The following is a 288,358-nucleotide window of genomic DNA, read 5'->3' as shown; positions in this document are numbered from 1 at the left end:
GGCCACCGGAGTGATGCGCGCTGTTTGAAGAGGGTGCTCAGCGGCGAAAATGTGCTATTCCATGGGGCCCAGAGTAATCGCATTTCTGCAATTCTGAAAAGTCTAATGCTTTTTACTGACAGACGCATAACCTTTCATTGCAACTTGGAGGCCAATTGCATTAGGTAAAACTTAACTACCCGAAGTTTGTTAACCAGCTTACAAGTTAGCTTAATCCACTTGTATTCTAATGTGCTCCAATGATTACTTTAGTGCCGCAGTAGCCACTTTGGCTCGAAAAGGCTATTTTAAAGAAATATTGTTCACTTTCACTGAAAAGCCTGCATAGAAAAGTCACTTGTTCAGTGTGAAGCCTAACAATAACCTTTACATCTCTACAGGTGTAAAGGTTATTAGTATCTACAGGTGTTAGGTTATTAGTACCTGGGATCTTCACGCAATTTCCACGAGAACGCAGAAGATTGGCCCCGACCTATAGAATGCAAGTTGTCCGAACGTCATTTCTTCACCAATCGTACACAAAGCGCTAAGCTGATTTTTTTTCTGCTCGCCTAATGACCATTACGTATTCAATCCCCAAGAGCCGTCCACCAAGCGAGAGCTTTAACGGTGGCGCGAATGCCTGTCTTACAAGCTTGAAATGCTCTTGACAACCAATGCTGGATTATAGGTCCTGGACAGCATAACTATTCCATTCCTGTTCACGCTTGTTCTGGCCCTCGACGACGTGATCGGTCTGTACATCAGTTTCGTTCTAGCCCTTGGTGTTGTCAGTTGGCGACGCCGTACTACCGGGTCTCGAAACTTCAACACTATACCTACTTCAAGCACACGTCTTAGTCCTTTTCTCCTGTGTTGGCTTCCACTAAGAGGGATTCTGTTCGTCATTTGGCTCAGCTATTTGCGCAGTGACAAAATTATTGGTTAATTTACCATCGCTAAATTTACGCCATTCGTCAGAACTGAAGCTATTCTTCATTCGATTTGTCCCAGTCGTTAGTTCATGATGCAACACACAGCTGCACCATTTCCGGTGTCTTTTCTGGGCGCACTGGTTTCGCAAACTCGCCGAGAGTCTTCTTCATCCGGCTGTAATGAAGGACGAAGTTAATGAACACCGAGCAGAAAGAAATTGCACTAAGTCGGGCGAAACTTTCTCTCGGTGTGGTGCCGCATTGAGCTTCAAAGGCTGTATATCAGACTGGCGCTAATGCGATGCGTGATTAACGCTATTCCGGTCGTTTATTACGAGTCACTGAGAGGTACACAAAACCCTGGTTCAGCTGAGATACATCTCTCTTATCGGTAACGATTCTGACTCGATTGCACATTGCGACAACACCCCCGTGCAGTCATCCATAATTCGTCACACTAAGCGCGCGAGACTCCCACGCGGTGTACGTCCACGTGGCCGATCACCACGGCGGAAGCGGAAAGCATTTTTGACGTTCATCCGCAGTATCGCAGTTCGCGAAAAGAGACGGCTACTCGGCCATGCGGACCGGCCCGCGCCAGAAGCTTCCGCGCAGATTGCGTAATCGGACGCAGCGCGGAAGCGACAAATGAAAAGGCGAGCCGCGAACAATAACCGAGTGTAGCAGCGGGAAGAGCACGAATGCAATTGCGGGGATATTTTGCAAATTTGAGATACCAATAATGAAGATTCGTCGTCGTCTTTTCGGTTGAAAGTGATTCCCGCCTGAATGAACTCTCTGAGTGATGAAGAAATATGGGTCGAGCAGGAGGAGGTAGCGAGATATTTTGCAATGGATGACACTTGTTTCAAATGCTGCGTATCTGTTCATACTCGTCAGAGTGTTTCGACAGTTCTGAGGTAATTTTTGCCCAATGACGCAGTTAGAAAAAGAGAGGGAAAAGCGAGGACTCCTCGCCTTTTCTTGTCTCCTCTTTACGCCACATTCTTCTTTAACACACTAAACGGAAGATTACAACGCTTCGCCAGTGTAGCTCATGGGAAGCGAGAATTCTTTGGTGAGAACGCGTATGAGGCACAAAATATAAGCTTTAGCTGCATTAAACGCTTGCAGCAATGACTCAAAGAGCACTTCTGCGATAACTTTAAATCAAATTCTTAGACGCAATCATTTTCTACGTATTGAAGTTATTCTCATGAACTCTAAAGCAGCAGATGAATAAATAAAACAACTTGGGTGAGTTAACGTGACCTCTTTGCTAAAGGTCGTGGTGCGCCGAAAAAAAAAAAAAAAAAGAGGTCTGAAACTAGCCGCACTACTTTCACTCACGGATCAATGATTTGGCGCAGCAATATGCGCGCCCTTTCCTATCCTGTCATCGAAAACGCACGCCTCTCTGAGAATGACATCGTCGCCGCTGTGACGGAGCCAATTTTTCTCCACTACGCGGCGCGGACACGCAGCGTGAGCATGATAGCTACTGCTACCACCCGGGGACGCTCCTATATTCCATCCATCCATCCCTGACGGATGCGCACGAAGCCTGTTCAAGAAACCCCGTTCGGTCATGGAGGTTCGCATCACCCAGTATTACCTAAGGAAAAAGATGACGCTGCAATAATTCACTCACCATTTAACGCATTCAATTCCGGCAATGTGGGGTTCCGCACAAGACTTGGCTGTTGTTTGGCATAAAACGTGGGTATTAGACGTAACAATATGACTCTCCCATGAGGCAAACTAGGACTGCGAAAATTTCGATACCAGTCTAGCACTCATCTTTCACGTGCATTAAACATAAAGAAAAACAAACGCAGGTAAAATGTATAATATGCACGAAAAGAAGAGCATAGCGTCACAGCGACCGATTAGTGTGCAGAGGCTACATTTTTGGCCCAACTAGCGCAGCCTAATACCAAGCCCCGCCTTCCCTGGATTCCAACAGCAGAAGTATTGCTTACTAAGCTCACACAGACAGCGGCACCTGTTTTTCTTCTGACCGCCACTCTCCGCCCGTTTGATTTAGGTTTCGACCAGCGTGAAAGCGAACTTTAAAGGCGCTTTAGTAGTTCCAGGAAGGTCCCCAATAACTAATTTCACAGATATTTGCCTTAAACCTAAGCTTTAATTCCTGGCCTCGAATCGTAAACGAAAGAAAACGCGACGTGCTACCACACATACTTTGTCATTTAGCCGATTTAGCTAAATCGGTTGCAATTTATTTTGTATGGATTATGTGGAAGTGTCTATTTCATGCTGTCAAAGTGCAGGAGCAAACAAGTATTTGAATTAACTTGATTACATAACTAGTTAAAGATTGATATTTTTTCCTGTGGCTGTCGAATGATTTTTGCAACTTGTGCGGTTCCCGAATGCTGCCATGCCGTGCTTCTTTTTTCATTGTTTATATGTGCTAACAAAAAGAAATCACCTTGCTGCTGGCCGGCAGTCTTGAAGTCTGAGACGGCAAAACAGGGTACCTGCATTGTTGCCGCCGTCCGTCGTCGAGTACATGAAACTTGCAGTATTACAGGTATTGTGTCTGATGCTATGATTGGGAAAAACGCAGGTAATCACTACCGAGGACAACCCACAGTTAACATAAATTCGCTCCAATGTGGAAGGTGAAGGAACCGCCGCCGTAACTCAGTTGGCAGAGCAGCGTACTCGACATGCGGAAGTCGCAGGTTTTGATCCCTCCGGCTGCGTTTTTTTTTCTTGTGTGTGTTTTTGTCTACATTTTTCGAAATTATCTCGTATTTAATAGGATCCCTTGAGACATTTTCTGTCCTAAAAACGCCACGAAGGCTAGAAGTACCATTGCCCCATGCCTTCCGTGCCGTCGTAGGTTGTTGGTGCCTGTTGGAACCCTTCTCTGCTCGGGATAGCTCACAAGAACTGCCGTAAATCAGCAACTTTCCAAGTTGCTTATTTATTTCCAAATAAGGCTTGCTTCCAAAAAAAAAAAAAGGAGGCTCTTTTCTACCTGCAGATACAATCCTCGTCACCCATGATTATTTGCTATTGTAAACACTGTACCAAAACCAGCCATCAAAGCTGGTCCCGAAAGTAAGCATCCTTCATATATTTTATGAGAAACTGTTCCTGGGTAAGTTGGTTACACTTCATTCTTAATGTTTAAATGCGCGAATTACACGGGACAAACACATTGAAGACAACAGGACGAAAGCGCTTCATCCTTGCCCCACGTGTGCTTGTCCCGTGTTATTCGAGCCTTTAAATATTAATAATCCTTCATATAGTTTTTTAGGCTGCGTAAGTAAGAATATTCGGCAAAACTGATTCGTACCTTTAGGAGAAATACTGGCTATGATGGTTGGGTCGAACATCAATGGGTTCATAAGCAGGAGGTCCCTGCAACAAAACTGGTTCTCCGTCGCAAAAGAAAAGCAAGAGAAACGAATACAGAAAATGGAGGGAATTTTTATGCATGGTGACTAATTCTTGGTATATTAAAAAATTTGACAATGAGCAATCAACTCAGCCAACTTGGATTCGTTCAACAGCTCATAAATGTTAATTGTAACTCCTTCTCACTTCGTTACAGAAAACTTAATTTCATGTGTGAACGCTGTGCTGCCTCCATAAAAAAAAAAAAAAAAAAAAAAAAAAAAAAAAAAAAACGACTATCGTGTTCTTGAACTTTTTTATCCTGTTTCGCGAATCTTTACGAAAAAGTTCATGCTTTTGCTTCACTCAAGGCACATGTGCTGGTTCGGGTGAACCTAAGAGCCTAATTAAGCGCCGAAGCAGATTTCTGGAATAGTTTAAGGCCATCACGTTCAATCTACGAGCAGAAATGAGACGTAGAACCGCTTCCTCCTAATCTTCTTTCCGTCCTCTTGCTGCTGCCCACGCGAGCAAAGCAGCGTTCATCGCTTTATAGATACGGGGAAGTAAATTCGTCTTCCAAGCTTATCAGGCTCCGGGGCATTGTTTTACTCTGAGAAAACATCACTTGGGACCCGGATTAGAGGGGAAATAAAGCCCCCGTGTACCGCAGACAGAGACAACGAAAGCCCATATGAGCGCTCTAAGTTGTAAGGTCCCCGTTTTGAAGGAAATCTAATTTCTGTCTACATGGCCAGGTGGATTGTCAGCCTCCTTGATGAGTTTATCGAGCGCAGCTGTTCTAAGTCTCAAAGGCGACAGAACTTCCTCACAATGAAATCTTGTGACCATGACCTAACCATTAAGGTGAAAACTTGGGCGAGATGGAAAGTATTCGAAATCTTATTTTCTAGCACTCATTGGGACACAAGGGGCAGAAAGAACACACACGAACAGGACAGACGTTAGTGCTCAACTGCTGTTTATTGAAAAGCAACATGGTGTATAAGCCTTCTCAAAGTGCTGGCAAAGCCTATATTCTGCACACTGATCGTTCACAATACACTCGTATTGGAAGCAATGAAAACGCAAGCAGAACGATATATTTTCGAAGCTCTGTGTATAGATAAAGAAGGGCCAAACTTTGTCAGCACTCCATCTGTAAATCTATCTTGAAAGGAGATATCGTGTACTTAAGCGTGGTATCCCCACTGCGCACGTGGGATAGGTAGCATTTTGTTTTTTTCAATAAACGGCAGCGTAAGACCATCTGTCCTGTTCATGTGTGTTCTTTCTGCTCCCTGTGTCCTAATGAGGGCTAGGAAATATGATTTAGCATGACCTAATCCGAGGACCGTTATTGTTTTTCTTATCTGGCTTACCTGTTAAGGCCTGACTGGTACTCGTGTGGATTAACACAGACTAACCTCTTCCTCTTAACTGCATTCCCCTCAGACTTTCACTCTCCTTGTTTATGGCGCTGAGGCCAACTTAAGCCTCCAATGAGTGCAAGCGTTCCCTTGGCCTGGAGTTCCGCTTTGTGAAGTGAAATGCTTGAAGAAGGCTGTTTACTGCATATTATCCAAGGAAAAAAAATTATCTTCAGCATGGCTCTCTTTGACCAAAACTGACCTTGCGCAATTGATATTTCTCATAATCATTATCATGTTAACTTTCTCCCGTCCCTTTTTAACGTGACAGCTTTAAATGTCGCCCTTTCCTGAAAATCTGTCGTCGGCGTTGTCAGTGAAAAATCACGGGCTTGCGCTTGGCAGGTGTCAGTTGGCAGGAGCAATGGCCATGAATTGACTGGTCGTCACATTTCTGACATGTTAGATGGGCACATCATTCCGTCATAGAGGGGTGAGATGAGAATTGATCATCGTCGACCATTGTGCGCCGTCGCTCGGGTTGTTTACGACTGACCATGACTTGACCTTCGGCCTTGAGCGAAATTAGTAACAAAACCAGTACTTAACACAATGTCATTGGCGAAGCCGGGTTAAGCCTCTCCTACATTTTTTTTTTCTGTATGTCGCTCGATATATGATCTCCGGCGTTCTATTCTTCAAGGAATGTGTCATCGAGGGTTAGATTGGATCTGTTTGATGAAAGTGCGCAACAAAGCACGCCGGTGAGATCTGTAGCGCTTAGTTCAAGGTCGGTACCTGAACACTGTACATCACCTCCTCTCTGTGGAGGTGGGGAGAGGGCAACATCGGGGGAGGCTTGTTTTGCGTTTCATCTAAATGCATAGACAGACATGGGGTCATTGCATTTTCTTCCCTTTGCTTTGTGAGCTCACCAGTCGCGATACAGAGGAATACCTGGATATACGTGCAGGAGCGAAGCGCGTTGCATCAACAAAGGAACACATTGTGCTTCGCCTTGAAGTTGCACAAAGTGCCGCACTTCACTTCTGATCACGTTTCCCGAATTCACTAAATATGACACTCCGTTGTGCCGTCGCGCAGAGATGGAAACCGCGGAACACAGAGCTAGTCGTATGCAGGTCAATGAAGCTTGCATGTCGGGACACCTCCTCAGCTCGATAGTTGCCGTGCTAGTGTTTCGGGCTAGTTTTTACCTCCGAGTTATGGATCTCGGAGGTATATACCAGGTTAGCGTTTATTTTTGTATTTTTTTTTGTGAGAAAATGTCACAGATTGTTCGCAATCCATTACCGGAAAAATAATTTTTCTGATAACATTACACCTTACAATAAGTAATTAATGCATTTCAAACTTCGAAGAAAACTTAATTTATCAGAAGTAATTAATTACCTGCCTGTAACGCCTTACGTAGAAGTCTGATGCGAAGCATTGGGTGACGTCACGGGGCGAACCAAGTCTAAATACCGAATCTTAAGCACTGACTCGCAGTTGATGTTTATTGAAGCAAATAGAGATTATATATCAAGGCTAGCACAAGCACAAACCGCACCATTACCAATTATGTTAACAGAAAATCAAGTCAAGACCACATCAAACACGAACGCTTTTCCAGAAAGCCAATCTCACGGCATATAACGCAATGCACGGTTCGTGGACATATTTTTCACCTATTCGCAAGGTATGCCTAGCCTCAATGAGCAATAAATGCACAGAGAACGTCCGTAGCCGAAAACAGGGCAGACAGAAGGAAGAAACAATTCTTTTTTAGGAACTAGCTCACTCTGGCTAAGCAATAGCCAATAAATGTGACCCATTAACTGTCATGCAAGCCGGAGGCATAGCTTCAACTACACCGAATACCCTAAGTCATTACTATATCTTATAATTTATAATGACCACTCCAAAAGCACAAATAGGACAGGCTTAGCGTATATAATAGATAGTTCTAAAAAGCAAATTATTGTGCGAAAATTTTAGCTACCAGCATACAGCAGATATAATTAGGTATAAGTAACGGCTAAAAATAAGGCAATAGACTATGTATTAGATAACAATAATAAAACCATTCATATATTCACTGATAGGCTCTCAGCAGTAAATGTTCCTAAGAACCCAAAATACACAAATATCATCACACACTTCAATAAACATAGACTACAAAAAAAAAAAAATCAGGACCGAAAACGAAATATTTAGTTACGTGAAATCGCTTGGAAGAACAACATGAAATCGAACACCGATCAATTCTTCAACTGCGGCGGATGAAGGAGCAACACTATACTTTCCATTAGGAACGTAATTCATTATAAAACAACAACTGGAAAAAACAACTGCCAATTAAATTTAGCAAATTATAGCAAATGGAGGAAAATACATAAATGAGAACACCAAAGGGATAAGGATGTAAAAAGTATGTCACCTCATTTCCCGAAAAACTATCATGCATCCCAAGTACTTTGAGGTCACGGCCAGTCCCCTTTCTTTCTCCACAAATTCGGCATAAGTAACAACCTAAAATACAGTAGCGGTAAAAGATGCAAAAGATTTTGATCGGTTTCTTCCAGGATGTGCATAAAATAAATCATTCAAAGGCAAATTGACTGAAGAACTCGGCAGCAAACAGCAAGCCAGCAATCATAAAAAAGAGTGGACACATCACAAGTACTTGCAAACGTGAACAATGACATAATCTAAAACTCCTATGGTAAATCTGGTTTTCACCACCAAAGTAACCGCTGCGGTCGAACGGCTGGTGGCGAAGACTTCTTAGCTAGGCAAACTAGTACGAAACACACGATGTACCTTAACAGAGAAAAACTCGTAAGCTAACATCACATTCAACCAAAGGAAGAATTACGTCCTTAGCCTACCACTGAATTACACCGAGGACTATAGATTTCGCTAACAGGAGATAAAGAATCTCTTTTAAGACGAGTCTACTGAAAAGTTGAGGATGGAAACTGCAAAAAACAAAACAAAAGAACAACAACCAAAAAGCCTCAGCATACACCTGTGTTGACTGGGCCACCTGTAATTGGCTGGGGTCGATTATGGGGGCAGCCTATATATCCATTTTGTTTGCTCCCCTCTTTTCTCTGCCCCTTTGATTCTTGTAAACGTGGCAGCATTAAAGGCCCTGTTCAGTAGAAAATCCGGCGTTGACGTTGTGAGTGAAAGATCACGAACAAGGCGCTGGAAGTTAGTTGGTAGGGAGTGGAAGTTGGTAATAACAACACACTGCCGCGGCTTCCCTAGCGCAGCGCAGTGCACGCGACCAGTTGCCTTGAGCAAGAAGGGAGCCTCAGAAGATGTGAAGCAGGGAGCAATGCCGCGACATAAAAGGAACACTTTACTGAACTGCACTGGTCACAATGCAAGGGGCAAGTCTCCGTCTGTCGCATCTACTCATAAGTAATCACAGCGACTCTCACCGTACAAAACGACGCTCACTCGCTACCCCCCCCCCCCCCCCGCCAAAAAAAAAAAAAAAGACAAAAAAAGGACTGCTGTAACAAATGCTCTCAAAGACTATCCCAGTCTAACGACGTATTCTGATAGGTGATTTGGAGCAAGACTTCTTGCTCTAAGAAACCGAACAACGTGTTTCAATGAGCGATTTGTTTTTAGTCATATTCCACGCTCTTAATGAACCGCAGTGGTACAGTCTCTAGACTACACAGGCATCTGGCTCTTTCACTGATTTGGAGCGACTGGAATATGCTATAAGCAAACAGGAAACTGTCGAGATCTCAATGCGATGACGTGAATGAGGCTGGGGGCGACACAACGTCTCTCATCAGGTAGCTCATGATACAGCGGTCAGTACGTCTGTATACAGTGCTGAAACCGTGTTCTGGGTTGGGGATTTCGAGCGCACTAGACAGGCGCGTTGGCGACATTAGGCCGCCAGCAGACTGTCGTTGCAGAGTCTGAAAGAACGCCGCTCCCAAGGAGGCAAGGTTTATAAATGACTCGGCGGCTGGACTGGGCCTCCCCAACCAGGAAGCGCAGGACAGTGCTCCAGTGCTTAACTGATTGGAGGAGTAGTTAGCAGCCGTGCGCGATCCCCAATATGCTCCCCACCTCGCTCCTGAAAAAAAGATTTTGCATTGGTATTTTAACTGGGCGCATATGCTCAGATCAAGACGATAATCTAGAGTGCGCATCCAGGGCAGCTTTCACCGCATAACCGCAGGGGGCTTGAGCCATACAAATAACACTAATTTTTAACAGCACAGCACTGTGAAATTCATGAAATTTTACGCAGTAGCATATAAAGCTCATCCCGTCGAAAAGGCGTCGTTATGACCTAGAAAGACTTGGCGTTATTCAAACGGTGTTAAAAAAAAAAAACGCGTGGGGGGAAAAACTCGCACGTCACTTCGCACCAGAATTGTGACGCAAGCTTTCTGTGCAGCGTTTCTGGTGGTGTCATACTATTTCGCTTCTCATTTAGTGACCCTTTGCTAGTTGAGTTGAGGGCTAGCTCACGAAAAGGATTCGAACCAACGACATATGTACCATTAATTTGTGGGACCCTGATCCACGCACGAGTCAGCGCAGCGCACCAGCCACATTTGAGGGCCGCGCCACCTCCCGGCACTCCCTGTGCCAGCCCCATGCCCCTCTCCTCTACCGCCGACGGGGGTGACCGGTCCCCATGAAGCGAGGAGCGCGGGCGTCTCGCTACCTCTTCACTTTTTGCTCTTCGCCCGCTTGCTGCCCGCTTCCTGACTGCTCTCTCGAAGACGATCCTCTGACCCCCCGCATCTGCATGGACGGCCCCCTCAGTGAGATAAAGATGTTTTCTTCCACGGCCCGCTCTGTGTGTGCGTGTCTTGCGTCTCCTTCGGGCAAGGGAACCCTACTGAAAAAACTTTAAGGTGCAATAACCTCACATTTTCTCACACAATCTCACTCAATTAACATAACAAATCACGTAGAAGTCGCATATAATTGCATAAGTTCTCATAGTTTCTTGTACATTATCATAAAATATGTACGATATTTTATGATAATGATGTGCACCGTATGAGACTCTATGCAATTAAATGAGATTTTATGAGGTTATTGCCCCGTAGAACTTTTGGTTTTTCAGTAGGGAATCGCCCACAAATTGCATGCCGTTCCGTAGGCTTCCCCCGAAATGTGAGACGAATACTTTGCCTTCCTTTTCCCAATAACCAAACCAAGTAAAGACGTTTAACAGTTTGCCAAACCATGTGCCAGTCTCTCAATGTCAAACCGCCGAGCAAAAATTAAAGAGCACTGCAGAAATGCAAAGCACGGATGCTGCTGTTGGTAGTTTCTAGTTGCTTCTAGTTGCTTAATTCGCTTCTTGTTCACCCATTTTAGTCTTTGGTACTTTCAAATTGCGCGCCCCTCCCTCCCTATGCTCTTTTTTGGCTCCACTTCCGGTTGCGTGACGTCATATCCTTAGCGTCACCATAATTGACCGACTTAATTAACTATTTTAGTCTTTGGTATTCTCCAACTGCGCACCAATCGCTTCCTATGCCCTTTTTTGGCCCGACTTCAGGTTGCGTGACGTCACATCCTTGACGTCACCTTAATTGACTGATTTAATAACCTGTTTAGTATTTGATACATCTTGACGTCACCCTAATTGACTGACCTAATTAACCATTTTAGTATTTGATACACTCAAATGTGGCGCCAAGCTATTGGCTAGTGAGACCGTTTTCGCCTTTACTTTTGAATTTTATACCTATAATTAATTACCTAATTAACTTATAGGCCTAATCCTTTTTTCGGACACCTCACTCTCCATCGATTGACACCACTCATTAACCTCTGCCACTTCTCAATTACTCACAACTGCTGCGTACACAATTTTGCATGTTTTGCCTAAAATTAACCACCTAATTAACTTATTGACCCAATTCTTTCTTCGGAAACAATATTACATCACTCTCTATCGATTGACACCACTGATCATTAACCTCTGCCACTTCTCAATTACTCACAACTGCTGCGGACACGATTTTGCAGACACGTTCTGCGGACGAGGTCCGTGGACAGAAATCTGCGAAGTGATGCTATCGCATTAAAACGTGCCAAACCATTAAAAACACTGCTTTCGCACTTCTTAATCAGTTTAGGCGAAGTTCACCCTCGGCTATGTTACGCGATAGCGTTCGTTTTACCGAAAGGGCGCAGACCAGATTTTTTAGGTGCTCCCGGGTGCGGTCATTTTCTGCTGACTAGCGCGCCACCGCGCGGGCGCTTCCTTGGGGACTGCGGGGCCACGGTATGGCCGTGCCTGCACGGTAGCCAAATTTAGCCTTCGGGCGCTAGAGGACAACGCCAAAATATTTTCACCGCACGGTTGTGTTGGATCGAGTTTATTGCATTGTCGTAGAGTTAAAATCGACTTGTTACTATTTGTGAAGTTTAGTTAGACGGTCACGTTACCTTTGCTGATGGTCATTACGCAGCTGCACTATTAAGGCCGTTTCGGTCCCTTACTGACGGTAAAACATTTGTGAAGAATTGCAAACATTACCCTTGCGTATGACTGGCATATAAATCCACTTCCAAAGCGCTCCTCTTCCATCCTGACAGCCATTTCGAACCTCACCAATTTGTTAGCGACCCCCCCCTTTTTTTTTACCACTGCGCAATTCCTTCCCCTGGGTGGTGGCCCCGAGCGGTGCGTTGACCCGACCATCGCTTCACGTGCCTGGATGTCGACGCGCTCAACCTCGGACCTTGCTCGCATCGCATGCGGTGAGAGAGGGAACGCCAGGAGTGCGAACTTAGAAGTGCGTGAGAACACAGTGCGCAGTGCGTCGTCATTGAGACGGACGTTGAGGAAATGTGCGAAGCGTGAGGAGCGTCAGCACGGAGAGCGGACGCTAGAAAATTGTGTGACGTGCGTGTGCGAACAAAGGGTGTAATGGTAAATCCAGTGTTAATTTTCAATATAACCATTGTACTTTTTCGTATTTTATTTGTGTGTCAAGTTTTTTTTTCTTTCACTTCTCTTTTTTTTCGTTCAAACTCTGACAAATTAGGCTGTGTTGTCGTTTGCGTTGTCTATGCTAGTAACATCAACAAATTATCGCTGTGTTCATCTGAGTTGACAAGCTAACGGCAGGCAAATTTTGTTGCGCTTTATTTATGAACATGGCCGCATTAGGATCGTTTCTTTTTATCCCCGGAACTCTATAGCACCTATCAAGCAGTTGCGCCTGCATGTGAAGCATAATGCATATCTTTATATCCTGCACCTACATTCTCGTACATTCCAAAGAAACAGCAGCAAAGAAAGGCTAGCTGGAGCATAACAACCCAGTTTTCATATGGTATATGAAGTTTAGTATCTAAAAGTGTCATCGGCTATGAGATATGCCGTAGTGGAGCGCTCTCGAAATTTGTCGAATGTCTGGGATTCTTTAATGTGCGCTTACATCGCACAGTACACAGGCGCTCCAGCGTCGTCTTCATCGAAACACGGCCGTTGCTTCTGTGATCGAACCGCTGGAGGGCACAACCCCGTTTCGCTATTTGTATTAAGCCTTGAACAACTATTGACACAGCAGCCAGCTCTCGCGAATTTTCCAGTGCCAGGACGAGTATATATAATTTCAATGCTATCGATGTGTTTGAAACCGACTTTGGCCGTTTCGGCCATGTAATATAGCATGTAATGAAATCGTGTTTGTTCCGTTCGAGGGGTACTAGCATCAAAAGCTACCACGCTCAACCGTGTTGCACACCGATTTCTCTCTGAAATAAGAAAACAACGATTGGGAGTCCTGGTAGTCGTACTTAGATTCCCTTAAAGGAAAAACGGAAGCCAATGACAACTGTTGGCCGAAAAAAATACGTTTTGCCTAAGCAAACTCAGCGCGAAACTTGTCGATCAGGTTAAATCTCACACAACGGAGTCAGGTCCCAAACTCTACATCTTCGTACACAAAAGTTAACAGTAAAAATAAAAACGTAGATTATTCACAAGTGAATGGCATCCCCCCCGCCCTCTCCCAAGAAAAAAAAAAAAACACAATACTTCTGCGCAAAAACTGCTTTGTACAGTTCGTAACTAGGCATGGTAGACTATACCTTGAATATTGAGTCACCGAGGGAATAATGCGCTTCAAATTGCTCTAGCACTCTCTGGAACAGGGACAAATGTTAGTAGCGATGCACAGTACACCTACATGCATAGGTGGTAGAGCGCGGTAAAGACAGAATCGAAGAACGCTCGCTCACAAACACGCATTCAACACGAGGCGCCCGCGCGACTTGTAGTCCCCTGGCCGCGCGCGCCCTACAAATGGCACCTGGTGTCGAGCGTAGAAGCGCACTAGCAGCCTGCGTATGAGGGTTAAAACAATTTGGTCTATATACAGTCAGACTTGTCGGTAAAACATGCACCCTATCACGCCAACTCTTGGGCGATGCACCTCCCAAGGACATTTTTTTTTTTTTCGCGCAATATTGCTTACGCTTCTTGGCGTCCGTTGAAACATCAGCACAATAATGCTATCTTAATTTATTGATACAGTCAGTTTGGTGGCAAAGCAATCCGCAATTTTATTTGTTTGATAACAGGATAATTTTGCTGCTGCTTTTTTCAGAGCCCATCGTCACCTGCGTCGAAAAATGTTTCAGTTGCAAACCTCTAGTTTTAAATAAAATGAGTAAGGGACAGAGCTGTGAGTTCACTACAATGCTTCACGAATCACCTTGGCCAGCAGATTTCTTTTGAGCGTTTTCGAGATCATTTACTAGTGAAACTAGATGTAAAACGCGCGAAAACTTGAAAATGGCTTAAAATTATCTTACCGATTGGCCTATAGCATATGAGCGCTAGCATAACGGAGAGTGCTGTTTTGCAAGGAATAGAAATGCAATACTCTGATGGGATCGACAGTTGATTCCGTTTGAAATGGTTTCGATGCCGAAAGTTTAATTTCGTAAAAGAAAGAAGGATTGGTTTTCCGGCGCAAAAGATTGATCTGTCAATTTGACAAGTTCTCTAACTGTCAGAATAAGCTGTACATGGCAAACTGGAGAGGAGTGGTTGCCCGCAGAATCTACCAGAATTCTTCTTTCGTACTCACTAGTTTCAACACGCTGCTTGATGGCAGCAGATAAAAAATAAAAAAAAAAAGCAAAACAAAACAAAGCGCCATCTCTTGATGGCAGCGGGAATGTGTAAGTGTCGTTATTATTTCTACATGCTTGTGAGAAAAGTGCCAATATTTCTGCGAAAGATTTTCTGTCGACACAGCCAATGAACCACTTTATTCCAGCCCTTGCTTTTTTCAATCGTCAATGTCTCTATGAGGTCGACTTTTGTCAGCTTTGAGCAGTCGATAGGGGAGAAGAAAGTGTGTACGAAAGTTAAGCGCCCTATTTTCTGTAGTGTTTGCCCGAAGGCCGAGAAAACTTATGCCGCACAAAATTATTGGGGTCTCTCAGTTGACGTTGTCAGCACTCATGAAGAACTAAAAAGCTAAAGTGATAGATGGTGTAGTTGCACGGAGATATACTATTACAACAGTGATCGCAAAATGACCCGAGTTAGTGCTTACAGTGATGTGGATGCGCAGGCCACAGCGACCATGCAGATGTAGAACAAGATACTGTGAAGACATTTAGAGCCAGAGTAAGTGACAACAAACACTACTCGTTGATTATGTCAATTCGTCTCCTGTGAACATTTCACATTGAACAAATTTGCTTAAACAGTTTTTTTTTTTTTGTAATAGCCTTTAAAACCGAATTAAAATTGTGGGGTTGCATTTTCAAAGCTTTGTGGAATTACAAATCTAAGGGAGCTCGAAAAAATCGTGACATTTGACTTCTTTGCAGTATAGATAGAAAACCCTGGAATTTCGAGCCAGTGCACATTGAAGGCGAAAATGAAAATAGCCTTTAAATAAAGCAACAAAGTTTGTTCCTGATAAAATATATTTGCGAGATTCTTCACGTGGAACTGCTTGTTTATTAATAATGTATTTTCTTCTACCACTGAATGATAATAACGAGGCTGGAAATATGGAATTACAAATCTAAGGGAGCTCGAAAAAATCGTGACATTTGACTTCTTTGCGGTATAGATAGAAAACCCTGGAATTTCGAGGCAGTGCACATTGAAGGCGAAAATGAAAATAGCCTTTAAATAAAGCAACAAAGTTTGTTCCTGATAAAATATATTTGCGAGATTCTTCACGTGGAACTGCTTGTTTATTAATAATGTATTTTCTTCTACCACTGAATGATAATAACGAGGCTGGAAATAACACAATGAAATCGAAGAGAAAGAGAGCAGCAAAAAAGAAGGCTTCACTGCCGCCTTGTTCGTTTTCCAGTGCATAGGCAAAGAGACAGTGTGGAGATTAATCAGATAATAATACACCTGGATTAAAAAGAAAAGTAGATACAAATCAAGAATGCAGCGGCCAATGCTCCTAAAAGGAGGCCCGCGACGCAATAGCATCGAGTCGTTCTCTTGCTTCGTGATAAAATTTAGAGTGTATAATCTTAGGTGACTGGAAGATCTATCCGTGAAATGAGATTAACTGCAACTCCATGACAATCGGCGAGCGTTATTGGCTGCAGGGTCTCCTATGAGGGGTGCTATGAGGTGCGGAATTCTTGGTGCGGCATTCTTGAATTGTACACTGCTATAGTGCCTACCACACGAAGAGAGTCAGGGGGCCTGTGCAGGAGATACGCTGCACTAATGCCTTGCAGCCCTGCCAAGCTGAAACCGACGTAACAATGTAAAATGTAGGGCTGGTAAAAATGTGAATTGAATATATTGGATAGGGTGTTCAATAGCGTGCATGCACCAGACGCCAATTGAAATGTAACCTTATAACGTACGCTTGCGGTACTTAAGCTCTTTTCCGAGTTTGGTGAGCTCGACTCTTACGTGCGTTAAATTCGCTTTACCAATCTGCGGCAAGTTTCGAAGCAGGACCACTCGCTTTGGAGTGAATTCTTCGTCGTTAAAGTGCGTTTCGGAGAATTTTTCTGGTAACAAATAAAACACAAGGATTTAGTTTTGTCTCCCTCTCACCTACAGCAGAATCGAAGACCGATAAATATTGTTGAGTTTTTATTTCTAGTTAAGATTCAGCCCCTATTGGGCCTAAGCATTGTTTTTTTTTTCTTGCGAAAACAATTTCCATTCACAGAAAGGCGCTACTAGGCTGAAGTTATCGTTTTAGCTCCGTGTGTATACGCTTAACTCGAAGAGGGTGTGTTTCAAACCGCGTAACCTCGCGCAAAATACTGTAAAACTGTATTGGAGGCAGCTTTAACATGGATAGAAACGCATAGGAGCCCGGTGACCACACCTATACCATACGCTTCGTCCTTTCACATTCTGCGCATGACACGCTGATACCTCCTTATCTCCCCTTATGCCTATAGGGTCTCCTTACGCTAAAGCTTGCTAATATTCTTTCAGTGTTCTCCCCTCAGACAGCATCTGTGTATTTCTTTTCGCACCATATCTTCCTATCCCGTGGGCAGAGGTCAAGCAGGCGACAATGCGCGGGGAACATGTTAAAAAATACATGTAAAAATAAGTAGGTGAGTAAAGTAAGTAAAGTAAGCAAAGTAATGTATGTATGTATGTATGTATGTATGTATGTATGTATGTATGTATGTATGTATGTATGTATGTATGTATGTATGTATGTATGTATGTATATATGTATGTATGTATGTGTGTATGTATGTATGTATGTGTGTATGTATGTATGTATGTATGTATGTATGTATGTATGTATGTATGTATGTATGTATGTATGTATGTATGTATGTATGTATGTATGTATGTATGTATGTATGTATGTATGTATGTATGTATGTATGTATGTATGTATGTATGTATGTGTGTATGCGTGTATGTATGTATGTATGTATGTATGTATGTATGTATGTATGTATGTATGTATGTATGTATGTATGTATGCATGTATGTATGTATGTATGTATGTATGTATGTATGTATGTATGTATGTATGTATGTATGTATGTATGTATGTATGTATGTATGTATGTATGTATGTATGTATGTATGCGTGTATGCGTGTATGTATGTATGTATGTATGTATGTATGTATGTATGTATGTATGTATGTATGTATGTATGTATGTATGTATGTATGTATGTATGTATGTATGTATGTATGTATGTATGTATGCATGCATGCATGCATGCATGCATGTATGTATGTATGTATGTATGTATGTATGTATGTATGTATGTATGTATGTATGTATGTATGAGTGAACTAGAAGGGGATGTGTAAACAGCGCAACCTCATGCAAAATAATAAAATACTAAAATTTACCAAAGCACGGCATGGAGTAGTGGTTTGCGTGCTTGGCTGGGGATCGTAGGTATAGTGGTTCGATTCCCGGTGGAAACAGGTTTCAAAAAGCTGCTCTGATAGGTCAGCGATTTGTCCCACTATGAGACAACCATACATCCACCTCCTGTGGCAAAAGCCCATATGTGGCAGCTGTTTATTTTTCTTTAGTGTGGTTTCTTTAAAGCTCATTGTGACAGGAAGGCGCAGATTCCTTTCCCAAATCAAGTACCCTGAGAAACCGAGCACAGTTTTCGACGGTGGCTTGTGCCCATATGAGGAAATCGTAAGAAACAAAAAAGAAAAATAAGAAAGAAACGAAAAATGGTTGGTTGGTTTAGTTTGGTTTGTGGGGTTTAACGTCCCAAAGTGACTAAGGCTATGAGAGACGCCGTATTGGAGGACTCCGGAAATTTAGACCACCTGGGGTTCTTTAACGTGCACTGACATTGCACAGCACACAGGCGCCTTGCTTTTCGCCTCCATCGAAAAGCGGCCGCCGAGGCCGGGATTCGATCCCGCGTCCTTGGGAACAGTAGTCGAGCGCCGTAACCACTGCACCAACTCGGCGGGAAACGAACGAAAAGTATATAGCCTGACCTGGTATAAATAATTTAAAAAGTGCGAACTATTAATGAAACGTCAGCGGGCTTTATACACATCCGTAAACGTCGAACGTCGAACGTCGAATGTTGAAAATGTTTGTTGTGGTTGTGCGCTTGTGCTTTATTAATGAATTTAACCCTAGCTGCGTACGTTACAAATGTTCAAACTAGCCAAATTTGCACGTGTTTGTGGCGAAAATGACGAGGGCCTTAACTCATTTATGTCTAAGTCTGTGTTTAGAACGGGCCCTTGCTTAACTTCTCAAATATTATGCACGCAGCTTTGGCGCAGATCGCTATCAGTATTTTCAGGATATATTCTCAGTAACGGCTGAATATGGCAACGATTTCCCCATAACTAACACGTGCAGCAATGCGCGCCGAGTGAAATTAGACCTGCACGGCGAAAAGAATGAACGGCGGGACACTAACAACGAGAAAAGCACCCTTATTATCGAGTTTGTGAGTGAAGGAGTCCATCTGCAAGAAAACAAATACGTAAACCAATGCGCAAAACACCAAAGCTATAGACCTGCACAGCGAGCTCCTTGAGCGGCGGGGTTCGATCATCATGAAACTCAACATTTGAGTCGAGCCCACGAAGGGGTCGAGGTACAAACAAACGGGTTAGCCAGTAATTGTACACAACATCGAATTTAGACGTGCATGGAGAGCATGAACGGCCGGCTATAACGACATGAAACGCAATTTTCGAGTCGAGCCCGCGAATAGGTTCAGTCGGAGCCAAAACAATGCGCATACTGTGCTGAGGCACCTGCACAGCGAGCAGCCTGAATGACGGTACTCACACAATGGGAAGCGCATTCTTCGAGTCGAGTCCGCGAGATATTCCTACAAGATGAATGCGCCAGGCAATGCAGGCAACGTCAAAGCTATAAGTATATAGATTTGCCAAGTCAGTACCGCGGACGCCGGAAGTCAGACAACAAAAAGAGCGGCTTCCGCACCCAAGGAGCGAGCAATCTAAGTACAAGCACGCCAGACGTCATTTATTGCGAGGTTAAGACTGCATTCAATCGCATCTCTCGCAAAATCTCCTGAAAAACAAAACTTTTGAATAGAGAAGAGCGGCCGCATTTACCTCGCCAATGCGAGGATCTAGCTCATTGTCGAAGTCGGCATCGCCGCAGCAGATTAGCGCCGCGAGCTTTGGCGAAACACTTTCCGCCAAACCTCCGTCGAGAAAAAACTAACGAAGCGTGCTTTCCATACTGTGGCATGGCGCCAGTATCTGCTGCACAGCAAGGAAGCGTCAGCTAACACGTAACCACGGCGCCTCCGCCAATAGCAGGCGGGATACTTTCGCGGACCGCTAGGGAGGGGGAGTCGGAAAGTCAAAAAGCAGTCGTTGCTTTTGTTAGATTCAAGCGTTTTAGTCGATGAACTCGCTCGGAAGATTCGCGTTGTATTCTGCTGGTGCTGCATGCGCAGCCAGCACCTTCGGATATCCTCTCAGGAGCGCCACGGAGGAACGAAAGCTCAGCAGCACTGCTGCGATCGTTTCTGCACGTCAACGAGACGAAAAAAAAAAAAAGTATTTAGGAGTACGAAAAAAAGGCCGCTTTAGGTGCAGAAATCATTGTTTCAAGTAAGCTGGCTGGCTGGAGTGAATGAGGAGGAAGAGGAAAAAGGAGGTGCACGAGCCTGTTGACTGCCAATGGTACTGACACCGCCACTGCTGACATGCAGATAGTGGGAGAATGGGGAGAGGAGGATAGAGGTCCTCTTTGAAACAAGCCAGTAAAGGCGTTGATGATCTTGTGCTCGCGGCACTTTTAGGAAGATCATCTCTTTGTTCCATTGTAGTGACTCAATGCATATATAACCATTTTCTTTTAACTGATTGATTGAGCAGGTGGACAATGGTGGTTGGTGGCTGCAAATTCGGCTGCGACGTAACCGTAACACTCTCAAAATTAGACCTCGTCGGAACCCAAGCTGCAGTTTAAGCATCAGCATTTTACCGTAACGGGATAAGAGTCACGTTCTCCGGAAAATCCGGCGTCTACGTTGCCGGCGCTGGGAGCGAAATGCCACGGGCGAGGCTGAAGTCGGAATCCAGCCTTCAAGGACCATCGGATCCCGAATTAGACCCGCTGCCTTATTATAGACCACGCAGCCATGTTCGCGCGGCTTTCTTATAGCGGGGTAGTCTGTGTCGGGTGGTCTTTCCCACCATGTGGTAGCTTACGACTGTATGCTAATAAGTATGTGTGGAATAATATAGGCACAAGCAAAGGCCTACGCGAGCAGTGATGTGAATGACTGCGACGAGAATCCGTAAAAAAAGCTAGCCAACGGGAGCCAATTGCGTTTTAAGGTTTCTTCCCTCAGTGTTTCCTTTGCGTTTTAAACTTTAGCATGGCTGCTCGTCTTTGAGGATCGTAAATTACGAATGTTTACAAACACCCGCGTTTCACAGTGCGCACAGTATAGGGCATCAAAGTGCAAGAGACCGGATCAGCAAGAGACGAGCACATTTGAGAGAATACGAGCCGGTGGGCCAAAAAGAAAAAAAAAAAAAAAAAACAGGTGAGGGAGAAGGTTTACACGCTAGACTGGATCGGTACATAACTTAACCCGTTTCAGCTTGTGAGTGAAAGCAGGAATAGCTGAGCGTGTGTCAACTGTCTGCACCGTCGAGTTCACACCACAGCGTACAGCAGCCCAAATATTCACCTGGAGTGCCTGATGATGGCCATTTTTGCTGTGATTCAGAGCGTTACAGAGGAGCTCACCTGCCAAAAGTCCAAATATAAGCAGGGCTCACCAAGCGCTTGCCTAACCTTCACCTTTTGGCGAGTTTGAACCGGCCTAACTCGAACTAGTACAAAAAAAGACGGCTATCGGGCACAGCAGTTAAAGATTTGGGCGCCTGCACTGGCTCGAGCAGGCTTGTGTCCAAGTGCTCGAGCGATCCCCTGAAGAGCAAACGGAGCAAAATTTTACAGCATGAAATGTGTTGAATGTGTTGAAGCGAAACTGCCTAGAAACAAATATAATAATACAAATACAGGTATAATACAAGTATAAACAATACAAAGGAACAAAATGACGCAGCATCGATGATGACTGCATTAGCTATTGCCCTATATCAACAAAATAAACGATTTTAAGGCACTGCAGCCTGAACTTGATAGCATCTACACCTGGGTGATAAATCGCTCATGTCTTTAAATTCTAAAAAAAAAAAGAAACAAATTTTCTATTTTTTTACTTTCCTACGCAGTCGGCCATACCCGATCCAAAAACACACCTTTTCTGTTCTAGCATCAACTCTGTATCTACTTACAAATATTGTGGTATTAACTCATCTGTGGATCTTTCATGAACCGATTACTAGACGAGACAGGCCAGTGAAGCTAACTACATTTTTGGCCAGCTACGCCGTAACCTTCGATAGGCATGTATCCTTCTAATAGAGATCAGATTAGGAATCAGTTTATGAAACAATCAATCGCTGTGCAGGCATATCTGCCAAAAACAGGAGGAGGCCTCAAAGCCAATGGTTGCACAGGGTTTCATACATACAGCGCGACGACGAACAAGGACAAAAGAGAGGGTACACCACAATGCGCTGTGTGGCGTGCCCTCCCTTTTGTTCTTGTTCTAAAGTAGCGCTATGTGTATGAAAGCTCTGATGCACGAACACGCCCAGTAACTGGTTATTGGCAGCACAGGGGACATCATGTTACAAGCGTGCGAAAAGACGATACCATACGAACAGTGGATAAAAATTGAAACATTTACGTAAAGTAATCTTTAGAACATGCATAAATACAATATAATGCAATTATGAACAAAACATATTTTAGGTAAATGCTATATAATTTAATAAACGAAGAAAGAAAATTTAAATCACTGCTCCGTATGCTTTTACCAATAAAAATTAGCTGCGGTTTAGATTGTGGTTAAACCTGGAGTTGCGCGAGAGAAATGTGCATGGCTACGCTTAGGTTCGGCTTGAAAGTAAGGATATAGGTTTTGCACATAGTAGTCTACTATATGGTTTCAGCTTTATTTATGCCTAAGGGGAATCACTTCAAGTATGAGCACCCCTTGCCTCTCGTCGTTGACCATTCTAATTCGGGTGTAGAAGACTTCTAGTGGTATGACGTCGTCTTTACGTCGAACTCCGGGGCACACCGCCGTCACAACGTTCGAACGAACCTTCTGTCCTAGCAACTCGCTGTTGTCGTAAGCCTCTATCCACTACCGCGTTATCTTCTTCTTCTGACAGGCGCGGACAGGCACGGACAGACACGGCGAAATTGTGAAACTGTGGCCAATGTAGCTCTCGCTACAAAAATGTTATTTTAGAGTGACTAAAGCAAAGTACGAAAACTACTTTTGAAAGCATGAAGGCTAGACAATTTGCTTTAAAATAAATACTAATGAATTCCACAAAAATATGATGCACAAAAATTAATTGCGCATTTCCAGTAATTAGTTCTGGGCTTCTGTAGTAAAGAATTCCACTATATTTATTTTTTTTTTATACTCAGGGCTTTCGTACAAAACGGAGATAAGTTCAGGAGGAAGCGCGATACAAAACGATTCTATTGAAAATAGCTCAGAACGAAAATGAAATACAAAATGAATACAAGTATACAGGAGCCAACAGAAAGAAACCGAATAGAAACATCTGAAATATAATCAGTGTGTATGAGACCAACAATCAACTTGTGATTAGTCAGATTCGAACAGTGGAATTAATTTGATTCTTAAACGCGCACGCTCAATGATGAAAGTAGCTGTCTCGGAAAAAGGGTTCCAGTCAAGGCAAGTTTTAGGGAGGAAGGAATTGTAACAGGTCACTCACTGTCTTACAGTATAGGAACAGCAACTTTAAGAGCGTAAGCCCTGCGGCTAATATTCTCTAAGGCCGTTCATCTGCGAAAGCTAGGTACTAGGCATGATCCAGTTTCATTTGTGCCTTGCTCCTTCAGTTTACCCCGACCGAACTGCAAGTGACGTCAGTTGTAATTACGCGACTCCTAACTGCGCTGTGTGTTCCTCCTTCGCCTCGCTGCTGGATTAAACCGGTGCTATCGCTTTCGCATGACAGTTGCATAGAGAAGGTATATAAGCTGCTTAACTGCGGCTAGCTTCCTCAGTCTAGACCGACGTACGTAGATAGACACAGTTGGAAAACTGCGCGGTGCGAAGTAGGCCAAAACAATCACCGATTTGGCGTGAGTTGATCGCAGCAGGGACCCGCCCCCTGCGGTAGATGGATGAGGGCCTATAGCTAATACAGAGGCGGCAATTTGAAAATATTACTAATTTTCAGCAACGAAACGGAAAATAAAACCGCGCCCGCATTTTTAAACACATCCCTGTACGCATGAAACGCCACCGCATTTGCAGACGTATCTCAAGCAGGCAGGTAGCAGACAACCATGGAGTTTCTTACTCTTACCTAAAGCGAAAGCTGTGCTGCCATCTATGGAAGTTTACACGTAGTTTCCTGACGACCGGTTCAGCCACTATGGACGCTCAAAGCATCATGGGCCGGAGAGCTACCGAGTGCAGAATTACAACTTTTGGCCAAAACTAATGCAAAGATAAACGTTGTTCTACCATAAACAATGTTCTAAGATTCAATTTTGTGAATATAAACTGTAATATGAGAAAGAAACGGTCATGTCAGGGTGAAAGTTATCCAATATAAGCGTTGGCTCTTTCTCCTATTGGCTTAGTTTTGAGCTGCACAAATACCAATATTTCGCACGTAATAGGCACACTTTGAAAGGAACAAAAACATTTTGGAATTATTTATGGTTGCGCAATCACTTAAAGAAGTTTTTAGTGACATTTCGGGAAACAGAAACCTCTTATTGGCGACGTCTGCTTTTGCGCCTTCGCTACTATGGCTTTTGCGATCTATATACGCACTTCGAGATAATGATGATGATGAAAAAGGAACATCATATTAACGCCACTGCGCGCACCCAAGAAAAACCGACTGTCCCGCACCAAGTAGCACACCGGCCCATGATCCTTAGAGCGCCCATGGTGGCTGAAGTGCAGCGCCCTCAGCTTTCCCATGCAGACGCTTGAGTCGCGTCTGCAACCTCCTTGCTTCAGACGCATCAGTAAACGTGGTGGCTTTCATAGGCATACAAAAGTGTGTTTAAAAAAGGAAACACAATTTAATTAGCCGTTGAATTGCTAAAAGAAGAGGGTTTAGTTTTATTTTTAAATTTCTGACCGTGTATTAGCTCTATGGCCTCCCCCATCTACCGCAGCGGGGTAGAGGTGTACTGCAATCGCGCGGTCGCTTTGCGACCAACTCACGTCTGAAAGGCGATTGTTTGGATCCATTTCGCAGCGCGGTGCGCCAGAACAGTTTTCCATCTGTCTCTATCTAAGAACGTTGGTCTAGCCATGAATGATGTGGTGCCTGGGCCGTCAATAGCAAAGCCAGGCATAAGAAAGCTTATTCTCGTTTAACGATAGGTTCGATCGATTTGAACCTCGCCAATTTCTGATCGGGGTTGACGCGAGGAGAAATGAAGGATGGTTATTTTGTGCAAGTAGTCCTAAGTGCGAGTTGGGGTAGTATATATTGCGGGAAAAAGAAGAGGAAAGTTTACGGCGAGTAGACAGTAATTGAAGCTTGAGGTTAGATTTCATACGCCTAACATCTGGTGCCCGATGATAATTTCTAACTATGAAACGGACGCTTCGATTCTGCCCAGCCTTCAGTTCGTTTATTAACGTGATATTAAAGGGTGCTGCAGGTGGAGGATACATACTCAAGTTGCGGATGGTTAAGTGTGGCATAAAAGAGCATTTTTAATGGAGGCGGCGATAAAGAGGTATTTCTGCGCACTTACCCAATAAAGATGGACCTGATTTGAAAATTCCCAGAAAGATAAGACATGTTAACGGCAAGGTATATGCAGGATGACACAAATGACACAGATTTACACCGGGTGTTATTTTAGAATGCTCCAAATATATAATAACGTAACTGTCTTGAATTTTAGCTCTGGAGCTTGTGGGAATTCAACATTCCCCTCGCCCACACAACGCGGCGAACACCCTCTCTCTCTCTCTCTTTCCCGGGGAGCTCTCATCTTTCACCCCTGGCCTCCTTCCCGCGGAGCTGTTGCGGAGAGGGCGGTTTGAGGGAACTGGCGTAGCGCGCCGGGCAGCTCCTCCTTCCCCCTCCCTTTTCATCTCGGCGGACAGCATCTGCATCCGCACGCGGAGGCTGCTGCTAGACCGAGGAAGAACATTGGAAGCTGCCAATAAACAGCTTGGCCCGATGGCTGTGCCTCAGTGTGTCGTTCTTCCCTGCCAAGAAATGGCCCGAGATAGTGGCTAGGCGTTTGGCTCTGAGAGCAGAGCCCCCAGCCATGCGTGAACATCCACAGGCTATGTTGAGGGCTGCTCCGGTGTGCTCAAAATCAGTGAAACGAACTGAGCGCTGGTGAGATCCACTATCCTAGTCGGCGATGCATTTTATTTTTATCTTTTCATTTAAATTATTGAGTTAGAAATTTAAGCGCAAACAACGTACATCGTCTCGAGAAACAACTAGCTATGCAGTTTTGATAAAGCCGCAATTTCCGCAGCTTTACTAATTGGCCTTAAAGGAAAATCTTCAGGTGACTAGCTGCTAGGTTAAATCACTAGCAGAGTGCGAGCACGAAGCTTCTTCGGAGAGAGTGCACTAAAAAAAAAAGAAAAAAAAAAGCAGCTTTTGTAATTTGAGACGCGTCTCAGGACTTCGAAGTGGCGCCGCTGTCATGTGAAAGCTTTTTTTATTCGCGAGTTATCGATTGCGGCCCACACATAAAATACTCTACGTAAACGCTAGCCTGAAGGAAACAACGTAACTAGCTGCTTTTAGCGATGGTCTAAACTAATTATTTCACATTTATTTAGGGAAACAAAAATAGTAGCTAATTATTGTTACCTTAATTGTTAATCTCGGCAAAAAAAAAAAAAAAATATTGCGGACTAGGCGAAGCGGCGAACAGCCCTCAGCTGGTTTTCGCCGTCTATTTTAAAGATTTGCCTACATTTAGCTGGGACACCTGGTATATACATATACGTGCGTGTGTGTGTGTGCGCGTGCGCGTGTGCATGTGGTTACGCCTGTGTGTGCGTGTGTGCTTTTGCGTATGAGTCGGCAAATTTGCCCATCACATATCAAAATTTAATTGAAAACAAAAAAGTAAGAGTATATGTATTGCATAGTTTTTTCACAGATGTTATAGGAGGCCGCGCTTCCTCACATGCGCCTAGTCGCCCTTGGTGAAGCCTCGAGAGTTTTGCCGAAATCGCCAAGCCTCGACCGAGCGCAAGCCACCGTACTCCGCAGATTGCTGACGCACGCAATTCTTAGCCTCAATAGGCTATCAATAATTTCCAATGCGGAATATGACCCCACATGACCACATTGCAATCACGAAGAACCCACCAGCCTCTGACCAACATTCCCCTAGCCAGACAAGACCGCTCAGCTTTAACTTATTTCGTGGGTCATGCACGTCGCCCCCACCTGGGAGCCGCAGAGGACCCATCTGCCCTAATTCCCGACAGCTTTGGCAAATAAGTTCTCTCTATCTTCCTTCTCCCTTTTTCTCATCTACGTGTTTTTTTTTTTTTCTGCGTTACTTTCTTTCCTATTTCTTCACTTAGATTTAGTCCATGGGCTGACAGGATCTGCAGCTGTGCGAGCTTTAACTACTCAAGTCTAGCGAAGAGCCACAACTGGTGCAAAAGCGGAGTAACTTTGTAACATTAGGATTGGTTCTAGATAGCTTAATTTTCCATCGGCGTGCCGAGATTTCTTCGAGTTCAGTTTGCGCAGATATTTTTTGCTGGGCTCACGAAAGATAAAACCCAATAAAGGGCCTTTGACACGAAGGGAGAAAAATCAATGTAAGTAGGAAGTTTTCCGGCGCTGAAGGAGGACATTAGCACGAAGTTGCCCACACCATGAAACTTGATGCAGAGTCTTGGTCAAGAGTCTTAACCCCCTGGAGTCTGCTTTGCTTCGCATATTGGGGCCCTTGTGGTAGTATTAAATACCAAAGTGCCTTAAAAAGCCTAGGACGAGGTTTCTTCTCGCCTCACCTAAAAATACAGCATAATGTCTGTCTTGGCTACTTCACCACAGTCCTACGCTTTAAACTTAATTCATTTCGTATTTAAATTTTCGTCAAATCAATTCTATTCCATTTTTTTTTTATTTCTCTATTCGAGACAAACTAGGTAGCGGCCTGAAGAATTTTGACACGGGTACGTCCGCGCCGCTGGTAACGTTTCACCGATGAGGAAGTGCTCGCATTCTCAAATGAAATACCGTGGACGTTATTGCTTTCTGACAGAGAGAGTTGTTTTAGGCGATATGTTTGTAAGGCATAAAGTAACAAGTCATAAAAAATCAAATTAAGGTCTAAACATTCTCAAGTTATCGATGGGTCGTTTGGACAGTAATTTGTGTTGTCAACGACCTTGCCACTGCGTACGGCGCCACACATGCTTTCTTGCCTTGTTCAATTTCTCTGCTGTTGGACGAAGCTTCTGCACTCTTGTGTGTCGAGCTACGCTCTCGGAAGTCTAAGCAGCGCCAGAGTCCATAAGTGCTCTTACTGGTCACGAAACGTTTCCGTAACGCTATGGGAGAGCTTCATATACCGATTGCGGCCGGTGCGCCGCGGCGCCACTGTGCACAGAAGGACATCGTTCGAGGAAACGGGCGCTGTCACGACCGAGAAGGAAGCCCTTTACCCGTTAATTTGACGGCCGGTTATAAGTTTCAGTACTTTTGCTCATTCGGATGATGTAATTTGCGCGCGTGGAGCCATGTCGAGCACTTTTAGCGTGCCGGCATGCCGTTCCGGCTAGAGGCCCGGCCGAGAAAAGTGGTTGGATCCCTGTCCTAGTTAAACGGAGTTGCGTTTCAAAGAAAACAAAGCGGGCATAAGGGGGAAAGAAACAGGCGGCTTCACCTCTGGTGTGAAATATATGTGCGCGCTTGTGCAGAACATTTAAAGCTTTCAAACCCAAATAGCCGACGTCCTGCAGCCCCCATCTGGTACGAGTACGGTAGGATACGCGAGTGTGATTTTGGCGATTGCAGGGAGCGAATTCGAAAGTTTTAGTGAATAAAATATCTACACAGTGTATTTCCTGCCTCATTGGTACTAAGTCAACGACTGCGCAAATCACAGGACGAAGATACAATTAGCCGAAAAACCGCTGTCACCGAAAGCTGCTGGCTGCTATAGTTCAAGTCTCTTGCGGAACACAGTTTAGGCCGTTTTAATTATTGCAAACGTTAGCCAAACATACTGCTGGTTAAATTGACTTAAAACTTGATGTTGGTCACTTTGCTGAAAGTAGATAAAGTCAGCCAGAAGTGCCATGTCACGCGGGATTTCAGTGAGTTTCACGGAAGTATTTACTACGTTCGCATACATCGGCGCTTGTGGAAGATTTATTGTGCTGTGAAAAACAAGTGCAGCTACTGTCGGCATAGCGGATGAAGAATCCTTCGTATTTATTGCAATTACCATGACCGTTACGCAGATCTTGAAACAGCTCCATTATTCCAGCGCTATTCACTTATTCGCGCTGACAAAATATACTGTAAGATACTTCTCATTACGGTACGCAAACAAAAATTGTTTACCAAAGCATGCATTCCCGAAACATCTAGTTATTCTCTAAGGCGGAATATCAAACACATGCTGAAAATAAGAACAAACTACGGGAAGCAGACGTTCATATATAAGTGAACAGAAATATTAAACAAGGTAGGATAATTGTTAGATTTTAGTACTTCATTAAAGTGTTTCAAAAAAGAGCTTAATACATTATTACTAGCCGATAGTGCTTGGATTTCTTAGTCATTGATACATTGCTTCTATTTGTTTCATTGTATGTATGTATGTATGTATGTATGTATGTATGTATGTATGTATGTATGTATGTATGTATGTATGTATGTATGTATGTATGTATGTATGTATGTATGTATGTATGTATGTATGTATGTATGTATGTATGTATGTATGTATGTATGTATGTATGTATGTATGTATGTATGTATGTATGTATGTATGTATGTATGTATGTATGTATGTATGTATGTATGTATGTATGTATGTATGTATGTATGTATGTATGTATGTATGTATGTATGTATGTATGTATGTATTTCAAAGTGTATATGAAGTGCCGCTGTCTTATGTCTGCAATGTGGTTGTGCAATATGTAATCCACATATGTGTACTGTATACCATTTTTGTTTCTAAATTTTGTACTTTGAAGAGGAGTGTACCTTATGCATTTATGTATATCACCGCTGCTGAAACTGTTTTTGCAGGGCACTGGGACCTTTGTCAGGCCCTTGGTGCTTTTAGTCCCAGCCTCTTCTCGCTGAGACGAGAAATAAAGCTTATTCAATTCATTTCAAAGGATATATAATGTAAGAGAGCGCAGGCTGCATTTCACGCTTTGTAAACAGCAATGTCTGTTTGTGCACGGCTGGTAAGCAACCGTAGCCTTCAGGTGCAGTCGTCGTCATCGGTGAATTCCTTGGAAAATATCGCATGCGTTCGTGAAGGGCTGAACGGGGTGCTATTATCCTGAAGCACTCGTTCTACGATTTCAAGAAATATTTGCAAAACAAGCGGCAGAAAAATGCTTGAAGCAGTGATCGTAATCAACTTCACTGGAGCCATACCAGTCGCGTGCTGCATCTGTGGGTGGTGTTACGACCAAGCATCCGCATTTGCGCGCTCTATTGTTCGCCTGTGGGCATGGATAAGTGCTGTGAATATGTGGTGATGGTCCAATGGCTCTAAGTGAGCCTGTTTCCAGGAATCCTGTTTTGTAAGCCCGTTTTGCTTTGTGGACAACCTGCAAATGCCAAATTGACCCTGTCAAGAGAACGTCTGGAAAAACACAAAGAAACGTCCCCCTGCGGGAAATAGCAGGAAGTGCTTTCTTTCTTTTGTTCACCCTTCCAGTCGAGAAGTGCTATCCTCCAGTAATGAATGCCTCCTATCCAAAGGAGACGACAGAGTGACATGTCCGCTGACGTGCAGGACAAGAAAGGAGCATGACTCATACGGCCATTAAGTGATTTCCCGGGAATGCAGGAAAGATTTGCAATTGTCGAAAAGGGACAATGTTGGGAGCCCTATGCGGCGCGCACGTGCACTTGGGTTTCTGAGAAGTAAACCCACTTGTCAGAACCAGCCTGTGGTTTCTTTGCTGAAGAATAGAAATGTACCTCCTCTCCTCGCCGTTCCCAAGCTTTTCCCGCCAACAAGTGATCACGCCCAACGAATTAATGCCGGACCAGTCAGTGCTTCAGACCATCAGTGCAGTGATGTGTTCGATTGGATGCCGATACCTGAGGGGCGTGCCCTGGATTTGGTTGGTCAGCATCTTCAGAGAGGGGCTGGACATAGGGGGGGTTTTAAGGACGCTGCAGAGCACGAAATGTTGCTCTGGGCCCTGGGTAAACGGCTCATCCAGTCGCTTCTCGCTATGAACTCTTAACGCTTGTCATTTTGCTGATGTACCCTTCTTCTTCATGTAAATATTCTTGTAAATACGTTTTCTCAAAGTGCCAGTAAACCTGCTTGTACATATTTTACCAACTTCGAAGATTCAGTCCTTCTTCAACCCGGAGTCTCTGCACGCTACCAAGTGAAGGCCGGGTCGCCATAGCCCCAGCGTCACGACAACTGGTGATCAGCGGTGGGATCTGAATCTACAAGCACAACGACTGGTGACCAGCGTTGGGATCTGAATCTACAAGCCACAACAACTGATGACTGGAGGTGGGATTCGAACCCACGCCTTTATCAGACTGGTGGTGGGATCTGGATCTACAAGCTACAACATCTGGTGATTCGAGGTGGATCAGAATCTACAAGCCACATCTTGTGATCGGAGGTGGCATCTCAAGCAACAAGCAGGCGCAACAATCGGCCAACAAGACAGCAGCTCGGAACATCGATCGCATGTGTGGGTGAGTGCTTGGCTTTTCTTCTGATGTGGACCAGGTTCTAGAACAGGGTTAGATTTTAAGAACTGGTAAAAAGTGTTGAAACGCCTTTAGGTTTGGTAGTTTGCACTGTTGTTTTGGAAGTAGCCGACACTCGGAGCGATCATGGACCTACAAAAGCTGCAGAAACCGGAACTGTTGCTATTGTGTGAGGAATTGGGAATTAATACAAGTGGTTTGGCACGAAAACCCTTGATTATAAAGGCAATCACTGATCTGGGAACCGATGATGAGGAGCTCAGTGAAGCATGGAACCTCATCGGGCAAAAAAAGGAACAGCTCAGACAGCAGAAAGAGGAAAGGGAGCGTGAACTTGAGAGGGAAAAAGAGGAAAAGAAGCGTGAAATTGAGAGAGAAGCAAAAAGGCTGGAGCTAGAAGTTGAGCTCCGGAAATTAGAACTAGAGTTGAGCAAGAGGTCGGGCAATTGTCCCCAGCTAGCGGTACCTCTTCTCAACAAGGAGGCAGGTTTCAAGATGTCAAAGTACATGCAGCCATATGTGATATCAGGGGATATCGGTCTGTATCTGGTTAACTTTGAGCGAACATGCGAAAAACTGTCCTTCCAGCGAGACACGTGGTCTCAGAGATTATTGACGGTTCTGCCCTGCGAGGCAGCGGAGGTTGTCGCGCGGCTTAGCAAGGAGGACGCGGACAACTACGAGAAGGTCAAGGCTTGCCTTCTGAAAAAGTATAGGCTTAGCGCCGAGGCGTTCAGACAACGTTTTCGGAAAGCTAGTAAGTCCAGGGACGAGAGTTACCCTGAATTCCTGTACAATTTAAGAGTAAATTTGGGCGAGTGGCTAAAGAGCACAGATTCCTACAGTGATAGAGACGCTGTAGTCGAGCGAATTCTTTTGGAGCAGTTTTATAACTGCCTCCCAGAAAAAGAAAGAAATTGGTTACAGGACCGAGGCGAAATTAAGTCGGCAACTGAAGCTGCCGAACTTATTGAGGAGTATGCTTCGCGCCGACAATTCAGCAACCCAGCAGTGGATAGGCCCCGCAATCCCAAGTTCAGTGTAAATAACCGTCAGAAAAGGCACTTTGCTAGAGTTGGAAACGAAGAAATGAAGGTTTCTTCAGGCAAATTCCCTAGAAAGGACGGCAGTGAGAAAAGTGAGGAAGTGACCAACGCGCAGAACACAAAGAACAAGCTTGGGGCTAGGAAGCCGCTCACATGCTTTAGGTGTAATGAGCAGGGTCACATTGCCGTCAACTGCCGGAAAGAAAAGATTGTTTTCTCGTATGTCAGTGACTGCGATGAAAATATGCAGCTTTTGGAACCCTACCTGCATGACCTAGTAGTCAACGGGAAGCCTTGCAAGGTACTGCGCGATTCGGCCGCAACGATGGATGTTGTCCATCCGGCGTATGTGTCGCCTTCCGACTATACAGGACAGTGTGCATGGATCCGCCAGGTAGCGGAGGAACAGAGTGTGTGCTTGCCAATCGCGAACGTGGTCATCGAGGGTCCTTTCGGCGGGTTAACAACCGAGGCTGCCGTTTCAGGAAAGCTTCCTAAGTGCTATCCGTATTTGTTCTCCAACAAATCGGATATGCTACTGCGAAAGAGGGGCATCCTTTTCGGAGACAGAGTTGTGCCAGCCTTAACACGTTCAAAGGCGCGAGAACTAGCTACACTGCTAATTCCAGAAAAATCCACCGTGGAGGAAACGACAGCTAAAACAGTGGTCGATGCGGAAGATAGCGGGTCGGAAAACTTTGAGAGCGAGGCATCTCAGATAAGTCAACTTGAAAGCAAGCTTGATGAGACGCGGAATGAGGACGTTATTGAGAGTAACCTCTTGCCGCCAGTCTCTAGTAATCTCACGAGACTACTAAGTGGAACCCGAGAGGACTTAGCTATGGAGCAAACCGTGGTAAATCTAACGTTAAACCTTCCCGAGGAGATGGGGGATAACTTGATTTGCCTCAGCGGAAAAGGAAGCAACGCTCAGGAGCTTCTCAGAAAGACAGAGCAGAGAGGAGAACTAAAGAAATCCCAGCTGTCCGATCTGGGCGAGATAATAACAGAGTTTGAGGCCTGCTTCGTGGACAGGCCAGGCAGAACTGATTTGACTGAGCACGATATTGAGCTGACTTCAGACGTGCCAGTGCGATCAAGGTGCTACCGATTTTCTCCAAGGCAAAGAGAAATTCTGGATAGGGAAGTAACTCGCATGCTGGAATTGGGAGTAATAAAACCCTCGGAAAGCGATTATGCTTCGCCTATGATCTTAGTAGAAGCTCCAGGTAAAGACCCTAGGCCTGTGGTAGACTACCGAAAGCTAAATTCTCTCACCAGGGATCAAGTGTATCCTATTTCGAATATTGAGGAGAGAGTAGAACAGGTCAGTAGAGCGGCATATGTGACTACGCTGGACCTTACTCGAGGTTACTGGCAAGTATCGCTCACTGAACGCGCCAGCAGATACGCGGCTTTGGTCACTCCGACGGGCAGCTACCAGCCAACAATGATGAGTTTCGGGCTCAAAAATGCTCCATTTTGTTTTTCCCGACTCATGGATAGCGTTTTAAAGGGGTGTGAAACATTCGCAGTGCCTTACTTAGATGACATTGCGGTTTTTTCCGACTCATGGGCGGACCATATGGTACATCTAAGAGCTGTACTGAGCCTTTTGCGTCAAGCTGGACTAACCGTAAAGGCCGAGAAATGTTGCCTGGCAAGGGCGACCGTGGACTACTTGGGTCACAATGTAGGTCAAGGTTTCAGGAAACCCAGCGAGATTAAGATTTCTGCGGTAGCAGACTACCCGCGGCCGAGCACGAAGACGGAAATTCGAGCATTCCTAGGTCTGACTGGATACTACAACCACTACATCCCTAACTATTCAGCTTTGGCTAGCCCTCTGACCGACGCTCTCCGCAAGACAGAACCGACAAATGTAGTCTGGGACGAACAAAAGGAAGCCTCCTTCGTAAACCTGAAGGCTGGGCTGATTAGCCGTCCGGTATTGCGAGCTCCAGACTATGACCGAGAATTCACGGTCCAGGGTGATGCCAGTGATCGAGGGCTAGGTGCTGTTCTCTGCCAGAGAGATGACGACGGTAATGAGCACCCTGTGCTCTACCTGAGCAGAAAACTGAGTTCTAGAGAGAGGGCTTATTGCGCGTCAGAGAAAGAGTGCGCTTGCATTGTATGGGCCATTCAAAAATTGCAGTGCTATCTTGGAGGGACCAAATTCACCGTAGAGACGGACCATTGTCCCCTGGCTTGGCTGCAAACTGCGACATCGAAAAACAGTCGCCTTCTAAGGTGGAGCTTGATTTTACAGCAGTACAATTTTGAAATAAGATACAAAAAGGGGAAGTTAAATGGGAATGCGGACGCGCTTAGCCGCTCTTTCTAAGCGGTCCGAGATGTTCCTCACCATGTATCCAAATTGATAATCAGGTTTTTTTTTTTTTTTTTTTTTTTCGTGCGCTTGTATATGTGTGGCTATGTAAAGCAGCACGTTTGGTTTTCTAGGAATACGTGGGTCCTGAACGTCTTGAGAGTGGGCTTTTCTCGAACAACAATGGCAGTTTTCTTTTAACCTGGTCTCTTCAGACGGGAGCCGAGTGCTTGCTTCGACATGTGGTTGAGTTTCAGACAGCTCGAGCAATTTGGCCTACAACAATCAAGACAACGCGACAAGCAACATCGAGCTTCAAGCTTTCACGTGCAGGCCATTAAGTCGTCTCTTCATGCAGCAGCTGCGGCTGCTGCCCTCCGAGTCTCTTCTGGCGGGGGAGGAGGCTGTTACGACCAAGCATCCGCATTTGCGCGCTCTATTGTTCGCCTGTGGGCATGGATAAGTGCTGTGAATATGTGGTGATGGTCCAATGGCTCTAAGTGAGCCTGTTTCCAGGAATCCTGTTTTGTAAGCCCGTTTTGCTTTGTGGACAACCTGCAAATGCCAAATTGACCCTGTCAAGAGAACGTCTGGAAAAACACAAAGAAACGTCCCCCTGCGGGAAATAGCAGGAAGTGCTTTCTTTCTTTTGTTCACCCTTCCAGTCGAGAAGTGCTATCCTCCAGTAATGAATGCCTCCTATCCAAAGGAGACGACAGAGTGACATGTCCGCTGACGTGCAGGACAAGAAAGGAGCATGACTCATACGGCCATTAAGTGATTTCCCGGGAATGCAGGAAAGATTTGCAATTGTCGAAAAGGGACAATGTTGGGAGCCCTATGCGGCGCGCACGTGCACTTGGGTTTCTGAGAAGTAAACCCACTTGTCAGAACCAGCCTGTGGTTTCTTTGCTGAAGAATAGAAATGTACCTCCTCTCCTCGCCGTTCCCAAGCTTTTCCCGCCAACAAGTGATCACGCCCAACGAATTAATGCCGGACCAGTCAGTGCTTCAGACCATCAGTGCAGTGATGTGTTCGATTGGATGCCGATACCTGAGGGGCGTGCCCTGGATTTGGTTGGTCAGCATCTTCAGAGAGGGGCTGGACATAGGGGGGGTTTTAAGGACGCTGCAGAGCACGAAATGTTGCTCTGGGCCCTGGGTAAACGGCTCATCCAGTCGCTTCTCGCTATGAACTCTTAACGCTTGTCATTTTGCTGATGTACCCTTCTTCTTCATGTAAATATTCTTGTAAATACGTTTTCTCAAAGTGCCAGTAAACCTGCTTGTACATATTTTACCAACTTCGAAGATTCAGTCCTTCTTCAACCCGGAGTCTCTGCACGCTACCAAGTGAAGGCCGGGTCGCCATAGCCCCAGCGTCACGACAGTGGGAAGAGTAAACGGCAGCGGCTATTGGCTATCGCGGACAGCAGGGTGTGCAGGCCGACTTTCGCCCGACTGCTCCGATCTCGATGACATGGTGCCATCGATGGCGCGGTACGCTGGCACAAGCTCGTCGCTGATCATCACCATAGTGCGACAAGAGCATAGTCAGCACAGAAAATGCGTTTGCTGACGATCTGGCAACTGATATTGGCCAACGAAGGTCAGCTACCGTGCCTTTAGCGTAGCGAATTCGAAGGTTTTAGTGAATGAAAATATCTTCATAGTGAAGCTCCGGCCTCAGTGGTACTAAGTACTCAGTGGCACTATGCTGGACAGGCCGCCATTGGAAACTGACTCTGGCAACGTTTAACGCTAGAACCCTAGCTAGTGAAGCTAGTTTAGCAGTGCTGTTAGAGGAACTAGAGGGTATGAAATGGGATGCCATAGGGCTTAATGAGGTTAGGAGGCCGAATGAGGCCTATACTGTACTGAAGGATGGGCATGTACTGTGTTATTGAGGTTTACCGAAGAGGCGAGAACTAGCAGTAGGTTTCCTTGTCAATAAGTATATAGCGGATAATACAGATGAATTTTATAGTATTAATGAGAGGGCGGCAGGCATCGTAATGAGGCCTAATAAGCGGTATAAACTGAACGTTGTACAGGCCTATGCACCTACATGTAGTTATGATGACCAGACAGTTGACAGCTTCTACGAAGATGTAGAATTGGCAATGCGAAAAGTAAAGACGCAGTATACTGTACTAATGGGCGACTTCAATGCCAAGGTAGGGAAAAAGCAGGCAAGAGACCAGGCAGTAGGTGACTATGAAATTGGTTCTAGGAATAGCAGGGGGGATCGAGTTACTAGTTGAGTTCGCAGAGCGCAATAACTTGAGAATCATGAATACCTTCTTCAGCAAACGGAAGAACCGGAAATGGACATGGAAAAGTCCTAACGGGGAGAATAAAAAAGAAATTAATTTCATACTGTGTTCAACCCCCGCCATTATGCAAGATGTATAGAAGTAACCGGGAAAGTGCGATACAATGACCACAGGATTGTGAGGTCCCGAATTAGACTAAATCTGGAAAAGGAACGCAACAGATTAGTGAGAAAGAATTGTGCATTAACGAATTAGCGGTGAGGGGCAGGGCAGAAGAGTTCAGAATCTCGCTACAGAATAGATTTTCAGCTCTAACCTAGGATGGCGACATTACCCTAGAAGCAACAAACAATAATTTCAGAGATATCATTACTGAGTGCGCTGTAGAAGTAGGCGGCAAGATAGTGTACCGGTAAGCTGTCTAAGGAGACGAAAGATTTGATTAAGAAAGGACAGAGTATGAAAGCTTCCAATCCAACAGACCAGATCCAATTGAACGAGATATCAAAGCTAATCGATAAGCGCAAGGTGGCCGATTTAAGGAAGTATAACATGGAGAAAATTGAGCATGCTGTAAAGAACGGGGGAAGCCTTAAAGCGGTAAAGAAGAAATTGGGCATAAGCAAAAACCAGATGTATGCGATAAGGAACAAGGCGGGCAACGTCATCACGAATATGGAACAGATAGTCAAAGTAGGCGAGGAGTTCCATACAGATCTCTACAGCAGCCAAAGTAGTCAGGACCGTAACGAGATTGGCGGTAGGGAAAAACAATCACACGTTCCACCAGTGACAAAGGACGAGGTCAAGAAAGCATTAGAAACTATGAAAAGGGGGAAATCAGCTGGACAGGATCAGATAACTATAGATTTGCTGAAGGACGAGGGGGGATATCGTGCTAGAAAAACTAGCCACCTTGTATACGCAATGCCTGGTGTCATCGACGATGCCGGAAACATGGAAGAACGCAAACATTATCCTCATTCATAAGAAAGGAGACGCTAAGGACCATAAAAATTACAGACCAACCTGCTTACTATCTGTTGTGTATAAGGGATTTACTAAGGTAATCGTTAATAGAGTCAGGACAACCTTAGACTGCAATTAAGCAAATAATCAAGCAGGTTTTCGGAAATGATAATCTACTATCGATCATATCCATACCATCAACCAGGTGATAGAAAAATGCTCGGAATATAACCAGCCCTTATACATAGCATTCATTGATTACGAAAAAGCATTTGGCTCAGTAGAAACCTCGGCGGTGATGCAAGCAATGCGAAATCAAGGGGTAGACGAGCCATACGTGAAAGTGCTGGAAGATATATATAGTGGCTGCACAGCAACCAAAGTTCTGCATAAAGCACGGTAACAAAATTCCCATAACGGAAGGTGTTAGGCAAGGAGACATGATCTCCCCAGTACTATTCACAGCTTGCTTAGATGAGGTATTCAGAGACTTGAAATGGGAGCAGTTAGGGATAAGGGCAGATGGAGAATACCTGAGTAATCTGCGATTTGCTGATGACATTGCCTTGCTAAGTAACTCGGGGGATGAACTGCAAATAATGATTGATGACCTAGACAGGAAAAGTAGAAAGGTAGGCTTAAAAATCAATATGCAGAAGACTAAGGTAATGTTCAACAGCCTCGGGAAGGAACAACAGTTTACGTTAGGTAGCGAAGCACTGGAAATAGTAAGCGAATATGTCTACTTAGGACAGGTAGTAACCGCAGATCCGTACCATGAAAAGGAAATAACAAGGAGAATAAGATTGGGATGGAGCGCATTTGGCAAGCACTCGAAGATTATGACTAGCAGCTTACCGGTATCGCTCAAGAGGAAAGTATACAACAGTTGCATCTTACCTGTACTCACCTATGGAGCTGAAACGTGGAGGCTAACCAAGAGGGTTCTACTTAAGTTGAGGACAATGCAGAGGGCTATGTATGGAACGAAAAATGGTAGGGGTAACATTAAGAGATAGGAAGCGTGCCGAGTGGGTCAGAGAAATAACTCGTTACTGACATTCTAGTGGAAATTAAGAAGAAGAAATGGGCATGGGCAGGACATGTAGTGCGAAGAGAGGATACCCGATGGTCGCTTAGGGTAATAAACTGGATTCCAAGGGAAGGAAAGTGTAGCAGGGGGCGGCAGAAAGTTAGGTGGGCGGAGGAGGTTAAGAAGTTCGCAGGGGTCAAGTGGATACAGAACCGGGTTAATTGGGCAAATATGGGAGAGGCCTTCGCCCTGCAGTGGATATAGTCAGGCTGATGATGATAATGATGTAGTTCCGGCCTCAGTGGTACTAAGTCGACGATTGCGTAAGTCGCAGGATGAGCATACAATTAGAGGAAATACCACTGGAACCCGATCTGTCGAGCAAAGCTGAACGCTGCTGGCTGCTTTATTTCGAGTCTCTTGCGGAACAAAGTTTAGGCCGTTTTAATTATTGCACATCTCCGCCGAACATACAACAGGGACTGCGGGGGCATTTTCGCTTGTGCGCTGTAAGTGTTTAGGTCAGAAAGAAATAATAATAAAGTCAAAAATTGTCGTTGCGCCTAGTCTAATGGTCGCTAAGTGCGCTCTAAAATGGTGCAAATTTAATTTACAGCAGGCTTTACTCTGCGCATTTAGTTTCATGCATAACTTCTGCGGCGATGAGGCGTTCGTATATCATTAGCGATGTCCTCGCCTCTCATGCATTGAACTATTGGAAGCCCATCCTAACGTCACTTAATACTAGAATCGTGCACGAACGATTTCGAACATTTAGACGAAAATGCAGCTCAAAATATTACGGCGGCCTGCAGCTACGGCGGAGGCTACGGCTCTTCAGTAAAAACCCTCAATAAACTAAAAGTAGCGCCAACTTGTGAACATTGCCACCCACGTCCTCTCCAGCGCTTTCTTTCGGCGCTCGACCCTCCCATTGGGCGAGCGCCATCACTTGTTTGCGCGCGCTTTTTCTCCCCCCTTTCCACCGGTGCAAAACGATGCGGCGCGCGCGTGGCGGATCAAGGCGGCCGTGACTGGCGCATGCTCCGGAAAGCGCGCGCTAGCCGTGCAACGCGTAGATAGAGCCACGGTCGAAATGCGAGAGGAGCGGCGGCGCCCGAGGACGAGACAGGATATGGCGCTACTTTTATAGCATCCTCGATCGCCCTCACCAGTGCGCACCGGGGCGCCCTGGTGCGCACCAACTATCCTCTATTAACCGCACCGGTGGGCACCCGCCGTCCGCGATCACCGGAAGCGCCCCTTGCCAGGGCAGTTTTTCGTTGCCCAGTCACCATGGAGGAAGGAAAGAACTTATAGCATCCTCGATCACCGCGCACTGGGTGAGCCCCAAAACCGGCGCGATGCCCTGTGCACCACGGCGGTGGCACCCTGAGAAAGTTCAACATCGAGGACAAATGCACCCCGCGGGTGCTAGCGGGTGCATGCATGCAGCGACACCTTTCTTCTGGAGCGTCTGCTGCAATCTCGCCAAACTCCGTGCCCCACACACACCGTTGCAGGAAGCAACAATATCAATGGTACGAGGCATCATTTGGCAATGTCTGAAGAGAACTGAATGATGTCATGGGAGCGGCTACACGGAAAATACACTGTACACGGTGCGTTGTATTTTCTGCTATGCCAAATTTTACGGCGACAGAATTGTTCGCTACTTTTGTTACCCGCATATCATAAGTGAGTTAAATCCAGTCATTACGCACGCAATCATGATTACTCAAAAACAAGAAATGAAAGGACGTGTTCTTCAGCTATCTTCTCTGGGTGAGGTCCCCGCTGAGCTTAAAAGCACGACTTCTCTAGCCGTGCCGATCACATTGTAGCACCCACAAATGCTTTCGGAACTGCGTAGAAATCACACAATTCACGTCTCAAAGGCACATGTCGTACGTTACAAGCTTGACGTGTCAAAGGTTCTGCACAGCTGCTACGTTAAGGAGGGAATCGTAAACAGCCGCTCGCTATCGTTGAAGCGCCAGATGATCGGCCCAATGAAAAAACTGGTCGACTTTCGGCATTCACCGTGTTTACGCTGTGTGAGGTCGACTGTCATACCACCGTCTTCGTAACCAGGTTATCTTTACAGCAGTTTATCGATTGCGGCAACCATCCGTACTATTTTTCTCCATCACGTCAGTCTGCGTGCCCACGCCATGGCAGACGCGAGCACATCGAGCAGGGCAAAGCGGCTTCTCTGCAGTCGGCGTCCCGCAGTGCTTGTCGGGATTGCCCCCCTGCGAACCACCCATTTTCTGGGTGCGTGACGGGGCAACGAAAAACTGCCGCGGAGCTTCCGGTGATCGAGGACAGCGGGTGCGCACCGGTGCGGTTGATCGAGGATAGATGTTGCGCAGCAGGGCGCCCCGGTGCGCACTGGTGCGGGTGATCGAGGATGCTATTAGGAGAGGTCCTGACGTCACTCTTTTGAAGCCGGCGCGGCCGCGCCGCGACAGGACGCTACAAAGCTGCAACGTCTCTGCTCCTCCTTTACTCTCCGCATTTTATTTCTCCGCGACGCCGACGTACCTAGGGCGCTTAGCAACGCTGTTGCTAGTGGCCCGAGTTTTCATAGCAACAGCGTCGCCGTTGCTAATGGCCCGACTTGACTAACCCTTAATTTTGACGTCACTTCCGCCACACTTTCTCCAATGCATTGGGAATGGCAAGGGCCTTTCCTAAGTTGTTTCCTTCCTCCATTCCCGTCACGCACCCAGAAAATCGGTGGTTCGCAGGGGTGCAATACCGGCAAGCACTGCGGGACGCGCGCTGCAGAGAAGCCGCTTTGCCCTTCTCGATGTGCTCGCGTCTGCTGCAGACTGGCGCGATGGAGAAAAATAGTTCAGATAGTTGCCACATTCGCATAAACTGCTGTCAAGACCATCTGGTGACGGTATGACAATCGACCTCACACAGCATGGTTAATGTCCGAAAGTTGACCAGTTTTTTAATCAGGCTGATCATCTGGCGCCTCAACGATAGCGAGTGGCTGTTTACGATTAACATAGCAGCGTGCAGAGCCCTTGACACGTCAAGCTTATAACGTACGACATGTGTCTTTGAGGCGTGAATTATGTTATTTATATGCAGTTCCGAAAGCATTTCTGAGTGAACAGGAACATCTGCTACAATATGTGATCGGCACGGCTATGAGAATTGTCGTGCTTTTAAGCTCAGCAGGGCCCTTACCCACAGAAGACGGCTAAAGAACACGTCCTTTCATTTCTGGTTTTTTAGTAATCACGACTGCGTGCGTAATGACTGGATTTAACTCACTTATGGTAAGCTGGAAACAAAAGTAGCGAACAAGCCATCACCGTAGTATTTAGCATATCAGAAAGTACACTCTATGTCATAATCGACCCTGTAGCCGCTTCCATGACATCATTCAGTTCTCTTACGGACATTGTCGAATGATATACATCGTACCGTTCATGTTGTTGCTTTCTACATGGTGTGTGTGGAGCACGGAGTTTGGCGAGAGCGCAGCAGACAATCGAATTCGCACTCCAGAAGAAAGGTGTCGCTGCATGCACTTTGTCCTCGATGTTGATCCTTCTCAGGGTGCCACCGCGCCGGTTTTAGGGCGCATCCAGTGCGCTGTGATCGAGGATGCTATTAGTTTATTGAGGGGTTTTACATTTCAGTGCACAGCCGCGCCACTAGCGGCCAGTGCTGGCCCTAATGAAACTCCAGGGGCAGTTTCGTGATCACAAATGTCATGGATGGACTCTGGCAGTGCTGTATACGTCCACTGCGACATGAAACGAAGACGCGCATAAAACCTCGTTGTGCGCCCTTAAGACTGGAATACATGCGGCGCTTTTTCCACGATTTTCGCGCGTCGAAAACTGCCAAGCTGACGCGACGCCCATGTTCGAGATACATGGAACGACGAAGCGGCGTGAGCGGCGCCGCGTATGTTTCGGTGCGAAAACAAATACATCAGCGTGCGGAAATAATCGCAGAGCGAGGTATATGAGAGAGGCAACGCTGTCCCCTCTGTTAAAATCGCGAAGGGCTCATTCCAACGCAACTGTTCTAAAAGTAGAAAGCGTACACAGGTCGCACAAGGATTTGGCTCCACACGTTGTACTGGTCGAGACTGGCTTGTCATGAGATTGTGATGCGGGGCTGACCCGCTCCCACAGACACTCACGAAGGTTCGTCGAAGTTTGGCGGAAGTTGCGAACAGCGATTCTGGGCTAGATCTTACGCAGGTTCGAACGCAAGCGATACCGCATGTAGTTGTGTAATATTTGGGGGGAGCAAATTTTCGACCAGGAACGGCCTCGCCGGGCAAGGTTGTAAATTTTTTTTTTTGGGGGGGGGGGGGGGAAAGGGGCGGGGGGGGGGGGGGGGAGGAAAGATATGGTTTACAAGGGAAGAGAAGTTTTTCATCCAGTGTTGGTGGGGACGTGTAACCATAGTAACGACGTTACCTGTAAGACGTTACTTTTTTTCGGTGAGTTAGCAACGGACTCGTTACCATTTCGATATTGGTAACGTACTTCCGTTAAAATGTTTCGGTAATGTTTGGTGTCACATTGCTAGCTACTTTTTATTTCAATTGTCACCCCCCCCCCCCCCCCCCTCCACCACCCCTTTTAAAAAATGCGCAGAGCACCTAAACTGATGCTGTGAATAATCAAAATGTACAGGCGCTTTCTAAACCCTGACTGCTCATTGGAGGGTCAAATTCTAAAGCTAAAGCTCAGCTACTTTGGTCATCTGATGAGAAGAGAGGAATCGCTGGAGAAAGATTTGATGTTGGGAATGGTTGAGGGTCACCGGAGAAGGGGTAGGCAGCGAACGCGATGGTTAGATGGCATCCTCGAGGCGCTGCAGATGAAGTTATGTGATGTTAGGAAGATAGCGAGAGACCGGAAAGCGTGGCGTGATATGGTCCATAGGGGCACGAAGAGTCGGACACGACTGAACGACTGAACTGAACTGAACTGAACTGAACAGGCGCTTTCGATGACCCTCAATGCGGCTTGCATCCATGCGAGAAAACAGTTGCCCTTGACGCATCCAACTAAAAATAATAGGGCAGAATACATGTAAAGCACGAAACACGTGCACGAACACACATTCACACACTTGCCTGTCGCTTATATTCAACAGCAAGTTGTAGTTATTAGAGAGTTGTCGCTGCCATTATAGCCCTGTTTATCAACTTTGTTTTCAAAATAAAGTGTTTCTTTGTATCTGCAACTGCAGCTACATTTCTGGTTATTGAATTCCTGAGCGTTTGAGGCTGACCGTGAACACCTTCACATAAACACTCGTATTTTTTGTGGTAATTAGAAAGGTTCAAGTCAAAAAATAACAACAACATGTTTATGAGCGCATATATATATATATATATATATATATATATATATATATATATATATATATATATATATATATATATTCTAGGAATTGTACCACTTAAGCATTTCTTTACTGATACACAATTTGCGCGTCTATTTTGTTGCTAGAAGCGCACCGAGAATTTCGGAACATCGCAATATTCATTAGTACTGTAAATTTGTTGAGAGTTCAAGGATGTTTTCATTGTTAAATTAGACGTGACAATAGTTGGTTCACAGGAAGGGAAAAGAGCAGTATCTGTCACATTGTTTCTGTGGGCACCTGAACCGCGCCGTAAGGGTAGGGAGGAAGGTGGGAATGAAAGTGGAAAAGAGAAAGAGGAGCCGTAGTGGAGGGCTAAGGAGTAATTTAGACCACTTGGGGATCTCTAACGTGCGCTGGCATCGCACAGCACACGGACGCCACTTCGTTTCGCCTCCATCGAAACGCAGCCTCCGAGGGTGAGACATGATGTTGAATTGTCATTTTATGTTTACTGTCACAGTCAAAAAATGGCTTCACCTTACATGTAACTCTACAGGTAACTTGACACCACTATGACATTGCTAAGCTCCTGCACATCTGTGCAAAACATTCTCGTTAAATGAAGATTTTGAGTAAAAGCGTTGTTTAGGCGTGAAGTTTTATGTGAAATATGAGCTTTATAAAATTGTTATCGTAGGTTCTTGAAGCGAGGACGCACTGAATAAAATTTATGGCCATGGAGTAAACTCAAGGTAACGTGCAGTGCTTTTTTTTTTAAGGGGGGGGGGGGGGTAACGGTAACGCGTTACCTTTTTTGTAGGTAATGTAGGACGGTAACGCTTTTCTTCTTCTTTAGCCTAACGATTAACGTATTTAGTTACTTTTTCAGTAACGCCTACAAAACTGATTTCATCAAACCAGCCGCGAAACTGCTCTTTAAGAAACTAATTCTATTTCCTATTTATTTCTAACCAAATTATTTATCTTTAATCTTTATACTCACTTCTTCGCTTATCCTCTCTCCTAGGTGGGAACTGACAGACGGCAACGAAACACTCCTTAGCACAAAGACTTTCAATAGCCATGCATGAATAAACCTTGACCGACACTTAGCGTTTTAAATTATAGAAACGCTCGCCGAGAGGTTTATTGCTTCTGCAACCGCGGGTATTGCCTTTCGAAGACTACGCAAAAGCGAACGATGTAGCGCCGCGATTAGAGCGAACCAGATTAGTGAAATAATCTTGAGAAGAGTTCATTAGTCTGAAACTGCACTCCATGCCATCAACATACTACGTTAATCCGAGGCCACTGAACGCAGTGAGTGGTTTGGCGCCTTGACATGCACGTTTAAAATTTCCTTTTTATTCTCCTCCACGTTTTACTTCTAGCTCCGAGACGTCTTTAGCAAATCCAAAACCAATCATTTGACGCTCTGTCTTGCGCTATTGCGCACTTTACGCGCGGTTCGATGATACATCGGCACGAAGCCCGATGACTAACATATATACTGCAAGTATTAGAGAAGCAACCGAGGGAAGCGACTTTGTTGTCTAAAAATTACGTTGCATTAAACGGATAGTTTAAAACGCTCTCTTACCCGAGATCACGTTATTTCTTGGAATACGCCGTGTAAGGGCAATGCACTGGATTCAGTGCATCTCGGGAACAATCAAGACGGGTGTTCTGCCTCTCCCGTGGGATGTAGCGCAGGCATCGCACGGAGGGACTGACTCCTGGCTGTTTAATGCCTGCAGGGCAAGTGTTCAACGTCCGACCATGAGGTCGATAATGTAGTGCTTACTTGATCTTGTCGATAGCCTCCCTTATTCTTGTGCTGACGTGCATCGTCTCTGTAAGGAACTACATCGAAAATTCGTGTGCTTCTCGGTATAAAGGTCGCTGCAAACTTTGCCTTTAGTGTAACAGCTTTAAATTCCAGTGATTAATAAAATGTTTATTGACCAGGCAAAGCTTAACGAACACACTTCGATACAGTCTTCAGTTTCAAGGAAATAGAGCGCTTTTGAGACAAGGACAGCACAAGAGTGGACAGCAAGTGCGCTAACTTTCAACTCAGTTTTATTCAGTGCCATTACAGGCTTTTATACACTGTAGGAGTATAGACAAAATAAGATACTATCATGCTATCGCGACGTAGGTCATCCCATGTCGCCCAACTTGACATGTTTCTATTTTTCTAAGAACTCTATCTCCGTCGTCGAGAGTGATGTCGAAGGATCGCTTACACATTCTTCTTTCAGTTCTTTTATTTTTTCTGGCTTCTACGATCTCGCGTGTCAGTTGTTCTTCATTTCTGCTTGTGATTTGGCAGTCTTTAAAAATGGGTTGACATCCAGATGGTTGGAATTTTAAACAGCTGCTCAGCAATAGTCTTTCATTTAGGCCCCTCCAGGTCTGCCCAACGTACACCTCACCACACGAGAACGGTGAGGAATACACAACGCCCTCCACACACTGTACCGGTTATAGTGAACTATAGTACCGGTCTTTTCTTGTGTTTTTTTTTGCACCTGCTGTCCACTTTTGTGTAGTATTTGTTTAAAAAACGCTTGATTTCCTTGTAGATGAACCAACTCGCCCAAACACCCACCCTGAAACAGTCCCCAGATTAATGATAGGGAGACTGCACTTGCGTTGGGCAGCAGTAATTCGAGCGTCGCTCTAGCTGATAGCGCCGACAACTGTTCCTTCACTGGTAGAAGTATTGTTGTAGACTTGTAAATATACTTACAAGCTTCTGCTACTTTATCTCGAACTTTGCTTATCGTTTCGAGGGAGTATAGTCAACGCTCTGTATTTTAACGCACACCTTCTTCCAACTTTGTCATTTCTGTGGCTTTTATAGGAAACAAACTAATTAGCAAAAACTTTGGAGCACCCTAAACGACCAAACTGGCAGAGGGTGAAGAAAACATACCATGGAAAAAAAAATTTGCATCAAGAATGTAAAAAAAGAAAACTGGAACACGAACTCCTTGATAAAATAAATAGACACTTTGTTAACAAAAGGGTATATAATAAAGGAAAAACCCTAAGTGGCTATAGTTTTATGCCAGAAGTCAGCTTTATTCAATTACGCTTGCACCAACGAACCCTACTGCAATAGAAATCGCTATTATTACTTTACAAAATAATGCTGCTACTACTGAAGGCATGTCGCGCATCTTATAAGTTACGTATTAACCCATCTAAAAAGTACTATTGAGAAACAGTATCAGTAACTAACATTAAATTAATAAACATTAATCCCTTCCACAAGCATTATTCAAAGAAATTTCTTTTTTTACAATTAATGAACTATATATATATTTTTTTTATCAAGGAACTTTATTGACAGAGCTAAATAATATGTAAAAACACTGCTTGGACCGATAGCTCAGAAGGGCCGGTCAAAATACAAATATTACTCTCAGATTCAGCCACAGAGGATCAAGGGTTGAAAGAAACAATAATGATATAAACGCTAAATTACTGCTATAATTGCATACATTTGCAAACATACAAAACAAAGTGCAAGTAAAATAAAATACCCACATAAATATGTGTGCCAAATAAAATCGATAAGCATAATAGTACTACCATGAAGAAAACAAGAGATTAAGAAAGAATACGGCAACAAAATACAATAAAGTGGAAGCGAAGTATTGGATACTCACAAAAATTACTGCGCACATGTAATAGCATGTCCACAAGAATAAATAGCAGTGTAAAATATGTTTCAAAAACTAGGTAACAAATGTGAATTGCACTAAGCAAGAAAATCAGGCAGAGTTTGATTTGACTGGTAATACAGTTTGCATGTCAATTTAAAATTTCTGATGGCTTTTACCTCGATCGGCAATTCATCCCATATTTTAACACCATTGAACTCCATCAGTCGCTGACCATATACATTTCTACATTTGGGGTGGTTAAACGTAGTTATATACTCGCCTAGTATTACACGAAGGCTGAACAAATAGACTTAAAAGGTCCCAGAAAGTGGAATCTGAAGTTGGTTAGATAACGCTTGCGTTATGTAGCGTACAGGCCACTGGGCATTCTCCCGCAAAAATTTTAATCAAGCTTGCGTAGCATAAGAAATAGCGGCTATTAAAAATTACCCCTGTCATTTCCCTCTCAACTCGTGCATGGGAGCGAGCCATAAAAACATAAAACTATTACAGGCGGGGCCCAGGCTCCGCCCACAAATATAGGTCACCGATCAGATTGGTTTGATGACTTCCGGTTTGCGGGCTCTGTCGCTCGCTCGCTGTCCCGTCAGCCGGTCATCTTTTTGGTCTCGTTCCCGCTGCTTTTGGAGATGGACCCCGAGCTCAGGGAGCGACTTTGCAAATGAGCGCTGAGCTGGGCTTCGACCCTTATAAATATACGCCGTTTAAAGATACTGCGCAGAACGACGAAGACGACAGTGACTCGTCGGCGGGCTCGCCTGACTCTCCCGGCGACAGCGGGGACGCAGATGCTCAGTGGTAAGTAGCAGCGTAGTCCTTGAATACCTTTTGGTTTAATATAGAACAGGAATAAAAACAGAACAAAAATTTAGTGGTGCTGGTAGCAAATTGCCGTTAACCAACGAGCTTAGGTCGGGAAGCTATGGATTCAACGGCGGCGCCGGCAGAGTAGCACGTGAGGTACACGCAGATGACAGGACACAGAAGTGCTGCACTCATTTTTGATACCGCACGCCCCAGGCCCAGTAAACCTACACGCAAATGGCTTAATTTATTTCTGAAATGAGAAATTATTCCGAAAAAGTAAAAATGTATTGTATCTAGCGCTTTTATTTTTGTAAATGCAGGGTATGACGTTGGCATGGCGAACCAATGATAGCCCTCGAGCAGGTGACGCAATAAGCCAGATGTGACGCAATATGCAAGAATTCGCGCCAAAGACCGGCGCTGCTGGTGGCCGCGAAGCGCAGGGGTGGCAATTCATAAAAAATGCATTGTAAATTGTCGGCTCGCTTTTGAGGTTTTGTACGCGGCATGAATGCCCAGTGGCCTGTACTCTACACAGCGCAAGCATTCTCTAACTAACCTCAGAGCCCCCTTTCTGGGACACTTTAATGGAAGGAGGGAGTTATTGCTGATTACATTGTTGATCAGAGGCGAAACATTATTGTTGCAAAAGGTTAGGTACGATAGTACCTTGTTGGCAAAAATGTTGCTGCTGGATTGATCAAAATTACTAGTAATTATTGCATTCAATGCCCGCTTTTGAAAGGCGACAAATCTGTTTTATATGTTTGACCGCAGATTCACAGCTGTAACTGATAAGTGAATGAAAAACGAGAAGTAGAAGGAACGTAGTATACTGTAAGGAAAATAGTATCTCGCCTTAATGAGCGTGTGGCACCCAAATACAAATGTTTTGCATACGTTGCCAATTTGTTCTTTCCAGTGTAAATGGCAGGGGGCCGTGACATCACATTGTCATTTTTATAATTTAGGATTACTTCTAGTAATACATCAGAATTTCGGCAATGTTTTACACGCTTCTCATTAATTATTTACTATATTTAATATTTTCACACAACTTTCATTCTGTGCCAGACAAAACGTTTGTTTATTCTTCCAAATAGATCTCAATTATTATGCTATCAAATAAATGTGCTGCTTAGGTTTTAACCGGATAATGTTGCCCTTTCGTATTGTCTTGTGACACCTAAATTGCCAATAATATCATTACTATAATTTCTGCATGTGTATTTCATGCGTTTGTAAAAATTAATTGTCAGAACTGAATATTTATTGCTATGTAACATAAGCCATGCCTCAGGAATGTGCTCTGTATTGACTCGAGGTTTGTTGCGATCGAATATTTTTCCTTATATGAATGGTATGCTCCCTTGAAATGTATGGGCGTGGATGCGCTTTGAGGAATCTTGCCCTTACCTCGGCGCCCTGCTCGGAGGGACTCCTTGAAAGAACACACAATTCATATGAAACAAGCTACGAACGACTAAAAAACTGTTCTCTTCCGTTTAGTTCCCCTGTTGCTGCTTCTTTTTTTCACTCCATGAAGCAACACAGACTCATCAACAAAACGAGAACTTTTTATACAAACATCCTGCAAAATGAGTGGGCCTGCAAGCCGGGATATTTGTTAGAGGTGCATATTAGCAAAACATAAATAGTTCGCTCTCCGGAAGTCACAGGAGAAAAAAAATAGGAAGTGCCCAAGTGGACAGAGCAATAGAGATTTTGAAGCGAAAGCTTCACTCGGTTAGGTAAAGCAGTCGTCGTGCAAGCCTCAGTTTGACCTTCAAATGACCTTGACAGATACTGCGTCTTTCCTTTCTTATAAACCAATTTACAATCGAAGCGAAAGTTTCACTACGCTAATTAGACCCGATCTTCTCGTAGCACTACATTTCACCTTCAAGTGACCTTCACTTAATTAAATTGGGTGTCCACGATTCCATGGTGCCCACCCAAAACTACTTTCCTTTCCTCAAAACCTTACCTAAACGGAGAGGCAGCCTTATGTTGGTGCGATGTCAGCGCACGTTAAGGCCCTCAGGTGCCCGAAATTAATCCTCAGCCCTCCACTACGGGACCTCTACCACTCTTTTCGCTTTCAGTCCCATCTTCCTCCCTTTCCTCAATTCTGACAGATACTGCAAGTTTGTTTTCTTTAAAATCAATCTGTAATTTACAAGAAAAATATTAAAACATGATATTGACCTGCTAGGTGTGGGTGTTCACAATTCCGAAGTGTCCACATAAAGTATAAGACAACTTCTTTTCCCCAAAATCTCACCAAGAAAAATTACGAAAAACCGCGAGTTGAAAAGACGGTGTTACAGAGGCTATCGATGCAACACTAACAGCTTTTGCTCTATCAATGGGTTCAAGGCAACACCCACAATTTTTTTTTCTTCTACCATCCAAGCGTGAAATGAACGACAAATTGACTTAGAAACTCATCCTCAGTAACGCTTGGCACCTTTTAGATTTAGCGCAATTCGTGTCTTTCTAAAAACTACGAAACTAGCCCATCATATCTTATTCATGAATACCTAGTGACGAACTCGTGCAGTTATACTCAGGTTAAAATGCAAACGGGTAACAAAAAAAGATCATAGGTACGAATGTGACAGTTGCACGTTAGGCGGCATCGTATTGTGGCCTTGTGATCCCGCAGACAATTTCCCTCTGAGCGTAGAAGGCCACATTTCCTTTTTCTCGTGTAGCCTAGTCTTCGCTTAGGCGCTTCTTTCCTGGAATACCAGTAATGCACTAATAAAAGGGAGGGGGATGATACCTCGCTCGGAAGAAACGAGAACTAGACCACTCCCAAAGGGACTGAGCGGAGAAACGTGGGCCGTCTGCAGTAGGCGGGCTGATTAGGTGACTGCCCGTCTGCGAAAACGACTGACGGACAGTGGGACGAATCGGTAGACCGCGTCGCGCATTGCCTCACACTGCCTAGAAGCAATTGTCCGAATGTGTTCGGGACGTTCGTAAGAAGCTATGGATGGCTTTTTCGGATATCCTCGGTTCCTGTTCGTCGGCCGAGCGACGGAGCGTGAAAGAGGCTCTGCTGGGTTTCAGCCTCAGTCAGGCAGCAGGCAGCTGCCCAAGGGACGTGAAGTAGCTCCAAAGAGGAAAGGTGCTGGCAATGTTACGCTGATCTGAGCTGAAAAAGTGCATATATCTTGGTCAACGAAAAACACGATGGGTAACTTTCTTCTCTGGCCCTAAGAAAATTGCCGAAGAGCGGCGCCCATCGCGGGCATACAAATCTCATTAATAAAGGCCAGAGCCTCGCTAATAATCTTGCTGGTTTTCGCAATGCATAGTATAGTAAGGGATTGCACTTATCGGTTTAATTTGAAAAACACCTACAGAAGTGCGCCAAACTTAATTTTCTTCAAAATGTGGAATGAACCGAAAAAGATCGGCATTACTGGCTTTCATGTAACGACTAGCTGGCTATTCAGTCTCAGTTACAGTAGGCTGCAAGGAAAAAAAAAAGAATGTGATGAAACCAGGAACTCGGTCAGACTACGATATCCTTGCAGTTCAGTGGTTGTGAGTTTTGAGGTGCTCATCTGCGAAATAGGACACTCCCTTGTAGTTTGGGAGGTTTAAACCTGCCGCCTGAATAATTGCATTTTCTTTTTACGGCACGTAAATACATTTACAACTTTTAAACCATAATCATGCAGATTAGCATAAACTGCACGAATCTGTCGTGTTCTAGTTTCGGGAAGTTTCATCTCTGCCGTCATGCGGCACTCGGCTGAATAAGAAGTGCTGCCCTCTCGTTAAGCGCAGAGTAACAAGAACATCATTAGAACCAGGTTTTTTGAGCAAAACTTTCAGTTGCGTTTTTTTTTTTTCTTACGGGCGATAATGCTGATTCAACAGTTTTATTTTTGTTACTATTGTAGACTTCCATGAACTGGTCGTTCTTAGAAAGCAGGCAACGATAAGCTGCTGCTGCTCACTTTTGACTGCACATGGAAATCGTGCATTTCACCGAAGAAAGAGAAAATTATTTTTAAAGGTATAGAAAATAACATTTCCACACAGAAAGTGAGAGTTGTGTTCTGAAATTGCCAGCGAAAAAAGTCTGCTACATTTCTAAAACATAAAGGGCGACAAGTTCATCCCCTGAGTAGAGTAAGTTTTATGCCTGCTCGTATAGTAAGCTTGCATGCCAAGTAAGCGTTCATTAGCTCGCATCTGCAGTAAGCTTCGCTGAGACACATTTCCCCATTATAAGCACTTAAAGGTTGGTCTGTGTCGTTCAATGTATGGTACGATGCCCGCTACTCTACCTACGTACTATAATATAGTTCAGAGGAGCAGACGAAGGGTGCCGCACCTCCCTGAGTAAACCTATCATATTCCTACTGCATTGATATGACTTCGCGTTTCGCGAAGCTTCGCAATTGCTTAGTAGAAATTATATTGAACTGGATTTATTGACCTCGTCACAGCTGACCTCTGACTATTGGCGTAGCAATTTTGCGTTCTCCTTGACATTTAACTGATGCTTTCAATGGCGGGCTGAGGTACGCCAGTTACTGCATCGTTTTAGTGGATGATAAAACTTCGATCCCGTGTCGTTAGAATACAGTTCGTTCACTTAATGAGGTGTATGGCCACGAAGCTATAAAGGTGGAAATTATACGGCATGGGACGCACTAGAAAGCAGGAGGGGACACATGTGATCCCTCTTACAGTGTCGTGCTGACGACGGTTAGCCCCACGGCACGTCCTCACGCCGAATAGTAAGCTTTTCTCGTCTTCGTCTGGGGAGAAGAAGGGACGACAACATTACTGTACCAAGCGCTGCCCAGAGCCCGCATGCTGGAAACGCGCACTTAGATCGATGCCGGTTGATTGGAGCACCAAATGCGAAACTGGCGGGGGCATGAGAACAGCTGAACAACCTCTCTTGTCATCTGCATCTCTTCAGCTCGGCGGAAACTGTAATTACGAACATTTCGAGAGCATTTAGGAGCGAGAACTGTGGGCCATAAATTCATATGATCCGTACTAAGGCATTTCGAAACAGAAATAGGCTGCCGTGTTTGATTTAAAGGCGACAGGAACTTCTGTCCCACTAACATGATCCTATAGGCAGCAGCGGGGCCAGCACACGTCGCTTTTTGTTTTTACAAGACAGAGGACGCACCTGGTTTAGGCGACTGGGCACTGTGATATTAACACAGAACCAGTACGTAGGAAAAACATATGTTTGGCCGCACTACAGACATGTCATTCACACTGAATGCAATGAGAAGCGAACGTGATACTCTTGGTCTTCCAAATAAAAGATGGCTCCATCCTCGGCATCAGTGGAAATCAGAAGTTATCAGAGAGATGACTGAAGCGTCAGCGTCAGGTTTAGTCAAAAAACCCAGTCAAAAAAAGAAAAAAGAAACTATACTGCGGCACAAATTACGACAAAATATTTCGCACTTTTGACGTAAAGACAGTCTTTTCTGCACTTCTCTAGTACTTTTTGTAGTTCTGTAGTTCTTCTGCAGTACTTTTATGTAGTTTGTATTTCTGTTGTAACTACACACAATTGTAAATTTACTACAATTTTTTTTTTGTTGCAACAGTTTTACGGTCATAAACCGCACAGTGTAGTTTTTTCGCCTGAAAGAGAAATATATACCTCCCCAGCCTTTAACGAAGTAACAATGGAAGATGCGTGTATCATTTACAAATGGTCGGGCGTAGGCGCGTTCACCAGAGGTCCCATACAGGTTGTGAGATTATCTTTTGAGAAAATTGGAATTGGTTAGTTGAACATGAAAAATCACCTTCGGCCTACATTGAAACAATATTCCACGTGCAGCAAGGTACGATTTTAGCGCCAAATGTTTTCATATTTTATTTACATTTTCGGGTATCAAAGCGTATGGTGCGTACGTTTGCAGAGCTAAGATCGTCTGTATATTACAGTTTCTAAACCCTGTGGTATACCCGGGGGAACTGAACACAAGAAGCAAAGAACCGCGCTCCCCGTAAACTCTTCGCAACATTGATCGCTCACGAACTAAAATGAAACAGACGTTTATTACGTAACGCCTGAAGCCTTCTCCGCAGTCTATTCGAAATTTAACTCCTTAGCTCAGTGGTAAACACTATATTTTTTTATTGTTTTCTGTCTACTAATACCGTTACTGTGCAATGCCAAACTTGAAATGGAAGCGAAAAGCGGTAGGTTCATATTGTGGGGATTAGGTGACCCGAGTGCGTGGCCGCTGCTGCTGTTTCGCGAATGATAACCCCCAAGGGGTCTCAGCGAGTGTGCGGATCGCGGGCGGTAGCGAGTGCCTGTCCAGCTTCGAAGGGAAGCGCTTACGAGAGGGACTGTCAGTCACCCTCCTCTCATCCTTGTCCTTTCGACCTCACGTCCCCATTGGGTCGACACGAGTGACGTTTGGGGCATACCAAGTCACAGACCCGGCAACAGCGAAGGGTTCTATGTAGTGCTTTGTAGCGAAAGCTACACTACTGTAGGTTTTCAAGCCGTCGGCCTGGCGCCATGGTACCGCGGCAGGAGCTGCTAACTTGGGTCTCTCGTTTCACATGGGACGGTCATGTCAGAATCAGCCTGCCAGGACCCTTGCATTCACGTTACCCCTATAGATCATTAAGGCACTAAGCCTACGCTATCGCGTCATACCTTTACAGGCGGAGCTTAAGGGTCCCATATTAGATGCAATAAACGGCTTTACTACCGCCACCTAACACGCCAGTGAAATTCGATGCATTCAACAGAACGCTAGTTGTGTTCGATGCAACGCTGCAAGCCCGCAGCCAAAGCTTTCGCTCCACACTCGGTTCAGCAGCGTTGAACCCGCGTAATGTTTTTTTCTACCGGTTCCCTGGCCTTTGCCAAGCCACCGAGAATGCGGGTGGTGGATGCTCGTTGTATGCTCAAGCCACGGCCCGAACGGACTCATGTCACCTTCCTTTGCGGTGCTGACGCTCCATAGTCGAGAGGGTCTGATATGCCTGGTTCTCTGTCACTGGCGGTCACTGCAGGTGGCGACACGCATCTATCTGCACGATCTGCGTGGTAAGCTTATGCTCCGTATATTCCTCGTCCTTCCTCGTCGTGTCGCGCGATTTAATTCGGTGGTTGGCAGTGTGGCCCGCGATCTGCGTCGGTACGCGCACGACTCCGCGGCCCAGCTTTCGTGGGCTACTGCGGGCAATGAGTTGTACTGTGTATGTTTGGGGAATGGGAGAGGGGGGGGGGGGGGGGGGGAAGGAGAGGAGATTAGTGCGGCGTTTTTCAAATCAATTTAGTATGTAATATCCATTGACCACACATTCCCTCCTTTTTGGGTGATAGCAAAGGCACGCGCGGTAAACGCTGGCGTTGATTTCAACTTGCTCCGAAAGGAAACACCATCTTTACAAGGCCTTTACGAGGAAGAAGCTTACTTGTGAACTTCATTGGCACCCGCAATATGCAACAAGTACTGCCGTTGCAATTCCCCAACAGAATTTCTGCGCAAAGTTCCCCTTAGAACGATCAGAAATCATGCCAGACTGTTGCGCCATTCACTTCATTTTTTGGTTTTAGCGAACGTACTAAGAAGAGATGAACATGAGTAATTAAGCTTTTGAACTCTGATAACTCGAAAACAACATAGCAAGCCCTTTTTCAATACAAATTTCCCTTTGAGGAAGTCAGCTTTTTATTCTTCCGGAAACCACTCGTAACTGGAACGTTCTGCCGAACGATGTTGCCACCTGAAAATCCTTAGGTGGTTTTTGTACTGCTTGTTCATTAATTCTAGAATGGGAAAAGTGCAATATTTTATTATGTTTTTTTATTTGGTTACTTTCATTGGTTGTATGATCGTCTAGTGACATATGGACTTTCGTCTATAGCCCCTAACATTTTGCAATCAACATCCCCAAATTGCATTCTACTGATATTAATTAATATTATCCTACTGATATTGATATTGCATCTTCAAATATTAGATTATATACGTATTTCTAGGTGTGGTTTCATTTGTTTATTTATTTATAAAAGACTGCTGGATTTGTTATGTACGTTTTGTCCCTTTCCTTCCATATCTTCTACGTGAGGCTAGCGCTGTGTTGATAGCAAAATAAAACGAGCAAGAAAAAAAACATACCAGCTGCGAAATTCAGTAACAGTAAGTGCGGGATTTGGCATAAGGCAACATTTCATCTAAACGCAAAATCTGGCAACATTAACGCTGGCATAATTCCGAACGCTTTTTATTCCGTTCTTTTTAATAAGGTGCGATGTCTCCATTAAGCAAGCTACACAAATCATCAGCGCCGACATTAGCCATTTCTTCGTTGAGATGCTCTCGAAAGCTTCAGATGATGCAATAATCTTGCGAGAAGTATTGTCGAGAAAGAAATTTGGACAATGCAAATAGCCAACTCAAATCCATTAGAAACGTGAGCTGGAATAAGCGTGCTGCTATTTTCGCAGCGTCTCTAATTCTTCTTAACGTCTTAACTGCAGTGAGCTGGTCGGCCGAGGACGCACAGTAGCGCCTTCGTGAGCGCCACGTGGGGCGAATTTTAAAGTAGGCGGTGGCAATCCGAGACCGGAGTGCACACAGTCCTACTGAGTAGTTACCAGAGTTGCGCGATGTGTGAAAATAGAAGGCGGAGGCAAGTGGTGACGCATGGTTCAATGTAAATGCAAATAGAGTTTACAGCAGCTGCACTGGCTACCGTTAACACGCAGCGACTGCTGAGTATATATGTGTTTTTAGTTTTTGCAAACAGAGAGCCAGGGAGAAAGAGGAAGAGAGAGAAATGGTGATTTTGATAAACATATTCAGAGCTTTAGCCAGAGCGCAAAAATAACCAGCATGCTGCTCTGAGTTGTGGAAGGGATCTAAGTGAAAAAGGACGGAAGGGTGTAGATATTAGTAAAAGAGTTAAAAAGAAAAAAAAACTCAAGAAAAGATGTTATATTATTACGATTAAAATGGGGACTTGCAACACATCGAGCTGCAGAAACAAAAATGATAGGTGTAACACAGTGGGTGAGGGAATAAACGCAAGTTACAACATGCTAGACGAAATCAAGATGAAATGGGCATGGGCGGGACATGTAATGCGAAGGCACTGCAACCGGTAATCTTTGTAGACAAAAAGACTATTGGTGATTCCACGAGAGTTTAAATGCCTAATTATTAAATATTTTTCATTTATTTTGTTTTTGGATATATTGTGCACGTACTACTCAATATGTCAACAACGCAATTATTTTTTTTTCTAACGTTAATATTAAAGGAGAAGAAATACGGACGATTACATGCCACAGACAGACTTTTAGCACACATCGCTGTGTCCGGATTTTGCAATGACGTAAAAACGTGGAGTCATTCAAGCCATGGTTAGCACATTTTGTGTACTCAAATGACAGGTGGCAAAGAGTAAGCTAGGTGTCTTTCCGCTATTCTCAAGAAGTTCCTGCTTCCAAGGAAAAAATTCAAAAAGCCATACCTTCTTCAAACTTTTTTAATCTAATAGGGACTTGTGCAGTAATTAAGCTCACTAACTTTAATTCTTATATAACAAAGGGAAGTATAAACAACCTTATGCCAAATATTGCATTCTGGACTGTATGAGTCCTTTTCAAAAAATCAAATATAAAAAATCGCATTCCTAATTTTGGTCAAACCTATTCTAGCAATGCTCAAGATGTAGGTAAGAAAGAATTTGGAAAGACAGGTTTCATTATCGTCTTCCTTATTCGGGTATGAGACCTCAAACTTGCACTTCTCCAGCATTGACAAAAACACCTCATTGGTGGTCGTGAAGGAGCTGCTACTCCGTTCGTTGCTTTAAATTTGCCGTAATCTCCATAGCAAAAACTTTTTCCTCTGTGGATAGTGTAAAGTACTTTACTTTTAATAGACAGCATCAATCTGAGATTTAAGCTCGATAAAGTGGAGCTGCTGTCGCCGAATGAAAGTGACCGCTAGTGGAGTGCATGGGCCATAATAATTACACCTGTATTGTCATCCTTTCTTAATAAATGCCGCGAACATCACAATACAATACACGATTTAAAAGGAAATGCTGTTTTAAAACATCCGCTATGTATTCTACGTGGAAGTGTATATAAGGCATTGCAAACGCATGCTAACATACTTTCCAATCTATTGTTCTCTTTCCACATTCAACCAGTTAAGAAAGCTTTTGATCGCTTCATGAGCAGTAGATTTAAGAACACCATAAGAAGTATCCAAGGTGAAAATATTTTATATTATCATGAAAAATGTATGTACTGATGCCCCTCCTTCCTCTTCCTAACGTGTACTGATATAGATGTGTGTTACTCTGAATCGGAATAGTGTCTCATATATTCATACATGCTACTTTCTGCTCTACATTTGGTCGCAGATGTAACCGCACAAACTCGACAGCCTAAATAACGTGAGTCTAAGGCAGTTCCCAACGGCTTCGTAGCCTAACCGCAAATCGTAGCGGACAACGTCGTCAGTGCTTCCAGCCAATTCCGATGACTGCTAGCTCCACCTGTAGGCCTTTTGCGCAATAACTATAGTGCACACAGCCACTCTTAAGAGCAAAGAATTTTATACGCTATGGTTTCAGCATTATAAGACCCAAAAATGCGCCTCGTACAAAAGCACTCGTCGTATATGACTCATGACGCAGCACATGCCTGCTTCGCGCTAGGCAAAATTCCCGATCGTGCCAAAACAAAGACCTCCTTTTCAAGATCATGTCACATGCGTCAGCAACAAGGCTGCGAGGCATTTAAAAACAAATATGGATTGCACGATGTTTGGCCAAACAACTACGCGCCCATTAAGTGCCGTTCTCTTCAACAGGAGATGGGGAAAACTGCAATGATATTTGCGGACTAATAAAAAACTAGCCATCCCTTAAAACCAGGGAACAGGCAGCAAGAATGTAAAACAATCACCGTCTGAAACTTTATCTTGTCACAAAGGCTGAAGAACGTTCAAGTTGTCCTTGAGCTTGGAGACATACTTCAACAATTATTTCATCGGAAAAGAGGTTAGTGTAAAGACTTGCAACCGGTTGCATGAATACTTTCATGCACATGAAGTTGTGCGCATTAGGCACCATAGATGCCAACAGGGATTTCTCTTTCACCCACAAAGGAAGTAAAATAATTTTGAAATTATTCGCGCTTCCGTCTTGGTTTTTGCAATCCCAATACTCTTTATGCAGCTCAGCTCACATTGCTCTTGAATTAAATGTGTTATTTTTCCAGAAAAAAAAAGTTGTATCTTAGAAATGTTCAAGGGATAATAGCTGCTACGTGCAGATTGACGGGCCCAAGAACCTCTGAAATTGGCAGTCAGTGACAGAACGTACATGGACCGGTTTACACAAGAAGTACAAAAGGAGCATACTGAAATTATCAATGGATGTCAGAGTACAATTACAAATCCAAACAAAGCAAGAGTGAGGATTATTACAAAAATAAAACTTCGGGAAGAATCATCATCACAAGTCGTGTTGAACCTGTACCGTCGAAAGGAGATCCAAATTTACATTTATAAAGCATTCACTAATCCATATCCTGACCCTATTATGATACCATTTTAAAAATTCAGCCATGAGAACGACTGCATTCTATCATTGAAACTGTGCCTATGCTTTGATTTCATGTAATTTCATTTTAAATGTCAAAATTCCGAGTATGCGCAGAACAAAACAAAACACATTTTGGTTATCGACTCAGTACCTCGACTATGTTTCAAATATGGCATTTTGCGAATTTACAGCTGCGGCCGGAGTAGTAGCTGCTTCATGACCTCCATTGAGGTGCTTTTCTCGATGCTGGCGAAGTGATAAGTTTAAGCTCTCGTAACTTGATAAATAACAAAATAATGCAACATGTCTTTTCCTATTCTTTCCGGGCGGGCGGGCGGGCGGGCGGGCGGGCAGGCGGGCAGGCGGGCAGGCGGGCAGGCGGGCAGGCGGGCAGGCAGGCAGGCAGGTAGGTAGGCAGGCAGGCAGGCAGGCAGGCGGGCAGGCGGGCAGGCGGGCAGGCGGGCAGGCGGGCAGGCGGGCAGGCGGGCAGGCAGGCAGGCAGGCAGGCAGGCAGGCAGGCGGGCAGGCGGGCAGGCGGGCAGGCAGGCAGGCAGGCAGGCAGGCAGGCAGGCAGGCAGGCAGGCAGGCAGGCAGGCAGGCAGGCAGGCAGGCAGGCAGGCAGGCAGGCAGGCAGGCAGGCAGGCAGGCAGGCAGGCAGGCAGGCAGGCAGGCAGGCAAGCAAGCAAGCAGGCAGGCAGGCAGGCAGGCGGGCAGGCAGCAAACGTGTTTGCTAAGGCGAAAGTGCGCCTATAATGGGTGAAATATACTTTCTAATTACGGTAGATTGACTGTCAAACTCTAACCGTCTGATACAAGGTTAAAATAATAAGGAAAGGTTTACCAAAGCTAAACCTTAGTAGACAAAGCGAAAACGCGTCATTCGTCCATGTCTGTTTGCGAACCTCAAGGACACCACAGCCGGGTCTAGCCGACACGAAGGTCCGAGGGAATTTTGAAGGGTAATATTAGGCGTCTTCATTAAGCGTTCACCGACATCCTTCAGAACTGGTGCTCCAGGCGGTAATGGCGGATAAGTATAGCCATTGATAACGCTGTAGCGGCTGTGAGCAAACTGTCCTTGCAGCTCTAGACGAAATGAAGATGCTGAGGGTATTTTGAAAGGAGAGGCTTGAGCGGGCGGTCCGGATGGGCAGGGGTGGCGGGAGAGGATAGGCAGGGGAGTGGAAGGCAGTGTGACATGGTGTAGGGCAATATTGTATATTTCTGGAGATATGTACCGGTACGAATGAAATATGTATGTGAAGAGAAAATAGGTGTGCGATGTAGAATACGAAGCGAGCGCCGACGGCTCTGCGTGCAACACAGGCGAAAAAGCGGGCAACGTGCAGTCCGCACGCCGCTAGGTACGTACATTGAAGGTCCATATGAAACACACGCCGGATTAACTACTGAAGGGCGTTATAAAGGCCGCGGTACGTTCGCTTTTCGACCGGTTCCGCAAGCCTGCGGTACGTACGTTTTCTGTCCGCTTGAGGATATGGTGCGGAAGGTGCGTTGTACGATCGTTTTGCCGACTGCCGGTCAGGAGGACTGTTCCAGCGTCCCGATTGGCGCCCCCGGACATCGCCTTCTGTCCAATAGCATGCTCCCTCAAATGACATTCAAAGCAGGCGCGCAGCCCGTGGTGCGGGCTTCTACCGATTTCGGCATCTCGGCGCAGTTCGCTTGCCTCGGGCTCGCCATGGCGTGGCTTTTGCTGTGCTCATGGGCTCTCGTCAGCTGCCAAATGAGTAGCGTTTCAGTATAGTTCTTGAGTGCTTACATGGCCACCGCCGTAAATTTGAATATGCCTTTGCTCGAGCGGTTCGTAGCTGCCTCCGCAATCGTCTGTCCACTTTTCTGATTTTTACAGTATGCCTTCGCTGATTTATCTAGATGTTTCTACGCCGAATTTTAATTGGGCACTGCCGAATGAACGTGAATTCATAGTTCGATGACCGATGAGCACGATTGCTGCTATTGACAAAGCTGTTTTGCTTTATTGTTTTGTGGGCGCAAATCAGCCCAATAAAGAATTAGAGTTGCAAATGTAGCACGCACCGGTCCCGTCTGCACTGGCGATATTCACTAGGTGTTAAAAGCACGAATGTTGAAGGAAACATTCAAAAAGGAATGATTCGACAGTTCGGACATGTATACAGAAAAGGGCTACAAAAAAATTGAGAAAGCTTGAACCAGCGTAACCAAGGTAAAGATAGCAATTATGAAAGAGAATTTAATAATGAATAGTCTCAAGGCTGAACAAGTGCAAGCTGTCTTTCGACTTCCACGACAACCCCTAAAGGAAACTTAAAATGAAATATGGGACAGAGGTGTGAAAAGGAAATGGAGACCTAACGGCATTGCTTAAAGATAAAAACAGGTCACTCACAACTGATTGATTTCTTGGATGCTGTTCAGGGCTATAACATGCAAGCTAAAGCATGAGCAATTTGGCATGAAACATGTGTAGCCTATGTGAGAATACAGCCAAGGTAATGATTGCCCAGGATGGCAATTAAGGTATTTACGTCAGCTGCAGTTTGTCCTGTTGTTACTACATGTTTGTTCCACAGGGCTCTCTTTGTGGTACTGCTTTATGAAAGCATTGATGCCGCGCGAATGCAATTTATTTTCATTTCAGAAATGTTACAATAAAACAGATTTTTTTTATTCCTAGAGTTCCCGAAATCAAATCTTGGCGTACTGTGTGGTGTACTTAAAACAGAAGGTGGCTGTGACGTTACAACTAGAAAAAAGAAAAGAGACCATGGAATGTGTTATATACCAGGTGTCCTAACTTTCAAAAAGTCGATGTGCCCTAGCCCCAATGAATTAATCCAGCTGCGAGTTGCCAGTTGAGAGTTGCCTGTTGAGAGGACGTAGTAAACCGTCTTCCAAAACAGCTGACAAAAATGTAGACCAAGGTGCTTTTTATTTTGTATAATTTTGTTTTTTACGATCTTAAATGGCACAAGCCCAATGAAGAAGGCGTCCGCATGACAGCAATTCCACTTCAATGTCCTGAAAGGTGGCTCAGAGAACCAAAGCAGCTTTTGTCAAAAGCGCTCTCCAAGGTGTGGATTTGCATGGTGTGGGAGGGAAGTACGTGCGAGCTGCTAGTCGTATGGTCGCTCGATTTGGAAGCCCGTGAATAAAGCTATGGAAATCATTCCTCGATGGAAACATTGCGGGTAGCTGTTTTTCAGCACTATCTATCACTTTAGAACTGATGCTTTGCTCCTGGGGAAAATAAATAAAAAAGTCACTTATTAGCTTTTACTAACTGTATAAAAACCATGGCAAGTGGAAAGCCAGTGGAGACTAGGGCAATCAACTCTGAATAGTTCTCGGTTGGTTTCACTAGCATCGAGCCCTCTACCTAATTTAAAGTTCGATGAAATTTAGCCGGGATACTTGGTATGCATGGTTTGCTGGCATAAAGATGGGTAAGCTTTCTTCTTGGGGTCACCTTCAAGTGAAACGGCCGCGACGCAGCTGTGGTCCTAACTAATATGGTAGAAGCTGATGCGCTGTCCCCCACTTCCCCCTCCCATTCCTCTCGTCAGAAGCCTTCTAGCAAGTAAAATTTTCTTCTAGTCATTTTTAAAATGCTTAAGATATAAAGACCTTGGAAGCAGAACACTACTAGTATTCAAGCTATAATATTGTAAGCTAAATATGAAAATGAATATGTATTGCTCACAGAACCGTTGTATGCAAAGCATTACTTTGTTTGCCATTTATTGTTCAACAACAAAGCGCATGGTATTGTTTGATAAATAAAAAGTAAACAAGGAAATCGTTTCTATTCTTTTTTTGGTTAAAAGGAAGCCCTTTTGCTCCACCGGGATCCAAACCCTGGAGCAGCCGCCACCGTGATATGCAAAGGATCAATTACTCAGCACAATGCCAGGGGGCGCTCGGAGCGAAAGACGAAGTGAATCGGCTCCGTGCTTGCAGGAGATGCCTAGAATTAGGACCATGGAATTTCGCCTGCACCGGCTCAGTTAAGGTAGCCCCAGTCACCATCATCGTGACAATATTAACATGTCCTGCATGACATGGATCGTGTCATGCTTTGCCAGGCCATAGTTACTTGAGGTGTAGATTTAAGGTTGCTATGCAAGGAAAACAGACATGCACTTTGGTCACATTGCACATTGCACATTGGAAACACATAAAACATGCCACAATGTTCTCCTGAACAAACTAGCAGAAATTCTGCAGCCTTTTCATCTACAATGACAGAACCTTTGCTTCTGGCATCTGCTTGTACTCTAGAGAGAAGCCTAAAAAATTTGCTTCATCAACATTAATATTTAGAATTTTGTTCAATATGCCCCTTCAGTGACGTGGTGAAGAATGCATGTTGCATTTATCACTGCTGTTAGATGGATTGAAGAGCTATGCCAGTTGTAATTTTATCTCTAGAAATCTACTGCACAACATACATTCTGCTCAATATGAAATGAAGTGCTATTCTTGATTGCCAATGTAATAAATTTTTATGCATGTTGGTAATGCACTGAGACTAAGTACATAGGCAGAGTCAGTACAAATAACGTCTGTGTCATATACAATGCTCAAATAGTCCTGTAGTTTCTTATCAGATGCTTTGTATTGGAAGGGGGTGCGTGCTTTTGGGATCACGATGAGAATAAGCAGCACGTTGAGGCCAACGTATATGAGGTGGGTAACTTAGTGTGCATTACTTTACAAGTACACATACACACTGCTTCTTGTAATTTGTCCTGTCATCACTTTTGGTAAATTCTAAAGGGCTTGATCCAAGTCCACTGCAGGGCTGGTTTGTGAAAAAAGAAAAGAGGAAACTGTATCAAGAAACAAGGAGAACAAGAATTTCTACCTAGTACACTCGCCTTTATTCTTTCCTACTGCCCTTGTCTTTACCAGTGTTTTTGCCAGCTCCACAAGACACATTTTCATGTGTTCTGTACAAGTCTTAAGAGCAGGTTAAGCCAACATATTTTCCACTGAACAAACTTTTGTTCCATCAAACACAGAGTTGTAATTGTCTTGGACACTTTCCAGAGAGGAATGTCCTTCTTGAGTCCCACAGTTTAAAAACACACAGACTGGCTATTTGTGTCATTACCATAACTAAAGAAGGAATAAGTTCACATATACAGTTATGCTTCGTTAACATGGACCCTGTTAATATGGACATGTACGACTCATATTACAAAAATATTTTAAGCAGATGAAACTTGCAATGCCTTTACACTTCATTAACATGGAAGTTTGCTGTTTGGACAATAAACAAAGAGCCTATTGGGGCCCTGTGACAAATGTATTTTTCATTAATATGCACAAAAATGCTTGAAAACAAAACTGCCACTGTGGTAGCGAGGTTTAAACTGTAGTGTGGGAGGGCTTTTAAGGCTCTTTGTATTTGAGTAGAAAAGTAAAACAGACTGAATTACATGGCTGTTACTCTGTGCAATTGCCATCACACCGTTCATTGCACTGTGTACAATATTTTTGTGAACCCATGAACTGTGAGCACACTGAGTCCTTCAGCACACACTCTTTGGTTCACAAATCACTTTTTCTTATGTTAAAATAGTTAGCAATAAGTCACCATTGCAAGGCTTGGCACCTCATTTGCTAGTCATTACATAAAATGAATTAAGCTGCCCGCTTAGATTGTAACCATTTTGTTATAACCTTATCCTGCAATGCTAAGGTAACACTTTGCATAGGTGCAAAGCAGAGTAGTGAATTCGTGAATGCAAATGGCACATCCAATCCAAGAAGAAAAAGAATAAATTCAGATTAAGTTACATGTGACCTCAGTGTCAACAAATCAGATGTTAAATCCATGTCTCAGGGCTTTCAGAATAGATCAACATCAGCATAATAGAACCCATAATCATGTGATAATGCTAAACACATGCTGAAAAGTTAAGGTAATTAATCTTTGCAAATGTGGTATGAGACCTTGTACAGTGGTGGCCATACAACAAATTTTAACTGATATGTGTACCAGAAAACCCAGTTGATCCCTGTGCAAGGTGCAAACAAATTTAGGCGAGCAGCAAATACAACAAACTAAAGAACTCTGTAATTACTCATACATTGTCGAAAAACGTAAGGTTCACGCGTGCCCGCCATCGATATCACTCAGCAGGCATGTAATCATGGGCGTCAAAGCAAAATGAAAGCAGATAGGCACGGACATGCGCATCGACGATATCTGAGTTTGATGGCATCGGAAATCTCAATTGGTGCACCTTAGCAAAGAAATGTAGCTGAATAGCTACTCAGTACCAATAAAACTGAGTTTGCATGTAGTCTGGTGAGAGCAGAGCTGTCAAAGCAACAAGTATGTCAGTGTAACGTGTGCAACTCCATAACAACATCATGTCAGTATAAAGCCTACATCACATGGTTTGTCCAAGCAGTTGTCCAATGAACTTAACTCACCCAAGTTATGCAGGAAGAAAGCAGATTGCAATCACAATAATTTCCTAAATTTTGTTTCTTTCTTTTTAACCAATTATATTTTTATGCTCAACATGCCTTAGGTACACCAAAGTGTCCATATCATGAGGCGCAGTTGCATATCGTTTGCTTTTTGTCATAAGAATAGGCCGTCTTACTGTATGTTTTGTTTTCTTGAAAAAGACCTGATGAGATAAAGTGTTTAGCCCATCACATAAAAAAGTTCTGTTCAGTCGGCCAATTCATCGCGAAGATACTCATTGCAGACATGTGTGCACATAGCCAGCAGGAAATAAAAATAAATAAACAGGAAGGTACTCTCGAAGTGTCAGCTGCCGTGAAAGTACACAAATATTTTCAGTTTATACAGTACCGTCGAACATCCATATGAGCACAAAGTGCAAACCGCAGAATAGTGGCAAGTAGCCCGACAGCCATGCAGCTAACGTTTTGTGTGCAATGTCGTTTTCGAAGGGCTCGGCGCACGCACGGCATTTTTCAAGCACAGTACACACACGACCCGATCGACACGTCGCGTAAACAACGTCGTGTGCTAATTTCTGTCGCGGTCACTGCGACCAGCGGATCGGGTGAACCGACTAGCTGTCACCAAGTTTATTTCAGCATTAGGAAAACACAGTGTGTGACGAATTTTGCAAACATGGAGAGTTCTCTTGCTTGCTAGGAGGCAGTCGCTCAAATCGTAAACGCTTTAGCAACACATGCACGGGCACTTTTCGATGCGCTGTGGAGCCGATTTGTGCGCACGAAAATCACCGTGACTACTGTTACTGGCCGTCCGCTGTTAAGATCCTCGCGGGTATTAGAAACACTTGCGATAGCCTAAAACTTCTTGACACCGGTGCCATGTACACTTCGCCGGTTGGAAGATCACTCTCTTCAGTTCAGCACAGATGATCCTACTTGAAAGGAAATGTTCAAAGTCGATAGGAACACTAGCCATGAGCGCTAAGTATTATTAGTTTTTGCCGCAATGCAACAACCACCATCTACGCTTCGCTTGCCACTTCACACCGCTGGCGGCCATGTTGCTCTAGCCAGATCGAGGGGGTAGAGCCGGAGACGTCACCTACAGGGCAACCAATAACCTCAATCCGGTCTCCTTGCGGTTCAGCACGTGCGGGTGAAAAGTTGAGATTCGCGTACACGACACCTTTGGTTGGCCGCGCTCACTATTCGCCGCGAGATCGACCTAGAGGTGGCGCCTCCGTCGCTCCGACAGTGGGGATCGGCAGCCGGTGGCGCCCGCAGAAACGCACGCGGCTTATGTCTGCTTACGAGCTTACGGCGGATTTGTTGATGATGAAAACGTGCCTTATGCAATGCATTAGCGATTTACTGTTTAGAATGTTCTATTACTGCAGAAACAATTTCGTGAATTTCGCCAATGCAGCCCACCACAAAAAAAAGAAAAGATGCGCGAATTTTAGAAAAACAAGGTACGGAACCACCCGTCTCTTAGATTTAGTGGCATATCGCTTTTTGCGTTGTACGGCGTTCACAGGCCTAATACTTGGGCCTGAACATGACATATCTTATCGCTTTTTCAACAGCGTGCGCTTGTCTTATATAAGTGAGACACGCAAATTTAGTGTCAAACCCCCGGATATCAAGGTTCGTGCTCTGACATGCAGTGCTTTAGAATTAATCGAGGCAGTCTGGCTCATTATATCGTAATTAACTCGAGAATTAAACAGGTTAAATGTAGCACTGACAGCGTATTGGCCGGCGAGCTGCTGTAGACTGAGCGGACATCGACTCTGGCTAGACAACCAGGCGCAATTGTATTCCTCACACTGTACAAAAAACCTCGCCGCACAGGAAAGCTAACTGCTTACTTTTAAGCGGCTAGTAGATTGAGTTTTCCGGACTCACAACCAGGCGGATGCTTCTTGCGGCAGATAGTCTGGTGTTGCCTTGTGAAATGACTCTAAATGATTTCTTGAAACCGAGGGAAGTATAAGGAATTTCTGATGTGTGTGATGCTTATAAATGGTAAATTAGTAGTGTAATTATTTCTTTTTCAATGACAATGAATTTCACCGCATCACAAAACTTTTACACTTGAAAACATTTAGGACTAGCAGCGATTAATTTTCAGTAACGTTAAAGTGCGAGCTACGAACCAGTAGCTGCAAAGACATCGTAAAAACTGCGCTTGGTTACTGTCATGTTCCGGCAAGGAATTTTTAAGGCTGAAGATTTCTTTGTCATTGTAATTACTGTTGAGCAGTGACTTGGGGCGGTTCTGTCGCTTACTTACAAAACAGGTGCCGGATATAAAACTGTCCTGAAAGAAGTGGAGTTCATCTTACCATGTGACTATAAATATGTATTTATTCCCGAACTAAACTCCGATGGTTAGGCCGTATGAAGCTATTTTACTCCCATTGTCAGAAACAACCAGTTTGCTTGAAGGACAGTACAGACAAAAAGGGGTTTTAATGATTTTAATGGGCTACCAGAGTGTACATTGATCTATGTGTATAATGTAATATTTAGTGTAAGAGGTACTGCGATGATTTGCTTCTCAAATGTTCGAGCATTTCTCTAAAGCGAAATGTGCTCATTACCACTGTTACGGATGCGCAGAATCCTTCAACAGAAAAAAAAAGTAGAAATGATAATGCATATATGGGATTACCGCACCATGCGACATCAGCTATATGACGGATAATGTAGGGGTGGGCCTCGGTGTCGTTGACCACGTGGAATTGTTTAACGTGCAGTCAAATCCCACAGCCAAGGAGCGCCTTTCGAAATGGCCGGGATTGACCCTCCTGTTCTCGAAATAAGCAGTCGAGCGCAAAAAAATAAGAAAAAAAAAGTACTCACACAACTCTATTGTGGTTACAGAAAGCACAGAGTGGCTTGTTCAAACTGGATTTTGCTATGCAGCAGTCTGCGGTCGCAGGTTTCAGTAGTTGCGGTATTCCAAAAAGAAACGGGAATATAGGATTTTTGAGCGTTTGCAATAAGTTGTATTGACGGCAGCAACCTGCTTATCTTTGACACGGTGCCTAGCAGCGCTTCGTTTAAGACACCACTTGTTAAAGACTCTCAAGCGCCGAAGACTGCGACTATATATATATATATATATATTGTGGAAGAAGGCCACGTCGAGACGGCAAGGTCGACACGGCAAGGCAACGGATGCCGTGTCTAGCGTTTTATTCCGATGGACAGAGCCCAACCGCGTGCCGGAGCCAGCGCTGCGGGACGATGATGATGGTATGTACAAGAGGAAGAAGAAGATCATGGTATGTATGTACAAATGAAAGAAGATCCGTGGAGGGCTCACACAATCTGCCTGGGGGGTCTGAAGCGGCCAGCCTGGCCGCTCCTAATCAACCGATGTACCGCGGCGCACAAACGGCTTCAAGCGAGATACATGAACAATTTCAGCTCCACGGTGGCGTCGGTCGGCGGGGGGATCAACAGGTGTGACTTGGTAGTTTACTGGGGACGTTTGGTTGATGACCTTGTAGGGACCAACATAGCGGCGCTGAAATTTATCACTAAGGCCAGGGGTGCGCAGTGGTGTATAGAGCAGTACTTCGTCACCAGGGCGAAAAGAGACCACGCGATGCTTCGAATCGTAGCGACTCTTGCGGTCTTGCTGGCACGCTTTTGTGTTGAGGCGGGCAAGATGACGGGATCGGGTCACACGGGATAAGAACTGGGCTGGTAATGATGAGGAGTAATCGGGCGTAGAGAAGAAGGAAGTGTCGAGGATTGTAGTGGGAGGACGGCCGAAAACGAGAAAAAATGGGGAGTAACCGGTAGTCCGCTGTACTGCAGTATTATAGGCGAATGTGACGAATGGTAGAGCAGTATCCCAATTTCGATGATCCGGTGTGATGTACATGGATATCATGTCCGATAGGGTGCGATGAAATCGCTCAGTCAGTCCGTTAGTCGGGGATGGTAGCTTGAGGTAGTCTTATGGAGGGTGGATGAGGCCCGAAGAACTTCGGATACGACTGTCGATAAGAAGGCCGTCCCGCGATCACTTAGAAGCACCCGAGGAGCGCCATGACGCAATACAGTTGACCGCAAAAAGAAATTAGCTACTTCTTCAGCGGAACCAGTCGGTACAGGGGCCGTCTCAGCATAGCGTGTAAGGTGGTCGACAGCTGTTATAATCCAATGGTTACCCCCGTCGGAGAGAGGTAGGGGACCATATAAGTCGATGCCGACTACGTCGAATGGCGTGGCGGGACATGGAAGAGGCTGTAGGAGGCCAGCGGGCGAAGAAGTCGGCCGCTTGCGACGTTGGCACAGATGGCAGGAAGCGACGTATTTAGCTATGGTAGAAGATAGGCCAGGCCAAAAGAATCGTCTTTTCACGCGGTCATATGTTTTGTTAAAACCAAGGTGACCGGCAGTGGCGTCATCGTGGAAAGCCGCCAGTATACGTGGGCGAAGCGCACGCGGCACGACTGGGAGCCAACGAGTTCCATCAGGGCAATATACGTAGCGGCGTAGTATGCCATCTTCGAGCTTGAAATTGCGAAGCTGTCGGCGAAGCCTAGCATTGGGCGGGTTCGAAGCGCCGATAAGCCGGTCGATGATGGGCCGGCAGTAGGCATCAGCTAATTGCGGCGAGCGGAGTGCGTGTTTGTGCTCAGAATCGTCAAAAGGAACTGCTGTGATATGCGTCGGGGGAAGAGATGGTCGGCTGTGGTCAGAGGTAGAAATGCGTTGCGAAGAAAAACAGCAGGCTGATTCCGTAAGTGGGCAGCGAGAAAGAGCGTCGGCGTCTTGGTGTTGGCGACCCGATTTATAAACGACGTCGAAACTGTATTCTTGCAGGCGTAGAATCCAGCGGCCAAGTCGGCCTGTCAAATTTTTCAGTGAAGACAACCAGCAAAGAGCATGGTGGTCGGTCACAACTGTAAAGTGCCGACCGTAGAGGTAGGGGCGAAACTTTTGAACAGCCCAGACGACGGCAAGACATTCCTGCTCGGTAATGGTGTAGTTTTTCTCAGCTGGAGTCGAGGTCCGACTGGCGAAGGCAATAACTTTCTCAGGCGAAGTTGCATCGCGCTGCAGAAGGACAGCGCCGAGACCGTGACCACTGGCATCAGTGTGCAGGATGGTAGGAGCGCTGTCGCTGAAGTGGCCAAGAACGGGATCTGATGTGAGGGCGTGCTTTAGGTCGGTAAAAGCAGTGTTGCACTGTTCAGTCCACACGAAAGAGCTTCGCGCTTTAAGTAGTTCATGAAGTGGCGCCGCAATAGTTGCGAAATGCCTTATGAAACGCCGGAAATATGATGCCAGGCCGAGGAAACTTCGTAAATCTGTAGTCCGTTGTGGGCGAGGAAAGTTCAAGACCGCTCTGATTTTATCAGGGTCTGGACGAATGCCATCATGGCTAACCAGATGTCCCAATATTTTAATTTCCTTCTGTGCAAAGTGGCACTTCTTGGTGTTGAGCTGAAGGCCCGCTGAAGAAAGACACGTCAGGACTTCATTCAGGCGCGTGAGATGGTCGTTAAAAGTTGCCGAAAAGATAACAATGTCGTCCAAGTAACATAAACAGGTTCTTCATTTTAGGTCCCGAAGTACCGTATCAATCATCTTTCAAATGTCGCTGGTGCGTTACACAGGCCGAAGGGCATAACATTAAACTCGTAAAGTCCATCGGGAGTTGCGAAAGCGGTTTTTTCTTTGTCGCTAAAGTGACAAGAAACTTGAGCATTGATGTCGTTGTTATGACGACCACATACACATTTACAGATAGGCCTAACAATTGAAATTCGCGAGGTTATATAGAAAACTAGGGACATTTAGAGCTTATACCTTGTCGTGTGGGCGAGAGTGAGTGTAATGGAAGAGAACGCTACCAATTAGAGTGAGCTATCGCGCCGCAGCGGCGGAGGTGTATTCGTTCCAAAGCGGGCGGCCAGCGCGCCGCCATGTCACCGCATTCCGCAACGCACGCAGCAACGGGCGTCCGCCGGGATTTGCTGCGTGCGTGCGCCCGTGCGCCCGCAAGACAAACAGCGCTACGTGCGGATCTACGCATGCACATTCGTTACCCGCATCGTCGCTGCGGGCGCATAATCACTGCGTACGACCGACTAATGTCCCCTCTGGACCTGCCCTCTCGGTGCGGCCGCACACGTGCAGAGTGGTTCAAAACGCGAATGTAAAGCGGCCTTAAAGCTTTCGCTTCAAAACGAAGAAGTGCGAAACTTTTTCTACATGCTTTTCGGAAAACTCAGCGTATCCAATATCATCCCGGATTCATATGGGTTTTGTTTACACCTGCGTTTCCCTTTTTAAGGTAGCTGATTTGTTTAAATAACTCTCCGCTATTGTCCCACTGCACCCTCGATATATAGTATAATAAAAACCGCCTAGTTAGAAACTCCTAGCTATTTGAATTAGTCTCTTCTCTGGTCAGTTGTGTGAGTTATAAAGGGTGGATAGAAAAGGTTAAGTGGTCCATTCTTGGAACAGTGACGACACGGCGGTACTTAAATATTAAATTTGCGTGCGCACAAAATAAGATAATAAAACAAAAACAAAACTTTTTTTTTCGCATGACCCGTTAACGTTTTAGTTTGATTGTTTCCTACCTGATGAGTTTACTTCACCGTACCAATCGCATTTTTTTTAGTTATTAATACTGAGTTCGGCTCTTTGGACGCTCAATCCACATGGATTTAAGCAGTATACTTAAGGAAATTGGGAAAGAGATCAGTAAAGTGTTGAATGTTGGCTGATACAGTCGGGGTGAAACTAAAAGGAAGGCTCCTGTGCATTCTCAGCTTGAAATGCTAGCCAAGTCAGTCATTGTGCTGAAACTTGCGCTCGGGTCATTCTACAGTGTAGCACAAAAGCCTTACCATCTAAGACACATAAGAAAGTGCGTCCCACTGAGAGCCTTCATGACTCAAGAAAGCCAGTGAAGTTTTCGTGATGTTGACATACCTATAACAGCCGCCTTGAAGATCTTCCAACGCAAGAGGCTCGAAAAAGCTCCATGGTGTTCGCGCGAAAAAGCAGGTAACAGTGTAGAAAACGGCATTAAGTAAAGCCCTGATAAAAGAGCTTCTTTTGTATTTCCTATCCATGATTTTTTTTTTCTAGCAGATTGTACGCTCGGATAAGCGGTGGATATTTCAGTCACTGAACCCGCGAACAAAAAAGAAAAGTGTTCATATTAAACTTCAAATCTCGAACGCTTTGGAGGAAACGATGTCGACACGATGTGCCGAAGCACTGCTCTTTATTGTCCACAGATAAACGATGGACAGGGAGGTCACTGTGTTCATCGTGCTGTAATGAGCTCACTGTGCATTAAAAAAAAAGAACGCTTCCGAATGCAGAAATGGCTGTGCGATAGCGCTCAGATTACATCACCGACGGCGTTGCGTCTTCACCAGCCATTGGCAGCAGCTAAAAACGAGCGATGGACTTATACCGCTGTAGTGGAGGAATTTACGGAGGAAATGACGATGGGAAAATATACACGCAATGCTTGCTTGCACGACATACCAATGTTGGAATTGAAGCCTGTTTCGTGGATGACCACCAGCTTCGAATGATGGGTCATTTTTTTCTTCACTTACAGAGCAGCAGCTGAAGGCAGGAATGCAAGACACACAAAATGGATAGTTAAGCCGAGGAGAATATGCATTCAGAACAAAAGAGAATTGCAACCATCGGCCATATTCTCTACAGCGGGGCAGTGGAATAGAGACGCTGAGAGAGGGGAAGTAGAAAGTGGCAGAGTTGTCGCTGCCACTTCTTTTTTTCGGTAGAGACTGCAAAATGTGCCACTTCTCGTGCGCTTTCTCACGTCTTACATACACTCGTGACTTTCAGCAGTAACCGTACAAATACACTTTTGCGCCATTTCTCAATTATACCTCAACCCACGTCTTGAACAGGCCCTCAGTTTCAGTTTTCCTTTCAGTGCGCTTCCCGGGTGCTCTCCGGAAAACAACATTGCCGCCAAACGATTCCCTTTCTGACGTCGCAAAATAGCTCTCAATTTCCGATTTTCTCTCTTAGCAGCTACTTGAAAAAAAAAAAAAAAAAAAAAACGCTGACGCATCGCGGTTTCTGTTATTCCTCTATTCTGTTAACGCGCTGATAGTTAACAGCTAACGGATGCTTTGAAGAAAACTGACAAAGTGTGCTAAGCCATTTTGACTCCAATCAATTATCAATGTACCTCTCTAAATGTGCATTTTAAGACCAATACACCCCTGAAAAAGTAGCTATCAGTTGGGTGCTTCTCGGAATCGCGACAGCTACTTGTATTGACCGATAATCTGCCGCGTAGGCTACGTTTCCTCTTAATTAAACACTGCCGCTCAAACGCTACAAACTTGTAAGCTGAAGGCAGTCCCCACTGATAACGATACATGAACCGCGGGCAACAACAGACGACCAAAATGCCCCGTCCGCACAAGTGGTGGTGTCGACCGTGCTCGAGAGACCTCTTTATCCCTGCCTCGAAGGCGGTATGCCTATGTGTTGCCAAGCAAGAATAAAAAAGCAGTGAATGGCGCGAAGATTCTAATATACAAAGAAAAAAAAAAAACCTTCTCCGCCATCGTGTTTTTGCGCTTGTTTACGCTAATCAAAGCTAATCAATAAGCGCAAGGTGGCCGATATAAGGAAGCACAACATGGAGAAAATTGAGCATGCTGCAAAGAACGGGGGACGCCTTAAAGCGGTAAAGAAGAAATTGGGCATAATCAACTAGCCAATATTATGTCGACAATGCTTTAAAGACGGCTTCACGAAGTAGAGCAAAGAGGATACCGTCTGGGGTATTGGCAAGAATTTAAGAGCCTTCGGCGGAAATTGACCAGACAAAAATGCCACTTTTGCATGTAGGGTCACGCTTAAGGCATAAAAAAAGGCTCTCTGTCAACGAGCAGTGGTCTACAGCGACAAGATGCTAGACGCACTTAATGAACAGAGCCTGGCAGACTACCTCTTTGATGAACTTACACGTTCTCCTTTCATAGATCATTCGTCTTTTCCAGGCTGTGCGAAATCCCTTGGCGACAAGTTGGTGCATTGGCAAAGCAGATGAGAGCGATCAAATGAATCCACCTGTCCTGTAAAATCCGAATGCGTGCAGCAAACAACCAAGTGGCGATACATACAGCACTGTTAGAAACATACACCACGCGCCGCGCCGGCGCGGCCGCCACCCTGAGTACCACAACTCCAAGGGTGCATCGCGAAGGCTGTGGTGTAGCGCAACTATACTTGTGAAATCGGACTGTTGGGTTAAGCCAATTTTGGGAGCAGTCAAGTAAGTTTTGGACGTGGGTCATTTCAATCAGAGCTCGTGCTCTCTCCTTTCTTCCGGTGCCTAGTGTTTCTGTGCGCTGTTTTTTTTTTTTTTTTTTTTTTTTTTTTGCCAGTATACGTATTTACCAACTCGCCCAACACAACGTTCTTCTAAGTCTTGAATTGGACAAATTGAGTTTTGGAGGCGGGCCAGCAAAATTTCGGGCTGAGCCAAGTCAATTCTTGAAGTGGGCTTGGAGTGGAGTGGACATAGTTTTGGGCATAGCCCGGCCCATTTACCTCCTGAGCCCAAATAGACTTATTAATGCTCAAACTCAACCATGGTCCTTTCAAGTTCAAATTTCGGGTGGGATACGGCGTGTTATAGATTCGCCCAATGTGCCATGCATTGTCTTTCATATCCTGCAGGGCCATTGCCAAAGGGTGCATTGCTTTTTTAGTTGACATGCCTACTTTTCCCCCCACTGAGTTCAGCTCACGGCTCATGTTATTTCCTGACACCAGCGAAATATCGATAGTTAAATTCGAAGGGCTTTCACACAAACAATCCAAGAGGTGAGCCTAGATCATCACTGTTCACATGCTCTGTGCTCAGGGGATTTTTCTCTCTCCGATGCTTCGTTTGAATAAGGGATAATGTGTTCGCAAGCACATTATGTCCCCTTTTATTTGCTGAACCGTACCTCCAGCCACGGCCGGTTTCGAGGGTCCCACTCCGGCCGTGCTTAAAGCATACAAATGGACTTTGAAGAGAAATGGTCTCTTGCGAATGCGGTCAGTTTGGCTCTGCTCGTCTGGACAAATTTTCCAATACCCGCGTGTAAAGTTCAAGATCGTTATGAATCATGCACTTTCCACAGCTGCCAGGGGGTCGTCTACCAAAACGGTGTGCACTTCTGATGAACCTGTAATTAAAGCATAGCCGCATACCCCCGTCATTCTTCGTCACACTAAATAGGGTGCGCGTAAGGGGATTCGCTGGGACTATCATCGACTCAGGCGTAGTTGTGAGTGCGGCAGTCAATTGGTAGACTCCCAGGAGTCGTAGCAGTACCGCTAACACGCGTGGCTGATTCCGGAATAAGGAAAACAAAAGTTGTAAAATAACGCGTGTCATTAAGGTACGCTCTTAGCAGAGCGTATAACACGCCAAGGTTTACTATAGCTGTTCTGCGCTAAGAAAGCGAAAACTTCTTGGGAACAATTTCGCATTAACCACCAACATCTGATTGCATTTTTCTTCTATTTTCTAAAGCAAGGCGCCCCCAAGTGTTCGAAAGTTCCGAGGCCTCCACTACGACGTGTCTCACAGCCTGAATTGCTTTGGGAAATTAAACCCTGTACATACCAAACAATCTTCTACTTTCTAAGCTTATTTGATTTGATTTATTGAAGTTTGTAGCAAAATACAGTTTTGCCGTGGGACCGAGGCTAAAGGTGTCGTACAAGTCACCTGATTGGGCCTTCGGCACCACAGTTGACACGTGCAACACAACGTAGCAGGCACAGAGGAGCACAAAATAGTCAGTCAGATGTCGGAATTTAATACAAACACAAACCAGGAGCAAAACATATAAAAGGCAATCTTAACATACATCAAGGGAACAGTTTCAAGAACAGTAACTGCTATTACACAACGAATATAGGAAACAAATAGTCACGTGTGTTTCAAAAAGCACACTTTTTTTTTTTAATTTGAACAAGGAGGATCATTGTTCAAGTAGATAAAATATGTCAGGATAGCAGTTCAAAATGTTAGGGACTTACCAGTGAATTAACTGCATTCCATAACCGGTTCTTATGCGAGGTATTATGAAGTTTACATTTCTAAAGACGTAGTGTGGATCTGTGTTTATAAATGTACCTAAAAACGCATTACAATCCGTTTTGTATTGTCGGTATATAAATTCGGATAGTCGTTGTTTATAGAGGGCTGTAACATTCAATATATGACTTAGTTTAAAGTATGCAGACACAGAAATATATCTAGACAGATTGTACATGAACCGAATGCCTTTATTTTGCAAAATATAAATCTTTTCAATGTTTATTTTTGAGCGCGTTCCCCATACTAACAGGCAGTACTCAACCCGAGACTGGACAGTGGAAAAATATAGTTGCTTCCTCAAGTGCATTAGGAGAAGCGGGCCAAATTTATTCAGTATACCTATGTATCGGGCTGTTATGCTGGATACACAGTGTACATGGCAAGACGAGCAAAGATTTTCGTGAAATAGAACGCCTAAATTCTTATGCAGTGAAGCACGCTCTAAGGAGATAGGTTGGAACGAAAGTGTAGATATTTTAATTTATTGGTTTATTGACAGGTGAACAAATTATATATTTTGTTTCATTAACATTTACCATCAGCTGGTTGGCGCAAAGCCATCTCGACAGATCTTCAAGCTATTTGTTAGCTGCAGACACTAGAGAGAGTAAGCTTGGCGAGGAAACAAGGGCACTCGTGTCATAGGCATAGAGCAAGATATTGGGAGTTCCAGGAATAGCAATGATGTTATTAATATATATAAGAAATAATGATATCATTGCTATGTTAATGATTACGATATTGTCTCACATTAATCAACAAACAAGAAAATCAATCATGATTTTATTGGTGTCCGGGCTGTTGGCTCCCTTCTCAGCAGTTCGTTTTGCCGATAAGGGGTCGAGAGATAACTGGCTAACAAACAAGAATGAACTACGTAAACAAAATTTGTTATTTTCTAACCCTCCAAAAACATATTACTGGGCAAACTAGTGAAACAAAATATTTTCACTGTCCTTACGTGGCATCTGCAATATGTCATCGACCGTATAAGTAATGAATTTAGAGTATACAGAAAAAATCATTGTTTTTGTTCTTTCCTCCCCTATGGCAGCTTAGACTGGAACCACCTGCCAGCTCGAGTCCCTCCAGGCACCTACTTTGCCATTAGAGCACTCCATCGAATCCCAGCGAACTCTTATTACGCGCTCGTTGTAAATCGCTGAGTATTATAATCGATCGCTGATCGAATCCGAGGAAACGACAAGAGCACATACACTTGCGCAATATAGGGCGAGAATGCTTTCCAAGAACAGAAATATAACTCGCTTGTTGCAAAGCGTTCATTCCTTTCCGTGAAATTTTGCGCGGCGACTGTCAAGTTGCGCGCAAAGAAGTCCACGGAAGGAGCCTGCATCAGTTGTTTGCGCGGCGTATATATACACTTCGGCGCGCGTTGCTCGAAATCTTGTCATTTGCGCACGCCCAGCCTGCGTGCGCGTCGGGTGATAGCAACCGTTTGCCTTGTTTGTCCTTTTGCTCTGTCGGACAAAAACAGGCAAGCGTATCGCTCTCGAAGTGATACGCGAGGACATTTCGCCCGGCGATCATGTCGGGCTGATGCCTCTTACTGGAGGCTTTTCATTCTGTGGCATTCACATCCAAAGTAAGTATCCGAGAGTGTTTTCAGCTTGCTGAGAATGCGTGCTCATGATGAATGGTCAATTTCATATTTTGAGTAGATTTGCGCCGAGGGAAACGTCCCAATGATTTTTATAAGGGTAGGTTCTCAGGATTGCCGCAGCATGAGAAGGTATAGGTAGCGGGCTTGCCGATATACCAAATTTTCAAGTCAGCCCGCCACTATAATCTTTAAAAATAGGCTTGAGATATAAAGACGGCTTTGTCGCACAGTTGTCATAATGTTGACGGACATCAGAAGGCAGAGGAGTATATAGCTGACTTGTAAGCTAGTGAACTCATCTCTGATAATAGACTCTTAAATATTACAGTTAGGCACCTATTGCTGTCAGATTTCCAGCTGACCTAGACTGTTTACCCTTTGCAAAACTTTCGGTTTAGTTTTGGCGCATTCTTTTTTCAGTGTTTTAACTGGCGGAGCGTCGAAGTATGCAAAATGTGTGCGTTTTTGTAAATTCGTTGCTTTCTGCGAACGATGCTGTCAGCTTGCTGCTCTAAGGGCTGCCACTACGGTTACGGGAGCAACGATAAAAAGGTGCGGCTTTTTTGTTCCCTTTCTCACTCCGAGCTACGGCAGCACGGAGACGTGCCATCTCGCAGGAAATAAACTGATGGGGTCTCATTTGTTTCCCTTAACGTCCGTGTTCATGGGAAACATTTTGACACATTGGATATCGGCCGGTACGATGCATTCGTATGGACGGGAGTGAGTGTCTCAGCAACATGAGTTGCTTAAGCAGAATCTGGGCTTAATTCCTCTTGCATCCTTGTTGTTTTATGGCGCGAGATGCAACTTGATTTACGGCTGAGCGACATGTACGCAAAAAATCCTGCGAACGCCACGGCGGCAATCTTCGCGCGAAGAGTTTTGCGGGTGTCGCCATGCCTCATCAGTCGGATATGCTGAAACAGGAAATTTCGCTCGTCACCCGCAAGTGTCCATCCGATTAGAATCAGACTCTCACTGGCCCTCTCAGATTTGTCCCATAGCTCCTTCAAAGAGTTCTGTGTTCGCCTCAAAAAGCGCTCGTGTAGACAGACCATCGCCGCTCCTGCTGCACCACTTCTGCAGATATTTTGCATTAGCTGTGAGGTAGCTGCAACATTGAATTTTTTTTCGAGATCACTACAGAATCTGCACTGGAGAAATGCGTAAGCCTCACTGTCGCTATGTTGTCCGCAATTCGTGTCAGCGGGATTCCACGAGTAACAGACACTGCGCTTTTCTTTTCCTTTAAACCAATTATAGAACGCCGTTGAACTTTGAACGCTGGTTGTGTTCGACAAGGGGCGCGCGATGTATACTATCGACGTCAAATGAAACGCGAAACGCGAACAGCGGAACGCGTGGCGACAGGCCCAAGTAAGGCCGCTTGCCTGTCATAAGAGAGAGGCGCAAATTTCCGGTTCGCTATGGACAGGACATGTAGTGCGAAGAGAAGATAACCGATGATCGCTTAGGGTAACAAACTGGATTCCAAGGGAAGGAAAGCGTAGCAGGGGACGGCAGAAAGTTAGGTGGGCGGATGAGGTTAAGAAGGTCGCAGGGGTCAAGTGGATGCAGCTAGCACAGAACCGGGCTAAGTGGAGAAATATGGGAGAGGCCTTCGCCCTGCAGTGGGTATAGTCAGGCTGTTGTTGTTGATGATGATGATGATGATAGTTTACTTCTAATTTCTTTGGCGTTCGTTTTCTGCTTTGCCACTGGAGCGCCACATTCACACTCAGCACCGATCACACTTTGCACAGCGCTTTGATAGTGCTTCCGCCGATGCCATGTTATCAGCATCTGGTTGCGACGCGAACAGCGTAGGCTCCCGATCGGGAACGGTCGGTGCGCTACGTGACGTTTTTAATCGCTCTCTCCCGCGCTGCGGCAGTTGCGATCGGTGCTATACGCTCGAGCATTACCGGGCATTACCGGGCATAATCGGGCATTACCGAGTGTCGTAGTCGTCGATGTCTTTTTTCATCTGCGCTTAAAGTGTGCAAAAAGTAACCTCCCCTATATATCTTACCCTATTTCCGGCAGGGCAAGAGATGAAGTCTTGAGAGCCAGAATAGCCAAAAGACCAAGATTTGATAAAAAAAATCTATAAGCGCTTTTATTTACATTACTGTAGCTTTTTCTTTGTAATGAAAGGCTACACAGCTAATTAATTAAAGCACATAAATGCCAAAGAGTCTCGCACGTAATGGACTTGAATAAAGGCCTTCAATACAGTATATTTTGAACTTTGAACCTGCTGTTTTTATTCATTCGAATTTGCTGAATTTCAGCAGCTAGTATTTAATAATTAGACAAGAAAAGACCTCAGTTATCTTAATTCAAATTCATTGCTCATTTGTTTAATGTCCCAAAACAACTTACGTCATGAGTGATGCCGTAGTGGAGGGCTCCAGAATAATTTCGACCGCCTGGAGCTCCATATCACAAGCGCTGATATAGTACAGCAGACGGCCTCCCTGTGCTCCCCCTAGCCCCATCGAAACGCGGTCACCGCGCAGGGCGTAATTTCACTTGTGCCTAGGAGGTTACCGCTGCAAGCCCAAAAATTACGATGAACTAGAGCCCGTACATTTTTTAAATAGAAGCGCTCGGTTTTTTTTTTTTTTTTGCAATAATGCATAGTCGACAATTTCGATTGATTTAGGCAGAATTAAACGAGCCTAGCTTTTTCCACGGACGGAGCAGCCGCTGCCGTTGATAGGTTCATAAAGTGACAGAGGGGTGTGTGTGTGTGTGGGGGGGGGGGGGGGGGGGAGCGTGATCCAATTTATCAATAACCGTTTGACGTTCCGCCCCGCGTTCCACTCTTGCAATCCAACTCAGCAATCACATATAGCGTGACTGGTGGATTTCTCTTCACATTCTTCACCAGCCACCCGTCTCGTCCCTCACACCCTTTGCTTGTTTTCCCTCTCCCAATTCAATCTACTCTGAAAGTGGAGGGGTACCTTTCTCTCCATTTTGTCACCTGCCTCTCAAACCTGCAGACCGACCACCTGGAGCATTTTAGCGTGCACTGACATCGCATAGAACACGGGCACCTTGCTTTTCGCCTCCATTGGAAAGCACCGCCGCTGCAGGGATTTGTCCCGCGTCCTTATGTCCAGAAGTCAGGCGCCCTACCCACTTTTGGCAGTATATGTATTCAGTAATCGCAGGCTACAAAGAGCCTGCTAGCCGTCTGAAAGCCTACTAACTCCTATTCATTAGCCGCAAAATTGTAGGCAAGGTGTATTAAGAAGAACAAATGGAATAAATTGGCGACGAACAACTAATACTACTGGATATTGTTCGTCACTGCCATGGCGCCCATCTACCTTTGTGCAGTAGTCAGTAAAATAAAATGGCGAAACCTATTTCGAGTGCGCCAGAACTACGACATGCGAAGTATCATTTGGAAGTTATGTAAACGTGCAGTCAGGAAAGCCAGAGATTAAAGTTTCTATAATTTGTCATGAAAGGAAGTTCAACGAAATCTCAATTAATGAACTCCTGCCTCATCACTTGGATGAAGTCTCTCATCGGGAACTGAAAAAAGAAAAAATCTAGGAACAATATGTCTATGTGACAACATAACGGATGTCAGAAACTATGCTCGCTAGAGTGCTGATTCCACCTGCTATCCAATGAAATGAAGCCCTTTAATGCACATCACAAAAGAAATGGCGCTTGCTGCCACCTCTCCGTCCAAAGCGACTGAAGCGATCAAGCAAATGAATTTTTTGAAGTCATGAGCAAACCCTGTTTTATTCGGTCTTTCATTAAAGGACGAATTAGAAACTTCATATGCCCGTCTCCCTGTGATAAGTGATATATGAGAAACCGAAAATGGTACGTCTGTAAATCTACTGTAGTTATTAACTATTACAATCAGTTTTGGAATTGGAATCATTGGGAGTACTTTAGTTGCAATAACAGGACTCGTTATATTGGGAAAAAAATTAGCGAATACTCTCGGAGGAAGGGGGGCACTTCCTTGAATGTGCCTTCTTAACGAAAGTAGGGCGCGCTTTGTCCAGAGTTTTTGTTTTAAAGAAAATGTTTTTCGATTGTCTTGCCCATGAAAACTAATTTGACTACACTACGTTGCAGTTCATCTTGCTCCGAGGGTACCTCGACAAGCACGTGGTGTTCCCCTTCAACGCCAGTCATGAACAGTGAAGAATTCCGGGAAGTGGATGGTTTGTGGATGCACTCTTTCTTTCAAGAAACTCTTATTCGCTCTGCAATGGCCTACAGACCACGCCCAGACGACGTCTTCATAGTCACGTACCCTAAGTGCGGCACAACGTGGACGCAGTACCTCGTTCTCAGCATTCTGACCAAGGGAAACCCGCCCACGACTGCTGTAGATTTTATGCTAGCGTCACCTTACTTGGAGATGATGGGCGCTGAGGCGGCCGAAAAAATGATCAGACCCGGACTTTTGAAGACGCACCTGCCATTCTGGAAGCAGCCGTACTCTCCGAAGGCGAAGTACATCTACGTCACGCGCAATCCTTACGACGTTTGCGTGTCATACTACTATCACATGAGAAGCATGACTCCGAAGAGTGTGAGAGACGTTTCTTTCGATAAATTCCACGAAATGTTTATTTCAGGAAAAGTTTCGTACGGTGATTATTTTGACCACTTGCTGTCATGGTACGAGCATCGCCAGGAGCAAAACGTTCTTTTTTTTACGTACGAACAAATGAAAAAAGACACTGACTTTTGGACTGTCAAGGTCGCTAGCTTTCTCAATGAAACTTACGGGAAAGAGTTACGCGGCGATCCAAGCTTGCTTCGAAGGGTGACGGATGCATGTAACGTGAGTAATATGAAGGGCGTGTTCAACGACCAAGTACAGACGCTTGTGAAAGATTTGCTAGACTTACCTGCAGATAAGCTCATTAAATCCATGAAAGTATATCGAAAGAACGCGGAAAACAGTGAGGAGATGCATGAAGACAATGGATACATTCGCAAAGGCATCATCGGTGACTGGAAGGCCCACTTCACTCCTAAGCAGATTGCAAAAACAAAAATGTGGATTGCCAAAAAGACAAAGGGATCAGATGTGATGCATCTTTGGAAAGATCTCAACCTGCCATAAAGGCCTGCATGTATCTGGATTAAAAATAACAAGGGTGCACTCTAGTCTCCTTGCGTGCTGAAATGCGAATGCATTCCGAGTTCCGGGTGTAATTCTTTTGTGAGCTCGTTCTGCGTTTCGTTGCTTTTCCGACGTCTACAAGTTTATTTTACTTTACTTTATTTTGGTTACTTTACTTTTTAGTAGAGTTTTTGTTTTTATGTTATATTAGTTTTTTGTTTCTTTAATGTTATTTTATTTTTAGCTATGTTCTGTTTATTTTATTTTTCATTTGCGTGCTTGCTTTACTTTTATTACCAACCTTATCCTTTTTTCCATTTCCATCAACATTCCCCAAGTGTCCTTACGCTATACAAGACGAATTATGGACTCGTTGGCATGAGGTTGGAATAAAGAATTGTTGTTGGGAGGCCAACTTTCATTGCTATATTTTACAGCGTACTGTCAAAAAAGAACTTCCCATAACCTTGTATGCTCCCGGTTGAAATTGATGAAGTTATATCGCTTGATATGTTTATCGTTCAGGGCCTCCACAGCTTGCAAAAGAAGAGAATGAATATTCCTTAAGCAGACGTCGATGTGCGTCCGGCAAGTGATACCTTCATTGAAAAAGCTTCATTTATTACAGAAGTGTGTCGAGCCCAAAGCAAACCCCCGGAGTCGGTGAGCATTCTTAAGAATGCTTACAAAAAAAAAAAAAAAAAAAAAAAACACAATTGTGAGGTCATGTTGGTGTTATTTTCAGCATCCGCAACATGCCATCTTGAATTTAGTTTGGGATCAGGCAGGTCTGGTAGGGGCATAATATTGATGCAGAGTTGAATTTCAACAGAAAACTGACCATTGTGCTGGAGTTGAAGATTCTCAAGATTATTTCTAGATAAATATTTTTCGTGTTTAATTAATGCTGAATTTATTGGGCTAGAAAACTTCATATTAATATGTGTATTCGATGAACGACTGTGTGCCGAATCAATTGTTCGGCGACATTCAACACTGCTGCAGCCCATAGTCCATATTTGACTCCATTACCCATAAAACAACGTCTGAATCGGCTACTACCAGCTTGTTAGCAGAATTCACTTTTCACAGTCCTGGAGTGCTTTGGTGCTGCACATAACACTGTTGTGAGCATTCCTCTCTTCTGCGGCTGCTGCCAAGGTTACATTGGCACTTGCCGCAATGTAACTACATCGAGGGAAGGAATGGTAAGTCTGTTTCCGTATCATATTTCTCGGACTGCAAGAATGGAGGCGAGTGTGTGGAACGTGTGGGACAGGGTCCAGTGACATCCAGGCACGGAGGGTAGGCATACAATTGGACGCACAAGGTGGAAGCTGAGAAGATGAAAAATTTCGAGAGCACTGTGGAATCTGCACTGCAGAAAGGCGAAATCCTGGGCGTTGCTGCTGTACATGGTACATCGCGCGCCCTTGGTCGAATACACCAGCGTTCTGTTGAACGCACCGACATTCGCCGGCATTCTATAACCGGTTTACAGGAAAGGAAAGGCGCAGTATCTGCCACTCGCGGAATCCCGTTGCTATCATCCTCACGGCAGGCAAGAAGAATTATAATGTTCGTTTCATGATCCCGGGTGTGGTGCAGTTGGATAAAACGAGGCTGGGGATCCGAGAGATGGAGGTTCGATTCCCGGTGCAGATATCATTTAACTAATTACTAATTAATGTTGGATATTATCACAACTAAATTACTCAGTTATGTCGATGACGCCATAAGTTTGATTCAACAGGCTCCCGCTGACTAAATTTTCGAAATTTCCGCCTAACCGGATGTAACGTTACATTAGCTATAGACAAGCGTCATGTCTGTAAACATAGGGTGTAAGCAAAAACGCGCATGCCTACACTGCGCCAAGCGACGCTGCCTTCGAAACCGGTTCGCGCGTGCGGATATGCTAAAGCGTAAGCTTCACTTGTACGTTGAAGTAGCTTGGTTTATGCCTGGAGAGTACAGTTCAAGCACTTTTGCAGCCGATTACTGCCGGAATTACCCGGCAAGGAGCTGCATTGGCTTCCATCCCCGCGACCTCAACAGCGCGCAGCTATGGTGGGCGGGACTGATTAAATTAAATGAAAACGAGAAAGCGCGATGTATAAGACAAAATAATACTCAATACTGTTCAACTCCCGGGCTTATTGCTAGCGCATGAAAGGAGGACAAAGATCTGAATTACTGGAAGTGTTTTCCTATGACGACTCTTTTGATGGACTTCTGCTGCTCCAAGCCACTCAAGAACAATATTACCGACAACTATAGGGAACTAGAAATCATGTTCCTAGCTCACTCTACCTGCAACTTAACTAACAGATTTCATCGAATGAGAACTCAATCTTTTAGTTATTTGTAACATTCGCCTATAGTGCGCAGCCAAATTGTTCTGTTCCCGTCTGTTTCATAGTTTACGCATAGGGTCATTCATAGGTTAATATTGTGGAAGACGCTCACAAAAAAAAAAAAAAAAAAAAAAAAGATGCGGCTCACAAATGAAAGATGCAGCTCACAATATATATATATATATATATATATATATATATATATATATATATATATATATATATATATATATATATATATATATGTATACCGGGTGTCCCAGCTAACTTAACCAAGGGTTACAAAATAATGTATTTGAGGTAGGTCAGTGAAACCAAATGCATACAACTGCCAGCCTGTTTGCGCACTACAGGCAATTTTTTGTTTTGCATTTACTTAATTAGCTAATTATGTTAATTTCTCTAATTTTTTAAATATTGACTTTAGACCAAACATGTGAATTGGAAAGTTGTAGAGCACCTTCAGAAACCCCCATTCCATTAACTTCGATAAAGAAAGTCTCACGTGTATCTTTTTTTCCGGGCTCAGAAGAAAGCGCGCGAAATACAAATAATACCACGTGACTAGCGCATTTGTGCGCCGCGATTGTGGTGCTCTCAGTCGTGGTTTGAGCGAACGAGATAAGCTGCGGCTGTGACCCGATGGTCCCGTTGCAGCGGCAGGCAGAAATGTAGGCAATGGTTCGAGCGAGCTCGAGCTCGCCCGTCGCCACCGCGATTTTGGCCAGGCCTGCGCACCGCAGCAGCCTACATCACGACAGGCGGATGGCGATAAAAAAACCGGCAAATGAAGGTGCAGCGCTAATTTTAGTCGAGTCACATGATGTCATCTCGCCCCTTTACCCAAGCCTGTATGCGCAGATTCAGTGGCTGATACCTTATCGCTCATTCGTTTGTCGTGACGTTCGCTGATGGGAGAGAAGGAGGCCTTGTTAGAATGTCGGTGGTGTCGGCTCGCCGCTCTCGCTGCTACTGCACCGTCACGTGGGCCGGCTGTCTGACGCGGGCGAAGAAGCCATCGCAGGCATATCGGCCTGCCGCTTTAACGGGGCCAAGAAGACACGGCCGCAGCTGATGTCGTTCGCTCAAACCACGACTGAGAGCACCACAATCGCGGCGCACAAATGCACTAGTCACGTGGTATTATTTGTATTTCGCGGGCTCTCTTCTGAGCCCGGAAAAAACGATACACGTGAGACTTTCTTTATCGCAATTAATGAAATGGGGGTTTCTGAAGGTGCTCTACAACTTTCCAATTTACATGCTTGGTCTAAAGTCGATATTTAATAAATTAGATAAATTAACATAATTAGCTAATTAAGTAATTGCAAAACAAAAAATTGCCTGTAGTGCCCAAGGAGGCTGGCAGTTGAATGCAATTGGTTTCACTGACCTACCTCAAATATATTATTTTGTACCCCTTGGTTCAAGTTAGCTGGGACACCCGGTATATATATATATATATATATATATATATATATATATATATATATATATATATATATATATATATATATGAAGGCTTTTAAGAATACTCTTATGCATTCTCTTTGCTCTGCAGGACAGGTACGTGAGCGCAAATGCAACGTTATTCACGCTCGCTTGCAGCAAAATTTAGGAGATCTGCTGACCTTTTTAATATACTTGGAACATTTTTATTCAAATGCGCGTCATCTTATTTTGCCTATTTTGCTCCCCTCATAGCCGACTCAACTTTGAGACACTAAGCTTTATACGCCATATATGCCATACTTAAATATCCTGCTCGATCAGAGCTAGGCTATGTGTGGATATTTAATTCGTTCGTCAGGTTCCTTTCAAAAGAAAATTTAATAATCGGAGAAATACGTTGCGCGACTTTGCCGGGATCCTAACAATGTTTACTCGCTTTCTAGGACCGGTGATGAAATGTCACTCGTTGAAACTAGCGAGAGTGAAAACACAGAAAAGCTACTTCACAGTCCGGCCGTTGCGGCAATATCGCGCCGGAGTGACCGCTCAAGGTATATATATATATACCTTGAGCGGCACTAATGCATTTTTCTTTACGCATTGTAAATTAAGAGGAGCTGCAGTAGCCTCAAAAGAGTCGTCAATAGCACGGGAGCAGGACACCTGGACACACACTGCAGAATGTGGAGGTATGACGGCTTTATCACACACACACAAAACGTCTTCATAATTTGGCGTCTCTTCCAAAAGTTCACGAGGAAGAGAACCACTAGCACCTAGCTCTCCCGTTCGAAAATTAGCTATAGCGCCGCACATATGCAGGAAGTCAATCCCCAAGATTACGTCGTGTGCAGATCGGAGCAGTACTGCAAACTCCGCCGGAAATACTGTGCCCCCCAAAGAAACTTTAACGCTGCATACACCAACCGGATACAATAACTCTCCACTTACTCCATAAAAATTAGCAGTTTTGTCCCAAACAAACATAAATTTGTTCTTCAAAAAGTTCTTAAAATCTAAACTCATTACTGAAACTGTAGCACCAGTGTCTACCAACGCCATCGTTGGCAAACCCTCAACAATCACATTTACCTTGTTCTTTAACATGCACACAGACGGAGGAATAATAGGTAGCAGCGCACATTGTCCAGCGACCTCACCTCCATTGGCCGCGCTGGCTAGTTTTCCGTCATTGGTAGCGGAGATCGGTGTCGTGGAGACGGGGAGCGGCGCGCACGAAATGACGGAGGTGGTTTCACACTACGGTCAGATGCTGTGCGAATGGCTGCGGAGCCTTTCGTTTTGAAAACGGCCCCTCTGGGAGGGATGTTCTGGCCGATAGCTGTCGATGTAGGGCTGGATGGTGCGTCGGTTCGATGCTGTCGGGGGATTCCTGAACGATGCGCGCCCATTGCAGTAGCGGGAAATGTGACCCGCGACACCACACCGGTAGAACACCGGAAGAGGTCGGTCAAAAAGTGGCATGTCAGCTGGTTCTTGGATGGTAGGCCGCGACGAATATCTAGATGGTGGTTCCGGGATGATGTAGCTGTCTGGCGATCGGCGCGATGTACGAGTGGAGTATGGGCGAGGATCTGTACGCTGATGGCAAGAGAATTGTTGGTAACTCTCTTCCGGTCTTGGTCGCAGAGTGTATAGGTCTTCGCGGCAGGCGAAGTCGGTGACATTCGCGGACATCGGCGGGCACGCACCCCATATACGTCACCACCGAAGCCATTGGGCCGGGCAAGCTGCTCACGTCGTGACATCTCATCTCGAACGATTTCACGGATAGTGCACAGGAGGCTTTCAGATGGCGATTCTTCAATACTAGCCACTGTAGTGACATTTGCGAGCCGTCCAAATTTCGGTGTAATGTGGCGAGTCTTTAGGGTCTCGAATGTTCGGCAATGTCGGATAACGTCAGAGACCGAACTCAAGTTCTCCTTGGCAATAAGGAAGTGGTGGACATCTTCCGCAATGCCCTTGAGCAGATGGCCTACTGTATCGTCTTCAGTCATCCTGATGTTGACGGTCTTGCACAACTTGAGTATGGCCTCGATGTAGGTGGTGCAAGATTCTCCGGCTGCCTGGGCTCTCTGAGCAAGTGTCTGCTCGGCTTGTTTCTTCTTTGCAGTTAGATCACCGGACATTCCTTGATTGCTTCGACAAAACTTTCTCAAGTTGTCAGGGAGTCCTCGTGGTTCTCATACCACATTAAGACGGTTTGCGTCAAGAAAAAGACAACGTTGGCTAGTTTAGCCACCGAATCCCAGTGGTTAAAGCGGCTTACACGTTCATAATGAGTGAGCCAGTCATCAACATCTTCCCCTGCTTGGCCGGCAAAGGAACGAGGCTCGCTAAACGGTAGCGTCGCATTCGTGGTGGTAGACGGCAAATCCGAGACGGGGGTAGAGGGTCCCGTGTTGATGTTCGGGGCTGCTCGGTAGTCTGCTGCATTCTTGTTGAAAATGGTGGGGGACCAGCGAGGCGACGGCTCCGACGAAGCTCCAGCGGTTGAAGATGTGTCTTGAGGGCAATCGCACCCAGCACCTGACCACCAATTTGTTACGACGGGGGTAAGACGTTAGAGCGCTGAACAAGACGATAGGGCAGGGAGCTCAGCTGGTCAACGGCAGCGCGTCCGGCACGAGAGCCTTTTCCAACGTCTTTCTCCTTCACTTGTGTTGTAAGCTTCATCTTCTTCTGTACTGTTACAATATATATAACTGCAGCTACCTTCACAGCAGCTTTTGTGTCCTTTTCTATACAAACACATACAAGGGCAATGGAATGGGCATATACAATGAGATGCCACAGCTCAGCTTCGATCAAGATCATAGGCACATGGAATATGCCTGGAAAGTGCAACACACGTTAGTCGCGAAGGAATCCGTCATCGAATTCTACTTGTCGCGCTTGATGCCATTGCCCTTCGCTGTCATCTTTATACGACCACAAGAAACTTGTGCAAACAAGTACCATTTTATTTTTGTGCCTCGTGGCGCAACCAACCGCACCACAGCTTGCAGGAATATCGGCAATTATGCTCGAAAACACAGCAAGCGCCGCGCATCCAATGCAGACGGTGCGGGCTTTTGCCTACACCCCGAAAGTCACTGCTGTCGCCAGCGCCGCCGCATCTCCTTTGACGTCACGGGCCGACGCTTGCCTATAGTGCACGGTGTAAGAATATTTCTTGCACAGTGTTATAGTGTGACGGAAGTGCGCAGTAGAATCGTGGCCGACAGTAAGAGCTGTTACAGGCTTTTACCTTAAAGAATCATGTCTGGTAAAAGGTGGCGGCAGAGCCCTGAGAAGCATGGGCATCGGTGCATCGGAGAGGTGTAATTCGCTAGTGTAAACCAGAACACAATGAAGCGTCGTTTGCTAATCAAACATTCAATGATTGTCGCTGAAATGCAATGGAGGAAGCAGGACCTTCAGAGCCCCCGTCGATCAAGGGGTCCCGTGATCGAGAGCCAAAACGCCCATTCCGCAAAAAAAGAAAAAAAAAAAAACTTCCTTCAGTTAACAAGGCGACGTAAGGCGACGTAAGCAAGGAGACTCATCGGTTCCAGTCGTACAAACAGAAGGTAGGTGACATTGACGAAATTATTCGGAACTGGAGCCTAGGCAAGCCTGGTACATCGACTTAGTCACTAGGACCGCGCACTCCGAGTCAGTAAGGCAGAAACAAGGCGACGAAATCGGCAAGCCAAGGCAATAGTAAAGTCAGGGGTTGCATGTAAGCCATTCACGAAACAGGTTCCGGACAGCACCTTTAGATACAGCTGCGCTGTACGTGATCCATTTTGTTTCAAAAAGCTCCAGAAACCGCCAGACGTGAGTTATTATCTTTAGATTTATTTGCTTACTCACCGCAGCTAACGCTCAGGCTCGTTCTGGGACATTGCAGTTCTCTATAAATGAAAACATCGAGATTTCAAACACTCCTCTGTATCTGTCGCGCTTCCGTTTCATACAACAAAAACAGGATGCATCAGTTATCGTTTTCCGGCTGTGCAGAGACTTCCTATGAGCACGTGTCAGAAGGAAGGGCAATGCCACTGACAATATCAAAAAGAAGTTAAGCTAAAACTTCTTTTTTGTTGTTGCCGTTGTTGCAGTGAAAATTCAGTTTATATTTCCTATGAATACGCATCCCACCAGCGGCAAAGTATGCTCACCTGGAGCTCATCAGCCAGTTCAAAATACTGTCTGGCTAGTGAATAATACATTGAGGAAATTTACTACAAAAAAAAAAAACTGCCACAAAAATATTTCTGCTAAGCCATACAACAGCCTAGTAAAACAGTTCGCGTGAGCCAGCGGCAGCTTCGCGCTAGCTACTTTCTTTCTTTCTTTTTTTTTTGTAGGTTCATTGATTTTTTGCGGAAAGCAAAGGCTTGGTGCGTATCAGACTTCTTGGTGGACATTTGAACTGCACCGTGAGGGAAGAGAGAAAGGTGGGAGTGAAATAAGAGAGAAGGAGGTAGACTCTCGTTTAGTGTGCTCGTGGAGCTTTGAAATGAGGGCTCCCTGGGCGCTGCCACATTGGTCGCTGGGCTGTTGTGCGCAAGTTTCGCTAGCACGGTGGAAGCGGCAGCGAACTGGTTTGCAACAGCCCAGAGAGGAGACGTTCCGACATTCTCCATTCCTGATGCAAAGGTCTTCGTCGGGACGCCATTTCCGAAAGTAGGTCTGCCCTCTATGCCTTGTCGCCGATGGCGCTATCGCCCCCCGGCGCACCTCACCTTTTGCTACGCAGGCGACCAGCTTTCCGCGTGTCGACTAAACAACTTAGTGTTGTCTACGACGCTATTGAGCCTCACGAGCGCGAGGCCCGGCCGTCCTCCACAGCACTTCTAGCCCTGCGGGGCGGCAGCTGCTGTGAAGTGCACACACTCAGGTTTTTCGCTAATTTTATTTTCTTCGGCCACTAGCAGATAGAATCGAGGCTGATCTCAATTTGGCCGCGCACTTCGGCTTCAGAGTTACAGCCACTCGCCTGGATAATGAAGAAATTATATTTGTTAGTTTATGGAGATATCAAAGGTTATGGCAATGAGGCTGTCGCGGCATTTATATGTCAGCGCCATCCCTTCCGACGCAGCTCTGATATATGGCGATAACAATAATGGAGAAAAACCACTGCGCATGTGTTGTTTGATTCATTTTCGTATTGTCTGTATAGATGACAACTAGTGTCCTGCCAACCGAAGTGAGGAACGTACTCACTACTAAACTGCTACCGAAAAACATGCACCCTGCGTTTGGTGAAGGCAGGAGAAGAGCAAGAGCAGCAGGCCCTTGAAGCCAATTTAGAACGCTCTGAATACACTGTTTATATAGACGAAGGAAGAATACGGAGGAGGCAGCTCTTTTGCGTTCGTGGACGTGAATGCCTTGGGTAAAATATTAATGGCAGATTCGATAAAAACAAATAACTCAAGGACAGCGGGAGAGGCGGCTTTCTCCATGGCAATGGTCAGCACCAAAGCAGTCACCATGATTAATGACTCCGAAGTCTCTATAAACATGATGGAAAAACAGCGCAAAAGACGTGGACGGAGGTGACGAACAAACAGGACGGGCGCTGAACTCACAACTGAAGTTTATTGAAAAAACACAGTATATATAACCCAGCCAAGCAGCACCAAACCGCACATTAAACAAAAAAATCATGATGACCCCACACACACACCTGTTTGTTCTTCACCTCCGTCCACGTCTGTTGCGCTGTTTTTCCATCATGTCACCATACCAACTCGCCCAGATGTCTCTCTATAAACAATTTCGAGAGCGGCGGGATATCCATGAAGTCAGAACGAATTCTAAAATATCAAGACTGCATGGAACCAAAGAGAGGTGGAGCTAATGTGGTTGCTGACACACTCGGCCAACAGGGGAAACCAATTAGCTCAGGGTATAGTTCGAGGTTATGTCAGTACAGCAGTGAGCCAGGTTGAATCCCCCAATTTCACGAGAGATGCAGTCATATCGTTTCACGACTACACTAATCACTTTAAGCTATAAAGGAGGATGTATCCTCTACCAGACAAGAAGCTTGACTAAAGGCAGGAGGAAACGTGGCGTCGGCTACAGATGCGAGCCTTTTTAGGCCGTCGAAGCTAGTACACATGTACCCGACGCAATACAACCCAATCTGCAAAGAACGCGGCGAGATAGCCGGATATGATCACGTTTTGTGGAACTGGAAAACGTTGCCGCCACCGGCGGACCTACTACCGGTCTCTTGTCTAAACGCACGTCTGGGCCACTGAGTGGGCTCACAAGTTCGCCGAGAGCCACGAGCTCGAAGCCATCTAATATAGTGCCCACATAGGGCTCGATGTTGACAATAAATGTTTTTCAACCCAGTTCCATTTTCTTCCTTATATCTTGTTTCTCTTGTCGCCACCCATCTCCTTACCTCTTACCTGGTCCCCTCAATCACTGACCTTGGACGGACTGCAGCCACGTGACGGCTCAAGATGTACTACGTATAACGGATCACGCCAAAGTGCCCAGATAAACTACAGTACTCAGTAGCATGACTTTTCAGCGCAGCGGTTCAAGCTCCTCGCGCGCCTGTAGGTCGCGCTCGCGCTGGATCTTGAGTGCCTGCAGGGTGACGTACAGCCGCAGCTTTACGTCCTCGGCCAGCTGCAGCTCCTCCTCAAGACGCGCCTAGTGCGCAGCCCGCTGGTTCTCCAGAAACCGCTGTGTCTTATCCAACTCATGCGCATTTCGGTTTGCGATGCCTTGCGAAATGACCAGGTATAGTCAGGCTGATGATGATGATGGTACGGCGTGCTAAAGCTAGTTGGTCTCCTCAGCAGCATGGGGACTCTGCATATCACTTCACAGACACGGACGCTGCTTTCTTTTTTAGTTTACTACAACACACACAAGGCCGCATTTAAGCAGTTTGAACAAACATGCCTCTATGGTCTAGGACTAGCATGCGTTGCAAGTACATTTCGAGCCGAAAAGAGTGTTTAATGTTAGCGCTGCTTTCTCGCTATAATTTGTGAAATAAACATGTTCGACATATACTTAAAAGGTAATCTGCTATTCTAGGCTATGTATCTATTACGTATTATACTAAATTATATATGTAAAGTTGCAGGTTTACTCGTTTTTTGTTTTTTGTTCTCTTTACGTGACTAAACAATCATGGTCTCCCACTCGCATCAATTTGACCTATTACTTCAACTGCAGATACCATTCGGCTTCCCCCGCTGTGATGTTACAATGTTCTGTCGCCTGTAACTAGGAGTGGCACTTACAAACGCCTATTCCCATCACATCGGAATGGCATACTCTCTAACGCGTGAGCACTGCGGGTATGATGAAACGATTGCGCATATACTGTGTGATGGCCCTCCGTTTGAGCATGAGCGTGATTTCCTGGGTGCTACACTCCGCCGCATGGACTCTTGCGCTCTTAATGAAGCTAAGGTTCTGCCCTTGGACGACACCCTTATCAGAAAGGAAAGCATTGATGGCACTCCTTAAGGTTTTAGAGGAATCGAGGCTTAATTCTAGACTTTAAGTGTACGCTCTCTACCACTTTTACTATAGATCTCTGAACATGTGAGACTCCTTACCGTGGCGCTCTTTCTTACCTTTTTCCCCAATTGTTCCATTCCCAACCTGTAAGGCAGCCTACTGGGCATCGCCTAGTTAACCTCCCTGCCTTTCTATTCTACTATTTCTCTCTCTTGGTTCTCTTTTAGGTTTTCTTTCTTCTTTACCATTCCGCTCTGATGGTGCCATGAAAGCAAGAAAGATGATACGTGAAGTTTTCTTGCTGACACCTGCGCATGCCCTAATGCGAAATAAATTTTGTGTATAGAGGGAAATGAATGTTGTACTGTATAACTAATTTTTATCGCCTTTTACGTATAGTTACTGCTTATAATCTCTGCATCCTATTAACATGCTTTTGGTTGCGGTAAGAAGCTGCCATAGTAAGGGTAGCCCACATGTACGATAGGAAGTCGCGCTGATGCCCCGACTTGTGCGTTCATGACGGAAGGTTAAGGCTGACCCACATGGGAAGCACTGCAGCCAGATACGCCGGCGTACTTTTCTGCATCAAATTCGGCGAAAAAAGGGCGTTGCTAACATGGCGACACGCTCTGAATTTGGACCCTCGCTTCGGAACGGATTCGCCGCTTTGCTGCGCTTTTCGGGACAGCCGCTAGCTGTAAATGACGACATCTGGTGTAATGACAAAATAGACGGGCGATGGGCGGCGCTCTCTTGGTGCGCCATCAACAGCCACTAGAGGTCTTCTCGTAACTAGCAGCAACGCAAATTACTCTAGAGGGCAGCGCAGGAGGCGCAGAGTTAGTAGTACTTTACCAAGTCGCCGATGAGATCATTTTAATCATGGCCCATGGAGCACACCATCACGTAGCATTTTTGCTTCGATTTCGAAGGCTTTCAATAAAATTAGCAGAGGTTTACCCCAATTATACGACAATGGCGGTGTGCTGAGAAGTATTGGTTTGTCTCATGGTTTAACGCTCTTTAGCTGCAGTTTGCAGTGACTAACATGACATGATAGTCATGCACGGTCACTCCAGCCGCATTCGCAGCTAAGACTTGGCTTTCGGAAACGTGTGGTGAGATGTAAGCCACAGGTATACAGTTAAATAATAAGTCATAGGCTATCAAGATATACCGGCTTGAGTTTGAATTACCCGCGCGTCGCCACGTGGTTGCTATTTTACAATAATAATAATAATAATAATAATAATAATAATAATAATAATAATAATAATAATAATAATAATAATAATAATAATAATAATAATAATAATAATAATAATAATAATAATAATAATAATAATAATAATAATAACAAAAATAATAATCAATCAATCAGTCATTCAATCTTTATCTAATGTGCGCAGGAACAACCATGTGGTCTCCGTGCTGCAGCACAAATAAAAAAAAAGAAACAAAAATGAAACTGCACAAACATGTTTACACACACAGAGAGAACACAAAGAAGAAATAAATAACACATGAAATGAAATTGAGACGAAAAGTATCCCGGCAAGAAAGCAATCAATGAGTAGCGTCACCTATATACACAGTCAGATAATTGTTGAGCACATCAAGAAAAGAAAAAAAAAAAAAGAACGGTAGATAGAGAGAAAAAAACAGCAACAAATAACTGACATTGATTATAGTAATATAGAAATATACATAAAATAAATAACAATTCCAGGTGCAACAAGTGCGTGGTACTTAAAACACAGGCTAGAAATACACAATAATGCAATAAAGAAATAGAACTGAACACGGGACAGTGAGATTCGAATATAAAGTTTAGAGTTTAAATATAAGTAAGAAACGGATAAAAAGCAGTTCAAGATACAGACAGCATTGAACAGGAGAAAAAGCAAAAAGTGAAGTAAATACAATATTTTAGGCTAGAAAGTGGGAGTTATATGTGATAAAGTACTATTTAGAATAGAACGCTACGAACATCCAATATAAATGAACAGAGCGAGTTTTGAAACATGTCAAGGTGAGGACAAAAAGAGTTAAATAACCACTGCATTCTGTCCAGAGGGGAATGGGCATGAAGAGATGGAGAAACTTGAAATAGTCTGAATTCCTTCATGCTCTTACGCGGAACGCGCGGTAGGATGTACTCAAGAGCTGATGGCACATAATGTGTCCGCGAAGGAGTTTGCACAGAAAAGTGATATCAACTCTGATACGACGGCAGTGAAGAGAAGGAAGACTCAATTAGGCGCTCCTGGTGGAGCGAGAGGAGGAAGTTGCGCAAGGAAAGCGATAATGAAATATCCGTAAAACTTTTTTTTTTCTCTGTCAACCTTGTCCAAGTTCGATTTGCAAGTGCCATTCCAAACAACCGACGCGTACTCTAAGAGCGGCAAGCATATGGACAGGTACAATTTTAAGAACAGAAGTGGAGTACGGAACTCTCTCGAAAGTCTGCAAACGAATCCGAGTGTGCGCATAGCCCGCTGAACAATGTGCTTAGTGTGAGAGGAGAAGCTGAGGGTGCTGTCAAAAAGTACACCAAGGTCATTAATTTCATCAACCCTGTCCAACAGCACAGAATTCACAGAATAATGGTAGAGAAAGCTATGTGCTTTACGGGTAAATGAGACAACCCTAGTTTTTGAAGAATTGAGGGTAAGTCGATTCTGCGCACACCAATCAGAAAAGCAGATATGTCCGATTGCAACAACAAGCAATCTTGAAAAGAATGTATTACCTTGAATATTTTTATATCACCAGCATAAAGAATAAACGAGGAGTTCTTTATCACCAAGGAAACATCATTAATAAAAACGGAGAAGAGAAGCGGGCCTAGTACTGAACCTTGAGGAACTCCACTGGTTGCAGGGTAAACGAAAGAGGTCTGCCCATTGACACCGACAAAGCAGAAGCGATCAAGGAGATAGTTGCGTAGGAGGGCTACGAGTGAGACTTCGACGCTAGAGAGTAGAAGATTTTCAAGAAGTAGTGAGTGAGTAACAACGTCGAAAGCTTTGCTCATATCACAGTACACAGTGTCAACCTGACCCCTCTGAAAGACTGCTGCAGAGGCATACGTCATAAACGTGACTAGGTTGGTAGAAGTAGAGCGACCCGACATGAAGCCATGTTGATTCGAAACTATGATATGTTGGAGATGGAAGGAATGTACGTTGTGCAAAGCTAATTCGAAAAGCTTAGAGGTTGCACATAGAAGAGACATCGGACGATAATTGGAAACATCAGATTTGTTTCCAGACTTGAAGACAGGAAACACGCGTGCCATTTTCGACACGCGAGGAAAGACAGCGTTTTTTAAACAGTTATTAAATATGGCAGTCAGTACTGGTATAAAGATATAACTGAAGGCTTTTATTATGGCGGCTGAAATGCCATCAGGTCCAGGACACAAAGATGGTCTCAAACGCTTAAGACTCTCAGTTATCAACTCCTCGTCAAAGAGAGCGGAATTAGATAGAGCACCAGATGGGAGGCAAACGGAATCACAATGTGGATGTCTGTAAACGGAGGAAAAATGTTGGGCAAAACTATCGGCAACATCATGAATTTCCGACACCTGAGAGTCAACTAAGCTGATACTCAAATCTGATTTAATGGAACGCTTGCGAACGTAACGCCAGAACTGACTAGGACGATTTGAGGCACTAATCTCTAAAGACTCAAGATAGGAGTCGTAGTTCCGCTTGTATTAGCGTTTGCAAAGAGAACGGAAGCGGCGAAACTCATCTGCCCAATTGCGAAACCGAGGGCGTTTCGCATACGAATAATAATAATAATAATAATAATAATAATAATAATAATAATAATAATAATAATAATAATAATAATAATAATAATAATAATAATAATAATAATAATAATAATAATAATAATAATAATAATAATAATAATAATAATATTAATAATAATAATAATAATCAATCAATCAATCAATCAATCTTTATTTAATGTGCGCAGGAACAACCATGTGGTCTTTGTGCTGCAGCACAAAAAAAAATGAAAAAGCACAAACATGTTTACACACACAGAGAGAACACAAAAAAAAGAAATAAATAATACATGAAATGAAACTGAGACGAAAAGTATCACGGAAATTAAGCAAACAATGAGTATCATCACTTATATACACAGTGAGAAAATTTTTTAGCACACCAGGAAATAAAGAAAAAAAAAGAACGGTAGGTAGAAGAGGAAAAAAAAAAAACAGATGACTGACATTGATTATAGTAATATAGAAATATACATAAAATAAACAACCATTCCAGGCGCAACAAGTGCATGGTACTTAAAACACAGGCTAGAAATACAGAATAATACAATAAAGAAGTAAAATTGAACAAGGGACAGTAAGATTCGAATATAAAGTTTAAAGTTGAAATATAAGCAAGAAACGGATAAAAAGTAGTTCAAGATACAGACAGCATTGAACAGGAGAAAAAGCAAAAAGTGAAGTAAATACAATTTAAGGCTAGAAAGTGGGAGTTATATGTGATAAAGTACTATTTAGAATACAACGCTACGAACATCCAATGTAAATGAACAGAGCGAGTTTTGGAAGATGTCAAGGTGAGGACAAAAAGAGTTAAATAACCACTGCATCCTGTCCAGAGGGGAGTGGGAATGAAGAGGAGAAACCTGAAATGGTCTGAATTCCCTCATGCTCTTTCGCGGAACGCGCAGTAGGATGTACTCTAAGAGCTGAGGGCACATAATGTGGCCATGAAGGAGTTTGTACAGAAATATGATATCAAGTCTGATACGACGGCAGTGAAGGGAAGGAAGATTCAGTTGGGCGCTCCTGGTGGAGCGAGAGGGGGAAGTTGCAAAAGGAAAGCGATAATGAAATATCCGTAAAAATTTTTTTTGTACTCTGTCAACCTTGTCCAAGTTCGATTTGCAAGTGCCATTCCAAACAACCGACGCATACTCCAAGACCGGGAGGCATATGGACAGGTAGAGTTTTAGGAACGGAAGTGGAGTATGGAACTCTCTCGAAAGTCTGCAAACGAATCCGAGTGTGCGCATAGCCCGCTGAGCAATGCGTTTAGTGTGAGAGGAGAAGCTGAGGGTGCGGTCAAAAAGTACACCAAGGTCATTAATTTCATCAACCCTATCCAACAGCACAGAATTGACAGAATAATGGTAGAGAAAGCTATGTGTTTTACGAGTAAAGGACACAACCCTAGTTTTGGAAGAATTGAGGGTAAGTCGATTCATCGCACACCAATCAGAAAAAGCAGATATGTCCGATTGCAGCAACACGCAATCTTGAAAAGAATGTATTACCTTGAATATTTTTATATCATCAGCATAAAGAAGAAACGAGGAGTTCTTTATCGCCGAGGAAACATCATTAATAAAAACGGAGAAGAGAAGCGGGCCTAGTACTGAACCTTGAGGAACTCCACTTGTTGCAGGGTAAACGAAAGAAGTCTGTCCATTGACACTGACAAAGCAGAAGCGATCAAGGAGATAGTTGCGTAGGAGGGCTACGAGAGAGACTTCAACGCCAGAGAGTAGAAGTTTTTCAAGAAGTAGTGAGTGAGTAACAACGTCGAAAGCTTTGCTCATATCACAGTACACAGTGTCAACCTGACCCCTCTGAAGGACTGCTGCAGAGGCATACGTCATAAACGTGACTAGGTTGGTGGAAGTAGAGCGACCCGACATGAAGCCATGTTGATTCGGTACTATGATATGTTTGAGATGGAAGGAAAGTACGCTGTGCAAAGCTAATTCGAAAAGCTTAGAGGTTGCACATAGAAGAGAAATCGGACGATAATTGGAAACATCAGTTTTGTTTCCAGACTTGAAGACAGGAAACACGCGTGCCATTTTCCACACGCGAGGAAAGGCAGCATTTTTTAAACAGTTATTAAATATGGCAGTCAATACTGGTACGAAGATATAACTGAAGGCTTTTATTATGGCAGCTGGAATGCCATCAGGTCCAGGAGACAAAGATGGTCTCAGACGCTTAAGACTCTCAGTTATCAACTCCTCGTCAAAGAGAATGGAATTAGATAGTGCACCAGATGGGAGGCAAACGGAATCACAATGTGGATGTTTGTAAACGGAGGAAAAATGTTGTGCAAAACTGTCGGCAACATCCCGAATTTCCGAACCCTGAGAGTCAACTAAGCTGATACTTAAATCTGATTTAATGGAACGCTTGCGAACGTAACGCCAGAACTGACTAGGACGATTTGAGGCATACCTCTCTAAAGACTCAAGATAGGAGTCGTAGTCCCGCTTGTATAAGCGTTTGCAAAGAGAACGCACACGGCGAAACTCATCTGCCCAATTGTGAAACCCAGGGCGTTTCGCTTTACGATGGGCCCGTTCCTTGAGCTTTAACGCCGTTATTAGTTCCCTTGAAAACCAGGAAGGGAACTTCCTACGCGTAGGAGTATGCAAAGGTATGTACCGACGCATACCATCAAGAACTATTTCTGTAAAGCGACTGACTTGTCCATCTGAATCATTAATGTCATTTAAAAGGGACCAGTCGACGGAAGAGAAGAAATTGAAAAGACCGACATAATCACCACGTGCATACGCGAAACGGGGCGAATTCCCCACCCGATCTGAGTTAGTAGAAGGTGAGGCAGAGACAGCAGTAGTAACTAGAAGCGGAGGGTGAAATTTGTCACAGCGAGTCAGCGGTATGTCCGAACTCGAGACTCGAACACTTTCAAAATTCGATAGACAGATGTCAAGAATATTACCGCAACAGTTTTCAATGAAATTGTGTTGCTGCAAAGAGTTAAAGGCTATGAAATCAAGTAGAGAGTTACACTTACTTAATATGTAATGATTGTTGTGAGAAGAAATAAGTGAGTTCCAATTGATACCAGGAGTATTAAAATCACCTAAAATAAGAAGTTTGTGTTTGCTATGACGGGTTATAACATGTTCGATTGAGAGCAGAACATCATCATAGGCTGAAGGAGGTAGATTCGGAGGAATGTAGAAAGCTGCAAGTAAAAGTTTTTCATGTCGATTTAAAGTGAGCTCGAGCCACACACATTCTTCAACAGTTTCCAGATCGGAACGTCGAACACACTTCACAAAACTGTCAATAGCAATGAGCACTCCACCTCCTCTTGATTTGGGACCTGTTTCAGGGCGGTCGCTACGAAAAACAGAGTAATTATTTGGAAAGAAATCATTGGAAGGAATATCACTTGACAGCCAGGTTTCGGTAACCACAACAGCGGTATAACAAGAGGACAAGACGCTAGAAAAAAATTCTGATCCCTTAGTCCGAAGACCTCGGGCGTTTTGATAATAGATATCCAAATTAGGGGCCACTGCAATTTTGCGTCAGTTCAGAGGGATGAAGCATATCGTCGTAAAGCTTCCCACGAAAGTCCTTGTATATGCAACCCATCGGCCACATCGAAGGCTCAACAAGCTTACTGTAGGATTCTTCATCAACTTCAATATGGAAGGACGAGTAGGAGTCGTACCTTGTTTTCAGCTGCCGGCAGGAAATGGGAGTAATATTCACTGATTTTAGATGGTTGGTAAGGTCTACCGATGTAGTATCGGGACTGAGTTTAGAGACGAAAATAGTCTTCGGACGCTTCTTTTGGTAAATGGCAACGTTCAGGACAGATGAGCTCGATGCGCCAGTAATGGCTCGACTTCGGTGCTTCTTCATCTCACTGGGTAAGTCAACCGCACGGCGAGGAGCAGAGGCAGAAGATGAACAGGGAATATCTCCAGGAGTCATCCCTCGATGAGGAGCGGCGGAGTAGTCCACAGATGGCTGCTCCTCACGGGTAGGATTGCCCACGGAGACAACGAGAGGACGCTCGACGAGAGGACGCTCACACTGCGAAGCAGCGCACCGCACAAGCTCCTGGCGTAGGCCGCGAACATCGGCACGTAAAGAGGCGATAACCTCGGCTTGTTGTACGAAAGCCCGCGAGTTCTCTACACGAATGCGCTCGTTCTCTTCCCGTAGCTGGGCAACCTCATCGCTCAGAAAAGAGATTCCCTCAAGCGCGTCGAGGAGGAGAGCCCGTAGCGAGGCAAACTCACCGCCATGTTCGCCGGTCGCGGCTGAAGGGGGAAAACCGGTCGGGTGGCTGGGCAGGAGCGGGGCACCAGGGACTCTAGCACCACCGTCGCTAAGACTAACACCGTCAGACGACGACGACGCACACAAATTACACAAGAATGGCCGAGAGCCGGACTTCAGAAGTTGCAGCTCGTCATCCGCCCAGGTGACGCACTTCGTGTGAACACGTTTCGCACAGTCGGCACATAATAATAATAATAATAATAATAATAATAATAATAATAATAATAATAATAATAATAATAATAATAATAATAATAATAATAATAATAATAATAATAATAATAATAATAATAATAATAATAATAATAATAATAATAATAATAATAATAATAATAATAATAATCAATCTTTATTTAATGTGCGCAGGAACAACCATGTGGTCTTTGTGCTGCAGCACAAATAAAAAAAAGAAACAAAAATGAAAAAGCACAAATATGTTTACACACACAGAGAGAACACGAAAGAAAATAAATAAATAATACATGAAATGAAACTGAGACGAAAAGTATCACGGAAAGTAAGGAATCAATGAGTAGCATCACTTATACACACAGTGAGAGAATTTTTGAGCACACCAGGAAAGAAAGAAAAAAAAAAAAGAACGGTAGATAGAAGAGAAAAAAAACAACAACAAATAACTGACATTGATTATAGTAATATAGAAATATACATAAAATAAACAACCATTCCAGGCACAACAAGTGCATGGTACTTAAAACACAGGCTAGAAATACAGAATAATACAATAAAGAAGTAAAATTGAACCAGGGACAGTAAGATTCGAATATAAAGTTTAAAGTTGAAATATAAGTAAGAGACGGGATAAAAAGCAGTGCAAGATACAGACAGCATTGAACAGGAGAAAAAGCAAAAAGTGATGTAAATACAATATTAAGGCTAGAAAGTGGGAGTTATATGTGATAAAGTACTGTTTAGGATACAACGCTACGAACATCCAATGTAAATGAACAGAGCGAGTTTTGGAAGATGTCAAGGTGAGAACAAAAAGAGTTAAATAACCACTGCATCCTGTCCAGAGGGGAGTGGGAATGAAGAGGAGAAACCTGAAATGGTCTGAATTCCCTCATGCTCTTTCGCGGAACGCGCAGTAGGATGTACTCTAAGAGCTGAGGGCACATAATGTGGCCATGAAGGAGTTTGTACAGAAATATGACATCAAGTCTGATACGACGGCAGTGAAGAGAAGGAAGATTCATTTGGGTGCTCCTGGTGGAGCGAGAGGGGGAAGTTGCGCAAGGAAAGCGATAGTGAAATATCCGTAAAAATTTTTTTTTGTACTCTATCAACCTTATCCAAGTTCGATTTGCAAGTGCCATTCCAAACAACCGACGCATACTCCAAGACCGGCAAGCATATGGACAGGTATAGTTTTAGGAACGGAAGTGGAGTATGGAACTCTCTCGAAAGTATGCAAACGAATCCGAGAGTGCGCATAGCCCTCTGAGCAATGCGTTTAGTGTGAGAGGAGAAGCTGAGGGTGCGGTCAAAAAGTACACCAAGGTCATTAATTTCATCAACCCTGTCCAACAGCACAGAATTCACAGAATAATGGTAGAGAAAGCTATGTGTTTTACGAGTAAAGGACACAACCCTAGTTTTGGAAGAATTGAGGGTAAGTCGATTCTTCGCACACCAATCAAAAAAAGCAGGTATGTCCGATTGCAACAACAAGCAATCTTGAAAGGAATGTATTACCTTGAATATTTTTATATCATAATAATAAATAATGATAATAATAATAATAATAATAATAATAATAATAATAATAATAATAATAATAATAATAATAATAATAATAATAATAATAATAATAATAATAATAATAATAATAATAATAATAATAATAATAATAATAATAATAATAATAATAAAATTTATTATTTCCTTTTTCCAATACAAATGCAGGCCTGCCAAAGCCTCCGGAGGCTTGAATGGCAGTGCCCGGCAGTAGACAGCATATAAGCCATGCACCGAGCAGACATGTAAAAACAACAAAAAAAGCGACAAAAAAAAAAAAAACGAGAGAAGAAAATGGAGTCAAAAGAGCGAACGAAAAAATGTACACACGCCAGGTGAGAAAACATGAAAAAACATAAATAACAAAGCTGTGTTCTGGAACTAACGTCTTAATTTCACAAGACAATCCTTCACTATCGTTATGGAATTAGCAGAAAATATTTCTTTAGGTAACCGGTTAAGAACCGAGGGAACATAATGTTTTAAAGACGGTCGCCATAGCGCGTACGCACTCTAGGCATGAGAAAACTATCATGACTTCGCAGATCTTTCACAGGAACATAAGGTGTGCAAAAATCATTTGTCCAGATGTGTTTAAAATCTATTATTTCAGAAAATGGATGAAAAAGTCGGGCATACGTAAAAGTTCGAAAACGTTACTGTGTTCATCACGCGACCTACCATGTAATACTGATTTCAGGGCGGATTTCCATACACTGTTCACTTTCTTTCGCCAAAAGGCAGAGCTGAAATAAAAGCAGCAAATACCATAGCGTAGCACACTGTAGGCTAAGGCGTATACTATTTACCTGCGTACATTCATAGGGCAAAGGGACTTGACAGAGTACAGCAAACACTCAACTTTCCGAAGCTGAGAACATACAAAAGACAAATGAGCATTCTAAGACATGTCGGAATCAAAGAATACTCCTAAGTATTTGACTGTTGACACAGGCACTTGCAATGAACACGGACACTTGCAATGAACACGGACACTTGCAATGAACTTGACACTTGACGGACACTTGCAATGAACACAATTAGGTTTGTGCAAACGAATTGACACGCCATTAAGAATTCCCTTTAAATAATTGTGAAAAAATACTAATTGTCTCTTTATTGTTAACACATATTAAGTAATTGCTGAACCATTCCATAACTAACTCACTGTCATGTTGAATAAAAGATAATGCTATCTTATAGTCCTTGTGCCTAGAAACTAAGAGCGTATCATCAGCATATTGAAACATACGGCACAGTTTGCAAAAAGAGCTCAAGTCATTGAGATATAAATTAAACAAAATAGGTGCAAATATAGATCCCTGAGGAACATCGGATGTAATCTGCTGCTGGCCACTTCTATATTTGCCTAATGCAACAAGCTGTGAGCGATTGGATAGATAATTAACAAGAAGAGACAGCATGAAACAGCTTAGCCAATCAGCGCGACTGCATACGAAATTTCGATGTTCCACTTGGGTAATCCTAGTAGTGTTCTCAGCACACAAACAAACTAACTAACAAACAAACAAAAACAAAACAGGCTACTAAGGCTACTAGTTGGAACCACCTGGAAGCCACTTTCACGGAGCTTCATAACTTCCATTTTCAAATCTAAGCGTTTTAAACTATGCGAAGGTAATGAGAACTTAATTTTATCTCGATCCATTTTATTAAAATTCTCTCTTCCAAAGTGTTCACGACAATACGTAATATGTCATATATATCAATACACGCTGAATACTTAACATATTGCATCAGAAACAAACTTTTAGTGCTGCTGCAGCACCACTACCCGCATTGTCGTAAAAATCCGATGTCTGAAGCCGAATTGACCTTTCCGAAGGACTTCAGGTGTCCATAGAAACAAGTGTGAAAGATCCTGCGCCTTTTCTTTCCTGTATACCATTTATAGGACGCCAGTGAACTTTGATACGTTCAACAAAACACTGGTTGTGTTCGTCAATCAGCGCGCGATGTACCGCGTGCAGCAGCACCGCTCAGGCTTTCACATTTCTCCACTGCACATTCTGCAGTGCTTTCGGAACCTTTAATGCTGCAGCACACACAATGTGCGGTCGGGAAACATGGCCGCCTGATGCAAAAAAAAAAAAAGTTCGATAACTGAGACACAGTAAACACAATAACACAAATATGTCAAAACGCCCTACTGCTGCACAGTATTAAGTGAGCTAAACCGTCTATATACTTTTTTTCGTTTCGGAAGTTCTGACAAACACATGATTTATTTAAGGACAAGGATGCGTTTCTATAAGCGTGACATCTTGCTAAGATGCACAGCTTTAGAGTCTAGGAATGCGAACCTCTGGCGGAAAATATTGCAGGCGACCATATATTGTCATGGATAAAGTTTTGTGTGTTGTTGAATTCAAAATTTCACGATGTGTGTCTTCAACAACTGATTAAATTCCGTTTACTGCATGCAGCATGAACAATGTTTAAATATAGAATTCAGTTAATGTTCATAACAGGAGCACAAACATTTCTGGGAATTCAGTGGACGAAAATGCATCCATTCAGCCATTAGAGTTCATCCTTCTAAGCATTTTTTAATGCGGGATTGCTTCCTATTCGTTACTTCTTGATTCCGACGGCGCCCTCCGTCGTGCGTTAGAGGATGTTTTAAATGCTAGATGTCGTGCTTACGTCTGAGTGACTGAAACCGAAAAAATAAAAGAAGCAAGGAAGACCAATTGGTACAAGATCTACGCCAACCAAACAAATTGGTGTTCATATTTATGTGACCTGAAATTGCGATGTGAAATTCAAGGTCAAAGCACAACAAACTTTTGCCTACCTGTGGTAAAGTTCTACAAAACCTTGTATGTTAATGACGCCAGCAGACTGCTAATGTCTGGCGTGCACCAGTACAACACCGTACATCAGAGGTCATGGCGAAGTGTGTACGTGAGGAGGTTCGATAAGCTTATTTACTGCTCCAGTCCGTCTGCCGACCGTAGCACGTATTGCGGTGAGATGTTTATCCGACAGTATAAAAAAACAATCGGCGTTCCGGAACTTATCGTCATTAGCAGCCCGCTTGTCGCTGATTTTCAGTTATATTTTGTTTTAGCATCTTCATTGCCTTGGTCCGTCTCCTACAACAACACCTTCAAAGCAAAACTTAATGGTCGCTTATGGTGCTTCCGCAGTCAACATCAGCCTGCACTCGATGCACGATAGTTGATTTATGGAAACGCCTCCACTGCTCGTAGCAAGCAAAAGAGGTGATGGTACGCTTTTTATTCTATCGAATATAATGTACGTCACTAGCGTTAACGAGGCCTGGCGGATGCGGATGCGGAGCAGAAGCTTTAGCTGTTGGCCTCCGCACGCGCGGTTTTTTCTTTGCCAGCTGCGCCGAGCTGCTGGGTCTCAGTCCGTGTACGCGCGAGCCACCGCACAGAGGAAGACGTATACGAACCCCGCCATAGTTAGTTTGTTCAAAAATATATCTCTGCACCAGAGAGTACTAGACGGCGCGTGCTAACGAAACTACGTACTAGCACCTCGACCCCGTCTATTAATCAAAACGGTAAGTGGACTTTCCTACGTGCAAGTAATTGCCTTCTGTTTGCGCATATGTTTAATTTCTGACAGTTGAAGCAATTTCCTTAGAGCAGCGCGGCCTATTGTACAGGCGTTTACATTTTCAGCGTCATGCGTTTAATAGAGAGCAGAACTATTTTGCATATCCTGCGTTGTGCACAAAATGAAGCCCATCAATAAAGGTCACTACACGCCGCATGTGTCACGTGACTTCTTGTTCCTGCTTCAGCAGAAGGAGTGAGCAGTGGCGAGCAGCTCAGCGAGACAGAACACGTGCATTGGAGGGAATCGATTTAAAGGATGTCGTTATGCAGTCACAGCAGGCACGCGATTTGTAAATTATGCGAGAAATGGACAAACTTTTTTGAGCAACAGCGCCGACGGTAAGCCCGTTTTCGAAATTCTAAGAACAGGCGCGGACTAATGGTCAGCTGCAATCTCTTTTTCAAACAGGTCGGTACCTGCGATACTTAGGAAAATCATAGGACTATAATTAACTAGTTAACATAATTTGCATATATCTGGTGACCGCAAACACTGATAAAACTCTATCGAAAAAGCCCTGCTTTTATTCGAAAACCTCACATGTGTAAATTCGTTGAGGGTTTTCCTGAAATATCTGGTATAAAGCGGATGTTTACACGAATACTTTCAAGAATCACTAAAGGTATGGAGTTCAAAATACAACACAAATATTTGCAGTATAAGCTCTGCGTTATGACGGATGTAATGCACTGTGAAAATAAATAATTCAATATTAATATAATAATTTTATATTACATAATTGCTCAACTAAACCTCCGTGACTAACTTCTTGATCAACACAGCTGGGTGGTTAAAGTCAATGACAAGTTTGAAGCAATGGATAAAACAGTCAGTTTTATCCATTGCTCATATCTAGCTCACATCATATCCAATCAGAAACATACCAGTTTTTCAAACGAAGAAAAGCCGATTTTATTAACCCCTGCAAGGTGCGGAACTCCGACGTGTTTCCTGATGTCCGCCTGCACTGGTACAATTGTGCCGCGTCCAAAGCTAAAAATGGCTATATTTAAATATTAATGGCACGCATCCTTGAAACGCCTGGTATACCGACGCAAGTGTGAAATCAGCTGCAAGGCTTATTTTGAACTAGCATAACGCGGAGGTCAAGTTCCTTACTTCTTTACTTATTTTTTTTCTACGCGAATCATGTCGGCGAACGCCTGTCTCCTACAAACAGTTAACGCACTTCGTTAAAACTGATTTTAGACTGAGCTTCTCGGTACTCCAGGAAGCAACATCGTTTTAAAAATGGAGTCCGCCTTATGCAACGCTGAAATATAAGTAGAGGTACATTGTGTCGCGAAACCTGAATTGTTACGCGAAGTTTTATTAGTAAACGCGCTGCTAAAGCACAAGATGAGTAACATTTATCACTTCGGCGCATACGATAAAAATATGGTCCTCAAAAAGGGATGCAACAGCCGTCCAGGAAAAAAAACTGCATATTAAAATACGATAAATTTTAAATTATCAAATTTAGCTGAACTCCCGCATCAGCTCATAATTTTTCTGGGGACTCAAAGGCAAATAGACCTCGTCTTTAAAAAGCCTCTTAAGCCAATATTTCTGTGCGGTCTCGGATTAAAGACTGCATCTGGCAGGCTGTTTTGACTAAACCACCTGAGCAGGTAATTTAACGACGTTAGTGTGAGACAACCTGTCCGGAGGAACTAATTGCAGTTTTCTGCTCGATTTTTGTATCAGCACAATAGGTTCTTCAAAGAGTGTACTGCTCGAATATGCATAACAGTTGATATATTTAGTCTTTACCATGTCGGCTTTTCGCTGTGTCAGCTTTCATTCTACGGTATTGAAAGCTGGTTTGGTATTTTCCTTATTATCGACCTGTCTGAAAGCTAGGCATGCAGTGAAAATTTATTTTACAGAGGTTTTTAGTGAACCATTAGGGATGAAAAGCAGACTGTGCGCTAAGCGCAATTCGCTCTGCGCGATAACGTTTAAACACTGTAAAAAAAAAAAAAAAGGCAAAAGCCAGTGAAATTGGTAGAGACAAAGTAGAACACCGCCGTCTGTTGTGACAACTCAAGCGGCTTCTCTCATTTTTGCAGAGTCACAAGCGTGTCCCTTTCGCACGCATCTGAGATGTTCTTTTATTCTTTTCCAGGGTAACAAGAGAAGACTGCAATGGACTTGAACGCGTACAGAGACATCGGTGGCGTGTGGCTGCATAATATGTTCCCCGAGGAGAGCATTCGATCAGCCATTAACTACCAGCCACGGGACGGAGACCTCTTCGTGGTCACCTATCCCAAGTGCGGAAGCATGTGGACGCAGCACATCGTTTCCTGCATACTGTCCCGAAAAACGCCTGCGTCCAGTACCAGCGACGGCAATCTCAAAACTCGCTTCATCGATATCACAGGAGCACCAGCTGCTGATAAGCCGTCGGAGTGCTCCCCAATGATGACGCATCTTCCACCTGCTGTCTTTAAGCCAGCAGAGAAAGCGAAGTACATCTACGTAACCAGGAATCCATACGATTGTGCAGTCTCACACTATTACTTCCTGAAGGGATTTACGCCGAAGACGATCGCTGATGTCTCTTTCGAGAGATTCCTCGGCATGTTCCTCGCTGGAAAGGTATCAAGATAACCTTGGTCCTATTTTAGAACGAGCACATACCACCCTTGCCCCTATTTTCTATGATGGTCTGTGTCACCTCTCTTTGCCTGTTTGTCAACCTGCACATAGTTAGGTCATAACTTGAAAAAGAATAGAAAGGCAAAAGTAAAATTAGTGTTACAAGACATTGCAGCCATCTTTGTGCCTAAAAAAATACTCGAAATTACAAGAACCAATATGATATTTTGGGCCCTTTATCTCTTTTACAGGTGCATGGGGCACAATTCGGTCAAAATGGCAAAGTGCTAGGAGGGTTGTTTTGTATTTCCTGTCCCTTGGTGTTTTCTGGCTGTTAACGATCTACCCGGCTTTGTTCTTTCCCGTTCGTAACCGCAGGTCTCTTATGGCGACTATTTCGATCACCTCATTCCCTGGTACAAGCACCGAGGAAATGTCAACGTTCTGTTTATCACCTACGAGCAACTGAAGGCGGACACTAAGGGACTACTTCTTAAGATCGCCGACTTCATGGGTGAAGAACATGGCGCGGCTCTGCGGCAAGACGGACAGTTGCTTCAGGGAATTCTGGATGCGTGCAGCGTACAGATAATGAGGGAAGTTTATCAAAAGAAACCCGAGGACTGCATGAATAAGCTCTCACAAGCAACAATCAGAACTCTCTCCGGGATAGAGAAACAGAGCGTGACAGAAGGGAATGTTGATAAGCACGAAGGTTCGGGTTTCGTCCGTAAAGCTATCGTAGGCGACTGGAAGAACCACTTCACGCCAGAACAAATTCGAACGACAAATGCTTGGATAACCGAAAAGACGCAAGGAAGCGATGTCATGAATTTGTGGATCGGTTTGGAGCTTCCGTAAACTGAGTGAGATACATGATGAAAAAAGCAGCTGAACTGACTGTGCTGACCAACTAGCTTAACATTCCACTGTATTATGGAGTGAGGTAGTAAACGCTTTACACATATACCAAATTTAGTTAAATAACTACGTATAAATGGATGGTCTTCGAAACACAAATAACTATTCTCTTAAAAAAAACAACATTACGTATAACATCAAAAACATCCGTATTAATATAGAAAGCAGCAGTAAAATGAATTATAAAAATGTGGTATAATGCGTATTTTATTACGAAGATCGTCAACGGCAATCAAGTTTTTGTTTTCTGTGGTGTTGGTTGCCATCATCCTATTCTGCAACTTGAAGGAGCGTCAGTAATGGTTTGAAGCAGCTTCCCAGCATGGTCCGTGCCAGGGAGACACCACTACAGAGACCTCCCATATTTCAGCACATCTTCAGTCGCGAAATCTTCACGACTTACAGGCATCTCACTAGACCAATGAAGATAATTTCACTGTGGGCAACTTCTCAGGGTTTTCCCGAGCGAGCATAAGTTTTTCATTTCCTTCAAAATGTGAGTCTATGCGTATTTATTGGTGTATGCATAAATGGTTTCAATTACTGGGGGGGGGGGGGGGGGGCGGGCAAGAAAAAAAAACAGAAAAGAAGTTAATGGCTGACAGCTAGACATGTGTTTGAAGCAGAAACTTCACTATGTCATGTGCAGCCAAGGTCGCCTTGCGGAGCCGGAGCCGCTACTGCGCATGCGCCGTAACCATGGCGACCAGCTGCGTCATTCAGTAGTGTTCCGCCGTCGCGCTTGCTACAGAGAGGAGGAGGATGGTAGCGGCATCCCGTCAGATGCTCGCGCTGCGCGGAGAGGAGAGGATTAGAAGGGTAGTTTTCGAACTGCGCCTGCGCGCGCCGCCGGAGACAGCTGACCGAGTGGAGCAAGAAAGTGTCTGCCGGCATCGCATGCGCAGGACATGAAAGTGGATTCTCCCTGGAAGGCCAGTGAACTTTCATGCGATCAACGAAACGCTGGTTGCGTTCGATGTAACGCTCGGTCGCCCTCAACCAATGCTTTCTTTATATATTAATTAATCCCGACCACGAGATGGAAATAACTAGGAGTATAAGATTGGGATGGAGCGCATTTAGAAGGTACCCAAGTATCATGACTTGCAGCTTACCGGAATCACTCCAGAGGAAAGTGTATAACAGTTGCATCCTACCCGTACTGACCAATGGGACTGAAGCAAGGAGGTTAACGAAAAGGGATCTACTTAAGTTGAGGACAACGCAGAGGGCCATGGAACGGAAAATGGTAGATGTGACGTTAAGAGATAGGAAGCATGCAGAGTGGGTCAGAGTGGGTCAGAGAAATAACTCAAGTTACTGACATTCTAATCGAAATTAAGAAGAAATGGGCCTGGGCAGGACATGTAGTTCGAAGAGAGGATTAGCGATGGTCTCTAACAGTAACAATTGGATTCCAAGGGATTCCAAGGAGAGTAACAATTGGATTCCAAGTGTGGCAGGGGGCGGGGAAAAATTGGGTGGGTGGATGACATTAAGAAATTCGCAGGGGTCAAGTGGATTCAGCTAGCACAGGCCCGGGTTAATTGGAGGCAAATGGGGAAGGCTTTCACCTTGCAGCGGGTATAGTCCGGCTGATGATGATGATAAATCAGTTTACAAGAAAAAAAATATGAAAACGTGACCTTGACCTGAATAGGTGTAGGTGTGTCCATCATTCCGTGGTGTCTACCCAGAACTATAAGGCCTTCCTCTCCACAAAACTATCACTCAAAGAAAAATTATTTTAAAAAACGCGGATTGAAAAGATGATGTCACTGGGGTTATCACTACAGCGCTCACAACTTTCGCTCTATCACTAGGTTCAAGCCATTTTTAAAACCCCACATGTTTTGCCCTAGTCAGCACCACGCCCCCTCCCCTCTCCTCGTCATTCACGTACACGCCGGGCTCAAGTCGCGGTGAAAACTCACTCCAGTTTTCACCGCGACTAACTGCGTCGCGTCGGCGGCAATTGTTCACTGCTATAAGTTGTTGGAACCCTAGTGAACAGAAATAAAACACCGAGAACACACAGCGAGTACGCTGAACCACTCAGAAGAGGGCTGAAATTGAAAGTGTGCTCACTTTGGAGGAGAGGAAGGAAGAATAAACTTTATTGTAATAAAACGGAAGTTCACCGTGGGTACCTGGGATACCACTACTTGCAAGTTCCATGCTGATCATTGCACGAGACGTCACTGCAGCTGAAGTCAGATTATGTTAGGTCTTCGTCAGACACTCCGCTTTTGCTGTCATTAATGCATTTCCCCTAAACGAAGCGGAATCACTCTATTGTTGCCGAACTGGCATGTGCTGGCGTGCGTCCACTCTAAGACAAAAGAAGGTAACAGGGGATGCCTTTTGGGGAGGTAAAAATATGCCACATATATGATGCCTATCGTGGGTACCCAGTGACTCCCTCCGAGCAAAAACCATAACGACCCTCCACTCGCAGGAAAGGCGTCAGTACGAATCCGTAGAAAGTTGTCGCGTTGCCTCCTTCAGGGTGGTCAGGTGGCAACTCCTAAGGGGTTTAGCATTACTCCCATTGTTAGAGTGAAATTATTTTCATTCAGGAGTCACATTGCATTTGTTGAGCGCCAGACAGCTCCCGTGAAAATATCGGGTAATTCCTACATGGGGCGCCCTGCTATCTCTCTAAGAAATCTAGAAAATTCCTTGAAGGCGGGGTCAAACTGTCTACTCACACTGGGCCACTTTTTTTAGGTGTATCAGTGTTTTATGTGTGCCTACGTCATGCAACGTGAGCTTAGGCATCCTTCTTAACAGAGGGCTTTGAAAAGGTGACAGCTTTATTAAACATTTACCAATTGAATATTTTTCCAACGTCCAAGAGATAAAAACAGCAAAAAAGCACAGGGAAGCAGAAATCCACTAGCAACTGGCTTTTTAAACATTATTTGCAGAGCGCAGTAAAGTACTCCAGCTACTTAAGGTGAACAAAACAACACACGATCTAAACCATAAAATGATCCAAGCAGCTATAATACTGTTCCTTTTCATTGAACAGAAAATTTATAGAACTTCAGGTTTGGAAGGCTCACTTCTTTGCCAACTTTCAAAGTGGGATATAGTTCTGAAAAATCATAAATCATTCAAATGTTTCTCAATTTTAGGGCTTTTTGTTTGCTGGTACCCTCCTGCCTGTCCGAACCTGGGACTTAGTCTCTCCCGCGCGCCCCCCAATCCCAATCCTCCTCTTCCTTCTTCCTGTCATTCTGTTTGCAGATTCTTGCCTGAATCTGCAATGCGCTCCGCGCCCTTAGGTGAAAGGTAGCCCGAAGCCTGAGCGGTGTCACCCCAATGGCCACTGATGACCACTATGAGACTGATGTGATGATGCGACTGATAGATGGGGTTCAAGATGCTGTCGTAAGAGCTGCATATACCGGAAGATCATTGTGCTCGTCCAGCGTCTTCTTCAGTTTTGCGTCGTGGTCCCCTTGGTGATTCTAATTGTTCGAGATATTAGATTTATCGTTGAACTGCTTGAGCATCACCGTAGCCATGGGTCCCCCTTAATGCTGCTCGATGTTCTGTTGGGCGACGACCAGAGCATCACCTCTCCAGGCGCCGGCTTTGACACCACTTGCACTACTTCCAGGTCAAATGCTACTTTGGGGAAAAACGTTTACTCGGCTGCTCCGCGTTTTCTCAGTTCAGTTCAGTCGTGTCCGACTCTTCGTGACCCTATGGACCATGTCACGCCACGCTTTCCGGTCTCTTACTATCTTCCTAACATCACATAACTTCATCTGCAGTACCTCGAGGATGCCATCTAACGATCGCGTTCGCTGCCTACCCCTTCCCCGGCGACCCTCAACCTTTCCCAACATCAAATCTTTCTCCAGCGACTCCTCTCTTCTCATCAGATGACCAAAGTCACTGAGCTTTAACTTTAGAATTTGACCCTCCAATGAGGAAGAGCGAAATTCTCGATGCCCAAAGCACTGACAGTTTCATCTGGTTAAGCTGGACCTTTGACTTGAGGCTCACTTTGACAGATTCACGCGTGCTCTGTCTTTTTCTTGGTGACTCCCCGTGTAGAGCTCTCTGTGCAAAGATAAAAACGGTGGCGCATCAGCAACAGTGCGCAGAACTGGAAATACACAGTTGCAGCTCGACGTTTTGATCGACACCCTTGACGTCAGCGCTGCCAAACTCACACACACACTCTGTCATAACACAACACAGACAAAGCACTCTGGGTTCCCCCCGTGTTCTTTTTCTGCGCACTGGCATAGCTTTCTTTCTGTGCCTGTGAAACCCTTGCCGCCACTTTATCAGGCTGTTCGATGATTCGTTGCCTTTCTTCCTCTTGCGCACTGCCTAAGTGCTTGTCGCATTGCCCGACCTCGTTCTTTCACTTGTGCAATAACACTGGAGACTAGATTTTCGTTTGCCACCTCGGCCGCTTTCGTAAACTCTACAAAAGTTGACCTGTCTGCTAGAATCATTCTCGAGGCGTCTTTCTTCCGCACATTATTTTCGGAAGTTCCACTTGCGAGTTCTTCAAAATAGGCTCTCTGATGTTGGCTTTCTTTCTCTTGCACAGAGTCATTGAATGCACTTCCGTCTTTCTCTATTGTTTGCTTCTGGATTCTTTTGAATTCTCGCTCCAAGATTGTCATCAGGTACAGGATCAAGATGTTGTGCTCTTTCAAAGTCTTCTTCCGATGGCGGTCTGAAAACAATCACGTTTGTACATAGGGCAGAAGCGTGTGCCCGCCGTTTATTGCGTGTAACTGGTTCAATGCTTTCTTTGCTGTCGGAGAGCCCCATCTGAGTAGGTTCGTGATTGCAATACGTCTGGCCCAAAGGTGTTTCCCAGTGCATGGTAGCCGCTCCTCTGTGAATGCTGACACCGCACTTAGACCACACAAAATCACTCTGATCAATGAATTTCTTCGATGCCTCGTACTAGCTGTGCTCCTTTGAGGTTCACTCGAACAAATGGAAATCGGGCATCGGCTAGAAAACGGTGGCACTTACGACTTGCCTCTCTTTCATAATAATAATAATAATAATGATAATATTAATAATAATAATAATAATAATAATAATAATAATAATAATAATAATAATAATAATAATAATAATAATAATAATAATAATAATAATAATAATAATAATAATAATAATAATAATTGGTTTACAGGAAAGGAAAGGCGCAGTATCTGTCACACTTGCTCTGTGAACACCTGAACCGCGCCGTAAGGGAAGGGATGAAGGTGGGCGTGAAAGTGGAAAGAGAGAAAGGGGAGCCGTAGTGGAGGGCTACGGAGTAATTTCGACCACCTGGGGATCTTTAACGTGTGCTGACATCGCACAGCACACGGACGCCACTTCGTTTCGCCTCCCGAAACGCAGCCGCCGTGGTCGGGTTCGAACCCGGGAGCTCCGGACAGTAGTCGAGCGTCTTACCACTGTACCACCCCGGCAGAGCCCTCTCTTTATGCTAAATATCAGAATTGGTGGTTAAGTTGAACCACCAAATCCTCTCTAAGCTTAATATTAGAATTGGTTAAGTTGAAAGGTGGTATGGCGAAAATTTCCGGTAAAGCTGCGTTCGTAGACGATGTAGCTGCTGCAGGGAGCTCATCTGCTGGCTTCGTAAAATGGCGGCTGTTAGAAACGGGAGCAGACGCTTGAAGGCCCTCGATGTGCCGGCTGAGGAGCATCATCGTTCTTACTGGCAATCTCCTCGTACTCCTGTACAGCTGTACCGTTTTCTGCACTAACGTCGACTTTGAAAGCTTGCATTTTCTCATTCAGAACGCGCAGAGCCTCGTTGCAGCTTTTCAGTCTGGCGTGAATAAGCTTTAGGTCAAGAATAGTCAATTCGGTCAATTTTAGTAGATTGCTTGCCCCATGGCAGCGCCGGGACGGAAAATCTCGTTGAATCACGCACTTCCTCATGATGCGATCCATGGTGTATTGCTGAATATCTCTTCTCTCTGTCCGGTGGGGTTCGATGGCGGAGCTCCTGGTATTGTTGTGACCGTGCATGGTCCGCGCTTGCGCGCCTGTGGGCATGGTATTGATATGTGCTGTTTGTGCAAGGGCTCTAAGTGAGCCTGTTCCCATGAATCTTTTTGTGTGAGCATGCTTTGGTTTGTCGTGACCCTTCAACTGCCATGTTGGCCCTGTCAAGGGAACGTCAAGAAAAATACAAAGAAACGTCGCCCTGTGTAAAAAAGCCGGAAGTGCTTATGTTCAACTGTTTACCCTTCCGGTCGAGAGGCGCTATTGTCAAGTGAGGAATGCCTATTGTCCAAAGGAGACGATCGGAGTGACACGTCCGCTGACGTACAGGAGAAGAAAGGAGCATGAGGATTACGGCCATTAGAGGATTTCCCGTGAATGCAGGAAACAGTTGCAATTGCCGGAAAGGGACAATGCTGGGAGCAGTATTCGTGGCGCGCACGTACGCTTGGGTTTCTGAGAAGGAAATCCACTTGCCGGAACCAACATAGCGGATCTTTGCAGAAGAATCGAAATTTACCTCCTCGACGTTCCCAAGCTCTACCCGACAACAAGTGACCACGCCCGATGAAACAATACTGGACCAGTCAGTGCATCAGGCCATCAGTGCTGATTGTTCGATTGGTTGCCGATATCTGAGGGGTGTGTCCTGGAACTGATTGGTCAGCATCTTCAGAGAGGGGCAGGACATAGGGGATTTAAGGACGTTGCAGAGCACGAAATGACGCTCTGAGCCCTGGGTAAACGGCTCGTCCAGACGCTTATCGCTATGAGCACCTAACGCTTGCCATTTTGCTGATATACCCTTTTTTCATGTAAATAAGTTTTCTCAAAGTGCCATTAAACCTGCTTGTATATATATATTACAAACTTCGAAGATTCAATCCTTCATCAACCCGGAGTCTCTGCACGCTACCAAGTGAAGGCCGGGTCGACTTAGTCTCAGCATCACGACAACTGGTGACCAGCGTTGGGATCTGAATCTACAAGCCACAACATCTGGTAATTGGAGGTGGATCAGAATCTACAAGCCACAACATCTGGTGATCGGAGGTGGCATCTCAAGCAACAAGCGGGAGCAACAATCGGCCAACAAGAGAGCAGCTCGGAACATCGATCGCATGTGTGGGTGAGTGCTTGGCTTTTCTTCTGATGTGGACCAGGTTCTAGAACAGGGTTAGATTTTAGAACTGGTAAAAAGTGTTGAAACGCCTTTAGGTTTGGTAGTTTGCACAGTTGTTTTGGAAGTAGCCGACACTCGGAGCGATCATGGACCTACAAAAGCTGCAGAAACCGGAACTGTTGCTATTGTGTCAGGGATTGGGAATTGATACAAGTGGTTTGGCACGAAAACCCTTGATTTTAAAGGCAATCACTGATTTGGGAACCGATGATGAGGAGCTCAGTGAAGTATGGAACCTCATCGTACAAAAAAAGGAGGAGCAGCTCAGACAGCAGAAAGAGCGGGAAAAAGAGGAAAAGAGACGTGAGCGTGAAATTGAGAGAGAAGCAAAAAGGCTGGAGCAAGAAGTTGAGCTCCGGAAATTAGAAGTAGAGTTGAGCAAGAGGTTGGGCAATTGTCCACAGCTAGCGGTACCTCTTCTCAACAAGGAGGCAGATTTCAAAATGTCAAAGTACATGCAGCCATATGTGATATCAGGGGATATCGGTCTGTATCTGGCTAACTTTGAGCGAACTTGCGAAAAACTGTCCTTCCAGCGAGACACTTGGTCTCGGAGATTATTGACGGTTCTGCCCTGCGAGGCAGCGGAGGTTGTCGCGCGGCTAAGCAAGGAGGACGCGGACAACTACGAGAAGGTCAAGGCTTGCCTTCTGAGAAAGTATAGGCTTAGCGCCGAGGCGTTCAGACAACGTTTTCGGAACGCTACTAAGTCCAGGGATGAGAGTTAGCTTGAATTCCTGTACAATTTAAGAGTCAATTTGGGCGAGTGGCTAAAGAGCACTGATTCCTGCAGTGATAGGGACGCTGTAGTCGAGCGAATTCTTTTGGAGCAGTTTTATAACTGCCTCCCAGAAAAAGAAAGGAATTGGTTACAGGACCGAGGTGACATTAAGTCGGCAACTGAAACTGCCGAACTCATTGTGGAGTACGCTTCGCGACGACAATTCAGCAACCCAGCCGTGGATAGGCCCCGCAATCCCAAGTTGAGTGTGAATAACCGTCAGGAAAGGCACTTTGCTAGAGTCGCAAACGAAGAAAGGAAGGCTTTTTCAGGCAAACTCCCTAGGAAGGACGGCAGTGAGAAAAGTGGGGAAGTGGCCAACGCGCAGAACACAAAGAACAAGCTTGAGGCTAGGAAGCCGCTCACATGCTTTAGGTGTAATGAGCAGGGTCACATTGCCGTCAACTGCCGAAAAGAAAAGATTGCTTTCTCGTATGTCAGTGACTGCGATGAAAACATGAAGCTTTTGGAACCCTACATGCATGACCTAGTAGTCAACGAGAAGCCTTGCAAGGTACAGCGCGATTCGGCCGCAACGATGGATGTTGTCCATCCGGCGTATGTGTCGCCTTCTGACTATACAGGACAGTGTGCATGGTTCCGCCAGGTAGTGGAGGAACAGAGTGTGCTTGCCAATCACGAACGGGGTCATCGAGGGCCCTTTCGGCGAGTTAACCGAGGCTACCGTTTCAGGAAAGCTTCCTAAGTGCTATCCGTATTTGTTTTCAACAAATCGGACATGCTGCTGCGAAAGATGGGCATCCTTTTCGGAGACAGAGTTGTGCAAGCCTTAACACGTTCAAAGGCGCGAGAACTAGCTACAGTGCTCATTCCAGAAAATTCCACAGCGGAGGAAACGGCAGTTAAAACAGTGGTCGATGCGGAAGATAGCGGGTCTGAAAACTTTGAGAGCGAGGCATCTCAGATAAGTCAACTTGAAAGTGAGCTTGATGAGAAGCGGAATGAGGACGTTCTTGAGAGCAACCTTTTGCCGCCAGTGTCTAGTAATCTCACGAGACTTCTAAGTGGAACCCGAGAGGACGTAGCTATGGGGCAAGCCAATGATCCCAAGATACAGGAGATAAGGGAACGCCACCGCGCCAGTAAGACAGCAAAGAATATTTCTTTCGAGATGAGAAAGGGAGTGCTATATCGCTTGTTCAATGATAAGCGCGCAGTAGAGCGGGACCAATTAGTCGTTCCCCAAAAGTACCGCGAAGACTTACTGCGACTTTCCCGTCGCAGCTCGTGGTCATGTCACCTTGGAATAAGGAAAACAAAGCAGAGGCTGTTGCAAGAATACTAGTGGCCTGGATGTTTTAAGGACACGGAAAATTTTGTACGGTCATGCGACACGTGCCAGCGGTTTGGAAAGGCCCAAGATAAGTGGAAAGCTCCGATGGTGTTAGTACCAATCATTACTGAGCCGTTTCACCAGTTAGTAATAGATGTAGTTGGGCGACTTCCTGTGACAGAGTCAGGGTACCGTTATATCCTCACTATGTTATGCCCAGCCACAAAGTTTCCAGAGGCTGTTCCGCTGCGCGAGGTGACGTCCGAGAGTGTAGTGGATTCGCTGCTGTCAGTGTTTGCACGAGTTGGATTCCCTTCTGAGGTCCAAAGTGATCAGAGTAGCGTTTTCACATGTGTCCTCACCACCTCATTTCTCGAGCGATGCGGCATTAAAGTAGTGCACAACTCGATCCACCATCCGCAGAGCAACAGCGTAGAAAGATGGCATTGTGTTCTCAAACGCGACCTGGGGGTACTGTACTATGAAAACGAGCGCGAATTGGATACCTGCCTGCCTGCAGCACTTTTCGCTTTGCGGTCAGTGCCGCACGAATCCACTGGATTTAGCCCAGCGCTCACCTTTGCGAATGGTGCGCGAAGCCTGGGAGGGGCGCGGAGAAGATCCAACAGTAGTAGAATTCATTCTGAACCTCCTGAATCGCTTACATAAAACTAAGGAACTCGTTGAGGCCAGCATGAAGTCAGCCCAGGCCCGTTCCAAAGTGTACTATGATAAGTCAGCCCGTCAAAGGACGTTTCGTATCAGGGACCAGGTGATGTTACTGAGAGGTTCAAGGCAGAATAAGCTCGAAGTACAGTGGGAAGGACCTGCTGAAGTAGTTGCAAAGCTTTCTAACACTAACTACGCAGTGTAAATCCCCGGTAGGCGTGAAAAAGTGCGCTTGAATTGCATGGGCCTTTCAAAAATTGCAGTGCTATCTTGGAGGGGCCAAATTCACCGTAGAGACGGACCATTGTCCCCTGCCTTGGCTGCAAACTGCGATATCGAAGAACAGTCGCCTTCTGAGGTGGAGCTTGATTTTACAGCAGTGCAATTTTGAAATAAGATACAAAAAGGGGAAGTTAAATGGGAATGCGGACGCGCTTAGCCGCTGTGTCTAAGCGGTCCGAGGTGCTCCTCACCATGTATCCAAATTGATACTCAGGTTTTTTTTTCGTGCGCTTGTATATATGTGACTATGTAAAGCAGCACGTTTGGTTTTCTAGACATACGTGGGTCCTGAGCGTCTTGAGTGTGGGCTTTTCTCGGACAAAGATGGCAGTTTTCTTTTGACCTGGTCCCTTCAGACGGGAGCCGAGTGCTTGCTTAGACATGTGGTTGAGTTTCAGAGACAGCTCAAGCAATTTGGCCTACGACAATCAAGACAACGCGACAAGCGACTACGAGCTTCAAGCGTTCATGCGCAGGCCATTAAGTGGTCTCTTCATGCAGTAGCTGCGACTGTTGCCCTCCGTGACTCTTTTGGCGGGGGAGGAGGCTGATGTGACCGTGCATGGGCCGCGCTTGCGCGCACTATTGTACGCCTGTGGGCATGCCCAGGTAGCACAGAATGTGGGGCCCCAGTATATCCGATTTAGGCATGTGGGGCTTGGGCAACCATCATAAAACCTGCATCGGTCCCCGATGGGGCAAAAGTGGGCAAGCCCCATTTGGGCTTGCCCCTGCTCCTCCTGCATGGGTCCCATAGCAGCGTTTCTTGGGCTAATGCAGAGCACATTCCTGCATCCAGACCACAAGCGTTCCTTGCCGGATATTTGAGGGCAATCCAACCTAAATGTGGGCTTTTTATGGGAAAGCCCTCATAGATCCGAAATGAGGCCGCCCCCATTAAATCTTTGTGGGACCAACATCGGCCGTAGTGGGGCAAGAAAACGGACATACCCACATGCTGCCCCAATCGGTCCCTTGTAGGTTACTTGAGGGCAGGTGAAATATGAATAAGGGCTCAATTTGGGCAAGCCCTCGTGAAGCCCAAATGAGGCAGCCTTAGCTAAACCGCTTTAGGTCCCACATAGGCTGCGTGCCTATGTGGGTACATAGGCGGCGTGCCCGCATGGTACCAAAATCGGTCCTTTGTGCGGACTTTGAAGGCCCGTGCAACAGCAGGTGGGCTCTAGGTTCAAAAACAACGTTCAGCCCAATCGGGGTTGCCCACATAAAACTGCTTCATATCCCACATGGGCCGTAATGGGGCTGGAAGGCGGGAGGGCCCGCATGATACCGAAATTGGTCCCTTGTGGGGAATTTGAAGGCACGTGCAACAGAAAGTGGGCTTTAGGTTCAAAACCAACACCCAGCCCAATTGGGGCTGCCCACACAAAACCGCTGTAGGTTCCACATCGGCCGTAATGGGGCTAGAAGGCGTGCGTGTAATTGCGTAATCATTGTTTCCAGTCTTTGTTTGCATTAGATGTTGCCCTAAATTACTATTATAGACTATTTGTATAACAGTTGTTGCCATGTTTAGTCGATTAGAAATTTACATGGCTTTAGTTCTCGCGCTCATGCAAATTGCGCTACAAATACTAAAACAAACTGATTGCTAACTGTTGCCTCTTATGTGGTTGCTTTGGACAGACTGCAACTCTCAGCACAATATTACTGTTCAGAACACACATCTCCATAGCCTGAACAAGATGTACATGAAGTCATTTCGGTTAGATGAATGCTATGAATTATTGTAAAATTTAATATTGTGGCTGTTTAGAAAGTGCTGACATGTATAAAATAATAATTTATGTGCATAAATATTGATTGGAAAAGCTTGGACTAGGGCTTTCCATCAATTTCCTGCGTCGGACCCCTATGAGAATAATGTGGGCTAGCCCAAGTGCGGCTAGCGCTATAGAACCCGCATTGGTCCTATGTCATTATCTGAGGGGCTAACTGAAATAAAAAAAAAATTTCCTCCAAAGCGGCTGCCCAAATCGGTCCAAAGTAGGACCATCGCGGGGAGTTGGCGGGATGGGTCCTTTTAACAATGCCGCAAAAATGTGGGCAGCCCCGCAAGGGCTGCCTGCATCGGCCCCTAGTAGGGCCCATTGGTGCTTTGTCGACAGCCCCCTTCGGGCCTACGTCGGCCCCTCTTGTAGCACCCACATTGAGCCCACCGGAGCTGTCCTGCATTACCTACATCGGGCCCACCGGGGCCCACCCTACATAGCCCACTTTGTCCTACCTGGGTGGTGCTGTTTGTGCAAGGGCTCTAACTGAGCGTGTTCACATGAATCTTTTTGTGTGAGCGTGCTTTGCTTTGTCGTGGCAGTACAAATGCCAAGTTGGCCCTGTCAAGGGAACGTCAAAAAAAATACAAAGGAACGTCGCCCTGTGAGAAATAGCCGGAAGTGCTTTTGTTCAACTGTTCACCCTTTCCGTCGAGAGGCGCTATTGTCAAGTGAGGAATGCCTATTGTCCAAAGGAGACGATCGGAGTGACACGTCTGCTGACGTACAGGAGAAGAAAGGAGCATGAGGATTACGACCATTAGAGGATTTCCCGTGAATGCAGGAAAGAGTTGCAATTGCCGGAAAGGGGCAATGCTGGGAGCAGTATTCGTGGCGCGCACGTACACTTGGGTTTCTAAGAAGGAAATCCATTTGCCGGAACCAACATAGCGGATCTTTGCAGAAGAATCGAAATTTACCTCCTCGCCGTTCCCAAGCTCTACCTGACAACAAGTGACCAAGCCCGAGGAAACAATACTGGACCAGTCTGTGCATCAGACCATCAGTGCAGTGATGTGTTCGATTGGTTGCCGATATCTGAGGGGTGTGCCCTGGAACTGATTGGTCAGCATCTTCAGAGAGGGGCTGGACATGGGGGATTTAAGGACGTTGCAGAGCACGAAACGACACTCTGAGCCCTGGGTAAACGGCTCATCCAGACGCTTCTCGCTATGAACTCTTAACGCTTGCCATTTTGCTCATATACCCTTTTTTCATGTAAATAAGCTTTCTCAAAGTGCCATTAAACGTGCTTGTATATATTTTATCAACTTCAAAGATTCAATCCTTCATCAACCCGGAGTCTCTGCACGCTACCAAGTGAATGCCGGGTCGACTTAGTCCCAGCGTCACGACAGTATCTTCCTGGAGGGTCGTTGTCGTTCCTCTGCTCAAGCAATACTGCCCATGATGTCGAAGTTTTTATCTGTGGGGTCTTTAGCGATTTCTATATGAGGGGCTGCTTTCTTCAGTTAATTTTTGTGAAGTTGAAAGTTCCAGTAACAAAAATGGAATACATTTCAAATGTGCTTGCTACCTCCGCCTGGAAGTAAAGACACCATTACACAACACATTACATATGTTCTATGTTCTGTCCAATGTTAGAAACACGTAACAATTACGAAGTACTTCAATGAAAATCTGCATATTGAAGTGAACACTACAGCTGTTCAGAATGAAAAAAATTTTCATGGATCCCAGAGCAGTCTTCAATAATGCAAGAAGAGCTGCAGGATGCCAATGTTTGCATGGAAGCCGATGCTTCGTGCAACAAGTCACATCCACTGAACATGTTATTGACTAAGGCAGGTTGAAAATCAGACAGGAAATTTAGGCTATGGAATAATGAAAAAACAGAAGCCATTGAATCATCTAAAAGATACCTCGGTAGATTGAGTTTTCATTCGTTTGTCATTTTCATGTTAGCGTCCCTATTTACCCTTTTCCTTTTGTGCATCAGCTTCTGTGCAGCCAGGGGCATTCTTCTTCTAAGGCTCCTAATCCAGTTCCTTACAAAGAAATACCAGGAAGCCTACTCAAAACCACCAGACTAGCTGTGGTGTTTTTCCGTGCAGGCAGGAAACGAAGACAGCAGCCGTGAAGCACGCGGTGGGAATTTCTTTATTCCCGGAAACAAGTTACTGGCGAGCGCAAGCAGAGCTGGGCGCTGTCCGTGATAAGCCAGGGCGAAGTGCGCAGCAGCACGCGGCGCTGCGGCATATATAGCCGTTATCACTGAGGGGCGTGGCGCACAAGACAAGTAGGCGCGCAACTACTACACTCCCCCAGTCTTATTTTGAATAGGGTGCATACAGTCAATAAAGAAAAAATCAACACAGACTAGTTCAAGGCATAGCGGTCTGGAGGGCGGCGCTGCCTTTCCGGATACCGCCGTTGTGTCGTGGATGGAGGACGGGACGAAGTTGGCTGAACCGGCGTCGTCGCTGGACGTGACTGCTCAGAGTTACCCTGCTCTTCAGGAGTGTAGCGAGAGTCCAAGCCCACGGCTTGAATGATGTGGTTCTGGTGGCGCTTCCAGATGAACACTCCTTGACCGGTTTCCGTTGAAGTCGGTACGAAACAGGTCCCGTTCGCTCTAACACGACAGCAGGCAACCACTTTTCACCCCGCCTAAAATTGCGCACTAGGACACTGTCACCAACAGAAAATTCACGTGTGCGCTGCTTGAAACGCAGTGTCTGCACGGACTGCCTTGTCGAAACAGTCTGCTGCAGCGAGGGCTTGACTGCGTCCAGCCGGGTGCGCAGTCGCCTGTTGAGCAGAAGGGTAGCCGGCGCCTCGCCCGTCGTCTTACAGAAACACCCCACACCGGACAACAAAAACTCTCCCAATGTTATGGTTAAACTTGCAGCAGTACTTTTCCGTAGTGCCGCTTTAAAAGTTTTAAAAAATCGTTCAGCTTGTCCATTACTACTAGGATGGTAGGCTGAAGTTCGTACATGCCGCGTGCCAATGCTCTTAAGATACTCGGAAAACACCGCTGAGGTAAATTGCGGCCCATTATCAGATACCAAGACTTCAGGGTAACCAAACCTGCAGAAGAGTTCGTGGAGTCGATTGACTGTGCTTTCCGCAGATGTGTCGCGCATCTGGCACACCTCCGGCCACTTGGAGTGAGCGTCAACAACCACCAAGAACATGGTTCCCTTGAAAGGTCCTGCAAAATCAATGTGCAGGCGCTGCCATGGTTTGGTTGGCCATGCCCATGGGTGCAAAGGGGCATGACAAGGCATTGCGCTTTGCGTTGAACAAGCATTGCACGAACGGACTTCAGTCTCAATGTCGCGATAAATTCCTGGCCACCAGACGTAACTGCGTGCTAGCTCTTTCATTTTCACGATTCCAGGGTGTCCCTGATGCAATTCATCGAGCATCTGAGGCTGGTGTTTAGCAGGAATAACGACACACATACCAAGAACGAGACATCCAAGCTGTGCGAAAGTTCACAGCGTCTGTGAAAAAACTTTCTTCACTGTCAACGCGCTCAGGCCACCCGTTCATTACGTGCTGCATGACGCGTCTAAGGATCGGATCTCTGGACGTTTAGCGGGCAACATCACGATAGTTGATTGGCAAGGACTGCAAGCGTAGGAGATAAAATTGATCATCCGAGCATTCTTCGCTTTCACTTTGCAGAGGCAGTCGAGATAAGCAGCCTGCGTTGGCGTTTTGACACGACGGCTTATACTTCAGAGTGAAGTTGTAAGCTGCAGTCGTTGCAGTCGTGCTGCGGCGATAGTTGGTATGCCCGTCTTGGGGCCAAAAATTGTCTGCAAGGGCTTATGGTCCGTAACAAAAACAAAAGAACGACCAAAGAGGTAGTAGTGGAAGTGTTTCACGCCAAAAACTAAAGCTAGTGCCTCTTTTTCTAGTTGACTATAATTGACTTCTGCTGCAGATAAGGTGCGAGATGCGTACGCCACAGGATGACACTGACCGTTTGGCTGCACATGAGAGATGACAGCTCCTATACCGTATGCCGATGCATCACACGACAGCTGCAGGGGCGCACCGGGGTCGTAGTAAGTGAGAACTGGTGGCTGGGACAGCAGCTCCTTGATATTCGAGAAGGCTTCTTCGCACTCGTCATTCCAGGACCAGGAAACATTGAGACGTAGCAACCTGTTGAGGGGCTGAACAACTCTTGAAAGGTTAGGAACAAACTTCCCGTAGTAGTTGATCAAGCCCAGCAGGGAACGCAATTGCTGCTTGTCTGTAGGACGCGGAGCCTGTGCTATAGCTTCTAGCTTGTCAGTAGCCGGCTCAATTCCGTGCGCGCTAATGACATGTCCCAAGTACTGCAGCTTGTCTTTGAAAAATTCGCATTTTTCCTTCTTTATTTTGATGCCTCTCCCAGACAATTTTTTCAATACTGCCTCTAAATTTCTTAGATGCTCCTCTTCAGTCTTTCCGGTGACCATTATGTCGTCGACGTAGCAAGTAACGCCTTCAAGTCCTTTCAATATATTGTCCATGATTTTCTGAAAGATCGCCGGTACTGAGGCGATGCCAAAAGGCAACCGGTTGACAACAAACAGGCCCTTGTGCGTGTTCAAGGTTAGGTAGGCTTTTGACTCCTCGTCCATCTCGACTTGTTGATAAGCCCGATTAAGATCAATTTTCGAGAATTTCTGACCTCCGGCTAATGCTGCCAAAAGCTCACCCAACTTGGGAAGCGGGTATGTCTCGACGTCTAGAATCGGATTCAAAGTGAGCTTGTAATCGCCACAAATTCTAATTGATCCATCACGCTTTATCACAGGAACAATTGGTGTAGCGTACCTGCTACTGGCGACGCGAGAAATGATTCCCAAACTCTCGAGATTTTGTAGCTCTGCCTCTACCCGTTCCACAAGAGCGAAAGGTACACTTCGTGCTTTCAGAAAACGTGGTATTTGGTCATCTTTGAACTGGAGACTTGCCTTTTCTCCCTGTATGGTTCCTAGCTAGTCACTGAACAAGTCTGCGTTTCTCCGTAGCAGCGCTTCCAATGCTGCCGGCGGACTGCCTGGTGTAGCGGACGCCTTACAAAGACCTTGAATTCCACTCCAGTCTAGTCTGATATGCTGTAGCCAGTTGCGACCTAAGAGCCGTGTCCCGTTTTGCGGAAGGATGTACAGCGGCAGACGTGCCTTTTGGTTGTTGTGGCGGACGAGCACATCCATTAAGCCAACAGGTTTTACAGTTTCCCCTGTGTATGTTTTCAATTTCATTGTTGTACGTTGCAAACGGAAACCGGGAAAGCATCTTTAGCCTGATGGTGCGACATAACCGACACTGCTGCTCCTGTGTAAAGCTCCATTCGTATGGTAGTTCCTTCTACATTCACTCCAACCATTATGGGTGACGTTCTGGACACGTCGACACTATTTAGCTTAGTTAGGTCGAGCTGAGCCTTGCACTCAAGCGTGCGCATGCACTGCTTCTGTTTTTTCTGTTCTGTTCTAGCTTTGCACATTCTTCGTAGGTGCCCTTGTCGGTTACATTCGAAGCAAGTAGCTCGTGCGTGCGGGCATGCTTGTGCATCATGCTTGAAAGAACCACAACGATAGCACGGCTGGGATTTGCCACTTTTGCTAGCGTACTTAGGCTTCTGTTTCCCAGCCTGCATTCGGTGAACGTTTTCAGCGCTATCCGATAAGTCATGTGCTGTCGCTGCATTGCTCATTGCAGCCTCGGCGGCCAAAGCACGGTCAATTGCCTTCTGAAATGTTAGGTGCTTGTCCTCAATAAACAGCTGCCTCTGAATGTCAATTCGCCGCAAGCCACAGACAAATTTGTCGCGAAGCGCATCGTCCAGAAAAGAGCCGAATTCGCAAGTTTGAGCCAGCCTGCGTATATCTTCCGCAAACTGGGCTATCGTCTGCGTTTCAGGCTGCACGGCGCGACAAAACTTCGCTCTCTCAGCAATAACGAATGGCATCGGTGACAGATGCTTGCTCAAAATTTCCCTCAACTCGGTTAGTGACTTCGAAGTAGGCTTATCAGGAGCAGTCAAAGACTTTAAGAGTTGGTAAGTTTTGGGACCAATGAGACTCAAGAATACGTCGACTTGAAGGTCGTCCGGAACCTTGTTCGCCTTCAAGTACGATGCGAGGCGTTCGTCGTATGACGTCCAGTCTGTCGTCGAGTCGTCAAAAGGTTCCATTGGTCCGAGCTGGGAGGCTATCTTGCAGTATCGGCACCAGCGCTTAGCTCCTGGGTCCCGCAGTCGATGCGTTGATTCTCGTCGCCATTATGTGGTGTTTTCTCCGTGCAGACAGGAAACGAAGACAGCAGCCGTGAAGCACGCGGTGGGAATTTCTTTATTCCCGGAAACAAGTTACTGGCGAGCGCCAGCAGAGCTGGGCGCTGTCCGTGATAAGCCAGGGCGAAGTGCGCAGCAGCACGCGGCGCTGCGGCATATATAGCCGTTATCACTGAGGGGCGTGGCGCACAATACAAGTAGGCGCGCAACTACTACACTAGCACTCCCATTTTAAATACAAGATATTTTACTGCCAAAAATAACAGTTGTTGGCAACTAAGTACAGGTTGTAACTTACATAATGCTAGAATATAAATCATCAATGTAAAACATATAACTCCAGATATGACATAAGTGGTGGTAAAATTTGAGAAGACAGTTACATGATCTGGGTGACATAGGTCATATTAAATCTGCCTACAACTGCATGCCTAAGGCCTGGATTTTGCTTTCATTAGTCCTCACTGCTTGCTGCAATGTTTCATATTGCCAATGGCTTTATTTTTAATCACTGATTATTTTGTTTTCGCATTAATAATGTCACTGAATCTGATATTTGGTTCAATAAGCCAAGTGCGCAAAGTAAAAAAAAGAAAATCCAAACTGCGCAGTAGTCATTTCAATCTCATCGCAGGATAGGCTAACATTCTCTGTGTAACAAAACATTGCCCAATTGTCCGGTTCAAACAATTATTCCCATTTCTTTCTGTTGAAAAGCACATTTCAGCTGATGCACTTGAAGAGGAGGAAATGAACTTGAGCTGAACATGTAATGCAAAAAGAGACCCATTCATCTAGTTTGGTAAAAGGTGGGATGGGGGGGGGGGGGGATTTCGAGAGAAGCTCAATATGTAATCAGGTTAGCACGGGTTCACTATGTACTTGAGAAGAAATCCAGACAAGAGACATCTTTCTGGGTCATGCATAAATATGTTTGTCGCAACATGAATTTAACCAAACTTTATGTACATACATCTTGTATAATTCTTTGCCTAAGGCAGCACATTGGGCCAGACTGTTCACAGACCTGAAACATGTGAAACATGAAATCAAAATAAGATATAGCACTAACTGGGAACACCAAAAGCAAGGTTCAAGCAAACAACTCAGATTTCTGCGATTCCCTGGAAGCTTAATATCGTTACGGGGTAGTTCAGCTTGGAGCAGAGGGCGGATACAGAATACAAGGCTTTCAAACAACAGACACCTAATGTAACAATATATTACCAGGCGAACGCAGATTCACCACTTACTTGAGTTATTATATCATGTCGGAGACTAATCAGGCAAGTAGCTTCTTTCTGAGTTTTTGAGGCATGTCACCACCCTTTTGCACCTCTCACCTTCACAGCCATATATAAAGATGTTTGTGGCAATGTGTATTGAACCAAAGTTTCTGTAGATTCATCGAGACTAATTCATTGCCTGCGGTAGCACGTGCAGCACCCTGCTGTCGGACTGAAACATGACCGCAGAATAAGAGCATTTCGCTAACTGGGAGCATCAAAAACAAGGTTCAAGCAAACAGCTCCGATTCTCTACGCTTCCCCCAAACCCAAAAGAACAATTCTCTTGTGGCTATGCTCAAGCAACTCATCACATAAGCAATGACACCAGATCAAGAAGCATTACCTTTTCTTTGAAGTTATGCACTAATGTGAAGCAAAGCTTTCTCTCAATATTCCCTTTTACATTCGTTGCACACATCCCATCAACTCGAAAAAACTACTGAAAATTCTGTTTTTACAACATAATTTTGGGGAGTTTTTGACCGTGCGTCTGTGTGGCAAAATAAACTGTAGCAACAGAAAAAGCTTTTATAGTTACAGAAAAAGATATCCTCATATTATCTTAACTTGACTATATGCAGTGCGGTGAAGGTTCAACGCTCAAAAGCATGCATAAGGAACACGCATGACTACACTGCTCAGCATTATTCAGTCAAGCACGACTCCACTACAGTTATCAGCAGCGTTGTAGTCAGGGACGGCTCCGGCACCGTTCGGGACAAGCGAAAACCAAAATTAACCAACTGCAACTGTGTTATGAGCTCAATACTTACTGAATTTCCTACTTGCCTAAAGTACGCCTCGATTTGAAGTCCAGGTCAAGCACAAGCAGCTATCTTGCCGTCTGTAATACAAACACAGCAGCAGGTTCAAAACTTCTCCTTTTTGTCTCGTCTTTTTGCGCACTATACATTACCGTCCATCATGGTTCACCAACTCGCCCAATTAGCCGTTCTTCTACGGTTCAAAACTTTCTTTCTTCCGCAGAGCATCTTTCCAGCGTCATTTCCAAGCATGCTCGTGGCTGTATGTGCCTCCCGCATGTGCTCACGATTTAACAAGCGAACACGCACCATTGCAGGAAATTTTTCTTCCCAAGAGCACCTGTCCAGCGCTTTTTCCACGCATGCAAATATGCTCAAGGCTCTCTGTGCCTCCCGCATGTGCTCACGCTGTAACAAACCAACATGTATCGGTAAACACAAAGCGAACATTCACCTGAATCAGCAGGCGGTTTTCCAAAGGAGTCAGCGGATTCGCATATTACAAGGCTTTTGCCACCTTTTCTGCGTGCCTTAAATTTTGATTAATTTTCTTGACTTATCGTAAGACACTAAGCAAACTGCTTGCGTGTAAGTTCCCTTCACGCCATGCAGCTCTTCAAAATTATTCCAAGGATCGAGCACACAAGGAGCGTGCGGTTGAAAGTTCCCAAGATGGCCGACCACCGAGAGAGTGTTCACAAGATGGCCATGCGAGCAGCCCCCCCCCCCCCCCAATCTTCCTCCCCCATCGTCTGCTTCTTGGCAACCACGTGTGATAGTTCTGTGCTCTTATATTTATTACTTTTTTAACACACTATCCGTGAGCGCGCTCCCCAGCGCTCGAGTCCGGACATGCCGTGAGCACACGCGGGTCGGCAGGCTCCGTCTGTGCGTGCACTGTGAGAAGGTGGTTTCGCAACGAGGTTAAGCCTTCTGAAATTACTGTGCTTGATTATATGTTATTACTCTGTCATGGAAAGTTTATTCTTAAACTTGCATTCACTGTCCAAAAGTTAAAATGCCTGATTTCAATTCTCGAAAGCTCGTTCAAATTGTTTACGCTATGATGCTTCCTTATTTATTGTGTAGCTGTGTGCGCTGGTTCTGCTGCTTCATATCTAGCAGGACACCATCCGTGATGCTTTAAATGTACTATAAATGGGTAATTACAGGCAATAAGGAACGAATAGCCGCCTTAAAATATGTGCTAGATATAAAAGAATAAACCTATGGTTCCTGAAGCGCGTGTTGAAGTATTTTTATGGTGTTAGAAGAACACCTAAGTGCATGCGAATGCAACGTACGCCGAAATACATTTTTAAACACACTACATTCCTCATAGTCTGTTCCTCTGACACTGGATTTGTCATTCGGCTAGTAATTCTAAAGCCGCGGGTTCGACCACGACCGTAGCGGTCATATTCAACAAAGTCCAAATGCTTTGTTGCATTTGGGCTTTGTGCTGTGCGTTGTGTGCTTTGAGTTATTAGCGCACGTTGTATTAGTCGTCACCAAATTTTTATTCCTTTTGTTTTTGTAATGACGTGCAGGGCATTATACATAACATCAGCATCCACGTGGATTGCGCGAAATAACGGAAAATAATTGATTGATTGAAATATATTTCTTGCGTTCTGTTCTGGCTCCGGTTCCAATTACTTAAAACCTCCGTTCATTCTGCTAACGCTAAAGCAACGGATATGCGGGAACGTATAGTGATTAGCGTCATTACTTGTTTTCAACTTCCCCGAATCTAACGAGTGCCCGTAATTAAGTGATTTTGATTTATAATGAATCGTAGCAGGCGTAATTAAAGTTCCATCAGTAACTTTTCTCAAGAAAGTGAGTCTAAGAATCAGATAAATACGTTGTGTTGTTAAAAGTATTACCTATATGAAGTCACTTCTTTTCTTTGACTTTTTAAAACGCCTTCTAAAGGGGCTTTGCATTCCGATTATGTTTTAGCTGCTGTCTCAAGTCATCCATGCTATCTTTGGCCGGGAATTCGTTCGGGCCACATGTGGGGTCAGACGCCCGCAGCGAAGGAGGTTGCAGCCAGTTACTCCTTGCATGACTCCTTTTATGTAAAAAGGAGTCACAAAGTGGTAGTAAGGAGTCAAATTGTCAGGTCCGACTCCTCTTTTTTAAAGGTGCAGAGCACATTGTGAAGACATTTGAGACGGCCGGCCTTTCTAGTCGCCCGCCGAAAACAAAGCGAACTTCATGGTAACCGAAACTGTAGCCATCAAGCTGCTTCCTAAATAGGTCTGTGTGTTCTATCAATCGGAAATTTGGGTTCACCAGCTCGTGTAAAGCAATGCGTTAGGTTTTATGTAACATGTGCATAAGGCCACCTTGCGTCAAACGCATCATCCGGAAAGAGTTAAGTTGGCTTCTTAAATCCATCTTTCCTAGGAAAAGAGGCGCACACTCCACTAAAATAAGACGGGACGCTCTTAAAACAAGACAACGCACTGGTGGGTGCCTTGCCTTGTTTTACTCAGTGTTTGCATATTGTCTCCATCCCAGGCTTGACAGACCTCATCCAAACATGCATGCAGAAATGTAGCTCAAACAAGGAAATATTGTAGAGCGAAAGGGTAAAGTTTCTAGAACTGATCAGCAAACCCTAGTATTCATAATTACCTACTTAACTGGTCTGAAGTGGCTACCAGCTGTTATAGGCGACGTTCTGGTTCTATGATTTATAAGGTCGGTGCAATCAATGCTCTTTGATGGAAACTCAATGTAAAGCAGATTCGCTGTCACGAATGGAGACCATACTCGCAAAAGTCGAGTGGTGAGCAGCTTCCACATATTTCAGATCTAGAATATTCTATCGCTGTCAATACAGCAGGAGCAGTCCGAGAAGCAATGCGCACCTTCACCCGCAACTCAATCGGATAGTGCTGCACAACAACATGTTCGGGCAACAGCTTGGCAACAGCAAGCTCCCTGAGCTTGGTCTTGAATCCTTTACGATTGCACCCATGCCAGCCGCCCGCTGCAATTCATTAGACGGCTCGAATCTCGCAGCCCAATAAATGAAGACACGCTTGGCGGAAGAAATTATAGCCAGAAGAGATTCAAAAGTCCGCTGGTGAAAGAATGTAGACAGCTTGTCAGCATGACCATGCGAACACAACGAAATGACAAGAAAACTGGTCCCCAGCGCACTTTAGCTTAAGCGAACCTCACCGTACCCACACTGTGAATGCTAACCAACTTAATCTAAATTTGAAGAACGCGCTTTACCCAGAAAATCTCCAGCTCAGAGACCCAGTTGAGGTGCTGCTGCAGATAAGTGGTGCCCGCTCAAAAATCAAAGTCATCAAAGCGCTCCCATTCCCGAACTACTGAAATATCTACCCGGTTTCGCAGGTTTCATTGAGTCTTCCGACATGCCAATGAGGGTATTCGTTGCACTTCGCAGAGCTCTGCAGGTCGGCGCCGTTCATGCACTCTTCATCGAATATATAACTCGACAGCCTGACACTGGAAGAAGGGTAACCCAAGGTCCTACATGGGTCCTCCCTCGAAGAGGACATAACCCTGCCCGACACTGAGATCCCGCGACGTCTCGGCTACTGCACAGGTAAACGGGACATCTGAACAGAAGCGGATGTAGATCGCAGCTGCGCAAGATCAAGTGTAATTCACAGAATTTTTCAGCCTTCAGAAATCGACTCCGTGATGCAGCACTTTATGCACGCCGAGTGGCACCTGCAAGAGACTAAGAAACGGCAACAACAGCATCAGCAGGTATAGTGATTTCACCACGGGTAATTCTATATCACGGCTCTGGCGAGCTCAAGTTGTGAAATGAGTAGCAATGAAAAATACCTAGCGCCATCTGTACAACGGGGAAAGATTTTTGGAATTTCGTCGCCACCGACACCAGAACAAGCTCCGTCACCATCATCATTGCACCTCTCGCTCAGCTGCGTCGTTTCCTGCGTCATTAAAGGTCCTTCGTTTCTGTCGCGGCCGTCTCGGCTCCACTCAACACATACCACGCAGCACTTGGTGAATCATGTGGACCATCGTATGTAAAATGCGACGGCTAACCTCTCCCAGATGACCCCACAGTAACTCGCGATTTTCCTAACGTCCCGTGATTTTCCTAATGGTAGGCTTCAAGGAATTTAATGGGAACCGCAACTACCTTGGCGTTTTTATCCCCGCCTATTTGGACTAAGTCTATCCTCGATGTTTGGATATCGGTTGCCAAAAGGCAGGATATCTCGTTAGTTTTGCGACAAGTATTGGTGCCCACACGGCATATAATATGTCCGATGGAAGTCGATTAAAATTCGTTCGTTTGAAGCCGCATCGGGACATATGCAGGAGGAATGAAACACACCAGAAAACGGTAACCCAAATTGGGACGTGAGCCGGCAGAACGAAACACATCTGAAAACGGGCATCCGAATCGGGATGTCCGCCCGGTTTACGAGGGATCGTGTTTCTTTGATTAACATTCAAATATATTTTTTTTAATATATAGTCTCTCGATTCAGGCCGCTACAAGGAGTTACAGTTGGTGTGTGGGCACTAGATAATTGGGATGTATTAAAAAGGGCTAGCAAGGGAATTTCCGATTCGTGCGCATTCATAGCATCAAGGCACCAGTGAATACAAAGACCTTGTCAATCATTGCGATTTATTTCAAGTTATCAATGGGTACGTCTTCTCGCAGAAAGCCTACCCTTTTCGGAAGCTGTCGGAGCGGTTCTGCGGCGGTCAGCAGTGCGCCGGCTTTTTCGCGCATCTGCTTGGACGCGCTACTGTGCTATGGTCCCATTCACAACATTCGTTATGCCACTGCCTGCAGAACAAAGTTCCACCATACATGATCTTCAATCGTGCATGCATTTAACCAGCGCTTCGAGCGCACGGCGGAATAAGTACTATATTTATGTGTTTTAATGCTTTCACCGAATCACCGACGTTTCATCCGCCATGTCTATTTACAAATGCCAGATTCTTCGGTCTTGCCTTGACTCAAAGTGCGGAGAAAAAAAAACATTAAAAAATAATAATAATAAAGTGATGTTGAAAGGTCATTTCAATAAAACTGCTGCATAGTTTCGATCTAAAACAATTAATATTTAATTTGAAGTTTATATTTCAGCGTAATGCAGTAACGTGTTACATTTAAGTTACTGGCGGCTCGGCCAGTCTTGGCTATACCTACATCAGCCGTAGGCGCTCAGCACGAGCGCGCGTGTTCTCATCGCAGCTTCGCACGTCAGCGTGCGTGATTCATAATCCGAATCATCCAGCCGTGTCGTGGTAAGTAAACAACATTTAATGCACCTATTAGAGTTATTTAGACGCTCTTCATTCTGTCTAGCAACTAACAGCGCAAATTTTGGTTTTGAGCATGGTTTATTTGGCATTTTTCTTTATAACGAGCGTTGCAACGCTCAACACGAACCGTAAATACTTCTGTCGGTTAAACCGCTCTCTTATTCGCGCTTAAATTTGGCACAAGGTTAGCTTACGATGCATCTATCGTTTTTAAGATCGGTTTCGATTATGTAGTTGCCTGATTTGACCAAAATTATTTCGAAATCCGTGTCGTCCACAGCATCGCTGGAGCGGTGACCGATAAGGAGCCTCGTTATCTGGGTTTCCGTCCATCGATACTGCAGACAAGCATTTAGAATTATTTCTGGTCATATCAGGCAAGTAAATTATCAAAAATTGTATTAAGAACAATAAACAGTTATGTGTTATGTACTATCGAGGACAAAAGTCTGTGGACCATGCGAACTGCAACCAAAGCCCATAACTTTCCTATCGGCCAGTAGTCTCGGACCACACTTGCCGATGTGAGAGTTCCTTCATGTTTGCTAGGGAAATAAGGTGATAATTCGCTTACACCATGATTCTAGTCCCAAATAGAAAGAAGTGCGGTCCAGAGACTTTTGTCCCTACCTGTTATATCTCTGCCAAATTTCAGCGCAAATAGCGAGAGGTTTAAACGATTGAAGCGTGTAACGCTGCCACATAATTGCACGGACAATCGCGGATGAGCGATTGCAGTTATATGGAAGCAAAGGAACCAACTTGCCCAAAAGTTCGTTTTACTAAAGCGTGTTAAGACTCGCGTTTAGCGTTACAAGTTGCAACAGTCAGAACACAAATCTGGTTAAAACTGCATGCTTTCCCATTGTTTGTTTCCAGTGGCACTGCAGAATTCTCAGCTTTGTAGACACTTAGTAATAATCTCATCCCGTGATTGTCTTGTCATGGGCTGTGCAAAAGTTTTGTGCGACGGAACAAAATGTGGAGTTCTCAGTGTGGCATTTTGGGCTTTGCTTCTCTTCCAGCTGTATTCAGAAGTCTACTGCCGGACTCAAGCGGCACCGCCGAGGCTGCCACGAATCGTGGCTGAGGCATTATCCGGAATGATCAGCTCAGACCCGCAAGAGCACATCTGACAAAGCCCGTTCTCTTTGATGTATACATCTCATAAAATATAATTCTAATTTCGCTTACGACAGGTTCTTTTAATAATAAAAAAAAAACTCTGGAATGCCACCGTTTTATAAACAAATGCATGCAAAAACCGCGCGGATTGGCTGAGTGTGCATGCTACTGTGAAATATCCGAAAATTGTCCATATATCCGCGCTCGGACATCCGCCGGAAGACCTGTGCATGTTCTGCGGGCTTCCATCGGATGCTCCATCGAACTTTCGAGGGGCGACTTCCGGGGAAAAATCGGATGGCCGACAGGGGTCCGAACGTCCGAAGCGGGCGGACCGACGGTCGTCCGTCGGATGTAAAATGCCATGTGGGTGATGTTTCATGAGAATTTTTAAAGACCATTTGACTGACCGTACCGAGCTACTTATGCATTACACGAACACAAACGAAACCCTCACAATTTCTTGTGTCCTTACCGTGCAGGCATGTTGCGCTACAGAGAACAGCAAAATATATCGATATTATAGGGTGATATATATATATAAAAAAAGTGGAATGAGATATCCAGCCTCGATGCGTGCACTAGCCTACAGTCGTGTCGAGGTCGTTCAGTAGCATTTAAATGGCCTAAGTTCAAGGCATAATGTGTGTTTATGAGAGATACAGCAATCCCGCGACGCCTCGCCTGACAGGTGAGAGGAATAAAACATTTTCGCCATTTCTTGTAATTGTCAAAAACAGTGCTGCGGCACAAAACACATGGAAGAAATGAATTGTAGCACCACCTTTCGACGCATGGGTTTCTGCAGAGCGAATTTCTAGACAGAACACCAGTAGTAGTACTGATTTGGCAGTAGATTTATTTTTGGCACAGCGAGTTGCAAAACAAAAGCACAAATGGAGTATACAACGCAGAAAACATTCTGAACAACATACAGAAAAGGCATTTCCATGCATTATCGTCTCATAAACAAGACACAACACAAGTTCTCAGCAAATGAACAAAGAAATCAAAAGGGTATGTACGAGGCGGATATATGAAGTGTACAGCGGCTGTGCAATTCAAAGACACCCTTCCATTTGAGCTAGCAAGAAGCCTACAGTGTCTAGTTGGCTTATGCCGGTGGTCAAAAAAACTTTTGCCTCCTAAAGTACAAGAGCAGCAGGCGTTATACTAAAGTCCGCAAAGGACTGTTGCCCAAGAGCACATGTATTTTTGATAAAAAATGAAATGCTGCGAAGGCCCAGATGCAATAAGCAAAGCCACTAGCATGTAACGCAATACAACAGCGAGAAAGCATTGTTTTGTATTAATGCAATGAAAAACAAGAGGGAGGGGGCATAAAAGCTATTCATCATGCCGTGCTGCAAATTATCAGCATATACTGCTGTTCAACGACCAACAATATTGCTATTCATTCGGTCTGTTCCGCCCTTCAAGAAAACAAAAAAAAAAAGGATTGAACATAACAGATTGAGTTGCATATTGTACAACATGCAAGAAATTTATCACTTGCACAAAGTTCAGATTTAGGATTTGTCCAACTTAAGGATGTCAAGTTTCTTGAGAAAGCCAGCCCTAACGATGATGGATTTCAGCATGTGCATTCACGGGCTGCAACGATAGGCACTTCTACAGCGTGAAAAGAAAATTTATCCAAACACTGCACTATTCTTTTAAAAATAAGCTACTGTTTAGAAACCAGGCATCTTGTTGTAAGTGCCATCAGCACTTTAGTTTCTTGAGGACGAGTATCCCTGCATAAGAAAGATGCTGCGCGGTCGCACACTCTGGATAAATGTTTATGATCCACGAGAGCTTCCCAATTCAATTACAATTGACCTTCAATGAATGGTGTGAGGTGCGAGAGCTGCTTTAATAAAAAGGATAGGCATGGCTGACGAAAAATTTCACTTCACAAAACATAATACAAGAATGAGATTAAGCTGCCATTTGAAAAACACAAGTACAGACCACGTAAGCTTGAGATTTCGCTACTCCATAATTATATATACAGCTGCTTAAGTGAACACTGGACTGAAGGCCGCCATATATTAAAAAAAAAAATCTCCCAGTGCGAATTTTTATATGCTGACATATATTACGAAATATTTATTGTACAGCCCCCTTCTTGTCTGGATCATGCGGTTCATTTTTACCAGATTACACAGCCAGGGTTTTAACTTACAATTTAATTTTAAAGTTAGCCAGTACAGTGCCTTCAATTGAGAAAATTTATATGTGTAATGCTGCGTTCGCAACATCATCGCTTCTCACTTTTTGAATATGGTTTGTATACATCTAATGATTTGAGATATTTTATCAAAAGGGTCATGACTTACATTACAGACTTAACTCACTCAACGTGCTTATGATAGTTGTGCTGGTTCTTGCCATGCGAATATTTTTTTTTTTATTATTTAGAAACATACTGCCAGCCTGAGTCTCAGGCTTTAGACAGGAGTAGGCGTACAATGCATACAGATGAACATAGAAAAAAGATATGTACATGTGGAACCCAAATTAATCATCATAAAATCAAACCAGTGTTAGGCCAGCAATACGTAAACTAGTTTGCAGAAAAAAAATGTACAAAGAAACATGTTGCAAAAGAACTCCAAATCAATTCAACTCAAGAACTCAAAAGCAATCCAACTCGATGTCAAGATTTGATTGCGTGTCAGTAAGCAACAATGCAGTAAACATATTCAGTGTTCAGAACATCGCACTACAGAATGATGACACATTTGTACTAGTGCCTCCAAAATAAAACGGAGCACACAAACAAAGAACATTTCGTTTCGCGGCGCGCCCTGCAATCGGATGCGCATATGTATAGCTTGAGTGCATGTGGGACATCCGGACGTTAAGCTTGATACTCTTGATGTTCTCCTCATCAGCAGCGCGGACGAAAGAGATAACGTTTTGCATAGGCCCGTGCTCCGTTTTATTTTGAGAGCACCAGTACACTGGGCAACATTAGTAGATAGTATTCCACTGGTGAGCACCTCTAGGAAAAAGTGATTCTTTGAAAATGGTAGTTTTACAGAAGCATTCTTTAACCTTCTTAAGGTGATAGGAAAGTGTTGCACGCGGATTAGCAATTTTAATGTAAAGCGTTTTGCAAATTCATAATTGGTGACGGTAAAGTGTATAGATTTTAATCCTTGCCTAGTAACGTTTTGACACCAGTCGTTCCGGGTTAGCATCTCATATATATGACAGGATAGTTAAGCGGGCGAGTTGGTGGTTTTGGATAAGGACATATATATGAACTGGGTTCGGAATTTGCACCACTCATGTGCCTTATAAATGAACCTTACCAATTTACGTTGCACTTTTTCCGGTTTGGTGAATTTGTGTGTTGGGGTCCCAAACAACGGCAGCGTATTCCAATATCAGTGTGATGTATCTTTCATATGCCAGAAGTTTCCTGTCAAGTGTCGATCTTGTCAGTTCTCCTATCAGGTAACACAGTTTTTTTAATGACTTTTTTTCAACATATCTTATGTGCGCGTTTCATCTCAGGTCGCTTGTAATTATCAATTCAATACAATTCATTTATTTATTCATTTTCGATACTCTCAAGCGCCGAGGCATTACAGAGGGGAGTGGGCAAGCAAACAATGCAATATTTTTTTTTTGTTAAAGGCGGCACAACAACGTACGTAGTTAAAATGTAGCAACATACAGTATTCGAAGCAGCCAAGGAAATACCGAAAAAAACGTACAGAAACAACAAATGTAACAGATGCAACGCAAGAACGTGATACTATAGCTAAAACCTGGTTGCCAATGCAATATGTGAAGTGTAAAGGCTGCTTTTTGCGAGTGACAGTCATTGCGACCATTTTATGGTGATTTACAGACATTTGCCACGTCGTGCACCATTCTTGTATTTTGTATGATTTTGTATGAATTTGTATGATTTTGTAGGATTTCTTGTTTGATTATCTAAGCCTGAAGCGAGATTGTGAACTGTTTCTCACAGCTGGGTTACATGGAAAGGTCTTTTCGAAAACCGTGCTGCCCCGTATCAATTATCTTGCGATTGTCGAGAATGACTGTTTCAGGTCACACAGCTGTGTTTTGCTTTACTTTGTTATTTTAAAGCTCTTATGGTCACTATAAAAAAAAAAAAAACGTAATGATTGCTTGCGACGCAGACAGGGGCTCGAAAATAAAGAACATAATGCGGGCATCCATTCAGAAAGATCAAAATGCCTTCATAGTTACCTTACGATGAAGAACAAAAGCTATGACTCAACATGCAAGTAATAATAATAGAAAAGAAAGTTGTCAGTGGTCACTAGCTTCATGTCCAGCAGCTGCCTTTCAGAATTATAGCTTCAATTACCCACAAAAATGCCTAAAATAGGCAGAGAGGAAAAAAATAAAGCAGGTAACCTTGAAAATCAACAGCCACGGAACCCCTCAACTTTTATTCCTTTTAGCACAGAGGTGAGTGATAATACACTAGCCCGCAATGGAGCCCTGATATGAGCAGTTAAAATTAGAGAGGGAGAGCACCAACAAAATGAAGCACACATCTCAAGAAGAGTGACGGATCCCATTTATCTCCCTCTGTCTCCAAGTGGAGAGTTACTGCTCAGACACGCCATTTCTCCCGGGCGAACATACGAGAACGCAAACTGAAGCTTAGGTGAGCGTAAGGAGCAGCTAGAAAAATCAATGACAGCAAGGCGTAATCTAACAAGGAAGAAAAAAGAAAAGACCGCTTTTTTCCCTCTCCCAAGGAACATTGAGAGTAAGCGTTCTAAAGAAGCGACAGCTGGTGATATGTTGAAGGTGCTCAGGCCACGGATCTCTCCGAAGCTGTCAACAGAGTTCCTCCGTGAAGACACTATCTATCCTGGAGCTCCACGAGCTCCAAAGAGAAAGAAAAAAATATGGCGCGCGTAGTAATGGCAGAATAAACAGTGCAAGAAGAGGAACGATAAGTCCTGCTTGTTCTCAGTGGCCTAATTTTCGATTGGATCGGAACGGGGAAGATAATCGGAAATACGTAACATGACAAAGCGAAATGACTAACTCGATTCAACATATTTTCTTGCTGCGCAGTATGGGAAAAACCGTCGCTACCGAAAAGACAAGCAAGGTAGGGAAAGAAGCGCACCGATCAGAGAATCAAGATCTTAGGTGATAAACCGCCTAAATATGTCTTAAGCTGATGCATATGTTTCTGTCGTAACGAAAGTTTCGCTTACATTGCACACCGACAGCGCATCGGAATGAATGTTGGCCAGATAGGTTCCGGGACTCGGAATAGTAGCGAGTTCAGTGGAGGCAAAGTAATATGAAGTTAAAGAAAAAAAAACACGTTTTTTTTTTTTTTTTTTTTTTTTTTCAGTGGAAAGCATTTGAGAATCGCCAGAAGCATAAACACATTACTGTGAAACAAGACTGAATCTGCGGACAGCAATAATTAAACCAGGCGCATTTTGGACCGTTCAACCGCATAAGATGCAACGGTACAAGATAAACATAGCATTCAAGAAATAAAATCGATAGCATGCACGCATACATAGAAACAAAGCGAAACATGGGAGCCTCACGTGACAGAAAATAAACGAAGATGCGAAATTGTGGCCCGCAAAAGCGAAACTCAAACTCACTGAAAAAAAAAAAAAAAAAAAAAAAGCAGGAGAGGATATGGTCCCAATCGAAAGGTGCAAAGCATTACATTTTTCTTTGGTTCTTATGTTATTGTATGAGCGTAGCAGCGGCAGCCGGTTAAAGCGCTGCCCGAAAGTGAACCAGGTCCTCTTGTTACCAGCCCTGCGGCGTTATCGAAACCCTTGGCTGCATTCCGCAACCACGCTCCATTTGCCCGCCAATAGAGGCTGTATTCGAACGTAGCGACTAGCTTGAGGCTGAATGAATATAGCACAAACCGCTGAATTCCGGACGCGGCGTCAGATATCACAAACACGAGCACCACGCGCAGTGGAAAGCAGCATTGTGGCTGGGTTTAATTTCCAATATAGAATGCTGAGTTGCAGTTACAACCCCGAATACAGCTTTGTTCGCGCCAAAGGAAAAAACAAAAAGAACGAAGTCGTGTCGCCTTACGCACGTTGCTACGCGCTGAAGCCCTTCGTTCAGCGGTGACGAATAAATTCAGCGGACACCGTATTCAATGCTCAGTTATAAAACTATCAATCGTACTTTAAAACCCGTCACACTGTTGCGTCTGACGGCTTAAAAAACAAAAACGAACTGTTGCAGCTATATATTTTTCGATCCAATGTACTACCCATGACGCCAGGTCTCAAAGGCAGCAAGCAATACCACCCAACGGCTCCCCTATCAAAGAGGCTCAACTATGGCGAACAGATAAATGAATGAATCGGAAAAGCACTGCTCACAGAATTTGGCCACAGGTTGGATCTGATGACCGATTTTATAGCTCGAAAGGCCGCTGACGCTCTCTGCAGTTAAGTGACACAAATAACATCCTGCAAACACGTTCAGGTGGAACGTAACCTGATGGGACATTTCGCATGTCCATGCGGCCGTGCTGCTAAGTGCCGCAGCGAAAAATAGAAGGTGCCGGAGGAGTAGGGGGAAACTAATATCTATTCGGAAATTTCTATCCACTGACTTCAAAACAAAGTTATTCTTTCGTTCGTTACTCGGGCACGCTAGCACCAATCACTTAAAGAAGGGGGTAAAGCCGCAAGAAAGGCAATACACAACTTCATACGTCAGAAAAAAGGAGAGAAAAAAAAAACGTCTAGAAAGAGATTACTTGAACACTTTTAGATTTTGCGCACCTCATGCCTCGGCATCTTCCAAGCCTCCGAGTGGCAACTGATCGCGCACTCAGTATAATAGGCGCTATAAGAAAGCATCAGAAAAAGTTGTCGCTTGCAGCCTGCTGTTGGAAAACAGGGAACACTTCAGCAATACGTCCATCACAATCCCATCAGCGCTGACGTTCGTCCAGAAGGCACTAAAATGCACTCTATCAAATACGCATCGGTGTGCTAGAGCCACGCCCCTTTCTCTCCGATAGACAGAAAGAAGTGAAAAAAAAAAAAATTCCGTTACATTTAAAAGTTCGCTTTTGTCCTGTGATTCCAGCACATACTACTCGATATGAAAACGGATTTAAGTTTTTAACGAGGTAGTTTAGGAGGACTGACCTCATCCTATATTATCCAGCTAGTGGATAACGCGGGTGCAATAATTCAGCGATACAAAACTGCTTAGAATACTTTCGAGCAAATAAAAATGAAGGTCAGCAAAGTCCAGCTTAGTTATGGTTGCTCATTTAGGACACAGCAGCGCCTAAAAATACAAGGACATGGCTCAAGACGACACGCGAGACGCAAACTTCCAACTTTGGAATAATTTTTGAGCGTAAAAATATGTGTTCATCCCGTTTCTATTTCGCGCTTCAGACCCAAGAGAACGAATTCCCATATGTTACAAGAAGGCGACTGTAAAGACCAGCACAATTTTATTCGTAAATGACTATAGTAAGTCGGCATTCATTGTTTCGCACGGACCGCTGCTTGAGAGAATCTGACTGTTAAGAATGCGACGAGTGTTCAGCTAAAGGTACTCTCTCCAAAAATTAAACATGTCTATAAGCAAGATTTGCGGAGCTCCCAGCTGTGGCGCTGCGTACACTGCTCAAACGGAAACGAATGTGCTACGAAAAATATGGCACCACATTTTTTTCCACTGAGCTAAAAAGAAATCAAAATTTTGCGATGAAATTATAAATAATGCACAAGTATACGTGCTCTCTGCTGGTGCGCCCATCTCCCGCGGGCCTTATTGCTAACTCTCGCTAAGCCATGCACTAGGGAATCCAGACGCCATGTCCGCTCGTGCACTGGAAAATCGAGACCCATGACCGCTGACGGCGGAAAAGATACTCGAACAGTGGCAGCGGCGGTCATCTGTGCTGAAGGCCTGCCAGCCACTCCTCCGTTTTCTAAGAGCGTCGGGCCTGCCCGACAGGCTGTGACTTTAGAGTGTACATTGACTTCTAGTGCATTTTTTACTCTGTTTTTCCATCTTCATATCACTCCATTCCTCTTCCTTCAGTGCAGGGAAGCTAGCCGGTTTCTTTTGCCAGTATACCCTCTCCGCCTTTCCTCCCCTCTCCCTCGCCGTATTTTCATTTCTGTATCCAAAGTGTTGAGCCTAAGACTGTCAGCAATTTTTCTAAATAGGATTTTTGATTTAGAAGACCACATTCTTTGGTACAGCACTGCCAGTGGTGGCTGGCATCAGAATACAGCCAAGATGAGCTCACTAGCAAGCTAACTAAAATTATATAGTCAACTTTTCAACTATTTCAATTAAGGTGCTCGTTTACTGAGAGCTTAGTCACCCACCATAAGCTGTATCCATATCATTCTTCAGGTTTTCTCAGATGCTATTCTCGTTTCCGTCGCAGCGCAACTTTCAGGTTACACACGACTGAAACTGTGCTGCCGGAGACAACCGCTAGCCATGCCTACGAGCTCGCGCTAGCACACCTGTTACGCTCATATCTCGCTTCCAAACGGGCGCTGCGCAATTAGTGCGTGACATTCGCGCCACCGGGTGGCGCGCGCTCGTAGGCGTGGCTAGTGGCTATCTTCGACAGCTCAGTTTCTCTTTCAGCAGTGTGCAGTCCCAAAGTTCCTTGCGCTGCGATGGCAACGAGAAAAGGTCGTACGAATTTACCGAACGCTACAAGCCTCTTAATGTATAATCATTAGTGGTTAGTTAATGTTAGGCAACCGGCATCCTAGTTAACAAATCTTAACTGCATTCTGATGCACAGACCAGGCTGGCAAATTACGCAGCACGCTTCGGCGATCAAATTCGTTTCATGCCTTACCTATAGAAAATTTTTCAGTACTTTATAGGCGTGTTATCAGATGCCGCTTATGCGTTCGCGTGTGACTCTAGAAAATTTGACGTTCCGTGCGGAACCAGCTAGATAATTTCAAATACAGAATCATGCTCCACAATATTTTCGCCGCACCCGTGTATGCACCATCCTTCTGAAAACTAAACGATATGAGAAGGTCCAATATTTAAAAACTAATAACAGTCTTACATGAAACACCTTAAATATTGTTAGCCTTCCTGCACCACGCTTGAAGACATATTTGTTTTCCACCCTTGCCTGGATTTGCGTTCGCTGTGTCAATCTCAGCACCTCCACCTGGAAATATATTGTGCCTGCACTGTCAAAACCGCTAAATTTTATTATGGTCTTTAATCTGCAGCAGGACCATGAGTTGCACCTTCACGCTATGAACGTGAGCTCGTGCACCACGTCACACAGTCGTGAGAATGTAAGGAAATAAATTTCCATTCTGCAGAGAGAAGCCTTACCAACAGGCCTATGACTAAGATCTTCAACCCAAGCCAGGCGCTGCGTGAGAATCCAGTCGTACACGCGACGTGCGCGTGCCTATAGATGTGTGTTGACTTTGAGCGGACCACTAAATGCGAACAGAAAGCAGGGGCAATGATACACAAAGCTTCTTCCGCGTGAATGAAACAGTACTGTGGAGGGAACTGTTCTTCTTGGCTCTCATGATCTGACCTTTCTCACTGTGCTCCCCACCACGCATGGTACAGATAGTCGTGCGGCTCACACATTCGCGTACAAAAAGCTTTGTGAACATGGCACGAAGACTGAAAGTGCACATTTCTTAACGCGTTTAATAAATGTGTAGAACCCTCGAACACACGCTGGTAATCATATTGGTATGGTATATAAAGCCGGCTGGGAGGGGCGCTGCCCTCTCAGAGCTCATCCCTGGCGCTCGACGATTCGCTGTAGACGGGAGGCAGGGTGGCGGCCGCTTCGTGCTCCGAGCCGGGGGCGTTGGGCGCGGCAGTGGTGTCGACCACCACGGAGTCCTCGGTGTCGCTGATATAGTGTTCTTCGCCCGTGTAGTGCGTCGGATACACGTACAGGGGGTGCACGGAGAAGGCTTTCAGGTCACGCCGAGGAAAATGTGCCGCCCAAGTTTTCCTGCGAAGGTGCAAGACGAAGAGAGCGCTTTGCACTCCTCATTCTGTTTGGGTTGAACATGCTTGGTAGCAAGCGGACTACACTTGTTCTCCTAATAGTTCCTGTAACTGTAAGACCTCTGAATTGTAGCACGGATAGCGCTCCCCATCAGTCATGCATGAGAACGACCAAGTAAAGAGAAATGTCTATTTTTGACCACAACCGTGAGGACAATACGGCGTTAGAAAGACGCGTCAACTACTTGCACGGTGAACCTTGGAATTAATAATAATATTGGTATGTAAGGGAGGGGGGGGGGGGGGAGGTAACGTCTCAAAACGACTTAGGCTATGCGAGGTACCGAGACGCCCCGGAAATTTCGACCACATGGCGTTCTCTATTGTGCTCACATAGCACAGCATACGGGCGCCTTGCTTTCCGCCTCCACCGAAAAGCGGCCGCCGCGGCCGGGATTTGATCCAGTCAAGTGCTCTAACCACTGCACCACCGCGGTGGGGCTGGAATTTAGAGTAATATACCAACTTATGGGCACAGTGCGAGACCTCAGACTGGGCTGCAGGTCTGTGATGGTTATTTTTTTGCAGCTTTGTGATGCATCAAAAAGCCAGCATCCCACGCAGTAGCATTCACTTTTGTTCTGCACGGAATGAAGACTAGAATGTCAACTTATATGCTAAATAATTAATCAGTAACACATACAAGGAAGGCCTATGTGCATCGAGTGCGAGGAGTGAATCATATGATCGAATTTGCGACATGCCGTTTGAAAGCATGCTTACTATCACTACAAGGAGCTCAAATACAATGTTTGATGTCTCAGCAGTAAAGGGGGGCAGCCTTATGAGCTAGCCGCAAATCAAACCAGGCAGTTCCTCAACAAAACGGCGTTAGAGGCTAGTCAGTCTGCTGCACAAGTGAGGTCTCCAATCGCGAATAAAGAAAGGCTTCTTAGAACTACAGACATAGTATCGGCCACTTTGCCTCATGAGGTTTCAACCTAACTTCATGACGTTGCTCGCCTCTGCTCTGCACCCGGCAATTTACGGCAAAAAATGTTCGATTTCACTGTGAGCGAACTCCATTACGGAGCAGCGGGACCCATCAGATGACTTCCAACCAGCCGCCAACAATTAATTACTCGTCGATAATTCCCTGACTGTTGTGGCAAAATATGAGGAAGAAATATTTCCGTAGAAACGGTTCGCTGTCTCTGGGCCTTCAAGTTCGCTCGAGGTGTGCTACTTGGTCTTTCACACAACTCGTATTAGGCTAAACCATATATATGCTAACTGGGGATCGTCAAAGTTTACAGATGCCAAAGTTTTCATATTTGCTTTTGCATATGGGTACATAAGTTAGCATAATGTGGAGGTAATTACTGCTTGTTTATTAATTCATAATTTGATAACTGAAAACTAATGTGCGCAGATTACCTCAAGGAGCAGCGTACGCGTGCTCACTGAGAAAGCGTACAATGAGCCAGAAGAAAGTCTGCGTGCAAGAAATACTGCATACGTATCGACACCAGGCGTGCCATCAGACAATGCATGCATGAGGTTACGGCATTGTTTGCACGGTCTCACTACTTTTGGACACGCCTGTAGGTGCTAAAGAGCGGTAAACGGAAGCAGCACTAGCGAGCGAACAAAGAGGCACACATGGAAAATGCCCAGTGTCCGGGTGCCAATACGTATTTCTTTGTCCGATGCATTTTAGCGATCGATAGTCTGTCTAATTATAGATATCGAACTAAGCCGGATACACGTACAGGTGTATCCTGTTTAAGGTGTAGCGACCAATACGAAAGGGGCGAAAGGAAGACCCGGGAAATAAATCGGCATAAAATGCTGCTCCTAGACACAATGGTAGGACTGAGTTGCGCACAGAAAGACACACACATGAAAAATAAACACAAGGTAAGTAGAAATAGCGCAAGTCTTGGGAGATGTCGCGATACCAGATGAAGTTTCGTGTATACTCAGCAAGGGTCCAAAGTACAGTTACGAGCCCACGGTCCTAGCTCACGACCTGCTAGCGCTTAACCAGCGCGTACCAAGCAAGGCTGCCCAAACGATCGTGAATGGTGTCTTTTGGAAGGGGTAGAAGCTCTAACAAGAGCGGTGAATGCTAAGTCAAGCAAGCACACCAAAGACCCCATCAGAAGTGTTGTCTCCTTCTGCAGGAAAAACAATCTGCGGTTGCTACAGGCCGATAAGACAGGAGGGTTCGTCGTCTTACGAGAAGAAGCTTACAACGAAAAGGCAGGCCAAGCGATCTCAAAGAATTTTGTACGCGTGAAACCCAGTGGCACAAGAATCAAGAGCAGAGCCGCGGCACTCTGCGGGAACCTTGAATTAACCAAGCTTGCAGGATCGATAATTGATAGTAGAAAGACAGCGCTATCACTTTTCTTCTCCGCAAAGATCCACAAGGACTCAGTGCCTTTCAGAACAATTGTTAGCGAGAAGGGTTCTTGGCAGTTCATAATAATCCAGTATTTGCCGAAATATCTGAGGCAGTTACGAGTAGAGGACCCATTCGCAATAAAAAACTCCGTGATGTTGTATGTTTCTTGAATTCCAACGCTCCTATTGGGTACGCATTCTCTGTGTGGAGGATTTGTTTTATTTAGTGCCTCATAAGAGAATGCATTGAAACTAATGGCGAAGTAAGATGTCGGAATTCAGCCGGTGTGTCAGCAGAAAGATTCACTTATTTGCTAGAATTTTATTTGCACTTTTATTTCTTTTAACGATGACTTTTACATTTAACGACAAGGCGCGCAGGGGAGCATCAGCGTTCAATTAGTAATCGAGAAGGAGCAAATTCGCCTGCTCATTGCATTGGATCCTAAGTTGCACCGACCCTTTGTAATATATTTTTAGCCGCTATTGACCGATACCTGAATGATGGGTTTACTAACCAGGGAGTACTTAAGGCGTTTAAATACGTTGACGACTTTCTTTTATTGTTTTATCTAAAACAAAAACCTTTGACTCGCACTTATTCAGCGAATAGCATTTTAACTTTTTAAACGTTATGGGAAAGGTTTGAAGTTTACGCTTGAATTTTCGACCAAAGGTGCACTGCAGTTTTTAGATCTTAGCTTGGAGTTTGATTTCCATCAAGTCTACTGGCAGTATACGCTCCAACAGCGCAAAAAGGGCTCCTTCCTTACGAATTCGCCCATTCGAAGATAATTGCTGGACTCTTCTCTCACGAAGTCGTGCCCGCATGCAATGCACATCAGCTTTTATAACCAGATAGACTGCTTTCATCCAGCTTCCCCTGTGATGTCATCTCAGCTGTGGCCGAGAAACTTCTTAAAAAGGTCAAAAAAGGAAACCGCGCCAACATTAAGGAGCGATTACCCGGAAGAAAGACTACGGTCGTCCCGGGTGTAGGTAAAAACGTCCCCGGAAGATACATCCCCGGAAAAAAGGTCCCCGGATGAAACGGCCCTTGAGGAAGCGGCCGCTAGGAAAAAACGTCCCCAAGGCAAAAACTGCCCCTAAAAATGATATCTTCCGGAACTCACATAAAAAAAAAAATGATGCGCATTTTATGCCATTCTTGTCTTTGAGTTAAATGTGATCATCATTTGGAACCTGCATCCTGGGCGCCGGAAATGTTTACAAGAACTGCGTAAAAGCATGGCTCTTTCTACGTTGGGAGGTTCCGAGCTCCGCAGCTCGTTAAGCAGTCATATGGCAGATCTAATAGGCTTGGTAATACTGCCCACTGAAAGGTACGAGCGGATTGGCGTGTGGTTGTCTCGGGGAACCGTCCAAAGCAGAAGACATCACTAGAATTACTTTCCAGACCTTCTGGTGACGAGGTTCAACCGTTCGTCTGATGATGGTGCACAATTGTGATAAGGGTGATGATGGTATAAGCAAGATGATGCTTAACAGGTCATGCATCATGGTCATACTAAAGCATCGCTCCAAGCTTCTCCGGTAAGGCTGTCGTCAGCTCGCCTTTTCCCCGCAAACAAAGCGAAGATGAGGCGCTGTCACTGTATTACCACTGCCATCATTTTTTTTTTTTTTTTATGAATGCCCGCCTTAGTTATATGTTCGCGTTCAATTCCAAGTCGGAACGTGAAATCGCTGTAATAAAGTTAACATGCATCATTCATCATTGCAGCTCGCCACGGGGAAACGCAGTCTATACTTCCTGTAGCGCAAGTCTTCAGTCCCCGTTCGGGGACATTTTTTCCTACTTCGCAAATAGGGACATTTTTTGCCTGGGACGCTTCTTCCGGGGCCATTTTTTCCGGGGCCATTTGTTCCGGGGACGTTTTTTCCTGGGACGTTTTTACCGGATCCCGGTCGTCCCGTATATGCATACGGTCGCCCACAACGTAAAAAGTGGCAAACAGGCATGGTGTCTCTGTGATTTTTTTCAGCGCCATGAAATCTCGTCCAAGGATCAGTGCGGAATGCGGTCGACGAATAGCATGTGATGTAAAACATGCCGAAAGATTTGTCATACGTTCCACGGGCGTTGTTTATCAGATCCGCTCAAGTGCGGACGCGTGTATGTGGGCCAGACAGGACGCTGCGTGAATGAACGCGCAGGGGAGCATCATCGTTCAATTAATACTAGAGAAGAGGCAAATTTGCCGGCTCATTGAATTGCCTGCGTCGGCTGTGAACTAGTGTTTAAAAGCATTAGAATTCTAGGCAGGAGCAATGACAAAGTATATTCCGTGAACTTCTAGAAGCGTATAATATCAAGACAAAAGGCGATGTGTTTGCGACACTTCTGTTTCCTTGTACAATTCGGAAAAGAATTTTTTGAGCGGCTTTGGGTGACTGTCGCGCAGGTTTTGATTTACCCTTTCATTCTTTCTGCTTCTCCCCCTCCCTTTCTGTAAGCAAGTGTCCACACTGCCTATAAAAGCGGTACTGAAACGAATAAATAAACCAGTTAATAGTTGCGCTCTTTCTGCCTTCCTTGTGTTTATTTTTTCCTGTGTGTGTCTTTCCGAGCGCAACTCGTTCCTACAATAGCATGCACCAACAAGAAGTCCTTCTAGACTACCCTCGACCCAAAATCTACTCGGTCTCCAAAACACGTCACGGTCACGTCTGACACGCATGCTGTTGCAGGTTTTGTGAACGGTGTACGCATGCCCTCACGCAGGAGCATGCGAAGATTATTACTTCCTCGCTTTCACGTCCGCGAGATAATCCACTCAGGCTATTGAGGTGACACTAAATTGCCTGTACAATGCCACCTTAGGCAAATTTCTAGCAACAGCAGTGCTGCACGCGGTGCTGGGAAAATATATAAAAATTCTAGGGGGCACTTTTGACCACTAAAGTGCGATGAGGCGAAAGCGTCTGTTGCGCGGTGGTCCGAAGCCCTCCACTACGGTACCTCTTTTCTGTTTTCACTCCCACCCTCGTGATGACGCGATAGCGTAAGCTACCAGCCAACATGTAAAGCCCCGCTTTAACCGAGCCGTATGAATGTGCCTGCGTGGCCTAAGGATAATATGAATGCAAAGGTTTTGGCAGGCTGATTGTGATATCACCCTCCCATATGAAAGGCGCCTCTTAATGTCAGGAAGCTTTACGTCCAATTAGTGATCGGCCATTTCAGCTGCCAGCTGCCGTCTCCCACGTAAAGAAAGCGTTACGGACGCGGACGGACACGATCCGTAAGCATGACCTATTATCGCCTTAAAACACGAAGTGCCCGTAAATAATCTTATGTGGGCGAAATTAACCCCGCGCCCTTGACTATACAGCGTGCTTCGTTACTCAAGTTGTACTTTCACACGTCCTTTTCTCCGATCGTGAGGAAGGGTAGGGCCTCCTACGGTTTTTACCCCCCTCGGCACCGCAAGAGAGAAGCATGTCTCACTCTGGGTGCTTGTCAAACATGATGGGCAGGTACTCGTCGACGGGCACCATGCGCGGGAGGGGGTCTGCCTCCACCAGCTTGTGGGCACCGGCCAGCGTGAGAGCGTAGCAGAGGGTCCAGTACGAGTAGTCCACGTGCACCAGCCGAGAAGAACCCGCGACGAAGGGTTCGTTGGAGCCTGACAGCCGTTTGCGACCCAGGTATCTGCAACAGAAGGGCCACCCCGCAAACCATTCCGCTGTGCTTCTAAAGCTCAGCGGCAAATACCAGGCATGATAAAGTCGTAGTGGGGTATCAGAGCGCACAGAAATGCAGCGTTCTAGTGTTTAGGCGGCAATTGAGCATGCAAATACAGAGAGGAAACGCTTCCTTTCTGCTAGCCATTGCCTAAGCACTGAGACAGACCTGACGACTGCAGATTGGCAAGTTTTCGCTTTAACAAACGCTTTGTTTTTTTTTTTTATATAATTTTAACTCCTTTTATATTTATTATTTATTTAATTATTGATAAGTCAAAGGCCCCATTTAGGAGGTATTACATGAGAGAGTGGTTGACCAGTACATGAACCATTCGATGGATGATGTATTATTTTACTGCAGTGCGTACCCCCGTCCATACCTTCATTGTTGCGCTGCACCAGACACCAGTGAAGCATATTTTAACATGGCAATTAATTTATTATAAATTTATTACACTCCCATTTTGTCTTAATGACGTTCCCTCGCACTCGAGGCCATTAAATCCAACAAATCAGTCTAGTGGCAGCCTTAAAGCAGTTTTGTGTTATTTAGCCATGCTTCTTGAACCTAAGATGCAATTTATATTACTGCAGAGCTGCAAAAAAAAAAAAAAACGATAACGGCAACCAATGGGTAAGGCAAACAAACACAGGGCGCCTCGTTTCAATCAGTTGATGTCTTCCGCAGATGCTTTCCTTTATTCCTTTTCCTACCAAAGCTGATACGGTTGATGCCACACTCGCATAATAAAATTTGGGGCATACATGTATAGGGCAGGCACGGCCAATGAATGCACCGTGGATAAAGGCGAGCTAGGCTTTTCAGCAATATTAGCGGCTGTCGCCACTTAAGGAAACGTTTAAAAAAAGCACTAAGGCCTTTCAGGACAGAAGTGGCCACTTTGCGACCAAGTGTACAAGGCAGCAAGTTCCTCACATCAGATCCCAGTCGAAGTGGCGGACCTCGGCCAGAAGCTGCGCCACTTTGGTCCGGAAGTACGGCTCGAACCTGATATCGTCCTCGAAGATGATGGCAATACGGTGCTGATTCTCCATCATCTGAAGGAAGCATAGCGGTTAAGCGTTAGGCTGAAAATCTGATGGAACGAAGGTTAAGGAGGCGAAAACAAAATGGTGAAGTAAGGGAAAAAAAAGAAGAAAACCATCCTGGCCATGCATGTTCCTATTAAATAATTCCTCACACGAGCTGAACGTCAGTTCAAATTAGTATTATATCTTTTTTTTTTTTTTGACCAGTGCTTCCCGAGTACCCTTCATGCTATTCAGATGGAATGCCTATTTGTCATGCATGCGCCTCTGTTGCAGCACGCCGGGCTGTTTTATTCACATTGATTTCATAAAATGTATAAAGGTAAATTAAATTTGTCTCAATTTCGCGTTCATTCGGAAGATTGCTGTTTTCCTCACAAGCGTATGGAATACATTAAGTCATGTTTCAGCTCACCCAGAAGCAGAAAAGCCTCGTAGATTTCCCTATGTTCTTTCTTACTCTCTCATCGCAAAAAAAGAAGGGGCTGAATTAACAGAGAAGAATAAGTCGAAAATTTCGCCTTGAAATTGGCATTTCTTAACAGCTGCATGGCAGCGCAGCACACGACGAACGCCGCAATTCGGCATTACGAAGTCACCAGCGGAATGAAGACAGCAGTTGGCACAAGCAGTCAGGTGCGTGTCTTCACCGGCGGACTTCCGGTGAAGTAGAGTTATATGAGCTCAGTCAAGACACAAACTTCCACTTTTCTTTGTGGCCAGAAAGGCGCGGCTTTTCTGTACAACTTAATTAGGACAGAATAAAAGCGAAATCTTAGCCCTCATTCAGTTAACAACTTTTGGCGCCATGCGCGATTTCCAGCCTGGTAAAGTGCGTACACGAAAATGTCTAATTCTCTTGTGTCGCACGTTAAAAAGAAAACAATAAGAAGGACCAGGTGACTGACCGAAGATGACAGACAAGAAGAAAGTGTCCGAAGGGCAACGAAAATGAACCACTACTCACGTCTTTCCAGATGTTGTAGTGACTCATGAAGCATCCGATTTCACCGGCCGTGATTGGTCTGTAAAGAGTAAATGCAGGGGTGAGAAGATGAAAGGGACGCGCTGCACTTCGAAATTTGATTGCAAGACATTTATTTCGTCAGAAAAGACAAAATGTAGATAACCCATGCTAGGTGGCTATCAGACCACGGCTGTCAGTGACCTGGGTAGCCCATTCAGTTCTCCAAGAAAGCTCACTCAGGTGAACCGCGCTAACCATTTTGCTGGGGTGGCGCCGCCCATCCTTGAGGCAAAAATAAGATGCAGCACAAGGGGGCATACGTGTTTTCAGTGTATGCATAGTACAGAATGTTAGGCTAATTTGCCTTAGGGTTCGCTTTTGCAGTGAGTCTTCCGCTGGCACTTCAACGTGCGTCATAAAATATTGTAGCGTGCGCAACAGCATGCGCTGACTGTCGTTCGATTAGAAGAGGCTGAAATTGTGGTGCCGACCGTACCTGGGTGCTCTGGACCTGCTCTCCTGTGCCTTCTGAATAAACCCCCCATTTAACCTTCTAGTTATGAGCTCAAAAAGCTACGTGACAATATGCTGGTAAAAGCCTCTTTTTTTTTTTTTATGACAATAGGAATATCAATTGGGCATGGCAGCACTACCATGACGCGGAACGTTAACCCGTTCTTCTACTACATTGTGCAGATCATCGCCGGCGTACTAGCGAACACCCCAGGCCATGACAAAACCATGAAAATAAACATACAATCGGCCGGAACCACCAGCTTCCACTTGCGGGATCAGCCATCGCTGCCAGCACGTACAGCGGATAACAGTCCTGTTCAACGGAGCACGGATGGATGGACGGCAGGAATATAGGAGCGTTCCCTTTGAAATAGGGTGGTATAGCAGTTGCTATCATGCACGCTTTTTTTCCTTGATCTTAATTATTGATTTAGATCGGTTAAAAGGGTGATGACAGCAATTTTGGAACATAAATTGTTTATTGCATCTTATTCCTGATGTACCAAGCAACATCGCCTCAAAGTTTCAGCTGCATCGGACCTGCAGATATTTTTAAATCTAGCATTTCTGTTTCTTTGTGAACAGCTTGCTGATCTGGCAACCGTAGCAGCCGGTGACGACATACGCCGGCGCCGCGTCGGCTGTTCCTTGTTATGTGCACGGGCAGCGTCAACCTCGGTTATGCGAAGCCGCGGTAAACTCGGCCCAAACAGCAGTCATGCCGCTTACCGAGGTTACCGCAAACTGAGCTTTTCTTCGATCTCCGTTAGTGCTTTTCACTTAGAAAAAAGCGGCATCTGTTGGCGGGATTCAGATGCGCGTCGGCGCTCGAGTACGATAGCCGCACGAGCGGACCAGCTCGAACAGCGTACACATTGTACACTAAAACATGTCTCAAAAGCAACGCATAAAATGCGCAATGTATATAGTGCCGTCCGACGGTGCTTTTGTACAATCTACGGGTACCGCCTGATAGCGCAGCAGCACTACATCGAGGCACCCAATACCCCAGCCGCCCAATTTTAGCAGCATCGTTTCTCGCTGATAGGTCCAAGTCTCGCCCTGGCCGAATCATGAAAGTAGACGATAAGCTCATGAGGCTTACAGCAACGGATGCCGCAACTTCTATTTTTTTTTTTTTTTTTGTAACAACGGCAACGGCGCTCGCGAGCGCGAAGGACGACAGCGCACTTTGGTTTCTACTGCTCCCTACTCGTCGCTAGGCCTAAATTATGTACTTCGCATCGAAGCCACAACGGACAGCACTTTGTATAGATCAGCGAGGCGTTTTAGACCACTCGATCATGAAAATTCCGTAGTCTCAAACCCACTGTTTCGCAGTAACGGAAATTATTATTTTCGTCGACGCCTTAGCAGCGGAGCTATCATACAGGAACGCTGGCACCGCACCGGCTGTGAGCAAAAACTCCCACTGGGCTCCCGGTCATCAGGAACACTTGGGCAATGAGTTAGCCAACCAGGCGGCCCGAAAGCTCTCTCCCCGGACACTCAAACTTGCTCGGGAAGTCTACTCCGAGTCCACCCAATGTGTTATCACATTCAAAGAAATTGCTACATATTATAAGGACAGCCACCACCGGAGACCTTGTAAAGGTCTCCGGAGACGGACGAAAGACTCCTCACAATTTTTACAAACACAATGCTGTGCCCGGCAGTCTTGAAGCACTTCAACACAGACTTTGATGGGGGCTGCAGCCTGTGCGGAGCGACCTTCTCGGACGTTTTCCACATGGTCTGGGCCCGTCAATCCAATCCCCACCATTCCCAATCCTTCATTACCCACCCTTCTAGAGAGGCCTGGGAGGCAGCGCTGCTCAGCTGCCATGACCTACAGTCAAAGCGGACCTTGGTCTCCAGGGCGCGACCGGCGTTAGACGCCATTAGGACTCCGAAATTGGAGCTCTACCTAGATTTGTGAGGGCCTGGGCCAATAGGGCATCGGTCCAAACACCTTGTGCAAAACACTAAATAAATGTTCGTCACCACCACCACCCACAATATGGGTCGGCATTTCAAGGCATAAATTTTTCAAATTCCTTTTTCAAGGGTGTATTTTTATTGCGAGAAGAACCAATTTTAGTATGCTTTTCTGACGCTGGCGAAAGAGGTCTGCCGTACATATCGCTCGCGCGGAAGGCTTGAGCGGAAGGAACGGCCGGCGCAGCGGCAGTGGCTGTGTTTACAGCGGTGGAGGCAGTACGACGGAGGCGGTCGCGCCGAAGACAGACGGCCTGGCCAAGAACTGAATCGCGCTTCACTGCAGTCTGTGTATTCTTTTCAGAAACATGTCGAGTACACTTTTTGGGAGTCCTGTTAGCAAGCGCGAACACAGTACAGTGTATCGGCAGCTTATCGGCGCCGGCACAGCAGCAGACGATGGGGTGGCCGGCGTCGCTCTGTGACGTCATCAACCGTTTCAACGTGGCGACCTTTGGTTGGTTTTGTGGGGTTTAACGTCCCAGAGCGACTCAGGCTATGAGAGACGCCGTAGTGGAACACTCCGGAAATTTCGACCACCTTGGGTTGTTTAACGTGCACTGACATCGCACAGCACACGGGCGCCTTGCTTTTCGCCTCCAGCGAAAAGCGAACGCCGAGGCCGGGATTCGATCCCGCGTCCTTGGGAACAGCAGTCGAGCGCCGTAACCACTGCGCCACGCCGGCGGGGTACATGGCAACCTTTGTCGGTGGGAGGAACTTCGCGGTGTCAACTTTAACCACTTATTCCGAAGTAAGGAATGTGTTCAGGGCTCTAAAATTTCGGAAACAGAATAATAAGGTCCAATATTATCTACTAGACTGCATACAAAAATGTAATATATTGAATGCCCGTGGCATGACCCCTTTAATTTATTGAATTTCTCTTTCTAGATTACTAACGCAAAGTCAATTATTAGATTTTAAGCCACCAATCTTCCAATCGTTTTTTGCTAGCTTCCACCGCAGGTTCATTCACCCGGCCACTGGTATCTCAGGGCCCCACGAAGAGCGACTGCATCGACTTCCGGATGGATACCATCACATTTGAGAGTAGAATGTTCAATTGTTTCTATGGATTTGCCACATACTACACATGTGTCATCTTCACATTTAATTTTTTTTTTTTGTAGCTGCGTGTTCTAAGGCACCCTGATCTAGCTTCAAAAAGTAGGGCACTGCCTCTAGAGTTGTCAAAGAAAGCTTCCTGCCTGATCTGCCTTTTCCATTTTCGATATAGTTCTACACTCTGTTCCTTTTCTATCGAAATCTGTCCGACGCAAAAGAAGCAGACGTGGTGTTGACAGTGCCGTTGTCAACAAATGAGGAGACGATCTTCACTCCAATAAACTCGTTATTGGGCTGACTTGCGCGCCCGCAAAAGAACTGAACAACTCGGCGGCAGCGATAGCAACAATCGTGCTCGGTGGTCGTCGATCTACGAATGCAGCGCTCGATTTAAAGGCTGAAAAGAAAGATCGAGGTAAAGCTGCAAATAGTGACTAGCACAACCAAGAACATTGCAGAAATATACGCGAGTGGCCGGAATCTTCGAGAAACATCTCGGAGCATCTTGCACGACAAAGAAACTGATAAAGCAGCGTCTCGCGACAACGAGCATGATCAAACAAAGAACATAGGATTGATACGCGTGCCAGAGTCACAGTGATAAAGCCGCATGTTTGCGGCTATCGAAAAAAGAATATACAGAATTGGATGGTTAGCAGTATTACTCCCCCCCCCCCCCCCCCCCTTAAAAATGGATTTACAAAATGCAGAGGAAAAGTAAAAAAAAAAACACTAAATATTACAATAACTTTAGCGCGCGTAATAAGGTTTGAGGCGCACAGCATGGACGACTTCTGGGCGCACCCGGAGCCTTTGGGATGTGGCCAGACCGTCGGGGAGGACCTCGTAGTCGAGCTGTCCGATGCGTCGAAGGATTCTGTATGGTCCGAAGTACCGCCGCAAGAGCTTTTGACTCAGCCAGCGGCAGCATATCTGCGTCCAAACCCACACTAGGTCTCCTGGCTTGTACTCTGCGTGGCGTCGTCGTAAGTTGTATCGCCGGGTGTCGTGCGCTGCCGGTCTTTAATACGCAGAAGTGCGAGTCGTCGGGCTTCCTCTGCAAGCTGCAGGTAAGCGGCGACGTCGAGGTTGTCTTCCGTCAGGTGCGGCAGTATCGCATCAAGCGTTGTCTTGTCGCGGGCTCCCTGCCGTACACAAGCTTGAACGGTGTCGCTCTGGTTGTCTCCTGGATGGCTGTGTTATATGCGAAGATCACGTATGGCAAGATGGCGTCCCAGGTCATGTGTACGGTGTCGACATACATGGCTAGCATGTCTGCTATAGTTTTATTCAGACGTTCCTTTAGTCTATTCGTTTGCGGGTGGTAGGCGGTCGTCCTCCGGTGGGTTGTCTGGCTGTATTTCAAGACGGCTTGAGTGAGCTCCGCTGTAAATGCTGTCCCTCTATCCGTGATGAGCACTTCGGTGGCGCCGTATCGCAGGAGAAAGCGCTCGACGAAAATCTTGGCGACTTCTCCTGCGGTACCATTCGGTAAAGCTTTAGTTTCGGCGTAGCGGGTAAGGTAATCGGTGGCCACGATATCCACTTGTTACCTCTAGATGAAGTCTGAAAGGGGCCGAGAAGATCCATTCCAATTTGCTGTAACGGCTTGGTCGGGGGTGGTATGGGGTTCAATAGCCCAGCAGGTCTTGCGTCGTTGACATTCACAGCAAGTTTTCACGTAATGTGCGACGCCGGCACGTACTCGCGGCCAATAATACTTCTGCTGGACTCGCTGCAACGTACGCGCAAAATCCAGATGCCCTGCAGTCGGCTCATCGTGCAACGCATGAATTTCCTGCCTGAGGCTTTTATGCACAAGAAGCTGCGCGGTCTTGTTAGGTGCGGAGTTCTTCACGAGGACGTCAATTGCTTAAGGGGAACGACGACAACTGACGCCTGAACACAGCAGGAGAGGAAGCGGTCTTGAATTTCAAGTAATCGGCTAGGTCTTTCAACTCCGGGTATGATTGCTGGTGTTTTGCGAACCTGCTGGTGCTTACCGGTCCCAGAAAAGCGTCGTCGTCGTCTTCTTTCAGGGGAGCGTCCACGGGAGCTCGGGATAAGCAGTCTGCGTCAGAATTCTTGCAGCCAGACTTGTAGATTACCATCGCATCAAATTCTTGAAGACGTAGGCTCCATATGACAAGGCGACCGGTGGGGGTCTTTCAAATTTGCCAGCCAGCAGAGCACGTTGTGATGGCTTACCTCATTGAATGGTCGACTGTATTGGTACGGACGGAACTTTGAAGTTGTCCGGATGGTGATCGCGAAGCACTCCTTCTCGATCATTGAGTAAGTGGCTTCGGCTTTCGAGAGCGACCTGCTAGCGTAGGCGAAACCTTTTTCCTGTCCGGCGCTTTTCCGAACGAGAAGGGCGCCTAGGCCCAAACTGCTTGCGTCGGTGTGAATTTCGGTCTCGGCCTAGGATATATACCGGGTGTCCCAGCTAACTTGAACCAAGAGTTACAAAATAATATATTTGAGGTAGGTCAGTGAAACCAATTGCATACAACTGCCAGCCTCCTTGCGCACTACAGGCAATTTTTTGTTTGGCAATTACTTAATTAGCTAATTATGTTAATTTCTCTAATTTATTAAATACCGACTTTAGACCAAAAATGTGAATTGGAAAGTTATAAAGCACCTTCAGAAACCCCCATTCCATTAATTGCTATAAAGAAAGTCTCACGTGTATCTTTTTTTCCGGGCTCAGAAGAAAGCCCGCGAAATACAAATAATACCACGTGACTAGCGCATTTGTGCGCCGTGATTGTGGTGCTCTCAGTCGTGGTTTGAGCGAACGAAATCAGCTGCGGCCGTGACCCGATGGTTCCGTTGCAGCGGCAGGCAAAAATGTTGGCGATGGTTTGAGCGAGCTCGAGCTCGCCCGTCGCCACCGCGATTTTGGCCAGGCCTGCGCACCGCAGCAGCCTACATCACAACAGGCGGATGGCGATAAACAACCGGCAAATGAAGGTGCAACGCTAATTTTAGTCGAGTCACATGATGTCATCTCGCCCCTTTACCCAAGCCTGTATGCGCAGATTCAGTGGCTGATACCTTATCGCTCATCCGTTTGTCGTGACGTTCGCTGATGGGAGAGAAGCAGGCCTTGTTAGATTCTCCGTGGTGTCGGCTCGCCGCTACTTGCACCGTCACGTGGGCCGGCTGTCTGACGCGGGCGAAGAAGCCATCGCAGGCATATCGGCCTGCCGCTTTAACGAGGCCAAGAAGACACGGCCGCAGCTAATTTTGTTCGCTCAAACCACGTGAGAGCACCACAATCGCGGCGCACAAAGGCACTAGTCACGTGGTATTATTTGTATTTCGCGGGCTTTCTTCTGAGCCCGGAAGAAAAGATACACGTGAGACTTTCTTTATCGCAATTAATGAAATGGGTGTTTCTGAAGGTGCTCTACAACTTTCTAATTCACATTTATGGTCTAAGATGAATATTTCATAAATTAGAAAAATTAACATAATTAGCTAATTAAGTAATTGCAAAACAAAAAAATTTCCTGTAGTGCGCAAGGCGACTGCCAGTTGTATGCAAATGGTTTTATTGACCTGCCTAAAATATATTATTTTGTAACCCTTGGTTCAAGTTAGCTGGGACACCCGGTATATATATATATATATATATATATATATATATATATATATATATATATATATATATATATATATAGGAGGCGACTGTAGGCGGCGCTTCCCATTTAAAAAGCACCTCATTCTTTGTAGCTGCGTCAACGGTTCGGCGACGTGCGAAAAGTTTCTAATCTGCGATAGTAAGCTCAAAGATCTAGGAATCTGCGCCCAGCTTTCTTGCCGGCAGGCGGTGGAAACTGTGATTGCAGCTCTGGGTCCGGGCGAACACAATCTTTGCTAACAATGTGACCTAGAAACCGTAGTTACTCGTAGCGAAATGGCATTTGCTTTCAATGTTAGGCCTGATGACTTGATTGCATCGAGCACTGTCTGAAGCCTTTCCAGGTGGTCTTCAAAACTCGAAGAGAATACAACGACGTCGTCTAAGTATATCAAACAAATCTGCCACTTCAAGCCAGCCAGTACGGCGTCCATTACTCGTTGGAATGTTGCTGGCCGTCTGGTGTGACGAATGCTGTGTTCTCGCGGTCTCTTTCGTCAACCTCAAATTGCTATTACCCGCTCTTCAGTCCATGGAGGAGAAATACTTAGCGTTGCAAAGACGGCCCAGAGTGTTATCGATGCGAGGGAGCGGGTAAACATCCTTTTCTTGTTACGTTGTTCAACCGGCGATAGTCGACGCAGAAGCGAAGTGGGCAGTCTTTTTTCTTCACCAAAACAACTAGTGCCGCACAGGAGCTCTTCGATAGCTGGGTGACGGCCTCACGAAGCATTTCCTCGACTTGATCGCGTATGGTCTGACGTTCTCGCGGCGATACACGGTAGGGGCTTTGACGAAGCGGTCGCGCGTGTTCTTCTGTGATGATGCGGTGCTTTACCAACGAAACCTGTCGCACCTTCGACGCTGAAGAAGAGCACTCGCTGTAGCTTTCAAGAAGAGTGCGAATTTGGTCTTTTTTGTCTCGGGGTAATGCTGCGTTGATGTCAAACGGGCTTGACTCGGTTGGGTGCATCGTCTTCAGGTTGGCTGGGGAGGGCGAAGATATTTCGGATGTCTGCTAGCTCCCCGAGGAAAGGGATCGTCGTGCCCTTGTTGAGATGTCGGTATTCTTCCGTGAAGTTTGGCACCAGCACCTGCTGAGCTTGTCCTCTCCGGAAGTTGGCGATGCCTCTTGCGATGCCAAGACCGCGTTCGAAGAGCAACTGGGTGTTTCCTTCAACGACGCCTTCAGCGGTTTCGATGTCTGGACTATCCACGCAAACTGCGACGCTTGATCGGGACGGCATAGTCAATTCTCGGTCGAGGACGTTTAGAGCGACGTGTTGCGTGGAAGTCGTCGTAGAAGGTATGGATTTTTTTGTCGAGACCTTGATGAGTTAAGATCGGAGGTCGATGATCACCCTAAGTTCATTTAGAAAGTCCGTGTCTAAAATCACGTCGCGCGAACACTGCTGTAGAGCCACCAAGCTGGTACGGTAAGTGCGCCCATTTACTGTCACTCGCGCCATCGCCTGGACGGCGTAATAAGATTACCACCAGCGGTGTGGATTAGCGGGCCATCCCAAATGGTCGTCACTTTCTTGAGTTGGGCGGTGTACGCTCCACTGATGACAGAATAGTCCGCTCCGGTGTCAACTAAGGCGGTAACCGTACGACCGTCTGCAGTAACTTCAAGGTCACCTGTTCATGTCTTCGTATTGCATGTAGGCTTCGGTGTTCGATCTCGGCTTCGCCGTGAGCCAAAGTCGTAGCAGGAGCACGCCGTTGTGATGTCGCTGTTCGGCGGTGTCACTTTGATGTCTGGGCGCGTGATCGTCTTGGACATCTTTTCAAGAAGCGTCGGCGTAAAAGCTGCGTCGTCACTCGTCGGCGGCGGAGGATCTGCATGTTTTCGCCGCACAGCAACGTCACCTCTAAAGGTTGCTACCTTTAGTTTCCCCTACGGCGGGCTTGGGGACTTTCCTCGCACACTGTGATCATAGTTGCGGCTTGGTGACGAAAAGCGGGCCCTGCACGGCGATGGGGACCTGAACCGACGGCTTGGTGGCGTAAACTCACCGCTACGCAGATCTCGATTTCTTGCGATCGTTCACCGGGGCGAGGTCGTGGGGCGTCGACTGAATATCCACGGAGGCCGATGCGTCTGTATGGGCAGTGGCGTAGAATGTGGCCGGCCTTATCACAGCGTCTCGCAACAACGGGCATCATCAAACAAAGAACACAGAATTGACACGCGTGCTAGAATCAGAGTGATAAAGCCGCATGCCTGCCGCTGTCGAAAAAAAGAACATGCGGCAATATTTATACGTGCTGCGAAGAATCTGCTAGCACTGGTTAGGGTATACGGCAGAGCTACCAGTTCCCCAGACGGTATCCCGAACAAGTTTCTTAAATAAATATGCTTAATGGTATAGCAAACATCACAATATCATTTTTCGTAAGTCCTTGTCAACCTCGGAGTTTTTTTACAAAGGTTCTACGTAACACCCAATCAACATGGCTTTTGTCGTGGCTTATCAATTATCACTCAACTAAAAATGGCCGTGCATGATCTTGCTCTTAGTATTGATGACTGCAGTCAAACGGACATCATTTCTTTCTTCTTCTTTTCTTTCTTTTTTCATTTTTGGAATACACTTCTAAAATATTAACAGTAGCTTCCAGCGATGGCTCTGCATTCAAGTACTTTTTCGCCGATGCCGATGTGTGTTCAGATGCCCTCGGCTAAAGGTCGAAAAACTGCTCACCCTTATGCTGCAAGACTTACCCTCAGTCATTTACAGCCGCACCAAGTTAATTGTTCGCTCCGCAGTGAACTGTCTTTCTGCCATCGATACTGCATCTACAACGTTGAGCTGCGGAAATAGGATAAACGCGCAGATTATGCGCGTGCTATGCAATGTCAGCGCATATTGAAGAGCCCTATAGGAGGCCCAAATTAATCCAGAACTATCTACTTCAGCTTCTGTTCGCCTATGTACTGGCGCCGGGCACTGAACATGACATCCCGTACCGTTTTTCTAATCGAAATACTCACAACCTTGCATCCACAGGACGCAAATGAAAACAGATATGTGAAACACGCTCTCTGCATGGGGATCTTCGCATATAGGAAGGAGTCAGCGGGACGCGGCACGTGATCTGTATGAAGCAGGCGAGCGCAACGTGACTGAAAGAGATATATGCCAGCGATGAGGCTGGCAACTGACGACACCTCAGTGCAGACACCACGATTTCAAGGGATATATTCCCGCGGCAATGTAGGCTATACGCAAGTGCAGCGACAGGAAGCAGACAGACGAGGCGGCACACTTCAACAACGTCGGTGATAAATCCTAGTGCATCTATCGGATCCGCCACCAAGCGCTCTCCGATGTAGCAAAATTCCGCCCTTCCCAAAAGCGGAGTGGGCGCTCCTGCCTATCTACGGTGTAAGAATAATATATGTATCTTACTCCGTGACCTGACCTAAGATGGACCGCGAATATCGCCAATACTACCTCTCACGCCTTGCGAGAGCTGTTCTTCTCGAGAAGATGATTAGTTTAACTTCTCAAAATACCAAGCTTTCTGCTTACACTACCCTTGTATAAGGCCCCGCCAGGGTGGCGCAGTGGTTAGGGCGCTCGACTACTGGGCCTACAGATGCGGTATCGTATCCAGGCCTAGGCGGCCGCTTTTCGAAAGAGGCGAAAAGTAAGGCGCCCGTGCGCTGTGCGATGACAGTGCAAATTACAGAACACCAGGTGGTCGAAATTTCCGGAGTCCTCCACTACGGCGTCTCTCATAGCTTGAGCCACTTTGGGACGTTAAACCCCACAAATAAGATTAAATCAGATCATTATTTTTGTAAGAGCGATTTTAAAATACTCAAGAACTGTGTGGTTCCTGCAGTGCATCACTACAATGCAATGCATCCCAATGCACCACGTCATTCGGCTTGAGAGAGTGCAATGTAAGGCTTTAACGTTCATTCATAACAAATGCAAACCTTCTGACTCCCATACCGATCTTGCCGCATCATTTGGTCTCCCATCACCATCACCTAGTGCAAAAGTATCACGCCTGACGTTTTTATACCAATTATTACACAAGTGTATTATAAAGGTGTCTAAACATGCATCCTTCTCGCAGTCACAGCAAAGCTGGCAGAAGCATGCGCATCGCTAAGCTACTGCGTTATGGTCTGGGGAACGATTACAAATAACAATATACAAAAGTTTGCCAGGCTACAACATGAAGTTATCAGAGTCATAACATATTCGTCACATGAATAAAACACTGATGAAGTTTTTTCTAAAAACTGGGAATAATACGAATAGAAGATATGTACATTTTAAATTTCTGTGCAACACAGATAAAAGAACGCAACGCCAACAGTAATATTCCAGCGAGCTTAGCAGAACTTTCCATTAAAGAAACCTCCAGTCATGACACGCGAAATCCGGAACACTGGAAGATCCATCCTTATCGCACAAATTTCGCTATGCCAACTCTACGTTATAATATCCCTAACTTATTAAACATGCACCTAAGTAATAGCACTGACATCTTCGAGCTGAGCCTGATGTCAAGCACTCTTTGTGAAGAGTGAGCGATACAAGTGACTGTTGTTAACTATTTCAATTCAATTTTAAATATGCCGGACTGCAATGTGACCACCTGTTTGTTAGGGTAGTTTTGTATTCTTCCGGAAACCTATAGTGCGTGCTAAATTTTCTTTTTCTATCATGTTCCTTAGTGGCATTAACTTGTTTTCTGTACCATCACTTTGATAGCTGTCGTGTTATGTATAGATGAGTAGAATTTTCTTTTTTTTTCTTTGTGTCTGTGCAACGTTTTTCCTGCGTTATTTTTGTCACCATTCAAAAATGTCCTTGATATGTTATGCCCACACACTTTGTACTGTTTCTTAGGTTGTGGCTGGGTATTTTGTCCAGCGTGACACGCTGCTGTTTGTAGGGGACGAAGTTCAGTCAAGCTGCGAAAAGCGGCTTTTACCTCGTCTCCACCATGTTCAATGGAAATAAAATATTTACCTCATCTTAATACTCATGTGTAACCAACACTCCGAAGCATTTCCTCTTCCTGTTAGCCACCAGCGAATGGAATCAAATCGATTCATCAATTACCCCCAGTACGGACTCATTATCTTCCTTCGGCTTCAGATAATCTAAAATATCATTTAAGTGCTCATATACCTGTACTTGCCTGCACTTGCTGCAATCCTTTGATATGCTATATTCTACGGATGACTTCGTAGCCCATTGCGACCCGTTATCTTCTTTCTGGCCTTCTTCTAGTCTCTTTTTATATTGTTAAATACACCGAATACTAACATGCCTGCTCGCACGAATGATTTCTGCTGTACTTGTGTTTTGTTTTGTACTTACCAAGATACTTTGTTGGGCGAGTTGGTACTTATTCATTATTAATATAAACAGCGCGAACGCGCTGTTTATACTAATAATTGTTTTGTAGTGTTGGCGAATTTTACGCAGTTCTTTTCTAACCTGCCTACTAGTAATTATCGAAAACTTACTGTCAAAGTTTTTTTTTATTTTTACGTTGATCTGCTTGAAAATTTTCTCTATTATCTTGAACTTTTTATTTTGATCCGCTACGGTTCCGTATTAAGACCATCAGTATTGTAAATAAAATAAATAAATAAGACATATACACCACCAAGCACGAATTAAAAGTATTGACACTTTTAGATGTGTCCAAGAAGAAATGTTTAGACGTCGTCTTATTTAACAATTCTTTTTAGGAGGGAACAGCGCGTAACGGCAGGCCACAAGGGGATTCACTGACGAATTCCTGTGTGCGCCAACGCTTCTATGCGCCTTGCCTCCACTGCGCTGCCTGCTAAAGAAGAAAAGAGCATAATACCTACTTGCCCGCACTTTGGCAAGTTTCCTGTTAGAAAGATCATCCTGATTACCGCCGGTTATACATTTCGGTAGTCGCGTGAGCTTGTGAAGCGAAGAGTACGACAAAACATTGCAACGTACTAAGCCATAGAGAAACATACTTACGTAAAGAGCGGAGACTCGAGTCCTTTCGCAGCCGAGCAAATAAGGGTCTGACCACCCGCCAGGCGGCGTAGCGACGTTTGCTTCCCCTTTACTTCAAAGCTAGCTTATCACACGTCCACCGGATCCCTTTCTCTGTGGGGTTGCATCTAAGCGTCCCGTTTTCATATGAACGTTGATACGACGCCGGTCATGTGCCGCCGAGTACGCCCACCTCACCGCGCTTTCCAACGCGTCGCCTCGTTTTGCTGGTAACCTTTCTTTCGTCTGCAGAATTATTTTGTTCTTTCTTTAGCTAAGGACGCTTTTAGCAAGATCTTGCTCGTGCAAAAAGGAGTATGATCCGTGACGCCTTTTACCGTGCAACCACTACTTGTTTTCGGATCGTGTTTTTCTCAGGAACATGTGCATTGCCTCCAACGCGTAATTTTATAAAAGTCACTAGCAACCTATATTATAAAACAGCATTTATCGGTGGCTCGACCGCACCATATAACCTAAACTTTCATTTGGCACGACAAGGACAGCGCATTTGGAATCGTTTTGTGAATTATGTTTACCTTACTGTATATGTAGATGCCGGTTCGTAAGCACCGTAATTCAGTACGCGTTCCTTGTCATGGTTAAAATATTCTCGTTGTGGTCGGAAAAGCGCTGCTGCCTGTTTGTGGCCTGTATTTTTGAGCACATCCGCGGTTGCTCTTTGTGTCTAGCCGTTCGCATCCGCTTTTGTGTTGTTCTCACAGGTGATGCTTTAGAGGAAAAACACGCATCGGGCATGCGCAATTTTCTTCTTCTCCTCGTAACACTGTGCCATGTGCTTTGCCATACCTTTTTTCTGGTTACTCTGCATAATATCATGCATTTTATAAAGTGTGTGATCCAGTATTCTTTCTGTGCAATTCGAAATGTAAACAAGAAAAATAAACTTTTTTTTTTTTTGTATGAAACCACCGCCTCATTGTGTGCCACTGAGAAATTCGGTCCAATAACGCCAAACAATTACAAGGAGAACAGCTCCGATCTCATTATACCAACTTACATGAACTAAGTCAGCCGCGGTCATGTTCCGCGACAAGCTTGGCGGTATTTACAGTAAAGAGGCTTTGATCCGCCACTTTATCACGTCTGTATGCATTGCATGCTTAGAAGGAAGCATTTAGGCACTTGTTCTCCACTATAGTCAAAGGTACATCGAAAAGGAAAGCATTGCTACCGGAACCGAAACAGAGCTAGGCATGCGCCTAAAATATCGGAGGACGAAATTAGCGGTTGACCTGCCGCTCGGGGCGCTGGCAGCGTGTAATAGCCTCAGAAGGTAAAAATTGGATAAATTCGATGGAAAAGAAACAGAGTGCGGAATTATACCGAAAGTGGAAAATGCAGGTCAGGAAGGAAGATTTCTTTGATAACTCAAGAGGCAGTGCCCTACTTTTTGAAGCTAGATCAGGGTGGCTTAGAACACGCAGCTACAAAAAGAAATTTAACAATGAAGATGACGCATGTGCTGTATGCGGTCACTCCAGTGAAACAATTGACCATATTATACTCGAATATAATGGTATCCATCCGGAAGTTGATGCAGGCGCAATCACTGTTCCTGAAGCTCTGGGATTTAGAGATACCAGTGGCCGGGTGAATAAACCGGCGGTGGACACTAGCAAAAAACGACTGGAAGATTGGTGGCTTAAAAGCAGAGAAGTGACATAATGTTAGTAATGTAGGAACAAAAATTTAATAAAGAGAATGATGGTTTAGTTAACCATTCTAAACCAATAATTAAGATATAGGGAGAAAAATGAGCATGATAGCTACTGCTACCACCCCGTTTCAAAGGGAACGCTCCTATATTCCATCCATTCCATCCATCCAGCCCGGCCGCAAGGCCTTCGGGAGTGTTTACTCTTTACGTAATATGTTGCTCTATGACTAAGCTGCCAAAGCGTAGGAAGCGAAATAAACCTGGGGCCGAATTACGGACTCCGCTCACAGTTTTGTGAGCGTGACGACCAAATGGCGGAGCCGTGGCGAAATAATCCAATTACCAGTGACTTTTAGCGTGGCTCCACCCCGGTAGTTCCGAATCCATGGTAAACGCTGTTGCCACAACGTGACACAAAACGGACAAGGGACCGTCTCCTAACTTTTTGTAACAGAACGCAATGAATAAAACAAAGGCATATTTTGGCAAGGCACTATTTTTAATATTGAATAACATTACGCGTAAGTAGAAGCGTTCTTAGTTTTATAATTATACTTGCTGTTAGGTAACATTGGTTGCCGCGAGGGTGCGCCGATCGCGTCAAAGCGTGCACATGGCGGCTTGCAAGAAAACAGCTGATTCCCCGACAAGGTGCTGTTTTTTTTTTTTTTTTTTAAGCGTCATCTGAAATCGAAGTACTGTGCGGGTGCCATAAGCATGCTGAAAATCTAATAGAAGGTAGTCGAAGCCCAGGGCCTGAAGCGATAAAGTTTCATGGAGCGCTTGACATGGAAATGAACAAAGAGAACTTGTGGAGGTGTTTTCTGTCGGTGCTTATTAGTGTCGATGAGAAAAGTGCTCAAAGTGCAGCGTGCAGGCATGTTGTCCGTGGTTCTTTTTGTTTCTCTTTAGGAAACGCAAGACGACCCTGAAGCATGTAGTGTAGGTCAAAATGAAGTTCTGTGGCTGCATTATCATCTGTTTGTATGTATCTGGGTAGTTAGGAAAGAACATTACCATGAAGATGCTTCCACCCCTGCCGGGACTGAACCCGAAGCCTTCATTCACTGCAGAGCCACTGTGGCAGGGCTTTCGATGTAGCGTCCATTGTAAAGTGCGCAGTATTTCTTTTTCAGCGTTATCCATTACTGGGTTGCTTTGCTTGTGAGTGATACCTTCTGCCCACACACCATTTGATTGATGCATCTGTGATGTTTTTGCACCAATTTGTATACCTATGGGATTTTATACTTATGCTCCAACCACTGTGAGCACTAAAACTCGCAATACATATTATGCATTTAATGTTTCAGCTTTATCCTTGATATGCTATGCTGTTAAGCATTAGACAAAGGTACTATCCATGCGTTCTATGCACCCTAACTGTATTGGCCTGTAGTCCTGAAAGCCTCACTTATGGAGACTGCCCTATGCAAAAATTGCACATTGCATTACTTGTGTCATGTTTCTGCACTGTAAACTGCCGTACTTTCTTTCTTGTTTCTGAAATGCGCCAACCCTATGACAACTACTGCGCAAGTCTGTAATCATTAGGCAACTATTTTGTCTTTTGCCTCTGTGTCGCACAGTTTTATACACAATATTTCGTTTCTTGCTTCTGAAGTGTTCCAGACCTGCGATTAGTACTGCGCCAGCTTACAGTCTCTAAACAATTATTCTTGTGTGTCCCCTCTGCGTAGCACAATTGTGCAGCAGCACGTGTTAATAACTGCTGATGCTATTGCAGGCCGTTGGTTTCGCTGCTGCATGTTCAAGCGCGCTGCAGCAAAATAAAGGTGCGCACTGGAAACACATGCTTCTAAAAAAAAAAAAAAAAAAAAAAAAACCTTCTGCGAGACTTTTCAATTCCGATAAGCATTGGAATTGCTGGGATCGTTGTGAAACACTTTATTTATGTACTCAAACATATGCACGTACGTAAACATTACCATGCACGGTTGCAAGCAACAGTGAAGGGGGGTGTACGAAGACCAATTTGACTTGACAGATGAGGCGTCGTAACGCATGATTCGAGAAGATGCATCTTTACCACAGATTTCTTGGCACAGACATGAAACGACAAGAAGCTGCACTTGGCTGCCTGTGATGAGTTGGTCAGCTACGTGTGGTGTATCACGGCCGACTGCTGTGCTGGGATTGACACTGCAGCTGTTGCCGCACCATGTGCAGCTGTGCCAGCCTCTGGTGGCGGGTTCTGTGCAACAGGCTCACAACATGATTCTGTATGGCTTTTCCTTAGAGGTATGCATGGCACCAGTGATCCCACTTCCAAGCAGCCAGTACACAGATGTGACCCTTTCTTGTCCAAGCCAGTAGCACCCTCCTCGTCTGCACGCAGGAAGACATCTGTGCGATGTCAGTGCACGTTAAAGAACCCCAGGTGGTCAAAATTTCCGGAGGTCTCCACTACGGCGTCTCTCATAGCCTGAGTTGCTTTGGGACGTTAAAGCACACAAACCAACCAACCAACCAACCAACCAGCAGGAAGACATCTAAAGAAGTTATGCAACGCGGCACATGCTACATGCTCTGGTTGGTAGAGGAGCATCTGGTATTTTTGCAAGCACTGGAAGCAACTCTTTAGCAATCCAATGCAGTCATCCAGCACCACTAACCTTGTGGAGGTGTATGCCTCGTTGTGTAACCCTTCTGGAGGGGCCGGACTGGGATTACACGGCACTGGAAGCCACGTCTATAATGTACCCCTCTCACCAGCATAACCGAAAATGGCACGCTGTTAAGCACATTCTTCGTCGTTGTCGACTTCAACAGGCATGCAGACAATGCATGATTGGACGTTTCAGGAACACTGCTGTAAGGACAGCCTTGCACTTCATATCGGCATAAATGACTGTCACCCGTCAATAATTAGAGGGTATTATTAACGATGCGCCCTTAACGGTGCGCACACTCCCAGACACCCTTAGAGTGAGTGGGGGTAGCTGTTCCGGTCGCAAAGGAGATGCCCTCGACCTGCGTGGCAAGCTCAGCCGGAATTCAACTACCTTGTAATGACAGAAGGGGGTGGCCGTTTGGTGCCCAGCTGTCGCCGTTTCATACTAGAGTAAGGTTCGGAGTCAGAAGTAACAAACAAAACAAACTTTATATAGAGCAAGAGACGATACAGAAGAGTACACAAGAACACTTAAAATTGCAAAGACGAGAGATTCACAGAATAACAAACGCTAAGCATGCAACTACAGAGGTATTCGATAACATAGAGGATTTACAACACAGATGAAACACGAGAGAGTTACATAAACAAACACCAAATTGTTCACCGGGCACTGTTGCAGTCCGACGCCTCAAGAGTTACGATGTGGCCGCCATACAAAACGAGCGCCGCTCCCTTGCAGGTCCGTGGGCTTGCCAGCAGCGGGTGATCCCCGGGAGTCCAGCCGAAGCACTGGCGAACACGCCGCAACCACTGACTGACTGACTGACTACACAAGCGGCGCGGTCTCTTTAAATAGGGCGCACCGCGTCTGTCTGTTAGCACGCGCCAAAGCTAGCGCGCACACACACTTAGCTTCGCTGGTTAGAGCGCTCCCTTCTCCTCCCGTCGTCATTGGTTAGGTCCCATAGAATGTTCTCGAAAAGTCTGGCACATTCCAGACGATGAACCACCGTCATCCCCGGGCAATGGGAAAGAGGGAGACGGCCACGCGTATAAAGCTACGCGCTCTCTCGCGCGGGGAAGGAGGCTTTTCTCTCCATGCAGCGCCGGACATTTTTACTCAATACAGGAATCGAACACACGCACACCCATCTTCGTTTCTTACGTAGGCATTTCAAAAATGTATTACGTGTCTTATGTTTTGAGCTTAAAAGCGCAAGAATGGCAATACACGTAAGACATGTGGAGCCTACTGTAACTTATCTTGCAAAGAGCAGCGCGGCTCGTTGTGTATTCAACGTCTCGCAGTCGGCCTGCATCGACTTGTGTGCAGCCGAGAATGCCACCAGAAGAAAGCATTATGCCAAGATCCCAGACAGGGAGGTCCATGGCCCAAATCATGTTGGCATCACATATCTGAAAACAGGGACATCACAAGGCTACTCGTGGACGCCCGATGTGCTGTCGACAAACTCGACGGCGCCGGGTATGCTGCCGCGACGAAGGAAGCCTTTCTTCGCCGCCGCCCTAGCTACACGCCGCACACGCTTTTAAACTGTCGGCTGCGCGAGGGCGATGTTCGCCTCGTAGCCAGCAGCGGCTGGAAGCCACTAGCAGCTCGGAAAAAGCGCAGTGCACACACTATCTGCCGCCGCACGCACTCGGCCGCACACACCTACCTCAGTTCATCGCGTCGCACAGTCCCTGTATTATATCCTTCTCGAGTAGCAACATGCGTCGAAACATCTCGCCCGGCAAGTCAGTCTTTCTACACCGTCCTTCGCCGATGATCATGTCGGGGCGCCGCCGCTACCGCTTCACGAGAACGCCGCCCGCCGCATAGATCGCAGCCATTTTTCCTTTGTGAGCGCTCACAACCCCCGCCCATTTGGCCTGTAGCCAATTTCATCACTTCAAGTGTGTTCATGACGTAAACAGCAGATGTCGATGACGTAAAAAAAAGGCCACTCCCGCCCTGTCGCCGCTGGCCAGGTCAATAGGAAGATTGTGAGTGTAAGCCGTCCGTAATTCGGCCCCTGGCCACAACGCAGGCATAAATGACAAACCAAACAAGGGCGAGCGGCGCGGAGACGCCGGTTAAAGTGTTCCTGAAGCATACTATTGTCTATAGTTGTTACAGGCACTCCGCTGTCGCCATATTCGCCAAATACAGTCGTCTAACATTACAAAAATTCTGCGACTAGGCTGCTAATGGGCGTTCCACGCTCACACTAACAACAGTGCTTTCCGAGCGCGTGCGCGAAAAAAAAAGTAAAACAAAACGAAACAGTCAAGATACCACGTCAGCAAAAGCTGACTTTGGCAGCGCGCTTCTGCACTGCTCCACTGCCGTCAGCCGAAGCGCAGTTTACGGCCCCGGCAAAGGCTATGACGCGTGACCCGAAAGCCGGCTCAGTGCCGCCTGCGCAGCTCTACGCTGTAACCAGTGGCTGTAACGGTGCAGAGCGGCTTAATCGCGACACAGGGCGACAAGCAGGGAGGGGGGGTGGGGAGAGGTACAAGGTGAGCGCGCTACGCTGTGCAAGCTTGCCGCTGGTGTCGTCGGAAGCGAGGAAAGGAGGAGTCCAACTCCCCGCGGTACGGCGGAAGGGAGAGGACCCAATAAAGGCCGAAAGAGGGGCCGAGCGGTGGTTGTGATTTATGCCCAGTTAAGTTGTTGCTCTCCGTACCAGTGAGTCGCACGCCGCACTGAAAGTGGCAGCGCGCGCCGCCGTAAACACTGTTCAGTACGAATCCCATTGATCGTATACCAAGATTAAGCAAAAGGAAAACGGATGGGCTACCGCCTTGTTAGTCTCAAAAGAAACACATGTCATGTTTACGAACGACACGAAAGAACTCGTTAGTGCATGCGCGCGATTACTCGTTAACGACCGCAATATAACTTCGACGCTGCGCGACTGAAGGGCCGCGAACGCGAGCGAACCTATCGCGAAAAGAAAAGAATTTTTAATGACAAGTAACGAGCGTCGCAACCCGGCTACAATTTATGGAAAAGTACAGCGGGCTGAAGGTTAAAAACCCGGAAGCGCGAACACCGCATTACGACGCCTGCAACAGGCACGCGCGAAAGAGTTGGCAGGTGCCCTACGTGCATGGGCTAAAAGCGCTGCAGAGCTGTGCAACGTACAGCGCTGGAAAAGCGGTCACAACAGCGAGTCGACGTAGACACATCATTAGCGACACAACGACACGCTTCATTAGAGCCGCCGTAAGTATCGATATGAGACCTTCCTGGCCCCTACCACAGGACGGTGAGTCCAAGCCGCGGATATATATGGAAGCCCCTGCACGCAAAGTTCTCCCGATACTGGGTCTCTGAGTCATCCAATTACGATAGAACAGCACGTGGTGCCATTACGACTGCTCCGTGCACTATTTGCATTTCTCGTCAAGCGCTTGCTGAGAGAACCACTATCTGTCCTCACCCCGTATCACGGTTCTTTCCCACCGCAACGAACCCTGGACGAACTTTCGCGCCCCACACTCGCTTGTGCTGCGCTTGGCCGAGATACAATTAAGCATTATTAAGCCCCAAACGACAGCACAGAAATCGCGCGGACCCTGAATGCAGCTCTACGAACGGTAGGTATCGGCAGCACACGGGGAAATCACGAAGTCAATTTAGACGCGTATCGAGCGGCTTATGTTGCGCACACCTGATTGACCGATTTCGACAGACTGTCGACGTACTTCGGCAAAAGTAATTCGATCGTCTACATAATAGAGTAAACTGGGACTGAATGCTCTGTATAGGCATTAGCAGGCGAAGCGCCGTTCGGCGAGATGTCCCGATAGGCTTTGTGTCTCGGTGGCTGACTCGGCCGATACCTGCACGCGCCGGCTCCCTTTCTCTCCGAGATTTACCGTCCCCCATCTCCGCTCTTCCTCATCATCTCCTTACAAATGCTTTTAATCCATCCTAATACATCTGATCGAATGCATACGGTGCCTACACTTTCGCGGGTTTTCCTGGGTACACGTGCTCCGATCGTGAGAGTAAGCAGATTTTCACTACAGAACGGCTACGCATCACACAATCACTTTCAGAAGCCCCAGTTAGCGCTGACAAAGCTGTGATGAATGTAGGGGCAATGTTATGACGCTGTGGAATGTAGTCATAGCATATAATAGGCATATGGGGTGACTTTCTTTCAAGTACTATATGCACGCGCCAAACGCTATACTTTAAATCCCGATTTGGCGCATACGCTCGCGACATTTGCAGAGTTTACATGCGCGACTCTGTCGTGGACTCATTTGACGTTTTCAAGGTGGCGTCGCTCATCAAGGAAAGACTTCTCGCTTCGGGGAGAATTTGTCGTTAACGGACTTTTAATGCGAAAGTGCTACCTGCCTCATCTGTTCCAAATCCACTTCATCTCAGGGGATTCCCCTAAACATTCGACCAATACTTGCATCATGTGTGGCATGAGCAGGAAGTGTGGACTGCTAAACAAAAATATAAGGCGATTTCGCATCAAAGTTGTGACGCAATCACTCTTTGTGCAGCGTTCAAATTGGTGCCATACCATCCGTGCCTCTTCCCATCAAGCATCCATCTGCTAGACAAGTTAGAGGCTGGTTTGCGACAGCGATTCGAAGCGACGAAATATTCACTTCAAATTCTACATGCCCTTAATTGCAAGTGTAGGTGTCCACCGAGAAGTAAGACAGATACTGCGCCTGTCCGCAAAACCCAAACCAACTTGACCCCGCCGGAGTTGCGCAGTGGTTACGGCGCTCGACTACTGTTCCCAAAAACGCGGGATCGAATCCCAGCTCTGGCGGCCGCTTTTCGATGGAGGCGAAAAGCAAGGCGCCCGTGTGCTGTGCTATGTCAGTGCACGTTAAAGAACCCCAGGTGGTCAAAATTTCCGGAGTCCTCCACTACGGCGTCTCTCATAGCCTGAGTCGGTTGGGGACGTTAAACCCCACAAACCAACCAACCAACCAACCAACCAACCAACCAACCAACCAACCAACCAACCAACCAACCAACCAACCAACCAACCAACCAACCAACCAACCAACCAACCAACCAACCAACCAACCAACCAACCAACCAACCAACCAACCAACCAACCAACCAACCAACCAACCAACCAACCAACCAACCAACCAACCAACCAACCAACCAACCAACCAACCAACCAACCAACCAACCAACCAACCAACCAACCAACCAACCAACCAACCAACCAACCAACCAACCAACCAACCAACCAACCAACCAACCAACCAACCAACCAACCAACCAACCAACCAACCAACCAACCAACCAACCAACCAACCAACCAACCAACCAACCAACCAACCAACCAACCAACCAACCAACCAACCAACCAACCAACCAACCAACCAACCAACCAACCAACCAACCAACCAACCAACCAACCAACCAACCAACCAACCAACCAACCAACCAACCAACCAACCAACCAACCAACCAACCAACCAACCAACCAACCAACCAACCAACCAACCAACCAACCAACCAACCAACCAACCAACCAACCAACCAACCAACCAACCAACCAACCAACCAACCAACCAACCAACCAACCAACCAACCAACCAACCAACCAACCAACCAACCAACCAACCAACCAACCAACCAACCAACCAACCAACCAACCAACCAACCAACCAACCAACCAACCAACCAACCAACCAACCAACCAACCAACCAACCAACCAACCAACCAACCAACCAACCAACCAACCAACCAACCAACCAACCAACCAACCAACCAACCAACCAACCAACCAACCAACCAACCAACCAACCAACCAACCAACCAACCAACCAACCAACCAACCAACCAACCAACCAACCAACCAACCAACCAACCAACCAACCAACCAACCAACCAACCAACCAACCAACCAACCAACCAACCAACCAACCAACCAACCAACCAACCAACCAACCAACCAACCAACCAACCAACCAACCAACCAACCAACCAACCAACCAACCAACCAACCAACCAACCAACCAACCAACCAACCAACCAACCAACCAACCAACCAACCAACCAACCAACCAACCAACCAACCAACCAACCAACCAACCAACCAACCAACCAACCAACCAACCAACCAACCAACCAACCAACCAACCAACCAACCAACCAACCAACCAACCAACCAACCAACCGGAGCATTTAGTGCATGCCGCATATGGCCGCTGTTTCTCCGCAATAAACCATTAGCGGAATTGCATCTACTGCAGGAAAAAGCGGCTAATTGGGCTAGTTGGTATGCAGTTATGAGGCTGCGCACCAGGAAACACAAAGACAGGCGCTTGTCCCGCTTCCTACATATGTGTTTCCTGGTGCGCTGCCTCATAATTAATGCAGAAAAAAGTCGCCTGCAAAAAAAAAAAATAATCAAGTAGCAATATTTTGCGCCGGCCACCGGCCACCCTATCCCAGCAGAATCCTGACCTTACTTGAACGGATTCCCTGCGGCTTCACAGCTGAGTTTGCATTCCCACGGCGTCCGCCCCAGCTGATATCCTATAACGACTATCGGTTAGCTATCCGTTTTCTTCGCCTTGATCATAGCAATATATCATTACCTATTACTGCTTCTCTCTCTCTCTCGACGTTACCCCAATATAAACCTGAAAGCGGCACGTCACCGAATTACCACAACTGCAGAATTGACACTAATTTGCGAAAACGAGACGGATATACGAACGGTATATTTCTTTGCAAATTAATGTCTTTCATGCTTCCCGAGAAATTCGCCGACGCGCTGCTCTCATTCTGCTGTCTTAACCAGTCCACAGCCAAGCAGCCTTGCCAGTTCCTTCTCAACAGTTCGCTTCGTCCCCTTTCTGCTCTGAAGCTTATTCCATGGCGTTAAAGTTTAAGTCCTGCAAGTGGAAGAGATAACAAACGGGTCAAGTCAGCGCCATGCTTTTGGGGCATATATTGGACAACTGTTGCTAATAACTTGACAGTGTCTTGCAAAACCAGACCTCCTGGGATCAAAATAGAATTATTTCGCTCATTGCAGTACCCAACTACCTACATTAACTTGTCGGCATTCCCTACGCATCATGCAGAGGAGCAGCGCAAGAATCAAGGACACAAGAACACAGTGAAAAACAAGACTAGCGCAGTGTCCTGTTTTCCAGTGTGTTCTTGTGTTCTTGTTTCTTGCGCTGTTCCGCTGCATGATGCCTCACCGACTGGACCACACGAAGGCATTATTCGAGGCCTTCTGTAGTCAAAGCGTTGAATATTATTTTAGTTTTCCTAAAAAAAAAATAAATACCTCCTTCCCAGCCCCTTATCCGAAAAAAAAAAATAAAGAAGAACCAGCAACTACTAAGGGACTAAGCCTTTTCACCGAATATACATGAGAAGCTTGGTTCGAATCTTGGTTTACCAAAAGGGTATACAGTGGGCACGGAGGCCCATGCTTATCTTTCAGAGGAAATAAAACGCTGGAAAACGGCACCACTCGGTCTGCTCGACCATACGGTTTATACATAAACATAAGGCTAAATGAAAAATAAAAAAATTCAAGGCCCGTAACCCGCAGTTCGCCCTTTAACCATGCTAGTGTTTGCCTTTACTTCAATCGTTTGCTCATTTCTTTCCAAGTCCCGCATTTGCACTTTGCTTTCTAGAGTGTTCTTTAGTCCTTGATTCCTCAGCAGCGTCACGTCTTTGTAAGAAAGCAGGAAGCAGACCAAACTACCGCCTGAACGGAGAGAGTATAGGCAAAATTAGATAACTGCCTGGAACTATAAGTAGTGGGTGTAATCTAAACAACGCCTGCATGGAGCAAGCTAGATGGTTAGGTCTCTAAAGGACTAGTTAATTGGCAATGACTGCGAACAGCTCGCTGCAAACGTAACACGGTCGGCAACAAGCGCTTCCCAATTTCAAATTAGCTGAGCAGATTTGAAAAGCAGACTGTTCTAAATCGCATTCCCCAAAGCAGAGTACGGCTCTGACAGGCAGGTGTTAAGGGCAATAATTCCCTTAATTATAGTTCAGACAATCAACCGTGAGACTCGCTTCCTTTCTTACAGGACATGACACTTTATTTTTCCTATTGCCTGTTTGCATCGATTCTGTGTCATACTAATGAATCGCCTTATAGCGTTTCTCTCTTTCTCTCTCTCTCTCTCTCTCTCTCTCTCTCTCTCTCTCTCTCTCTCTCTCTCCACACACACACACACACACACACACACACACACACACACACACACACACACACACACACACACACACACACACACACACACACACACACACACACACACACACACACACACACACACACACACACACACACACACACACACACACACACACACACACACACACACACACACACACACACACACACACACACACACACACACACACACACACACACACACACACACACACACACACACACACACACACACACACACACACACACACACACACACACACACACACACACACACACACACACACACACACACACACACACACACACACACACACACACACACACACACACACACACACACACACACACTCGCTTTTCACAAACATGCTCACACGTTAGACCGTCGGAAAACGGCGACAGCATTCGACCGATGTCCTCATAAGAAACATATTCTATGTTTTGTTTTCCTTGGAAATGTAAAAAAGCTCTGTGTGCCCAGCATAAAAAGGCATGTCAAACCTCATCCTTGGATAATATATATATATATATATATATATATATATATATATATATATATATATATATATATATATATATATATATATATATATAAACCTCGTTTAGTCCAGCAATCCTTCCCAATCCTTCCGCTTCCCTTCCGCTTTCACTCCCTTTAAAATGGTGGAAAGAGAGGACTGTCACAGGTTTTGTACATTAGTACCGCCCCATTTTATTGACAGACCTGTCTGCGCATAAAGGAATAAAGCCAAAGCAAGCAAGCAGAAGGCTTCCGAATATAACGAGATTTTCTTTTCTTATAATTTCTCATTAGGCACCTCACCACATGTCATTCCTGTCTCTTTGTCACACTGCGCAGAATGCGATCGGTCTTCGATCGCAATGCTAAGAAAGGCTTTGAAATTCAAACTGCAAATGTACGCATGTTTCTGTCTTCTCAATGACTCAGAACCCCAGAGCGGCAGAAGGAAGGCGCTTCTCGGCAACTGACCGCGGTGGCACCATTATTAGCAAACCTACCAATATATATTATTGCCATCCTTTCAGGTACACATGCGAATAGAAAGCAGGCTACTCCATTCCTAGAGCTTCAAGGCACTATATTATAACGGACGCGGACTAAAACAGAGCCTGCGCATATACACTTTCTGCACCAAACGAGCAAACACAGAAAAACAATTTAAAGAAATGAAAATGCTGTGCAGAGGAGCAGAGTTTTCAACAAGATGAACGCGAGTTCGGATTCCCTCGCCACTGTAATTTTTTTTTCTTTCTGCCCTGTGCGCATGGTACCTACTTTTAAGAGTAGATCATAATATGTATACAAGCCTACGTCACCATTTAGCAAGCTCTGAGTCGAGATGGCTGGATTTAAAGAACGCGCAACCCCAGACTCTGGTAAACACATTTGAGATAGCGCAATCGCACTGCAACACTAAATATATCTACAGAACGCATTTCAATTTTGAAATGGTTGCCTTCGTACTTGTTAAAGGCATCGATACAGACACGCTCAGAGTGAAATTGAGCCTTCTTTCTTGGCGCACCTTTGTGCTTTCGTTGCCTCTTAAATGTACGCGCCATCCAGGCCACGCGCAATGTTAAATAAAACAAAATCGTAACTGTGCGCGTAGCTCTCGAAGCAAATTTTAATGAACGATCAGCTGCGCAGCCGTGAATTGCGCGCATGCGCATTGTTCTGCAAGCAAAGTAGGAGAACGTACATAATTGCCCAGAATTAACTGTGAACCGTCAGGTTAGGTGATGGTAGCCTGCGAATCGAATTAGCGGTACTTGCTCCTTTGGCCAATAGAACCAGCACGCACGTGAAAGACTCGATCGGGACCGTTTGTGGAAAAACTAAACACGGTACACGACCACGCCATGGTGTCTCTCGACGTGAAATTCATGTTTACGTGTGTGCCGGTGGACTTCGCAGTCGAATGTTGCAGAACAGCAATGAGCAACGACGTGTCTCTGCTAGAATGTACACCCACTGAAACGGACGATCTGTGGCAGCTTCTCAAATTCTGCCTGTACAATACGTATTTTACGTTCAATAAGACATTCTACAAGCAGGTCTTCGGGAAAGCAATGGATGCTTCCACTTCCGTGGTTAATGCCAACCTGGCCCTAGGAACGATGGAAAACTACGCGCTCACGCCATTCGACCCTCCGCGAAGGCTGTTTCTTCGCTACGTTGACAATTGTTTGTGTCTCATCCGTCGAGAGGACGCCGAAAGGTTCCTAAGACACCTGAACACGCTTCAAGAAAGCGCCCAGTTCACTCTGGAAGAAGAAATCACCGGGCGTCTCCCCTTCCTCGACGTCCTTGTTGAAAGAACAAAGAACGGTTTCGCGAAGAGTGTGTACAGGAAACTTCCACACGGGTAAAAATCTGAATTTTCATTCAGCGCACCCAATAAGACATAAACGATCAGTTAACACGGCGCTTTTTAATCGGGCCTTCAGTATTCGCTCAAGCCCAAGAAAAACAGGCCGTGAACTGAGCCACATAAGGAAGGACCTTAAAGAAAACCACAAGTCCTTCGTTCGCAAGAACTACACGCTGCAGCCCCTCTAACCGGAGGAAGAAGAGAACAGAAAAAGCGTGCTGTCATTCCGTATCCCCAAAGTGTCAGCGAAACCATATGCAGGATATTCGATGCCTACGACGTCCAAGTGTCCCATGTAACATCCAGCAAGCTCCAAAACCATATATGGTACTGGTGAAAGACCCGTTGGATAAGACAAGCTATCCTGGCGTCGCCTACAAAATTCCTTGGAAAGACTACAGCGCTTCCCACATAGGCGAGACTGGCGATTTCAGAAGACGATTGAAGGTACACCAGCGTGACGTAAAGAACAAAAAATTGACTTCTAACGCTCTAGCAGAGCACAATTTCAAGACACGGACCACCAGATTGACTGGGATTCCGTACGGATACTTGAAAGACAAAAACTGTTATGTACCCGCCTACTCAAGGAATCATCATTACACATCCAAATCACAAGTTTCTGATGTTTTTCATTTTTTATAACAATCCCATCATTTCACCCACTCCTATAAGAGCCTAGCAAGGCTTACAGTATGCTTAAATAAAAAAATAAAAATAAACAGGACGCGGGGAAATCTACCCGAAATGTGCATGCGCTTTGTAAGCAACACTTCAAAACCAACGGCCCATCTCGTTCCATCTTCATTGTGAACAAGGCGCCCGTAGCGGTGCCGAAGCGTCAATGTGTTTATGTTTCTTTTTCTCTGTGACCTCGGCGAGTGCTGTTTTCTTCAATACGCCGAGTTAACAGTGTACGCATAAGTAGCATGAAATAGGCCGAGAATGCAGTTAACGTAAGCACTACGGTGCCGTGCCCATCGACGATCTCCAGTACATGCACGAAAAACAAATCTTGCTCACTGCTGAAATCTATCCACAAAATGAGTAAATCGACTCAGTGACATATTTTGTTTGTTCTGATCAGCTGCCCTCTTACGTAAAAAAGGTCACTGTGACTTGGGCCGTTTGTCATATGCGTAGTTAGCCCTTTCCTACATGCTTCGACCATCATTCCTTCGATAGCACACTTGCTCACATGGATATACATAAAAATACCAAGAGAAGCTTTGTGCCACGAGGCTTAAGCAAGATTCCAGGGAAAGCTCCAAAGCACGCTTTTCAAGCCGACTAAAGCTGGCAATATCTCGTGCCCTCGTTATGATTAAGTGCTACTCTCTCATGCCTGGCGTTTCGCTGCAAGCCGTCATCACAACCCGGCCCTAAGAAACGGGCGACTAGCGAGTGGATGCATTACACCGAGACACGGTACGTGTCAACGGCAGTAAAACTAGGCACGCACGTCGAAGTCTATGGCTTTTTCTTTTGCAGTGTGCGAGACATGCATCGGTTTCGACATCTGGCAGTTTTTGCCAGCAAGCTCAAGCGGAGATTGCCCCAGTGCTCCGCTAATGCTCCTGTTTGAAACGGCTGCGTGTGAGGACATATTTCGGCGAGTTCGGTATATAAGTTCACTGGGACAGCTCGCACTCCGTCTGCAGAGGGGTGATATAAGCCACGCACACTGGTATGAGGGCGTCAACACTCCGTCACACCCAGCGCGACCAACGGCAAAATGGGGCATTTTCCGTGTGTTTTATCTCGCGCGTGTATAGTGCGAAAGTAACTGAGCGAAGCGAGCGAAGTCTGCAGTTATGAAGTATGAAATATTTTAAAAACGTTAATCTGTTCTTTGAAGCCAGCAGTCCGGAGCTTGGTGAAGGTTATTTGTACACCGCTGAGCGCGTCTGCGGCGTCTTAGGAAAAGCCGCTGCAGCCGCGGGAGTTAAGAATTGGTAATGACGAGCACAGAAGACGTACTATACCTACGCTCGTTGTCGATAGCTAGCTTTATTATTATTTTTTTTTTATACTGGGGGCCTGCTAGCGCTCTTTCACCTGCTTCAGGGCTAGCAGATGATGCGCACGCGGAGCAACATATAGTACTTGCAAAGAAAGGAGGCGGCTGGCGACGGTAGATTTTTGAGCGCACAGGTGTTCAAGATACACATATCACCGTCGAAAAAGCAACAACGAACAATCGAAGAAGCTTCACACACTTAGTAGTTTCTTTGTCTCTCCCTTTGTTCAATGCGTTTTTGCGCTGCTGGCTGCCAAACCTTGCACGCCACACAGCACCTATAAAACGTTTTTCCGTCTTATTATCTAAGGACTTCCCCGGAATCGGCGAGATTCCACCTTTGGTAGCTCCCAGTAATATCGCTGTGGCTGCTGCACAAACACAATGATATATGTATAAAAGGGTATAATATGCCTTATGGCAAGCTTTCGTACAAAAAAAAAAAAAAAAAAGGGGTCCTTCCTTCGTCCAGCAGTCACGGTCGCATAGCTGTGAGCCATGGAAAGCACTAGCACACGACGCGCCGAGAAGATGGGTTTCTTGCGGCTGTATACCGCAGACAGCGCGGCGTGTACACTTGGACCCCCGGCGCACTAGGTATAGATTGCGACACGAGTAAGTTTCTGCAGACGAGCCCGGGGCGTCCGCATTTGCGCGGGGACCACTGTTCACGATTAAACCCGAAACAGTGGAGACCGTATACATGCATGCTGCCCAGACATGCAGAAATGAAAGACAGTGGTGCGGACTCACTGCCGTCGTATGGAACTGGGAAATTTCGCAAGTATCCTGCAGCATCTGATCACTATGACATGGAACAAAAACCTGCAGTAGTAACAATCGTATTTCACGCTTTCCAGAAATGGTTGAAGGCGATCACGATTTCGGCGGCCAAATAAAGCTGAAAGCAAAAAAAAAAAAAAGAAAATAACGACGAAAGCAAAGCAGAGCGCCACATCTTTTCCCTCTCGTTTAGCCTCTCGCAAGGGCCGCGTATAATATTACCAGTAGAAAAAAATGAGTGCGTCGGAGATGACAAATACGTGCCGAACATTCAGCGACTGAGAAGACGCTAGCTAGGCGACAGGTACGAAACTCACCTATTGTGATAAGGGTCGGCGTACTCAGGCAGCATGCGGATCCCATGCTCTTTGATGTAGGTGTCGTTTAGCGTCCTGCAATTTGGAGGAAAAAGAAACAAACAAAACAAATATTAGACAGAAAGATAAGTCGCCAGCAAGGTCAGCAAAAGAAACAGCGCGTGGCTACCGCTCCCGCTTCGTCATCCCAGTCAGCTGCAGGGCTAAATGTCGAGTTTACTTTAAAGTGGCACCTCTACTGAACGCAAAAGTCGCTCATCAGAATGTGTCTGACATCCTGTTTCTCGAGCATCGCTCTGGTGGTTGGAAGGAAACATGGCCTAACAGCCATGCGTCGATGGGTTGTGTGGCATAATGATATACCAAGCTGTTACAAGTTGGCAAGAGCTGCCAACTCTGTTTGCGTGTTTGAGGTGGGTGGAAGTGATGGGAATCAATCTACCAGTGCTCTTGGATGCCGGGTCAGGCACGTTACTTCTGTAGGCCACGCAGGCACGTTCGTACGGTGCGGTAAAAGCGGGAATTTATATCGACGTCGGGTGATCAAATACGGCCGGTAGCTGAATAATGTGGTTGTTTAGAAGTGTATGTCAATAAGAATGTATGAGAAATTAGAGCCACATATTAAGGGATGGATAACTAATCGAGCTGAAACGCGAATGAGGATCCGCAAGGGGAGCCGTAGACAGGGGTCATTAATGTTTCGGTGTCACGCCCGCATAGTATTGGAGCACTGGTGCCACCAGAGCAGCTGTAATATTAAGCTGTAAGCCGCTATCGACTTTTTTGGCAACAAAACTCTCCCAAATAATCGGCCTCATCTATCGTAACCGCTGTACTCTTCCACGAAAGGTCACAATGGCCGTTCATAACACCTTGTTTTCCTCAAGGTTAAATTGCTGTTGGATCGTGTGGGCATCTACAACAAAGGAAAACGAACATACAAAGGCTTCCCTTACTGCAAAAACTTTCTTCGTGCAACAGAAAATGTGCATTGTCGATTTCACACACATGAGCTATTCTTAAAATACAACGTGATGCCTATTGCGATGATATATGATTACCGGTTATGTAAGCTTCTTAAGCAGTAAATAAAGAATACGAACCTACAAAGCAATTTGTCCCGAGCCATGTCACCTGTTACAACATACCGCACAATATACGGTTTGCAAACACTGCATTTGCCGAGAATATTAAACAAACAAAACAGGCAGAACATATAACTCTAAAATTGTACTTTCAAAGAACTTGACAATATTTTATGAACGAATGATCGTCTTATCATTTTTTCGTCCTTGGCACTCGACAATATTAATGCGAAAGCATTATTTTGCTATGCTCACAGATTTCTGTCCGCAGGCCGCGTCAGCAAAATCGTGTCCGAAGCAGTTGTGAGTAATTGAGAAGTGGCAGATATTAATGAGTGGTGTCAATCGATAGAGGGTAACGTAATGTTATGTCCGAAAAAATAATTAGGTAAATAGGTCAATTAAGTAATTAATAGGAGGCTAAAAATGTAAAAGTAAATGCGAAAATGGTCGCATTAGTCAATGACTTGGCGCCACATTTGAATGTATAAAATACTAAAATAGTTAAATCAGTCAATTAGGGTGACGTCAAGGATGTGACGTCACGCAACCTGAAGTCGAGCCGAAAAAGAGCATAGGAAGGGATTGGCGAGCAGTTTGAAAATACCAAAGACTAAAGTAGTTAATTAAGGCAGCCAATTAGGGTGACGTCAAAGATGTGACGTCAAGAAACCAGAAGTAGAGCCGAAAAAGGGCATAGGAAGGGATTGGCGCGCCATTTGAAAGTACTAAAGACTAAAATGGGTAAACAGTAAGTGAATTAAGTAACCAGAAGCAACCAACAGATGCATCCGTGCTGTCGCATTACTCCAATGCAGATTCTACAGTGCTCTTTATTTTTTTTATTTGTATTTGTCGTTTCTTAACTTTTTGCGTAGTTCGTGAGTCGTGTTTTCCCTTGTATAATATGCAACGTTTGTAACATCTAGTTTTTGAAATTCCTTTGTTAATATCTACTTATTTCATTAAGGAAGAACAACAGTGCTACGCTGCGAAGTGTAAAGGTGGCCTGGGGCTCTGTCATCGATGTCAGCTTTTACTGCAGGCTACCAGTGCCATACTTGTATGTGACGCAAATAAAGGTATTATTATTATTATTATGTACACCCTGCAGGGGTGGCGCAGTGGTTACGGCGCTCGACTACTGTTCCCAAGGACGCGGGATCGAATCCCGGCCTCGGCGGCCGCTTGTCCGTGGAGGCCAAAAGCAAGGCGCCAGTATGCTGTGCGATGACAGTGCACGTTAAAGAACCCCAGGTGGTCGAAATTTCCGGATCCCTCCACTACGGCGTCTCGCATAGCCTGAATCGCTTTGGGACTTTAAACCCCACAAACTAACCCCAAACCAACGTATTAATAATTCGGAGAAAATGCAGGAACGTTTGGCTAACTAAACAGAGCATTTCGTCAAACTAGGTTCACACGTATGTTCAACCTAGTTAACTGTTTGCTATCTTATGAGGCAGCGCACCAAGAAACACATAGACAGGAAGGAGGACAAGCGCTGAACTTCCATTTAAAATTTATTCAGGAGCGCGTCAGAATAAATACGAAACAACAAAACAAACACAACAAGGTCGGATAAGATGCGGACCCCCGGGCATCCTTAATCACGGTTTACTTTCGCGCATCATATAAACGCAACTCTTTTTCAGATAGCAGAATTGATGGTATGCTCGATAATCTCTTTTGATATTTTGTAATCATGTTTGGCCAGGATGCTGCAATCGGAAAAGTTAGGTTTGCAGGCAGGCTTGTGCTCGCACTCGCGGCAATGCTTCGACAGAAAGCCTGATGTGGTGTTACACACATTATAATTGTGTTCGTACAGTCTTTCATTGAGACGATGCACGTTTTCACACAGGGCAACATTATCTCGTATACAACGGACTGCTGGCATGCAACAAGTGGATTTTGATGTTTTATTTTACACCCGGGACTCGGCTTCTTCTTTGGATTAGTCACATGACACAACTTCATGAGTTTCACCGGGGGTGAAAAAACCACCTTTATCGGCTTTCCGGGCGATCCTCGTAAGGTTATGCGACACCTTATGCATATAGGGTATCACCACAACCTTTTCTTTTTAAGTATTATCGCCTCTCCTTTCCTCAGTGGTATCCATCAGTAGACGCTACGCCTTTGTGTTTTATAATACCTTCCGTCACTGAAACTAGCAAATAGTTAAGGTAGCCGGCGCCACCGAGACGGGCTGACTGTTTCATGAGGCAGGACTTGTCCAACGCATTGCGAAAGCAAAGCCTAACAATGCCTCTTTTCACTGACTTGAAATGTGCGAATCTAATGGCAATAGTTTTTTTTCCCTTGGTTCATAAGTCTAGCACATCTATTTAGCACCGAAACGGAGACTCAGGTCTAGGAACCGTATGCGGTTACCTAGAGGTACTTTATGGGTCAATATAAAAGGGGCCGAGCATTCTTGGAAAATTCCTAGTATACAGCCGATAGTTTCGTCACATGGTCGCGTTATCCTTTCAAGTAAGAACAGAAAGGCATCTACATATATATATCTGATATGTAGATGACTTTTCGCACCTTATCCGATCTTGTTGTGTTCTTTTTGTTAGTTGTTTCGCATTTATTGTGACGCGCTCCTGAATAAAATTTAGCTGCAAGTTCAGCGCTTGTCCCCCTTCCCGTCTATGTGTTTCCTGGTGCGCTGCCTCATAATCAATAGCATACCAACTAGCTCAAATATCCGCATTACTGTTTGCTAACCCTCATCATTGTCATCTTTAAAAAGGCCGAAAAATTAAACCGCCACTGTAGCCTAGTTCGGAAACCTGGGTTATGACATATCACCTTGATGTGTTTTACACGAAGAAACTATACGTGATGGCATCGCGTATTACATAAATGTGTGATGAGTTCCTGTTTTAAAGTCAATGATTGTAGACATCACACTCATAAAGTATTTCTGGTGACTTCTGACTTTAGTTTCTGATGCATTGGTGATGAAATTTGGCCTGATTAAGATTTTGATGAGTATTTGATAGCTGACATTCCTCATAATTGTGACGTATAAATAAAATCTTGGGGTGTATTCCTGCGTGAATTATAATATATTTTAACTAGTGGTTTGGTCAAAAATAAAAAAGTATCGAATGACATTTCTTGTATTTTCTTTGTAACATTACACAGGTGTTGCAGCAGTGCTCTTTTCAACGAAGCGTAAACACCCATATTGTTCACCTTCTCTCAATCTTGGAACGAATCGGCAAGCAGCTTAAATCAAACCTCTGAAAGCAGCAAGTAACAAGAACGTCGAGAATACAGCAATAAATCCAGCAGAAATACATGCTACCCCGACACACTTCCCGGATCCGACTATCTTCATAGCCCGAACTTTTGCAGATATATCCCTCATAGGAAATCCCCAGCAAATGTTGGTGGTGAGCTGGTAATAATCCGAGTTTGTAAAAGAACATTTCGCGTCATATGTACGGTCTATAGCGGGCAATAACTGAGATTTAACAGCGAAATTCTGTTAGCACAAGAATGCTAAATTGGGCGAGTTGGTGCATTCGCATTTTAGGAAACGTAGCGCAAAGAAGAAAAGGACAAAAAAAGAAGGAAACACACACGAGCGCTTACTCACAACTGATTTTTATTAGAAAAGCTAACAGAATATATAGGGTACAAAAAATTATCAAATACATGTAATAAAGGGGTGAAATTGACAAAAAATGTGGAAAAAGGCAAGTCTGCAAAGATACACAACAACAACAACAAAAAAAAAAAAAAAAACACGTGAAAAAATTACTTGATTCAAGGTATGTAATCTCTACTTTTGTTAAGTTAATAGAAGCTTCGCTAATACACTTATCCCCTCCTTTCATGATATGATATGCCTCTATAATTTCTCGTGTACGTTGATTGCGCGATGTGCCAAGAACGATAGTTTTATCGAAAATGGGGCGGCATTTACACTTCGTGCAATGTTTAGGCAAATTGTCTTGTGATGTAGGGGTTAAAGAATTTCTATGTTCGAAGAGCCGGATATTCAAACAACGGCCAGTCTGCCCTATGTAGTATTTTTCACAAGAAAGAGGAATTTTATAAATTACCTGCGTTCTGCACTGTACAAACCTAGATTTATGGTTAACATAGCAGCGATGCTCACTTTTTAACGCGTCTGCCTTTCTTCTTACCAAGGCACACACACCTGACAATTTCGTGGGGGCTGACATTACTGTGCCTACATCATACCGATTGGCGACATTCCGCAAGCCATGTGAAAAACGGTGCACGTACGGCAGAACCACTGGTTTCCTGTTATTGCTGAAACACTTAGACTTTTTTGTGTCCTTTCCCTTCACCCAAAGCAGGAGTTTATCACATCTGCTACTGATTAAAGGAAGCGGATAACCAGAATTACTTAATCTATTGACTTGATCGAGAAAACTTTTACAAATTTTATGCTCGCAAGATTTAATTAAAGCAGAGCGTAAACAAGACGAGACAATTGCGTTTTTCACCACTTTGGAATGTCCGGAGCGAAAATGTAGTAGAGGCTTAGATGATCTAGGGTGATAACCCCAACACACATGCTTATTCCCAAAATGAAGAGATAAGTCAAGAAATTGTAGAACATCATCATTGGGCAACTCAAAAGTAAAGTTAAAACCATGAGCACTTACTTTGAACACCTTTAAAATATTAACAACAGAATGAAATTCTGTTAGGTAATGCACATTAGTATTATGCGAGCAATTGAAAAAAATGTACACATGATGCTTCAAAATGATATTACTCTGATGTCTTCATGCATCAAGACTTCAGCTGACTTTTTACATCAGAAATGTGATTCCAAAATCTCATCAAGATTTTATGATGCCACTGTGATTCAGAAAACCTCATGCAAAAACTCATCATGATATCGTCATGATGCAAGAACACAACAGATGTTGTTTTCGTGATTATTTCTCATCAGTCATCATGATTACACACCTGCGAAATGCGGTGTTCATTCCTCTGCAGAAATGCGTTTCAAAAAGCAGCTCCTACAATAAAGAGGAGAACGCTCTTGCGGTCTCTACTTCGTCCGCAATACCAATGCAGCGACACTTTATTCGCTTAGCCTGCGTAGGAGAGTTTGCCTAACAGATGCGGGGAAGCGCAAATCGGCGTGGTACAATTTATGTACTGAATGTTCGCCTTATAACAACCCAGAGCTCCGCATGTGCTTTGAGAAAGGCCGCAGTGGAGGCCTCGTGATCAGTTTAGACCACTTGCGGTTCTTCGGCGTCCACCGAGATCGCAATCGCAGCTAAACAGACGGGCATGCTCACATTCCGCCTACGTCGAAATGCCGCCGGGATACGAAGTCAGATTCAGAAGTCAAACACCATTAGGCTACGAAGACGGGTACAAGCGCAATGAATGCACAGGCGGCACGGAGAAATATCTTCGCAGCACAGTGAGAGATTCGCTGGTCACCTTCTTTAGCCGCTCATTGTAATATGACGCTAGAGACGCGTACGATGAAATACGCGAAAAAGGGCACATACTCAATCGGCCAAGGATTTCAAGTGTTCATAGCTGGAGGAAAAAGGGGCAGCTTAAGTTAAACCACTGTAGAAACGTGTGCAAAGAAACTTCCACAGAAAATGCTCAGTCATCCGCAGCCAAAATGGTGTGACAATTAGCGGGCTCCTGAGTCAGTGAGCTCAGATGCTTTCTTCGAATGAAAAAAAAAAAAAAAAGCAAAACTTCATGAAGCATAGGAGTACATGTGCTACGATAAACATGAATTTTGCCGTAAATGCACTCAAATTCATCCAACTGCTACTACAGTAGCCGTGAGTTTGTTGTAATTAACATGAAACACCACAATCGCACAAAGCTGGTCCACCTAGGTCAACTGCACGCTTTTCAACGCTGAAGCGCTCACCAGACGTCGAAAGTTGATGAAAGGCGGCTTTGGCGAATACGCTTTATGTCTTTGCATTCCGGACGCAATCTTGAGGTTTAATGGCGGTCTGTTTAACTCTCCTTACTAAACCTGCCTGTATCTGTTGTAGGCGGCGAGCAAAACGGAAGCAGAAAAAATAATCTATTTTTCGACAATGCTGCATTTCATTGCTACGTTTACGCTACGTGAGCACAGCGGGTGTGCTCACGTAGCGAGAAAATGCACGTTAGCGCGCAATATAAGCTGCTGCTGGGGTGATTGTTTAGGTGCATCAATTTACTCATTTTATGGAAAGGCGGCGACGTGTTAGCATTGTGCTTAAGTAGCAAACTCGATGCTTTTCAATGTCCCAATGAAAACTGACGGCGTGGCAGAAAGGAGCAAAGAAAGCACTTTTACGACCAGCCTGCTGACATCACTTAAAGTACAAGAACGGTTGAAGCTTGATGCGCTTGCATGTAAATGCATCGACTAAAGCTTTTTCTGTTTGCTTGTAGCCCTGGTCTGCACAGACGCCGGCCGGACTATTGCACGTGGTGCGGGAAGCCGTTACACTGGTAACAGGACTCCTCGGAAACCCGACGCGTTCCCGAGCTACGTCGCCACTGCTGTCAAAACCGGGCGTTAGTGAAATTCGTAACACGGATTAAGGCAGCCATGCGTGAGAGACCCGGCACGCAGAGTCAGGCTGACGCAAAGCCCAAAAGCTTTTACCGCGGTCTCCTCTTTCAATTCATCTCCCTCCGATGCGATGCTTTTTGGATAGGCCGGATCCCTTCAACTGAGCACAAAGTGAAGCGCTGCTTTTTGATTGTACGAACTTGCCTTGCGTCATCTCGCTACCTGCTAGTATACTTCACAAGGCACGAGGCGCTAAGGGGCTCAAATCTGCAGCGCCCTATTTAGGAGACGCCACGAACTGATGCTGCAGTCCAACGTTCTAACGTCACTGCAGACAACCGCAGCTCGAGCGATTGCACTACAGGAGAAGGGCTTTATTCTACACCGAAAGGCGCTGCTGTAGTTTATTCCATAAGTGCGTCAAGCAGAGCACGTAGCATGTAGATTGTGCTGTTATATAACCACACTTAAAAAAATATTTCATAAAGCGGGAAGTGAACTTGTTTAACACGCTATTATTTCCGGAAGATCAAAACAATAACAAATCACTCAACTTTTTTATCCGATGATTCCAATTCTTTTTTTGTTGTTGTTGCTGCTGTTGTTGCTTAGCTAGCCGGCCACTTACAAAGTCCGGGAAGTAACCTCCAATAGAGACAGTCTTGTAGCAATACGGAATTTTTCTACCCTCAGCGGTGGCCACGTGGCTTTTGGCGCTTATCCGCTGAGCCTAAGTGCGCGGCAATGAATCCCGGCTGCGGCGGCCGCATTTCGATGGAAGCGGGTGGAATAAACATCCATGGGCCGTGCAAAGGGCATGTTAAAGAACCTCAGGTATAGCCTAAATTATTTCGAAGCTTTCCAATGCGGCGGCTCTTATAGCAAACCTTCAAGACGTTGAAACACACATAGCAGCACCATTTTTTTCTCTCCCGTTAAAGCGCGCAAGGGACTCCACAATCTCACAACAAAGCGACAGTCGCACATCCTGGAGCTCTTGTAAGTATACACTACCACTGCAGAACCAGCTGCTACTGATTCAAAAGGTGCTTCTTGTGACGAATGAACCTGAAGTTTCAACGTCTACACAGCTATACCTACTAGCAATTTAATGGTTTGGGTATTTCCCATTGTAAGCGTAGCAAAAGTATGTATTTACCCGTAGGAACAGACCTACGGACGTTCGTAGCTGTGTTGCTACAAGCGACACAGAAGTTAGGCATATTCCAGAATTGTTCCCCAGGTTTCAGTTTTCACCGTATTTATTCACTTTTCAGATATTTGTGTACTTCAAATACCAGAAACGGCCAAACGCACCGCAGTACTGCCATTCCATACTGTCCCAGGTTGGGGACTGCAGGTCTCCTTTACCTCATTTCCAGCAGGAGCGTTTTATATCGCGCGCTGAGGTCGCTTAGAGCAATGATGATGATGTAAAAACACAGAACCGCGAAGACAACCGTTAACTCAACCGTATTTCGTTCGTGCCAGTTTTTATTACAGGCACTGTGGCCTGTTAAATGCACATAGATTAGCCACAGCACAGATTGTTTTCTCTCTCTCTTTGATTTTTCATATCCGTGAACAAAAATACAGCGCAGGGATCTTTCTCAGCCACGCGATGCAAAAGGAAAAAAAAAATCACTTGCTTAGACATTTTTATAACACAAGAAGATTTCTTAGCGCCGAGTTTTCGGCAGGCAAGTCGTGCCCTGTATCTCGATGTGACATCTCTGCCTCTTTGTCGCGCTCCGATCAACAAGCAAAGCGATCGGAAACACACAGACACCAAAAAAATCTCGGAACATGAGGCCGTTGCCGCCCCGCACCTCGGAACCTATAGGGTTTTCGTTAACGTTGAGAATTATTGTGCATAAGGCGTAAGCGAATGCAAATTACATCTGCTCCGCGAAGGCGACACAGCTAAAAACGGGCCTGGGGCGGTATGCAGGATGCTTCGAGTTTATCGAAATTCCGTACTTTCTCGAGCTCTGGTGGCGCATTTCGATGAAGGAACTTCTAATAATATCAACCTATGAAATTACAACCGTCGGCACGCCTCTTAGTTTCATTGGTTTATCTAGAGTCACTCTTGGGTTATCCTCACTTGGGCACTGTTTCATGGGCTTCGTAGGAGACGACAAAGTACGACTCATGTTATCACACTTTCGTTCATTTTTTTTTTCACTTGTTTGTCGTTTCACCGAGTGCAATACTTGTGCAGGCAAAATGTCGAGAAAATGTTTTACGGCATTTCAATAACGCACGTTATGGTACATCATAAATTTACACCCCCCCCCCTCCTCCCTTACACACACACGCAAGGGTGTGCGCGCGAAATTAGATATTTCGTGCGTAGAAAATATTGTTCCCTGAATAGAGAAGAAAAAAAAAACGCATGTTGCGTTCACAAACGAATGCCAAAAAAGTTGACCAAACTTCAAAAAAAAAAAAAAAAGACAGTCCTAACCAACTTAACCATAGCCCTGGTAGGAAGGACTTTCTTTCGCGGTTGCATTGATTGCTGACTCAGGACTAGGGAGGTAAAAAAAGTGAATCAAATTATAGAAGCAGCTTCAACAAATGAAGAATAGAATGCATAAGGGACCAATAGTGGCAAGTACGACGAAGGAAGAGACTATTTTAACATGCCGTGGGAGGTAAATTCTGCTTTTAGCACACAGTATTACTATTATTATTACATTATCGGCAAGCCGAAAACAATATCAAACACTGCAGACAATGATGTGCGCTTTCATGCTAGTTCCAGAGCAATATATGGCCGCATCTCGCGGGATGATCAAAGCGATGAGGTGGCGTACCGGCGTCGTAGAATTAAAAAAAAAAAGGGGAAAAGAAACTTAGCAAATCCTCGCGCAGTATCTTTGCGTAGAAAAGGTACGGCATCGAATCAATTTTGCAGTGTACATGGTCTGGTGCAGCGCCCAGCAAATATGGAAGACAGTGTTGATCCTTTTTCTCGCCCGCACATACGAGCCAACTTCATATCTCTTATATCATGTACCATGACTAGAACTTTCAGTTCAGAGCCGGCTACGTCTTTATCTGGCGGAGTACTGCACAACAAACCAAAAGACAGTTCTGTGCCTGAGAAACGCAGCCGAAATCTCATCCAAGCAGTCACACAACTTGGAGAGAATTTCGTCTAGGAAAGCTCCAGTGGTCAATCACGATACGCGACGCGTCACTTATTTGCATTGCAAACGACTCTATTACGATGAGGAATTTGAGGTAGAAGCTACAGCGTGAGCAGCGTTGAAAAAAAAAAAAAATAAATGTCAGCATACGCACAAGGATCCCATATCTGATCGGCAAAGCATCTCATCTCCTTCCTTTGCGTGCGATTGCTGTTTATTCAATTCTTTAGGCTTAACGAAGTAAACAGAAAAATCTAGACAAGCTTTCCAACCACATAAAATTGTCTGAGAGCTCGACACGCGTGCCACCACTACTGGCACAAAACGAACAACATTACATTCGCCCCAAATACTGCACAGGATATCAGGATGTCATCAAGATATTAGCATGGTTGACTTTCTAGGAGCATTTTTTATTTAATCATGCGCGAACGGTACGTTCCTTTCCGTTTATATAACTTTGATTAGATTCAGACTGCATAATGCCCCATGAAAATGTTACTGCGTTTTTTCTTTTTTTTTTCTTTTTTTTACAGAGGGCAGTACCTCCAGAGTTCCATGAGCCCATGCTAACCAAGTAGTCTCTCTTTTTCCCACTTCAAGGTACTTGAGCCGAGTTCCGCGAAAGAAATGAGAAGTCCTTTTATTTAATATAATTTGTTGCCAATAAAGATACTCGACGTTTGGTGGTAACAAAAAGTAATGGGAAAAGCCTTAGCGCACCCCTCAAAAGTGCATGTAATGCAGCGAACGTATGTATGGAAGTAAACACCACTTGATGTATCCACGGCGAACAACGCCGTGTTCGCCATAAAAAAGAAAGCAATAATATTTTTAAAATAAAAATAAACTTAATCGGCTGTATTTCCAATGTCGGTGCTTCGCAGTAAACTGTTTTGATATGTGTATCGATTACTGACACACAGCCGCATGTATAATTTATGGACGAACACCAGCTCCGGGTATCGGCCGAGGGTTTCTTAGAACCTTGCACCGAGCTGTCCGGAAAGTGAGGCGCAAAACACTACCAAAGTATAAAGTCTTCGATATGCTGCCTAGCGTACCAAGCAATATCAATTTTCTTTTTGTGCAAACACAAACGCCAACGATTATTTCACGTTCAATTCAGCTGGTAAGCCACGAGTGATTCTTTCTGGATGTATACTTCAGCCCAGCAGCGCTCTTGCGGAAACGGAGCGCGCTCCTGGCAGCGTTACGCGGACGAAGCGAAGCTCGGAATCTGCGTATACGAGTTAAGGAAATGCGCCCGCGCGTCTGCGCGCTGTACAGTTAATAGTTACAATACGCCGCCGCATGCTTGTACAGTTTCAATTGCGACACATACGCAGGCAGAGCAGGTAACCAGGAATAAGAATCGAGTCGGCGCGAGGCACGGCAAATGTTCAGGGGATAGAAGGAATAGAAGTTTCGCAATGAAAGCACTCTTTATCTATTCTTTTCACAAGGCGGAACTGAATACCCCGGGGCCGAGAACACAGGAGATAGCAAAACGCGCATAGATTAGGTTCTCTCGCGGAGCGAAATCTTTTATTAACGCGAGCAAAGGTACTCTTTTAATGTGGCGGGATCGCCTAGTCCCGGACCAGCTAAAGGACCACCTGACCTTGGTGAATCCCGCGCATGTCATTCCCGACGCTTAGCGTCGGGTCACAGTAAGGTATATTCGCGCTCTGAACATCCTGACAGCTCCATTTTGCTATGTTTATTAATTTGCCTTCAGACTATAACGAGTGCGCATGCAGCCGGTTCTAAATAATATAGGACAAAGATTTAGTTTTCGGCACAGTTGTTTTCTGGTTGAAGCCGGTTGGAAAAAAAAAAATGAAGCGTTATCCTCAGGACATCGAAAATTAGCATTGTGGAATCTTTACGCCGTGTATAAAATAACGAAAACGCATTTATACGCCCTTCTCGTATATCAGACGACGGAAACACTGACGGAAAATAACTAGGGCAGAGGAAACATCTGAATGTAGCTGAATCTGAAATGTGAATGAGGCTGAAAGAGACAAGACAAAATCCCCGTTCGTGTAATGCGGCAAGGTCACAGTTTAAACGATCGTTACCATAAAGGCGAAAAAATAAAGGTTCGCTTCAGTGTGTTTTCATTGCGACCCGCACGCACGCACGCATTTCGTGACCAGGATAACTGGCGAAGATATGCTAACCACGTCTCTTAAATCTGAGGGCATATTATACGGGCAAGCTGGGAGAACAAGGAAACGAATTCTGACCGTTGTTTATTGTGTCAAAGCAATAGCGTAGGCTACGGAAAACGTCGCAGTGAAGGGTTGCCTAGCATCGACAACCTCGGGTTGTTTAGTGCCATAGCCTCCTTTATACACTCTATGTTAGTGCTTACCGATTTCTCAGCACACAGGTGTCTTTGCTTTTCACCTTTTTTTTTTCCTTATGTGCAGCGAATGCAGCTGTCATCTTCGTGAAATACCAGAAGCATTCAGCCGCCACGCCACGTCAAGCCTGCCCTGTCGATCTGTAGCTATTTCAAGACAGAAAATATATTACAGTCAGATACAACTCGAGTCTGCAGTAATCACCCCATACAAATTCCTCCGTGACAAAAAAGTATTTCGCTGCTTAATTGTTTTCTTGTTACAAAAAAAAAAAAAATCTAACCATCTGACCAAATTATAAGCTCAAGAATTTTCATGCCCAAGATCTGTTTGGTGCAGTCAAATATTAAAAACTGATTTCTTCTACATACATAGTTACCAACTGATGTTTTACCTTGTGCCCTACTATAAGTAGAAAGTGGTCGCGCTAAAACAGCCGACTACCTCACTATGTTCAGTCCTGCTCAGTAGGGACAACGTACAGATGACAGCAATATGTCTGCACGGCCTGCCAGCATGCAAACTACCTGCTCCCTACGATGCCGGTGTTCGCAGAGAGAAACACAATCCCAGTAACAGGTATGCCGGTAGGCATTTGTTTACCACGAAAATGAAGCTGCATAGACCAAGAATGGAGTCCTGGCCCAACGGGAAGAGAACAGTGAGCAGTGAAGCAGTAAATGAGCGCGTCGATTAGTGAGAACCGATTGGCTTTTTAGATCCATGCGCAGCTTACTACACGAGAGCGGGTGAACGACTCGTATTCTTTCGTTATGAAACCAGCGCAGTGAAGTATGCGCGTCAAATTTTTCAAATGAGACAAAACGCAGTTACGTAAACGCTTGTAGAAAACGAAAATATACACTGACTAATTGCCCGGACGCATTCGATGCGGACACCCGTTCCGGCATGGCTATCAACCAGAATATATCTTGGTAATTAGCACGTACGCAGGCCGTTTTGGCTTCTTTTTGCTTGCTCAGCGCTTGTAATTATCCAATGAGTGTGCGCCTAGTTATGATCTTATAGGAATATTTATTCTGTTATGCTGGTCAAGTAACATCAAAAGGATCAACAAAAAACTCCAGGGGCACAGCGTAATTACCCAGAAGCAACATTTGTAATTGCATCCGCATAACTGCTGGTCATTATCGGACTCCATTTTCGCCTGTCACACATTACAGAGTGTCGCACCAATGGGCTGTCACAGCTAGCCGCCTTCCTAGACGCCGTCGGCATTTTAGCTGCTGAACCGTAGCAAAGATGAGCAGTATGCTTGCGATAGATGCAACAGAGGGGAAAAGGAGCGAGAGAAACTATGGTGCCCTAAATTTTTAATACTTTGCGCCCTACAGGTTGGAATTTTGTTCACCTCTAATTTACCATGTGTGATGATGTTCCTGGGGCGGTTGCAAGATATTGCATACGACTGCAAAGCGCACGTCCCTCCAAGGCTAAATATTTGGGGGAAAATATGCGCATTAAAACGTGTTATATGCGGTAACTAAATAATTAGTTATTTAACCACCAAACTCGCCATTCTTATGTGACTCGTTTTCAGAGCCGATGCTTGACGCGTTTACAGCTGAAGCTTGAAGACGGAATACCAGTGGTTTTACCCCAAAGCAAAGCATAGAAAACAAAGACCCAGATTTGTACTAACAGGCTTACATTTCAAAATAGACATGTTGCTGCTCAAAAAATTGCAAATGCTTGCCGTGAAGACATGTGCGATGCAACCATTATTCTAATAAAAGCGTTTCTACGAAAATGAGTAAGGATTTATGCTTTCATAATGGTTTAAGTATTTTTCATTCCTGACTGAGTTCGTATCAGAGAACCAGCTGATGTGTTGCCATATCCAACCGATGCATGTTTCAGCTGTTAACATATATTAGGAAGAAATCTGCTCACTTAGAGAGAAAATAGCTTGATTTTTTGTTGTTGCTGACAGTCAGCCACAAAGCTTTTAATGAGAGGTTGCTCAATAGCAGGCTATTAGCAATCGAAAACAACACTAGCAAAAACACACTATAGGGCTACGTTATTGGGTAAAAGCAAGCACACAAAGACGAATTACTGGAGCAAAAAGCCATGACGATTCAGCAACAAAATACCGCAAAAAAAGTTGCTGAAATTCGGAGACAAAAATTTATTCACGGAATACATTTTTGTGGTCTAAACAACTTGCATAACCGGGAACAGGTATCGCCTCCTACGGAGCTGGCAGGTAGCTGCTCAAGAAGGCCGTTCCGACATTAAATGTCGTTAAATAACTGACAAAGAGGATGAATGTCTGGTATCATGCACAACGCTGCCATTAATAGGTTCAACACCACTAACGTACCACGGACGGAGGATATCAGTGTACGACTGTTGAAAAATGTGTTACCACTGATTTCTCCATGTACACCTCAAAGAAAGTTAGTTCTACTGCAGTGCGTCGCCCTCAGAAAACCTGAAACAGGAGGAAGTCATGAAGGCCACAAAGTGCGCGCAGCGCTATGGACACCGAAGCTCCATGCCGAAAAAACACGAATCAAACGACGAACAAGGAGACTGAGCCAAACACGAAAAAAGTGAAGGTCCACTTTTTATGAGCTCTGTGCACAGCCTTCTGGGTGTTCCACGCGCAGAAGCGCCGGCGGCAAATGGTGAGATATGCCTCCGACCAATGTATTGGCAGGCGAGTGTCGGACGCTCCGCGCTGGCAATGCCATCTCGTCGGGCAAGAAAGCGCGCACAAAACGCAATGAAGATTTAGCGCTGGCCCGCAATGCAGCGATCGTCCGGCGTCGTAGTTCGTGCTGCTCTCAACGGATGCTTCTGAATACCGAGACAAAAGCAAGCAAGCGATATATGCATCCTTCTATGAGTACACAGATAAAAAACAAAGAAAGCAGACATGGGTGGTATGCTTCCGCTGCAAGACGCAATGAAAGCAATAGGCGGACGTGGTAGGCATGAACATTTGAACGCTGACTAACGATTACGAGCTCCTTACCTTGCAGACCTAAAATAAATGAAGCTACGCGACCTTGGCAAGATGCAGTAAACGAATGCCATGGCAGAAATAAAGACAAGAGAGAAAAAAGCAAAACAACGCATGACAACTCTGCGAGGCGAGAAATCTTGATGACACGCAAAGTATGGCCATTTGTCGCTTCCTGGACTGCGCGCTCGTGTCATATGACATTGACATAAGGGCTGTCACGTGTGCAGTGTCTGGTCTTACGTCACGCAGAGTCAATTCGGTATCCCGTGCTCCTGTTTGTACCATGAGAAAACGCGCGGCTGTACGCTTGTACGCTTCTGTTCCGTGCAAAGCTAAGACACATTGAGTGAGTGAGTGAGTGAGTGAGTGAGTGAGTGAGTGAGTGAGTGAGTGAGTGAGTGAGTGAGTGAGTGAGTGAGTGAGTGAGTGAGTGAGTGAGTGAGTGAGTGAGTGAGTGAGTGAGTGAGTGAGTGAGTGAGTGAGTGAGTGAGTGAGTGAGTGAGTGAGTGAGTGAGTGAGTGAGTGAGTGAGTGAGTGAGTGAGTGAGTGAGTGAGTGAGTGAGTGAGTGAGTGAGTGAGTGAGTGAGTGAGTGAGTGAGTGAGTGAGTGAGTGAGTGAGTGAGTGAGTGAGTGAGTGAGTGAGTGAGTGAGTGAGTGAGTGAGTGAGTGAGTGAGTGAGTGAGTGAGTGAGTGAGTGAGTGAGTGAGTGAGTGAGTGAGTGAGTGAGTGAGTGAGTGAGTGAGTGAGTGAGTGAGTGAGTGAGTGAGTGAGTGAGTGAGTGAGTGAGTGAGTGAGTGAGTGAGTGAGTGAGTGAGTGAGTGAGTGAGTGAGTGAGTGAGTGAGTGAGTGAATTCAGACATCTCCACAGTTAGTGCCATTATAAAAGATTAGTGCTAAATTATGCACTCTTCAAATGAAAGTGCAAATAGAAGTTAATATTAGCTTGTAGCTTTCTTTCTTTCAAAGACTAGTGGTGCTTTTCATGCGTATAGTACGCGGAGGAGGTGGGTTCGGGTCCCATCGACGGACTTTGAGTGCTTTTCGTTTTATTTTCTGTGAAACGAACTATGGTAAGTTACGCAATGACTTCAAAGAAGATGCTGCGGTCTTGCCTTGGTGCAACGCGGCGACCCCCGGCGATAAAAACGCGAGAAAGCGGCTTTTCCAACCATCACAAGCACCAGAGTGACTCAAAAAAGATGTAATCGCGAGTGAACGCCATCGGAGCTCCGCCGTCAGGCCAAAATGTCAATCAACCGCAGTCGTCAAGATTATTAGTTCTTTACATGCCACGGACATAGGTAGATTCAGAGGGCATAACACTCAATGTGATTTTTTACCGCCTTTGCTTACGTAACGCGGACCGAGAGCTCTCTAAAGGGCCGCTCTTGCATTTCGTTTCTATAGAAATACGACCGCGACCCTGACGTCGAAGCCACGAACTTGTGCTCGACAGCTGAAGAGTGCAGCCTCTCAGCTTATAGCGGCGCGCACCTAGACAACTGGCACTTCGCTGAGCGTTCGGAAATGGGAAGGCGGGCAGGTCTCGGGAAAATAGGACTATCTGTGCGATCACGTAGCAGGAAAAAAAAATTGGAGGGGGGGGGGGGGGTGCGACCTGCGGCAGGCTATACGGGAAAGCAGAAGGCGATAGGCTCTGGATAATTAGCGTGAACTCCTGACGCTCTGGCTTGCTTAATACTTGGCTATGGCGAGATAATATAGGAGGGACCAATTAAGCTCGGAGGAAGCGGACAGAAGAAAAATCAACACGAATGTATGAGGGATGGAGGGAGTACGCGCGCGAAACTCACTTGAGTCCCATGCGCGTCGTCAGGCGTTTGCCAAAGCAGCTTAATAACGGGGAAGAATGATGTTTTTTCCTCTTCACATTGGTTTCTTCGTGGCGAAATGAATGCTCCCACTAACCGCCTCTGTGAAGTTTGTAGGTGATTCTTACCTCTCTGCTTTCTGTGAATTCCTTCCAACACGCTTTCTTGCGTCTTTCTTGGTTGTTCTGCGCTCTTAAAGCTACCACTTCCCAAAGAGAAGCCAGCGGGAATAAGTGATCAGCCGCGGTTAGGCAGTGTTCACATTTGAACAGCGCCCGTGTCGAAGACCGAGTCGTTCGGAACACCAGTTAAAATGACATCACGATTTTAGAGAGAAATACGAGTGGACAACCTCGAGTCAGCGAACGTATAAGGCCCAGAAATGAATAATTACGCGGACGCCGCAATGCCTGCGCTGCAGTACGAATAAATGAGAAGTGTTACATCTTCACATAAGATTATATAACGGAATGAAAAAGAATTTCCAATGTTTACGACGCAACATCAGCGCGTTTAAACGGCACACCAATAAAGAACTGGCAGCCGTGCTACTTCGACACGTAGAACTGCTAATTTCGTTCCATCAAAAGGTGCGAAAATCACACATGACGAATGCGTAAGTGTTGCATTAAGTGTGCCTAACGTTGCGGACTGGGTGCTTCATTCATTTTTAATCCGCCGCAACCACCCCAGGGCCTTGCTGGTAGTCCGTGTGCTGAGCGTCAACCGTGTTTGCTTTTCCCTTTTTCGTTAGGCCTCTTCCCTAACATTTGTGCACAGCCCAGACAGTCTAACTGACCACTAAGAAAAGTGCGGCAGCTATTAGTGGGCTCCGAAGACAATCAAAATACGAAAATATGGATGCTAGTACGTTGTGCCGACTGCCAACTCACGAAAGGAGAAGGTAGGCAAAACAGTCATCGGGGCGGCCAGCGCATGAGGCCTGCTGAGCCTCATCTAGATGTTTGTATCCAGGACTTTTATTTCTTGTTTCTTGCCGAGGAACTATTTAGTCTTTTTTTTTGCGCACGTGACTGCATCACGCGTTATGAAAGCTGATACGCTTCGCAGAACCTCTCTGTGCACACTACCTCTTCCAATCTCCATTAGCATGTCTGTGAAGGAATTGGATATTAATGCGAAAGCATTACTTCGCTATGTTCAGATTTCTGTCCGCAGATCGCGTCAGCAAACTAGTGTCCGCAGCAGTTGTAATTGAGAAGTGGTAGAGGTTAACGAGCGGTGTCAATCAATAGAGGGTGACGTAATGTTGTGTTCAAAACAATAATTAGGCCGATAAGCTATTTAGGTAATTAATTACAGGCAAAAATGTAAAAGCTGTCCTCAGGAGTTGTGAGTAATTGAGAAATGGTAGAGGTAATGTGTGGTGTCAATCGATAGAGGGCGACGTAATGTTGTGTCCAAAAATAATTAGGCCGACAGGTTAATTAGGTATATAATTAGAGGCAAAAACTGTCTCCGCAGCAGTTGTAATTGAGAAGTGGTAGAGGTTAATGAGCGGTGTCAATCGATAGAGGGTGACATAATGTTGTGTACGAAAAAATAATTCCAATAAGTTAATTAGATAATTAGTTAGAGGCAAAAAATGTAAAAGTAAAGGTGATAATGGTCTCATTAGCCAATGACTTGGCGCCACATTTGAACGTATCAAATACTAAAATAGGTAATAAATCAGTCAATTAAGGTGACGTCATGTGACGTCACGCAACCTGAAGTCGATCCAAAAAAAGGGCATAGGAAGGAATTGGCGCGCAATTTGAAAGTACCAAAGACTAAAGTAGTCAGTTAAGGCAGTCAGTTAAGGTGACGTCAAGGATGTGACGTAACGCAACAGGAATTAGAGCTTAAAAAGGGCATAGGAAGGGATTGGCGCGCAATTTGAAAGTACCGAGGACTAAAATGGGTAAAAAAGAAGTAAATTAAGCAACTAGAAGCAACCAGAAGCAACGAGCAGCAGCATCCGTGCTTTCGCATTACTCCAATGCAGTATCTGTAGTGCGCTTTAATTTGTTTCTTAAATTGTATAACAGCCTGTTCGTAAAGTTACGACAAACTCACAACAATATATAGACAAGAATAAGTCATATGACCAACGATAACTATAAAAGGCTGTCAAATACTGCTGCCCTTTACCCCTTCCCCAACATGGTCACGAGCAGCAGCGCAAGGAGCTGCATCATCGACATTTTAAAGTTACATGGAGCATCGTATAGTTTACAGCCACGCTCAATACCAAGGCCGAAATACGCACGGGAATAAATTCACCCCTTTAACGAGCTGTACCGCCCTAGTAGTGATCCCTTCCGGGTCAAGTGGAATTTACTATTATAAGGTCTGCCTTGAAACATGCTTTACCGCTGGAATAAGTCCATCGTAGTTTAGCGATGCATGGAGTAAACGGGATACCACTAACCAAGCGGTGCCTCGCGCCCCACATCGAGCACAGCGCTATATATTGAAATTAGAAGAGAGGTGCTGTGCGATCGCAAACAGGTTTCATTGCGGTGCAACGACCGACTGCCTGCGAGCTATAATACTGCGTCCCAGGGCTACCTATAGCCGCAGAAAAGCTTCGTCCCATGAATACAAAGCTGGGCCCATTTCGGTGCTGTTAACTGTCGTAAGGGAAAGCTTGTACTGATGGTGACTTCTTTTCATGCAAACGAGGAAATATGTGCGCCAGACAAAAGATAAAGGAGCCCACTTAAATGCAGACATTTAGGCAGCAAGAGAGCGAAGAAAGTAAAAAAGGGCTTTTGCTTTTATGCTCCCGGCTAGGTTGCGAAACTGCCCAAACAATTTCGCTCGGAAACAACACTTTAAAAGCGGCTATAATAAAACCGGAATAATGAAGAAGAAAAAAACAGTATTGCAAAGAGTTCCGAAGCTGAGCTTTTAAATGTGGATGAGGCAATTATATATTTAAATTTTTATGCTAGAAATTTAACCAAACTTGGCACAACTGCGTAACCTTTCATGCTGGTTTCAATGCTGAGCTTTATTTTGGGCTAGCTCGTATGGTTGTGAACTAATTACAATCAGCACCCTCGCACAGTAATATGGTGTGTCAAATAAGTAAGGAGAAAGCGCACAATTTGCTGATACCGGTACGATTGCAATGATCTGTTGTGCGCAATAATGCTATTAACTCTTTTTAAACGCTTAGTATCTTGAGAAATAAAGGTTAATTTACCGCGCACGTTTACATGACATCTGTTTTCACAAAAATTATTTTCAAAAGCTATTCGAGGTATATATAGGATGCTTCCCCAAAGGCTTTTCGCAATATTTAAAAACAGGGTTTTCTGAGTTAGAAGAATGCTTTTTCAACACATCATTGGCAGCGCCTTAAAATATGAAAGGATGTATCTCACTCCTAATGTCTTTTAATTAATAACTTCTCGAAACGTGAAAACCATGCATATACTTTCACGTTTGGTCAGGGAAATGCGGCATTGCAAACAAGGAAAGGCCGCCATTTCCTGACCTTTCCTTTACAAGGTGATAAGTGATCGCGCCTCGTTCTCAGAAGTCCCCGGAATTCCCGATATGCCAGAAACTATAGGGCAATGCGTTCCCAGTTTTCGAAAAAAGAAAAAAGAAATTTCTTTGAGTTAGTATGTCCACTCCATTATATTTTTTTGTCGCAAGGCAGATGGAGATATCCGGAGTTAGGAAATAAATAAATAGAGAAATAGAAAGTTTAAACCAAATTAGCCATTTTATTCGCCGCGCGCCTCCTCGGCAACGCAAATAAATCCAGTACTTCAACATGGGTACTTCAGAAAACAACGCATCCTGAAAGAACCCCGTGTAAGCCTGGCATTTAGGAAGTCTGCAGACAGTCCTTCAAGAACAAAAATAAGCCCCCATAAAGACAGCAGCGAGCATGTTGGTAGAGGACAAAACAAAGCGGTGAACAGAATTTTATGCGCCACCACACCACTGTCAGATGTGAGTGCTCGGGGTTAATTTCAACTACCTGAGGCGTCACCACTGCACTCACATTTTCAACCTAGACTTGAAATTTTGGAGCCCGAATTCCCCCCCCCCCCCCCGCCCCCAAACACACACACTTCTACGTCAGCTAGATTGCACTTGGATTACTACGATTCCCTCGCGGTTTCTGTCTTTCAGCAGCAGTCACAATTGATTTCGTTAACCAGCATAACGGGTCCCTCACCTGTGAAATCCTGGCCTGGTAATCGGAAAACAGAAGGGCAAGAAGGAGAGACCAGTGAATGCAACCGTGCATTGAGCGCAGATACCGCACAGCGCTGAAGATCGCGCAACGCGGACGTAGAATGCCAATGTGAGTTGAATGTGTTTTTTAATTTACTGTTCTCTACATCTGGTAAAGTTTTAAAGGGATCTCAGAGCACTCCCGGCGTGGTTCCAAAGGTGTAAATGGGTCTTCCCTGGCCCGATTTGAGAGGGACAATGGCGTACGAGTTTTCAGGAATGCCCTCTCTCAGTACAGAGGAGGAGAAACGTTTTTAGCTAGACAGCTAGAGGTGAAGAGTCGAGTCAGAATATGAAAACTATGAAAGAGGAAAGAGGACGGCGAATGCAATATCGGAAGTCTTGAAAAGCTAACTTTCATCACTGTGCTGGGAGTACCTTTTTTCACCCGTGTCTGATCTGTGTACAAAAACCAAGTGTTCATTATGCATTGTTTCCATCCTAGAAAAAATATATAAACTCATTTAGGGTTGAGTACGGCGACAAAATCAAGCCTCTGAAGTGCTTTAAGAGCACATAAGAAAGCCTGCATGAGCTATTTATTGGCAACGTTCCAGTTGATAAACTGAATGCTCAAACTTTCGGAAAATTTGAGAGAGTGAGAGTAAAACAATTTCTTACATATAAACTCCCCTTCTATCCCATGCCTAGCTTTAAAGGGCGCTGAAAATTTTTCAAAAACGTATTGAGGTAAAAAAAGGTATTTGATGTACTTTACGCCTAGATCACCAAGATAATGCATAAACAGTGCAAACTATAAGCAAACCCCTTTAGTTCTCGAAAAACGTGATCCCGCCGCAAATCCGACACAGCGACTATGCGGCTGCCGCCTGCGATTGGCGACAAAAGACGCGGTGCTAGAACTGTAGTATGCTCCAGCCAGACTTGTAGGAGCGTGTTCGCCTGTGTAAAAAAAAAAAAAAAAAGAAAAAAGAAAGAAAAAAGAAGAAAAAGAGAGCGCCTCAGCGTGTTCGCCTGTGCTTCAAGGCTATCTGGCTCGGGGTTTGGTACTTATTAACCATCCCGGCGTCCAAGCATCGAAGCCTCAGAAGCGGACCTCCACGTTTCCACAAAGCATAATTGTTTCCACAACGCACCACGCCCACAGCAGCGTCTCTGCAGCCCACCTCCCGGATCCGGCGATGCGAGCCGACAGGCTCTAGGAAGGGAACCCTTTCGCCTAGCCTCCGAGCTCGGGTAAACCCATCCTGGGCCTTTAATTCCATCAAAAAGCACGTAAGCAGCTTTCTGGGGAATAATTTCTTTTCTGAGGGACAGCATGGCTTTACGCGTGGCCTATCTACGCGGTTACTTAAGTGCTACACGCTACCAATGATCTTATCGCTGCTTTGGACGGGGGTGACAAATAAATATCCACGAGTAGCAACGACGGTGGTGGAAGGACGCCCACCTAATGTGTCTTTTTATCGCCTCCCAGATTCCATCCAGCCCGCTTCCCTGACTTCGAGACCATTAGTGGTGAGTGACGTCAGAAACATTTCGCCACCACGCTTTCTACCAGCCGAGCTGTAAACGGGTCACACGAGCAGCAGCGACGGTGGTGGAAGGATGCCCACCTAATCTGTCTTTATCGCTTCTCAGGTTCGAAAAATGAAAAGTGTCTTACCATCGCTGCTGCTGCCGTGTTTTTTGTTAGTTGTCATGCTCGAAGTTCTGGTGTTTGGTGGAATTTTTTTTTACCACTAGACATGTATGTGCACAAGTTACAACTGCGGTCATCATGCCAGAGACTTGCCCGTCCTGTACTGATTGCCTGCCAAGTGAAGGACGCGTCATAAAGTGCACCGATTGTGAATACACATGCCATATTGGTGATTGCTCCGGAATTTCTGAGTAGACATATAGGTCTAAAGGCGAGAAAGGTCGCAAAAATTGGCGATGCCCAGACCATTGTTTATAGATGGTCTGGGCATTGCAAAAAAAGGTGACTGTTCTGCCCGAAGTGATAATTATCGCAGACGCCCATTTTTTTCTAAGGAGCAATCGTCCTTACTGTCACGGCACTCAAGTCCATAAACATATATAAAGCGCAGATAATGACGCCACAGAGCGCGTTTACTGAACACATGACGCGACAAAGCAGAGATCTACTGCTTTATGCAAGGGATTCGATGGCCATCAATGATTATCATTTCGCCCGGCAATGCAACGAAAAGGTGTTTGTCAAAAGGAAAGAACACTATTCTGCAATCGCTATTCGTTGTGCAGCAGATCTTGGCGAAATGTGAAACAAGTTGTGTGAGTGAATAAGGAGCCCAATCTTTTTCCATGCCTTCTTTTACTGCTCCAATACATCTTTGTGACCTCAACAATTATATTAAGGATGGCAAGTTAAAGTGCTATACCTGCAGCTACCTTAATCTCAGGTCTGGTAGGAACAAGCACGACGAACTTCATCATTTCTTTAGTGCAGATGAAAATCGTTTCAGTATTATTATGTTTTATAAAACTTGGTTTACCTGTCAAGACGACGTATATACTATTCCTAAATGCAAGTGCTTTTACATGAACCGTTCTGCTAGGCGGGGAGGAGGAGTTTCCATGTTAGTTTCAGATGCTCTAGAATCCGAATTGGTTCCAGAATTTTGTAGTATAACACCCTGTTATGAAGTGGTGACTTTAAAGTGTGATATGCGGATATTTTGTGTATCCTACTGTCCACCCGCTAGTAGTTTTACTGACTTCTTCGTACTTCTGGATTCATTTTAAAATTAATTCATGCGAATCAGTATCAGTTAATTTTACATAGTGACTTCAACATCAACACGCTGTTTGACAATACCATAACAATAGATTTCAAGGCTTTATTAAACGTTACCTTATGCGAAAATGTTATTGTGTCACCCACATGGTTTTCTTCGAAATCTGAAATACACTTGGATTTCTTCATAATTACTTTAAGCCGGGTAACGCAAAACCAGGTACAATTGCTTGTGCTCTAAGTGACCATTTTCCAATATTTATATCTGTCAGTCAAACCGTCAATTCCCGACGGCAAGTGGAAGAAATGCCTTTTTATCTACTTATCAATGACCGCACACTAGCTGAGTTCAAGGTGCACCTTTCTACTGTTAGCTGGGAAGATGTTTTTGAGCAAACCAGCCCTAATGAAGCATATAACAAATTAAAAAGAAAAACATTATTGAGGCATACTGAACTTTATTTCCCCTTAAAAAATTTACCCGCCCAAAGAACGGTAAGAAAAATTGAATTAACAAATATATACTGCTCTTAATGACAAAACGAGCCAAACTTTACAGGCTATTTATACAAAGCAGGTATTCTGAAGCGTTAGAAAAGTTTAAAAAAAAGTTCAGGAACGTTGTCGATAAAGCCCTTTGTGTTGCTAAAAATGAATATTTCATAAACCGCTTAATTACAATCCATGGTCGATCTGAAAATGACTGGAAACTTTTAAATTCTACCTTTGGAGACTGAAAAACTAATGCCAAAAATAGTTCAAGATGGGATAGAACTAAAGAGGGCAACGCTGGCAAACGTTTTCAATGAATATTTCCTTTCTTATGCTAACACGTCGAGTAAAGAACATATATTTTTTCCTCTATGGGTGCCCGAAACCAAGGAACAAGGAACTAGAGCCGGCTACCAGAAATGAAGTCGTAACAACATTTCTATTGCTGAACATTTCTAAAGCTACAGATGCGTCAGGTTTGCAGATAAATCCTGTATCGATATCATTGCTCCTTGCCTTGCTCACATATTTAATGCGTGTTTGTCGTGAGGAGTCTTCTCGAGTCTTATGCAAACAACGAAAGTCGTCGTAGTGCTTAAGAGAGGTTTGGTTTGGTTTATGGGGTTTAACGTCCCAAAGCGACTCAGGCTATGAGAGACGCCGTAGTGGAAAGCTCCGGACATTTCGACCACCTGGGGTTCTTTAACGTGCACTGACATCGTACAGCACACGGGCGCCTTGCTTTTCGCCGCCACCGAAAAGCGGCCGCCGAGGCCCGGATTCGATCCCGCGTCCTTGGGAACAGTAGACAAGCGCCGTAACCACTGCACCACCCCGGCGGGGTTCGATTGATTGAGGCAAAAACTGGCAGGGTTGATATCGGACGGTAATTTTCAACTTCATCCTTGTTTTCAGTGCTTAGGAAACGAAACAAGAATGAAGTTGAAAATTACCGTCCGATATCAATCCTGCCAGTTTTTTCTAAACGTCAAGAAAAGGTTATTCTGAAACGACTGCCCTCTTTGGCTGGCCGAAACAACCTTGTCACTAAGCCTCAATATGGTTACTGTAAAAACAAATCGACAGAATTAGCTCTCCTTGCTCAGAAAGAATTCACACTGTATAACTTCGATATGAAATACATGGCCCTCGGATTGATATTAAATATTTCGAACGCCTTTGAGCTAGTTAATCACTCTGTTTTGCTTAGAAAATTGGATCATTATGGTATCAGAAGTGAAGCCTTCTAGATAATTTCGTCATATCTGCGACATAGGTACCATTTTGTAAGCATGGCTGGTGAATGCTTACAGAGTAAACCCGTTGCTTCTGGCGTTCCTCAAGGAAGTATTTTGGTCCCCTTTCTCTTTGTTCTCTATATTAAAGATGTTGTCCAAGTCGATAGCAATGACAAGCTCATTATATATGCAAATGATACTAGTGTGTTTTTCACAGGAGTTTCAAGTACTGATCTTGCAATTCAAGCGAATAAAACATTAAATGAAATTAATACTTGGGCCTCAAGGAACTATTTACAGATTAAATTTAATAAAACTGCAGCTGTGTTATTTCCCCTTGCCATAAACATTTTGAGCTACCCTTGATAGAACTAAACAGTACCAGAATAGAATTTATCCGGTCTTATAAAACACTACGTGTATACTTTACAGATGACAAGTCGCAGAACGACCATATCATTTACTTAATCAGTAAGCTTTCTAGAACAGCTGGTATCAAGCGTCGTCATTGCATTGTTTTCCTATGACTGTTAACATGCTAGTTTATAACTTTGTACTCGTCTATAATTAATTATAGATGTCTCGAACAACAACATCTGAAAATATTAACAAAATTGCTGCTCTACAAAAATAGGTCGTACGCACTGCATGGAAAGTTTCATTATTTAATCACACCGCTGGTGTCTTTTTCAGAAGCAGAACATACCTAATACCAATAATATATATATATATATATATATATATATATATATATATATATATATATATAGGCTGCGCTATAAATATAAACTTGTGATAATGAAAATCGCTGACACCCTGATCAGACTCGCTGGATTATTTATTTAGTGCATACTGCAGACCCTTTTCAGGGTCCAAGCAGGACAGGCATATATTGTTAACAAAACTCAGAAGATACAGAACACAATCGAAACAAACATGCATAAAAATGAACAGGCAAATTTTGCAAAACTATGACAGTGCCATAACATGGTTCCAATCGGATATTGTCCGCGGAAAAAATGAATATTTAAAACAATCAGTCTTCGCAAAATACGGCGTCAATGATTGAATGTGATGATGTCGGGTATGCCGTGTGGATAAAGGGGATATGTACTGTGAAGGATCCAAAGCTAACTTATGGTTAAGTAAAGAATAAAGAAACTCAAGGCGATATTTTCCTCTTCGCATTTCAAGTGATTCAATATTGTTAGTCGCCATGATATCAGTGGGGGAGTCGGTGATTTTAAATTTCTAATAGATAAACCTAACAGCTTTTCTTTGAACCCTTTCTAATTTATAGATGTTAAGCTTAGTAAATGGGTCCCATACAACCAAAGCATACTCAAGCTTTGGCCTGATGTAAGCGTTATACGTTAGTAGTTTTACGTGAGAAGGAGAATTTCTTAGTTTATGCCTCAGAAAACATAACAAAACAAAACAAAACAGTGTATAATGTCCGCAATGCGCATCCTTGGAATGTTAATAAATGGCGTACCAATTATGGCCAACAAATGATGCAGTACACGTTACCGACGCTCTTAAACGCTCCGTACTGCCGTGATAATCTTTTTTTGACATCAATCACTTTCAGGCAACGTCACGAAATGTTCACAATGTAGTTCTGGTTGCTAATGCTATTTTGCCTTCTCGTGTCTCTTCGTTGTTTGATTACCTTATCCCCCACTAGTACTCTTGGGTATTAATTTTGTAATATGTGCATAACATGGAGCAGGTGCATCCACAGTATTTTTTTTTCGCTTAAAGTTCAGCATATAGCAATTTAATATCATATATATATATATATATATATATATATATGGTGAACACTCTCAAGGTTCGTATACAGGCAACATTGATACCCAAGAAAGTAGCAGGGGGGACAGCGGCCGATGTAGCTCAGTTGGAAGAGCACCGGACGCGTTCTTCGGAGGTCGTGGGTTCGGTTCCTACCATCGGCACGTTGTTTTTACTTCTACTTTGTGTTTATTTATCTTTCCCCTAAACACATTACATTACTAATTTACGTGATTATGAAGTAAAAATTAAAAAAAAAAGACAAAGTACCATCCCCAATGCTTTCCTTGGCCTCGCCGACTGTGTGTATATATATATATATATATATATATATATATATATATTTTTTTTTTTTTTTTTCTCTCTACTGGCCTAATTTTGCTACCGTGAATGGTGCTCTGTAAAGAGGAAGTCGGGACCCCTCAAGTTGTTTATACTGCTTTTTTCCTGGCTTCCTCGCTACTACTAGTTGCAAATAAACGTTGAACCTTTTCATCGACTTCGAAAATGCCTTTGATCGGGTTTGTCACAAAAGCCTAACACTGAAGTTAAAAAGTATACTGCAAAATGATCAAATTTTGAGCTGGCTTGATTCGTATTTATCCGATCGAAAATAGTACGTCTATGTAGACAACTCGAATTCATCTGCCCCTGTATTATCTGGAGTACCGTAAGGTTCTGTCCTTGGCTCTCTTCTTTTTTTTTTTTTTCTGATTTATATACATGATCTGTCTTTAAATTCCTCTGTACAATGCCGGTTCTTTGCTGTTACCTGCACTGTATACCAGAACATTGAATCAGTGCACGATCAAACTGGCATGTGTGATTATCTTTCGGCAATTAGCCACTGGTGCAAATCCTGGCGTATGAACATGAATGCATCAAAATGTGCTCATATATGATGGTCCCAAGAAAGAAAAACCGTTATTATATACCTACAAAATTAATAATATGGATGTCAGGTAGGTTGACAGTTTCAAATACCTGGGGGTTATAATTGACTCAAAGTTAACGTGGTACGCACATGCTGATTATTCTGTTTCGGCGTCATTAAGCTTTGGCTACTAAAGCCCCGTATTAAGCACTGCAACAGTGCAAAACAAAACTTGCAGCTTTCTCGGCGCTTGTCAGGACATTACTCGACTACGCAGACTCTTAGTAGGGCCCTTACACAGAAAAAAAAAAAAAAAATAATAAATCAAATTGTAGGGGTGCAAAAGAAAGCGCTAAGATTCCTCCCCAACGCTTACAATAGAAGTGTGTCTCTGTCTCGGACCCTAGAATACGAGCTGGGCTCTAAACGCTAGAAACGCGCCGCAAACTACACCGCCTACAAATGATGTACAATATTAGGGCGAAAGCCTTTAACGCCTCATCGTTGTCAGCAGAATCTGTCGGCAGAAGGTGTCACACTTTGGAGCGAGATAGTTAAAAACAAATATATAAACCCTGTCTCCACCGGGAATCGAACCTCCATCCCTTGGATCGCCAGCCGAGCGCTTCACCAACTGCGCCAATGCCCCGTATTTCTTTCCTGACATGGTATTTACTACACGTGGCTATGTACAGAAAAGGTTATGTACACAGCCTATTTACAAAGCACTCAGCCGTTGTTGAGCTGCACAACAGAAAAAAAAAAAAACTAAAAGGCAGGCAAAGATAAACACCAAGTCACCAGCGGAAACCAATAAGGTTGAAAGTCATTTTCATCATAAATGTCCTTGAGTTGCAGCATTCTGCTAAAATGGTGTCTAGGTGGAACAACAGGTTCAGTGTTGCGATCCAACATGCGTGTCTTCCACAAGCTATGAAGTCCAATAAGGAAACACATGTCATATGGTTCGTAATCAGATTGTGTAAATTCAAGATGCCGCGCACTGTACGAATTTAGAATAAAGTCTTTCTTCAGAGTTCTTTGCAGCACGTCCCAAAAGAGAATTGAGTCTTTGCAATTAATGAAACGGTGCTCAATTGTTTCAGGCACGTTACACAGACGGCAGTTTACAGAAGATACAACAATATGTTTCCTATGGAGTCATGTGTGAACAGGTAGAGCTTCGGTATGCAATTTAAAGAAAAATGTTTTCGTGCAAGGAGAAATCTGCATTTTACGCACCCTCTTTAACACATCATGACCCTTACGACCAAAGTATAAAGAACGATACAGTGGTGGCGGAAAAAGCATTGCTATCAATTCCTTGTATAGTCTCTAGCGCGAAACAGAATATAAGTGCTCATTCGAGAATCGTGCTGTCAAAAACCTCACCGAAGCATAAACTTCCTGCATAAATCCTAGTAATTGCGGGCGGTCAGTAAAATCTCAAGAAACCACTTAGTCGGAAAGCAGATTCATGAAATTAACTTGTAGGAGTGCTCTAATAATCGGATGTGAACAATCACGAAAAAATAAAAAACGGGCCACTAACTGCCTTACATACAGATGCACTAAGCCGAGCCCCCCTGCACAAACAGGTCTAAAAATCCGCGAGGCTTAAGCCCGGGGGCCCGCTCGCTAAGGACAGAAAAAAGAAAAAAAATATAGGTTATCACGTCCGGTTCAAAATTTCATGACCAAATAAAAGTCACAAATATTCGGTGAAAACGCTGGATGTAATGTCTAGCACAGTGGAGGACATGAAGCACGTAATAAATTTTTGTTTGCCAAGAACATGTTGCAGGCCTGAGCCCTACCGAAGATTGAGAGCCGATAGGGGACAAATGTATTAGCATAACGCTGGACGTACTGGAACTCGCTCTTTCCAGTAATTTGCACTTGACTTAAATGCGTGCAGTGGAACGCCCAGATATTTAGGGGGCACACATGACCATTCAACTCCTGCATATAAGGGCGGTGTTGAGCCACACGAACCAAATAAAAAGCCGGAACTCTTGGAGTGATTCATCTGAGCACCAGAAACAATGCGAAATTGTTCTATGCTGGATATAACGTTTTCTATGCTTGGTTTGTCAGTGCAGAAAAAAGCAAGATCATTCGCATATGCAAGCACTTTAACCTCATTTCGAAGGAGAGGGAAGTCATGGATACTACTGTTATGTAAAACACTCAGACAAAGTGGCTCCAAGTAAAGAGCAAAAAGCAGTGGAGACATCGGACAACCTTGCTTCACAGAAGAGTTTATTCGTAGGGGGCTTGATAGGCGGCCATTTGCAATCAGGCGAGTCGAACAATTCTATAGCAAAGTTTCACCCACTTCAGTACTACAGAACCAACGTTCGCTCGCTCCAGAAGAGAAAACAGGAAACAATGACGAACTCGATCAAATGCTTTTGCGAGGTCGACCTGAAGTAAAGCAACCTGATTATGAGAGCAGGAGCACGATTCGAGGATTATGCGCGCAATATGTACATTACTTCGAATGACGCGGCCCCTCAAGCCGTACGTCTGGTGAGGCGTCGAAGCACAAAGGGAAGTGCCGGCGTTCGCGGTTGAGGAGGCCTGGCAGTGGTTCGGAGGCGGCTTCGCCGTCTTCCGACAGGCAAATGGAATTGTAGGCAAAACTATGTGCTGTCACTATGGCGGTCTCTGAAGAGATAGTGTTTGCAACTCTCAATGTACGGAGTCTTAGGTCTCGCAAGGAACAAATGCAACTTCGCCGACTTTTGCACAGCAGGAGTCTAGATATTGTAGCAGTCCAAGAGACGAAGATAGAGAGCAAGGAGGAGACCGAGAGGGCGCTACAGCCCTTTTTGGCAGATTTTAATGTCATTGTTGCGCATGCTGTGGGCTTGTCGGCAGGTTGTTTTCTGTGTCTGCGAAAGACACTCCCTTGTTCTGGCCTGACTTATAATATCGACGCCGAGGGCCGGTTGATATGTTGCGATCTTCTACTCTTTAGGAAGCCTTGGCCAATAATTAACATTTATGCTTTCAATACTGTGACTCCGCGTATAAGTTTCTTTGAACACATAGCCAGCTTATTTGACTGTGACCGACATCTTGTCGTAATGGGCGACTTCAACTGTGTTTGAAACCCCATAGATCGTTCTAGTCCAGACGCACGCAGTGACAGGAGCGGCGAACTTTTGTTCCGTGTTACAGAAGATGCGGGACTGGTTGATACAGGGGTGTCCTGTCGCGCTTCTAGATCATTCACCCACATTCAGGGGCATTCTGACCCTCGTCTAGACCGGATTTATGCATCTTGTACATTAGTTTCCCGCTGGCTTGTTTGCGAAACTATACCGGTTTCGTTTTCTAATCATTGCATAGTAGTAACCCGGCTCGGTGGCAATGACCATTAAAAGTTTAGGCCGCAGTGGGAACTTTGAAAGTTAAATTGATCGCTGGTAAATGACCAAGAATTTATCATTCGTGTGCGCGCTGAGCTCCAATCATGTTTTTCCGGAAGTCTACCATTGTTCGCCGCTTGAGAAATGTTGAAGCAGGAAGCACGTGCGATAGCAATTGAACTTGGCTCAATTAAATCTTTCTACAGGAAACATCAGGAGCAGGCACTTAACAAAAACTTATGTAACCTGTATGAACTAGAATGCGAATCCCCTGGTTCATATGCGGACGAAATTGCTAGTGTAAAAAGTGAACTACAAAGGCATGATGCGGAACGATACAGGGGTGCCTTACTTCGATCTCGTGTCAAGCGTGCTTTGCATTGCGAACGCCTGACGCGGCAAGCTTTGCTTGATGAACGTCATTATGCGACTGCAAAGCTGATTCCGAGATTAATGTGTAATGGCACATTTGTTACGAGTACGAATGAGGTTACGTCCGGATTCATGGATTATTATTCGATGTTGTTTAGTGCCACTCCTCCTGTGAGAAATTCTGACATTATCTCGCGTTTAACATCCCTGGTGACCCCATTATCAGAAGATGATTGTTCTGTAATTAGCAGCTCTTTCACGCAGAAAGAGGTAGAAATGGCAATTGATCAGTTACCTCCCTCAAAAGCGCCTGGTCCTGATGGCATTTCCTCTGAATTTTATAAAGCTTTTAAAACTGTTCTTGCTCCTATCCTGCTAGATGTCTTCGTGATGAGTTTTGATCTAGAAGCTCTTCTCGAGACTTTTACAAAATGCCACACAGTCCTAATTCCAAAGAGCACTGATGAAGAAAAATTACGCTCAGTGGAAGGCTCTAGACCAATCACACTGGCATATGTGGATTACAAGATTTCCGCCAAAATCTTATCAAATCGCCTACAGTTCGCCAATGTCCCGTATCGTGAAACGTTCGTCATAATTCCCCTTGTCTACCGTGAGGATGATAGCGGGAATCCGCGAGTGACAGATACTGCTCCTTTAATTTCCTGTAAACGAATTATAGAACGCCGGTGAACTTTGATGCGTTCAATGGATGGCCGGTTCTGTTCGACAAGGGGCGCGCCATGTACCGTAACGACAGGTCATGACGTCACAGGCGATTCATGCATAGACGAAGCTGACCCCGCTGGGCGTCCGATCCAGGCGTCCGTGCGGTACCTTTCATTTTCCGCTTCCTCGAACGCCGAATCACAGAGCAAACAGAAGCAGACCCAGGCGTCAAGGAGGCGTCAGTACAGCAGGCATCAGCGGCATTTGAAATTGATTTACAGGATAGAAAAGACGCAGTATCTGTCACATTTCTCCGCGGACAAATGTACTACCACGCCGTAAAGAAAGGGAGGAAGGCGGGAGTGAAAGAAGAAAGGGAGATTGAGGTGCCGATGTGGAGGGCTACGATCCACCGCGCTATAATGGATTTCGCCTTATCGCACTTTAGTAGTCCAAAGTGCCCTCTATACATTAACACACATGCCAGAATCAATTTTCACACTTACATGTAATTTAACGAATACAGAAAAACGAAGGGAAATCACAGTAGGACAAATGTAGTGCCGCAAGTTAAAACCAATGCCTACCGCTTTTAATTCTTTCCTAGAACTATTGCTGAGTGGAACGCCTAACCTTACGAAGTTGTTGTTGTGTCTTCCGTTGAATCTTTTGTAAAGGCCATGGCGCCTTATCTGTGATAGCAAGCAAGTATTTCTTTGCAATGATGCTTCATTTTTCTAAGCCGTCTAGGTGCCTTTCGAAGTTTTGATTTTCTTTCTGTGCATTTTTATGTAAACCATAGGTTTTGTTTTCTTGCCGTTAAAATGCAACACGGCACGGTTTGGAGAACAATGTAACCACTCCTGCTCTGACTGCCAAGAGGAAGTTGGCAGTATTTAATAAATAAATAAATAAATGAAAAAATAAATAAATAAAAAAATAAATAAAAAAATAAATAAATAAATAAATAAATTTTGAAAACAAGCTATAACCAATCGTATGACTTTGAGAACTTGAACTAAGTGGTGAACACTGCTATAGCACGAAATCGCTTCCCGTTATACTCCGTTTCACAAGCTCTCCTGCTCACAGCGAAAGGTAAGGGGGATCTTGGCGAATCAGGCTGGCGCCCACTGCATGACTGTGCTTCCATGCTCATGTCTTCAACGGCGACATGGGAAAGGGTAGTAGTACAATCGTGTTGTGGTAGTAGTTATTAATTAATTAATTTGCCCAGATAGTGCTTGTCTCTCGTAGGGCTTCGAACAGCTTGAGAAACGGAGTATGGAGAGAACGCTCGAGGTGCGGAAAAGGCACGGGCGCAAGGATGTCCGTGTAGATGCAAGCCCGATGCAAGTGACGCTGGCATGACACCGAAGAGAAAAGGAGTTAAATACATATGAGCTTCGGAAGAAAGCTTGCAGGTAAGTGTGCTTTGGGTACCTTTTGTGCACGATTAAAGTCCGACCCACGTGGAGCGATTTTCCAGCGGCAAACCTAGCAAACAGCCGCCCAGCGGCATGTTGCCGGCCGCCGTGGCGGCCGTTTGCCGCCGATCAAGCGAGGCCAGATATTTTCGCCGGCAGCCGGCCGATCGGCCGCTCCCCAGAGTCGGCCAATGCAAGGAGTCAGCGAAGACCAATCAGGGCTCGACCACCGTCCGATGACAATGACAGCACTTACTGCACCCCCGCCGCTCCTCGCCGGCTGGAGCTCCGAATCGTGAACGCCGACGATACGAAAAACGACTGAAAAGTGTGCTAAATTTTGTTGTCCTCGTAAATAATAAGCCGAATGTCAAAACTGAATCATTCTTGAGAATCACTGAGCCGTACCGGGATGCTGCTAGAAGTGAAATATGCGATACAAGCAGCATTCTGCTCACAGCTAGCTGCCACCGTTGCGGCACGGCTGCCCCGGTCCACTTGCACGCCACCTCCACTATAAACGTGCAGCCGATATTAAGCACATTTTGCTTTTATTATTAGAGAATGGGATAGAGAGTTAGAAAGTTTGATGAGTAGATCATTTACTATAGCTCGAATGAATTTTATGCCTTCTATAGCATAACTATAGCAGCACACGGCCAGAGCACTGTCGTCCGCCGCGCTAGCCGGCGCCACCGCTTTGGTCGCGTCATAAGATGCTGTAAGCGTTCCGATTTTGCCCACTTTGATGATGCAGCTAACCAGGACCTTTTTCGACGCTCCGCTCAACAACACTCGCTCAAACCCTGCCGCAAAGAGGAGTATATACGCTGTTGATGCGGGGTCGGACGTACGATATATACTCTAAGGCTGTATGTAAACAAGCGCTGTCGGGCGCCACTGCCTATTTTATGCGTTGATCTTGAAATGTCATTTAGTGTGCGTGAGTTGTTGAAGAGGGCCAGCTCGTGCGTTTTCTCACTCGGACGCCGACGCCGTCAGCTGCCAGTTTTTCGCTGCATGTGGTACGGCACGGCGACGGTGCGTCGGCGTTGTTTGGAGAGAAAGTTCGCTCCATGTGGGTGGTACTTCAGGGCTAGAAAAAAGCCTGAGCGAGAAACTATAGTCATATGACGGCCGACGAATCGGCGAGAAAATGTCTAGACCAGAACGCGTCTCCCCTACATAAGAGGAGCAGGAATGCAGGTACTGCGGTCGCATCACGGTCGTATCTTCAATTATTTCATTTCGTTTTGGGCTTTATGTGACGGGACTGTTTAAGGCCATTTCACACAAAATACATGCCCTCCCCTCCACCCGCTGTGTTTCAGTGGCTACAGCATGCTGATGCTCGGCATGAGTTATGAGCTCGACACAGGCCGCGGCGACCCCAGTTCCAAGAAAATGGGATGCACAGAACTTCCGTTAACTGACAATTCCTTGTTTTATTTCCCGCGTCCTTCTATTCACTCAAACTCCTAACAGAGGTGGTTGCCTTGTTTTGTGAGCAACACCTCATTGCAGCCCATCCAACGAGTGCCATTACCACTATTGCACACGATTAACTTTAGTGATAGCCGTTTCGGAGCGAAGTGAGTTCGAGGAGCTCATTACACTGGGCCTGAACATACCTAACGCTGTGCACATTCACAGTGCATCAGTGCAGTGCATCATAATTGCTGGAAAATGCCCAATTGGCTATATTTATGGAGAAAAAAATTCGACGCAGCTCAAGCTTCGTGTAGTTCAGGAAAGCGTTCTCTTGCCGTTCTGGCAGCGGAAACAGCATCCGTGCGAGGCGCCAAAAACTGCAGCTGCCTTTTCTTTCCGTATTTTATCTCCGAAATGAAAGCACCAACCAAGGTGGCCTTAGCCCGACAGATAAAGTTACCGCACCATGTTTTCAATGGTCTGCCGCACAACATCCTAACTTTAGGTCGGAAATGCACAGATTGGGTCTGCAACAGATAAACTGTTTTACCTTTAGTGTGCGTTATAGCGTCTCTAATTATCCCCTGTTCTCTGTCTCATTGCTAACGCTTGGTTGTTTCTGATACCAATATCGACACCTGATCAAGGAGCCATCACGCAGCAAGCTTTCCTTTTTGGCCCCATCAACAACATATACACATATAGCGAAGAACACAACGACCGAATGAGCGAAAGTGATATCACTGAAGACGCACGGTGCCGAATGGCAACATACGAGACAGGCCTCTAGGGGTAATTTTGGCTGGAAAAAGCGCGGGAAATCCTTCCGCGTTCCCTCGAAAACAATAATCCCAGTCTTATAAAACAACGCCAGTGCTTTTGCGATCGAACACGTGCTTGGGCCCCTAGAAACAGTTTGGTTACACAAGTTACGCGATGAAGGCGACATGCAACCTGCGCACAAGGGGTTCTTACCTAGAACGACGAGATAAAACCGAGGGTAACAATGAGCGAGGTCCTGCAAAAATTAAACAGCGTATATGGCGAAGCTGCAATAATTGTAAAGTAATTTACATCTTCTCGTCTCCTTCGAAGGGTGCACCACTGCGCGCAGCGCAGTTTGACGGCAGAACTATCCTTACGACGAGCACAGCTTTCGGAGCAAACGAGCTTCGGACTTGTTCACGCTTCTTACCTAGCTCCGTCTTTCCAGTGGCGATTGCTACTAGAAATTAAAGGACCTTGAGAGAGAGAGAGAGAGAGAGAGAGAGAGAGAGAGAGAGAGAGAGAGAGAGAGAGAGAGAGAGAGAGAGAGAGAGAGAGAGAGACAACTTTATTTGCCCCAGATGTCATGAATTAGGGCAGGTGGGTCGTGTGGGGCCCCCAGGTGGGGCGACATCCTGGACCCACGAAATGAGTGCGAGTTGTGTGTTCTTGTCTGGTTTCGTAAGGAGTTGGTGTCAGCTTTCCTCAGAGGGAGCTGGCAGGAGGGCCCTTGGGGGCGGGTTATTTTCGCATCCCCAGAGGATGTGCGCCTAAGTGGCGGGTTCTACGTTATTGCAATTTGGACATGCGGGGTCGCATTCCCCGTTAGTAATTAGGAATAGCCTGCAGTGACTAAGACTAAGAAATGAAGGAAAGAAGCTAAGAGTCGGCGAGGCCGAGGAAAGCATTGGGGATGGTACTTTATGTCTTTTTTTAATTTTTAATTGGATAATCACAGAAATTAGTAATTTAGTCTATTTAGGGGAAAGATAATTAAACAGAAAGTAGAAGAAAAAACAACGTGCCGATGGTGGGAACCGAACCCACGACCTCCGAATATCGCGTCCGGTGCTCTTCCAACTGAGCTACATCGGCCGCTGTCCCCCCTGCTACTTTCTTGGGTATTAATGATGTCTGTATACGAACATTGAGCGTGTTCACCAGCGCAACCCTCAACCATAGCGGCGGACGTGGAACGTCCTGTGTTACCGCCAACGTCACGTAGAACGTGATCAAGAGCGAGGGCGAAAGCTGTGCTAGAACCCTCTTACGCTACCTATGGCTTCAAGACTGCCAGAACCGAGACCCCCGTAAGCTACAAGCAGATAAATGAAGGGGAAATGAGGGTGCTCGTTATAATACATGAAGGAAAGAAGGGCCCTAACATTGGCGCGACCGCCTCCAGTATATAAAACGAGGAGCTATTAGCTGTGAAAAGATAAGAAAGCCCTCTGCGGATTGACTGTTCTGGATTATTTACCTTGCTGCCGTGATTGTTCACGTCATAGCTTCACAGCCCGTCTGTACTGATCACTCTGAAAGCGAGTCACCGGTTTGGTTTATCAGAACGCTTGCACTGAGCTTCCCAAGTGGTAATGGTGTTTTATATTCGACGCCGCATCAAGAAGAAAATAAAAAGAATCTACATGCGAAAAAGCATGAAACCTTTTATATGAGACACACTTCCATTTTCACTACGTTTAGAGCATACGCTCAAGTGTGAAAACACGCAGGCAACGCGCATCTTGTAAACCTCCAGGTTGTGCCGGTCTCTGTCTACGACTGTAAGAAAATAAAAAGTGGATTGGCGCAGGAATCGAGTCATGCCCCACTTGCGTCCTTTTTTCGGTGCCAATCTTCCCTACGCCCTGGACCACCAGGTGAGAACCTGTAGGGGATATAAACATTCGACTGGCCCAACGTCTATATCCACTAGTGATTGTCACCTGAGGGCCCAGAGTGTAGGGAAGATTGGCACCTGACGTTTGAGAAAAAGGAACAGCAGAGCGCGGGTAAAGCGTGGCTCAGGTTCTTCTTTACGCCTTAGCTGACAGTCGGGATAAAGGCTTTTGGACGCGGGTGGTGCGCCTTCCTTCGCTAACATGTGGCCATATATCAAGCCTGCCTCTGTCTTGCATATGAAACACGTGCAAACTTAATCTAATCGACACACCATGCATGCTCGCAAGCAATGTAATCTTATCAGCAAACAAACTTGGGGAAGGTGAAGAGCTCTTATGAGCTAAAAAAGAAGGTCGCGAACAGCCACTGGCACCAGGAAAGCAGAATATTGCTAGTGGGCCAGAGTTAAATTCAAACAGGATGTCACACAACTTTCCCGATAACACAGCCGCATTCCATCGGTATGATCCGAACCCATGACCTCGGAATTTCGCGTCCGGTGCTCTATCAACTGAGCTACGCCGATGCTGTTTAATCTAATATTTTTTTAGGTATTTATCATTCGTGCAACCTATCGTTGAGAGTGTTCACCAGCGCTACCTTCAAGTGAGTGATGACGGCGCTAAGCCTTCTGACAGGGGCCCTTTATCAAAATCAATACGGTTTCCTATTGCGACAACAAACAATCGTAAATACGCCGGTTCTGCATGGCTTCAAGATTTTGCAATTAAAGCCAATATTTAGCCATAATGGGGCTAAATGAAAGCAGCAATTTTGTAAGCGGCGTGAATTCGACGTTATTATTTAAACAATGCGAACAGTCTTCAAATCAGCTGGATAAATTTTCAGTGAAGGACCGTTGTTGATGTAACACCCAACGCGAGCTGCCTACCTGCCGCGGGGAGCAGTATGAAACATCGCACCCTTACCGTCTTTGAACGAATAAACTTGCGCTGCCATACCGCGGAGCTTCCACTGGCACTACCAAAATTACACAAATAAGCTGCAGCTTACTAGTCTAGAAAAGACACAGAGAACATTTAAGACAGCTTACATGCTACACGTGATAGCATGAAGGTCTTACTGTGATTATTTTGTGGCTCCTTTATTTTCATTCTTTATTTTTTTTTTTTTGCACTATCACTGAATATCACAATTGCTGCATCCCGCAATCACTACAGGCCCAACTTTTCTCAGCTTGGACCAATGAATCGGCCGGTCGGTAGCGTACCTCGTTTATCCGAAGGCCCTCTTTAGCACCCTAGCCAAATTAAACGAATTCCCTTTTCAGCCCAACTGCTTTCCTTTGGGGACAAGGACATTCCCAAGAAACGTGGTGCCAATTTATATTTTTTAACAGTTTTCGAGCTGTGACGTCACGCGGGCCAAGAGACCTTCTCCTATTTGGAGCTGGTTTCTCACTGGTCTCCGGGGTGATGACGGCATAGTCCAGCGTAACGAATCCCTGACTTCGGTTCAGTGGACGTTCGCCGAACAACGCCGGCTTTAGAGGTGATGGGACATTTAAGGTCCTCGCCTTAATAAATAAGCAGTTATACTTAAAAAAAGAAAGAAAAAGTATTGCTGAAATGGAAATATTTTTTTCAAGACCACGGGAGAAGTGTATAAGCAAATTGCTGAAACAAAAGTATTTATATCCGAACATTAAACGTACTCAAACTCTGCTTAACATTGAAACCGCCATCGGTGTAGAAACAGGTTTCAATTACGAAGTTTGCGTAGAGAAAAGAAATCAGAGACTGTGCGAATGTTATTGTGGCAGATTGTATTGAGCTTCGTTCCCACATACTAAAAAAAGCACATGAAGCTAGGAAGGAGCATTGCGACCGGTCGCGCCAGCACTGGAAGACGAGTCTACACATAACTAGAGCAAGCAACACCAATCGGCCCAGCAGGAAGATTGGTAGCCATTGGATGCTTAAGACATGCATTATTGAAGCGGACAATCTTGATTACCCGATTTCGCATGCTTGGTAGTATTTGTTCTTTCTTGGAGAATTAACAAATTCACAATCAAAACATGCCGCAATTATAAAGGTTCCTTACTTAACTTGAATCAATTATTAAATTACTGCAAAGCTTTAGTTTAAAGTAATCATTTTCGTAAATATTTATTTGAAGTACTTCAGCAGTAGTGCTGGTACTGAACATTAAAACATGCCTGTTGATGAAGGTGTTCCTCAAAGTGCAATCTTAGGGACAAATAATTTCTAGCATCTCTCACGCATTGGTGGCAACTGATATTAAAGAAGTGGAGGTGATTGGGTCGAGAGAGGCTGACGAATCGCGAAGGATGTTACCCTGGCTGCTTGCTCTGCCTCTAGTTCATTCCTTATCGGTGAAAAACGCCTCTTATCCGCGACAATATGAATGACCTTCCTAAATGCCTAAGTCTAAACATGTGTTTTATACAGATGAACAATTACTGTCATTAATCAATGCATTATAGTTCCTTAACTGTGTTATGAAGTATGTGGTGTTTAACGTCCCGAAGCGACTCACGCTATGGGGGACACCGTATTGGACAGCTTCGAATTAATTCAAGCCAACAGCGGATCTTAACGGGCACTGATATCGTAGAGAACTCGAGCGCTTTCTGCATTTTGCCTCCATCGAAACAAGGTCGTTGCTGCGACCGGGTTTGACACAGGATACTCCGGTTCAAACTCAGCTACGGCCAACCGAGTCACCGGGAGAGTTATTAGTTCTTTAATTGCAAAACCCTGACCTTAAAATTATATCAACAAGGTGCCGAAATAACTTTATTAAATCAAGTTTGTCCACTTATATGCCCGGTGCACTGCCTGTAGAGCCGCAATTGAAATTCTTCAAGCGGCGACCGCTTGGGGCAGGGTCGGGGCGCTTCTGCCGGTTTCCCCCAAACCGCTCAGAATTCCCCTTTCTGTCGGTCTGTGCTAATGAGTTTCAGCGCTGACAGCCTCCAAAAAGCAATTAAATTGTTCGATAGGGAACATGTGCCCGACGGCGCACCTATGCGAGACGGCCAGTTCGCCGCATGTGCGATAGGACAGATGCCAGAAAGTTCGGCTAAAGAAGTGGAACTAATTGTGAGCCCGAGCGATTTTTTTTAGGTATTTTTTAAAAAGCGTCTACATGCAGGCGATGTGTTACGGGAAACAGTTACACCTATGCTCTTTGCAATGCACAGATCACCTCACGGCAGAATTGCATGCCTACTCCTTAGTGTTCTGATCTCATAAACACCATAAACAACGCATCAACAGCGAAAAGCACAGTGAAAGCTGTCACTAAACAAATCTTCGTGTACTTGTTTAGAACACGAACCGATCAGCGAGGAGTGCTCACTCAGGAATGTCGCTTCACATCATCGAGTGTTATCGATGCCTCGGCACAAGTACTTGTTTTCAATTTATGATGATTTTAGATTGTGCCACGAGGACCGGGTAATATCGGTCTGGTGGATGCAAGGAACGAGGACGCTAGCGTTGGCAAGCGCATAATTATATGTATGTTACGAGGGTAAAGAGCGAACAAGAGAAACAAAACTATCGCACTGGAGCATAGAAATACGCACAGTACGAGCACATCCGGGTAAGGTAGCGAGCATGTGGTCAAGCGCAGCAAATATTACACCGCAATAAATAAATAAATAAATAAATAAATAAATAAATAAATAAATAAATAAATAAATAAATAAATAAATAAATAAATAAATAAATAAATAAATAAATAAATAAATAAATAAATAAATAAATAAATAAAAGACACTGTCCGCGTCCCAAACGCACAAGAAGCTAATGTTTTGAAAAGTCTCTTTGTGGTCGTATAGTGGCTTATTGGGCATTAAAAAGCGAATAAAATGTATCGATCGTACGGTTTCTTTTAATAAATCCCTGCTTTCTTTATTGTGCGATGCGTATGAAATTAGAGCTGGATTTTTTGCAGCGCTGTTGTTATTGTCACACAGATTGCAAGCTAACTATTTTACGAGAAGCTGTCCCTTTCAAAAGCTTCCGCTGCCTCCATACCTGCTAAAGGGAGAGAATATTTGGTGTCTGTTGCTACGGCAGCAACTTTGGTGGACGTGGTTGCTGCGAGTCGGCCATTATTTCGGTCTTTTCTTGCGTATCTCTTTCTTCCAACTCTCTTCTGTCTACACACGGCTGTGATAATGCTCAGTTGAAATCTGATTTTCTCGCGTTTTTTGCGCACCGTTTACGGACGGACGGACAAAAACTTGTGGATGACGAGACGTGAAAATAAGTCGTTAATGCATTCCTGAATTAAAACCCTCTAGGGCCAATTTGTTTCCTCGGTCTGAGAACGTATACCTGCCTTGCGTGCCCGGTCAAGTGGCTAGCGGGAAAAGCACGCGCGAAAAGTTCGTCGGCAGCAGTCTTCTTGCCAACTGGCTGAACGAAGATAAACACTGATTTCAGCATTGAGACTAAATTGAACAAAGCAGCGGCGCGCTATTGCTACCGTCAGAACGGCTGATGCTTGAAGTAGCGTGGGTCGCATGCAATTGTGCCTCCTCTCGAACAGAATATTAAAGGTCTGTGGCAAGAGCATAGTTCACAATGCATTCTTCAATACGACTGCGGCTTTGTGGACTCCAACGATGGCCACTGAAGTCCTATCGAAACTGTTGTGCTCTGAAGAATTCCGTCTTGACACGTTCGCACTGGAACCGAAGCAGCGTCTTGCTCATCTTTTTTTTTTTTCTTTCTTTCTGTCTACACGCTTAGTAAATATTGCAAGGCGAGCATGGTAATAACGCTGAAGAGACGTTCTGTCTAGTTGCCACTTCGGGCCTCTTAAACCCGCTTTCTAAATTTATTTCAAGACAGTGGGTAAGAAATAGCCTAAGCTTTGGTTCAAATTCAGCCATGTGCTGACATATGTTCAGGCAGCGGCAGCTCCCTGGACACTGTTCCTAGGGGCGACTGGGAAACATGCAAGAATGTCCTCTCAGGGAGCCGTTGAAGCTGTTCGGACTCCCCACCAATTTTCTGCAGTTTTTTTACATGGTTCAGACCTCATGAGTGGCAAGAGTGAAATTAAAATGAGTGGAAAGAGTGAAAGATCGAGTGAAATTGTCGTTCACTGAAGAAGCTGAACTACGTAGAAACGCAAGGACAGCGTGAGCTATCGAGCGATCTCGCATAGGGCAGTGGCAGAGAGAATAGAAAGCGTTTAGCATATTGTTACACGGGCTGGGTGTATTATTTACAAAATATGCGGGGCATGCATGAAAGCCAAGAACAGTAACAGTAAGGCTTGTCCCAGAACCAGACCTCGCGAATCCATTTGGTCCTTCTCTTTCACATGTGCAACGTCGCGCGGCACACCGCAATTGGTGTAACAGTTGGTCAAATATTTAGGGGAATCCCCCAAGGTGGAGTAGATTTGTAATAAGGGAGTAATTACTCATTGCATCCACCCAAGCGCAGCCATACGGCTACAAAGGAAAGCTATACAGCCTGCTCAGAAACTTCGTAGTTAAAGAAAAATTCGTCCTGATCCGGGAATCGAACCCGGCACCACCGCCTTTCCGGGGCAGTCGCTCTACCGACTGAGCTAACCAAGACGGTCAGCAGATCAGATGGTAGGGCGAGAGCGAATTGATCTATAACTCGAAGTGGGAATGGTGTTGGTCAAATATTTAGGGGAATCCCCCAAGGTGGAGTAGATTTGTAATAAGGGAGTAATTACTCATTGCATCCACCCAAGCGCAGCCATACGGCTACAAAGGAAAGCTATACAGCCTTCTCAGAAACTTCGTAGTTAAAGAAAAATTCGTCCTGATCCGGGAATCGAACCCGGCACCACCGCCTTTCCGGGGCAGTCGCTCTACCGACTGAGCTAACCAGGACGGTCAGCAGATCAGATGGTAGGGCGAGAGCGAATTGATCTATAACTCGAAGTGGGAATGGTGTTGGTCAAATATTTAGGGGAATCCCCCAAGGTGGAGTAGATTTGTAAAAAGGGAGTAATTACTCATTGCATCCACCCAAGCGCAGCCATACGGCTACAAAGGAAAGCTATACAGCAAGGAAGTGTAACAGTTGTTCCCGGGGCAGACGAAGCTCGTCCTCGAGCGACTCACCTAGATCTATGATTGCAGCGTTTCAACCGTGCCACGTGAGCCAGCTGCGTCTTCCGCTAGCAGCGATTCGTTGATGTCACTTTAGCTATAACGTAGGGGTCCGGCGTATTGCCACAGGAACTTTTGATACAGTACAGGGCGTCGCAATGGCGTCCAAAGCCAAACCAATTCTCCAGGCTTGTAAGTTGCTGCAGCATGAGCTGCATGTTATCTGACCTTTGCACGGTCTTGGGAGGCGACAGTTTCCGAATTAGCAAGACGACGCGATTTTTCAGCAAGACAGAGATGTTGTGACAAGAATGGGTCATCGTGCACGGAGAATGGAAGAATTGTGTCCAGGCAGGGTGATGGTAACCGCGCGTAAAGAAGGAAAAAAGGACACTATCGGTCACTTCATGCTTAACTGTTTTGTAGGCGTCAGTGACAAATGGAAAGACGGCGTCTCAGTTCTTATGATCTGATGCTATGTACATCGACATCATGTTGATAACAGTCCGGTTTAAACGCTCGGTGAGGCCGTTTGCCTGAGAATGGCAGAGAGTAGAATGACGGTAATCGGAGCCACAGAGCCGCAAAAGTTGTTCCACGATATCTGCAGTGAACTGTCGACCGCGATTTCTGATGACAACTCGAGGTACGCTGTGGCGAAGAACGATTTGGTGTAATAAAACGTTCGACATGTCGGCTGCTTTGGCAGAAACGAGTGCAGACGTCTCCACATACCGGGTCAAGTAGTCAGAATACAATACGATAATCCATCGGCGGCTGCCAGGCAACTTGGGGAAAGGACCAATCAGATCAATCCCAATTTTATCGAAAGGCAATCTAGGGGGCTTGACAGGTTGAAGAAGGCCAGCCAGTGGCGTGATGCCTCGCTTCAGACGTTGGCAAGGGATACAACTTGCTACATAACGTTTCGTTGTCGTGTACAGCATTGGCCAATAAAATCGTTGTTGGACCCTGAGTGCGGGCCAAACCAAGATGACCTGAAATGATGTCGTCATGCATCGCATGTAGGACGGCACTGAGAAGAGAAGCCGAGACGACAAGCAGCAGACGAGCACCATCAGTTTAGTTCTTTTTGAAGCGTAGACAATCTCGAATAACAAAAGATGTAGATACAGACTCCTTATCAAACAACGGAGTAAGTGCGTGGTCTTGACGATGCTCGCGTCGGAACTCTACGTGGCCTAGTAATGTTTCGGTCAAAGGCGCCAGGCAGTCGTCTCGATCATCTTCACCGACTGCCGTGCATGGAAGAGGAAATCGGGACAAACAGCTGCAGCGCCGGCGTGGCGGCGACCACTCTTATAGGACACAGAAAAATCATATTCCTGTAGACACAACGCCTAAGTCGACCGGGGGGATCACGCAGGTCAACAAGCCGACACAGGGAGTGATGGTCAATTATTATGTTGAAGTGGCGGCCGTACAAATAGGGGCGGAACTTGGTAACAGCGAAGACGACGGCGGGAAATTCCATTTCTGTTACTGTGTAGTTGCGCTGTGCTTCGTTAAAGTGCGGCTTGCGCATGTGATGACATGTTGGGCGCCGTTCTGGAGTTGGACGAGAACCGCGCCGACGCCGCTCGCATCGGTGTGAACCTCGGTGGCAGCTGCCGGATCGAAATGCCGTAAAACAGGACCAGATGTGAGCAGAAACTTCAGCTGTCGGAACGATTACTCGCATTCCGTGGAACAAACAAACAGGAGGAAGGAAGTTAGCGGATTAGCAATTTGGGCGAATCCTTGAATGAGACGGCAGGAATATGAACATAGCCCCAGAAAGCTTCTTAAATATTTTACGTTTTGAGGTTTTGTAAAGTCTCGCACAGCAGCAATATTTTGTGGGTCGGGCCGAATACCTTCCTGGTCCACTAAACATCCACGCCCCAAGGCTTGCCGTTCACCGAAGTAGCACTTTGTGGAGTTCAAGATTAGTGCGGCGTTTCGAATACAGTTCAGCACAAGGCCACACCGCACCTCCACTAAGTTGTTACGGAGGATGGGTGTATTATTTACAAAATATGCGAGACATGCATGAAATCCAGGAACAGTCACAGTAAGACTTGTCACAGAACCAGAACTCGCGCTACCACCTCGTCCTTCTCTTTTACATGCACAACGCCGCGCGGCGCAATTCGAGTAGCAATATCGTTACATGATTACCATGTGCCGAGCTTGGCTCTTCAAGGTCAATAGCCAGGGTCATCTGGCTGCTGCAGGAAGCGGTATAAGGCGGCGATACTTAGTAACGCTGTGCTAAAATATTCTAAGATGAGGCCAGTCGGACAGTATAGCAGCGGTCGAAAAGAGTCCCCTCCCGGTGACCTAAAACCTACACGGAGCGTTGCTCTTCGCCGCAGGTCGGCCGGCTAACTGTTGAGCCTCTCGCACAAACCGCGCGGGAGTAAGCGGCGGCACGGAGAAGGAGAGGCGCCCTATGGGGAGAACCGCCCGAACGCGGGCCGTCCCTTCGGTGCATCCTCCGCTTCCTCGCGTCCCTCACAAGCGCGCTCTCCGCGTCGCGCCGCTCGCAGCGCCAGGCCGTGCGCGCGGCGAGCGACGAGCTAAAAAGGCGACGAACGCCCACGACGCGCCAGTCTGCGCTCGAGTCACCGCCGCTGGCAGACGTACCCAAGTGATCCCGCAGACGTTGCACTCGGAGGTGGGAAAAGTTCTGTGCGCACTTCCTGACCACCGCCATACCGCAGTCAAGCCACCAAAAAGTGCAGAAGCTTTTGCGCCTGAAGCATTAACTCTACCGAGATCGACATCCGTGTACTGGTATCCACCCAATTGGCGATTGGGGCCACCTGTTTCTTCAGACGCCGGCGACCGGCTGATCGTCTATTTCTGCCTATCGAGACGGAAGTTCTCACGCCAGGTGACGTCCTCTGAAGAACTGCGACTTTGTCGCGAGAATATCCCCCTCACTCTCTAAGTCAGTGCACCCCGTTTATTGCCCTCTGACAGCTTCCGCCTCAGGCGACTTGCATTTGGTGCAGTTGCAAGTGGGAAATCCAACGGACGGCCGGCTAGTGAAGTGGACACTTTCGACTCTGACAACAGCAGTCCAAGGACGCTGAAAAAAAAGTATATACATATACAAGACCTCCCACGAACACACATTGCCACAACTTCTGTCCCGCACACAAGTACGTGCGCCGAGCTGACGACGAATGCTCTGACGGAGAGCTTGCATCTGGTGTTTAGTGCTGATAACCGTACATCACAGAAAAAGTCAGCACTGCCGTTCATGGCAACATCAAGTGAGTATGAATGAGCCCTTTCTTTCGCAACAACTCAGTGAGAACAAGAAGGGAAAGAGAAAGACTCCAGCACGGTCGCATCCTTGCGCTCATGTGAAACAAAGCGAGACCCGGGTGAATGCGCAGCTCTAGAAAGAGCCTCGGGGACCCTCTCAGGAAGTTAACGCGCTTCCGCGCTAAAAAAAGGGCACCGCATCTAGACGACCTGGCAGTACAAAATCCGTTTCCGTCCTCTACGTCCTCACACAGTCCTCGTAACTCTGTGCCCAAGAAAACTTTGACGAGCACATGCTTCCGATCCTGGGAACGTTCGCCTTTGCTCCGTGTCATTTTATGTTTCTGTTTCTGCTCATCAAGGAAGACCGCCAATGAACTACTGTGACCGCTATGTTGTTCAGGAACGATTATTTTTGAATATTTCATGCCGCCATTCACATCTCGCGAAAAGATTGATCTCTGCAACCGCGAGTGACGCTCGAAAAGCGACGACAAAGGACGAAGTGCCACTATAAGCTGTACCGGACTTGCTACTCTTCGTCACGTTGACCTTCAAGTCTCACCCATGAGCGCTATTAACGTAACCTCCGAGGACTCGAACATCACGGCCAGATCACCGCTAGATTTGGCCCGTGACGTGTATCGCCTAGCTGTTCCAGTCATGCTCGTCGCCTGTCTCATGTCCATGGTCTTCAACCTGGTAATCGTCGAATCAGTCCACTGGCTGCGCCGCAGCCCCAGCCCCACACTTTGTTTCAGCCTCAGTCTATCAGCGGCGAACGCCTACGCGTCCCTGGTTGTGGGCGTCGGCATCGTGGTCAACAGCCTTCTTCCGACCCTGTATCACATTCAGCCCCCGCCCTGCTGGGCGATGTCCCTCGAAGCATTCCGGCTGACTGGCCTCATCGCCTCTGTATTTCACCTCCTGGCGCTCGCTGTGAACCATTACATTGGCATATTGAGGCCTCTCCACTACGCAGCTACCGTGACTCGTCGCACTGTCTGGCTGACGACAGCTGCAATGTGGCTATTGCCCCTCCTGTTCTTCCTCGTGTACTTCACGAGTGTCCCGGGACAAGGATTCCAGGTGGCCACCTGTCGCTATGATTTCATCCTCTGGAGCACGTTCCGCGTCACGCTCTCCGGACTGTTCTTCGCGCCCCTTATAATTATGTGTTTCATTTACACTCACATTTTTTTGCTGGTGCGGCGTCACCAGATGGGCGTGGGCCTTTCGGCTCAGATTCCGGGACAGCTGCGCAAGAGCGTCAAGGCTGTCTACACCACTCTGCTGATCCTCGGCACGTACCTCATAGGGTGGATGCCTGCCGTGATTTTCTACGTACTGACATGCCTCGACTGCCCTCTGCCTATCACGTCATTGTCCCTGGACGTGCGCCTCACCTTCGGCATTCTCACGAACACGCTAGTGCTGATCAAGTCTTTTGTCGACCCAGTCATCTACGTGGTGCGAATGCGAGAGATCCAGGAGGCCTTCATACTCATGTGGAAGTCTCGCTGCGGCCTGGTGGACGTGGCCCGGTCTTCAGTCGACCTCGTGCGAATGGCTCACTCACGCACGGACACGCAACGCATCACTACCAACGGATCGCAGCACAAGCAGCGCTGTCTCGCCCAGTTCAGCTAGCCCACCAGTAGATGTGGCACAGCTACACAGAAGCAGCGATCAAGGACCGCGGGGACGCCCATGTGAACGTGGCGCAATGCGGCCATGCGCAGTCGAGGTGTGCCACCAGACTGGCGAAGAGACGGGACGTGACGATAGCAGCTCGTTGAGTAGAACGCTGTATAGATGCGAGGGGTGCCTCGACATCAGCCTCGTTGGCCCACGTTCGCAGCACCATCAGGTCAGCGTCCCAAATGTACGGGGAATTTTTCATTCATTGGCCATTTCACGAAGCGCTTTGTTTTCTAAAATTAAGCACAAATTTTACGTCTAGAAGAGCAAGTCCCGGTGCCAGGCAATTATTTCACGCACCGCGTGAGATAAATTGACTGGCGCCTGGAATGTATATGCTCGTGCCTCTGTTCGGTTGAGATGCGAGGTATATGGAATTCAAGTAGCTTGCTTTACTTAGCCAACTCTCTTCTGTGACTGATACAGTGAGAGGCAGCAAGGTGCGCGCGCCGCGACAAGCGTTACAAGCACTTCGAGCACAGCTCAATGCGTGCTCGGGGCGCTTGACGCCATAGATAGACGACGACCTCACCCATTCAAAACGCATGCTTGTATCTTTAGCAACCCTGAAAAACCCTTTGCAGTCTTGCCAGAAAGATTTATTCTGTCGCGTTAGTAGCTCGTAAAACTATAGCCAACTGCATTTTTTGCTTTCTTCGGGAATTTATACCTCATTGCCTCCGTTGAAGAGTGGCATGACACGTTTTTTTCCTCCTATTTTCTGTGATATGTGAACATCAGCCGCTTTGTAATGACAACATGAAACGTGTCCCAAAATTTTTATCCTCGAGTGTTCGGTGTGTCCCTACCTAAATGTGAACTTCCAAGGCTATAGGGTTTCTGCACTGTTTATCCAAAGGGCAGAAGCAGATAACTTCCTTGCCGTACAGCGCCGAGAGTGCGTCCCTACTTTCAGCCCCGTACGGAGTGATTCAGAGTCCTGCATGAAGCTGTCACGGTGATATTTTTTCCATAGCAGATATGATATCAGTGAAGGAAAGCAAACCCAAAGCAGTGTTCTGTATTCAAAGCAGCTACTATTAGTCTCGAACACAGAATAATAATTGTTGATTGATATCGAAATGTTGTGAACTCATGTTGTGTTACAAGATTTTCGTGTGACGTTAAGGAGGCCGAAAATTAAATCATGGCTCTCATTTGTTTTCATACCTGTGCCCTTTTTTGAATGTGCACTTTACGTGCACGTAGAGCTGCATATTACGGACACCACGTTGGCCCAGAGAATCATGCCGATGGACCATTTCGCCGCAAAACGGCACGGAGATATGCAACATGACTTGGACGATTGCTTGGTACAGATTTAAGAAAAACAACGAAGTGAGACACCAAAAGTTATCGACGGTGGACAATAATAGGTAGCATCTCCCTTCATCGCACATTTCATCTTGATTATTTCATCCTTGTTGTAACAATATACATTTCGCTTCGGATATCGCGGGGAAACCTATGCGCAAAGTTACAAACCGCTAAATATTCAGAGTCACATATGATCGGCACAACGTACGTACGAGTGCGGTCGAAAGTAAACGGAGCACGCTATTTCTTTGTAACATGTTTCACGCGTTCTATAATTGAAACTGGCAGTTGTGGTGCATGCAGATTGGTAGCAGACGCCAGTGCCTTTTCACTTGTACGACTAATGTTTTTCTTATCTTCCATAAAGAAGGTACGAATTTAATTTGAACGGAAAGGCGCGTCCCGTTTACTTATGTCCGCACCTGCACGCGATGAGAATAATGACGAGCTCTGCCCGCTAGCTGCGAGAAAAGACGCGCCACAAGGCTTCTCGAATGTTAGCTGGACGTTGTCTACAGCACCTCGTTTTGTTCCTGTACATTTTATGCTGGAAAAGTGCGCTCTGGCTGAGGCATTAGTAAGGAATCTCACCAATCTATATTGCCCATATGGATGCACAGTACGTTTCAGCAAACGTACTACTATGAGGCAGTTTAGGTCGTGAGTGGAACGTTAAGTTTTCAAAGGATTCTTGGAAGAGGCGGCGATTCCTATATGAGCGCTTTGTCTTTAACAATATAATTAACAAATGGCCATTAATTATATGCTTGATAATGCAAATGAACAAGCTGGTCCATATCATGGTTTTGGAAGTGTTGCTTAGAATCCTACTGCAACGCATGAGTGCGCGATGATTATGCATTTGTCTTTAGGAGGGTCACAACTGACGTTGGTCGTTTCCGGTAAACTGATGTTCCAACGCCGCCACAGTCGGTCACATACGCTTACAGGGATTCGTCGTTCAAGCACTGCCATTCTGGCTTTAGGACCATGCTCGCCAAAAACTTCAATGCCAGTCGTGCTTTCAGCAAGAGCGCTTCCGCCATTACTCAATGTCATCAGCATGGGCGCCGGCCAACCCGCATTGCAGTCCTACCCACGGCCACGGCTGACCATCCCAGCACTCTTCATCAAAGGTGTGACCGTATTTATGGAAAATTTGCGCTGTCTCGTAGTCATTATACAGTAAAGGCGAGGGTTGTGAATAATCATACGAGGGTCATGACCAAATTATCAAATTTCATCGGCAGTTTATTTTTTTTTATTGCACTGGTTAAAGTTCTAATGCTTTTGTTACCTTACTCTTTTTTTTTTTTTTTTTTAATGGACAAAACAGGAGGGAGAAACACAAACACCCTTGACAAAGTGTTCCGTTCAGAGTGGCTGTTCCCTCCTTCCGCTCTGGACCTAATTCATGTTAGCGCTATTCAAAATTGCGATTTTTCACAGTTCCGTATCGTGCCTTACTGTGTCAATGTGAAGGCTCCCGAGTCTAGGGCATGACCCAATTGTGCAGCCTCCTCCCAAGAGGCCCCACTGCATATGAGGAGGTACGTACCACTGCACTAGCTGCGTGACGAACGCGCAGTTCCGGCGAAGTGGAACAACCACGCGAACGTACACGAAGAAAGCACGTACTGGTGCCAGAACGCAGCGAAAATGTCCGAAAAAAGAAATCCAGCTACCCCTTAACGAGCATCAGAAGCGGCGAGCAGCGATGCTCGACTGCCCAGCCGCTGTGCAGCCGATAGGCATGCACAATCGCCGCCGGACGGAGCGATCAGAATTGCGAAACCAAAACTATGTCGCCACCCGATTCCTCAGCTGCAAGGCCCCCGAACGTTATTACGCCTGCCATTGCATGCGAATCAGGCGCGCCGCGCGGAGAAGGCTGCGCCATAATTTCCCAATGTTATTAAGACGAAAAAGTGGACGCTGCTGGAACTCGGTCAGCACGGAGAGGCGCAGAAGTGCCGGGAAGATGTGGTCTAATGTTTCGCTTCGCTACTACTGGGCACAAAATGTGGATCAGCCGTTAACAGTAAAGCTGCTGGAAGGTATACTTTCAAAGAATTCGTATAAAGTTTCCATACCATGCAGGTCAGCAACGAACTTTCACTAGCATTAAATTTATTTCAAGAAGAAACATCCACCGCGGTGGCTCAGTGGTTAGAGCACTCGACTGCTGGATGGAGGAGCGGGTTCGATCCTTGCCGCCACTTCGGCTACTTTTCGATGGAGGGGGAACGGAAGGCGCTCGTGTACTGTACGATATGCGTGTACGCCGAACAACCTCGTGTGGTGGAAGTTTCCGGAGCCCTCCACTGCAGCACCCCTCATATCCGATATCCCTTTGGGACATTAATACTTATGAAGTAAAGCGAACATAACAAGAGCAAATGAGAAGCGCGCAATTTAAGTAATGCGATCAGCGCAAAGACGAGACGGCCCGCGGCGCAGCTGCGCTCCGAAGGAAAAGCCACGTTTTCGGCCAAAACTTGATTTTTCCGGAATTCCCGTGACATTCCCATTACAAAATCGTTATTAAGCAAGTAGCAAGCAAAATGCGTGTACGCGAACGAGGACAAGGAAAGGAAGCCGCAGACGAGAGCCTTTAGCGGTATCACGTACGTCATAGCTTTAAAGGCGCAGCTTTAGTGTCCTCCTCATTGAGAGAGATTCCGCTTTTTATCCTTAGTAAATTTGAGAAACTCCACCATCACGCTCTACAGGCATGAGGAGGATTAGGTGGACCATAGTTTGTTGTTCCCTCATACCTTGACACGGACACACCTGGGTGTGAGGCGATATCTGCTCCCGAATTAAAGAGCGTACCACGGCCTATACATGGGCGTTGGCCAGGACCACGCCAGCAGTCTAAGTTAACAGAGAGAAGTTAATGAGGTTTTCAATAACTGCCATTTATAGTTGTTAACGCGATATTGCCAAAGGCCCCGTTCTCCGGAAAATCCATCGTTGCGCTGTGGGCGTTGTGAGCGAAGAATCACGGCCATGGCTCTATCAGTTAGCAGAAGACATGACCGAACTATGGTCGCCGGACTGTGCAAAGCCACAAGACGCCATGAGACAGCTGTGTTGCAAGGCGCTGCAAACTAGGCTTTCTTCTTTGAGATTAAAGGTTGAGGGGAATCGGATCCTCCACGACCCAAAACCCCGCACTACCTGGTTATATATATATATATATATATATATATATATATATATATATATATATATATATATATATATATATATATATATATATATATAAAGAAGATGAAGAAAAAACGCTGCGGCATCGCCATCACCATCGCTGGTCTCCGGCGCGCATCTCTCTCGCGCTGAAGCTGTGCCCTGAAGCTGGTATTCCGATCCTGCTGTGTCCGAATTACTGCCAGCGCTAGACGTTCGAATCAACTATTAAATCCACATTTCGATATATATATATATATATATATATAAATATATATATATATATATATATATATATATATATATATATATATATATATATATATATATATATTTATTTATTTATTTATTTATTTATTTGAAAATACCTTACAGGCCCATTAGGCATTGTGTAAGGGGGACATAAAATCGATACAGTGCAATATACATAAACTGTATATATATATATATATATATATATATATATATATATATATATATATATATATATATATATATATATATATATATATATATATATATATATATATATATATATATATAGTATTTTACATGAAGTTGTAAACTACGACGGCATGATAATGTGTATGTGAGATAACAGAGGTACTAATTAAATGAATCGTGATTGAGCCAGTAGCAAGCAAAACACGCGTATGCGAACGAGGACCCGCAAAATGAAGCGGCAGGTGCAGCTTAGGTACTCCCATCTGTAGATGCACCCGTTTGCGGCGAGTCGAACCTAGCAGCCATTTTCGCCGTCGGCTGCGCTGTCCTAGGTTTACACAAACGCACATGTGACTGCCATTTATTCAGTACAAGAATTTTACTGCGAAGCGTGTCGACATGTCATTACCGTACCCACGCGTAATCATTACCAGCACGGGCTATCGCTCATCATTGAGCAGCAAGAAGAATATTCGCACAGATGCAATGTGCCGCGTACGCAGAGTTCGCCACATTGGCACATGTGGCAACCACCACCAAATTACCGCTGTATCATAGTTAAACGCAACCGCCAATTGCCTGGATCGCTTAGCCCTAATCGGCCGGTTACTTGGAACTACGGCAATGAAAGTTAGCTCCAAAGATGCGCAAGCCAGAGAACGCCGATCAGCCTCCATCGATGCATGCGCTGTTTGCGTTTTTTAAGCGAGGGAATAAATGTCAGCGGCTCGAAACACGAAACGAGAAAGACGGCCGCTCGCATATAAGTCATAAAAATTACACCATGCAAGTTAACATTGCCGCCTAAGACTGATGCTCATCAAATCGAGTGCAGTGCGTTTGCAGTCATTTTGGCGTAATTTCCCATATACTTGTCCGGATGGAGGAGCTTTTGTGGTTTGGTTTGTCCTGAGTGGGACGCTACCTCATTGGTGTCTAAATTAGTGAAGTTAGGCAACAACAAACATACCCACTAGGAGTAGGTTTCCTTGTCAATAAGTATATAGCCGGTAATATAGATGCATTCTACAGTATTAATGAGAGGGTGGCAGGCATCGTTATTAGGCTTAACAAGCGATATAAACTAAAGGTTGTACAGGACTACGCACATACATGTAGTTATGTTGACCAGGAAGTTGAAAGCTTCTACGAAGATGTAGAATCGGCAATGTGAAAAGTAAAGACGCAGTATACTGTACTAATGGGCGACTTCAGTGACAAGGTAGGGAAAAAACAGGCAGGAGACCAGGCAGTAGGTGACTATAGCATTGGTTCAATAGCAGGAGGGAGTTACTAGTTGAGTTTGCAGAGCGCAATAACTTAAGAATCATGAATACCTTCTTCAGCAAACGGAAGAACCGGAAATGGACATGGAAAAGTCCTAACGGGGAGAATAAAAAAGAAATTAATTTCATACTGTGTTCAACCCCCGCCATTATGCAAGATGTAGAGGTAATCGGGAAAGTGCGATGCAGTGACCACAGAATGGTGAGGTCCCGAATTAGCCTAAATCTGAAGAAGGAACGCAACAGATTAGTAAGAAAGAAACCCATCAACGAATTAGCGGTGAGGGGGAGGGCAGAAGAGTTCAGGATCTCGCTACAGAATAGATATTCAGCTCTAAACGAGAATGGCGACATTACCCTAGATTCAATGAACAATGATTTCAGAGATATCATTACTGAATGTGCGGTAGAAGTAGGCGGTAGGATAGTTAGAGAGGATACCGGTAAGCTAGCTGTCTAAGGAGACGAAAGGTTTGGTCAAGAAACGCCAGAGTATGAAAGCTTCCAATCCAACAGACCAGATCGAATTGGCCGAGATATCAAAGCTAATCAATAAGCGCAAGGTGGCCGATATAAGGAAGTATAACATGTAGAAAACTGAGTATGCTTTAAAGAACGGGGGAAGCCTTAAAGCGGTAAAGAAGAAATTGGGCATAGGCAAAAACCAGATGTATGCGATAAGGGACAAGGAGGGCAACGTCATCACGAATATGGACAAGATAGTCAAACTAGCCGAAGAGTTCTATACAGATCTCTACAGTAGCCAAAGTAGTCAGGACCGTAAGGAGACTGACGGTAGGGAAAAACAGTCAGACGTTCCGCCAGTTACGAAGGACGAGGTCAAGAAAGCATTAGAAATTATGAAAAGGGGAAATCAGCTGGAGAGGATCAGATAACTACAGATTTGCTGAAGGACGGAGGGGATATCGTGTTAGAAAAGCTGGCCACCCTGTATACGCAGTGCCTGGTGTCATCGACGGTACCGGAACCGTGGAAGGATGCAAACATTATTCTCATTCATAAGAAAGGGGACTCTAAGGACCTTAAAAATTGCAGACCAATCAGCTTACTGTCTGTTACGTATAAGGTATTTACTAAGGTAATCGCTAATAGAATCAGGACAACCTTAGACTGCAATAAAGCAAAGGATCAAGCAGGATTTCGGAAACGGTGCTCTACTATCGATCATATCCATACCATCAATCAGGTGATAGAAAAATGCTCGGAATACAACCAGCCTTTATACATAGCATTCATTGATTACAAAAAAAGTATTTGACTCAGTTGAAACCTCGGCGGTGATGCAGGCATTGCGAAATCAGGTGGTAGACGAGCCGTACGTGAATGTGCTGGAAGATATATAGTGGCTGCACAGCAACCATAGTTCTGCATAAAGAAAGTAACAAAATTCTCATAAAGGTGTTAGGCAAGGAGACACGAGCTCCCCAGTACTATTCACAGCTTGCTTAGAGGAAGAATTCAGAGACTTGGAATGGGAGCAGTTCGGGATAAGGGTAGATGGAGAATACCTCAGTAATCTGCGATTTGCTGATGACATTGCCTTGCTAAGCAACTCGGGGGATGAACTGCAAATAATGATTGGTGACCTAGACAGGAAAAGTAGAAAGTAGGCTTGAAAATCAGTATGCAGAAGACTAAGGTAATGTTCAACAGCCTCGTAAAGGAGCAGCAGTTTACATTAGGTAGCGAAGTACTGTAAGTAGTAGGCGAATATGTCTACTTAGGACAGGTAGTAACCGCAGATCCGGACCATGAAAAGGAAATAAGAAGAAGAATAAGATTGGGATGGAGCGAATTTGGCAAGCACTCACAGATTATGACTAGCAGCTTGCCGGCATCGCTAAAGAGGAAAGTATATAACAGTTGCATCTTGCCTGTACTCACCTACGGGGCTGAAACGTGGAGGCTAACCAAGAGAGTTCTACTTAAGTTGAGGACAACCCAGAGGGCTATGGAACGAAAAATGGTAGGGGTAACATTAAGAGATAGGAAGCGTGCAGAGTGGGTCAGAGAAATAACTTAAGTCACCGACGTACTAGTGGAAATTAAGAAGAAATGGGCATGGGCAGGACATGTAGTGCGAAGAGAGGATAACCGATGGTCGCTTAGGGTAACAAACTGGATTCGAAGGGAAGGAAAGCGTAGAGGGGGCGGCAGAAAGTTAGGTGAGCGGATGAGGTTAAGAAGTTCGCAAGGGTCAAGTGGATGCAGCTAGCACAGAACCGGGTTAAGTGGAGAAATATGGGAGAGGCCTTCGCCCTGCAGTGGGTATAGTCAGGCTGATGATAATGATGATGAAGAAGATGATGATGATGATGATGATGATGAAACATACCCAGGCATTCTGGACAAAGTCGTTATAAACAGGAAATTGTTTATGAAGGCAAGTTTTCGTATACATCGTAAAATTCCACGTTCCCAATAACTATACCAACGGATCTTCACCCGGGGATGATTGGATATCTCTGCTATTAACGTCTTTGTTATCGTCAGAAACATTGCTCATTAGTTTTGTATACGGCAGCCTTAACTACTCGGTACGAGCGAAAGAAAAATAATAAAAAGAAAGATTCCACTAACCATTAGAATATTCGACCATTCATTACAGGATTTCCACAAGAGTATCTTACATCATTCCACAGTTCAATTAACGGTGACGTCTAAGAAAGCTGCACTCGTAAGAACCAATGCACTGCAATGCATCCGCAGAGGTATACGCCATCTCGTCAACTTTCCGAAAGTTAGCGAAACCAAACAAAGCCTAGGAGAATGGTTTACTTCTTACGCAGTATTGTTAAAGGCCCCGTTCTCCAGAATATCCAGCGTCGGCGTTTTGATCGGAAAATGGCTCTGGCAGGTGGTGTAGTTGTCTGCTGACGTGGTCGTGCACTGGCTGGTTGTCGCGTTCTGTGCCATGACGAAGGCACGTAACAAGGCCTAATTGGCAGGAGCGGCCTACTCGGGCTTCGCCTTTCAGGTGGAACGGCGAGATTGGAATCCTGCTTTCCAGGACCTTCGGATCCCTTGATAGACACGTTGACCCTAGGTCGCGCAGGCTAAAGCTGCGCCTTTTATCGCAAAGCCTTTCAGATAATGGCGTCGTTTACGACTAAATTAAAAGCAGAAATGAAGGTATAATTAGTGATTAAGCGAGCGAGCGAGCAGATGTACGCGAACGAAGACCCGCATGGACAGCCGGAAAAAGTCAGCACAAACGCTGTCGCGTGTTACCTTGATTCAAAGGCGGAGAAAAAGTAATAAGTATCCCCCCCCCCCCCCCCCCCACACACACACACTATTTTATTAGTTGAAGGGGCATTAATACCGAAATCGGCTTACAGCTAGGAGCTAATTAATTTGAAAGTAGAAGAAAGACAACCACACGCCGCAGGTGGGGTCTGAGCCCACGACTTTTTAATTAAATTTCTTTGATCCGTGAAATGATTTCAGCATGAACCTCAAACCAACACCACATGCTAATTGAAATTGAAACCTTCTCCAATGCTTTCCTTTATTTCGCAGGCTGTTTATATACGCAAGCGGTCCGTCCTAGACTTGGCTGCCAGCTATGCTTTATTTTACAATATTAGCCGTTGCAGTAGCTGTGTAATAATTAAGCGTAACTTGAAGCCCCATTTCGGGCGCAGGAAAACACGCAGATAGCTGTCGTTTACGCTATTTTATACTGTGCGAAACACTAAGTCTAATCGACAGCAGGTGATAAAATCAAGCGACGCATTCAGTACACGACACAAAAGATATTGTAATGAATTGATCAGTATAACGGTACGCTGAGCGCATCTCAGTTTAGGCGAAGGAATTGTTGCGTTTTCAAGCTCCATTCTCCTTCATTGCAAATCAATGATTTGGTTCCTTTAGCTAGCGTCGAAGAAACACTCACAAATGATATTCCTTCAAAAAGACGGAATTTTATTAAAGACGTGCCAAAAGTAGGCGGATACCAATACACCGTTCATTTCTCAGTGAACGCGCAGCTATATTATGTGACGATCGCAGTAGCAAGGTATCGATTCGATAAGCAGAGGTGAACGGGCGCCTGCTGCCTTTTTCCGTTACAAGACGGAGGCAAGAATGGCGTAGTACTCGCACACGCATTGACCAACTTATATCTCGTAACACGACTTATAGTTGCTGCTATTAGGGATCATGCACCATTTTTAAGAACACGCATCGTGAAGGCAATCTGAAGTGCATAGAATGGAATGCCTAAGGTGACTCTGTGGGCACAATGCACCCGCAACTGCAGCCGAGGCACAGATGCGACTCCAGTGATTTCCTTAAACGACCCTTGGTTTTTCCGAAGACACTGCTTTAATTCATAGCGATGCTTTCTGTTTTTTTTTTTTTTTTTTCATTCACAAACGTCACTACTGCCTTTCCTGAACGTTCTAGACCCCTCCATTCTCCCTCCCCTCTGCACGACTTTTGATCGGACCGCGAACTGCCCACATGCATGTCACTTTGGCCGTTTAGTACGCGGTTAAAACAAGTTAGCGCAAAACAGGGCGGACACAAGAGATCAAGAGAGGACGACGTACTTCTCTTGTGTCACTCTTGTTCTGCGCTAACTTGTTTTGATCGAATATGAACTAACTAGCCTACCAACAAGATTTACTTTAGTACGAGGTCCCGCTGGCCGGCGAGCCACGTCGTCAGAGCTGCGTTTTGACGCTATCGCAGTTTGAGCCAGGCGTCTAGGCGTCGCCAAATTTGAACCAAACTGTCAGTGTAGACAGGCTCATGAACCGACGCCCAGAAACATGTGCCGAGTTTAATACGCGTTCGCTTTCAGCGCACGCATTCATAAACACGAAAAGTAGCTGCTGGTTATATAATATGACGCCTTTCTCCTGAACAGAGTTCGATACAGTACCCGATTCTGCGTCTTTGCTGGACAACTAATGCCATCTCGCGGTGCGTGAAGTCTATACGAGGTCGTCCACTCCTCTAATTTCGGCAAAGGCGGCAGCGACAGCGCCTTTTTATTTTCGGTCCCTGTAGAGTCACGTCCAACACACATCTTAGTGTATCTATTCATTGTGTGTCGGATTGTTGTCGGATGCACGTGATTGTACTACTGTAATAAAACGAATTAAAGCTAAGCGTGTGTCGTCAACCTGCTCAGTATTTCAAAGATGACATGATCGAATTGCTTAAACAGAGATAGAATACACCATCGAAAACGCTTGCACAGCACTTATCATTTTTCATTAGTGCTTTCACTGTGTCAATTTTAATGTTCTCATCGCTACGAATCGACACATGTGGCTCGATATAAACAAAGAAAACACTTTCGCATCATCATAATCTGCAGTTGGCAGAGACTAGGAGCTTTTCTTTCTTGTGTGCGCGCTGTAATGATGTTTCTAGCACTCACAACGGTGAGCTAAATAGAATGCGCCAGCACAGTCAATCACATCATGACAATGTCCTGCTGAGACAAAGCAACGAGAAGTCAGCAACGCCTGTCAAACTATATGCCTATGCACGTGTCTTACACCGCCTACTGATAACTATTAGTACCTCGCAGAGTCCCCGTGGTTATTTAAGTGCTGAAGTTATAATGTGCTCACTTGCAATTTGCACGTCTTAGTAACGAAGCTCAGAAAAGGAAAAAAAAAAAAAAAACACTGGCTGCAGGTCCCTTAGAACAGACCCTGCAGGACAAAGAAACTAGAGGAGACACAGGAGGTGTGTAGCAAGCATGACTGGTTAGCAGGGTACTAGGCATGCTCGAAGAGATAATACTGTTTCCTCGTATAAGCCGGCGCTTTTTGCGACAAGACACGCGTACACATTTTTACACTTGCGATGCCCACAAATCATCCTTTGTTTGCCTTTTTCAAGTTCTCAATTGAAAAAGGTGGTGCAGTGGTTACGGCGCTCGACTACTGTTCCCAAGGATGCGGAATCGAATCCCGGCCTCGGCGGCCGCTTTTCGCTGCAAGCGAAAAGCAAGGCGTCCGTGTACTGTGCGATATGTCAGCGCACGTTAAAGAACCACAGGTGGTCGAAATTTCCGGAGTCCTCCACTACGGCGTCTCTCATAGCCTGAGTCGCTTTGGGACGTTAAACCGCACAACTAAACCAAACCAAATTCTCAATTCCAATGCAACTATCCTGACGACGAAGAATCGGCGCTTTCACTTTCACTGGGCGATGTCTTCTACTCGGATAATGCGGTAACGACCGATGACTATCTACCAAAGCAAAATATTACCGCACTATAAAATGCACACAGAGTCGAACAATATTTATGAACTCGGTAGTAACGAGGCATACGCCACTTATAAATGAATCACTGAGTACTGAAATGTTGACCTTTCGCCGGAAAGCTGATGAAAAAGAGCCGGCAAACGGCTCTTTCACTGACACGGAGTAGTCAACTGCAGACGAAAAGCGATCAGCAAGTATACGGAGCGATAGCGAGTCAGCTGCACTAATGGCGATAATCAATGCAACAAGAGGCTTCAATCCAAAGACTGGCAGCTGGTGTGATGGGAATCTGCACCGGGAGCGTACCACGCCAGCACACAATGTTCGAAATCATCGATTGTAACTACTGGCGCCGAGACAGGGACAAGAAAATGGAAAGACATACATAACACAGCATTTTTATAGTAAGGCGAAAGCCTTTCTCAGCTCATGAAACGAAATCCCGTGCCCCAGATTTGTGCGCGAGATCTGTCATATTCCGCTAGATGTGTCTTGTCTAGCGTTCCTGCCATCTGCAATCCCACACTTGAACGAGCGCCGAAGAACGCCATGCGACAGAAGCGATGGTGTAACGTCCAAACGCACACTTGCCGGAGAAAGTGTGATAGATAGTGCGCCTTTATTTCTTGCAAGCCAATTATAATTATATGTAGCACAGCAACGAACACAGATAAGAGTAAAACGATGAGAAGCAAATGATAGGAGAGGGAGGGTAAACTTTCGCTATTCTCCTCTTCATAGACTTCTAAGAGACCATCTCTTTTTTTTTTCTTTTTGTCCCTGTCTCGGCGCCGGTTGTCCAACAGCACATTCAGGAAATCGTCGAAGGTTGCGCTGCTGTTCGCTTCTATTGTCTCGCGTGTAGCAACCAGGCCGCGGTTTTTGGATGGGCACTGTCTAGTCGAACAAATATGTGCCCAGCTCTTTTTGGTTACGCAATGCTGCGGAATTCTCTCCTTACAACAACCGCTGGAACGACAGTCCATTAGTCAATATCTGTTTGCTAGCCTCGACATGCACACTGTTGCCGCCCGCGACACTTGGCGCAATTCAGGCTTTTGACAGAGACGCACGCAGCACATTGGAGAATGGCAAATCAGCTGAATGATGCAAGCGAAACGAACGGCTGCTCTGAGACTTTTGGGCGTTGGGTAAGACAGGTAATGCACGCTTGGGCGCCGCTGCACAAGTTCATACTACGCCTCCTTGCGACATTTATGAGGCACAATCGGAATTTCTACTAAAACGAATGATGAACGAACGCAGCTAACACTAACATGATGAAGTGGGTAAGGGGCAAGTCTAATTTTCAGCGCGAAACGCTTTTAGCTCTCGATGTCGCCGACCACCAAGTGACGTCCACACTCGAGCACCGAACGAGACTTTACGCGACGTATTCCCTGCCCTCCTACAGGACCAGAAAACATAATATAGGTGCCGCCCAAGCGAATTACACAAATCATTGTTTCTAATTTGTTCTCAGTGTACGTTGAGATATCAGTATCAAGCTGTGCATTTAAAATGCGCTGAATTTTGTCGTTTCTAATAACACCGTGCAAAAGGCAGATGCATGGTACCCTACACTTCGTTATCATCCGTAGGCTGTCAAGGTATCTGGGGGAGCGTCGCTCCAGTGTATGAGAGGCGCTGCACAAAGCGACTGCTTTCGCGCCGTTACGAAGGATGACGCCACGGTCCCATTCCTTCTACTCTCGAAGTAATCGAGAAGTTACGGGAGAAACTTTTTTCCCTCAGACACTTGGTTCAAGCTCATTTATCCTGGACGCGTAGTCAGTATAATCGCAGACAAGGAAATTAATACACAGATATTCACATTTTTAACGAGTTAAGCGACCGGAAAAGAAGAAACGGGTAGCGTCTCTCGCAATTTTCTGAACATGGTCCATATTAACAGAAACTAAACGAAGAGAAAAACGTTATCTCGTAATACTGAAAAAAAAAAACAAAGACAGGAAAATATGTTTATGAAAAGATCACGAAGAAAAAAAACATGCAATACCCGAAAATGTCAACAGATGAAACATTAAACGACGCAAAACTCAATGAATTTTTCGTAGCTATTAAGCGTATACTATGAAACCTTAGTATAGCCGTCTATTGCGAGTGCGTAATACCTTCAAAGTGCAATTGGAAAGGCACAATACACCTGCATATTGTGCACCCCTATTCAAACGTAACCTACAGATGTATTTTCCAGTTCGCTTTGGGAGCATGCGAACACATAATTCCCAGACCATACAGCCCCACCAGCAACGCAATCAACAAGCTAAATATAGGTGCGCAAGCTAATGAGCCTACTTTTCGGCACTCTGGGGAATTAGGTTGGCACTTCATATCGTCTAACATATGTCTGGACAGTTAAGAAAACACTTGTTACACAGTTCAAGGTAAACGATGGTTGGGGATGACACCGGACTTATTACTCACATCACACCAGCTAGTCTTGCCCAACGGAACCAGCTAGTTTTACTCACCTTCGTTACGTGGCAAATATGGATACTCAAGAAATTATTACTGCGTACCAACCCTGGCTTCTTTTGAATGACAAGGCAAGCCGCGCAAGGATGCAGTTGCACAAGCTACGTTCGTCTGATGGAAGTGGAGGGCAAAAACGAGAGACAAAGCCCAGTGAAACGAGAAGGCATCGGCATTATTTCACGTCGCATTTATGTCATTCAGGGTTGATCGTGCGGGACAAATGCAAATATTGAAGCGGCCTTGCGATAACACCCCAGTATAGTAAACAAAAGCGCTCAACCGCTATATTGCGTCGTCGCGATAATATGAGCCAAATAATGCACTTCTGCACAGAGCAAAGAACTCATCATCGCGCTCGAAACTTGGTAAGTTTCCGGCGACTCTCAAAAATCGCGCCCTCCTCTGCGTCACGCGCCTGTGTATAGGCAAGATTCTTTCAGTGGTCACTCAGTTACAGCGCCTGCCGCCCAAAATAGTGTTACACCATAACGCAATCCACAATCCTCTGCAATGATTCACAACCACGGGCTCCACTGCGCATGCGCACATCGCCTTAGGGGCGCCAGACGACGCCACATGCTGCCCGCATGCGCGCACATACTGACGCGTCGGGACCGATCAATGCGCACGCACTGGCGGCGCGCTGTAACAGATCGTGGTAGCGGATCGCGCTATACGGCTAAGCAAAGCGACGGCCACAGCACTGGTGGCGGAGTTGAAAGTAAATACGGGAGCGAAGACGGCTGCGTCGTCTGCTAGCCGTGTGTTTCTATGCAGTCCTCACGTGACGAATTAGTTTCCCCGTGGCATTTGCACTGTCCAGTAAATAGTATCCGCTGCCAGTGTACTGTGGCATAAACTACGGCGCGTCTCCAGCAGAGTTTTTGCCTAGGTAAATGTTCGAAAGCTATAAAAAAACGCACCGGAGATTGTATTTACCGTCCCAGCTCGGCAAGTGTTGTGAACTAACGCAGAGGCACACTGCACAGAATCAAAAAGCGTTTTATTCGAAGAATACCACTGCTCTAATAGTATACGGCGGTGGCCTGTACCAGCACGCCTGAAGATAACAAAAACAGGCGCAAAACTGGCGCATGCTCTCTTGCGGCACATCGAAATCAAAGCGCCTGCTTACACAATTTATCACAGCAAGCAATACGACCGAGAGCTTACTGTTCGAGTTCACTTCGCGTTCACAAGCCGCTTGTCATTCCTGTCTTATATTTCGATATGAAAGCACTTCAAACAATATCAGCGCATCATTGTGAATTTTCTGACGATCTCTACTATTCGCGTTTAGGTACAGAAAACAAAATATATTGGTTACTGCGTAAACCTGTAATACTTCATTTGCTTAGTGCAGTGCACTATTACATTTTTGTCGCTCCTAATTTTTCAAGCCATTCAATTCATATGTCCTTAGTGCAAAGTAAAGACGGATATGTTGAGCGTCAAGTACGAGATTTAGTGAATTAAACGCGGTGCTCCAAGATTATGGTACAGTCTTGGTCAAATGTCCTGAAGCCAGAGGATTTTCGTCTCAGCCATGAAATGGAGCCGTCACGCCGTCAGCCATTTCCGACTGTATACGCTATGAAACGTATCATCGCCACAATCCAATCAATCCTTACAGCTAAGCTCGTAGGCAATGTTTTAAACATAGGGGCGCTTATTTCAGTATCGCCAATTAAGATCACAATGAGATTGCGTTGTCTGACCCCATTCGTGTCACGAATTGAGCAGGTCTGCATTTATTCAGCTTGAACCAGTGAGCCTTCGCGGCCTATGAACGTGTCTGCCTCGCACCATGGAAGCCCTGGGTTCGACTTCCGCCCCCACTCAAAGTTGACCCTGTTTTCAATTCCGCTCAATTACCTTCCTTTATAGTTACAAAACTTCCTTGAGGAATTCAGCTTCAATGTGAACATTTCAAAATGCTCCTGAATCATTCATGCATATTTTTCGTTCACGGCCAACGACGACGACGACGAATATTTGCGCGACACGGGAGCCTTAGCGACATCAGTTAATGTCTTGTGAATTCGGCCGATGAAGCAATATGCCTATAAGAGAGCGGTGGTGGCACGATGTAACGGCGGGTGGCGCAGAATGTCCCATATATTGTATTTAGGCGCGTCACCAAGAGCACAAATAAGAGCTTGCAAAGCAAATGCAGGGTAAATAAAAAAAAAACTGCAATTATTCTGTTGAAGTATTTGACAAGTCGATGCAGCATACCCATAGTAAAGCAGGACTCAAAAAACCAGCTGTTCATTTAGCGCTTGTTTGTGGGAGGCACTTGGCGCGTGTATGCCTATAGTTTCTCCCGGATGGCAGCATCATCATCAATGTTTTCGCTTCTACACAAAAGCCAGCCTTAACTTTATGATTCAGGTTACCGTATAAAAAAGCAGCAGGAGCTGAAATAAACAAATATCGCCGCCGCGAACATCGTCAATCCTCGCAGCGACGAATGAGCAGCAACAACTAGTATCCAGGAAGGACTTTTGAAAACGACAGCTAGGGGCGTATATACTGACAAGCCACATTCTGCCGGCGTGTCAGCTATATCTCCGCTCTCTGTGCGATGCTGGCTCGCGTTGGAAGCCCAGCGCTTGGAACTTGGTGGGTGGGGCCCGCGGAGGGACGCCCACCTTACGTGCAGAATAATGATGAGAACAGGGAGAAGACATTGAAATTCAAAATCTGCTCCAGGTAACTCTTCCACAAAAATGCAAAAATCCATGCTGGAGGATATTCATGAAGCGGCGCTCCTTCACATCTCAGACAGCGTAATTTTATTTGAAGGTTCTGCAAAGCACCTTTTATTCAGTAAAGAAGTGCTCCGCACTACGTCCAGGGCACATGCTTGAGAGCCACGAAATGGTGACACAGACGCAAACCAAAGTTTTACTCCCCCCTTTAACACCTCTGCAAAGCTATTACTACGATTCTGGCGAAACATCCCCACAGAAGACACAGCACAGAATACACCCGAATCGGTAGCGCAGTACCAAGGCGGGAATGAACACAATGATTACCAAAACTTTGAAATAACACATCTATGCGAATTCCTCCTATCCGGAAACGCAATGAGCGAAAGCTGCGTGACCAACGAAATCAGGGCGCTATATATTTTCAGGCAGTCGCTATACGTTGCGCGGTGAATAATATGTATAGCATGGTTTGAAGACTGTAAAATCATAATAGATATTCGTGGAATAGCATTGCGCAAAACTTACTTCAAAAAAGCTCCATCGCTCGCAAACACACACACACACACACACACACACACACACACACACACACACACACACACACACACACACACACACACACACACACACACACACACACACACACACACGTGCACACACACACACACACGCACACACACACACACGCACGCACGCACGCACGCGCGCGCGCGCGCTGAACACAAACAAGCTAGCTCTAACTTACCGATTCTTTCGGGCTAGAGAGTCTGAGTTTTCCCTATCGTATGCATCTGTTCCCAAAAAAGGCCTAAATTCTTTGGAATTCTTAATGAAACCATAGATTCCAGTCCACCAAGCATTTCACATGCAATACTTGCAAGGACAAAAATCACAGATGGAGTGTCAATCGCCGGCTTCGTCGCACCCCCCGTCCCCTTCCCGAATTCAGCCGAGACATTTCAGCGGGTTTAGGCGATTTCAAAATACGTTCAAAAATTCTCACTCAATCAGTATAGCTCTTTATTTTTGTGTTCTCTAGCTGCTGTCGTCTTTAGGATTTGAGCCAGGGCATTAGGTTCACCCCTTCCTTGCAACGAGGTGTAAACGCGTAAATTGATTATTTGTTGTTTTAACTGCGACCCGTGCCATGTCGGTCGCACCGGGGTCCACAGTAACCCTTTAGCTTTATTTGTAATGCCCAAAGCTGTCAATGAAACGAAGAGCGGCATATGTTTGCTTCATATAAGCTCACGGAGCAGAATATATCGTCAGTTTTTCACTCTAGACTGACCATAGTGCCTTAAACACTAACGGAAATGTCTCTTTCTGCAATTATCCCCACTCCCAGAAGAAAAAAAAAAGAAACAAAATCATAACGATATAATGCAACAAAGGAAACTTTTCGGGCACGGGACCGCTTGAGAACTGCACGCAAAAGCGCCATTTTTGTAGCAAGTCACCAAATTGCCTCGTCTATTTTTCCTTGATGCAGATAAATAAACTGAAAGAAACAAAAACGAAAAAAAAAAAAAAACCCGCAAAGACAAGACATACCACCAGAAGGATTGATATGAGCAAGCATTAACTTTATGTATTTATACCAGCGCAACGCAGCAAAAGGCACGACTAAGACACGAGGACACACAAGCGCCTATTTTTTATTTTTTTTTACCCTACTGAAATATTAACAATGAGCTACTACTATTTACATTCCCGCTGATACAGAGACCGAGGTTAAGTAATATATACGCACTTGAAATATTTGTCTTTTTTTTTTTAAAGCCGTCATCACAGACCGCGCTCCCGGTATACTCAAGCAATAGTGCTCACGCATAGCTTTACGTTTTTCCCGCTGTTTCGCGAATTCCAAGGAAGCATACAGCGTCCGATCCATCCTATTGAAATCGTTACCCGAATTTGCAAAACAAATTTCGCGAGCAGGCGGCCGTAACCAGACGCGAGACGTCAAGGTGGCACTTAGAAGCCGAAATTAACGGGCTTCAATTTCAGTCGGCTACATTTCCGAGTCACTGCCGTCGCTCCGGCATGACGGCCCATTTTAAATGTCCACTTTGCTCAGCGCTACACTCTTCTAGACTCGTTTCTTTTTCTTTTTTTTTTATCCCTGTGCGCCCAGAAGCGGTCATCAGAAAAGTGCCCCAGAGGAAGAACTTCCTCGGCGCCGTTCGATTGCACCTTTTTGCCGCAAAGCTGCAGAGCTAGCGACAGACTGACAGGGAGTGGCATCAGTGGCTACTCGAAAAAACTGCGGGGGACTCAGCATCCAGCTTTTCCGATGTAGATAAGTGTTTATTCCAATGAGCACGGAAATCGGTCTGTGCGACGTGAACTGAAAACGGAAATTATCCAAGGGAATACAAAAGGATGAACTGTCTTGACTTGCCTGTGCGGCAAGGCAAATGCACGTTCGTGCGCGTTCATTCCTTTCACCTATAACTCATTTTGGCGCTATTCGCGTCAAGCTGCAGCGTGCCATATACACATAACATAGACTAAGAGGAATGTTTTTTGTTTTTTTTGTTTTTTTTTGTTTTGGTGGATTAAGTACTCGAAAATATCACACGAGGCGAACGATGACGAGAACCAGCCGTTATAACGTAAAAACGTCTTCATTCCTCAAAATGCCTCTATTAGTGGCAGGCTTTCCTGAAACACCTGGTACACACAGCACACCAATTATACGCTCAGCTGTAAACAAGACCAAAACAAGTTAGCAGAGAAAAAGGAGGGACACAAGAGAGGAAGACAAGGCGACGCGCTCGTCCAGTCTTCCTCTTTGTGTCCGTCCTGTTTCTCGCTAACTTATTTTGAACGAATATGCACCAACTAGCCCAGCAAAATGTTTTACGTTTTCTAACCAAGCTATAGAAAGGATTGCACCGACGCTAGTAACAACGTTCTTGCGTAGATGCGCCCTCTGCTTGCGTGATACCAGACGTTTGCAGCACTGCGAAAGGCAGGGCTACCCCGGTCTAATCAGGATCGCGCGCACTACAATAGGCAATTGCGCTCCTACCCGCCTCTCGCTCCCCACATTGACGGAGTGACAGTAGGAGCACAAAACCCACCTTAGAAGCGGTCTCATCGTGCGGTTTAACAGTGCTGGCGCTACCAGAAGATGCCCAAAGTCACGCAGCCGACCTTTGTCCGCGCGTGAAGAGGAGAATAACCATTTTGAATGGCGCGGCCGGTTGTTCGGCATATCTAAGGATTAGTGAATCTGAAATTCGTACGGCGCGACTAATCAATAACTTGACAAAGGATTTTCAGGGGGATAAGCTCTCGCCCCGATGGGGCCAATAATACACAATATCTGGGTTGGATATACCCGGGAACGATTCTATACTCGGGGACACTTTTTCTTGTCAATGGAGCCAAAACTACGGAGCCGGACGCATCATTTTCCTGCGCAGCTGAACATAGTTCCATGGTTTCTGGGACTATATTCTGTAGGCAGTTTCTGCAAAAACAAATTGAAATCATAGCGCTAGTTATTTACAGTATATTTTTATCACGGAACCGATTTTCCGAAATGAAGTTGTTATGCCTAAAACATTTTTCTTGGCTCAAACGGGTTTTCTGGTCTGCTGTTTGTCGCGGGTTTTCGAGACGGCCCGGCTTTGCAGACAAGATGGCCGCAGCCGCCACTCCGGATCATTCCGGTTGCTCTGGATCGTCCATTCCGCAAGGGTTGGAAGCGTTTTCACCAGACAAGGTTCGATTCAAGTTCAAGAAACGCTGGCTGGCGAAGCAAATGATAGAAATGATCTGCAACGTCTGCGCAGGCCGAAAGCCGCGCGGTCGAACTACATGGCGGAGTGACCCGTTTAAAGACGCCCCGCCCCCCTACCTTTGCGCCCATTGCCAAGAAAAAGAGTCCCTTCGAAAGCCTGCACTCTGGTGCAGCAATTGTTTTGGCCTCCTGATTAAAAAAGAAAATAAAATACTTCAGGAGAAGCTTACTTAGCGAGGAACGCTCACTTTTTGGCGAGCATTTAATTGTTCAAGAAAAAAAAATAATGTCGAGCCAACTTTTTCCAAACAACATGATTCACTCTGCAAGGAAATCCGCCAGTACTCCGAGATAGACAACCGCAAAAGAAATTATCTCATGCTGCGGCTCCAGCATAAAGCGCACGGACTGCCGGGGACGTAGACTGCATGCAAGTGCGTGTGACAAAGAGGGCGAGGGAGTCTGCGCCGCACCAAATTAATTTAAGACGCACAGGGATGGGCGCTAGTTCGACGCGGACGTACAAATGATATCGGTGCACAATGTAGCTTGCTCGGGAGTTAATAGAGCTGCACCCTTGAGACGGCAATTCGCCTAACGCAGGGCTTGGGAAAATTAATGCGGCGGTCTCGAGAAACGAATTTTAGGTATATTAATGCAGATAAGCATCCGTAGCTCGAGTTCTAAAAGAGTGAAATTAAGAAATGACGAATGATTAAAATCGAAGTGGAACATCTGTGAACACGAAAAAATACCATTCGCCGAGTAAAACGTTTCAGGTGCAGAACGTGTATACGCGACAGGATAAGGAGAGAAAAATTCCCTAGCCTGACCAGGCCCTCTCGCGAAGAGAGAATTAAGTGTGGTCCGCCCCTTACAACGCGGACACTGCAGCTGGGAGGCGATTCCGGAGATTTTAATCTGCGCCTGGCGAAAATAAATATGTCCCAGTGATTTCTAGGGAGACTTGCGAAGAAAGGCTCAATGCCTGCCCTCTCTTGCGCACTCTTACTTAACGAATATTCGGTTCCCTAATCCAGGTACCCAATTCCCTATAAAGGATGTCATTAATGAAAAACACGAATCCTTGTCAACAGATGCCTCTCTGAACGCAATATTTACGCGCGTCATTTTACCGGGCGTCCGCTTACCCGTCGATCATGCAATTACAGCTGGCATTTCACCACGATGCAAAATGGTGACTCAGTACAAGCGGTGGCTCATAGCGGGCCATGATGGGCAACTGACGGCTCGTCTACAATTCAGCGTGCACAGTTAATGGGATAGGACAAATGGCGTGCAGTGGCTAACGCGATTTATAAGGAATCCGCGCGCTGGATGCTCAACATATCTTCGCGACCTTTAGCATCAGCATCTGTGAATTCTTCAGGCGAAATTTTGCAGTGCTTAGCTTAAGCAGTGCTCTTGCCTCAAACGAGAAGCCCTCGATATGCGGGGAGAGCTTTCTATGGCTACGCGGCCAAGGCAAAGGGCGTGAAGCCTTCCTAACAGCTTTAAAACACCGAGTAGTTCAGGGATATCTGGCCTTACAGTTTTTGTTACAGTTCTGCCTGGACGTCGAATTAAAAGTTTTCGAGTAGTCACATAGACAGAAATGTGCTCCTTTACATCACTGACCGCCTACGTGAAAGTAAATTTGTGACTAATGAACAGTCCATACGACACGAGATGTCAAAACTAAAGTGCATGCGAAATCGCGCAGAAACCGACGGGGAGACGCGACAGATGCTACCTGCCTGCGCTTCGCGGGATTGCCGACATGCGGCGCAGCGATAGGCATGCACACGGCTCATTATACTCTCGCTGCACTGGTTAGTATATTTTTGAGAAGGGCCCACGAGATTTCTAAAGGTATTATGTTCCCCTGCTCTGTAAACTGTTGCATTTCGCTTGTGTAGCTTTCCCTGTATAGCCATAGAAAGTTGTCCCTGAGCATACGGTTCTTTAACTTTAGGAAGCACTAAAGGGAGCCATCTAATTTTAGAATCACCCTTAGCCATTCCTCAGGTCAGCAGGCGCTCAGGCGCTCAGCAGCTGATAAGCGTCATGTGTTTAACAGACACACAAAGTGTCCAAGCGAACTTTAACGAAGGGTTAAAAATTAAAACACTTGAGGTAGGCCCGAGAAACTACTTGTATACAGCTGCCAACCAAACAGCGCACCACAGGCAATCTTTTATTAAGGAATTAACTAATTGGTAATTGAGGTTTTTCTAACTTACTAACTATTGCTTTTAGACAATAAACATGATTTACAAATTTGGAGAGCATCTTCTGAAACTCCCTTTCTTTTATTTCCGATAAAGAAAGCCTCACGTGTACCTTTTTGTTTTTCCAAGCTCTAAAGAAAGCCTGCGAAATAGAAGAAATATCACGTGACCAACGCCTTCGTGCGTCACGACTTTGGTGGTCTAAATCATTGGGTACATTCGATTATCAGTACCGGACTGTCCGGGACTACTTGCTGACAGCTGTCCGACGTTCATTTTACCTCGGGCAGCCCAGAAGCCCCACCCACAAATAAAGCTACTGAGCCAGCGGCTATTTTGAGTTATACTCCGAACGCATTCTGAGTACTTTTCGTGTTCCTGCAGACGATATCGAGCGTTAAATAATGACATAAGCTCGAGCTTTGGATCTTCGCTTTCATGTGTTATGTTCTCTACAGCTGGAAGCGTCCAGAGCCCCGAACACTGATTTTTGTTCGTGCTGTCAAGTTCTTCACAGCTGTTTCGCTATCTTTTCAACGCGCAGGTTTGAAAGCGTCGCAAGCGAAGCGCTGTGTACTAAAGCAGCTAACGCTTGTTGTAAATGTATTTTCAAACGCTTTTGTTAGCTTTCGAATGCAGCGAGCTGGGTCTTTGGAGGAACTTCGCTAGTAGCAACGGCAAACCAATCCTGTACAGAGTTCTGTAAAACGCTTCGCATTCAGGTATATCACGCTCCGTTTGCAAAAATCTCCGATTAAATGGCGTCTCTGTTATCTATTTTTGGTGTTACACACACGCCAAAAGATAAACGTGCGTGCGGCGTTACTGCGAAAGAACCGAGTCCAGTGACATGATTGTCCGCCGGCTGAAAGCAAACGTTGAAAGGAGCTTGCAAGGTCATGTGACCATCACGCTACTTCCTATGAGAGCGGAAGCCGAGACCTGTCAGCAAGTAGTCCGAGACTGGAAAAACGAATGTACCCATTGTATGGGTGAACGAAATTAGCCGCGGCCGTTACTCGACAGCCCAGTTCCAGCGCGGTAGGCTGATGGTTTGCGATGCGCGGTGGGCCGTGGCTCCACAGGCCCATTGCAGCGGTAGGCCGATATCTTTGCGATAGTTTGTCTGCTTCAGGCAGTCTGCGCACGTGACGGTGCAAGCTGCAGCGAGCTGCCTGAAGCGAATGAAGGGACAAAGAAACCATCACAAACATATTGGCCTACCGTTGCAATGGGGCTGTGAGCCACGGCCTCAGGTGTTTTTGTTCACTGAAACCCTAGTTGAGAGCAGCACAATCGTGGTGTGCAAATGCGCCAGTCAGGTTATATATATATATATATATATATATATATATATATATATATATATATATATATATATATATATATATATACCGGGTGTCCCAGTTAACTTGAACCAAGGGGTACAAAATAATATATTTGAGGTAGGTCAGTGAAACCAATTGCATACAACTGCCAGCCTCCTTGCGCACTAGAGGCAATTCTTTGTTTTGCAATTACTTAATTAGCTAGTTATGTTAATTTATCCAATTTATTAAATATCGACTTTAGACCAAAAATGTGAATTGGAAAGTTGTAGAGCACCTTCAGAAACCCCCATTTCATTAATTGCGATAAAGAAAGTCTAACGTGTATCTTTTTTTCTGGGCTCAGAAGAAAGCCCGCGAAATACACATAATACCACGTGACTAGTGCATTTGTGCGCCGCGATTGTGGTGCTCTCGGTCGTGGTTTGAGAGAACAAAATCAGCTGCGGCCGTGTCTTCTTGGCCCCGTTAAAGCGGCAGGCCGATATGCCTGCGATGGCTTCTTCGCCCGCGTCAGACAGCCGGCCCACGTGACGGTGCAGTAGCAGCGAGAGCGGCGAGCCGACACCACCGAGATTCTAACAAGGCCTCCTTCTCTCCCATGAGCGAACGTCACGACAAACGGATGAGCGATAAGGTATCAGCCACTGAATCTGCGCATACATGCTTGCGTAAAGGGGCGAGATAACATCATGTCACTCGACTAAAATTAGCGCTGCACCTTCATTTGCCGGTTCTTGATCGTCATCCGCCTGTCGTGATGTAGGCTGCTGCGGTGCGCAGGTCTGGCCAAAATCGCGGTGGCGACGGGCTCGCTCGAGCTCGCTCGAACCATCGCCAACATTTCTTCCTGCTGCTGCAACGGGACCATCGGGTCACGGCCGCAGCTGATTTCGTTCGCTCAAACCACAACTGAGCTTAGAAACATAATACACGTGAGGCTTTCTAAAGAAAGCCTCAAATAAATTGAATAGGGGTTTCAGAAGGTGCTCTCCAAATTTGCAAATCCCAATTATTGCCTAAAGGCAATGGTTATTAAATTAGAAAAAAAAATATATATATATATCACTAATTAATTGATTGCAAAATAAGAACTTGGCTGTGGTGCGTCAGATGGCTGGCAGCTGTATATAAGTGGTTTCTCCGGCCTACCATAAGTTTTATTTTTGCAGCGAGAGCTACATTGGCCACAGTCTCGCTATTTCATCGTGCCTGTCCGAAGATCGAAGCAAGGAGAAGACCAGAAGAAAATAAAAAGCAGAAGGAAAGAAGGTAGAGGCGAACGACAACAGCGAGTTGCTAGGACAGAAGGTTCGTTCGAATGTTGTGACGGCGGTGTGCCTCGGAGTTGACAATGTCATACCACTAGAAGTCTTCTACACCCAAATCAGAATGATCAAAGACGAGAGGGAAAGTCGAGCGCCGTAACCACTGCGCCACCCCGCTGGGGTGGCGCAGTGGTTACGGCGCTCGACTACTGTTCCCAAGGATGCGGGATCGAATACCTGCCTAGGCGGCCGCTTTTCGGTGGAGGCCAAAAGCAAAGGCGCCCGTGTGCTGTGCGATGACAGTGCACGTTAAAGAACCCCAGGTGGTCGAAATTTTCTGAGTCCTTCACTACGGCGTCTCTCATAGCCTGAGTTGCTTTGAGATGTTAAACCCAAAAAACCAAAGGGTGTGATACGTGAAGTTTTCCGCTATGGCATAAATAAAGCGAAAACCATACAGTACACTACTGTATGTAAAAGCCATGTCTTCGCTTTCAAGCCGAACCTAAGCGTAGCCATGCAGATTGCTCTCGCGTAACTTCAGGTTTAACCATAAGCTAAACCATATCTAATTTTTTAACCCTCGGCTAAAGTTAGCATCGACACCTTCTATATTTGCGTCCATGTGCATCGGTTTGCATTTTATGTGTGTTGATTTAATGATCTAGACGGCTTGGCAGAAGAACATCGCTGCTGCTAGTTGGTTCGCCAACGTTGAATGCACACAATGCAGCGGCAGGCGTGAATACCGGTACGCGCACGCATCAGCATACGCCGAGACACACGGGAAACAATTGTAGCTAAGTCTCCCAACATACAGGCTGCGGATATAAAGGCTGGCATGAACGAAGCAGCTATATTTAAACTGTTCGTCATCGTAGCTGCTGTAGCCGCTCTTTTGCGCAAGCGCAGAGCGAGCTTCGCGGCGAACCTATGATCAGTTCAAGGTCGTTATATTTCGACGCTGGCAGACACGTATTAGACATCAAAAAGCAGGAGCCTGCAACTCAAGCTGCTCTGTTTTGTTGGCAAATTGTAAAAGGGGAATGTACGCTTTCGATCGCCCGACTACTTGCTCGGGTATTGAGGAGAGAGGTGACGTCGAGACTAACAGCGATTACTACAGCTGCAACGCCTGTGTTACGAACTAATATTGTGTTAGTGTTCACAGGTAAGGTTTGCGTGAATGCCACGTGCATGAAACGTGGCATTCAAAACGTGAAAACGTGGAAACCCATGTACACAGCACGTGTGTGACAAACCGATAGTTATACGACGGCATCACTTTAAATGGACAACTTCTCTGTATATGAGGACGAAAAATTGTCGGAAATAAGTTAACCATACCCGTAATAGACGCTCCTCTTATAGAACTCGTATATCCCATACAAAAATGGTCTATGTACTTCAATGGAAAGGTTTATGGTCAGCTATGTCTATCTATGGACTTTTATAGTCGGCTATTAAGTGCCATTGAAATATTTATTGGCAGCTATAGAAAATTCTATACCACTTTGTCTATAGCTTCTGGACCATACAAAATCTCTTTAGCTAACTATAGAAAACTATATTTCCATGAAGCTATAGTCTTTTAGTCATAGAGTTATCTTTAGCTGTCTATAGAAATTTGAATGGCTCTAAAGCTACAGACTGCGACCCATAGAATCAATTTTAGCAAGCTATAGATAAGGTTATGCTCTTGGAGCTATAAATTACTAGTCATTCAGTTATCTTTAGCTGTCCATAGAAATGTCAATGCCTCTAAAGCTACAGACTGCAAGTCATATAAGCTGCCTTTAACTGGCTATAGAAAAGTGCATGCTCTCGAAGCTAAGACTAGTAGACATACAGTTATATTTAGCCGTTTATAGAAATGTCAATGCTTCTAAAGCTACAGACCGCAAGTCATATAACCTGTTTTAGCTGGCTGTAGAATATTGTATATACCAAAAGCTATAGACCAGTAGGCGTGCACCCTTATATGAAAGTACATATATCGTCGGTTAGAATCCCTCGCGCGACATGTACTCTAGCTTGATTAAGAGTTGTGTGCTGTATGCAACGAGAAACCGTATGTCATCAACTACAACGCTGTACGACAAAAGGATTACGTCACAATCTTGGTATAACTGGTGGGAGCACTGTCGCCGCATGGAAGTACGCCTGCAGTGAGTACCTCCGACCCATGATGGTTTTAGTCGTGGGGACTGCTGGCCAATTTTCAGTCATTTATTCATCGAATTGAAAATAAAACCGAAGATATAGAGCATGACACACATGCACATACACACTTGCGCATACACAAACACACGCACGCACGCGCATACATACACGTGCGCGCGCGCGCGAATTTTCTATAGCTGACCATAGAAAATGCTAAAGACTGCAAATACTTACATTAGGACACCAGAATTAGTCCATAGGTTATAGTCTTCTATAGCAGGCTATAGCTTTTTGGGCCAAATATCTGTGGCCGACCATACAAAGAATTTTCTATAGCTGACCATAAAAGTTTATATCTGACCATAAAAAATGCTAAAGACTGCAGTAAATAGGGAGCCATAAGTCCATAGAACAGGTTAAATACTTCTATAGAACAGACTATAGAAAAACCTAAAGACGACCATAGAAGCCATTATAGATATTTGGGCCAAATTTCTATAGCCGACCATACACAGAATTTTCTATAGCTGACCATAGGAAATTTTTGTATGGGATAAGTGACACACCGCAACACGCGCTCTAACGACTGCTGTTCCTAAGACGCGAAGGGAGAACCACCTTAGCACAGAGATGATCAAACAAGCCAATATGCGTCCCAATCAGCAGTGCTACCGTGGCATCAAACTAGTAAGACTCAAAATGCATGAACAGCCCGTGAGACCTTGTGCGTATGCTTTTCATGAAGCAGGCGCAAGGGTATGTCATATTAAGGTGACAACTTGAAAATGACGTCAGTAAAATGCTGCACGCAGTTAGGGGAAGCAGTATCTTCCTCAAAGTGGCTGTCTGGGCGTGTTGGTGAGACATCATAATTGAAGCGCACAACCAGACAAGGAAGGTAAAAGAGACAAGAGACAAAAGAACGCTCAGCGCTAGTTTGTCTCTCGTCTCTTTCACGGTTCTTGTCTGCATGGTTGTGCGCTTAAATTTTATATCAAGTATATTCCTGCTTATGCATTCGTGCCTGCGTATCCTCTAGGGAACGCGAACAACATCAAACAAATGCGATTATGGACATAAATAGTTTTTGGGCCCAATAAAAGGTCAATAGCATCATAACTTTTGGAAGCGCAGAGGCAGACATATACGAGAGAAGTGGACGGGAAGCTTTTGTCAAGTTCACTTGTCTCGTGCATGTCTGCCTCTGCGCTTCCAAAAGTTATGATGCTATACCAACTAGCCCAGCAAACAACCTTCTTAAAAAAAAAAGCGATATACTCCTCCAAAACAGAATATCAAAGTTTCATTCATTCAGTTCAACCACTCAAGAGAAATGCTGCAGTCTATGAGGTATTCTGCGAGCCCAGGTCACATTTTTACTGGCACTGAGAGCCAACCCACGGAAGCTGTTATTAAAGAGCGAGTAACCGCCGGCTCATTCCGAAGAGCAGCACTGCATTGAGGTTTCTGGGATAAACAAGCCGATATCACCACGGCATCACACTACAGCCGACAAGTTAGAGCAACCGCGACACACTCTCCAAATTGCAAGTTTTTTGCAAAGCACCATCCATTCAACGTGCTGGATGAGCGGTCAGAAAAAAAAAAAAAACGATAACAGAGGTCGTGGAGCTGGTCAGAAGTTTGCTGCGTAAGAAAGATGTCGCGTCCCACTTGCTTATACCTTCCTTCTGCTTCGATTAGTCCCCATAAAGTCAGAAGACGAGCCCCGAAAAATAGCTTCAGGGGACTGCTACTTTGCGGCGACACTATTTTCTTTCCTTTGGCAACTAAGGGGAGCTTCTTAAGGAACTAAGAAGAAAAGTGCATCGCGAGATTTCCTTGTTACGAAGAACGCCTCAATTGCCTTTCATTCTTCTTCAAGATGGAAGCATCACAGACGTGTAGGCAATTTTGAATGCCATTACTGCAAAAGAAGTAGAGTTCGAAAGTATGCATGCAGGCTATCTTAAAAGCGTGTCTCGCCGCATAATTTCTCCCTTTGGAGCTTGAGGCTACCACGCTCAATTACTCCGGATGAAGGAGCGTTTTCCGTGCAACTTTCTCCGTAAGAGAAAGCGTTTTGCTAGCTGCTCACACGCCTCGCCAGGAAACCGCTAGAAGGGCCATCACAATGCACCTAAGCGCCTGAACGCCCTGCCCTCCCTGCTCAAGAGGAATTGTGCGGTTTCGGTAAAGCTAGAAGCGGCCGCTCCTTGCCAAGCCCATCAGCGGCGCCATTCTCTTTCATTTACCGCACAATCATCCGGCTCAGACGCTGTTAGCAGCTGGCCTTGGAAAACAGAGCCCATTAGACGAGCGTGCCGAGACTCTTCCCAAGGGACACGCCGCCTTGACGGATCTGCGCTCCAAGTATTATTCTCCTGTTGATGAGCACAGCGTCGAATGGGGACCAAAGTGTTTGGGTGCGCTCATTGCTTACACATACCGAGGACAGAGAAAGCTTGGGCTGAAGACGACACCTCTACCCCCCCCCCCCCCCACACACACACACGCACACACAACAGGCAATCGTGTTGAGCGAATGAAATACAGAACACTGCATGGACAGATGGAGTACAATAGTCAACCGAATAACTTGGAAGTGCGCACAATGTCACAGTGTACATTTGAAATCAAAGCGGAAAAGAAAATCCATAAAAGTCGTACACCCGCATCGGGCATCACAACTAATCTACGTTGCGAAAGAAAAAGCGTGCAATTTTTTTTTTTTTTTTTTTTCCCCGAGGTACGTCGCCGATCAGAAAAGTCGCCTATGTGCGTATGTCCACACACGCTGGGGCGAACCAACACGCGTGTGCCCACTTTTGGGTGGCAAATCGAAGGTAAGGCCAAAAAATGGAGCCACTGAAATTAAACAAAAACAGTCCTAAAATAGGACTCTTCTGAAGAGCGCGAAAAAAAAAAAAAAAAAAAAAAAAAAAAACAAGCGATCAGGACCAAAACGGCAATGAAATATTATCAGCCTATAGCTAACGTCAGAACTTCAGCGACACTTAGTTTTTTCATGCTGCTGCCGCTGCACTTCGTCTATCGATACAGTTCGAATTATTTGGTGGCATTTGCTAAGGCGAGCAGTTTCGACCCACGGAACAAATACATCGCTTCAGCTAATGACAAAAAAACCTTGCTTCCCAGAAATCTTATTTGCATAATAACTGCCAGCTAACATCTGAAAGCAGTCGTGAACAAACCACTGCCTAGACTGCGGCAGGAATCAAATTTCCTTAGCACCGATTGTATAACAGATAAACTTAATTACGAAGATTGCGTGTAACTGATCTTTGATTCCGTCATTTTTTTGTTTACACTCAAAATTATGAGATGATGATTTATAAGCCAGATTACGTTCCGCACGTAGATTGCTTAGCAACCTATATACCGACTGTGTGATGATTTGCATATGAACAGGAATTTGCTTGAACCAAGTAAAAAAAAAAAAGAAAATGTCATGCAGGATAGTTCTTTTTTTTATATATAGATTTGTGCTGCATACAGATGAGATTTACACAAACAGGCTGTCCGAACACACGCTCTCCTTGTGGAATTCTGACCAATTTGCTAACTGCCGCTTAAAATTCCTGGACCCTGACCTGAAGCTCCGGCTTTCACCTGGCCTACCCCGATGTGAAGAAACTTTGTTGTGCCGCCTGTGGGTTGGTGTAGCATTTACAAACTCTTATTCTTTTGTGATATGTATGGCAAATAGCCCTGCATGCACAAACTGCGGATGCGAAGAGATTATAGGCCACATTCTTTGTGAGTGCCCCATATACAGCGAGGAAAGACAGTGCCTATGCCGTGCGCTGGAGCGTGTAGATGGACGCCCACTAACTGAAATTAAGATCCTAGGTCCCTGGCCACGGCGATCGTCTGCGGTGAAGGCCTTCCAGGCACTGCTTCGCTTTATGAAAAGCACAGGACTGATCGAAAGGCTATGATTTTTTATGTTACTTGATACGACTGTGAAGTGATGCGATGTGACATGTCTGTGATGTAACTGTACTGTCATCACCCATCCCTCTCTCACCCACAACTTTTACACCCATCTACCCCTCTCCCCCAGTGCAGGGTAGCAAAACAGTTCCTTTACCGGTTAATCTCCCTGCCTTTCCTCCTAATCTTCCTCCTCCAGGCTGTCCGAGGTGACTTGAGCAAGGATATCAAAAATGAAAGGCACTTCAGGCGCGAATTGAACACGATGCATTATATTGGGACTAGCCTACAGTAACTTGGGCTATTTTTTATTTATTTTTCCCATAAGTAAGTTGAAGACTATACATATTTAAATAATAATTTTTTTCAATATTGGCCTTGAACCCTTAAGTGCGATATGAAAAGTTGGATAGCAACGTCAGAAGCAACGCATTAAATTGTTTCCTGCCCGATATCTCTCATGAATACTCTTTTTTTTTTTTTTTCCGTCTCAAGGAAAGCCCGCGAAATGAGCAAAAAAAAAAAATAAAAAGAAATACCTGATGGGGAATTTGCGGACTGCTGTTGTTCTGCTTTCCAGAATCCGACAAGGTCGCCTACAGTGCGACTGCGGACACGGGGAAGCGACAGGTCGTTACGCCGGTTGTAGGTGTACCTGGGCTTCCTGCTTTCCTCGCACGACGGAGTAAATGGTAGAGTCCCTAGAAGTATTTGCTAGTCTGCCGTCCGAGCGGGGTTCCCTATGGAACCGGTTGGCCGCTTCCCGGATGAAAGCGCAGGGGGCGCTGTACGCATTCGGAGCGTGGTCGCGTTGTGTACGTGGTGCTGTGGCGGTCGTACCGTACTGCGAATCTGCGCCGCGCTGATCCGTTGGTGCCGTGACAAGGCTCGTGCACCACGTGCACTTTTTTTCGCTCGCGAGCCGGAATGCGCGCAAATTAGCTAGCATGTGTGCAAGTGTGCCTTTTTTATGGATATGTGATCGCGTCATGTCCAGAAAACGGGGTAAGCGTGATAGCACGTGTTTCTTGTCCGGGTACAAGACCGGGTAGCGCTCGTGCAAGGTGGAGTGTTCTCTCTTCAGGACACCGAAAGACGCAGGGAAGAGGCAAGAGTGGGAGCGCAGCATCAAGCGCGGCTGCAAATGCAATAACATTGTTTATTGTCTCAGCTAGGGCATAAAGGAATATGCAAAACGAAAATTAAAAGGCTTAATAAATGAAAGAAAATAGACTGGCTGTGTTCTAATAAAATTCAAGAGAGAACGATGATAAGGCCCTTGCGTGCAAGCAATATGTACGAAGATGGGTTGCTCTGTGAAAGGCCGGCTTCAGTGGCGGGCAAACCCACAAGTGGTGAATATCTTCCTCATTATTTTGTCAGTTGCAGACAAAAAATCCTGGACGTTGATATAAATATTGGTATATATAAATATCGGATGATTCGGATCGGGGTTGCCCTCACATTACTGTAACACGAATAAGCTAGTGTCGACGTTTGTGAGCGACACTTCAAACCCTGCTTTATTGAGCGAAGTTTTAAGACAGGTAAAGGTAATTGAGATTCCACGGAATGTTACGCAACTCACGAAGGATGCCATCTCAACGCTGTTTCCTGACACTCCAAAATACTTGTTGAAACCCCTGCCTCTCAAGAGAAAGGAGCGCAACTTGTACGAGCTAAAACAGTCAGCAGGGAAACCTGCAGAGAAAAAAAAAGCGCACTGATCCTGAAGCATCAGTGGAGCCAGTTGAAGAATACAGCGGTGGTGGATCGTGTGACACGAGTCTGCTCCAGGAATGCAGAAAGCTGCATATGCCACCGCCACTGGGGAAATGCCGATCTTTCTGATGTTGAACAATGAACATTCGCATAGTGCCACTCAAGCGAGGACGAATCTCCGGAGGCAATTGCCATTGGCGAGTTCTGTTCCATCGCAGTGGTGAAGCTGCCATGAATGCTATGTGCATTCGAGGAAACAAAGTCAAGGAGATAGCTGTAAAGTCGACAGAAGAGGTAATTAATCTTATTCAGGACATTGCGAAACTCAGCTTGTGTCCTGGCAGCGGATTGAAGCTAGCTATTACCAAGACCTTTCCCACCTACAATGGGCGTTGCTTAATTTGCGACGAACTGTACCATTATTTCTGATGCAACATGCATATAGCCTGCAAGTACTTGCGAAAGTTAACTCAGAACACCCTGTCAAGAAGAAGAAAAAATTAAGAAACAGATTTCTATGTCTCGAGCAGTTTGTCGTACGAAGGCCAAGGTGGCAAAGCTGGTAAAAGCTCTCGGTGAAATGAAAAATGAAAATGAACACCTTCAAGGACAGAGTTTGAAAGAAGTGTTAGTGCCCTTCCTCTCAACTAACAGCTGGCTGTTAAAATATATTTTAGAGGTTGCAAAACGGAAGTCAACAAAAGTGATGGCATATTCTGATGAGTGGCTACTAGGCTTCCTAAGTACCAAAGAATGCATATCAGCAGTTTGCCTGAAGCGCGGTGCGATTTGAAGGGTTCGGGTTCCCATCTTGCTTGCTTTAATTGTGCATGCATCCGAAAGTTTCTAGTTCTACATACGTGTTACAACTTAGCTAAACGTCCGAAGAAGTTAAGATGAAACTATAGCGTGAATGAAAACGCCGGCGACAGCGCTCTGTTGCTCGCACACATGGTCCTTGGAGCCTAGAATGTGCGTATAGTAAAGTTCTCCATGCAAGCGCAACTGTTTGCACAAAATCCTCAGAAGTCTTCATTACAATACGGCACGGCGGTAGCTTCAGCAGGATAATAGGGTATAAAAAGCAGCTTCGTTTCTACATCGGCTCAGGGGCATGCGCACAAAACTTCGCTCACGAAAAAAAAAAAAAGTCGCATCCGTGGTTATGCCAGCAACTCGGCTGCGAATTCAATATTACGACTAAACTGAAATCAAAGACTAAAGAGCGGTATCGCATGTACAAGGCACCTGACAGTGAGCATGCAGCGAATGCATTTCGAAGCGCACGGGCGCGCGCGTCGTCTGCTCCGTCAGCAGTGGCGCACTCCGGTTCACCGCAGCGCCACCGCGGCGATCATTCAGCGGCAGCCCCCGCCGCGGCCGGCGGACGGCAGACTAGCAATATTTCTAGGGACCCTAGTAAATGGATAGATTCGGCCGTGCGTTCATCGAAGCGCAGAACCAAATGGCTGTTTTCTTCTTTTCTTTCGCAGTCTTGGACGCTTTATCACTTCGCCAATTCAAGGCGGGCAGCATGAATAAAAGCTGACTCCGACAACCAAGTCACAGAAAGTGTGCTGGCATACCTGAACTAGGTATCTTCTGATAACTCATATCGCCGTCCGAACTTTCAAGGCATCTAACGTGAAGTGCGGACTATACCACTCACCTACGAGCCGAGGCCGCTAGCCCCGACGACCAGAGTTTCAATCCTTATCTAAAGAACAGCGCTGGGAAGGAGACGAAACACGAAGCGCTTGCGTCTGTGTTTCTTCGTTCTTCGTGTTTCGTCTCGTTTCCAGCGCTGTTCTTTAGATATGCAACACAAACTAGTCCGACACTTCGCTCTCGTGAATTTCAATCCTTGTTGATGCTCGCCTTATAGGACAAACGAACTGGTACCAAACAGGTTGTCAAATCTTCAGATACAACACAAACGGGCCGAACCGGACGGCTCGTGCTGCCTGGATCGACCGATGCTGAATTGGCCTCCCATCGTAAGTACGGACTTCGGGCATAGCACAGACTCACAAGGAGACGCATGCATGGTTACTGCATCATCATCATCATCATCATCATCAGCCTGATTATACCCACTGCAGGGCGAAGGCCTCTCCCATATCTCTCCACTTAACCCGGTTCTGTGCTAGCTGCATCCACTTGACCCCTGCGAACTTCTTAATCTCATCCGCCCACCTAACTTTCTGCCGCCCCCTGCTACGCTTTCCTTCCCTTGGAATCCAGTTTGTTACCCTCAGCGACCATCGGTTATCCTCTCTTCGCACTACATGTCCTGCCCATGTCCATTTCTTCTTCTTAATTTCCACTAGAATGTCGTTAACTTGAGTTATTTCTCTGACCCACTCTGCACGCTTTCTATCTCTTAATGTTACCCCTACCATTTTTCGTTCCATAGCCCTCTGGGTTGTCCTCAACTTAAGTAGAACTCTCTTGGTTAGCCTCCACGTTTCAGCCCCATAGGTGAGTGCAGGCAAGATGCAACTGTTGTATACTTTCCTCTTGAGCGATACCGGTAAGCTGCTAGTCATAATCTGCGAGTGCTTGCCAAATGCGCTCCATCCCAATCTTATTCTTCTTGTTATTTCCTTTTCATGGTCCGGATCTGCGGTTACTACCTGTCCTAAGTAGATATATTCGCCTACTACTTCCAGTATTTCGCTACCTAATGTAAACTCCTGTTCCTTCCCGAGGCTGTTGAACATTACCTTAGTCTTCTGCATATTGATTTTCAAGCCTACCTTTCTACTTTTCCTGTCTAGGTCATCAATCATTATTTGCAGTTCATCTCCCGAGTTGCTTAGCAAGGCAATGTCATCAGCAAATCGCAGATTACTGAGGTATTCTCCATCTAGCCTTATCCCTAACTGCTCCCATTCCAAGTCTCTGAATACTTCCTCTAAACAAGCTGTGAATAGTACTGGGGAGATTGTGTCTCCTTGCCTAACACCTTTCTTTATGGAAATTTTGTTACTTTCTTTATGCAGAACTATGGTTGCTGTGCAGCCACTATATATATCTTCCAGCACTTTCACGTATGGCTCGTCTACCCCCTGATTTCGCAATGCGTGCATCACCGCCGAGGTTTCAACTGAGTCAAATGCTTTTTCGTAATCAATGAATGCTATGTATAAGGGCTGGTTATATTCCGCGCATTTTTCTATCACCTGATTGATGGTATGGATATGATCGATAGTAGAGTACCGTTTCCGAAACCCTGCTTGATCCTTTGCTTGATTGCAGTCTAAGGTTGTCCTGATTCTATTAGCGATTACCTTAGTAAATGCCTTATACGTAACAGACAGTAAGCTGATTGGTCTGTAATTTTTAAGGTCCTTAGAGTCCCCTTTCTTGTGAATGAGGATAATGTTTGCATTCTTCCATGCTTCCGGTACCGTCGATGACACCAGGCACTGCGTATACAGGGTGGCCAGTTTTTCTAGCACGATATCCCCCCCGTCCTTCAGCAAATCTGTAGTTATCTGATCCTCTCCAGCTGATTTCCCCCTTTTCATAGTTTCTAGTGCTTTCTTGACCTCGTCCTTCGTCACTGGTGGAACATCTGACTGTTTTTCCCCACCGCCAATCTCATTACGGTCCTGACTACTTTGGCTACTGTAGAGATCTGTATAGAACTCCTCGGCTACTTTGACTATCTTGTCCATATTAGTGATGACGTTGCCCGCCTTGTCCCTTATCGCATACATCTGGTTTTTGCCTATGCCCAATTTCTTCTTTACCGCTTTAAGGCTTCCCCCGTTCTTTACAGCATGCTCAATTTTCTCCATGTTATACTTCCTTATATCGGCCACCTTGCGCTTATTGATTAGCTTTGATATCTCGGCCAATTCGATCTGGTCTGTTGGATTGGAAGCTTTCATACTCTGCCGTTTCTTAATCAAATCTTTTGTCTCCTTAGACAGCTTACCGGTATCCTCTCTAACTATCCTACCGCCTACTTCTACCGCGCACTCAGTAATGATATCTCTGAAATTATTGTTCCTTGCCTCTAGGGTAATGTCGCCATCCTCAGTTAGAGCTGAATACCTATTCTGTATCGAGATCCTGAACTCTTCTGCCCTCCCCCTCACCGCTAATTCGTTGATGGGTTTCTTTCTTACTAATCTATTGCGTTCCTTCTTCAGATTTAGGCTAATTCGGGACCTCACCATCCTGTGGTCACTACATCGAACTTTCCCGATTACCTCTACATCCTGCACAATGGCGGGGGTTGAACACATTATGAAGTCGATTTCATTTTTAGTCTCTCCGTTAGGACTTTTCCATGTCCATTTTCGGTTCTTCCGTTTGCTGAAGAAGGTATTCATGATTCGTAAGTTATTGCGCTCTGCAAACTCAACTAGTAACTCCCCCCTGCTATTCCTAGAACCAATGCCATAGTCACCTACTGCCTTGCCTCCTGCCTGTTTTTTCCCTACCTTGGCATTGAAGTCGCCCATTAGTACAGTATACTGCGTCTTTACTTTTCGCATTGCCGATTCTACATCTTCATAGAAGCTTTCAACTGCCTGGTCATCATAACTACATGTAGGTGCATAGGCCTGTACAACCTTCAGTTTATACCGCTTATTAAGCCTAATTACGATGCCTGCAACCCTCTCATTAATACTATAGAATTCATCTATATTACCCGCTATATACTTATTGACAAGGAAACCTACTCCTAGTTGTCGCCTTTCTGGTAAACCTCGATAACACAGTACATGCCCATCCTTCAGTACAGTATATGCCTCATTCGGCCTCCTAACCTCACTAAGCCCTATGACATCCCATTTCATGCCCTCTAGTTCCTCTAACAGCACTGCTAAACTAGCTTCACTAGCTAGGGTTCTAGCATTAAACGTTGCCAGGGTCAGTTTCCAATGGCGGCCTGTCCAGCGGAGCCAGGCTTTCTTAGCACCCCCTGCTGCGTCACAGGTCTGACCGCCGCCGTGGTCAGTTGTTCCGCAGCCGCTGGTGACTGAGGGCCGGGGTTTTATGGAGCTTATCATAGGAGGTTGTGGCCAATTACTGCACCAGGGTGGCCAACTCCTGTTCTGGTGAGGGAGTGCGTTGCCGGAGGTGTTCACCGGCATCAGGTCGCACCCCAAACCTGTATATGCAATTCCATCGACACGCGGATTTTTTTTTTTTTTTTTTTTGTCATCCGGTGGAGAATTGCGCGGCACCGGGATTTGAACCCCGGTCCTCTTGCATGCGAGGCGGATGTTCTACCGCTACGCCGCTACCACTTTTTTTTTTTTTTTTTTCATGCAGTTACTGCATCAACTGCATGAAAAAGTGCGTCTCTAGCTGGTGCCCTATCGCCAGCAACCTCGTACAGCCTTTGTTGAAAGTGTGGAGCCCAGGGGGTCTGCTTCCGAGCCGTGTAGTGGCGCTGATTTAGCATTAGTGGAAGTCCTTCCCGGGTGAGAGTAGGACAAAACATCTTCTTACCACCAAGAGATTGGAAGCCCTGCAAATGCCTTACAAGCCGCACGAAATGGCTCAGAAGCAGACCCCCTGGGCTATACACTTTTGACAAAGACTGTACCTTCGACGCTTCAACGCCACGCAGGCATACCCCGCTTACAATTTCAGATTTTTTTTTTTTTTTTTTTTTTTTTTGATTCGGGGTAATCCAGCTTTACAGTTTCCTTCTGCGGAGCCGGAGAGCGCGAGTGTTTCATCCTGGCCGCAATGTCTGCTCTTCCGTGGATGAAAGTGCCAAAACGGTCCTCAGGATTTCAGCGCGCTTTAAAGCGCTCTAAGAGGTCACAGTTATTTAAGAACCCTTTGTAGCCTGGGTGCAACTCGGGCACATCCACACAAATGATGAAAAAAAAAAAAAAAAAAGCAGCCTTTGGCAGTCTCTTTCTTTTCGTTTTTAAAGACTTACATGCTTAGTAATCGTGAACTTAGAACGCCAGAAATCGGCGTGACTGATTAATTAGAACACAATATTTAACGATCTGCTTTCCTCTCTGCTAAGGCCACCGCAGGGCTCCTATCTGCGCGATGGGCTTCCTACTCGTTTTAGAACGTTCGCGATCAGAAAGCCCCGACGCGAGAATACGGTGGGCGTCGAATAACGGCCCGCAAGTAGACTTTCGGGTTTCGCGTCACCGATTAACAGACAAACACATACACGTTGAGCTATTTGTTCTGCTCGGATGGAACTTCACATCATGTTGATTTCTATGGAGAGGGAAGTACCGAAGCTGCTCGAGAGCAAATACTGAAAATTAAGCTTCTTCTATATTAAATAATGAAATACACTCTGAACAAACGCTGCACCTAATTTGTGCGTGAAATTTTGTGCCCGCACCTCCTTTATTAGGGTTTTTTTTCCTTTTTTCTTTTTTGCATATTATGGGGCCCGGAACAGCAAACATCTTTAATGAATGTTGCCAGCTTAGAGCAGGCGAATATGGTGTCAAGTGCGGCTACTTGTAGAGAAAAAATCGGTCTAAGTAAAATGCACGATAAGCATTTATATAAAGGTGCCAATCTCAAACGGTCTCTCGAGCGCTGCTCACACTCCGAGTTAATTTTTTTTTTTTTTTTGCTTTTGATTTCGGGTGTCTGTGTGGTACGACAGCTCCGTAGCCCTTCGCCCCCCCCTTCTAAAAGAAATATTATTCTACGACATACATTTACAATCCAAATCATTTCAGCGTCTCTTCAGAGAAGACACGAAACATTCCTCATTGGCGGTGCAGCTTCTTCACCCCTGATGCTTTACCTTACCATCGGCAATATGCCAGTGCAGAGAAAACCAGGCAAATGGGCGAAGCCCACGCACGCAGTCATCAACTACATGAGAGTAGCTGTGTGAAGTGCCTATATTGTTCCTTTTCGCGAAGACAAGCAAACGAACGCATTGCTCCATTTCTCTTCTTCTGGACAACGGAAGCATGTAATTTTTTTCAGAGGCACAGCAAATCCGCAGTAACGAAAAGTATTGACAGGAGTGCGGAAATAAGCCCGGAGGAGCCTTTTGAGGCGGTTGATGTACTGAGCTTAAATGATCCCCTCCCATTCCCATTTTTTTTTTTTTTCAGCACAATGGAAAGGTTGCTGTATAAAGCAGTTGATTCCACAATCGTTTTGGTAGAAACTTGTAGAAAATTTTAGCTAAAATTCAATATTTTTTTTTATCAGTGCATGCGCTCACTTGAATGTAGCCCGTCGCTGAAAAACATGGTTGGTGAATCCGATGGAAATTTCTCCGGGAGCGGGGAGGGGGGGGGGGGGGGGGGGTTATATATAATTCTTTTGGTACATGAATACTGCTGGCAGGGAATTGCACTAAATACGTTTTTAGTATAGAGTGGAGTTTATCTCCATTATTACACTCAGTGCTATTACGGCAGAGAATTGCCACTTGGAAACCTGACGAAATTTCCACTCGTCCGTAGTTACCATTTCCTCCTAAATATTGCAAATAGCTTTGGAGCGGACTAGTGACAAAAGCTAAAAGCAAACCATCGGCGATGCGAAGAGAGCGTTCATTTTTACAGAAGGGCGCAGTAGACAGGGCGCGAGACACAATAAAATATGGTGAGCAAGTATGGAAGAAAAAAAAAAAAAAGAACGTTGTGGACTTAAAAAAAAAAGTCATATTTTTCGAAGAAGTGGCTACGTGGTGTATTAAGCGGATAATGACAGCGATTCGTCGAGGTGGCACTTCGGTTTGTTTATTCCGAATTTCAATGCGACATTAAAATGATAGATATTAGTTTCCTGAGTATTCGGGTACTGAATCTGTACATTATGAGGTAAGATTATTTTAATTTACACCGTAACATCATGGCATCTGTTAGGTTGCTGCACATTCCAGGGCTCCGTTGTCTTTTCTTTATTTGTTGAGGTGCGGAGCGCTTGCACCCTACGGGAGGCTGACCGCAAACGTCGAGGGGCATAACTGAAGTGGCCGGAGTTGTTTGTAAGCCGACGCCAGTGTGGAGACGCCTTCGGAGCGCACTGACGTCCTTTAGCAGCAGCCCGACAAAGTGACTGCAGTAATTATCTTTGGAACGTCGCCTGGATGCGGGCTCTGATGGGTGCTTGTGTGGCAGTGGCGTCGCGACTTGTGGCATAGGCCGAGAATGTATTTCGCCTCCTTTCTTGACTGCTGTAAATCTGTTCCGCTGCAGCTTTCGTAGCGCTAGCGTCGAGTGCACAAACCGTCCAGCAAACAATTGGCGGCGCCCAGTGACCACAGATTGGAAAGGACAGCTTCGAGGGCTAGACCGCAAAGGGAAGGAGGCAAACCTTCGTCACTGTGCTGCGAATTGCATGCATTGTTCGCAATAGACATGTGAAGGAGTCCGAAGTACGGTGCGGGTCTAGTGAGCTAGCCCACTCCGCATGGAAAGGGGACAAACGCCCGCCCCTGCGCTGGGCGGTCGAAATGACACCCTATTTATCTCCCGGTATAAAATTGCCACTCAAACGATGAGACGGCAGTACTGATCCTAATCCAGGTCCGCCCAATCCAGTGTGAGCAGAGCTCCTTGTCTTTTAACGTTTAACGTTGCAACGCTTAGGTTCTAACATAGGGAAAGGTCGATGAGTAAAGCACCGCAACGTTTTTTCTCTTCGCAAGTTCAGTTCGTGTGCAGATATTAGTTTTTGTATATATATGCTGTAAACGTATTCTCCTTCTGTCATCATCTTCTGCTGCACCCGCGCCGAACTACAAGACTGGAACGGTCTGGAAATCTGCCTTAAGAAACGAATCATATTAGGAACTCCCTTCAAAGGGCAGATGCCTAACTCCCCTCGCTATGCCGGGACCTACACTACAGCTTGGTGACACCCCCTTTTAAGGTCACAATAACGGCGCTACAATGACAAAACTGAACTTTCTCATTCGCAGCTCGAAGCACTGCGCAGAGATTTCAGCGGTTTTAGCTGCCTGCAAGCATTCATAATGTCCACTCGGCAGGTAGTATAATGCTCCTTTACTGCACTATCGCATGGTATTGGCCAACGGTAGTGGCGACAAATTTGAACGCTGCGAAAGAATGCGGTCGCCTTCCTTGACGTTAATCGTCCATGGAAGTAGATCCCACAAGAGCAATTTTCCCTTAGCGGGGAGCCGCCACAAATGAAATCGCCTGCGCGCGTCCGCTGAAATGGTCCACAGAGGAAAAAATTCTCCGTTATCAACGACGAAAACACACGGAAATAAGCTATGACTTAACACCGAGCTCAGACATAGCGCAAAATCGCGGTATAGATGGCACCGCCCTACATATGTGACACATGCGAAAAGAACATCTTATCTGTAAAAAGTAAGCGCCCCTATATAGCTAGTGACAAAAACGCCAATCAAAACATGGAGCACTGCTTGCAGATCATGGTTTCAGACGTCATGCAATAAACGACCTCCCACGAGAAATGGCCCGGAATACTTGCCTTTTTGTGAAGAGGTCAGCGAATTGCTTTGTTTTAGTGCGCTGACGCTCGCTCAATTAGCATCTTATTAGCATCAACGACACACCCATTTTTCCTGCATGTAGTTAGGTTTAGACTCTCTCTGTTCTAACCTGTCTTATGCCATTGAATTCCAGCAACTTCGAGCGCCATCACTGCGCCATCTGAGCCCATGCGTTCACGAGGCTTCCTTACCCGCATATCACATGGCAGGTGCGAGGCAGGCGCAGTCAGCCTTTGCGATCGCTTGTGACGCTAGAACTACTCGGGTCAACCGAGTGCAGTGATGGTGGGTAAGCTTCTAGCGACGTCTCGAACGTATAGCGCCTAAATGTGGCCACATGCTGCAGCGCGGGAGCAATACGCTGGTGAGGAGCGAAACAAATCTCCACAGTATCCAAATAACCTGGAGATAAGGCCAAAGCGCCAGAAGATCAATTCAGTCGATCTTGTCGACCACAAACCCTGACTGCTCATTGGAGGGTTAAATTCTAAAGTTAAAGCTCAGCTACTTTGGTCATCTGATGAGAAGAAAGGAATCGCTGGAGAAAGATCTGATGTTGGGAAAGTCGGACACGACTGAACTGAACTGAAGGCCAAAGCTGAAATTAGTGGCGCTAGCCAATCCCCATATCGACAGTTCTTAACATGCGCCAAGACAATTCCATTCCACAGTATTAAGGGAAAGGTATATGAGGCACTCTGCGCCAAGAACAGCCAATGATCACGTAAGGCAAAGAGCCAGTTAACTTTGAAGACACAAGCAAACAGCCAACCTCAGAATCGACTCGCCTGAATCGAATAGCACAGGCGCCCAATAGAAACAAATGCTATGCAACGGAAGTCTCCTGATTGGGTTCGATGCTGAATCAGTGGTAGGAGCTAGCACAGAAACAATGCAAGTATATTCAACAAGCTCTTCCACGGTCTAGCGGGGAATGACGTATGAGACGTTTAAACCTTGTAATAAGTGACGTGAGGCATTATACATCCTCTTTATTCAACACGGCTGTCACAGGAAATCGGCATACGAACGGCACTGAACGCAATCTGCACAAACATATAACTGCCGCCCAATCGCTGGTGGAGCCCTCAAAGGGTTCCAACTGGCCCAGTCGCCTAGCAAAGTGCGTCACTGCAGCCTCGACCTCAGGAAATCGGCATGCGAACGGCACTGAACGCAATCTGCACAAACATATAACCGCCGCCCAATCGCTGGTGGAGCCGTCAAAGGGTTCCAACTGGCCCAGTCGCCTAGCAAAGTGCGTCACTGCAGCCTCGGCCTCAGGAAATCGGCATACGAACGGCACTGAACGCAATCTGCACAAACATATAACCGCCGCCCAATCGCTGGTGGAGCCGTCAAAGGGTTCCAACTGGCCCAGTCGCCTAGCAAAGTGCGTCACTGCAGCCTGGGCCTCAGGAAATCGGCATACGAACGGCACTAAACGCAATCTGCACAAACATATAACCGCCGCCCAATCGCTGGTGGAGCCGTCAAAGGGTTCCAACCGGCCCAGTCGCCCAGCAAAGTGCGTCACTGCAGCCTCGGCCTCAGTCATGACAAACACCGGCTCCGCACACTGCGAAAAGGACAGTCTTCTTTACCGGGTAACTTTTGAAAACACTTGCCTTCCAAACTAAGAACGCAGTCTTCAATCCACCAAAGAAGCGCAGGATTGCACTCCCAAGTGTATCCGCTGCAGCGGAACGCACGTGAGAGGAACGCGCAAGTCCAAAGTGCGTTTCGAACGCTCCGGCAACAACAACCACATCCTCGTCGCCAATTATTGTGTTGCGTGGTTCATGTGAAGGAGCAGAAAAGCTCCCAGGGGCGAAGCGACGTTTATTGCCACATGAGCGTTTGTGCGTGGCTGGTCGAGATGTGCCCGCGAGCAGGTTGCGGTGCACGCCTTTTATTCGTTCTGGCGCGCATGCGCATTAGCGACTGCGGCGATAAGCCGGACACCACAATCACCTTGTGACGTCATGACCTGTCGTGACGGTACATCTTGCGCCAATTGTCGAACACAACCAGCATTTCATTGAACGCATGAAAGTTCACCGACGTTCTATAAATCGTGTACAGGAAAGGCGCAGTATCTGTCACTCGCGCGGAGTCTCGCTATCATTCTCACTGCAGACAAAAGGAATTATGAAGAGCGTTTCCCGATCCCACTGTAATTTTCATTGTTAACAGGAAATAAAGAGGAAAAAAAAAAAACGTAGAGTGGCGCAGTGGTAAAGCGTTGGGCTGGGGATCTAATGATTGGAGGTTCGATTCCCCGATGGGAGACAGGGTTCATTAATGTAGTTTTCAAGTAATCAGAGCAGCCGCAAAAGCGTGACACTTTTGCTGGCGACATCGATAAGCCCTTAAAAGCTTTCGCTTTAAAAATATGCATCTGTAAGCTTACCGATTTTCACTTTTACGCATTTCGTATTTATAAAGAGGCGTTACTGCTCTTAGCCTTGTCGCCAATATAACAAAAATTCTAGCTACGCCATTTACAAAAACGTGAAAGCCAGGTAACGATTTGAGATGCGCGATAGGGACGTTTGATACTTCAAGCGCTTGCCAATTGAGAAATTTTAAAATAACTCACCCCCATTTCACCTTGACGGCCTTTAATTTCGCGAATTTCTTCTTAAAAATGGAAATAAAACACTTGATTGCCTCATTTCAGTTAAATGAACATGTAATCATTACACACACATAATGGGCGCCAGCTGTATGTCCTACCTGCACAGTGTGCACTGAAGTATCGCGCAAGGCTTAGAAAAGACAACTGAGCATGGAATAATTTCAAACGCTCAGCAAAAACAAAAAAAAAAGCCAGGTATACGTTTAAGCTCCACCTTAGCGCTAGCGGCCTGAGGTCCTCTCTCATTACACGAATACTTATCAGCATTCAGTCGTAGTGCCACCTTAGTGAAAGACCACACGACACACATACCAGATATTTCAGCGAAAAATTTGAAAAAATTCCTTAAAACTGTGGGTTCGAGAAAGCAAAAAAAAAAAAAAATCATCTTTGCACGATTAACTGTTATGCGCAGCGGATACAGATTTGCTGAAAGACTCTTCTAATTATACAGGCGATTAACAAAAGCAAAGAAATTAACTTTTCAATGACCGCAGTAGTGCGGTACCTAAGGGGAGTTCGAAGTCGTAAACAAAACGACGCAATATCAGTTTTTGAAACGAAGAAAAACTTATTTTATCAGGCCTCTATCAAGTTTTTTTAAGCACATGTAAAACAAGCATAAACTCGTACTTTATTCGAGTTAATCGCTAGCTTGTAGGAGTAATCATGTGCTGTCGGAGATGATAGTTTGCGGCGAGTGTAAAAAAAAATAAATAAAAGCAAGTGGCAATGGCTTACGTATATCCTGACATATCCTATGTCAGGATATACGTATGGCGATAGGTAGCACGTTTCCCTGGCTGAGCTGCTTGTGGTCATGTATGCTTACCAATGAGAGACATTGGGTATACACATTTTTTAGTCATTTTGCTAGACAGCGACGAAGACTGCCCGATGATCTGTTAAGTAACATGCAGCGGTCTATATGCAGCGGTCTATTTTTTCAATACAGTATTTCGATTTGGCAGAGTCTCCAAACGCAAAGTCCCATACATTGGATTACTCACCGGTGTCAGGTCCATTTGGTGCCGCAGCCTCTCGCACACACTAGACACGTGTCCAAACGGATTGTTCACAAAGTCTCCTTCAAATGTACTGGGAGCAGATGCACTTTCGGAAACTCGAATGGAGTGATCAGTCATATGACATGCGTTAAGATCCTCTTCTGTTGATTCCTGTTGACTGAAGTCTTCCATAGGCCCCATCTCGGCGGCTATGCTCCGTCTATTACGCTCGGCAGTCTGGCACCACCGTTTGGCAAGCCGTTCCTCTCTCTGTTCGGGCGTCTCCTCGGCTCTCTTCGCCTTCTCACACTCATTCTCTTTTTACTCTCTGCCGGCGGCTGCGTTTCGATGGAGGCGAAACGGAAAGACGTCCGTGTGCTGTGCGATGTCAGTGCACGTTAAAGATCCCCAGGTGGTTGAAATTACTCCGTAGTCCTCCACTACGGCTTCCTTCTATGTTTTCACTTTCTCTCACACCTTCCTCCTTTTCATTACAGCGCGGTTCAGGTGGCCGCAGAGCAAGTGTGACAGATACTGCGCCTTTCCTTTCCAGTGAACCAATTTGTTGTGATTATTATTATTATTATTATTATTATTATTATTATTATTATTATTATTATTATTATTATTATTATTATTACTACTACTACTACTACTACTACTACTACTACTACTACTACTACTACTACTACTACTACTACTACTACTACTACTACTACTACTACTACTACTGCTACTGCTACTGCTACTGCTACTGCTACTGCTACTGCTACTACTATTACTACTACCACTACTGCGCTCTGCATCTTGGCGTCTCCGCTAAGCAAGACGTTTTTCTGTTTGTTCGGGCGTCTCTGCTGCGTCGGCAGTGGAGTCCGCGAGGCCTGATGTCATGCGCAGGGCACCTGTTGCTCCTCTCCGGTTTACGCGCATGTGCACT

At 45.3% G+C, this 288,358-nt stretch overlaps 4 protein-coding genes across 5 annotated transcripts; 3 read left to right on the top strand and 1 right to left on the bottom strand.

The window, feature by feature from the left end:
* Positions 1–79,879: 79,879 nt before the first annotated feature.
* LOC146203518 (sulfotransferase ssu-1-like) lies at positions 79,880–85,579 on the top strand. Of its 2 annotated transcripts, none has more exons than XM_084585712.1 (2): positions 79,880–80,029; positions 84,167–85,579. In XM_084585712.1, the coding sequence occupies exon 2, from the start codon at positions 84,225–84,227 to the stop codon at positions 85,167–85,169; it is 945 nt and encodes a 314-aa protein (XP_084441838.1). In that variant the 5' UTR covers positions 79,880–80,029; positions 84,167–84,224; the 3' UTR covers positions 85,170–85,579. The 2 variants fall into 2 exon arrangements, with proteins under 2 accessions (XP_084441838.1, XP_084441839.1); XM_084585713.1 differs by lacking the exon at positions 79,880–80,029 and adding an exon at positions 80,556–80,599.
* Positions 85,580–112,148: 26,569 nt separating this feature from the next.
* LOC146203517 (sulfotransferase 2A8-like) lies at positions 112,149–113,465 on the top strand. The gene is made up of 2 exons (XM_084585711.1): positions 112,149–112,604; positions 112,983–113,465. Exons 1-2 carry the CDS (start codon positions 112,149–112,151, stop codon positions 113,463–113,465), a joined length of 939 nt encoding a protein of 312 aa, XP_084441837.1.
* Positions 113,466–145,939: 32,474 nt separating this feature from the next.
* Positions 145,940–273,227, bottom strand: LOC146203515 (glycosyltransferase 25 family member-like). The gene is made up of 6 exons (XM_084588820.1): positions 273,122–273,227; positions 189,759–189,833; positions 158,447–158,504; positions 157,367–157,488; positions 156,191–156,394; positions 145,940–150,313 (listed from the first exon to the last, which is right to left on the bottom strand). The coding sequence occupies exons 2-6, from the start codon at positions 189,791–189,793 to the stop codon at positions 150,082–150,084; spliced, it is 651 nt and encodes a 216-aa protein (XP_084444946.1). The 5' UTR covers positions 189,794–189,833; positions 273,122–273,227; the 3' UTR covers positions 145,940–150,081.
* Positions 239,035–240,117, top strand: LOC146203516 (adenosine receptor A3-like). Its single transcript, XM_084585710.1, has one exon. The coding sequence runs from the start codon at positions 239,035–239,037 to the stop codon at positions 240,115–240,117; it is 1,083 nt and encodes a 360-aa protein (XP_084441836.1).
* Positions 273,228–288,358: the final 15,131 nt, after the last annotated feature.

This window comes from Amblyomma maculatum, chromosome 1 (genome assembly GCF_055883805.1).
Source record: "Amblyomma maculatum isolate TAMU_Amacu chromosome 1, ASM5588380v1, whole genome shotgun sequence".
Classification (NCBI taxonomy): domain Eukaryota; kingdom Metazoa; phylum Arthropoda; class Arachnida; order Ixodida; family Ixodidae; genus Amblyomma; species Amblyomma maculatum.
The sequence above is the reverse complement of the archived record's forward strand: the minus strand, read 5'-3'. Positions and strand labels throughout refer to the sequence as shown.

What these genes read in the sequence shown, in the direction of transcription:
- LOC146203517 (XM_084585711.1), top strand. Translation starts at nt 112,149, where the DNA reads ATGGACTTGAACGCGTACAGAGACATCGGTGGCGTGTGGCTGCATAAT. An exon ending in GCATGTTCCTCGCTGGAAAG is followed by an intron (nt 112,605 to 112,982) that starts GTATCAAGATAA and finishes TCGTAACCGCAG; the next exon opens with GTCTCTTATGGCGACTATTT.
- LOC146203516 (XM_084585710.1), top strand. Translation starts at nt 239,035, where the DNA reads ATGAGCGCTATTAACGTAACCTCCGAGGACTCGAACATCACGGCCAGA.
- LOC146203518 (XM_084585712.1), top strand. Translation starts at nt 84,225, where the DNA reads ATGAACAGTGAAGAATTCCGGGAAGTGGATGGTTTGTGGATGCACTCT.
- LOC146203515 (XM_084588820.1), bottom strand. Translation starts at nt 189,793, where the DNA reads ATGCTGCCTGAGTACGCCGACCCTTATCACAATAG. An exon ending in GCCGACCCTTATCACAATAG is followed by an intron (nt 158,505 to 189,758) that starts GTGAGTTTCGTA and finishes TACTCTTTACAG; the next exon opens with ACCAATCACGGCCGGTGAAA. An exon ending in CACTTCGACTGGGATCTGAT is followed by an intron (nt 156,395 to 157,366) that starts GTGAGGAACTTG and finishes CTTCTGTTGCAG; the next exon opens with ATACCTGGGTCGCAAACGGC.